The sequence below is a fragment of the Sus scrofa genome, chromosome 13 (genome assembly GCF_054392235.1).
Source record: "Sus scrofa isolate SSC_HxYL_T2T_F1_AM1 chromosome 13, Sscrofa_HxYL_maternal_Yorkshire_Landrace_v2.0, whole genome shotgun sequence".
NCBI classification, from domain to species: domain Eukaryota; kingdom Metazoa; phylum Chordata; class Mammalia; order Artiodactyla; family Suidae; genus Sus; species Sus scrofa.
Genome location: NC_139395.1, coordinates 104710832 through 104980853, shown reverse-complemented (window position 1 = coordinate 104980853; position 270022 = coordinate 104710832). Strand labels below are relative to the sequence as shown.

Genomic DNA, 270022 nt, shown 5'->3' with positions numbered 1-270022 from the left:
TCATTAGAGCCTCTGGCTCACTCAATTTGTGATTCCATCATTTGACACTGAATTCGCCTTTCCTTTTGACAGGACCTTCTGCTTTATATTTTTCTTTTTCCAACTCCACAAAGATAAAAATCTCATTTTTCAATGAAAACTGAGACTGAGATACAAGGTATACTTGGGGATTGGCTTAATTGGCAAAGAAGAAAAGAATGATTGAGTGAGCCAGATAACTGACCCCAGCCCAAACTCATCTTTAAATCTGGCGTAACTGTTACCTTTTTTCAAACTCAGAACTGAACCCAAATCACTCCTTTTGGAAGGTTTTGTGAAACTTAAGCACTGCCATGGGGTACATGAATGAGGACGTTTACATAGAGAATCAGTGAAACAACCTGCATTGTCACTGGCCTGAACCTAAACCAAACCGTGACCTTGGGAGTAACTAGAATCTAAAACCCACCATTGGGTTTTATCCTATTGGGCTAAATTGGCAACCACCATTGGTTTTATCCAGTTGACTCAGTAGTCCCTAAAAATAGACAGATTCAAGAATTTTATTTTACTCTTACCATAGATAGGTTGTTATAAAGGCCGCAAGCTACTGTTAGATACAAAATTCTCGTCTCTTCCTCACTCAACCCCTCCTCCTCCTCCTTTTCCCCAATCCTTCCCCTTCCTTTTTACTCCTTTTCTCCCTAACACCCATTATCTCTTCTTTACATTTGATTAGAGGAGAAAGAGGGGGGTGAGCAGGGATGTCCTCTAAGGCTCAATTTTCTTACAATTTATCCCTTAAGGGATCCAGTTCATCTCATGAATTTGACTCCTTATTGCTGTCTATGATTTCTGCTTTCTGTGTCTAGTTCTATCCTTTCACCTAAATTCCAGGTCTGCAGGACACATTCACACCATTGTTGTTGTAGCTTGTCTCCAAGAAAGCTGTATCATTTCCTTCCCCCACTGAGAGGTGGAGCCTATTCCTTCACCATAAGTTGGGGCAGCGGGGGTGGGTGGGTGCTGTGACTGCTTTGACTAACAGAATGTAATGGATATGATGCTATGGGACTTTGAAGTCCACGTTTTAAGTAGCTCTGAAGCTTCCACCTAGGGCCTTTGGAACACTAGTTCCAGGAGAAGCCAGCCCTGGGAGAAGTCATCCACCATGAAAGAACCCAGCTGCCATGAGACCACCATGCTGCAAGAAAGCCCACACTAGCAACAAGGAGAAGCCATTGGAGGCAGTGATGCCAAACCAGTCCACAATGGCCCAGACATAGCAGCCCAAGCACCAGACTCATGAATCAAGAAACCACAAGATAACTCTCGCCTCAGCTGCCATCTGACTGCAACTCTGTGAGGTGAGGAAACGGTGCCAAGTAAAAATAACCCAGCTGAGCTTATCAGGACCACAGATAAGCTGCAATGATGAGAGAAATATTATATAAATGGTTGCTTTAAGCCACAAAGTTTCAACGTGATTTGTTATGCAGTAATAAGTAACCAGAAGAGACATCTAACTTTCATTCAGTTGCTGATTCTTTCATCTAGCAATCATTTGGTGGACCCGTACTATATGTGCAGCGATTTGCAAGGTACTGGGAATAAGCAATGAATAAGACAGACCCGGTTTTGCTTCCATGGTGCTGACAGTCTTTTTGAAAGGAAAGATATTGAACAACAATTGATTAATCACTTCAAACTTCTAATACCTCCTCTGCTCTCCTGCTCAGCTGGGTAATTTTTCTCATTTTTCATTGAGATAATAGAAATAATCAGGGAGAGACTCCTTCACCCAAGGACCTAAGATGTAGACTCCTAAACTACTAGCATCTCCGTGGAACTCTCCACACACCTTCTCTCTTGTTTCTCTGAGTGAAGTGTCCCCAGAGGTCACCCTGTCCACTTGAGCCCTGGATCCCATCTCCTTCATGGTGACTTCTCCATCACTTTTGTCAGAAATCAAAAAAGCCCTACATGATCTCAACCAGGCCCTTAGCCGGAAATACCATCTGCAGGCTGATGGCCCAGGAATCAATATCTCCCACTCTTTTTTTTTTTTTTTTTTTTTTTTTTGTCTTTTTGTGTTTGTTGTTGTTGTTGTTGTTGCTATGTCTTGGGCCGCTCCCGCGGCATATGGAGGTTCCCAGGCTAGGGGTCTAATCAGAGCTGTAGCCACCAGCCTACGCCAGAGCCACAGCAATGCGGGATCCGAGCCGCGTCTGCAACCTACACCACAGCTCACGGCAACGCCGGATCGTTAACCCGCTGAGCAAGGGCAGGGACGGAACCCGCAACCTCATGGTTCCTAGTCGGATTCGTTAACCACTGCGTCACGACGGGAACTCCAATATCTCCCACTCTTGATCCCTGCCCAGAACCACAGACTGGTATATGGGATATACCACCTGCTTGGCCCCTTCACTTAGATATCACCTGAGGTATCTTAATAAGCTTCTTAAATTTACCATGACCCAAACAGAATTCTCATTTCATCTGCTCCCTCCCTTCTCTCATATCCGTCTCTGACCCAATAAATGGCTTCCTCACAATTCAACCACTGGAATAGATGAGTGATCCTTGATTCCTCTCTCACCCACATCCAAACCTACAGTCAGCCCATTGACTCTACCTCTGAAACATGTCCTGAACCCACTCACACCTCTTCAGCTTCAGCTTGTCCATCCTGGTCCAGGCCACCATCCTTTTTCAGAAGATGGCTGAAATTTCAAACCTCCTTATTTCCACTGCTATTCCTCCACAATCCATTTTTATAGCATCCAGAGCATCTTTTAGAGACAAATTATATCATGTGATTCCTCTGTTTAACGGCTTCCATTGCACTTAGAAAGCTTGTAACTTTGTCTCCTTGTTTCTAAACTCTATGCTCTTGTTTCTGTGATCTGGCCTCTCAGACTTCATTTCATATGATGCTTGCCTTTATCCACCACATTCCAGCTATGAGGCCTTCTTTCCCTCCTGGGACAGGCCAAGCTCATTCCCACTCAGGGGTGTTGCCCCTGGTCTTGGTTTGGCCTGACTTATGCAGCTTTCTATTTCTATATCTCCTTCTCAGATTATCCAACCTAGTGTGATGGCATTCTGTTCTTTGCATAACAGGGCTTACACTCTGACATTGTCCATGATTTCGTATTATTAACTTTTTCCTTCACCCTTCACCTAGAGAGTAAGCTGCGTGAGTGTAGGTGCTTTGTCTTATTCACTGCTGCCTCCTCAGCTCCCAGAACAGTACTTGGCCTATAGTGCTGAAGGAATATTCATTGATGGAATGAATGAAACAATCACTAGTATGATGAGAATTATGAGGAGTGCCAGGTGCTGTGGGAGCATATAATGAATGGACCAACCTAGTTTCAGGGGTGTGGAATGGGAACCATATTCCTGAGAAAGTGGCAGTTTAAGCAAAGACCAAACATAAAAAAGAAAGCCAAAAACCGGGGATCATGAAGAAAATCCCTAAGGGCAGGAAATACTTGGCTCCTGGGGACCTGACTGAAGTTTTCAGGGCGGGAGGCTGGCAGGTCAGGCCCTGGGAAGGATATATATGCTTTCAGGTCACTCACCTCCATCCTGCCTAGACTTTGCTCATCTTTTGCCAAATCAGAGTCTTTACAAATGTGCCTCTCCAGGGGCACCCCCATTCTCCCACATGGTCCTGGAACCCTGAGGTTGCCTCTGCTTCCTCTCAGTCAGAATTTAACGCCCCTTGGGTGGGGGGTCCCAGTCTAGTTGATCATCATCTCAAATCCCTCTCACATTCCTACTACCCATGTGTCAGAGAGAAACCTCTTTGCCTCCTAGATCCTCAGGCCTCTGTCTCAAACCCTCTGGCAGCCCTCCAGATACCCCCTGATTCTAGCCCACCCCCACACACACACCAATCCTACCAACTTGTAGCCCCCACACTAAATCTTCCTGGGAAGTGGGCTTCATCACAGCAGTTCACCAACCAAAGACCTCAGTGGCCCCTTAGCTCCAGCAGCATCCTCTCTAAACCCCATCACTAGGCTCTACACCTTCCATCCAAGTTGATTTCCTAGCACTACTTCTTCGAGCAGTGAACACACCAAACATGCTGCATTTTCACACATGCCCCAGAATGACCTCCTGACTCCCTCAACAATTTAAGTCCTCCTCCTCCACGAAACAACTGCCCTTCACTCAATCTGTGGCTGTGGTAAAGAGCTCAGAGAATGGAATCAGACTGCTTAGCTCCACCTGCACCTGTAGTGGAACCATGAGAAAGCAAGCCTCTTTGCCTCTCTGTGCTTTGTTTTCCTTATCTGCAAAATCAGAATAATAGCAATAACAATAACCAACTCATCAGGTCCTTGGAAGATTATAAGAGTTAATATACATAGTAAAGTACTTAGAATAGTGCCCAGTGCGCTGAAAACACTAACAAGGGTTACTATTATTGCTGTGTTATCAACACTCCATCTTTTCTATTCTGAACACATAAAGCATGCAGGATAGCCCATATCACAAATTTAATGCTTGATTTTATTCCCAATTATATTTTCCCCTATTGTTTCCTAAGACCCCAGTTGGATCCTCATTTCCTAGAAGACAGAGAAACAAAGGCTGTGTTGTGTGCTAGCAGTTCCAGGGAAGGCTGAGATGAATAAGGCTCTCAAGTTGCTCACAGGCAATAGAAGGAGATCAGCCTGTGACCATCATCAGTACCATGGGGTATGGAAGATAGGCACTGGCTCTGGGAGCACCAAGAAGAAGCTTTCTGGAAGCAAGGCTACCTGAGCTAGAGGTTGAAAGACCAAGAGTTAGATCTATAAAGTAGGAGGAGACTGTAAGCTTTTCACTCTGACCCAAACCACCTGAGCCTCCTATCCTTCCCATGGAAGTATTGGCTCAGCATCCAAAAACCACTGTAAAGGATTTTAAACTCTATCAAAGTTTTTTTTTTAATGATTTTTTATTTTTTCCATGATAGCTGGTTTACAGTGTTCTGTCAGTTTTCTACTATACAGCAAGGTGACTCAGTCACACATACATGTATACATTCTTTTTCTCACATTATCATGTTCCATCATAAGTGACTAGATATAGTTCCCAGTGCTACACAGCAGGATCTCATTGCTTATCCATTCCAAAGACAATCATTTGCGTCTATTAACCCCAAACTCCCAGTCCTTCCCACTCCCTTCCCTCTCCCTCCCCCTTGGCAACCACGAGTCTGTTCTCCAAGTCCATGATTTTCTTTTCTGTGGAAGTTTTTAAAAACATGTCTGAAGCAAGCTACACTGCATGACTCACAGCAACTTATCCTAAATCCCTCCTCAGCCATCCACACCCATCTCCACAGCAGGCACTCAGCATTCACCCTGTTGGGGACATGCTCAGATCATCAGTGTCAAAAAATGAGACACGTGAACATGGGGAGATCTCGACAAGGCTCTTTACTTATGCAGAAGGGTGCAGGTACTCCAAAAAGTGCATGCACTGAACAAAGGACCCTCCCCTATTTATCCCTGACACAGTGATGTACCTGTCCCCTTCCCATAGGTCAGGTCAGGGTTCACATTCTTCCTGGTTGGCTAATTTGAAACAAATTGTTACTGGGAGAAGAGGGAAAGGGAAGGGCAAGTTGCAAGAAGGCCTTTCAGCAGAAATCAGAGCAAAATGGAGTGACCAAGATTTCCTTTGAGAGAAAAGACATTATGTTACTTTCCACAATCCCTGGCTCTTTTACCCACACTCTCTTCTGAAATCCTCCAGGGTTGGCTGGTTCCCTCTCCTCTCCCCACTTCTGCTCAGCTCTTCACTAAAGAGACACATTTGGCTTTTCTAGGCTTTCTTCAATTCATTGTTTATTCTCAGCAGCAACAGAAAACCAGGCTCTGAGACCTCCTTAGAAAGGAATGAGAAGGCTGCAAACATATTATTATACTGTCCTTTCTCTTCTGCCCCATCATAAATCCTCCCTAGTGAAAGGTTTGCTGTTCTCTGAAGGTAGGCCATCACACTGTCCAGGTCACCTTCCAAATTCATAACCCACCCAGCAACCCCCTCAACCCTTATCTACTATTGGACAAAGCCAGATTCTCCTCCGACATCAGTGAGGTGGGGGTGCGGATGCTGAGGCTCCCTGGGAGGACTAGGTCCTTCAGAGTTTCTTCAGGAAACTTTTCAACTTTTTTGAGTCTTTTCAACTTTTTTGAGATTCACTGTAAAAAATACATTGTACATTGCAGCTAAGCACACACATATGCATACACACAACTAAAACAAATGTTTAATAAAACATTGCTTATCCTTCATGCTCTATTTTCTAATTCTATGGTATGTCATCTAAAAGTGGGCATAAACATCATCTTTTTGGATACAAAATATTTGCAGCTAATACTACATGAGATCTGAACTCGCCTCAAAATAGTTGAGACAGAGGGCTGGGGTATAGATGAAACAAGATTGACCATGAGTTGATAATTGTTGAAACACAGTCAGAGGCCCATCATGGTTCATTATACTATTTTCTTTAATGTTTTGTATATTTGATATCTTCCATCATAAAAAATTTAAAACAAAGCAAAAATATTGGTGATGCTCCACTAAATTGATTTCACAACCCATGAATAGGCCAAGAACTACAGTTTGTAAAGTACCTTCTAGAAAAATCTAGGAGTTGGGAAATTTGAAACTAGATGGCAGGGAAACATGTCAACATCTAAATTTAATCTAATACACAAACACTCCTCACCCCCTAAACTAGGTCAATTTCTTCTTCTAGGATTGGAAAGTGAGGTGTTTGCTGAGCTTTGTTTCCCCTCAGGGTACAGTTGTTTTCAGATGTCTCTCTTTGCAAAACCTGAAATCTACATGGCAGTATCTCTACTCACCAAGATTCAGTCAGTTTCTCATTAACTGAGATCTCTGAGACAGCAGAGAACTTGTGCCTGAGGCCACAGCAATCCTGCCTATGACCCACCCAGTCATATTGAAAGCAAACCAGAGGACACTGTGAGCAAAACTCTGCAGAAACCCAGAAAGAGCCCTGGATGGGAAGCCTTTCTCCACAACCAGCTGGTTACCACTTTTGTCTCCTCAGGGCACCTTGGGGCCTCTCTGGTGTTCTCTGAGGATCTCTGTGGTCACTCTATCCTCTTCTCCATTTCTAATTAGTTTATTAAAGTGAGATTTCAGACAGTCCTTTGGTTTGTGGCCAAGTGTAACGTTGTTTACTATCTCTTCGTTACAAGGTGCTCCCAGCTAGCTTCTCTAAAACTCCATCACAATGTGCCAAGTGGATGCAGCAACCACTCCTCCTGTCTGAATGCACATATGAACCATTTTCCCCTTCCCTTAGATATGCAACAATGAACTCTATATGTTGCCGAACCAAACTTGGGTCCACTCACCCATTCACAGTAAAGGCAACCTACTGACACTGGGTTGTGGTGAAGGAAAGTGTAGCATTCATTGTAAGGACCAGACAAGAAGTCCAGGGCAGCTCATGCTCAAAATCAATCTCCATGGTTGTTTTCAGGGAACAGTTTTCATATGAAAAATATGGGGGCGTGTGACCTTCTGGATCTGGCTGTCAGTCATGGGTCTGGGGTCCATGTGCCTGTGCTCAGACTGAAGCTACCGTCCTCCTCCTGGGTGGAGACTTTAATTCCTGTAGAAAAACTCAGAGGTTTGTATCAGTTTGTTGTAAATATCCCTTGAGGAGGAGCCAGGACCCTGCCCATTGCTGCTCTGTTCTTTCTTGACTGCTTCCCTTTGTTTCTGCATTCCCTCATTCCTCTTATTACTTATGATTTGAATCTGCCATTTCAAACTCAGGGAAGGTCTAGGAGGCTGAAACCCTTTTCCTACAAGAAAAAACTGGGGTCATGGTAAGGCTTTTGCACTTGGGAGGGCTCCACAGGTTCCTGCTCCATTTCAAATATAGAAACCCCACTTTGTTTTTGTCTTTTTGTCTTTGTAGGGCCACACCTGCGACATTCCCAGGCTAGGGGTCTAATCAGAGCGTAGCCACTGGCCTACACCACAGCCACAGCAACACCAGCTCTGAGCCGTGTCTGTGACCTACACCACAGCTTACAGAAACTCGGGATCCTTAACCCACTGAGCAAGAGCAGGGATCAAACCCACGTCCTCATGTATACTAGTCGGGTTGGTTAACCCCGAGCCACAACAGGAACTCCTAGAGACCCCACTTTGGATGAAAAAAGTCTTTCTATAACTGAAGCAATTCTGCCACCATAAACCCATAAGCTTCTAGGGTTTAATCCACAGTGCTGATTCTACAGAGCTAGGGCACTTCTCTCCACTGGAAGCTTGGCATCTTTATAACTCTAGGTTCTCTTCTCCCATCCTGCCCACAATTTCTCATGTTTTTGATAGCAAGGAATCCCTACGAGTAGTTTCTAAATCCTTATCACTCAAACCACCACAGGAGCCCAAGGCTAAAAATTGGATAAAAAATTAACACAGCAGGGTAGGGAAGATACATTGGAAAGAGACAGCCAGAGTCATTCTGTACGTACGGTGTCTGTTTCAAGTAAACAGAAAGGGAGGTGATGGTTACTTCCAGTCTAGACAGGGGGCTTTATTGCTAGCTGTGCTCATAAGCTGGTCCTCCCTGAATGCTGTGTAACATTTATATTCAATATCCAGTTGCCAGCCTCTTGTGTTATTGTCTCCATTGTGGAGGTTACTGCCTTTATGGAAGCTCCTGGTTGAGGAAGGGTGAGTAGAGCCTATTGCCTATAATGTAGGCAGTGTTGTCCCATGTCTTATCTAGACCCCATGGCTATTGACGCTACCTCTCCAGCTCTTCTGAATGACATTGTCTGGGTAGCCATAGACTTGCCCAGGGGGGTCCTGGCTGTTGGGTCCTGACCATGTACTTGCAGTAACTGTTGACCTATTAGATCTACTGGGTAGGGGCTGGCAATTAACCCCCCACATCATCATTCCTAGAAATGATCAGCAAAAAAGTCCAATCCCAATCCCTCCAAACTCTAATCAGGTACATGGAAAAGGAAGCCCTTAAATACACTATTGAATAATTCTAGGATTATTTAAACAAGGTTGCAGAATGGTACTCCTGGCCTTAAATGTCTAGACTACCTCCTGGAAGAAATTCCAGACTCTCTTCATTCCCATAAAGTGGAATAGAAAAAGGTTGCTGATGTCCTTCATAATAACTTACATACCAAGGGTAGAGAGTCCAGTGCAACCTTCGTCACCACGTTGGGAAACCGGGCAGTCCATCGCAGCGGGATGACAGTGAACCCTCTTGGGCTGTACTCCCTACAGGAACCTATTCCCGAACCAGCCATTGAGCCACCACCACCTGCTTTCTTGGCGACGCCCTTCTGTGGCAGAACTCTCATGGAACATCTGTCCCTCTATCTGGCTAACAGAAGAAGTGACCCATTCATGATGACTGAGGATTAAGACTCCACACTCAAAAAATAAATAAATAAATAAATCACACACACACACACACACACACACACACACACACACACACACCCAGGAAGGTATCTCTACAAGCTGTGACATTGTTGCTCCTGTTGCTCCTAATGTAGATACTCGCCCAGCCTTGCTGGGTCAGGTACTGGGGCTATGGGGTCTCCGTACTCCAGAGGAGGGGAGGAGGCTGGTCTAGGACTAGGTCATAGTACAGTCACTTGGCTGTAGAAAGCCCTGCTGTCTGAGTCTCCCATCACTCTAGTGGACACTTGGCAAATGGTGTTGCCAGATGCCTCCACACAGTGAGGTGAGCAGTTCTCTGAGCAGCTGGGCACTGTGTCCACTCCTCATACCACCCATCCCTGATATCTGCCTCTGACTTTCTTTCTTTTCTAGAATGTATTCATATTTCAGAGACTGTGTGCATTTCAGAAACTGTGTCCATGGAGGCTCAGATAAAACAAAACAAAACAGCAAAAAAGTGCATACAGCCTGTAAGCCACTGAGGGAGTGGGCCTTTTCAATCTCGGGCAGTGCCCAGAGGCCCTGAGCAAGTCGGACTGTTCATCAGTGTAGCCAGCCCTGGTCAGCTCCCCCAAAGTTTTGCTCCTGAGCTTGGATTGTGTTGCCCCATGTTCCTAGGGCTCTGGTGCAGCTCTGCAGAGAGAGGCTGCTGTACTGAGGCCACACTGCCTACTTTGCATGCCAAGTCCATCATCAGGCATTCTTGGTGAAGATGCCCTTGAAGCTCAGTTTGCAGGCATGTGTAACTCAGTGGGCTGCTGGGACAAAGTCCAGGATACCTTCTCCCACTTTTGCTCGATTGGCCACAAAGAGTGACTAAAACCAAAGGAGTGAGGCAAAGAGATTGTAACTTACATTTTCTTCTTTTCCTTTGCAACTCGCAACAGAAGGTTGAGGACCTAAGAAGCATGGTAGCATTCTGACTTTTATTTTCACGTGCCTCTTCCTACATAAAAATACTTTAAATTGTTATTTTCCTGTTGGATTGCTAAAAAGGACAAACATGTTTGTATTATATACGAAAACATTTTTTTCAGTCTAAAAGTTAATTTTCTCTTCTGATTTTTTTGTCTTTTTTTTTTTTTTTTTAAGGGCCACACCTCTGGCAAATGGAGGTTCCCAGGCTAGGGGTTGAATCGGAGCTGTAGCTTCCAGCCTACACCACAGCCTCAGCAATGCTGCATCCGAGGTGCATCTGTGACCTCTACACAGCTCATGGCAACACCGGATCCTTAACCCACTGAGTAAGGCCAGGAATCAAACTCACATCCTCATGGATACTAGTCGGATTCATTAACCGCTGAGCCACAACAGGAACTTCTCGCTTCTGATTTTAAAATAAATTAAAGCATTTTTATGAACCCTTAAATATATTCTAGGTACTGGGTACCTTACCTATTGGGCTTAATGGATGTCAATCCTGTTAAGAGGGGCCATTAAGTACCTGTAGATGGATGAGTAGATGATGGGAAAGAACATGATATTCAGGATCAGGGGTTGCAGAATTTTCACTGTATTTTCTTTCATTTGTCCCCCGGCCTGAGCTTGCTGCTCTCAGCCGTGATGATGTTGTAATTTCCAATTCACTCTGAAGGATGGGAGAGCATATGTGGAGGGAAGCACCGTTTCCTACAAGTCACCATAACACTATAATAACAGAGGAGTACAGTTTCCAACTTTAAAGGGAAATTTCTTTAAGCACGCTAACAGAAATATCAAGAATAAATTTTATCCTTCACTACAAACACCCCTGCAGATGTCCCAGCATTAGTCATGAGAAATACCATTTTAAAAGATGTTTACAAAACTACCTTCAGAATCTTGGGTTTCATTATCATAATATTTTTCCACTGTTGATCCACTGAGTCTCCAGTCTTATGATCCACTGAGTCACAAATAGAAAGACATAAGCTTGGCAATGGCTCCTGCAATATTTCACATTTGTCATTTTCAGAACACGTCACCAGGAGGTAATATATTACAATTTTCTTAATCAGTGTGATTCTAATTCACTTTCCCCACCTTATTCTACAGGTGGTGGCCAGAACCTCAGATGGAATCTTGAAAATTTCCTATTCTTTTGAAAAGCTGTCTTATGGTCATTTTTCCTTATCACAGAAATGCCAGGCAGCACATTTAGCAGTAGACTGTGTGTATCCTCAAATGAGAATGGGGTGTTACAGAACTAGAGACTGAGAAATGTTCTTAACAGAGTCAAAACCAAGTGAATTACATTATCATTGTTGGGGAGGAAAAGTAATTTTCCCTCTCCCCTTCTAGGTTCTTGGCTGAGACCTCATCTTGGAAGCACTACAAAGATATGAGACCCAAAGCCACCCAAGCAATTGAGACTTACATGCCCTCCTGAGTCAAGGAACGAGATGGGAGCCTGGGCCTTCAAGGGGAGGAGAGCAATTCACAGGAGGATGAGAAGAGCAGATGCTTGGTAAACAAAGTTTGCCCTGCCATGCAGAGAAGCCTCTCAAGTTCTCCCTGGAACTAGCTCTCTTCCTGGTACAGGCTCCCTTTCTAATTTCTTTTAGGCAGTTGGGGGGAGGGGGGTAAAAAAGCTTTTCCTGAGTCTGTTGGGTCTTGAATGTCTTCAGCTTAAAATAATCCACATGCCAAATTGGCACATTCTAGGGTGGCTTACTCTGAACCCCCTCATTATCATAAAGCAGTAGTAGGCAAACTATAGCCTGTGGGTCAAATCCAGCCCAGTGCTTGTTTTTGTATAACCTAGGAGATATGACATTGTTTAAACAGTTAAGAAAAGACAAAAGAAGAATAATATTTCATGATATGTGAAAACTATATAAACAAATTCTAGTATCTGTAAGTAAAATTTAATTGGAAGGCAACCACATCAGTTCATTTACAGGTTGTCTATGGCTGCTTTTGTGCTAAAGGGCAGAGTTGAATATTTCCAAAAGAGACCACATGTCCCACAAAGCCTAAAATGTTTACTGTGTGCCTCTTTACAGAAAATGTTTGCTATGTCCCTGTATCAGAGCATAGAAATTCCTGCATAGGAATAGAGCCACATTTCTTCTAGTAATCACATTATAGGAAACTCTTAGTCATGACAATATTGATAGTTAACCTCTGTCAACACCTTATTGTGTGCCCAGCCCTGTGCTAGGTGTATTTATTCATCATCATCATCTCCCTCTCTCACTCTCTCTTTTTTTTTTTTTCTTTTTCCTTTTTGGTCTTTTTAGGGCCACACCCTCAGCCTATGGAGGTTCCCAGGCTAGGGGTCAAATCAGAGCTACAGCGGCCAGCTGCAGCCACAGCCATAGAAATGCCAGATCCAAGTCACGTCTGTGAACTACACCCCAGCTCATGGCAATGCTGGGTCCTTAATCCACTGAGCAAGGCCAGGGATCAAACCCGCATCCTCATGGATACTAGTTGGGTTCCTTAACCGCTGAGCCACGACAGGAACTCCTCTATCATCTCTTTTAATGCTTGCAACGTGGCACTGAGATAGACAATGTCACTAACTCCACTTTATCGATGAGAAATATGAAGCTCGGGGAGACCAACTTTTCTAAAGTCTCTCTTAGCAAATCCTCTAACTGGGATCCAAACCCAAGACCATCTATTGCCAAAGTTCATACACTTACCTCTGGTGTCATCATCACCCCCAAGCCTTTTCTGGTGTCATGGATGTTGGCCACTAGTAATCTAATTCTTTCTCTTTTTTTAATTGAATTACAGTTGACATACAATGTTGTGTTATTTTCAGGTATAGAGCACAGTGATTCAGTTATACATACATGTATATCTATTTGTATTCAGATTCTTTCCCCTTACAGGTTATTACAAAGTATTGAGTATTGTAAGGACTATACAATAGGTCCTTGTTGGTTATCTATTTTCTCTGTAGTCGTGTGTATATCAATTCCAACCTCCTAATTTATCCTCCCTCCTCCCCCCACCACCCCTGCTTTCCCTTTTGATAACTGTTAGTTTGTTTTCTATGCCTGTGGGTCCATTTCTGTTTTGTATATAAATTCATTTGTATCATTTGTTTTAGATTCCACATATACACAATGTCATGTGGTATGTGTCTTTCTCTATCTGGTTTCCTTCACTTAGTATGATAATCTCCAGGTCCATCCATGTTGTTGAATACTCTACTTCTGAGTAAAGACTTGCATAAATCTTATTAACTGCTTAGTGCAAAGTAAGGTTTCCTTTTATTTGCCCTAATTTGCACTTTTCTAATTTCACAAGGGAGGTCTGTGTCTGTAACTTGCTCTTGGTGAGTCTGCATTGATCCAGCCATAGCCTCCCCTGTCGTATGTATTTGAGTCCCATCTGCCTCTAAACCTATGCCGGGGATGCGGAGAGTAATCTCTGATTTCTGCATATGGAAGTGTCCTCTACCTTTCTTCAAGCCCGCCATGGCTTTATTTTATTCCTTTAAAAGCAATAACCAGGGAACATATGATGTTCCCAGGTTCAGTAAACTGGCAGGATAATGTTTATTTTCATGTCCCATGTCTTTCTTAATGATTCCTAGCATTTCACTGTTGTTTTGTTTCATCTTCTTGGAGCCACAGAAGCAAGAAGCACATTCCTGGACCATAACTTTGCCCTGAGCTAAGGATCATATTATATTGTTCACATTAGCTTTCTCTGAATAGCTTGAATGTCATTTTCCTGCATAGTTCAAATTTTTTAGTTCTCGTTCTCAAGGGTAAGGCACAGGACAAATTTTGTGTGTGTCTGTGTGTGTGTGTGTGTGTGTGTGTGTGTGTGTGTGTGTGTTGTGTGTTTGGTGTGTTTGTCTGCACTGGGGAGGGCTGCCCAGTGAGGTGGAAGGCCTACATTCCTTTACAGGAACCAGAGCTCCCAAACATCTTTCCAAGAATACCAGATATGATCTAATCTCTAAATTGGAAGTCAGCAGACTGTTCCCATGACTCATGACTCCAGATACATCTTTCAGCAATCAGGCCTTCACTTCATAGCGGTGGGAGTGTCTATAGCTGAGCAATGTGGAGAAAGCAGGTCTTTTTGAAAGCCTCCCATTTCTTCCACAGAATGGAAACAGTATTTTGATTTAGATATATGTTACTCCTGTCTTTTTAAATATGTTTTTCTAGACATATATTTCTACCAGCTTTATAGGTAAATTTTCATCTAAGCATTATTTCAAATGTCTCAGCATAATTGCCAACTGGTAAGAGAGGGCTCAACCCTGACACAGCACCTGGCGGTACATTTCTAGGTTCTCTGCGGTCATGAGTTTTACAGGCTGTGTGAGTTGAGATGTCATAGATCAGGCTCGATGAGAAAGACGGTATAATCCCTGCCTGGCAATTTAGCTCAAGAATGAAAGATTCTTTCCGGACACTAATGCAAATGTTCAAAGTTTGCTTTAATGTTTTTCATTAGTTCTCTATGATATTCATGTTTATTCCGTCTAACCAGCCAGTGCCTTATGTTAACTCCTCTCAGTTACTTTTTGGAAAACTAACAAAAATTTCATCCACCCTCACTATTCAACACAATTCCTATCCTATATTTGTTTTTGTTTTTTCATTTCTTTCTTTTCTTTTCTTTTCTTTTTTAAAGAAAACCAAAATTGTAAATACATAGAATTGAAAGCAGGAGAATGCTTTTGTGACAAGCCTCCCAAGTGTGTGTAACTCTGAAAACGGTGCTTGGCACCCTTGCTCAGCCCAGATAAGAATCACCACTGTTCTGAGTTCTCCCAGGTTCCCAACACCTCAAGACAACTAATAAAGAAAAGTGGTCCCCTTTGGCCCCCATGTAATAAATACAAATTGTAAAAACTAATAGCACATTGCCTCAGATTTATAACTTGTAATAAATAAATATAATAAATTCATGTATGAATATAAACAAAATACAAAGAGAACACATATTATTTTATCAAGAAACTTAAAGAGTAGAATCTTGTCTCACCCAGAACAAAGATTATAAAATCATTACATAATAAAAAACAACATACAATCTAACAATCTCTTTTTTCTTTCTTTCTTTTTAAAATTAGTTGACTTACAATATTTCATGTATAGCAAAATAATTCAGTTATACATATATATATGAATATATATATTCTTTTTTTTTTTTTTTTGGTCTTTTTGCCTTTTCTAGGGCCGCTCCCTAGGCATATGGAGGTTCCCAGGTTTGGGGTCTAATCGGAGCTGTAGCCACCGGCCTATGCCAGGGCCACAGCAACTCAGGATCTGAGCCACATCTGCAACCTACACCACAGCTCACGGCAACGCCAGATCCTTAACCCACTAAGCAAGGCCAGGGATCAAACCTGCAATCTCATGGTTCCTAGTCAGATTCGTTAACCACTGCTCCACGATGGGAACTCCTGAATATGTATATTCTTTTTCAGATCCTTTACCATTATAAGTTATCACAAGATATTGAATATAGGTCCCTGTGCTATCCAGTAGTCCTTATCATTTATCCATTTTATATATAGTAGTGCATATCTGTTAATCCCCAAATCCTAATTTATCACCCCCCAACCTTCCTTTTGGTAACCATAAGTTTGTTTTCTATGTCTGTGAATCTATTTCTGTTTCATAAATATTTTTTAGAGTCCACATATAAATGATAGTGTATGATGTTTGTCTTTTTCTGACTTCATTTAGACAGATAATCTAAATGAATCACCAATGTTGCTGCAGATGGCATTATTTTATTCTTTTTTATGACTAATATTCCATCATGTGTATGTACCACATCTTCTTTGTCCATTCATCTGTTGATGGACATTTAGGTTGCTTCTATGTCTTGGCTATTGTGAATAGTGCTGTTATGAACACTGAGGTACATATATCTTTTTGAATTAGAGTTTTCTCCAGATACATGCCCAGGAGTTGGATTGCTGGAGCATATGGTAACTTTATTTTTACTTTTTTAAGGAACAGCCATACTGTTTTCCACAGTGGCTGCACCAATTTACATTCCCACCAACAGTGTATGAGGGTTCCCTTTTCTCCACACCCTTTACAGCATTTATTACCTGTAGACTTTCTAATGATGGCCATTCTGACCAGTGAGAGGTGATACCTCACTGTGGTTTGGATTTGCTTTCCCCTAATAATTAGTGATGTTGAGCATTTTTAAAGTGCCTGTTGGCCATCTGTATGTCTTCTTTGGAAAAAAAATGTCTATTCAGGTCTTCTGCCCAATTTTTAATTGGGTTGTTTGGAATTTTTTGATATTGAGCTATATAAGCAGTTTGAATGTTTTGGAAATTAAGTTCTTGTCAATCTACATTGTTTGCAAATATTTTCTCCCATTCTGTAGGTTGTCTTTTTGCTTTGTTTATGGTTTTCTTTGCTATGCAAAAGCTTTGAAGTTTAATTAGATTCCATTTGTTAATCTAATATACTCTTGGAAATAAATTGTATATCGCATAAAACACACATCCTTATGTCTACAACTCTTTGAAGTATGTACAGGAATGTGGAGAATATCATAAAGGAGACATATGCTGAATAGTTACAGTATTTTCATTTCATGAGAAGGAGATAGTTGAGTTGGACTCACAAAAATGCACATATATTGTGACTCTACTGTATCTTCCCTGAGCAAACGTAATAATGATAGTAATGATAATAATAATGTTAACACTAAAGTCATGAGATAACCACAGCCTGGCTCAGATCTCCTGCCATGTAGAGTCAGCCAAGGACAAAATGGTGCCAGCTAAGTTCCAAGGTATAATTTCAGCATATTTCGAATGTCTCAAGATAGTAGCCAACTGAAACTTTGGTACCTTTAGTCCATTTATTTTCTTGCTTTCCACAGAATCTTCTGAGATTGGCCAGCCTTCAGCCATTGCCACATCTCATCAATGGTCTGATACAGGACTGAGCACAGATGTGAAGAAGTCACTTTCTTCTGCATTTCTCCTTGTAGCCGCCCCTTCCCAGTGGGCACTTCCACTGGCAGGGATACACTCTGGGCCTTCTTCTCTTTTGCTGCCTTCAGGCTTAATTCTTCCAGCTCAGCTTCACATCCCCCCCTCCACAAGAGTTTAGCTAATGTGGGAATTATTAACTCATATTCCTTAGTCATTATTAGATAAGCCAGAAAGAGAAAAATTAGAATTTTATTTTTGTGTTCCTAATCGCACCTAAGTCACCTGGATCAGATTATCTAGGAGACGTAATTAAAATCTGGATTGCTGAGGACCAGCTTGCACAAAAAGGGGCTTGCCTTACCTGGCTTTCTAGAACTGATACAATTTTCGCAGTAAAATGGCACACATTGACAACCAGTTTATTCAAGTTTGGTGCAGATACTGTGTCACAAATCCAGATAACAACCTCAGAGGAGACTCCAAGGCATTTCTTGAAAATCCAAGTCAGGGACAGTGGATCAAGGTGACAGCAAGACCAGATTCAACCTAAAGCCCACATGCTGACTGGGAGCCCAAATTGAAAAGAGGGCTGCCATTTCCAGTCACAAAATGGATCCTACAGGAGACAGCTTGAAACTGGACTAAAGCCTGGTGAAAATAGGAACAACCAGCCACATTTGAAGGTTGAGTCAGGGTAAAGAGACCATAAACCTGGCCATGTTGGTAAAGACAATTTATGCTTTTAGTCATGTCAAAAACAATTGAGTAATGTGTCTCTAATCTTGGAGTCACCCATACTGAATAAAAATTCTCTAGAACTGGATAAATAAGAGTATGTAGTCTTGAGACTTCTGGGCATGCAGAATTTGCAGCTACATGACTGTAAGGGGCAAGAAAGGATGAAAGGTTATGAACCCCAGGGCTGTATCTTTTAGAGAAGATCTTTCTATCCTTTTTAAGAATATAGAATGATAGCTGTCACCTAGAGACACTACTGTGGATAGGGATCTTCTAACATGTGACCAACCCAAGAAGCCAAAAACAATCTTACATTAGGAGAACAGCTGCATTGCAGAGAGCCATTGAAACAAGGGATTTCTACCATCAATGTTGGTAGCTCCCTGTTTTATTAAAATTTCATATACAGTTAGGAGTTCCCGTCGTGGCACAGTGGTTAATGAATCCGACTAGGAACCATGAGGTTTCGGGTTCGATCCCTGCCCTTGATCAGTGGGTCAAGGATCCGGCATTGCCGTGAGCTGTGGTGTAGGTCGCAGACACGGCTCAGATCCCGCATTGCTGTGGCCCTGGCGTAGGCCGGTGGCTACAGCTCGGATGAGACCCCTAGCCTGGGAACATCCATATGCCGCGGGAGTGGCCCAAGAAATGGCAAAAAGACAAAAAAATAAAAATAAATAAAAATAAAATTTGGTATACAGTTAAACACATAGGTTTAAATGGTCTAAGCTACAAAATGCCACAATAAAAAGGAGAGAAGAGGGTAAAAGTGCAACCTTGTGTTTGGTCATATAGTCTTTCTGGTTTCCACAAACAACTGGATAAGAAATAAATTAAAATTCATCAAAGGTTTTTACACATTTCCAAAAATTTTATTTCTTATTACAGTGGGTTTTTTTTTTTAAATAAAAAAGAAGCAGACTCACAAATACAGAGAACAAACTAGTGGTTACCAGTGGGTTGGGGGGAGGAGGAATGTAGAAGCTGAGGAGTGGGAGGCACAAACTACTAGATGTTAAGATAGGTTCAAGGTTGTATTGTACAACACAGGAAATATAGCCAATATTTTGGAATAACTGTAAATGGAAAGAAACCTTTAAAATACATGAAAAATAAGTGTTTGTTTTTATGTTCTCAATAATGGATTCCCTTGATCAACCTCACTGTTGATAGTACTATGATACACAGACAGGGAAATGTAACATAACTATGTAACACTTGTACCTAAAAACCTGGTCCAAACCATAATATTTTCATATACTATGCTCAAAATGTATTATCACATGTCTAATCTGCCCAGTTTTAGAAAGACGACTGTTTTTGTCAAATTGCAAGTTGAAATTTTTTCCTAGTTGAAATCTTATTTTTTAAACATTTAATACTTAACATATTTCACACAATCTGTTGGTTGTTCACTAAGGCACTTTGAGGGCAAATTCAGTATCCAAAATTTTGTGTCATATAACATAATTAAAATTAGTTATTTTCTTTTAAAAAAAACTGTCAGAAATTAACTTGCTACTTTATTTTTTTTTTAATTTTTATTTTATTTTTTTGTCTTTTTGTTGTTGTTGTTGTTGCTATTTCTTGGGCCGCTCCCGCGGCATATGGAGGTTCCCAGGCTAGGGGTTGAATCGGAGCTGCAGCCACCGGCCTACGCCAGAGCCACAGCAACGCGGGATCCGAGCCGCGTCTGCAACCTACACCACAGCTCACGGCAACGCCGGATCGTTAACCCACTGAGCAAGGCCAGGGATCGAACCCGCAACCTCATGGTTCCTAGTCGGATTCGTTAACCACTGCGCCACGACGGGAACTCCAAACTTGCTACTTTAATATCAAAAATTGATTGAGAGATATGGTGTCTCTGATTTTTTCTTAGTAAAATCCTTTCCAGTATTAATATTGCTAATGACTCTATCAATGACTTACTTGGATAATGTCTTAATAAAATGCAGTTTAGAGTTCTGGAAGAAAGCTGACATCAGACAAATCTCCCTGTACATAATAATGGTAAACTTTAGACAATACATTAAAAACCACAATCCTAAGTCACCAGAGAGCATCCAAACTCTGCCAGACACTGAGAAAATAAGGAAGAATGAGATTCACATCTATATACTCTTGCCCCTGAAAGCTCACCCCCAGCCTGAACTATGCAGAGTGGCTAGAATTTTGTTGATACTCTGTTGGCTTGAAATGTCAAAGAATGGAGTTCAAAGCTGCTAAAATGTTTGGAAATTAAGGGAGGAAATCTCAGAAAGGAGGAGGACACAGAGAAGGAACCCTAAAATGCATGTATAAACTTCCCTCAAACCCTTGGCTGATATCTGAATTATTCATGTACGGGAAAGACCTTGAGGAGCCCAGTAGAAAGCAACAGCTAGAGGGCCATGGAGCTAAGCAGAAACCTCCTTTGCTGCACAGCACAGGGAGGCTAAATTTGAAGTCTGAGTCCTGCAAAATTAGAAGGTCTTGGCAAATACCTCAAACTTTCCACTGAAATTCCAGAAGAGCTGTACTTTATGAAAAATGACTGTTTCAGTACTGGAGGATCTGCCTAGGAATAAATGCAAAACTAAAACAAAACTGCCCTCACAAAGTATAAAAGTTAGTCTATAGAAATTTAAAGTGATGAGTCACTAATTAAACTGGTGAGTAGAACAAAAATCTAAACTATTCAGAGGAAAATAACACAATCCAGAGTCTCTATAACATGTCAGTAACAATGTCCAATATATAATTTTAAAAGTACTAGATAGGTTGTATCATTCTGGGTCTATTCAGGGGATAGAAGACACACAGTGTTTTCAACAAAAAAAAAGTTGAATATAAAGAATGATAAAATTATGATAGAAGAGTAATTATAAAGATGTAAAAAGAACTCAAAAAGGTACCATGGAGCAGAGGGAGAGTACTCAAGGAGGAACAAACTTGAAAGGCGTTTTCAGATGGATTCAGACCTCATTGGAGAAGGAATGGTTTTAATACAATGAATGGCAGAGAATTTTTACTGGTATCTCATTCTAGAGCTTGTCTACTTCAGCAGGCAGCAGGAAGCAACCTTCCAGGATACTTTCAAGCCGATACAGACAGGTGGGAACACACAGTGGGTCAGAGTGTTTGAAGCTTACTTACTGGCACAGATGTGCAGAGTAAATGTTTAAGGGATGTTAGGAAACAACTCTGAGGTGCAGGCAACCTCAAGCAATCAGGGCACAAGGTCTAAAGCATGGTGGTATCCGCATCAGGAAGACAACAGGAACCAGTTCTCGGGGGTATAGGCAAACTGAGCCTAGTGGGCGGTGGCAGAAAGGGAACTGGGGTGCCTTTCCCAGTACAAGGCTTGAAGCATGCTATTGTCCACACCAGGAAGGCTGCAGCATGGTGTCACTAGGTCTGGGATAGAAATGCCAGGTCATCAAAGGACTGTGTGTCTAGGCACACAGTTGAGGCAGTGCACCGGTGGGCATTACACACACGCACGCACACACACACACACACACACACTCTGATGGACTCTGCAGCAGGAGCAGGTGAAAACAATGCAGCATAGCTGAAAGAGAAGTGCTCTTTACTTTGCCATGTGCCTCCAGCATCCTCCAGTAATAAAGCTTAATGTCATACTAACTATATAGAAGAAATGCTTAGAGTCAATCCATTTTCACAGAGCAGTTACTAAGGATGAATTTGGAATTGAGACAATAAATTGATAGGCACACTTACAAAGAAACAGGAAAAATACATTCTAAAGCTGAGAGAATCGAGTTCCCTAGTGGCCTAGTGGTTAAGGATCTGACCTTGTTACTACTGAGGTGTGGGTTCAATTCTTTACCCAGGAACTTCTGCATGCTGCAAGCATGGCCAAAAAATAGAAATAAAATAAAATAATGCTAAGAGAAAAAGCCATCAATATAAATCAACCCTGGGATTAAATGTTGGAAATAGCAAATAAGGACTACAGCTATTATAAATATGTTAGAAGGCTTAAAGGAAAAAATGTCACAATGATTGAATATATGGGAAATACCAGCAAAGAAATGGACACTATAAAGAAGCAAATAGAGCTTCTAGATCTGGAAATGTAATGCCATAAAGGAAAATATTGCTTAACTAGCATATCGGAAGTAGGAAAAGAGAGGCTAATAGAAACCATCAAATCTGAAGAATAGAGAGGGAAAAAAATTGAAAAAAATTTTAAAAGTCTCAGTGACCTATGGGAAATACCAAGGGATCTAATCTATGTGTAATTGTAGTCTCAGAAAAAGAGGAGATAGAAAATGGAGGAGAATTATATATTTAAAGAAATAATGTTGAAAAATATCAACTTGGAGATCCAAGAGTTTCAGCGAACTTCCAGCAGATAGAAGGAAAACACATCTAGTCTATTATAATTGAACTGCAGAAAACCAAAGATAAAATGTTGGAATAAACTAGAAAAAAAAAAGAAGGACACATTACATGCAGGAGAAAATCAACACAAATGACAGCTCACTTGTAATAGAGAAAGAGAATCATCTTTAAAGTACTGAAGGAAAATAAAAACTGTCAACCCAGATATTTTTACATAAACAAAAGCTCAGAGAATTTGTCGCTAACAGACTTGTACTACAAGAAATATTAAAGGAAGTTTTCCTGGCTGAAGTGAAGCCGCATCAAACAGAAATTTGAATCTGTGGGAAGGAATGCACACTCTAATTAAAAGGCACAGAACTGCTAGACTGGATTTTTAAAAAGCAAGACCCAACTCTCTACTCTCTACAAGAGATAGGTTAACATCCAGTTTATCACTAAAGGGTTGTTTCTAATTTATACATCATGAAATTAGAAATATTCCTGGTTTTAGCTAAAGTTTAAAGCATTTGGTAGTTCAATTAAATTGTTACAGTTTCCTCTAAGAGTCACAACCCACTGAACAGATGGAATTTGGGCATTTCATGAAACAATCTTTTTTCTACTGCTGTCAATCGACTATTTGTTCAACTTCCTATTCCTTCTATAACCATATGTATTAAATATTTTATTTTTAAAATTCAGACATGATCTAATATTTAAACCCACTTTTAAAGCACATAAAATCATGGTTTGAAATTCTAATTGTCTTTAAGGAAGACAGAAATGATCAGTTAAATATGCAAATCAAATGACCTGAGATCATTTTCATTCAATGAGAATGGTATGTTCCACAGTGGCACTTTTTGCTAATTTAGAGAGGCAATGTGGAGCCATCAGAGATAAGGGGGCAGGGGGAGTCTAACAGACCTTGCATTTGAGCCCTGTCTCCTTCTCTTACTGGCCATGAGACAAGTGAGCAAAGTTTTGGATTTGGCTAAGGAGCCAGGCTTCTTAGGATCTAATCAAACCACCCCTTCTCACTAAGTAACTTTGGGCCAGTTGCTTAATTTTGCTAGGCCTTAGCTTCTTCATCTGTAAAATGAGTATGATAATAGCGCCAATTCTATATAGTTTATGACGATTGAATATTTGTAGAGCACTTAGAACAATGCCTGACACATAGAAAGCACTACATAACTGTTTGCTAAGTAAAATAAATACTCCTTGTTGGGTCTTTATATAACAATTAAATAAATCACTTAGACCACTGTGTCTGAAAAATAGTAAGTATCAATCAACAGCATTTGCCATTACTGTTATGGAGGTGTTATGGGTGGTCATTGCTAAACATTAGCAATTGTTTCCCTAGTACACGTCCTATCAGGCACTGGGGAGGAGTCTTGGTTTACTAATCAGTAATGAGTTGATGACGTTTACGCCTTGTTTATAGACTACATAATCAAGTATAAAAAGCATGGTAAGAGAGAATCTATTTACAAAGAGACCCCCTAAGAAGTTAAAAAATAAAACTTGGAGAGGGGGTAGTTAATGGTAATAGATATAAAGTTGTAACAGTCAAGACTGTTCAAAGTTGATGAAAGAGGGAAGAATTAAAACTTTGGAAATTGTTACCACTGGAGTGGGTATAATTAATGGAGGAGGAAATTAAGCTTTCAAAAACCTGGTCTACAGACTGGCCAGCCACAATATCTCCTGAGAGCTTTCTAGAAATGCAGAATCTTGGGCCCTATCGAAATCAAAATTTATAATCTCCCCAGTTGCTTCTTACTCAAATTAAAATTGAGAAGCATTGTTGTAGAATATTTTCACTTTCCAGTTTTTCCCTGGAGTTTATTTTAAATGTCCCATATTATTAATTTTGAGATGTGGGTAATATTATGCCTCTTTAGAGAGATACAGTTTTCTCTGAAGATGTGACTTTAAAATTTGGCTATATGCATGATTTCATTATATCCTGGGGACAAATTTTTCTATTCAAAAGCCACTTCTGGTTTTATAATGCAAATCTTTGTGAAAGGAGTCACCAAGCAAATTTTATAGTAAATGTCACTGGCATTTCTCAATTTCATTACATCAGGGATGCATTTTTGAAAAATTATCTCTAAATCTTGAGAGTTCCAAATTTTATCACTTTTCACAGTTCATCCTTGCTCAGCCTGAAGATGAGAAGTGAAAGATGAAAACAGGTCCCTGATTCACGCTTCTTCTGTTGTAATGAAGTCACAACTCACTGACTTTTAAAATAGAATGTTTCAAAACCAAATATTTTATTTGGATGTATCTGGAGAGCTAAAATATTTCTATTGAAACTCTCTGTGAGAAAACATTCTAGATATGAAACATCTGTTTTTGGTCTTTTCAGCTAAAGACTAATATTTGCACAGGTCAGAAAGGCCCATGGTGATCCTGTGTTGTTCTAAGCACAGTATTTTCATGATGTAGTATTCCTGCAGGACTGGGTAGCAATATTCACCCCACTAACATGGTTCAAACATTTCCAACATATTTGGGAATACGTATATCTCCAAATATCCCAAAATAGCTTTCTTATTTGCTTTATCTTTCCTCCTGGGACTAGAAGGTGGTGAGGGGGAGGGTGGGAACAGGGGTTGGACACAGCTATGGAAACACATGGGAGCTCAATACCAGGGGTGAAGTGCCTGGAAAGATTCAAGGGAGACCTGAGTATTCTCATTAGTATCTGTCAGGAGGGGTCATCACCACAAGTGGCCTTTTCGTATGACCCCCTGGCCCAGAGTGAAGATGACCAAGGGATCTGCCATTGATTTTGCTGTGGGAGTGGGGGGCCCCCTGTCTGAAAGTTATACCCTCTAGTCTGACTTGCCTTGCATGAGTACTGGAGCTCAAGAGCTTGTGATCCAACCTTTAGGCTTTCAACCTGGGCTGCACAATTGGAATCATCTGGGAAGCATTACAAGCTATTGGTGCCCGAGTCTCACCCCCAGACATTCTTATTTAATGCTTTTGAAGTATGACCTGGACATTGAGTTTTTTTTTGTTTTTTTTGTTTTTTTTTTTTTGTCTTTTTGCTATTTCTTGGGCCGCTCCCGCGGCATATGGAGGTTCCCAGGCTAGGGGTTGAATCGGAGCTGTAGTTGCCGGCGTACGCCAGAGCCACAGCAACACTGGATCCAAGCCGTGTCTGCAACCTACACCACAGCTCATGGCAACGCTGGATCGTCAACCCACTGAGCAAGGGGCAGGGACCGAACCCTCAACCTCATGGTTCCTAGTCGGATTCGTTAACTACTGCGCCACGACGGGAACTCCACATTGAGATATTTTAAAGATGCCTGGCAACCTGCGTGCAATGAAGGGGTGGGGGGGAGATGGGATCTTCTGGGCCACAACCCTTAACACTCCGTCCTTTTCCCTTCCTCAAGAGACCCCATCCTGCCCAATTCCAGATCCTCTGGTCATTCAACTCCTTCTCTCCTTCCCCCAAAGGTGCCCCCTCAGCAACTTTCCAAGGCTGGGTCTTTCTGCTTGCAGTGAATGAGCCCCAGACTCTTTTTGGGTTTTAGAAATTGTTAGGGGTTGAATTGTGTCTTTCCAAAATTCGTACCTTGAAGTACCTCAGAATGCGACTGTATCTGGAGACACAGACTTTAAAAAGGTAATGAGGGTGAAGTGAATGCACTTGGGCGAACCCTCATCCAATATGGCGAATTTACAAGGTGAAGATTTAGAACGCAGAGAGGCGTAGAAGGAAAACCGCGTGAAGAAGCAGGGAGAGGAGTGCCATCTACAAGCCAAGGATAGACGCCCTCAGAAGAAATCAAGCCTGCTGATACCCTGATCTCGGACGTCTCACTTCCAGAACTGTGAGGAAGTAAATTTCTGTTGTATAAGCCCCACCCCCACCCCCAGTCTGTGGTCCTTAGGATGGAGTCCTGAGCTGACTAAGACAGAAATCTCAGTGTGCATGCAGGGTGCCTTGTGAGTCATGGCCCTTCTCTCCCTGGAGGCTGATGGTGCTGGGCATGGGGATTAGTCTTTAATATCTGAGAGGCCTTTGGCACACAGAGAAACACCCACAATGATTTGAACTTAATGCTCCATGGACTGAGCCTTTAAGCAGTGATATAATATTTGATTAAATAACCTTAACTGAAATTGCAAATCCGATATGATTGATTCCTTTGAACATTTCAACACTTAAAATAGCAGAAAAAAATATACACATATGATGACAAAACCTACTACAATATTTAACTTTAAACTGTTCTAAATATCAAATACCATATGTTGAATTTATTTCTTCATTAAGGTTGTTTTATATCTCCCTAGAGTTATGGATGAATTTATCTTCCTAATGTTTCAGTAATATTAGTTGGATAGTTTCTACGTTACAATTCTCACCACACCCCACACTTCACTAAGTTTCTGATTTTTTTTTTTTTTTAACCATCTCTTGGCTGGGACACAAAACAGTTTTTTTCTCCCCAACTGATTCAATCTAAGTCAATAATTTCAATGCAGCATCTTTTTATTATTGGAAGACTTATTTATTAGGTTACTTAGACTTTTTAAGTCCACTCCTTTTTCTAGATTTAAGCTTATCACCAGAACGTGGTGTTTGCCTCTGCAAATAATGTATTTGAAGACTCCTTTGGCCAGGATTATAGAATGCATTACCCTCTATTGGGACAGGATGAGCTGGTCTATTAGGTTTATAAGCCACACATGTGTCCTCATTAGTGTCTTTATTACCATCAGTGGTACCACAGGGATTTCATTCCCTGGAAGTTGAGTGTCTGCGCTTGGCAGCCCCTTGTAGGATATTTGGGAAAACCATCACCTTGGAATATACCACCAAACCCTGTTTTTATTTGGCTATTGGGATTGGCCCCTGGTGCTGATTAACTATTGAGTCCCCTTTCCATCTAATTGTTCTACACTTTCTGCTAACTCATTAATTAGAATCTCATACCCTTTCATCAACTCCACTTGTTTCAATTAATCTTAATATTATATTTTTGTGCTGAAATCATCACATCATGACAAATGCCTAAGCTTGAGTCACACGAAAATTATCCTCTAATTAGTTAAACCTGGAAGGTGCCTTGTTTAAAGGCTCCACCCAATCCAGAGGTTCTCCCCATCCTCACTCCAGCAAGGAGAAGGGCAATTCCGGCCACAGAAGCATGGGATCTTTTGTGATGAGCAAATGAATAGATCTTTTGTGACAAGCAGACAGGATGACGTCTCTTCTCCCTTGGCTGATTTTGGAACCCTCTGGAGAGACTAAAATCAAATACAGATAGTCAAGCCAGACTTTGAGAGATGAGAGCCAAGCTGAGCTGCTCTGGTTGGGGGGCTCATGCAACAAAGCCTGGCCCAGAAAGGGGATGGGAGCTCCCCTTGTCCAGGATAATGGTGAGGATAATGACAGCAATGTGGATGACAGCCTTTATTGTCTATTTTCTTGTGCCAGACCCTGTGCTTTTTATATATGTATACATATATATGATATAGTATCTCATTTATTAACTGCCCTCAAAGTAACCTTTTGAGCAATTATTATTATTATTACTGTTATTATTTTTTGTGGAACCTCCTACCATATGGAGGTTCCTAGGCTAGGGGTCTAATCGGAGCTACAGTGGCCAGCCTATGCCACAGCCACAGCAACACGAGGTCCGAGCTGAGTCTGCAACCTCCACGACAGCAATGCTGGATCCTTAACCCACCAAGCAAGGCCAGGAATTGAATCTGAGTCCTCATGGATACTAGCTGGGCTTATTTCCTCTGAGCCATGACTGGAACTCCCTGAGCAAATATTATTTATTTCAGAGTATAGATCAGGAAACTGCGGCTCACTGAGATTAAGTAATATCCAACAAGTGATATGGCAGAGATTTTATCTAACTGGCAAAATTTGTTTGTTTTTAAAGGTCCCTTGCACTACCTCTTGGCCTCCTTCCTGGATCCCAGTGAGTGCTGACCCCTGCCCTCATTCTGCAGCAAGCAGCTCTGCCCCCACCTCCAATTTTTTTTAACATAAACTTTGTCATTAAAGTAAAATGTGCATACCAAAATGTGTTGTTTGGCACAAGTGTGCAGAATGATAAATTATCGCAAAGTGAATAACCTGTTATAAATAACCACCATGTGGCTCAGGAAAACAGAACATTACCAGCACCCAAAGCCTTCCTCATTCCCTTTCTTGATCACAAGCCCCCCTCCCCAAAGTATGTATTAGCATGAATTTATATGTGTGTATATATATATATATATATTTCCTACCTCTTTATTTATTTGTTAATATAAATTCATGCTAATGCCTGTGACTCTAATCTATAGCATTCATTGTGGTCTTTCCCCTTGTTTATTTGTAATTTTTTTCTCTGTCAGTGAGAAACCTGGCTTGGTTTACAATATATTTTCTTATTCAATTTTCATATACCTGAGTATTGGATTGATTGGTCCTCTCAAAAAGACATATTCATGTTCTAGCCACTGAAAACTGTGAATGCAACCTTGTATGGAAAAGGGGTCTTTGCAGATGTAATTAAGGTAAGGACCTCAAGATCCTTGTCCTGGGTTACCTGAGTCGGCCTTAAATCTAATGACAAGTGTGCTTATAACAGACACTCAGAGGCGAGACAGAGAGAAAGTCATGTGAAGACAGAAATTAGAGTGATGAATCTCTAAGCCAAGGAACACCTGCAGTCACCAGAAACTCTTAAAGAGGCAGGAAGGGATTCTCCTTGACAACTAGATTTTGGATGTCTAGTCTCCAGAACAGTGAGCTAATAAATTTCTATTTGTTAATTGTTGGTAATTAGCAAGGACAGCCCTAGAAAATGGTAAATATGTAAAATGGTTTCAAAATTTCTAACATATTCCTGTGAGAAACAAATTTACCAATTAAAGGATAGTGTTTGTATATAGTTTTCTTTGTCTCATAGTATCCAATTATTTTTCTAAGCTATTTAATTCAACTCCGTTAGTGTTTACTGTTTTTTGTTTGTTTGTTTTTGGTCTGTCTTCTATTTGGCATAGTGATTTAACATTTATTGTTTAATATATAAAAAATGTTTTCCCTTTAATTGCTGAATAATATTCCATTATGTGAATATGCCACAATTTGCTAATCCGTTCACCTGCTGATGGATATTTGGAGGTTTTCTTTGTTGTTGTTGTTGTTTAATGGCCCCACCCACGGAATATGGAAGTTCCTGGGCCAGAGACTGAATCCGAGCTGCAGCTGTGACCGATGCCACTACTATGGCAGCACTGGGTCCTTTAACCCTCTGTGCTGGCCAGAGGCTCAAACACGTGCCTCTGCAGCAACCCAAGCTGCTGCAGTCAGGTTCTTAACCCCCTCTGCCACAGCAGGAACTCCTCTTTATTGGTTTCCCATTGGTTTGATTTTATTTGCTTGTTATTTAGTTTCTGGCTATTACAGATAAATCTTGAATTTTTATACAAGTCTTTGTGTAGCAAGAAATATATATTCACTTTTTTGCATATAGATATTAAATCATTCCAGCAATATTTGTTGAAAAGACATTCTCCTACCCCACCAATTCACCCAGTTACCTTGCTATCTATGTTGAAAAAATGAATGCAGGGGTCTATTTCTGGAGTCTCTATTCAGTCCTTTTGACCTTTATGTATATCTTTGTACCAATATCACACACATTGTACTTTGGATGGCCAATAGCAAACATTTTCCAGTGTTGTTCTTCTTCAAGATTATCTTGATTATTCTTGGTTCTTTTCATGTCCATATAAGTAAGTCTTTTAATCAATTTACTAAGAGTCTCTGTCTCTCTGTCTCTGTCTTTCTCTCTCTCACATACACACACATATATACACAAAACTGCTGGGTTTAAAATTTTTTTCTCTTGAGGTATGACAAAAATACGGAAAATTATACTATCATAGGTATATAGCCTGATGAATTTTCAGAGTTAATATACCCATACAATCAGCACCCAGAAACAGGACTATCACAGCCTCCCTGGGCAACCTTCAAATAATCCACCCCAAAAGGATATGCCTTGTCTCCTTCTTTTGCTAAACTGTAAGTTTGTGAGGTTTATCCATATCATTAAAAATAGTTTTATTTTTGTTCCTTCTCATTGCTATACAATATTCCATTGTGAAAACATAACAATTTTTTCATCTTTTCTACTGTTGATAAGCTTTGGGGTAGTTTCCAGTTTGTGGCTATTATGAATTGTGCTGTGAACATTCTTGTCGTCTCTTGGAAGAAGCATGTAAGCATTTTCGCTTGGATATATACAAGTCGTGGAAATGTGAGGTCTTAAGTTTTGTATACGTTTGATTTTAGTAAACATTGCAAATAGCATTCTGAAATGACTGTACTATTTTACACCTCTAATAGCAGTGTATGTATATTTCTGGTTGGTAATGCTTAGTAGTTTCTTTTTCAATTTTGCCATTTTGATAGGCATGCAGTTGTACTGTGTTTTTTAAAGTTTTTTCTTAAAATTGTGGTAAATGCACATACCTTAACATTTGCCATCTTAACCATTTTTAATCATACAGTTTAGTGGTACTAAGTGCATTCACAATGTGCTACCATCAGCACCATCCTTTTCATCTTGCAAAACTGAAACTCCGTACTGATTAAATAATATCTTCCCACTCCCTCTCCCCAACCACTGTCAGGCACTATCCTGCTTTCTGTATTTATGAATTTGACTATTCTAGGTACCTCCTGTAAGTGGAATCATACATTATTTGTCCTTTTGTAACTGACTTATTTTACTTAGCATGATATCCTCAAAGTTCATTTGTGTTCTAGGCTGCATCAGAATTTCCTTCCTTTTTAAGGCTGAATATTTCATTGTATGTGTATACACCACATGTAGTTTATCTGGTCAATCACTGATAGACAGTTGGGTTTCTTCTACCTTTTGGTTCATGTGAATTGAATACTGCTCGTGTGAGCATGGGAATACAAATATCTATTTGAGTTCCTTTCAATTCCTTTAAATATATACCCAAGAAGTGGAATTCCTGGATCATATTATAATTCTATTTTTAGTTTTCTCAAGGAATTGCTATACTGTTTTCCATTATTGCAACATCATTTTATATTCCCAGCAACAGTGCACAATTTCTCTACAACCTTGCCAACACTTGTGTTTTGGTCATATTATTATTATTATTTTTTAATAGCAGCCAGCCCTAAGGGGTGTAAGATGGTACATTGCAGTTTTTAATTTGCCTTTTCCTGATGACTAAAGCAATTGAGCACCTTTTCTGTGGTTATTGGCCTTAAAAATCCCTTTTATAAAGTGCACACTCAAGTCTTTGCCAACTTTTCTTATAGGAATCACTCTTTGTCTTACCTACACACATATATTTAATACATGCTTTACAAATATCTTGCTTTGTGGGAGTTTTTTCCCCAGTAAGAGAAGAAACCTGTAGTTTGTGTCCTTTTCATGATTCTGAAAATCAAATCTCAGTCCTACTCATTCTTTAACAGTAGTTGAGGAGTTCCCATTGTGGCTCAGCCATAACAAACTTACTAGTATCCATGAGGATGCAGGTTTGATCGCTGGCCTCCTTCAGTGGGTTAAGGATCACCCATTGCAGTGAGCTGTGGTGTAGCTGCTGCTCAGATCAGGCATTGCTATGGCTGTGGTGTAGACTGGCAGATGCAGCTCCAATTTGACCCTTAGCCTGGGAACTTCTATATGCTGTGAGTGCAGCCCTTAAAAAAAAAGTTGAACTGTTTCTATGAAACATCCTCTTATTACTTTCCTAAAATTCCACCCCCATTAATTTTATCCATCTCTGCCCCTTCTAGAGTACTTACTGTTCGCTTTTGTGATATAATGGTATACAATCAATTTACACCTTTAATTCTCCAATCATCAGTACATTTGTAGACCCAGAAATATTTCCCCTAGAAGTGAAATCTGAGCTTTACCAGAGAAAAACAACAAAAATTCAAAGCCTCCTTTTAATATTTTTTAGAAGACTATTTACTTAATTAAATTAAATTTCATTGCTTGCCTTCTGGGACAGAGATCCAGAAAAATTAGCTGTGTTATCTCTTTGGGGAGGGTTGTGCTGGAGTGCCTGCTTTTCTTTCACATATCAGATAACAAGATGGCCAGTGCTTTTACAGGCTTTGTGCTCCTCCTCTGGGAATTCTACATCCAACCCATCAACTTCAAGCACGACTTTCTTGGAATGAAATGCTTTCACCTGTGATTCAAGAATCCTCTTTTTTGCATGCGGTAAATCAGAGAAAATGAGTCAAAATCCATAGGGAATTTTCTATCAGCTTATGTGACATTTAGGAAGGGACACGAAATCCTTGAAGCCTCTAGGGCAAAATTGGTAGAGCAATTTTTCATGAGATGGCCAATTCAGTCACTCTTTGAACAGGGAAGCAATAACTATAAAGTGCTTAACTCATTACTGAAAAATAACACTGGATAAAGCAGAATGCTTAGGGACCAAAGGTGGGGTAAGAAAATGGATGTACAGGGTTTGGTTGCATTTAACACAGGGTGATTAAGCAAATAAGGAGTTTATCCAATGTAACAGGAGTCTGGGATAGATGGAGCAAGGCTGGTGAAGCATTTGGGAAAACAGACCCCTTCTCCTCCTGCTTCACCATCCTCAGCATAGACAAAAATGGCTGCCCTGTATCAACACTGCATCAATCTGGACATGGAAGAGGACAGGTTAAAGACAGGAAGCTTATGCTGGCTTTCTTTTTTTCTTTTCATATCGGGGGAAAGTATCTTTCCAGGGAAGTAACTTTTGGCCAATGGACCAAAGCTCACCATTGCTTTTGGAAATATTTTAAATTGATTTCCCCACCCTGTCTTCCAAGTAAATTTATGATTCTGTTAGCAAGGAAAAAAGGAGATCCTGGGAGGCAAACCCATAATGCCTAGCTGATTTGACTGAGTTAAGGCTATACTTTATATTTTAAATATTGCTATTAGGCATTATTCTAAAAATGTGTCTATCCTTTTCCATGCCTTTGAAAGCTTACCATCACACAAATCACAACTGATTTTTTTTTTTTTTTTTTTTTTTGCTTTTATTTAGGCCCTCACCCATGGCATATGGAAGTTTCTAGGCCAGGGGTTGAATTGGAGCTGCAGCTGCTGGCCTACGCCACAGCCACAGCAGTCAGATCTGAGCCACATCTGCAATCTACACCACAGCTCACGGAAAAGCTGGATCCCAGACCCACTGAGTGAAGCCAGGGATCAAACCGCATCCTCGTGGATACTGGTCAGTTTTGTTTCCACTGAGCCACGATGGGAACTCCTGAATTTTCTTTCATTATTTCTCGACTGACTTGATTTTTCAAAAAGAAAGGACAACTTAAGATACATCCACTTGTTGAACTACTGTATTGTCAGTACTACTGCAAGCACTTCACAAAAAAATGTCCAAGTAACAAACATAAGAAAAAGATGCTCACCAGTAAAGATTTGCCATTGGGAATAATGCAGAGTAAAGCATAATAAATTACCATTACATACCCAGTAAAATATTCAAAATTGAAAAGAAATAATGCCAAGTGTTGGTAAAGATGGGAATAACTGGAACTTTTATATGTTTCTAATACTGGAGTAAAATCTCCTTGGAATGTTGTTTCATAGTATCTACTGACCTTAAACCAATGAGCAATCCCATTCCTAGGAGCATTCTCACTAAAATATATGCAAAATGTGTTTATATTCATAATAGCAAAAACCTAGGAACTATCCAAATGTGTGCCAACAGTGGAAGGAATAAATTAATTATGGTATAGTCATATGATGGAATACTATACAACAATGAGTATGAGCAAACCACAATTACATGCAGAAATATGGATGACTCTCACAAACATTTGAGGGAATGAAGCCAGAATCACAAAAAAGGACCTACTGTGTGAATAGAACTTTATTTTGCATAAAGCTTGAAAATAGCCACCATTATCCTATGAGTTCTAAGAAGTCAGAAAAAATTGTTAAAAATCTGAGAAGAAAGTAGTGACTAAAATCAGCAAGCAGAGATCTCTTGGGCTCCTGCCCTGTTTCTTGATCTGGGAGCTGGTTGATCCAGTGAATTCACTTTGTGAAAATTGTCATGGTATATATTTATGATTGGTTCTCTTTTCTGTATGTATCCTGCACTGCAGTAAGAAGATAAAAAACTACGATTTATATATTGCTGTTACAATGAAGGAGTCCCATCTTTTGTTTAAGGCCAATTCTATCTAACAGTACTTTGGACCCCTGAGTTTTTTGTTTTTTTTTCCTTCTGTTTCAGAGCCCTGAAGTATTATTACTTAATCTTCCTTCTCTCCTGTATCTTTAAGATTGTTTCTCTACTAGTGCCATCCTATCAGCATATAATCATTCAAGACTCTCAACTAAAACAACAAATTTACCCATATATTCTCTTTGGATGTTTTCTCTACTCTTCACTGCCAAAAGGCTTGAATGAAGGAAGTCTCAGCCCCCTTGCCTTCTATTTTTTCCTTTACCTATTGCAAGATGGTTTATTTCCCCAATACCCACCTTAAATCTGTTTTCCAGTTTCTAAAGCAGCCTCTGTGTTGCAAATCCAATGAACACCTTTCAATCTTCTTGACTTCTCAGCATTATGTGCTACTCTTTATCATTCCTAGCATTTGGAGAAACTCTCTTCCTTGTGCGTTTATGATCTAATGGCTCCTGATTTTCCGCCTGACTTCTCTGGCCACTCATTCTGTTTTCTTTGTGTTTGCATTGTGAAATTCTCTCTTCCTCTACTTATTTTTGAAATGCTACCTTGAGTCTGGCTATCTCGAGTCTGGCTATCTCTTCTGAACTACAGAGCTGCATATCTAACTACCATACAACATTTTCACTAGATGCCTCACAACCATAGAAAAGTCAACTAAACTTAACATCTCCCTCTTTGGTGCTACTCATCTCCCCAAGTTCCTTGTCTTAGTAAAGAGCACCAATCAGTACCCACATCTGAAACCTCTGTTCAATTCATGTTTATTGAATGAAACACAAAAGATGTTGGAGTTCCTGTAGTGGCTCAGCAGTTAATGAACCCAACTAGTATCCAAGAGGACGAGGGCTCAATCCCTGGCCTCGCTGAGTGGGTTAAGGATCTGGCATTGCCGTGAGCTGTAGTGCAGGTTGCAGACTTGGCTCGGATCTGGTGTGGCTGAGGCTGGGGCCAGCAACTGCAGCTCCGACTCGACCTCTAGCCTGGGAACCTCCATATGCTGTGCATGCGGCCCCAAAAAGACCCCCACTGCAAAAGATGCAAAATTGTGTGTATGATTTCTGCTTCTGGCATCATGGTGGACTAGATGTGTGGGGCAAGGGGGAATCATCCTGTTGCCAAACAACTATATTTGGATCAAAAATATTTTTTGTTTTTTTGTTTTACTTGGCTCTCAGAAAAATCTTCAAAGACCCTCTTCCCATCAAATAAGGAGAAATAAGAGTTGAGCAGAAATCAGAACATGGTTCATTATGCAAGCTAGAGAGATGAAGTTGGTCTGAGTGCAAATGCCAATAACTCTGCATGAGGAGGTGAATTTGGTACTCCTGCATTTAGGGGATGCCATAGAATGGGTTAAAGAGGCCCCAGATTAGTAGCACTCCTGGGCACACAGCAGAAGCACATGCAAATCATCTTTGAAAGGAAGAGTCCGGAGTTCCCATCGTGGCGCAGTGGTTAACGAATCCGACTAGGAACCATGAGGTTGCGGGTTCAGTCCCTGCCCTTGCTCAGTGGGTTAACGATCCGGCGTTGCCGTGAGCTGTGGTGTAGGTCGCAGATGTGGCTTGGATCCTGCGTTGCTGTACCTCTGGCATAGGCTGGTGGCTACAGGTCCGATTCGACCCCTAGCCTGGGAACCTCCATATGCCGAGGGAGCGGCCCAAAGAAATAGCAAAAAAAAAAAAAAAAAAAGAGAAAGAAAGGAAGAGTCCTCAATTTAAGACATTGGAATTCCTACTTATTTAAGATTAAGGAAATATAAATTCACAATCTAAGATCACCAAGTGCACAAGGGGGCAAGCCACCATGGGTAAGAAAGATTAAAAAAAATAATACACAACTTATGTAGATATTGGAATTGTAACAAAGTATAGATTAGCTAGGTTATACATATCTAAAGAAAGAATGGAACCACAAAGATGGGCAAGCAATAAGACTATTAGGAATAATGAGAAAGATCTGTGTAATAATAAAATGGACTTTCTAAAAATAGATTTTTTGAAATTTGAAAAAAAAAACCTCAGTGTGGGGTTTAACAACAGGTGAAACATAGTCAAAGAGTGAACTGGTAGTGAAAGACAAACATCATATGATATCACTTATGTGGAATCTAGCGATGGATACAAATGAAATTATTTGCAGAACAGAAACAGACTCATTGACTTTGAAAAACTTACGGTTATCAAAGAGGACAGGTTGGGGGAAGGATGGACTGGGGGTTTGGGACTGGCATATGCACACTGAGATATATGGAATGATTAGCCAGTGTGGACCTGCCGTATAGCACAGACAACTCTATCCAATATTCTGTGAAAATCTGTGTGGGAAAATCTGAAAGAGAATGGATGTGTGTACATGCATAACTGAATCAGTCTGTTGTACAGTAGAAATTATCACAACATTGTAAATAAACTGTACTTCAATAAAACTTTAAAAAAAATGAAAGAAAAAAAAAGTGAACTAGAACATTTGACTGAAGAAATTGCCCAGGATGCAGCAGAGCGGTAAGAAGTTGAAAAACATGAAACAAGCTTAGACACGTGAAGAATAGAAGAGGCAAAAGAAACATTTATTCTGAATCCTAAAAGAAGAGAGTAGTGAGAACAGAGGAAAGGAATCATTGCAGAGATAATTGAGAATTTTCTAGAAGTGATCATAAATATAAATCTATTTTTCCAAGTAGAATTAAAGACACCCAGGTGTAGATACATCAGAGTGGAACTGTAAGACAGCAAGTACAAAAGATTTCAAAGTACCCAGAGAAAAAGCACAGACCATCCATAAAGGCACAGGAGCAATGATGAAAATCAGAATGAATGAAATAATATCTTCAAGGTGTCGGTCTTACACTGTAAATCCAATCTATTTTTTTTTAAGTGAAAGTAATATAAAGACATTTTTAGATAAAACCAGCAAGTTTGCCATCAAAAGACCTCCACTAAAAGAACTTCTAAATATTTACTTTAGCAAGAAAAAAATGATCATAGAATGATGGTCTGAGATATGAAATGGTGAGTAAAATAGGAAATGTATAAATACATGTGTGTAAACATCTCTGTAAAATAATAGTCTGCAGAGGTGTGACCAGACTTAAAGTGTTCTAAGGTCCTCAGATTGTCTGATTAGGGGGTTTAAGATATTATTTAATTTAAAGCTTTGTTCTACTAAATATGCATGGTAAAATTTCCAGGGTAACACCAAAAGAATAGAAATTGAACATATAAAATTCCACATGAATGAAAAATTAAAGGACAGATTGCATACTAGACAAAAACATTTTTAAAAAATGAAGTTGAAAGTCCTAATTTCAGTTAATTAAAGGTTTGAAGTGGTCTTAATTAGTGTTTTACTGTTTCTCCATAGTTTCAGTTCCTACCCCAGTGTTTATCAGGTTGATTACATCTTCACAATCAGAACTTCTTGTTTCTTGGTATTTTGCTAAAATGGTGTGCACATGGACTTAAATGGGCTCAGCCACTCCTTGACTGATACATTGAAGAATCTGGCTTAACACATAGTTACTGTTTTCCTAAATAAGAATAAAATATTTTTTGAAAGAATGCATAATAATGCATTCCACATCTAAATAAGCTATGATTATTATTAGCTACATCTGGATATCTGTATCAACAACAGAGTTTTGACTTTTGTCTACTTCTGCCCAGACATCACTATTATCACTGCAGGGATCAATTACCCTGAAAAACGGGAGAGAGAGATACAAATTAGTACATTTTCTCATACTGATACTCTCTGGGACTTAAGTTACTTATACTGCTAATCCTAAAACTCACTTCTACTTATACCTTTTGAAACACTTTGTGGTTAGCAATATTATATGAAATAGAGACAGATCATTGCATACAAACAGAAAATGAGGCAGCGTGGGCCTAAGCTGGCTGTAAAGAAAACAGGCACAGGATTCTTTTACTATAGTACTGAAAAGAGACAGACAGTAGAACTTCTTTGAATATATCATCTCAAAATGTAAACTGTAAAACCCAGTTAGTCTTTAACACAGATTTATTTTTCATTGTTGTTTAAAATTTACTGTATAACAAATAAAATTTATTGTATGCAATTGTGGAAAAGAACACTGTTGGAAAAGTGGAACAATAATTTAAAAATGTTATATTTTGAAAAATGATTATAGGAGCTCTAAACTCTAATGTTGGAGTTCCCATCATGGTACAGCGGAAACAAATCCAACTAGGAACCATGAGGATGAGGATTCGATACCTGGCCTCGCTCAGTGGGTTAAGGATCCAGCGTTGCCGTGAGCTGTGGTCTAGGTCGCAGTGGAGCTCAGATCCGGCGTGGCTGTGGCTGTGGCGTAGGCTGGCGGCAACAGCTTCAATTAGTCCCCTAGCCTGGGAACCTCCATATGCCATGAGGGCATCCCTAAGAAGAGACAAAAAAGCAAAAAAAAAAAAAAAAAAAATTCTTATGTTTTACCCAGTGTTGTTGTTTTACCCAGTGTGTTTTAGAATGTTTTGAGATTTGAATATCCAGAACATCCAATTAGTGTAATCCTTTTGCTGTTTAAAGATAACAGTAAAAGAAACAATGGAATGCAGTTATTTGCATCTCTTTGCTATAGTCTAAAAATTAAATCCTAAAAACTTCAGAGTAGATTAATAAAAGTCAATTTCAAACTATCATCGTTTTTCTTTTCTCTCATTACCTTTACTATTTAAATTTATTGAATTATATGATGTGTACAAAGCACAAATCATAAGTGTGGAGCTTGACAAATTCTTACTATGACAATATTGTGTTATCAGCACACTGCTATTAACTTTTAAGTTGATAAACTGGTAATATTGAAGGATTAAAATCATCAACGACCACCACAAAAAAGTAGTAAACAAGAATGAGAGTGTAAATCAAGTGAGAGGCACACTTGCAAACACGGAACAATTTTTGACACATTTTAAAACAAATTTTCTGTAACATAAGAATATGAGAGAATTCATTGTCTCAATCTGAATGGAACCTCACTTGGGGGTTCTCTTACTGTGCTTCCCTTTCTGCAGGAGTTGTACCTTTCAAAGCAAACAGTAGGAAAAAAAAATACAAGCTTCAGAACCAATTAGATTGCTTAGCAACATTCGTCTTCTTAGTTACACCTGTTTAATCCTCCTGTCACAAGTTGTGACCTTACAGGATAATTTTATAAAGTTGAAAATCAACTTTTCAACGTTTTTAGACGCTCTTTCGCTGGTTTACAGGTCGTTTTGCTCATTTAAAATTGAAGTTGTTGTAGGAAGTCTCCTAATTACTCTTCTAGTCATAGCGCCCAGAGGTTAATAAAGACCATTTGAGATTCTCAGAGACTCTACCCATGATTTCCCTTGTAAATAAAAGTCATTATCACATCTGGGTCCTGAAATTATTTTACCCGTCGAGAACGGAAATATGACCTGTTCATCCAGTAAACCCTTTCTTAGATTTTAAAGCTCTTTGCAACTCAGGGATGTCTTCGACCCATTAGTAACTTTCCCTGTTACCAACCAATAATTTACATAGGTTGCTATTTGTTTTGTTCGGAATTTACAAGCAATTCAGCCACACATGATTAGCAAAATTAAGAGGGTACTTTTTGTCAAAGAATCTACAGAATGAGAGACACCTGATACCCAAATTAGAAACGACGAAAGATCGTCAAAGCTCAGAAATGTTCCTCAAAGCCAGGAACATCCGCTCTGATTTCAGGTTGTCCGAGCGCGGCCGCTTGGCAGACTTAATGGCTGAGAGGCAGAGGAGTCCAGGGAAGAGGGTCCCTCTGGGGACACCTAACATAAGCGTGGGCGACCCGGCCACCAGCGGCCCCCATCACAAAGAGGAATAAACGCTCCGCATCCCGTCACCAGGGCAACTCTGAAATCCGACACCAAGGTTCAAGATTCCGCATCTCCGAGCCTCCGGACGCAGAACAGAGGCATTTCACGGTCCAATATCGGAGACTCCGAGGCGTCCCACACGCTGCTGTCTCTGAGGTGCTGACTGCCACGGAGGAGACGCCCTCTCCCCAGGCTCGGGGTCCTAGGCTTACACACCCGCAACGATCCCGGAAAACCCAGACCTTGCCGGTAGCACGTGGCAGCCGTGATTGTCCCGACGGTATCCCTCCGCGCCCCCCTCAGCCTCCCCCTCCCTTCCTGGGACCCTCCGAGTCAGGACGCCGCGGAAGGATCGCACGCACGTGCGCGCGCACGCCCCGCCGGGACCGCGGAGTGCTTAGGGAGCCGCGGTGAGAAGCAGTCTACGCTGCCGCCGGCACAGCAGCTCCGCAGCATCGTGCCGCTGGTTAGTTAGCCCCGCAGTTGCGGGCGGGCGGCCGGGTAGGGCGCGCTCCGCGGCTTGTCCCTCATCGCCGTCCCCGCGTCCTCCCTCCGCAGCTCCTCGGGGAGGGGGGCGGTCGGTGCCTGCGCAGAGCCGCCTCCTCCCCGCCCCCGCCCCGCCTCCCCCCGCGCCGCCGCCCGCGACCGCCGCCGCCGCCGCCGCTGCGCCTGCTGCTCCTCGCCGTCCCCGCTGCAGTGCGAAGGGCTCGAAGATGGCCGGTTGGCAGAGCTACGTGGATAACCTGATGTGCGATGGCTGCTGCCAGGAAGCCGCCATTGTCGGCTACTGCGACGCCAAATACGTCTGGGCAGCCACAGCTGGGGGCGTCTTCCAGAGCATTACGGTGAGGACCAGCGGCGGCCCGCGTTCCCATCCCCGGACCCGAAGGGGCCGGCCCTGGGGGCCGTAGCGCGGGGCCGAGCCATCGGGAGGGCCGCGCCGGCAGGTGTGCGAGGCGGCGGGTGCTGAGGATGCGGCTGCCGGGCGGGCAGAGAGGCCGAGGCCCGGGGACGCCCCCTCGCCTGGGCTGCACTGACAGGCGGGGGCGGCGGCCCGGCGTGCCCAGCGCCTGTCCGGGTGAGGCTGGGGGAGGGGGATACACACCAGCTGGGGTGGAGGTGCTTTTCCTCCCTCGTCCTGCTTCTTCGAGCCCCCTGGAAGCTCTGAGGTTTGCTTTGTACGTCCCAGGGTGGGTGCAGGGGCCGGGCCCGGGCTGGGGTCCTCGGGTGGCGGGGCCGCCCCTCTCCCCGCGGACAGCGCGCCACCCGCGCCGCGGGCTGTGGGAGGCGGCGGCCGCCCGGCCCCCGGGATCCTCGCAGCGACTTGGCGTAGGTTTGCCGGTGTCCAGGCCTCTGGGGCTTGCGAGAAATGTACGCCGACAACGTAGGTGGGTTGGTGAATCTCGACTTCAGCTCTGGCTCCATAGGATTTTTTTTTTTTTTTTTAATTCTCCAAGATGGCGAACTGCCATTGATTTCTCTTCTCCTATGGAGATTCATCGATATACCGTTATCCCCAATTACGCAACATAGCTCTAAAAACGGGTGTGCTTGAAGTGGGCTTTCAGTAATCTGTGAAGACCGAGGGGCTACTTCAGTTCTCCAAGTCCCTCCCTCTTTAGTGATGGTAGTAAAGGAACTGATGCAGATTTGTGCTTCACGGTGCCTGATTTTCCTGTGACTTGATGGTTTGATTCGGTTTCCACATGTTTGGGAAATAATTGTCACTAAGCCCCCAGTGCTGCTTTATTGTTTTGCCCCTTTCAGCACAAGGCTTTTTCTAAAATTGTAACGATTATATCAAATATAGGACCATTCCCTTAATTTCTTAAGCTTCACGCCCCCTTCCTATCAAACGCCAAAATCCAGGCCCCCCTGTTATGGCTGCTACTAATTATTCTTGTACTTAACATGGTTTAAGATCTAACTGTGTAGAACTCAGTCCTTGATACAAGTCCTCTCAGGTTTTCTGAAACCACAGTGGACTACAATTCTTACAGAGAATTGGCATCTGGTGATCAACTTTTTTTCTGCAGTCCTCTTGTCTTTGTGTGTGAGTTCCCGCTGTCTGGCTGGGAAGATTGCGGGAGTGTGCTTGGAAATGGCTGGGGCCTGCTATGACTCTGCAGTTCTGATGGGGGCGACGCCTTCCTTCTTATTCAGAGAATGTTAGAATGCACGTTTTCTTCTTTCCGGTTCTGGTCGCTACCTCAGTTTCTTTCCCAATCTCCCTCCATTTTCTCTAGTCGTTTACCATTCCCTACTGTAGTGCTATGGACGGAATCCTCTTTGCATTTGTCCAGAAAGAAAACTGATTACTGGGGTGGGAGGGGAAGCCAAGTTAGAAAAAGGAGTAGCGGCTATAATAATAGAAAGGAGGGAAATATGAATTTGGGAATGCCCTTAAGTCTAGGGCTTGAAGTTCATAACGCGGGGAATATTTCAAGCTATTTGAAACAGAGAAGACATGAACAGATCTGTCAAACATGGGCTATATTTTAGAAGACTTTCAAACTTTAAATTTGATACAACATGACAAACATGACTGATGATGATAGACAAGCTTTTGTTGAAAGTTTTTAGGTGAATCTTTTACCATTACATAAGCACTTTAGGTGCCACCTGATTTGAAACAGTTTATAAATAACTCTTAAGTTTGCAGTTTATCCAGTGTCAGCTACCAACTAGAGATTCTTTGCATAGACTGGTCTTAGTTACCAGACTACACTCTTAACTGTGCAATCTAATTTTCTGATTGATATAAAACATGTCATCAGGTAGGATTAAGTCATTTTTTTAGAAGAGACTGAAGCTTGATTTTACATTAGCGAAATGTGGATGTCTTGTAGTCCTAGTACAAACTTGGGAGTCTTTCCTGTTATATACCAAGGCCTGAAAGGAATTAACTACAACTTCTTTTTCTTTTCTTTTTCTTTTTTTTTCCTTTTGGTGGGGGGCAGCCAGTAGAAATAGATATGATTGTAGGAAAAGACCGGGAAGGTTTCTTTACCAATGGTTTGACTCTTGGCGCAAAGAAATGCTCAGTGATCAGAGATAGCCTATACGTGGACGGTGACTGCACAATGGACATCCGGACAAAGAGTCAAGGTGGGGAGCCAACATACAACGTTGCTGTCGGCAGAGCTGGTAGAGGTAAGCAAGGCACCCTTTTGGTTAAAAGTTGCACGCCACATTACAACTTATTAAGAGTTTCTTTAACATTTTGAATAAAGTGTTAGTCCATAATGGCTATTAAGGTGGTTTTTGTGAACTGCCCAGCACTGAAAGGGGCACTGCTTTAGATTTATTTACTCTGCAGCAGTTGCATATACAGCCTGACCTCTGAGATCCTGACTTTACTCTAAAACAGATTATTCATTCAGCTCTTTAGTTTCAACTTCAGTAAACTGGAAATCTAAATTTGTCTCTGCAACTGCTAGTTATCCAGATTGTTAAATTGTTCAAATTGGTTACTTTCGTTCCATTGGGTCTTTAATCTCTGGATCTCTTTCTTTCTTGACCACATTTTAGTCATTCACTATTCATCAGAAAAAAGGAAAAGTATTGGTTCATATTTCTGTTAGAAACATTGCTGAGGAAGAGAGAAATAATTAAACTGAGGGTTTTGGAGTAAGTTTTCCACTTACTAAAATATTTTCAAAGACTCTGTGTTTTTTATTTATTTTAAAAGTAGGAAATTATATTTTATTTATGTAAAATATAATCCTGGTCCAGAAATTCTGGTGTTTTTAAACTATTGTCAACATTACAGAAGTTCTTACTGTACTAAATAAGTCTCACTTATTTTTGAAAGAAACTTTTAAGATTGAGGTTTATTATGACATCTAATTGATTTACAAATATACTTAAATGTGTTGACCTGTGTAAATATTTTGTAAATAAAGATGGCTTGTGCAGCCTCGTATAGCAGACTTGGCACATCTGATCTTAAAACCAATACTACCATGTGAAGAAACTTGAAGCTCTTCTGAGCCATAATTTACTGCAGTGGTCCTAACCAACTCCCTGTGACTGAGGTTACTCTTATTCTGATGTGAATTGATGCTTTTATCAGCACTTCTCTATAGGAAAACTAGATGATGAAATAGACGAATCTCTAAAACATTAGCTGAGCTCAGATAAATGTTTCAACCATGTGAAATAAAACCAGAAAGCTTTCATACCGTACAGCACTACTGACATCTAGTGGCAGTGAGTGTAAAATCTGACCTACCTGCATATATGTGGGGGGATAGACCTTTGAACTGCATCATAGAAACTATTGTTGGAGATAGTAAACCTATTTTAGGATTTTAGATTCAATTGAAAACAAAGCACAATGAGGATATCATTAAGAACAAGCCTTTAGTACTTTTAATTTGGCCTTTTCTGAAGGGCATTGAAAATGCTATTTATTTATAATTTCGTCTTGGTTTTCCTCTGCAAGTAACAGACATATTTAGCTTCACTGGTGAGACTTAATAGTTTGTACTTAAGCAAGCAGTTAAATTTAGGGGGAATTTAATAAGTAAATAATCACCTAAGTTTTTTTTTTTTTCCGGTTTATTTTTGGGGGACCAGTCCTAACATGTATTTTTGTCATAGTAATAGAAGTTTTTTGCCTTATATAAAAGATAAATTAGCACTTTTTTTTCCCCTTCCAACTAGTGTAAAGATACTTTTTATAGAGCACTGAAGCTGCATTGATTGGACTTTGGAGATGCAGTGAATAGTGACAACGTTTTCAGTATGTTAGTAGTTTGAAAATTCTCCTTTTAGGAGACCTGGTTGACTTCAGTGCTTGGTTGTTCATGGAAAACTAACTTAATGTTAACTTATTAATCGGGGTTCTGTCTGCTAAAACATATGTGACTTTCTTGATTAACACTTCTTTTGAAACACTTTTCTTCTTTCTCTTTCAGTCTTGGTCTTTGTAATGGGAAAAGAAGGGGTCCATGGAGGCGGATTGAATAAGAAGGCATACTCAATGGCAAAATACTTGAGAGACTCTGGGTTCTAGCTGCTAGGCAGACTGTTAAGTATTAGGGGAAAATTGCTCTTAAACTTTCCTAGCTGTAAGCTTGAGTCTTAATTCTGGAAATTTTATTAGCAATGCAGGGTGATGGGGTATGAACCTGTGTCTCCTTTGTATCCCTCTGTTGGTGGGGAAAGGTGTCTTTCTTTCTGCCCTCCCCTCCCTCCCTTAAATAATTCTGTTCACTTTTGTTTTGTTTCCTTATGTACTCCAGCATTGGTTATAGTCATGGGAAAGGAAGGTGTCCACGGAGGCACACTTAACAAGAAAGCATATGAACTCGCTTTATACCTGAGGAGGTCTGATGTGTAAGCAGCCTCTCCCCATCTACCTAGCAACTGTCTTCATCACCACCCCAATTATGGTCACAGTGCTACCAGCCTATAGATGGTAGCTAATTTTTCTTTACCTATTTTCTAATGTCACGATTCCTGTTTGCCCAATGGGTCATTTGTATGTTAACCACTGTATGTAACCAACCTTATCTGGCAACATAATTGCAGCACAATAATGATTTGCATGATACCTTGAAATTTGGGGGGAGGGGGCATGCCAAGTTGGGCATCACTTTGTCTTAGCAATTAATGGGATATTGATTACTAAAATAAGTTAATATTAAGCAAGGTGCCGGTTGTACAATCTCTAATTTGATCAATGTCTTTCAGCACTTTGAGCATTTACTTAGCTCATTTAGTCTTCCTTTTGTAGCGCATGGTTGGGAGGAAAAAGTGCATGCATCTTTCCTTCACTCTTTTTTTCCACCCCCTCTCTTCACACAGAGGTATTTGGTTTGCTTCCATCCTCTTTTATTGCAGTGCCTGGTTTATTTAACCAATTGATAACTCTTTTGATGAGCTATTGAGAGCTGCAGTAGTTTGCTTTTAGTATTGTTGTTGCACTTGAGTAGAGACAAACCTTTTTTCATAGTGTCTACAGGACATATGACAAGTGCAACTGCAAAACAAGAGCAAAAGGCACTTCCTCCCATGACCTTATAGCAACCATACTGATTGAATCCCCAGGGACATTCCATCATTGCAATAGCTCAGATTTTTATTCCTGTCTTTTTCTTTGCACACCAGCTCTACTCTTTAGTAAAATTGTAAAAGGCTGCCATTATGGACATTAGGTATCCCAACATAACCATCTGGAGTGTGTCCAGTTTGTTCTTCATAGGACCAATTTTTATTTGCAGCTTGAGTTTTTATATGAAGTTGCATTATTGTGGACTTGGCTGTCTTGTGATGAATTTTTTTTTCATATGTATCCTGTGCCATACTATTGTTAAAATGAACTGTTGCTATTGTGAGATGGATTTTAACTGACCTATTAAAGGTTTCTTTCGAATGGCACTACTTTAGGGACATTCTAGTATTTGCTTCTATTGTTTGGGCCTTGTGGATAATGTACAGATTTAAAAACAAATCTTGTTGCTGATTTGTCCATTTCTTTCCCTGCACTTTGTTACATCTGGGATACAGTCTAACTCATCTGATTTAATATGCATTTAAAAAAATGCCATAACTATTAAACACCTTGTTTACAGACAGATGAAATAAATTTATTCCAACCAAATACTCTGGACTCCTGTTGTTTATATAAATTGTTAGCTTACTGTTACCATTGATTTTTGATACAGTGGGAATATATATACTCTGCTGTAAACATAAAACCTTAAAAATCCAGCTACTGGTGTATCTGTTTCTTATAGTATTTATTATAAGTAAAATTAGTGCCTGGGAATTTTAAATTAGGCTTGGCTGTTAAAAATGGCTTATAGTCATTTTAGGCTCATCTTTAGGTTTATGAGGTGAAAATTGACTTATCCACTAGAAATTAAATATTTTTCTCCTGTTGCTGGTCTCTTGGTGGGAAATGGTGAGCAGTATGGGGCCCAGTACCAAGAAGGATTTCTGCATTGTGGATTCTTCTGTGTTGAACTGTCAAATGACTTGTTTTGATTTGGAGGCGATATTGGTAGACTGAAGTCAGCCATCTGGGACTCTCTCACAAGAGAAAAGACATTCCTTAGACAGCGTGAGAGATAACTGGGATGTTTTGCAGTTTCTGGCTTTGGAGTGACATGTTAACCATGACTATGTAATAATCGAGTTTAATCCCAGAGGTCACATATTCCCTGAAATGTACTGAAGTTTAGTAAATATGTTTAGTACTATTTAGAAAAATCATGAACTGTCAAGCAGAAGCTCCAAGTTCAAAAGTTGGGTCTAAGCAGTACTGGGGAGCTGGTTATAATGCAGATTCTGGGCTCTGGAGTTCTACACTGGAGATGAAAATTCCAGATGTCCCTTTAGAAACAATCACTAGGTTGGTCTCATTCATTTTTAGTGGACTGTATTTGGTGCTACCCTTTGAAGAAAGTGGGTTAGGGGATGGGAGTCACTCTCTTTGCCTCACTAACTAAAATTTCTTTCTTTGACAGTGTTGTCAGTTCTGAATTTGATTGTTCATACAGGGATGTAAAGGTATGGAAGATATGGAATTTGGGGCTACTTTGATAATCGGGCATTCCTTAGTATTGTAAAACAATAGTAAATACTTCTTGACCTGTTAAAATCCCTGTTAGGAACAAAAAGTCAAATGAAAATTTGGTGGCTGTGTTGTGATGATTTATGATTTTATGGCAACTAATTAGAAAGCAGTGACGAGACTTGGGAGAAACCCTTATTGAATAAACCTATAAATAGGTGAAGGGATATGTATATAATATGCTGGAGGTGTAAGTAGGGCAGTAGAAGACAGCTGAGGGCACATGTATCACTAAAATAATGAATTAAACTGGTCGGTGGCCCCTTTCCCACAATTTGATTAGAAAAACACTTATGAAAACATATACCTGTGTTTTTGTTTTGTACTTAGTTCTAGGAATTTAACCTAAGGAAATGGAGCTATACAGATTTGCAGAGCAGAATGTCACTTCCACAGTATTAATCAGAATAACTAAACTTGGAAAACTACAAGATTTAACTTTCAGGGTTATGGGTTGAATAAATGACCATATGCACGTCCAGAAGATAAAACTCTCATTGAATTACGTAAGAAAATGCTCCCCAATAAATATGAATATGTAAATAGTATAAATACAGTATATATCTTACATATGTATTTATGAAGGCAAGATATAAAGGTAAATTTTTCTTTGGGGTAAGTTTCCAGATGACTATACTTTTACAATCAGAAAATTTAAATTAGGAAGATTTTTTAATAGAAATGGACTTCAATTTTACTCCGTGTCCTATTAAAAAAAAGCTGTAGAGTTATACCATAGAGAAATTATAAAAGATTTCAAATGACTATTAGAATTAATAACAATCCTAGATTGTGCTGTTGTTAAGTATATGTATTTTTAACAACTAAAAGTAACAATCTGAACTTTCAAAAAATAAATACTTTTGCCTGATTAAAAACTCCTAACTTAAATTTGAAGGAACCAAGTCCTTGATCTAAACTGTGGATTAAGGATTGAGGGAATACGACATCAAATACACATTACAGTTACTTTTAACTTTTTCCCTTTAAAAAAATTTTGTATTTTAGGTATGATGTTTTTATTATCTACTTTAACAGTTATAAAAGCCATTACTTGTTGTATATTTATTGCCAAGAACTGAGCTCAGTGTTTTGTCCTCACCCCCCTGCCCCTAGGATAAATGAAATTACACCAATGACAAACAGGTTTAGAAAAGTTAGACTTACAAAAGTCAAATTCCATAGCTTTGCTTAACTACCATTATAAGCTGATCTTCTGTTTCTCAGGTCTGTACGTATTCCTATGGTGTGAGGTGGGAGTGGGAGAGTGATGAATTCAACCTTTTATTTTCTTAAGTGGAAATACCCATTTTTTTGTTGTTGCTTAAAGGAATTTTTTAAAAAACCACTTCAGAAAAGTGAAATTTCCCCAAATGGTATTCTTTTTTTTTTTTTTTTTGCCTTTTCCAGGGCCACGCACGTGGCATATGGAGGTTCCCAGGCTAGGGGTCTAATTGGAGCTGTAGCCACCGGCCTATACCACAGTCACAGCAACGTGGGATCCGAGCCACATCTGTGACCTACACCACAGCTCACGGCAATGCTGGATCTTTAATCCACTGATCAAGGCCAGGGATCGAACCTGCAACCTCATGGTTCCTAGTCAGATTCGTTAACCACTGGGCCACGACGGGAACTCCTGGTGTTCTATTTCTTTTAAATAGCTGCTTTTTTTTTTTCTTTTTACAACAAAAGGTTAATATATCTAGTATGCTTTACTATTTTCTAATATGCTTCTGTTTACTAACAATTTCCCATCAATACATATAGGTCCAAGATATTTATCCTTTCAAGACAATACAGCAGTCTAAGGATTTACCATAATTCCAAGAAGGTACCATAATGTTCACTATTATTGGAATGATTTGTGCTGCAGTTTTAACTTTTGGGGGGATTACCTAATAGCTTGTGAGCAGTCAGTTCCTTTGTATAAAATCCTAAGGTGATGTGTTTTATCTAAATTGCTTTCATCATCATACCTTTAAAAAGCACTGGGCATATAAAGATAAGGTTAATATGGTTAATACTATAGCAGAACAAATATTTGCCAGTTCTTAAAGTGGAAAATGTGTTTATTAACATTCAAACTCCCTTCATACAAGGCCATATAAAAATTCTTAGCATTTCGATTATACATAAAGTCTATATTTTCTACATAGTTACAATAATGTATAATTTAGCTTTTCATAATACATTGTTTAAATACATCATTAGTTCTGTTAAACATAAGCAGTATTTTCAAATCAATACTTGAACAGTTTCCTCTGTACATAGTTTAGCAGGGCTTATTAGCATAAGATGCTCTTTATTAAGAGGTATATGATCTGAGTATTAACAATTGCCAAAGTATAGTATTTTTACACAGCATCTTTTTGCTTTGATCACAACACAAAATCTTTTAGGATACTGAAGTTCAGTTAAGTCCAGAGACATTACTTTAGCTGATGAATCAAATTCATACATAACACTATAGTAGTAAAAACCTTAAAAAAAAAAAAAAAAAAAAAAAAAAAAAAACCTTTTGAAATCTGCCCTAGTACACACCATTCCTATCAAGATAAGACTGCTTGGAAATAGGAAAAAGACAGCTTTGAGTTTCCTTCTGGTTCTGATAGGAAGAAAAATGCTAAATTACCTTGTTACTTCTCACTAATGATGGCAATTTTGGGAAATACCAGAACAAGCCTATTCCAGCTCAACCACTCTAGGTAACTTTATGGGGATGGGAGTTGGCCTGTTAGTTCATGCTAGGTGGTCACAGCACTGGCCTTGTGTATAAAAACATGAAACACTTGCATACTGTGATGTAGGTCTTAATTGCAAGCTATACTGAGGAATTTTTTTTTTTTTAATGTTTTGGCTATATTCATTCCAAAAGAAGAGTTGATTTGATGCTTGAGTTACAGCACCAGTCTATTATTAGTTATCAGTGAAATGAAGTACACTCCTGCAGATAAATACCAGATGAAAAAAAACTGTTTCAGTAATCTGATTAAACTGTAGAATACTAGAAAATAAGTTATTTCTACAGAAATCTCTGAAGGGAGCAAAAAAATCAAACTATATGCCTAAATAAACACCTTAAAGGGAAATAAAACCCAATACCCTCTGAAGGTCAAACAGTATTTGCTATGTTGTAATCCCGTTCACCATTAGGCTGCAGCTGGACCACAACACTATGTTCATTGATTTCATTTTCTGCGTCACTACTGTCGGTATCTTCATTGTCATCTTCCTCATAGTCTGAAGATTCTGTCATGTTCGGATGTGAGCGGGATTCAGACAAAGCCCCAAATGACTGGGTGCTGACAGAAGCCAAAGGTCTAAGTAAAGGGGTGTGTTCTGACACTTCATTTTCTTCTTGACTACTATCTGTGTCAGAGTCTGAATCACCTTGAGAAGGTACAACTTTTTGCTTGCAGACCGGACAGGTTTTTTTGGTTTTAGTTAGCCAAGGATCTACACACTTGCAATGATAAGCTGTTGAAGCAAAATATATATCTTTTAGGTAGTATATGGTGGTGGAGAACAGTATTTTTAATCTCTTGCCATGTTTATTCATGATTTTCTAATGATACACATCATATAGGGACAAGAGAAGAAGAGTTTGTAAATTTTTATAAATACATCTCCATCCTTTAATGAGACCACTAATAAGTACAGGGCCTGGCTTACGATGTGCTAATAACTATTTTCTGTCTCTCTAATGCTGAACGTTGAAGTATAAATTATACATAAATTCAAAGCAGTATGTAATTATTCATACCATGGGAACAGGGAAGGATTCTGAGCTTGTCTCCATCTTCATATTCATCCAAACAAATGGCACATACATCATACTCATCTCCTATGATAGAAAATAGTGAATAAAAATTAAAACATAAAGGGAAGTATTCATAACTTTTCAAACTTTTCAGGTTCTTCCTCAGTTACTTTAAATGCCTTCTGATTTACCTATCTTTAAGTGATACTTTTTGTTTTCTCAGGTCAGGAAGCTGCTTCAAGTTTAGGAACCTAAAGTTTTAATTTTAAATAATTAGCCTTTTACCTAAAATAAGATATTAAAAATGGATATCAAATTACTTTGATCACCTCTGCAATTTTTTATAGAATAATTCCATTTTTTGTAACTATTCAAATGCTAGTTTTGAAATAATTTATGCCAAAGATCATAAGATTTCACTATTTAGATTTTTCGAGGTCTCTTGAGTCATTTAAGTAAAAATGGAAATTGTTCGAACATACTCAAATTTTTAAAACTATATTAGTGAATAAAAACATTTGGAATGAGACATACTGAGCTTCAGATCTCCTCCAGCATTTACTAGTTCTGTGGTGCTTGGCAAGTTGTTTTAGCCTTTGACACCTAGTTCTTTTATTGGTAGAAAGATTCTATCTACCTCGGAGTTGTGAGGATAAAATGAGATAAAGGGCCATGCATGTAGGTATTCATTAAATGGTGTTTGTCAATATCACTGCCTTTTTAATTACTTGTTGTTGAACTTATCACCTTTATAATTATGTAAGTTTATTAATTCATAGCCTTTTTGGAATTGAAATGTAGTTATAAATTTTTAAAGGAACTAGCACTTTTATATACAGCAGCTTTTTAAATGAGTTGCAGTGACTTTCTCTGTATTGGTAATAACCATTGTGACTGCTTGAATTCAGTGTTTCCATCAAATGTATATGTTAGGTTAGAAACTTACAAAAATGTCAGAGAACAAAAGACAGTTGAGGTCACTGCCTATACCACATATAGGGCAACCACACTGGGAGGCATGTCAGAAATAAAGCCATTGTGGGAGTTCCTGTTGTGGCGCAGCAGAAACAAATCTCACTAGTATCCATGAGGATGTGGGTTTCATCCTGGCCTTGCTTAGTGGGTCAGGGATCCCATGTTGCTGTGGCTGTAGTGTAGGCCTGCAGCTGTAGCTCAGATTGGACCCCTAGCCTGGGAACTTCCATATGTCGCAGGTGCAGCCCTAAAAAAAGCACACACACCAAAAAAAGAAGAAATAAAGCCATTGTCTGGATAGGCTGGATGAACATAACACATGAAGAAAGAAATAACAGTTCTATTGAAACAACCCCTTTAACATCCTGTAGTCATTTAAAGTAGCATATTTAGGAGTCCTAAGTAAAAAGCTTTAATGAAAATAACAATTTTTGTTCAGTATCTTGAATTTGGTTACTATACATGCTATCACCTATCAAATACATTCTGTAACAAATAATGAAGAACTGTGTTTAGAACCTCACGTGGGGGAGTTCCCGTGGTGGCGCAGTGGTTAACGAATCCGACTAGGAACCGTGAGGTTGCGGGTTCGGTCCCTGCCCTTGCTCAGTGGGTTAACGATCCGGCGTTGCCGTGAGCTGTGGTGTAGGTTGCAGACGCGGCTCGGATCCCGCGTTGCTGTGGCTCTGGCGTAGGCCAGTGGCTACATCTCCGATTCGACCCCTAGCCTGGGAACCTCCATGTGCCTCGGGAGCGGCCCAAAGAAATAGCAAAAAGACAAAAAACAAACAAAACTATTACAATGCTAAAGGACTCCTACATATCTGTAATCATCTGTAATTACACAGTTGATCCAATTATCTGGACTTTGAGGACAGTTTAAATATATTAAGCAATTTAATCATGCTGCTCTCTCATACAAATCAAACTTTCAGTCTTACGACTTTGTGAAAATGCCCATTAAAAAAGATTTAGTTAATGTAACTGAATAGGACCAGACTGGTCCAAAGCTGTGCCACAGCTCTAAGCCTTATTTTATTAAGGTAGGGAAGTTATCTTGCATTATTCAAGTGGGCCCAATATAATCACAAGGGTCCCTGAGAGACTAAGGAGGCAGAAAAGTTCAGAATCAGGGAAAGACAGTGTTACTGGCTTTGAAGACTGAGGAAAGAGGGTCACAAGCCAAAGAACATGGTGGCCTCTAGAAGCTGGAAAAGATGAGGAAGTAGATTCTTGCCCCTAGAGCCTCCAGAAAAGAATGCAGCCCTGCTGAAATCTTGATTTTAGCTCGGTGAGACCTTTGGACTAACCTATGGTGCTGTAGGATAATAAATTTGTGTTGTTTTAAGCCATGGAAGTTTGTGGTAATTTGTCATCAAAGCAACAGATGAATATAAGTAGTATCTGGGTTAGCCTAAACATATGGAACATATGGAATGGGTGCTTTACTTTTGTAAATTATCTTGTTTCAAGCAGTAGGTTTATTTTGATCTTCCACAGATTAAGCCACTGCACTTACTTTAAAGATAACAGATCAAGATTCAAAGGTATAAAATTTGTGATCATGGACCAAGATTCAAAGGTATATAATTTGTGATCATGGACCAGGCTGGAGCCAGGTGCTCTGTAGAGAATTAACCCCCACTGCCTTGGACTTAAGATGAAATAGTAAAAATAAAGCATGTGTTAGAATGCCTGGGGTTCTCATCCTGATCACTTTACATATTGGCTCTGTAACCTCGTGCAAAACACCATTTTTTCGTTTTAGTACCCTCAAAGGCAAAATAAAACTATTAACATATCTATGTTTTAGGATTGTTGTGGATTAAAGGAGAATGCAAGTAGAGTACTTGACATAGTGTTTGGCATATACAGTACCTCTTAGCCCATCTCCATCCGATAAAACTGGCCCCATATGCATACTGGCTAGTAACATGGTATAGTGAAGGCAAGGAGGCCCTCCAACAGCCCCACGTTCTTCTGTTAGTGGCAAAAATCTAGTGGCAATGGTCAGAGAACCTGTTGGCTGTACTCAGAGTGATGATGTAATTTAAGTATTTAGCAGCCCTTGAACTGAGTGTTTCCTGCTGCAGCTGCAATGTTATCAAATGAGGTATGGGTGAGAAATCTAAAAGACTGGACAAACATTTATCATAAAAGCAAGAAGAAGAATCAATTTTTTGCTTCATTTAAAAATACATAAAACTAAAAATGGTCAGAATTTTCACTGTGGCTTAGTGGGTTAAGAACCCAATTAGTATCCATGAGGATGTGGGTTCGATTCCATGTGCAGCTTGGATGTGGTGTGGCTGTGGTGTAGGCTGGGAACTTCTATATGCTATGGAAGCTTGAATTCCACCCCTAGCCTGGAGGTTTCCATATGCTATGAGTGTGACACTAAAAAGACCCCCCCCCCCCCAAAAAAAGGCAGAAAACATGACAACTTAGAAATCCAGTCTGTGGATTCATGTTCAAGGCAGTGGCCCAACATCATTGTTGAGTAGTTTTATATTGATGTTCAAGATAAGGCATTTATATGTATTTTTAAAAATAATTTATAACTCCAGATTTAAAAAACTAACCAATTTGTCCAGTGGTTCTGGTAGTATAAGAGGAGTATAGCAAGTGCTAATAAATGTTAGTTTTGTTACTATCAGCACCATTCTAGAAAGTTTTATGGCTTATTATAAACCAGTGGTTCTCAAGCGGGGACTGTTTTGCCTCCCAGGGACACTGGGTGATATTTGGAGACATTCTTGATTTTCACAACTGGGAGTTGGTGCTGTTGGCATCCAGTAGGCCAGGGATGGATTCCAGTAAACATCCTACAATGCTGTACACATCTCCTCAAAGAACTTTGCCATCTAAAATGCCAATAGTGATAAGGTTGAGAAAACCCAGTATAAAAACTTCTGGGAGAGTTCCTGCTGTGGCACAACAGGATCGATGGTGTCCCTGCAATGGCAGGCATGCAGGGGAGGTTATGAATCCAGCATTGCCACAACTGTGGCGTTAAGTTCCACCTGCAGCTGGGATCTGATCCCTGGCCCAGGGAACTTCCATATGCCACTGGTGCGGCCAAAAAAGGGTAAAAAAACAACAACAAAAAACCTAACACAGCTTTTGCTAATTCACTAGTGGATTGATGTTCAGAAGCTGCAGGAGGAGTGAGATTCATGTTTGTTCTGTGCAACAATATGGAAACGCTTCTATCTGGAATGTTACTCATGTTATTGTTACTTGAATAATGTTTCACAAAATTTTTGTGAGGACACTTGTAAAGTCTCATCAATCTAGGAATGTTATGTAATATATAGGTAGAACTTTTGATTTTCCCCTCTAAACCTATTCCTCCCTAGTTTTTCCCCAAAACCTTGGGTCATAAGGTACAGCAGAGCCATTGACCCTTCAGAATAGGAATCACACAGGACTGAAGGCAGCCACTGGCATTGGCATGAATGGATTATCAGGACTAGGCATATCCTTGATGCTTCTTTCCCTTAGAATTTACAGTCCTGTAAACTTTTATCTATAAAATATCCTCAATCTGTCCCCTTCTCTATCAATTAAGCTGGCCAGTTGCCTGGATTATTCTAAGAGCCTTTTCTGTTCCTGCCACCCCTTCCTGCCCCATGTAGTTTTTCTCCATAGCAGCCAGGGTGATTCTTCTTCTTTTTTTTTTTTTTTTGGTCTTTTTAGGGCTATAACTGCAGCACATGCAAGTTCCCTGGTTAGGGGTCAAATCAGAGCTGCAGCTTACCGGTTTTTGCCACAGCCAAAGCAACATGCGATCTGAGCTACATCTGCGACCTACACCACAGCTCACAGCACACTGGATCCTTAACCCACTGAGGGAAGCCAGAGATGGAACCTGCATCCTCAAGGCTGAGCCACAATAGCAACTCCCTAGGGTAATTTTTTAAAAAACATCAATCACATCAGCCCCATTTCTGAACTCCTTGTCACAGTTTCATATGGCTCAATATCATCTGATACACAGATCACCCCCCTCGTCTCACACGAGTCTGCTCCCTTTCACTCATGCTTCAGCCACACTGGCCACTTTTGTCTTGAACAAACTAATATGAAAGGTTGGGGACCTACATTTAGCCATGTTACAGTAAACATCTGGACATAAAACTAAGTATAGAAAGATCGCTGTTTCAAAAGATAACTAAAAAACTGGTTTGTCATTGATGAAATGAAAAGACAACTACAGACTGGGGAAAAATATTTGCAAATGATACAGTTGATAAGGAGTTGATCTAAAATACATAAAAAGCTTATATAACTTAGCATCAAAATACAACACAATTAAAAAATGGGCAGAAGACTGGAATAGATGGTCTCTCTTTTTTTTTTTTTTTCCAGAAAAGGCACACAGATGACCAGCAGGCACATGAAAAAATGCTCAATATCACTAGTCAAATGCAAATGAAAACCCCAATGAGATATCACTGCACACCTGTCAGAATGGCTATCATCAAAAAGACCACAAGTAACAAATGCAAAGTTGCGAAGAAAAGAGAACCCTCTTATACTGTTAGTAGGACTGTAAATTGGTACAGCCACTGTGGAAAACAGTACAGAGGTCCCTCAAAAAACTGCAAATAGAACTTACCAAGTGATCCAGCAATTCCACTCCTGGGTGGGTGGGTGGGTGTGTGTGTATGAAGAAAACAGAAACACCAATTTGAAGAGTGTTGAAAAGATATATGCACCTCATGTTTGTGGCAGCATTATTTACAATAGCCAAGATATGGAAGCAACCTAAGTGTCCATCAACAAGTGAATGAATAAAGATGTGTGTGTATATACATATACAACAGAATATCACTTAAAAAAATCAAAGTCTGGAGTCCCCTGGTGACCTAGTGGTTAAGGATTCAGAATTGTCACTGCTGTGGCTTGGGTTTGATCCCTGGCTTGAAAACTTTGACATGCTGTGGGTGTGGCCAAAAAAAATTTTTGCTATTTGCAACAACATGGATGACTTGGAAGGATGCTTAGTGCACTAAGTCAAACGGAGTAAGACACTGTATGTTATCACTTACATGTGGAGCCTAAAAAAATTAACTTGTAAATGTAACAAAAATCCCCCAAACCAGACTCAGAGAACAAACTAGTGGTTACTGGTGGTGAGAGGTAAGGGGGAGGGACAAAATTGGGTGAAAGGATTAAAAAGTACAAACTACTAAGTATAAAATAAGCTCCAACACTGAGAATATAGCCAATATTTTATAACTAATGGAGAATAACACCTTTAAAACTTGAGTATACATCTGAAATTTATATTGTAAATCAACTATACATCAAAAAAAGCTAGTTTTAAGTAAACTATTCAGTCTATATAAACTGATGCAAAGCTTAATTGTATTTTATGACAAACTAGCCTGCCTTAAGTCAACCAGAATAGATTTCCTCAAAGTAAAAGACTGAACATTCAGGCTAAAAACATACCATTTTCAAGAGAGAAAAGGACTTAATATACATTTTAAATAATCTGCACAGGGAAGATACACTATTGGATTAATGGGCTTCAAATAAAAAATTACTGTTCTTGTAAATGCTTTGCCACTTTCTCCCTGCTTTGCCAGTAAAGAAAATGGCAGCTCTTTCTAGCAAATAAAAATAAACGAGTCTCATTTTCTGTTTTCCTCTCCTCCATACCAGTTCCCAAGAAATCTGAACAAAAGACAACAGGATAAAATATTTTGTAAAAGAGATTTGCTTGAGAGTTCTAATACTTACTTTTAAGGTTAAGCAGTTAAACATAGTAATAAAAAATAAGCATGTTTTCATGAAATAAAATTAAAGCAAATAATTCCCCACTTTCATGTAATCTGCTATAAAATGTTATACCGCTTTTTTCTAATATCTGAAATAAAATCTTTCTCCTAAAATCTCAATGATTAAGATATTAAAGAAAAATATCTAGTAACTTAAAACTTCAAATATAAACATCCCCCCCCACACACTTTTTTTGGTCATTTACATCTCAGGGATCTGGCTCCTTCGCAGTAATGGAGTAGGGGAGGCAGCTCCTATGGAAACAGCCTTAAATGCTTAGTTGGGGGACTACTAAGTGAAGACGTAAGGATTTTTCACCTGCTGTGAAACATGGTATGTGGTAACCAGTCCTTACGGTTGCAGACTTGGAGAAATGCATTAACTAAATGATACAGGAAACTCATGAAACCACAGTTTCAATTAAAGAGCTACTTTTGAGAACAATAGTAAGTAATGAAGAAATTTATAAGGAAGTTGGCTGCTTCCAAGGCAAGAAAATAACTAAAATGCCATTACTATTTTATATATGCTAAAAATGGCTAAATCAATATTTAAAACATTTAAATATTAATCAGAACAAACATTTCTGAATAAGTTGCAAAGATGAAAATCAATAAATCGGGAAGATTTAAGATGATCGTGTCCCCACAGTCTGGTAAATGTATGAGAGTGCCGACCAATCTTTACAGATGTTTTATTTTGGCCAGGGCCTCAAGTTGCTCATTTCTGTGGGTTTGATTACAGACCATGCCTATGGAAGATTTCCAAATGCCACAAATCCTTTTTGGTTTGTTGGCAAATGTTTCCAAAATATTACAGATTCTCCTAACATTAACATTTCTACTATATTCTAAACCTATAAGAGTTCTTTTAGGACTTAATTGTTTGGTGCTATGACTCACTGGAGGGATGAGTACCCACGGAATTATTCTGCACGTTCCTTCATTCTTTGAGTCATTTAATAGTTGCACCTAAAACTATGAAAAAAATTGCATGCATGGTCTAAATCATTATGCTGTATTGTCTTGCAGCATATGTATTTAGGATCTCACATTTAAATAATCCCCTTTGATTCACAGTGTAAAAAGGGTAAGAGGTTAAGAAATCATCTTAAGCAGTCATTTATTAGAAACTAAAACATTTCTAATCTGTAAATAAATAAATAACCACAATATCGGAGTTCCCATTGTGGCTCAGTGGTTAACGAATCCAACTAAGAACCATGAGGTTGTGGGTACGATCCCTGGCCTTGCTCAGTGGATTAAGGATCCGGCATTGCCGTGAGCTGTGGTGTAGGTTACAGACTTGGTTCGGATCCCGCGTTGCTGTGGCTCTGGCATAGGCCAGCGCTACAACTCTGATTAGACCCCTAGCCTGGGAACCTCCAAATGCCTCGGGAGTGGCCCTAGAAAAGGCAAAAAGACCAAAACAAAAAAAAAGTGAACAGCTTCAGGTACACCTGGGGTTTAAAGTGGAAAAGGCAATGGTCCTACATTATTTTTGCATAAAGGAGAATTCCTTCTAGATGACCTCTGCCTGTTGCCTAAACTGAGCTAGTTTTCATTATGACTCAATGTAGCAAAGGTGACTATAAAATTTCCTCCCAGAAAGTATATACAAGTTTGATAAGAAAATACCAAGATAGCAAAGGAAATATGAGCAAAGAACAAGACAGTTTACAAAGGCAGAAATATAAAGTTAATTTACTTCGTTAATGTAGAATATGATGAAATGAGTATTCCCATATACTGCTTGTAGACTTGAACCTTCAGGAATTTTTTTTCTCTTTTCTCAAAAACGTTCTTTCTCTTTGACATAGTGAGTTGAAGAGGACAGGATAAGTGCAGGTGGGGGTGGGGGTGGGAAGAGCAGGATGAGAGGAGAAGAACGAGAAGGTTTACAGCTAGGAGGCAATTTTCAAATACATGGTAGTGACTGAAGAGGAGAGAGAGAGTAGGGTAGTATTTACAAGTGAAATGTTTGGACTCAAAGAGCCCTGCTACTTACCCTTACCTAGCATTGCCCCCTCAGGTAATTTACCTGACTTTTCTGAGTCTCATTTTCTTTATCTATAAAATGGCCATTCATGACAATACTTTTCTAATTGTGCTGCTGAGAATTAAATGAGATAATCCATGCAAAATATGTAGTTTCCTTTTATACTACATAATAGGTGTGTTATATGCTTATAAGATCTAAAATAGAAAATTATCACTTTTATTGAGTGCAATGCCCATTCCAATCTAGCTTAATCCCAATAAACTCATTTGTTATAAATTACAAATTTGATATAAGTGACTTCTTCAGTGAGAAATTAGTAGACTGAAGGTATGGTTCTCTAGCAATCAGAGCTACAGGCAAAAGATCAAGGTCAAGAGTGCCAGGATATGGAGTTCCCGTTGTAGCACAGCGGTTAGCGAATCCGACTAGGAACCATGAGGTTGCAGGTTCGATCCCTGGCCTTGCTCAGTGGGTTAAGGACCCAGCATTGCCGTGAGCTGTGGTGTAGGTTGCAGACCCAGCTCGGATCCTGTGTTGCTGTGGCTCTGGCGTAGGGTGGTGGCTATGGCTCCGATCAGACCCCTAGCCTGGGAACCTCCATATGCCATGGGAAGTGGCCCTAGAAAAGGCAAAAAGACAAAAAAAAAAAAAAAAAAAAGAGTGCCAGGATACAAAGCAACCTAAGGACCAACTCTCAATCCCCTTCAGTTCATCTCAAGACTGTAGTGCAGACCTTTGGGAGCTCTATTTCTGGGCATGAAATAATAAGATAGTTCATCTTAAGTAACTCAGGAATGTACCAATCTCTCAGGAGCCACAGCCATAACAATAACTTCTACCCAACTTGGAACTTCATTATTTTACTGCTTTGTGGCCATTATAAAAAGTATTCCTTTAGCAGACCAGGATATTCCCTTTTCAGATTTGCTTTTTAAGAGTAAATTCAGAACATTTTCTCCTGAAACAGTTCAACAAAGAACAAATATCAACTACCATTGGTTGGACTGAACTCTGGTTATAGATTCTTATTTTATGAGGAGACAGACTATGTCTTTTACTCACCATACATCCCTGGTGTTTAATACTGTGCTTGGTATATAGAGTAGGCTCCCAATAAGTATTTGCAGAATAGCAAATGCCACAAAGCATTTGTTCATTTCCTGATGGACAGTTGACAAGCATCTACCTGTCACCTGGAATCTGTCACATGGCCTCTCTCCATGCTTCACTGTCAGCCCCTAGTCTGTTCTCCATTCACCAGTGTAAGGGATCCTTTTCCACAGGAATCTTAGCATGTCATTTGTCCTCTCAAAATCCATCCAAGTTTTATGATGACACATTAAAATCACAAGTCCTTACTATGGCATGAATTAGTTCCTCATCTGTTTTCCTGATTTCATCTCTAATGCTCTCCCCTTAGACCACTATATATATTCTAGTCTCATGCTCTTTTTACTGTTCCCTGAATATATCGAATATACAGTCTCAAGGCCTCTGTACTTGCTGTTCCTTCTCTGCCTGCAATGTTCTCCCCATCCCCTCCCCCATCTGAATATTCACTTCATTTAAATCTCTGGTCAAAGTGTCCTCCTCAGAGATGCTTTTCCTGTCTTATCTAAAATAGCATCCTGTCCCCTACCCCATCACTCATCATTAGTTTTTCCTCATTGCACTTACTGCTTTGTGACTTTATTTACTGTTTTGTCTTTTTACCCCACTAAGCTCCACAAAGGTGAGAGTTTTTTCCTATTTTATTTATTGCTGTTTCCCTACCACCTAGAACAGTGCCTACCACACAGTAAAAATTTATTTAAGGAACATATGAATAACTACACAAGTTATTCCCAGGAAATCCTCACTTCTGCCTCCAACTGCTAATCAGACAACCTAATCAGTATATCTAAGTATAAAAAGCTAATAATGTGAATAAATTCTATGTAGATCCTCGCTGAGTCAAAGTGGCCTCAGATTTTACCATCCTACTGCAATGCTGAATGTGCCATCCAACTCTTACGACAACAAAAGAATATACAACAAAGTAGTGAAGATGCAGCAGGGAGAAAGCAAGAAGAAAGAGAATTCACACGGCATCTGGAAGGTACAGTATGGGAAAGACAGGCAGGTACCAGGTAAGCTGTAGGGTGACCTCACAGGACTTGGATCAAGATGACAGAGTAGGAGAACATGGAACTCACCTCCCCTCATGAACATATCAAAAATGTATCTACATGTGGAACAACTCTCACTGAAAACTAACTGGAACTGGCAGAAAGACTCCTGTACAACCAAGGCTGTAAGAAAGATCCACTTGGAACTGGGTAGGAAGGGAAGAGAAGGATCAGGTTTGGGGCCTGTGCCCCTGGGAAGGGACTCAAAAGAGGAGGGGTATTATATGGGTAGAGATCTTCTGTAAGGAGTGACCTATTCAAGCTGTACAGTGGATGCCCTGGCCCTGGAGTCTGCAAAGGGAAGATGAACCCTCTTAGGTGGTTGGAAGGTGAGTGGGACTAATAGGAGGGCTGTGGGAAGTCTGCACTCTGCTCAAGAGGAGCATGCCCCATTCCGAGCTGAACTAATGCTCCAGTGCTCCTTGCCTCATGTCACAGCCCCGGAATGGAGGAAAGGCTGCCATGAATGAGAAAAGAGCCTGACTGTGATGCTGCAGTGACTCAAATCTAAAGCAGTATTTGAGCACCCATTGCTGGCACTTAGATGGGTGACATGTCAGAGGCAGTCTGGATTTCTGATGGCAGCCTGACTGCCACAGCCCATGCTCCAGCCCTCACCAAGTGCTCATGCCAGCCCCTCTTGCTCTAGTGTTGCTCCCCTCTGGGGCAAGAGTACCTGTGCTGGGAGTGAGAATAGCTCATGCTTGAATAGAATTGAGCCAACTTGGCCCCGACCCTCAGGACTTCTGCTACAGCAACTTGGGACCTGACCCCACCCCCCACTGAGCAAAGGAGAAGCCCCCCTATCACACTTGGCTCCAGCCCTAGCTGCTCCATTTCCAGCCCCACCTTCTACTAAAGTGACAGCTGCCAGCACATCCTAAAGAAAAGCATGGCTTGTGTTCATGCCAAATCTAACTCTCCCACCAAAGCTACTGGGCAAACACAGACTTTACAGAGACACACCCACATAAGGACAAGACTTCAAGACTGTACCAGGTAATTCTTTCACCTAATTTCAAGAGACAGAGAAAGTTAAGCAAAATGAGAAGACAAAGGAATTTGTCTCAGTTGAAAGAGTAAGAACCTCTGAAAAAATAACCAATGATGCAGAAATAATTTTAATGCAAATTACCCAATCAGAATGGTAAAAAGAAAAACAAACTTAAAAAATGAAAATAATTTAAGGGATATCTGAAATAACATCAAGTGTATTGACATTCACATTATTAGAGCCCCTGAGGAGAAAAGAGAGAGGAGGGTCAAGAATGTATTTGATGAGATTTTGGCTGAGAACATCCCAAACTTGAAGAAGGAAACATATATCCATGTACAGGAAGCACCGAGGATCCCAAACAAGATGAACCCCAAAAGATTCACACCAAGACATATAATTAAAATGGCAAAAGCAAAAGATAAAGAGAGGGTTATAAAGGCAAAGAAAAACAGTCATATACAAGGGCACTCCCCATAAGATTATCAGCTGCTTCTTCTGCAGAAACTTTGCCAAAAGGGAGTGATATAATATATTCAAAGTGCTAAAAAGGAAAAACCTTCAACCAAGGATACTTAACCCAGCAAGATTGTCATTTAGATTTTAGGGAGAGTTAACTTCCCAGACAAGCAAAAACTAAATAAAAGAGTTTGTTAATACTACATCTACCCTAAAAGAAAAAGAAAGGCTATATCAAGAAGTAAGAAACTGAGAGCTCCCTGGTAGTCCAGTGGTTAGGAATCAAATCTTTCACCACTGTGGCCCAGGTCTGATCCCTGGTCTCAGAACTGAGGTCCCACATCAAGCCACTGCATACTGTGGCCAAAGGGAAAAAAAAAAAAAAAAAGAGAGAGTAAGGAACTACAGGAAAGTAAAAGTCCCGCTAGTAAAGCAAACATATAGTAAAGGCTGAGGATCAACCACTTAAATAAGCTAGTATGAAGATTAAAGTACACAAAATTGTAAAAGCAACTATAACTATGATAAACAGGAAGACATAAAATATGACATCAAAAACACAAAATTAGGAAAAGGGAAGTAAAAAAGTCTCTTAGAATGTGTCTGAACTTAAATAACTACCAGTTTCAAACAAATAGATATAGGTCAACATATATGAACTCCACATATAGTAACCATAAATCAAAACCCAAGAATATATACACAAAAACTAGAGAAAAAGGAACACAAGCATACCACTAAAGAAAATCATCAAACCACAAGAGAACAAACAAAAAGAAATAAACAGAGAAAAACTACAAAAACCATTGGAAAACAAGTAATAAAATGGCAATAAGTACATATCTATCATCAGTTATTTAAATGTCAATGGACCAAATGCTCCAATAAAAACACTGATTGTGGAGTTCCCATCGTGGTGCAGTGGTTAACGAATCCGACTAGGAACCATGAGGTTGAGGGTTTGGTCCCTGCCCTTGCTCAGTAAGTTAACGATCCGGTGTTGCTGTGAGCTGTGGTGTAGGTTGCAGATGCGGCTCAGATCCCACGTTGCTGTGGCTCTGGCGGAGGCCAGTGGCTACAGCTCCGATTCGATCCCTAGCCTGGGAACCTCCATATGCCGTGGGAGCGGCCCAAAGATATAGCAAAAAGACAAAAAAAAAAAAAAAAAAAACACTGATTGTATGTTTTGGGTGGCTGATTGGATTAAAAAATCAAGACACATCTATATGTTCCTTACAAGAGACTCAACTTAGAGCTAAGACACACAAAGTAATGAGATGGAAAAAGATATTTCCTGCAAATGGAAATGATAAGAAAACAGGGTAGCGGAGTTCCCGTCGTGGCGCAGTGGTTAATGAATCCGATTAGGAACCATGAGGTTGCGGGTTCGATCCCTGGCCTTGCTCAGTGGGTTAACGATCCGGCGTTGCCGTGAGCTGTGGTGTAGGTTGCAGATGCGGCTCGGATCCCGCGTTGCTGTGGCTCTGGCGTAGGCTGGTGGCTACAGCTCCGATTAGACCCTTGGCCTGGGAACCTCCATATGCCGCAGAAGTGGCCCAAAGAAATAGCAAAAAGACCAAAAAAAAAAAAAAAAAAAAGAAAAGAAAACAGGGTAGCAATACTTATATCAGACAAAACAGACTCTAAAATAAAATCTGTAACAAAAGACAAAAGCATTGTGTAATGATAAAAGGGTCAGTACAAGAAAAGGACATTATACTCAGCAGCCAACACAGGAACACCTAAGTACATTAAAAAAAAAAAAAAAATCTTAAGAGACCTAAAGGAAGAAATGAACAATATTACACCAATAGTTGGAGACTGTAACAAGCCAGTGACAGCAATGAACACATCCACACCCAAAATCAATATGGCAACAGTGGTCTTAAATGATGTAATATACTAATTAGATTTAATAAGTATTTATAGGACATCCCATCCCAAACCAGCAGAATACACATTCTTTCAAGTGCACATGGAATGTTCTCCAGGATAGATTACCGGCTAGGCCACAAAACATGTCTCAACAAACTTAAGAGGATGGAGTTTTCTTATGGCACAGCGGGTTAAGGCTCTGGCTTTGTCACTGCAGCGGCTTGGGATGCTACTGTGGCATGAATTTGATCCCTGACCCAGGAACTCTGACATGGCATGATGCAGCCAAAAATAAAAAATAAAAAAATAATTAAAAACTAAGCAGATAGAAATTACATTTAGCACTTTTCCTGACCACAATTGTGTGAAACTAGAAATCAATTAAGAAGAAAATTAGCAAAGGCACAAACACATGGAGACTAAACAACATGCTTCTAAAAAACCAATGGGTCAATTAAAAAACCAAAGAGGAAATAAAAATATCCTGAGACAAATATAAATGAAAACACAAGTTTACCAAATCTATGAGATGCAGTAAATGCAGTTTTAAGAGGGAAAAGTATCGTGATATAGGCCTATATCAAGAGACAAGAAATATCTCAAACAACTTAATTTTTCATTTAAAGGAATTAGAAAAAGAAGAACAAGTAAAGCCCAAAGTCAACACAAGGAAGGAAGTAACAATAAAGATTAGAGAGGAAAGAGAGAGAAGAAAAAAAAAAAAAAGATATAAAGAGAGGAGACTATCAATGAAACCAAGTACTAATTTTCTGATTAGATAATATTGACACACCTTTAGCCAGGCTCGGCAAAAAAAAAAAAAAAAAAAAAAAAAAAAAGATGACCCAAATAAAACAAAGTAAGAAATGAAAGAAGAGAAATAACAACTGATACCACAGATACACAACAAATTATAGGGAATACTATGACCAGTTATATGCCAATAAACTGTATAACCCAGAAGAAAAAGACACATTTCAAGAAATACACAACTTTCTAAAAACTGAATCATGAAGAAATAGACAATCTGAACAGACTGGCCACTAGTAGTAAAACTGAATTTGTAATTAAAAAAAACTTCCAGCAAATAAAAGTCCAAAACTGGACAGCTTCACAGAAGAATTATACCAAACATATATAGAAAAGAGCTAATACCGATACTTTTCAAACTATTCCAAAAAACTGAAGAGGACAGAACACTCTCAAATTCATTCTACAAGACCACCATCACCTCAATACCAAAACCAAAGACACTAGAAAAAGAAAATACAGACTAGTACCTTTGATAAATGTAAATGCAAAAATCCTTAACACAATACCAGCAAGTTGAATTCAACAGTATATGAAAAGAATCATACACCATGATTAAGTGGGACTTTTTCCAGGGATTCAAGGATGGTTTGATATTCACAAATCAATCAATATGATACACCACATTAACAAAAGGAAGGATAAGTCATGGCAATCAAAAGAAAAAGAAAAGGAACTTAAATTGGGAAAGAAGTAAAACTGTCACTGTTAGCAGATAACATGATACTATACACAGAAAAACCTAAAGATACTACCAGAAAACTATTAGAACTAATCAATGAATTCAGTAAAGTTGCAAGATACAAATTAATACACAGAAATCTATTGCATTCCAACACACAAACAATGAAATCAAGGAAACAAAGAGAAATCAAAGAAATAATTTCCATTTACCATTGCATCAAAGGAATAAATCAACCTAAGGAGGCAAAAGACCTTACTCTGAAAACAGTAACAAGCTGATGAAAGAAAATGAAGATGACACAAACAGATGGAAAGATATACAATGTTTTTGGATTGGAAGAATCAATATTCTCAAACTGGCTGTACTACCCAAGGCAATGTACAGATTCAATGCAATCCGTATAAAATTATCAGTAGTATTTTTCACATAACTAGAACAAAAAAAAAATTTTTTTTTGTCTTTTGAGGTCCACACCCACAGCATATGGAGGTTCCCAGGCTAGGGGTCAAATGGGAGCTGCTGCTGCCGGCCACAGCTAGTCATGCCAGATCCAAGCTGTGTCTGCGACCTACACCACAGCTCACAGCAACACTGGATCCTTAACCCACTGAGTGAGGCCAGGGATCAAACCCACAACCTCATGGTTCCTAGTCGGATTCATTTCCTCTGTGCCGTGATGGGAATGCAAAAAAATTTTAAATCTGTACAGAAACACAAAAGACTCTGAATAACCAAATAAATCCTGAGAAAGAAAAATGGAGCTGGAAGAATCAGGCTTCCTGACTTCAGACTACACTACAAAGCTACAGTCATCAAAACAGTATGGTACTTGCACAAAAACAGAAATATAGATCAATGAAACAGGATAGAAAGCCAGAAATCAACCTACACACCTACGGTCAGTTAATTTATGACAAAGGAGGCAAGAATGTACAATGGAGAAAAGACAGTCTCTTCAATAAAAGTGGTGCTGAAAAATTGGACAGCTACCTGCAGAAGAATGAAATTAGAACACTCTCTAACACCACATACAAAAATAACCTCAAAATGGATTTAAAGAACTAAATGTAAGGCCAAACACAATAAAACTCTTAGAGGAAAACACTAGCAAAGAGATCTTTGACATAAATCATAGCAATACCTTTTAGGATGCACCTCCTAGAGTAATGAAAATAAAAACAAAAATAAATAAATAAATGGGACCTAATTAAACTTAAAAGCTTTTTCGTAGCAAAGGAAACCATAAACAAAATGGAAGGATAACCTGCAGAATGGGAGAAAATATTCACAAACAAAGCAACCGACAAAGGATTAATATCTAAAATATACAAACAACCCATGCAAGTTCAATATCAAAAAAACCAAATAAACCAATAAAAAAAATGGGCAGAAGATCTAAACAGACACTTCTCCAAAGAAGACATATAGGGGAAAAAAACACATGAAAAGATGCTTAACACTGCTTATTATTAGAGAAATGAAAATCAAAACTGCAATGAAGTATCAGGTGACACTAGTCAGAATGGCCATCATCAGAAAGTCTAAAAGCAACAAATGCTGGAGTGTGTGTGGAGAAAGGGAACCTTCCTACACTGTTGGTGGGTGTAAATTGGTACAACCACTATGGAAAACAGTACGGAGAATACTCAAAAAACTAAAAATTGAACTACTATATGATCCAGCAGTTCCACTGCTGCGTATGTATCAGAAGAAAACAGAAACACTAATTTGAAAAGATACTTACACTCCAAAGTTCACGGCAGCAAGCATTATTTACAAAAGACAAGATATGGAAAAAATCTAAGTGTCCATCAACAGACAAATGAATAAAGAAGATAGGGTGTGCATACGCACGCGCACACACTCACATACGATGGAGTAATTATTCAGCCATAAAAAAAATGAAATTCTGCCTTTTGCAACAACATGCATGGATCTAGATGGTGTTATGCTTAATGAAATAAGTCAGAGAAAGACAAATACTCTGTTATCACTTATATGTGGAATCTGTTAAATAAAAGAATATATATAATACAGAAACAGACTCACAGCATAGAGTACAAACTACTGGTTACCAGCGGGGAGAGTAAAGGAGGAGGGGCAAGATAGGGGTACGGGATTAAGAGACACAAGCTACTATGAATAAAATAAATAAGCAACAAGGCTATATTGTACACCACAGGGAAGTACAACCATTATTTTGTAATTGCTTCACATGGAGCATAATATGTGAAAATACTGAATCACTATGTCGACACCTAAAGCTAAAAGAATACTACAAATCAACTACACTTTAATTTTTAAAGACCTTTGATAGTTAAAAACAAAAAACAAAAAAACCCAAAGTTCTGTAAGGGATATGATGCTGGTACAGTGGCAATATTAGATCCTGTATCTACTGATAATCAGAAGATATCCAAGAAAGAAGAGTTCACTGTACCAGGAGATACTGGAGATTGTGATTAAAATAAAACCAGACTTAGAAAAACTAAGGAGGAAAAGACACTTTTAGGAGGGCAAACAGTTGAAAAACATTTGCAAAGAGGAAATAAAAAAGCAAGGCAAAAGTTATGCAAAGTTAGAAACAAGGAGCAGTGAAAAGTAAGGTTAGATGAGTTTGACAGAATCGAATTATGAAAAGCTTTGCATACCCAAATGAGGACTTTGATGTCATCTCTTAGGCAGTAAAGGTCAACTGAAAGCCTTCAAGCAGAGGAATGACTGATGTATGAAACTTACATCTTAAAAATTCTTTATGAGGGTGCTGAACAGACCAGGGCCTGGAATGCAGAGATAAACCTAGAGACACTAAAACTGATCTAATGTTGGCACTCCCAAGATTCAAGTAATAAACTGATGTGGGCTTGCATCATAAAGTGACCACAAGAAGGAGAGGAATGATCAGATCAAATAATCATTTTGAAAGAACAACTCATGGCATTTGGAGACTAAACAGAAGTAATAAAAGAGAAAGGGTGAATCAAAAATAATACATGTTATCTTAAGTGATAGCCATTTTCATTTAAAAAATTTGGGGGGAACTTTTAGGTATTTTATTTGACATTATTAAAATACAACGTGTAAAAGGAGCAGCAGAGGGAATGGGAGAAAATCAACTATATGGAAGTTGGTAGTATTTTTTTAAATTAAGAATTGGTAAGTTAATTCTAAATGTTCAAGAGACAGTGTTTTGTGAGTATACCTTATTCCGAATGATATAACTACTACTAAAGACTAATGGGAGTTCCCGTCGTGGCGCAGTGGTTAACGAATCCGACTAGGAACCATGAGGTTGCGGGTTCGGTCCCTGCCCTTGCTCAGTGGGTTAACGATCCTGCGTTGCCGTGAGCTGTGGTGTAGGTTGCAGACGCGGCTCGGATCCCGCGTTGCTGTGGCTGTGGTGTAGGCCAGTGGCTACAGCTCCGATTGGACCCCTAGCCTGGGAATCTCCATATGCCGCGGGAGCGGCCCAAAAGAAATAGCAAAAAGATAAAGACTAATGACAGCCTGAACAATATGTGTAGTGTGTTTAGACTATAGTGTGTCAGAATATAAAGTCACTGCAAAGATGGAGTATTCTCTTCTTCCTCATTGGACCACACACTTTACTGTAACATAAGAAATACAGTACAAGTTTCCCCTGCTATCTGAAAGTAAAGTATTATGACACCTTTCATAAGCCAAAGCAGCACAAAGCGAAGAAGCAATTTAAAACTTTAGAACACATGGATGCACAAAAACTGAGATAACACAGATGCTCACAGACACAGTTCAAAACTGTTGGGGCTTGATGCTGAGATACTGAGTTTAGTTCCCCAGGGAAGGACCTGGGGGGTGCCACTCTCACTGCTCGGGGCACATGATGCCTCTGTAAGGGCTTGCTGCAAATCAAATGCTGAACACTATTTTTGCTTTTCACTCTTTTTCTTGTAAAGGCAAAAATCCTTTTCAGATTTCTTTCAGTTAGCAAAAACAGTACTAACATGGAAGCCACCAGGAAATAGTTCACCGAGAAGAGGCAAGGCCTAAGGAGATGATGACCCTTAGATCTGTACCTTAGTACTCAGAAAGCTCTCAAATGTATGCTATTATTTTAAGCAAACAGTGAACCAAAGGATAAAAGGCAGCAAAGGAGATTCCTATTTTACAAATGAAGAGGACTAAAAATACTGATGACTGACCACAGCAGTGCTCCTGAGTGCCTACCCCACCCACAACTACCCAGGATTGAGAAGCATAGCACAGGAGAAGAGAGTTACTGGAGTTCCCGTCGTGGCTCAGTGGTTAACAAATCCGACTAGAAACCATGAGGTTGCAAGTTCAATCCCTGGCCTTGCTCGGTGGGGTTAAGGATCCTGTGTTCCAGTGAACTGTGGTGTGGGTTGCAGACGCAGCTCGGATCCCGAGTTGCTGTGGCTCTGGCATAGGCTGGCGGCTACAGCTCCGATTAGACCCCTAGCCTGGGAACCTCCATATGCCATGGAAGCGGCTCAAGAAAACGCAAAAAGAAAAAAAGAAAAAGAAAAAAAAAAAAAGAAGAAGAAGAAGAGAGTTACTGATGGCAGCAAGTTACGAATATAAATTCTATGGAAACAGAAATCAGAAAAAGGTTGAGACTCTCTTAACCACAACATAATTTTTTTTTTTGGAGGGCAGAGATTATAACCTAACTTTATAAAATAATTATTGCTGCTTTCAAAATATAACCAACATGAAATTGTTTAATAAACATCTATTAAGTTATTAAAATAAGTCTTAGAGGATGAAAAGCCTATGAAAATTTCCTAATATAATACCATTTAGGAGACAGCACCTTTAAATAAAAAGCCATACAACAGGTCATGGATAAAGAAGGCAATATATGTGAAAACACTTCTCAGAACACAGAATGCTAAACAAATGTAATTTTACAGTTGAAAAAAAAAATTCTCAGTAATTGTGAGAATCTAGTAGGACACTTCAGGTTTGTTTTCTTCAGAAGTTAAGGCATTCTGACTATCAAAGCTGGCCTATGAGATTGCATAGATTCTATGGCTAGCATGATACTAAACTTGCTTTTAGTTTGGGCCTACGATAATTTGTATTTGAAAAGACATGATTTTGCATTTTCTTCTTTTCACATCTTAGTTAAGTACTTTTTTGGTAGGTTAAGTGCTCAAGGTCACACTTGTAATCATTAACAGAACCAGCTGTTTTGGCTCCATATCCTGTATTCTTTCCACTGTACCATTTTGCTAACCTTCTAAAAACTAACCGCTAACTTCCTCATTGCTATGAAGCTCATAAGAACCACTTATTACATGATTTACACACTCCCACCTCTCCAATTAATATAGCTTTGATACGAATTGCTAAAGTTTATCTGTGGTAGAATGATGCCTAGGAACCACCTATAAGAAAGGAAATGAATTGTGATTCCAATGGGAGTTTTAAACCTCTCTGTAATTGCTAAAATGGAATGATACCTGCAGGGAGAAGAGGTAAAATAATTACTATTCCTCACTGACTTCTACTGGATTTCCCCTTGGACATAAGATCCAGTGAGAGTAGGTAGTTTCTTTACTTCTTTTTTAAAATTAGAACAGTTTCAAACATACACAAAAGTACAACGATATACCATTATATCACCTCATGTACCATCACTGAGTTTCAACAGTTTTCAATGATCTACTATTCTCATTTGATCTACCACCCTCTACTTTTTTCTTGATGTAGTTAAATTCTGAGATATATCATTTTACCAACGTATACGTTAGATACTAAAAGATACTTTTAAGAGATGTAATCACAATACTATTTTCACGCCTAACAAAATGAACAGTAATTTCTTAATATCATTCAATACCCAAGGTATATTCAAATGTTCTCACTTGTCTCAAAACTGTCCTTTTGCAGATGATTTAAACTAGGATCCAAGCAGGGTCCAAACACTGCATCTGGCTGATGACTTGTAATCTCTTTTAACCTGTATCAGTCCTGCCCTCTTTGTACATCTTATTTGTTAAAAGAAACTGGATCATTTGTCTTGTAAATTTATCTGCATTCGGGACTTTGGTGATTGCATAGCTGATTGTTTTTTAAGATGGCTATGGCACTACATCAATCGTTCTTTGGTCAGACCAAAAGTTCTACTTGCTCAGTGACACTTTGAAGCAAATTAGAAAAAAAAAGCAACACTTCTTCAAGGTACTTTATTGCTCTTTGCTCCCCAAATAATTAACACAAATATAAACATTTCTCATGACAAAGAATCAATGAAAATCTCTGTACTGAGGCCTGGATTCAGAGTTGTTGGTGAGTTAACTTCCCACAAGTAAGAAAAAGTGGATTCATCTTTTTGATAAACTGGATTGCTTCAGTCCTTAACTTGAAATACAAAGAGAATATCAGTTTTCAACTATTATTATCGTTTGACAATGGTGAACCTGACAGGTTTTCATACTCTCAAACCATATAGTCCCAAACATCCAGACTAAGGGGAAAAAAAAAATTGGGGATTAAAGTTTTTGGCAAAGGAGCAACTTTAAAATTTTTTAAAAATGATCTCCAATTCTATATTTATATGGAAACCATTTTGATTTTATCTTTTTCATAATTATGACAAAGAGTTTGACTTTTTCACAGACAATAACAACTATCAAAATTGTTTAGTCTGCCACTTCTAAAAAAACTCATTCAGTGATCAGTTTTAAATTTCCCATAATTTGGAGTTCCCGTCGTGGCGCAGTGGTTAACGAATCTGACTAGGAACCATGAGGTCGCGGGTTCGATCCCTGCCCTTGCTCAGTGGGTTAAGGATCCGGCGTTGCCGTGAGCTGTGGTGTAGGTTGCAGACGCGGCTCGGATCCCGCGTTGCTGTGGCTCTGGCGTAGGCCGGGGGCTGCAGCTCCGATGAGACCCCTAGCCTGGGAACCTCCATGTGCCGTGCGAGCGGCCCAAAGAAATAGCAAAAAAAAAAAAAAAAAAAAGACAAAATTTCCCATAATTTGGCTTACAAGGGAATGATCAACAGTAAACTTGGCACTATGTAGTAAATTTGACAATATACATCCACCATGACTTAGCTGTCTCACTCCTAGATGAATAAATGATCTAGAGAAACATATATAACCAAGGTAGCATGAAGTAGGAGCAGAAGTAGTAACAGGACTAGAAGGGCGGGGGACTTCCAGTTTCTGGTCTGGCATGTAAAGGATCTTGGAAGTTGTCGCTCCAGTGCTCACGACACAGAAAAGTTAAACAAACTGAAAATCCTCTTTTTAGATCTATTAAGGACCAGGGTTACAGAGAAAGCTGCAGCCTCCAAAACTGGACAGATAGATTGGCAGACACAGAGAGTCACAACTTACTGGAGCAGAAGCCCAGGAGCAAAAGATTCTGTGTGAAACAGCACCAAGCAGAAAATCATAAACTGTAAGGCACAGTTTGGATGAGTTTGAGGGAAACTCTAGGGGAAGTCTTCTGGCCAGCATGTAAGGAGTTTAGAAGTCATCACTCTGCCGTAACAACAAGTAAAAAGCTGAGAAAAAAAATCAGTAATTCTTCTTAACTGAAAAAAATCAGTAATTCTTCTTAGATCCATCTGAGAAGTGACCTCACATGGCAAACTGCCGTGCCCAAAACTCGAGATACAGACAGAAAGATACAGAGAACCACAGCTTACATCAGAGCAGAAACCTCTGAGCAAAAACCTCCACAGAAACCAGCAGCAAGTAGGAAAAATTAAACTGTAATTGATGAATTTTCAGAAGCTCAGTGTGTACAAGTCTTAGAGTATAAAACTCCAGTGGAGCCTGAACATTTTTGTGAGTTTTATCTTGTGGAGCTCCTTCCAGATTCTCACAGTGAATGCTGGAGAAAAGTACCCTTGGACTTCTAGCAGGGCAGGGGATAAGTAGCCACTTTAAAGAGCATTCTGTTCTTAGTAAGCCTGGCCTGGGATAAACTACCTAACTAGATCAAGGAGAAAGGGAAATACCCAACTCCAACCTCTGTAGCCATCAAAGCCTGGGGAAAAAAAAAAAAAAAACTGAGAGGTACTTGTGAGCTTCACAACACAAAGACACAGGCTCACTCAAAGACTGAGACATAATCAAAGGACTACAGAATGCTTCCTACTCCCCCCGACACACACCTTACCATCACACCACCAATGGCTTATTTAAGTTCCTTTTACTCAAGAGTTTCATGCCTAGCTTTCAACAAAAAATTACAAGCAATATGTCTTCGTTGGATAAATGTCTATTTAGGTCTTCTGCCCATTTTTTTTTCATTGGGCAAATGGCATTTTTTTTTTTTTTTTTCTTTTTTGGACACCCCGTGGCATATGGAGATCCCAGGGCAGGGAAGAGATCCAAGCTGAAGCTGCAACCTTAGCCACAGTTGAAGCAATGCCAGATCTTTGACCTACTGTGCCGGGCCAGATCAAACTTGCATCCCAGTGTTTCCAAGACACTGCCAATCCCACTGCACCACAATAGGAACACATAAATGGCATTTTTCAAAATCATGCAACTAACTCAACAGTGAAAGACTGAAAGCTTTCCTCCTAAGATCAGGACCAAGATAGGGGTGCATACTTTCACCACTATTATTCAACACTGTATTTGGGGTTCTACTGAGAGCAATTGCACGAGAAAAGGAAATGAATCCAAATTGGAAAGGAAGAAATAAAACTATGTATAATCCACAGATGATATGATCCTGTATTTAGAAAACACCAAAGAATCCATAAAAAAACTACTAGAGCTAATAAATTCAGCAAAGTTGTAAGTTACTAGATCAACATATAAAAACTCTAACCGATATTCTGTGATAATCTAGATGGAAAAAGAATATGAAAAGAATGGATATGTGTATAACTGAATCACTTTGTTGTACAGCAGAAATTATCACAACAGTGTAAATTAACTATACTTCAATAAAACTTTAAAAAATGAAAAAAAAAACTCAAACAGAAAAAAAAAATTGGTTGGGTTTTTAATACACTGGCAATAAACAATCCAAAAAGGAAATTAAGAAATTAATTCCATTTGCAATAGCATCTAAGAGATAACAAACTTAGGGGGGAAAAATCTAACAAAGGAGGTAAAAGACTTGTATACTGAAAACTATAAGATGCTGATGGATGAAATTAAAGAAGACCTAAATAAATAGAAAGCCATCTCACGAACATTGACTAGAAGACCTAATACTGTTAAGGTTTCAATACTACCCTAACCAATCTACAAATTCAACCCAATCCTTATCAGAATTCCAACAGACTTTTTTGTAGAAATGGAAAACTTGAGCCTCAAATTCAAATGGAATTTTCAAAGGATCTTAAATAGCCAAAACAATCTTGGAAAATGAACAATGTTGGAGGACCATACTTCCCAATTTCAGAACAGTGCAAACAGAAGGTACTCAAAGGTTTCATATTGGCATATAGACAGACACAGAGATCAATGGAATAAACCTGAGAGTCTAGAAATAAACTCATTCGTCTATGGACAATATTTTTGACAAGGGTAAAAGACCATGTAATGAAGAAAGAACAGTCACTTCAACAAATGGTGCTAGGACAATTTCATTTCCACATGCAAAAGAGTAAAGCTGGAGCCCTTCCTCACACTATAGATAAAAAGTAACTCAAAACTGATCGGAGACCTAGTATGAGCTAAAACCATAAAACTCTTAGAAGAAAATATGCGGGTGAATCTCCATGACCTTGGATTTGGCAAAGTATTCTTAATTATGACACCAAGAGCATGAACAAAAAGAAGAACAGAGAATTTGGATTTCACCCTAATTTAAAACTTTTGTGCTTCGAAGAATATTGATAAGGATGTGAATAGGAACCCTTCTGCATTGTTGCTGGGAATCTAAAAAAGTACAGTGGCTGTGAAAAACAGTATGGCAGTTTCTCAAAAAGTTAAACACAGAATCACCATACCACCCAGCAATCTTTCTCTTAGGTACTTACTCAAAAAACTGCATGCAGGAACCCAAACATATTTTTATGCCAATTTTAAGTGTTATTCACAATAGCTGAAAGGTAGAAGAAACCCAAGTATCCATAAGCACGTAAATGGATATATACACAAAATGTGGTAAAACACACACACACACACACACACAACCAAACAAATAAAACCATGCACTGAAATATTATTAAGCCATAAAAAGCAATGAAGTTCTGTTACATGCCACAACTATGAATAATCTTTAAAAACATGCTAAATGAAATAGGCCAGACACAAAAGAATACTGTATGATTTCACTTATATGAAATATCTAGAAGGCAAATTCATAGTGCCAGAAAGGAGTCTAGAGGTTACCAGAGACTGGTGGGAGGTGAGAATAGGGAGTTATTGTTTAAGAAGTAGTTTCTACAGTAAAGAAAAAGTTTTAGGACTAGACAGTAGTGGTGTTTGCAAAAACATTGTGAATGTAATTAAACCACTGAATTGTACTCTTAAAATGGTTAAATGATAAATGAGAAAGTTGTATACATACTTTACCAGAATAAAATAAATATTTACAAAAACAATCTGGACGCAAATGATACACCATTCCCCAAAAATTACCTCAAAATGGATCACAGACCTAAACAGAAAAGGCAAAACTATAAAACTTACAGAAGATAACATAGAAAATCTAGGTGACCTTGGATATGACAATGAGTTTTTAAGTACAACACCAAAAGAATGACCTATGAAAGAAAAAACTGATAGGAGGGATTTCATTTGAATTAAAAACTTTTTTGGAGTTACCATTGTGGCTCAGCAGTTAACGAACTCGAGCAGCATCCATGAGGACGTGGGTTTGATCCCTGGCCTTGCTCAGTTGGTTAAGGATCCGGTGTTGCCATGAGCTGTGGTGTAGGTCAAAGACACAGCTCAGATCCTGCTTGCTGTGGCTATGGCACAGGCCGGCGGCTACAACTATGATTGGACCCTAGCCTGGGAGCCTCCATATTGCTGTGGGTGTGGCCTTAAAAAGACCAAAAAAACCCACATTTTTTGTGATAGACATTGTCAGAGAATGAAAAGACAAGTCATATACTGGGGGAAAATGTTGTAAAACACATATCTAATAGAGACATGGTTTCCAAAATTTATGAAGAATTCTTAAAATTTAAATAACATAACAACCTGTCTTAGTCAGTTTGGGCTGCCATAACAAATACCATAGGATGGTTTAAACAACAAACATTTACTTCTCACAGTTCTGAAGGCTACGAAATCCAAGATTAAGGGGTTAACCAAATTAGCCAACTTGGTTGCAGATGACCACTCTCTTCCTGACTTGCAGATGGCTGCCTTCTTCCTATAACCTTGTATGACAAACAGATCATCTGTGTCTTTTCAAGTACAAAGGTAACTTAATCCCATTCATTAGGCCTCTCCCTCATGACCTAATCACCTCCCAAAGGTCCCACCTCCAGACATCATCATACTGGGGATTATGGTTTCGACAAAAGAATTTTGGGAAGTTCCCTTGTGGCACAGTGATTTAAGGATCCAGCATTGCTGCAGTTGTGGCACAGGCCACAACTACAGTGCAGGTTTGATCCCTGTCCTGGAAACTTAGATTTGCCATGTGTATGGCAAAAAAAAAAAAAAAAAAAAAAAAGGAATTCTGATGAAACTTTCAGTCAAGTGCATAATCCAATTTAAAAATTAGTATAACAGAAAAGAAAATCATGGACTTGGAGAAGAGACTTGTGGCTGCCTGATGGGAGAGGGAGGGAGTGGGAGGGATCGGGAGCTTGGGCTTATCAGACACAACTTAGAATAGATTTACAAGGAGATCCTGCTGAATAGCATTGAGAACTTTGTCTAGATACTCATGTTGCAACAGAACAAAGGGTGGGGGAAAAAATGTAATTGTAATGTATACATGTAAGGATAACCTGACCCCCTTGCTGTACAGTGGGAAAATAAAAAAATTATAAAAAAAAATTAGTATAAGATCTCAATAAGCATATTAAAAGCTGCTCAACACTATGTGTATGAGATACCACTACATACCTATTAGAATGGCTACAGTACAAAACAATGACAACACCAAATGCTGGGGAGGATGTGGAACAAGAGAACTCTCATTTAGTGCTGGCAGGAAAGCAAACTGGTACACTCACTTTGGAAGGGAGGCTAGCAGTTTCTGACAAAGCTAAACATGTCTTACCACATGACCCAGCCATCATACTCCTTTGTTGTTTACCCAAATGTGTTGAAAATTTAGGATCACACAAAAACATGCACACAAAATTTTATTGTAGCTTTATTCTTAAATGCAAAAACTTGGAAGCAGCTAAGATGTTCTTCAATAGACAATGAATAAATATAGCCATTAATCAACAATAAAAAGAAATGACTTATTAGGCCACAGAAAGTCATGGAGGAACCTTAAATGTAGATTTGCTATTCCAACTGACAGTCTGCAACAAATAAAACTACAGTAAAAGATCAGCAGTTGCCAATGGTTCATGAGAGGGAAGGAGAAAGAGATGAATAGATGGTGCACAGAGAATTTTTAGAGCAGTGAAACTATTCTGTGTGATATAACGGTGGATACATGACATTACACATCTGCCAAAATGTACAGACTTGTACAATGCAAAGAGTGACCTCCACTGCACTATATGCTTTAATTAATAATATATCAATATTTATTAATCATTTGTAACAAATATACCACCTAATGAAAGATTAGAGTATTAGGGATGTTTTAAGAGGGGAGAGGCATACTGGAGCTCTCTATACTTTGTTTGTTTTTTAATTCTTTTAATTTAATTTTATTTTTATTAGAGTATCATTGATTTATAGTGCTGTGTCAGTTTCTGCTGTACTGCACAGTGATCCAGTCATACATATATATATACATTTGCTTCTTCATACTACCTTCCATCATGTTCTATCCTAAGAGAATGGACACAATTGCTTGTGAATGTCCATCGAAAGATGAATGGATTAAGAAGATGTGATACATATATACAATGTAATACCACTCAGCCATAATAAACAAAATAATGCCATTTGCAGCAACATGGATGCAACTAGAGATTTCTCTGTACTTTCTACTCAATTTTTCTGTAAACTTAAAACTGCTCTAAAAATAAAAACTATTAATTAAAAGAACGAAAATGTTTTTAACAAAAGGCAAGGGCACTGTGTTATTCTAAATGTCAATGCCATAAAAGACAAAGGCTGAAGAATAAATCTAGATTAAAGAAATTCAAAGAAATATTATAACTAAATGTAATAGGTGATACTAGACTGGATGCTATATTTACTGTAAGAAAAATATTATAAAGGAACCTACTGGAATAAATAACAAAACTAGAAAAAAATATAATGAACAAATATTCATTATAGTCTATCAACAAATTTCTATCAACAAATAGTCTATCAACAAATTTCTTTTGTGGAAATTTCCATTTCCTCCTTAAATGCAGCACCAAAAAACAATCTTCTTGTTTTTAAGAAATACACGTGAAAATACTTAGACATATAGGATCATGATGTATATTACTCCCAAATTATTAAGATGAAAAACTTTATATACATACATACATAAAGAAGAAGAGCAAAAATGATAAAGCAATAGGTTGCCTCCAAAACTTCATGTCCAATTGGAACCTGTGAATGTCACCTTTATTTGGATATAGCTTCTTTCCAAGTGTAACCAAATTAAGATGAGGTTATAACAGATTTGGGTGTCCTTACAGAAAATTAGATTTAGACACACACATACACACGGGGAAAAAAGCCATGTGAAGATGGAGGCAGAGATTGGACTTATGCTGCCACAAGACATGGAAAGCCAAGATTGCCCTTTCAGAAACAAGAAAGAGGCAAGGAAGAATCCTTTCCTTGCCAACAACTTGGTTTTAGAATTCTAGCTTATGGAACTCTAACAAAATTAATTTCTATTGTTTTAAGCCACCTGGTTTGTGGTACTTTGTTACAGCAACCCTATGGAAACTAATATAGTAAGTAATAGGTGAATCTGCGTAAAGGGTATATGGGTATTTTTGGACAATTCATGCAAAGTTCTTTCTGTCCTCTTAATAGTCTTTCTCAGTACAAAAGTTTTTTAACTTTGAAGCAAAGTTTTTCTAAGTTTGAAGTTATTTCTTGAAAGGTTAAACATTAATATGAAAGGGCCAAGGACTTGAATAGACATTTCTCCAAAGAAGACAGATAAATGGTCAATAAGCACATGAAAACATGCTCAACATCATTAATCATTACGGAAATGTAAATGGATGAACCTTGAGGACATTATGCTAAGTAAAATAAGCCAGTCACTTATTATTCTGCTTATAGAAGGTACCTAGAGTAGTCAAATTCATAAAGATAGAAAGCAGAACAGTACTTGCCATGGGCTGGTGGGAAAAGGGAAACGGATGGTTACTGTTTATTGTGTACACAGTTTCAGGTTGGGAAGATGCAAAAATTCTGGAGATAGATTGTGGTGATGACTGTGCATCACTGTGAATATAGTTAATGTCACTGAACCTTACACTTAAAAACTGTTAAAATGGTGAATTTTATGTTATGTGTATTTTACTACAAAAAATACAATAGTTGTATGTATACATCTGGAGGCAGGGTGGCCTTGACAAGCTGATTTTATATTTACATGGAAATGCAAAGTGTCATGAATAGCTAAAACTTGAAGAAAAGCAAGGTGGGAGGACTGTAGTAGATATCAAGATTTGCCACAAATCTATAGTAATTGATATGGTGTGTTACCGATATAAGGATAAACAAACAAACAATAAGACCAATGGAAGTCCAGAAACAAACTCACACGTAATGGACAACTTGATTATGTCAGGGGTGACTGACACTGTGAACAGTGAATTTTTAGTAATTAGCTCTGGGAAAACCAGATATCCTTATATAAAATATCAAACTGAAAACACCTTAAATTGGGCCCCATTTTCCAGAATCAGGTAGACTACATATCCAAACATAAAAAGTAAAACTCTAAAGCTTTCAGAAGATAATATAATATCTATATGATCTTAGAGTATAGAAGTTACTTTAAAACATGCAAAAACATTATCATAAAAGAACTTTAGTTCTGTGAAAAAATAAGCCGCAAACTAGAAGACAGTGGAGACACAAAAAATCAATGAAGACATGATTCGCCGCCACACACCACAACTCCAGGGCAGGATTGTGAGAACATACGAAGAATTCCTCCTACATGTGAAAAACAGGGAAGGACAACCCAACAGGAAAATGATATGAAAGATGCTTTAAGATAGTGAAAACCTAACTAGTAAATAAAAATACAAATAGGCACTTAATCTCACTAACAGGGAAATGTAAATTAAAACCACTAAGAGATACCTTTATAAAACCATTGGATTGGCTAAAACTTAAAACTCTGTCAGTACAAAATATGGTACATGTGTGGGACAACAGAAACTCCTATATATTGTTGATGGGAATATAAACTAGTACCATCATCACTTTGAACAAAGCTTGGTGTTATCCAATAAAACTGAAGATGGGTATACCCTACGAGCCAGAGTATATATTAGCTAATCTACTTCTAAGATATATTCTAAAGAAATTCATGCTAATATACACCAGGATAGACTGTTAAGAGCATGATCTGTAATGGATGGCCCCATACTGGGAAAGCAAAATAAAACATTCTACATCAACTATACTTCAATAAAAAATAAACAAAACACCAGAACATCAAAAATCTATTATTAATAAAACAGACGAATGATATATTTATACAATGCAATGAAAGTGAATGAACTACATATACATGCAATGAAGTGAGTTAATTTCACCAATTACCTTAATAAAGAGGTAAGACCAAAAAGTGAGTTAATTTCACCAATTACCTTAATACAGAGGTAAGACCAAAAATATGCAATTCAAAAACACGAAAAATTAAACCATAATGTTTTAGAATGCATATAGCTTAGGAGAAAGGCAATGAAATCATTATCATAAGCCAGCACAGTGATTACTTTCAGTGAGGGGGAAAGGATTACAATCTAGAAGTGGACACAGCAGTTTCTGCAATGCTAGTAATGTTCTATTTCTTGAACTGGACGGTTCCAGAAAATACTTTACTGTATACATGTTATACTTCATATTTTTAAAAATGTGAAGGCATACAGATGAACATGGCTAGAGAAAAGCACACAGTTCTGCTGACTGGTGCATAGCCATGAACCTGAAAGGGAAGTTCAGGTTCATATTATATTTCCCTAGTCCATCTGCCCATCTACTCTCTTAGAATAATACTTCATACCTTTCTGTTCTAAAATCTCCAACATCTCCTCTCCCATCATCTTCCAGTTGATGATTGTGCTTCCTATTTCACTGAGAAAAATCGAAATAAAGAACCCTTCCACAGACTGACCATCATAAACACTACCAGGATTTTGCACCCACATAGTCTACCTTCCCTTAGCTCAACTCTCCATGCTACTATCTAAGGCCCATCCACCCATTTGTACACCAGATCCCATGCCTTCTTGCCTTCTCAAAGACATTATTACAGCAGCTCTCCCATCTGATATCTACATCATCAATTTCCTTCAGCAAATAAGCAGTTATTTCTTAATCAAACTGCTCCTACCAGTTACTATAGAAGAATTTCTTGGCTCTCTCTATAGTTAAATTTCTTGAAAAAGTTGTCTTCAATCCCTCTCCTTCTATTCTCAAGCCCACCACAATCACAATTTGGTTTGACCACTCTGTCAAAACTGCATGTAACGATAGTCATTAACCTCTAACAATCAATTGTCAGTTCTCTTCTTACTTATCAGAAGCTTTCAACACAGATTATCACTCCTTGCTCCTTAGAGATCTGCATCACTTGGTTTCTGGTAAATCACTCTCTTATTTTCCCCTTTCTCTACGAGAATATATGAGAGTATATGACCTATAAGAAGGTCACTGCTTCTCAGGCCCTGCTGTGGATCCCTTACTTAATGGTGGAATGCAGAGTTCCCGTCATGGCTCAGTGGTTAACGAATCCGACTAGGAACCATGAGGTTGCAGGTTGGATCCCTGGCCTTGCTCAGTGGGTTAAGGATCCGGTGTTGCTGTGAGCTGTGGTGTAGGTCACAGACACGGCTCGGATCTCGAGTTGCTGTGGCTGTGGCTGTGGCCGGTGGCTACAGCTCCAATTAGACCCCTAGCCTGGGAACCTCCATATGCCTCGGGTGTGGACCTAGGAAAGAAAAAAAAAAAAAAATGGTGGAATGTCCCAATATATCTTTGGTATTCTTCTGTCTAACCATACTCATTCTCTTGGTAATTTCATCCACTCTCATGATTTAAATACATTTTTATACTAATACTCCTAGTTCAGGAGTTCCCACTGAGGATCCAGCATTGTCTCTGCAGTGACAAGGGTTTGGTTCTTGGCCTGGTGCAGTGTGTTAAGGATCTGCCACAGCTGTGGTGCAGGTCACAACTGCAGCTCAGATTTGATCTCTGGCCTGGGAACTTCCATATGCTGCAGGTATGGCCATAAAAGTTAAAAAAAAAAAAAAAAAAAAAAAAAAGAGTACTCCCAGTTCAGACCCCTCTCTTAAACTCTGGACTCATTTAATGTCTAGTGGACATCTGAAATTCCACATGTCCAAAACTGATTTCCCAAATTTTCTGCCAAAACCTGCTCTATCATTTATTAACCACCCTTATTTCTATTTAAGGCAATGCCATCCTTCTAGTTGCTAAAACTGAAAAATCTAGAGTCATCCTTATTTCCTATCCCCACATCTAGTCCATCAATAAGTCCAATACATTCTATCTTCCCAAAACATCTAGAAGAAGATTTCTTCACCTCCTCTCCTTGTTACCACTCTAGTCCAAGCCACATTCATCTCTCTCTTGGATTTCTGCAGTAACCTCCTAGCTGGTCTCTGTTTTTTCCCCTGACCCTCTACAAGATCCATTTAATTTTTAATATATATCTTATCTTTTCTCTGCTCAAAATCCTATAATAGTTACTCATCTTACTCAGCTCTATGCATGCCCTTTTTAGCCAAGAACAATATCAACATCATCTTTTTTTCCAGTTTCAGGAAACACAAATACAAATACACACAATGGAGCCTAAAAAAGTGATCCCTAAAACCAGTCTTCAAACTGATCTATGAATAACTTTTACTTAATCCACACTGTATCATGAGAATACACTGCATTTTTACAAGTGCTGCTATCAATTTCTTTTAACGTGATTTTTTTCTATTATTTTGTTGTTAAGTTTTATTTTTTCAAAAAGTAACTATAAAAGACAGGTTTTTTAAACACTTTATTACTTGGAAAAATAAAAACTTCGCAGAACTGGAGTTCCTGTCGTGGCTCAGTGGTTAACAAATCCGACGAGGAACCACGAGGTTGCGGGTTCGATCCCATGGCCTTGCTTAGTGGGTTAAGGATCCGGTGTTGCTGTGAGCTGTGGTATAGGTTGCAGATGTGGCTCAGATACCAAGTTGCTGCGGCTCTGGCATAAGCCAGTGGCTAGAGGTCCGATTAGACCCCTAGCCTGGGAACCTCCATATGCTGCGGGTGTGGCCCTAGAAAAGACAAAAAGACAAAAAAAAAAAAAAAAAAAAAAAATTTGCAGAACGAAGATTTTTTTTAAATTAAAGTATATTTAACAGAATAAAGTCATAATACCTTCTCTATTTTTCCTTTCCACTGTCTATGAATTTTCTCTGCTGAATTAAAAGAACACAGAATATTTTTACTGGTATGTGAAACTGAAAAGTCTGGAAACTATTGGCCAAAAAGATTTAACAAGCATGTACCTGCACTAACAGCCGACTAAATCATAGGCAGGAGAAACTACACTGGCTACAGCATTAGACCCATGCCTCTCCCTGTCAGTACTGGCTGTGAGACATTAAATTTTTTGCTTTCTGACCTTCTATTTCCTCATCTACAAGACCTTCCCCCATTTCATAGAAATATGAGAGTTAAATGAGATGATACATTTAAAATAGACTGACACATAATAGCTAACACAGCAGCATAAACTATTTGCTTAGTTAATACAATGTATTTAGCTAAGATAGCACTATAAACTATGTGTTTGGTTAATACAATGTTAATATAGGAGTATACTGCTGGAGGGAGAGAGGGAGGAAATAAGAGGGACCAGACCACCCTGGCAGCAGAGATATTTTATCCACTGATGTTTAGAACTTTTGGCACATGGTGATGATAAAAAAATTTTTGTCATTTTTATTATCATTTTTATATTCTCTAAAGACCATGTACTCCCTTCTTGCCTTCACCAGGGTATAATACACCACAGGAAAAGACCATCTCTCACATTCACTCATTCATTATCAACTGAGAGTTGGGCATAATGTATGGCAATGATTCAGAAGGTAGGAATAGAGTACAATAACCATATTTTCTTAAATAAACTAAGGGTGATTATGTAGAAAATAAAAATATTCACTTACCTTTTTTGAATTTATGTATAGGGAGTTTCTTAAGTTGATCTTTACGAAGTCTGTTTCTTCTAGCTCTATGTCTGTCCTGGACAAATTTTGTGATCTAAAAATAAAAGAGAAAAAAAAGGGAATCACGTATTAAACATGCAAATACAAAATGGCCATTAAAATAATGTCTTTTAAGTTTCTAGATAGGTGCTGTAAATCAATTCAATTTATTTAAATCCTAATCATAATACTATTAATTAAAACATTAAATTACATTAGTGATAAATTATCCCTTAAATTATTCTTTGAATTTTTATTCATTGACTAAATTATCTTTCTTTCTTTTTTTTTTTTTTTTTGCTTTTCAGGGCCACAGCTGTGGCATATAGAAGTTCCCAGGCTAGGGGCTGAATAGGAGCTGCAACTGCCGACCTATGCCACAGCCACAGCAACTCAAAATCTGAGCTGTGTCTGCAACCTACACCATAGCTCATGGCAATGCCACATACTTAATCCACTGAGCAAGGCCAGGGATCAAACCTGCATCTTCATGGACACTAGTTGGGTTCGAAAACTGCCTAGTCAGAGTTCCCGTCATGGCTCAGAGGTTAGCAAATCCAACTAGGAACCATGAGGTTGAGGGTTCGATCCATGGCCTTGCTCAGTGGGTTAAGGATCTGGCATTGCCGTGAGCTGTGCTGTAGGTTGCAGATGCGGCTTGGATCCCTCGTTGCTGTGACTCTGGCGTAGGCCAGTGGCTACAACTCCGATTGGACCCCTAGCCTGGGAATCTCCATATGCCACAGGAGCGGCCCAAGAAATGGCAAAAAAAAAAAAAAGAAAAAAAGAAAACTGCCTAGTCACAATGGGAACTCCCTATTGATCTGAATTATCATTAATTCACTATAATAGAAACATTATAAATAGCATGTAACTGTTTGTTTACAAAAATACAAATAGGAGACTCTAGGTTACAAAGACTCTACCAGATGAAAAATGAGAGGGTTGAAATTTCTATAGGTTAACTAACAAAATTTTCAAATATAACATACTAGTCACTGTACTTTCAGTGGTTCAAGCAGCAAAATGGACAGAACTAATACAGAACACTTGTCCTATAAATATTCAAAAATACCAAAGATACAAAAGATTTTATCTTTTCCTTGTTTGTCTTTTTAGGGCCACACCTGCGGCATATGGAGGTTCCCAGTCTAGGGGTCAAATTGGAGCTGCAGCTGCCAGCCTATACCACAACCACAGCAACATAGGATCCGAGCCATGTCTGCAACATACATCACAGATCACAGCAATGCCAGATCCTTAACCCACTGAGCATGACCAGGGATCAAACCCACAACCTCATGGTTTCTAGTCAGATTTGTTTCCACTGCACCATGACGGGAACTCCCCAAATATACAAAATATTTTAAACTATATATAATTATGCATGTAAGAATAAAAAATAAGTCCATGGGGCCAGAACCAAATGCCAAAAGCAACATCCATAATGGAAATTTTTGACAAATTTGACTACCTCAATGTTAAGGATTTCTGTCCTCAAAAGACACTGTTAAAAGACAAGCCACAGATTAGAAGAAAATATTTGCAAACTGCATATCCCATAAGGGATTTCTATCCAGAATATATAAAGAATTCAAAACTCAATAATAAAATAAGCAACCCAATAGAAAAAAAAAAAAAAAAAAAACGGGCAAAATATCTGAATAAACATTTTACAACTGAAGATATACAGATGCCACATAAGCACTTGAGATTCTCAACACAGTCAAGAGAAAAATGAAAATTCAAATCACAAATACAATATATACCTATTAGAATAATTAAAGACTGATTATACCATGTGTTGGCATAAAAGCAGAGGAACCTGCACTCTGATAGACTACTGAAAAGACTGTAAAATGGCACAGCCACTTCGGAAAATAATTTGGTGGTTTCTCATAAATTTAAATACATTATCTATCAAATGACTTCATCCTACTCCTATTTATATTTACCCAACAGAAATGAGAGTGTAGGAGGTCCCATTGTGGCACAGCAGAAATGAATCCAACTAGTACCCATGAGGATGCAGGTTCGTTCCCTGGCCTCAATCAGTGGGTCGGGGATCTGGTTTTGCCATGAGCTGTGGTGTAGGTTGCAGACATGGCTCAGATTCTGTGTTGCTGTGCCTGTGGCAAAGGTCAGCAGCAATAGCTCCAATTTGACCCCTAGACTGGGAACTTTCATATGCTACAGGTGCAGCCCTAAAAAAAGCAAAAAAAAGGAAAAGAAAACAAGAAATGAAAGCATATATTCATACAACAACTAGTATACAAATGTACAAAAAAGTCTATGTCAGCTTTATTTGTAATAACCAAAAACTAGAAACAACCAACAGGTAAGTGGACAAATAAAACCGTGAGATAGTTATAAAATGGAATACAAGTCAGCAATAAAAAGTAATGAATATCTATATACTCAATAAAATACATGAAACTCAAAATAATTATTCGGAGAGAAAGTAGACACAGAGAAGCAGATAATTTATGATTCCCTGTATATAAAGTTGTAGAAAATGCAAACTGATCTATGGTTACCAAAAGCAGATCTGTGGTTGTCTACAGGTGGTAGAGAGGGGGATGAAGGAAAAATTTGGAAGAGTTTTGTAAAAGCGAGTGACTACCATAGAATATGAGGAAACTGCTCAAGCTGACTGATTTCATTATCTTTATTGGAGTGGTGGTTTTTTTTTTTTTTTTTTTTTTTTTGGTCTTTTTGCCTTTTCTAGGGCCACTTTGCACGGCATTTGGAGGTTCCCAGGCTAGGGGTCGAATTGGAGCTATAGCTGCTGGCCTACACCACAGCCACAGCAACATGGGATCTGAGTCACGTCTGCAACCTACACCACAGCTCACAGCAACACCGGATCCTTAACCCATTGAGCAAGGCCAGGGATCCAACCCGAAACCTCATGGTTCCTAGTCGGATTCATTAACCACTGCGCCACGACGGGAACTCCTGTAGTGGTGGTTTTACAAGTATGCATATATATGTCAAAAGTTACCAAACTGGGAGTTCCTGTCATGGTGCAGCAGAAATGGGGATCTGGCATTGCCATAAGCTGTGGTGTAGATCACAGACACAGCTCCTGCACTGAGAGACTGTGGCTGTAGCAGGCAGCTGTAGCTCCGATTCAACCCCTAGCCTGGGAATCTCCACATGCCACAGGTGCAGCCCTAAAAACCAAAAAAAAAAAAACCAAAAAAAACCCAAACTGTACATTTAAATATGTGCAGCTTATTAATATATTATTTATACTTCAATAAAAGTTTACTTTAAAAATGTAATAGTAACCACTAGAAGAATAACAATATGACATAAGCTTTCACACTGATGGGAGAAAGGGTAAGAAAGAGAAAAAAAGTTGAGTAATCCCAATCTGCACAGTAGGAAAAAAAAAAAAGAATAAAAAGTAAACAATAGAAATCAGCCAAAATCACAAACATATAAATGAATTAAATGCACCAGTTTTTTTAAAGCATATATCACATTAGAATAAGAAAAAATATCAATCATACGTATTCACAAGACACAAGATTAAAACTTAATGACACATATAGACAAAAATAAAGGTAAAAAATACAGGGATATATAAAGATATACCATGATAATACTAAAAGCTGATGTTATCAAGTAAAATAGGATATAAGACAAAAATCATCATTATAATTATCACAATGGTAATGATAAAAGAGGATACTTCATCTATAAAATGACGAAATAATGGGAGAAACATACAATTCACAAGCTCAAAAGTTCTAGCTTAAGCAGACAAAAAAAAAAAAAAAAAAAAAAAAAAGCAAAGACTGCAGACCTATGATGACCAGTATGTTAGCCACTATATACATGTAGCTATTGAGCACTTGGAATGTGGCTAGTCTCAAATGAGATTTGCTATAAAAGTACAAAATACATCAGACTGCAAAGACTTAGTACAAAAAGATGTAAAACATATTTTATGATTATTTATATTAACTGAATGATGAAATGCATTTTAGATTATGTTAAACACAGTATTTAAGTTAATCTTACCTGTTTCCTCTTTAAATTTGGCTACCAGAAAATTTAAAATTACAATAAGTGTGGCTCACAATACTGTCCTATTGTATAGCACTGCTTTAGAAAACAGAGTACAAAAAACTACAGACAACTGCAATGACTGCACATTTCTGTGAATCTTCTAAAAACTACTAAATTGTACTATTTAAATGGGTCAATTTTATGTCATGTGAATTATATTTCAATAAAACTGTCTTTAAAATACTAAAAAGGGAGTTCCCATCGTGGCTCGGTTGTTAACAAACCCAACTAATATCCATGAGGATGCAGGTTCGATCACTGGCCTCACTCAGTGGGTTGGGGATCTGATGTTGCCAACGTGGCTTGGATCCCGCTTTACTGTGGGTGTGGCATAGGCCAGCAGCTACAGCTCTGATTCAAAGCCTAGCCTGGTAACCTCCATATGCCGAGCATGTGGCCCTAAAAAGATAAAAAAGTAAAAATAAAAAAATAAAATAAAATACTAAAAAAAAAAAAAAAAAAAGCCTAGACAAAACAAATACATAGCTCAAACTAATGGACATATACAAAACTTTGCACTCCACAATTCTTTTCACACACGAGGAATATTCACAAAATTTAACCACAATAACCATGCCTCTTCACCACCTGGATTCTAAATAACTTGAGAAATAAGATCATAAACTAGCAGGTGGGGGCAGGTGGAACACCCAACTTAGTGGACAAAGAAATAGCACCTTCTCCTAAACCACAGAATTAGATTATCTTACCTACCAGATATAGGTAGGTAGGCCTTCCCCTCACCTTCCTCTAGAACTGCAGAACCAGTCCTGGAGGAGCTGAAGACAGGCTGGTCTCAAGGCAAAGATGGAGCTGAGCCAAGCAAGCCCTAATTTATTCTTCCCAGGTGTATCACACAGATGAGATACTTCATCTGCCCTAAGACCACATGAGTAAAAGAGTAGGGAAGAGTGAGGAGTATTAGTAACTGAGTTTCTCATTCACATGGATGGAGACATTACGAATGGTAAGAAATATCTTATATAACTGAAAAAATTTAATTTAAACCAAATTAAAATAAATGAGTTACATACAGCTAAAGTGATTGTTAATGAGAAAGTTATAACCTAAAGGCATATACTAATAAAGAAAAAAAAGAGTAACTATTCAGCTGATGAAGCTAGAAAAAGACAAGCAATGTTTCCAAAAAAAGTAGAAGACAATCATAATGCTAAGAGCATAAATTCATGAGGTAGATTTAAAAAAGAAAGTAAAAACATTAGAACATAAGTCCCACTGGAATATAAACTGCTTGACATCAGGAATTTTTACTTTTTTTTTTTTTTAGGGCTGCACCTGCAGCATATGGAAGTTCCCAGGCTAAGGGTCAAATCGGAGCTATAACTACCAGCCTACACCACAGCCACAGCAATGCCAGATCCGAGCTGCGTCTGTGACCTACACCACAGCTCATGACAACACAGGATCCTTAACCCACTGAGTGAGGCCAGGGACTGAATCCGAGTCCTCATGGGTACTAGTCGGATCCATTACTGCTGAGACACAACGAGAACTCTGGGTTTTTACCTATTTTGTTCACTGAGGAAAATTCAGACCCTAGAGCAGTGCCTAGGTTCATCATAGGTACAGAACAAATACTTGCTGAATGAAAGAAAAAAAGAAAATCTCAAAGTCCATTTCTCTGAAAAACTAACTTCTGACAACACTGTGCAAGGCACAGGTGAATATGAATAGACAGAACTTGCCCCACATACCGAAATTCTCTTTAAATTGTTATATGAATATATAAATATTATAAATCACTTAATACAACAATACTTGAAAATAGACAAAATAGGTAATTTCTTAGAAATATGATTTAGCATGAAAAAGTAGACAACCATTTATGTGTCCAAGTAACTACAAAAAAGGTTAGCAGACCTATATATTTTATAGGCAACTTTCACCAAAAACGCAAGGAAAGATAATCCCAATTTTATTTTAAAAAATTATTTTAGAAAATAAAAGAAAGCTTTGGTTTTACGGGGCTAGCTCTGTCTTATTTAGTTATTTTAAATTACGGTAAAATATACATAACAGAAATATTACTGCCTTAACCATTTTTAAGTATACAGTTCTGTGACATTAAGAACATTCACTTTGGAGTTCCCGTCGTGGCGCAGTGGTTAACGAATCCGACTAGGAACCATGAGGTTGCGGGTTCGGTCCCTGCCCTTGCTCAGTGGGTTAACGATCCGGCGTTGCCGTGAGCTGTGGTGTAGGTTGCAGACGCGGCTCGGATCCCCCGTTGCTGTGGCTCTGGCGTAGGCTGGTGGCTACAGCTCCGATTAGACCCCTAGCCTGGGAATCTCCATATGCCGCGGGAGCGGCCCAAGAAATAGCAAATAGACAAAAAAAAAAAAAAAAGAACATTCACTTTGTTGTGCTCCACTGCCACCTTCATCCACCAAACTCTTTCTTCTCCCCAAACTGAAAACCCTGGGAGTTTCCATTGTGGTGCAGTGGAAGCAAATCTGACTAGCATCCATGAGGGTGCAGGTTTGATCCCTGGCCTTGCTCAGTGGCTTAAGGATCCGGTGCTACCATGAGCTGTGGTGTAGATCGCAGAGGCAGCTTGGATCCAGCACTGCTGAGGCTGTGGTATGGGCCAGCAGCTGTAGCTCCGATTCAACTCCTAGCCAGGGAACTTCTATATGCTGTAGGTGCAGCCCTAAAAAGCAAAAAAAAAAGAAAGGAATCATTTAAAAATAAATAAATAGATTCATGTAATCCAACATTAGAATAAAGGAAAAAACAGTAATTATTATGACAAAAAAAATGTTTTAATTCAGCACCCACTCATTATTTAAGAAGAAAAAAGGCAAATAAAATTTTGGATTCTTTATTACTGTTTCTTTTTTTTTTTTTTCTTTTGGCAGCACCGGTGGCATTTAGAAGTTCCTAGGCCAGGGATTGAACCCCTGCTACAATTACAACCTGCACCACAGCTGCAACCTGCGCCACACCTGTGGCAATGCCAGATTCTTAACCCACTGCACCACATGGGAACCTCTTTTTTTTTCCTTGATTTACCAGAAAATATAGCACAATGTTAAACCGGAGGTACAATAAGCATCTTCTTTTTTGTCCCTGACTTTCAAGGGAAGGCCTCTAATAATTCACTATTTAATGATGTTAATTTTAAGTTTTTAGTCAACAATTTTTATAAGCCTAAGGATATTTACTTCTAGTTCGCCATGGGTATTTTTTGTTTGTTGTTTGCTGTTCTAACTTTCCACACTTCCTTGCATCTATACTGAAAACCCAAGAGAATCAACAAGAATAGGAGAATTCAGTAAGTTTGCAGAGGCAAGATTAACATATAAAAACCAATAATGTCCAGTGTCTAAATGTCGGTTTCTAAATACTACTCCTTAATTAAAAAAAAAAAATGCAGGGCAAAGAAATGTCTGATTCTAGGGCTAGGGCAAGAAAAATAAAAGATGAGCCTGGAGTTTCTTACAGTACCAAACATCAAAGAAGTATATACAAAACAAAAGGACAGGTCCAAAGAGAAGCAAGACCTACCCTAACAAAGCTCAAATGTCCAAATGCTCAATTAAAACAACAAAAATAAATAGTGGAATATTGAATTATTACCTAGAGCATAAAATAAATACACAGAGTATAAACTAATATAAGTAAATTATTGAATAAATAAATAAGTGCCAAGAAGAGACAAATCTTCCTCACAAAAGAATTCTATATAATATATGCAGATACTTCCCTCCTTTCAGGAAGTGAAACTTAATTCCTGCCCCTCCCCAATTTTGGGCAGGTAATACTTAGTGTCTCACTTCCAAAGAAAGGACATAATAGAGAAAGAGAAAAAAATACTAACTTTATAGTGGAGAAACCTGGCAAACATTACCTAAACCAAGGGATGAAGGTTAACATCCTGAGGGATGTTATGCAGATACCATGTACCCCATAACATGTTAGGATGGAGAAGGGCACTTCACTGATACTCTTTTTTAAAAACCTATAATCCAAGGAGTCTGCAATTGACATATACACACTTCTATATATAAAATGCCCAATAAGGACCTACTTACAGCACAGGGAAATATACTATTTTTAAAAAGAATCTGAAAAAAAAATAGATATATAAGTATGTATATCTGAATCACTTTGCTATACACCTGAAACTAAAACAACACTAAATCAAATATACCTTAGTAAAAAAAAACCCTATAACCCAGTCTAATAAGGAAAACATCAGATTAAAGAACATTCCATAGGATACCAGGTCAGGACTCCTCAAGACTGTCAAGGTCATGAAAAACAAGGAGAAATTAAGAAATTCTCATAGATTAAAGGAGATTGGGAATATGTGATAACCGAAAACAACATGGTAACCCATACCGGGTCCTGGAACAAAAAGAAAACATTGATAGAAAAATTGGTAAAAACTATACAAAGTCTGGAGTTTAGAAATAGTAATGTGGGAGTTCCCGTCGTGGCGCAGTGGTTAACGAATCCGACTAGGAACCATGGGGTTGCGGGTTCGATCCCTGCCCTTGCTCAGTGGGTTAACGATCCGGCGTTGCCGTGAGCTGTGGTGTAGGTTGCAGACGCGGCTCAGATCCTGTGTTGCTGTGGCTCTGGCGTAGGCCAGTGGCTACAGCTCCGACTGGACCCCTAGCCTGGGAACCTCCATATGCCACGGGAGTGGCCCAAAGAAATAGCAAAAAGACAAAAAAATAAAAAATAAATAAAATAAATAAATAAATAAATAAAAATAGAAATAGTAATGTACCAGTGTCTGTTTCTTAGTTTTGACAAAGGTACCATAGTAAAGTAAAATGTTAACAATGGGGGAAACTACATGAGGAATGGATAGGAACTCTTCTTTGAAATCGTTCTATAAATCTTAACATTATTCCAATGTTAAAAGTTTATTAGTCCCCTAGTTAATATCCAGTAACAACCAATTAGAAAATGCAACTCCAGGAAGTCTAACAAAAGACATGCAAAGTGTTCACAGAAAAAAAATTATTACACTGGTGGATTTGAAAGACCAAAATAAATTAAAACAAATACCACAGTATCATAGGAAGACTGAACACTTCAAAGACAGTGTTTAATATTTAATCTATGAATTCAATACAATAATAAACTCATCAGAGTTCCTGTCGTGGCTCAGTGGTTAACGAATCCGACTAGTAACCATGAGGTTGCGGGTTCGATCCCTGGCCTTGCTTGTGGGTTAAGGATCCGGCATTACCGTGAGCTGTGGTGTAGGTTGCAGACATGGCTCAGATCCCAAGTTGCTGTGGCTGTGGTGTCGGCCGGTGGCTGCAGCTCCGATTCGACCCCTAGCCTGGGAACCTCCATATGCCACAGGAGTGGCCCTAGAAAAGACAAAAATAATAATAATCATAATAATCATAATAATAAACTCATTTATATGTGAATATAAATATATTTATTAAAAATTAAAAGGGACAATAGTGGGATTGTTTATATCTTTTATTAATAGAATACAGAAGGGTTCTCCTATCTGCTTCTGCACTCAATTTGTTTTGCTACCACACATCATGTAGTGACTTAGAAAACTCCTCTATAAACCCCGAGAGAATGACAGCAACAAAGGCAAATCACATCTTCACATCATTATGAAAATAATTTTGACTTTGAAGACCACTCAGAGTCCTGGGACCATACTTTGGTAACCACAGTTTTGGAGAAACAGTGTGTCACCTTTCTTAACCTCAAGCCTTCATACTACTCATATTTACATTTTAAAATGAAAAATTCCAAACACAGAGAAGAGTTAAAAGAATTTTATAATGAATACCCATACATCCACTACCTAGATTCCATAATTAGTGTTTTACTATACTTTCTTATTACATATCTATCCATTCCATTTATGTATCAATACCTCTTTTTTTTCTCTTTACTTTTTACAATGCATTTCAAAGTAAGTTGCAGGTATCAGTATACTTTTCCTCAAACACTTCAGCATGTAAACTCATTACTTAGAGTTTAGTGGGTTTTTTTTCAAGGTTCTTTTTTTTTTATTTTTAGGTAAAATTTACATACAATGAAATGCACAAAATTTAAGTATGCAATTTAGTGATGCAGACATTGTGCAACCCAAACCTCTCTCAAGATATAGAACATGACTCTCACCCTCCAAGAAATTCCTTCATAACATTCTTATTAGTTATTCCTTCATAACATTCCCTCATCCCTTCTTAGCCCCAATGGCAGAAGCAATTGATGCTTTGATTTTTTTCTACAAAGATTGTTTTTTCCAGAACCGGATACATATAAACAGACTCATACAATACAACTCTCTTCTGTAAGGTTTCTCTCACTCAATACAATGTGTTTTAGAGCCGTTCATACTAATTTTTTATGTATTTAAAATTAATTTACCTACCATGAAAATGACTATCAAGATGAGACAGATGCCCACTATGATAAGGAAGGGGATTAGGTAGTATTCCAGAGGAAGACTAAATTCCGGAACTAAGATAATGTGGCCCCTGGAAAAAACAAAAATTAATAATTGGGAGTTAGGCGTTGCCAAATTATGATATTAATTGAAAACAAATATTTTTAAAAGCATTTAGACATTACAATTCAATCCACTAGACACATCTCATTTTCTAACATGTGATTTCCAATAATTTAAGGGATGCTTTTGCCATCTTTAAGTCAATTTCACATATCTGCCAAAATAATTTGCTTATATAATTAAAAGCAACTTTCGGACGGGGAGAGGAAATCAGACAATACTTACTGTGTCCATCCTGGAAACATGTATTTACTGAATTCAGCAACTTGGGCAAGAGTTAATACACTTTACACTCAAAATCAGCATTTGAAAAATGGCAGTACCTCAGGTAGTATGTCAACTAGAACCCCCATCCCCACCAAAGTACTGTTCATCAGTTTTTCCTATGAAAAACTCTGGAGCCACTACTGATGAAAATATACTCCCTATTCCCTTTATGCTTTACATGAACTTGCTCTACCAAGTACAATGGATATAACCCCTGTAGCCCACATTCATCTGTGAGACAGGGAATGGAAAACTGGCAAAGGAATTCACAGGAAGTATAGCTTCTTTTGTATTCTTCATTGCTTGACTGGGAAAACAACAACAACCTACAAAAATGTGTATGTTGGGAGGAGAGGGGTGGAGAATATTACAGGCCTTTATTCTCTTTTGTTATTAATGATGGTTAACATAGTTATATGGCTATTAATCATCTAATACTACTATTATAAAAACTGACAGGGACTCATGAAATTAACTGAACAGAATGAATACTATTTGTATTGCATGAGCAAATTTTACATGGCAGCAAAATCCTGCAATAGAAAATATCCTCAGTCTAGGGAGGGGTCTATATTATGGTCAATAAGATGGCTGACTTCTCCATTGTACTTCTGTGCTATTGGACTAATATGGTGCCAGCAACACTACTTTGTTTCCCACTGCTGAGTGATTTTTCAGGTAGCCACTCCAGGTACATCATAACACAAGGGTTAAATACAAAACAAAAAATCTCAATATAAAAGGAAATAAAAACAAGTTGACTCCCTCCCTCATATAGAAATGCTTAGGATACTATAGTACTTAAGAAAAATAACACTAAAGCAAATTATTTCTATTCCAAAGCAATTTTTAAGTCTTTATGCAATTAATAATACTATCCACATCTAAAGAGCTCTATCAATGTTTAACAAAAACAAAATTTAAAAAATACTAGGAATTTCCCTCAATAATTTATTTTCCAAAAACTGCTAATATTGCTAAAGGTAGCTTTTAACTTCATTTTCCAGCAGAATAGGAGACGACAAAAGATTTACATGTATATTTGTAACTTTATATGAAGTACTAAACTAACTAATATATTATCAGTGTAAAAAAGAGAAAAGAAGGCCTGGGCTGCTCTATTTGATACCATATTTTCCCGCATAAGGCCAGCTCTTTAAATAATGTCCCTGTTCTTGGCACAAATCCTCTTAAACTGCCCCAGGGCTAGGGCTGAGATACAGTAACAAGTGGTGCCATTTTCAAGTTGAAAAGCCCTTCTTTGAGATGCCGATGCTCTGCAACCTCCCTACCTACTCCCACCAACAGGCTCTAAATTAAAACTATTGCATTTAGAAGCTAGACTAAACTATATATATAGATCTCATATATATCTATATATAGTTTATATAGTCTGCTATATCTCAAACCATTTTAGTTTACTATCAAGATATATTGTGATGATTTTTAAAGGATTTACAATTGATAGAAAAGTATCTTAAATCAAAAGTTCAATTACTCAAGATACTGCCTTTATCAATCAAACTGTTAATAGTAGAAGTGATAATAGCAATGTTATAGGGAAGAGAATTACAACAGAACATCAATTCTCTAGCTTCACTTCTGTTTCCCCTGCCCAGGCTCTTACAGCTGAGGCTGCAGACTTATCCCTATCTAAAACCCCAGATCAATTTGTATTTGAAGGAGGAGATATTTAAAGAGCTTTAGTACTAACATGTCTTCCCACACTACCTCCATGCCCATCCCTTAATGAAGGACATTCCATGTGCTCTGCAGCTAAGATTTCATTATTGAAGCAGAGTCCAAAAGCAACCTAGGAAATATTGTCTCCTCCTTTGCATGAGTTCCCAGGCTAATTTCAAACCAGGTGTCTAGGTCTAAACTTTATAACAATAATCTCTATCTTCCCAAACCCTCTGTTGACACATGAGGTCTTGCCATTTTGTCTATCTTGTTATCCAACCTCCATTATCTTGGTTCAAAGAAGCCAAACAACAGCCCTAATGGATATGCAACCACATACCAGAGGCTTCTTTCCTATAAACCAACTTTCCCAGCAATGACCTATGATCAGCCCAACTGTTGAGCACCCTCACTATTTAGCTGACTACTTGCCTGAACATGCACCTTTCAGACAAAGCTCACAACTGCCTCACCGAACATCCCCTACTAGACAAGCTCATTGCAGTCCTGAGTCCCATTTCTGGGACATCCTGCTTTGCAGCCAGTACACTGTTCTGTCTTCTTGAAGAATTCTAGGGTACCATAAGAGCAGTTTCATTTCACCAGCACTTAATGAATATCCACCTGACAAAGTCATTGTGCCTGGGGCTGGGGGTGAAATATGAAGAAATAAGAGTCCCTAAACATGAGAGAGGAGATGGAGATTTTAAAGTTGAAAGGAATTTTAATAATTCTTTAATTCTAACCCCCTAATTTTCAAAAGAGAAAATAACTCCATGAAGATTAAATGACCCCCTGAAGGTCACAGCCTAGAAATCTCTCCAGTGCACCTTACTTCTCACTCTGAGCAAAAGCGATCTTCCTCTACCCAAACTGTTGGAGGTTACCTGCCATCAATACGTTTTCTTTCTTACTAAAAACTTACAAAACACTTTCAGAGTTCAATTTTTTAAGACCAAAAAATAAAAATAAAAAAAAATTTTAAATAAAGGACACTGAATAGTTTGCAGACATGCTCTCTACAAATAAATGTTAATTTAACCAATGAGTTTTCTTATTAGACTGGCAAGTAATTCAAAAGATTGACAGTATATTATACTAGCAAGAATGGAGAAAAACATTGCCTTTTCATAACTGATTCACCTTTTGTAGAGGGCAATATTACAACTGTTTACTGAAATTTAAAATGGCTATACTCCAGTAATTTCACTTTCAGGTGCTTTTGATAAAGGCATATTTGTGGAGTTCCTGTCATGGCGCAGCAGAAACGAATCTGACTGGGAACCATAAGGTTGTAGGTTTGATCCCTGGCCTTGCTCAGTGGATTAAGGATCTGGTATTGCTGTGAGCTGTGGTGTAGATCGCAGATGTGGCTCAGATCCTGCATTGCTGTGGCTGTGGTGTAGGCCGGCAGCTACAGCTCCGACTGGACCCCTAGCCTGGGAACCTCCATGTGCCACGGGTGTGGCCCCGAAAAGACAAAGAGACAAAAAAAAAGAATCCATACAAGTCTGACCCCAGACACCATGCTTATAACCAGTAGCCTGGATAAGTAAATAAACATATATCTAAACAATGGACTACTATACTATTCTTTTTAGCAATAGTTAAAAGAATGAATAGTAGTTAAAAGGAATGAATTAAAATAAAAGAGAAATTGATGGATACCTTCTTAATATGATTTAAAAAGACCCAGAAGCTTACTTAAAGAGGAAATAAGCTTACTCACTAAAGTGAGGAGCAGGAAAAAGATGCCTACTATCTCAATTACTATTTAACGTAGTAGTGAAGGTACTATCCAATGTAATTAGATAAGAGAAAATAATTATAAGCATACGAATTAGGAAAGAAAAGATAAAACTACCACCAGTAGTAAGAGAATTCAGTTAAACTGCAGGATATAAAACCAACATACAAAAATAAGCTTTTATATATACAAGTAAAAACCAATTAATAGACATAATACAAGAGTAGATTCCACTTACAATAGCAAAGAATAAGATACCTAGACATAAACTTAACAAAAAATGTTTCCTCACATAGGTGTTGGACTATGTGAGCACATAAAACAGAAGTGAACAAATGGAAGGACATGCCATATTCTTGGATAAGGAGACTTAACATCTTAAAAATGTCAAATCCTCTCTAAATTAGTTTATGAAAATAATTCTAATAAAAATGTAATCAGTTTTTTTCTGGAGCTAGACAAGTTGATTATTCAATTCCTTTAGGAGGAAAAATCAAAACACTCATACATTGTTTGGGGGAATATAAAATGGTGTAGGCACTTTGGAAAACAGTCTGGCAGTTCCTAAAAAGTTAAAACATATGGTGAGAATTCTATAGTATAAAATACTGAATTACAGTGCTCTATACCTGACACTTAAATAATGAAAAAATTTTAAAGTTAAATAGTTACATATAACTTAACAATTCATCTTAAGTATATACACAAGAGAAATGAAAATATATGTACACCAAAACTTGTAAATGAATGCTCACAGCAGCTTTATATATTCATAATAGCCAAAATGTGGAAACAAACTAAATATCCAATTGATGAATGGATGAGCAAAATATAGTATGTCCATACAGTGAAAATTATTCAGCAATAAAAAAGAATAAAGCAGGAGCTCCAGTCATGGCTCAATGGAAACGGATCTGACTAGTATTCATGAGGATGAAGGTTCAATTATTGGCCTCACTCAGTGAGTTAAAGATCCGGTGTTGCTGTGAGCTATGGTGTAGGTCACAGTTGCGGCTCAGATCTGGCATTGCTGTGGCTGTGGCATAGGCCAGCAGCTACAGCTTCAATTCACCCTCCAGCCTGGGAACCTCCACATGCTGTGGATGCAGTCCTAAAAAAGCCAAAAAAAGAAAAAAATGAAAGAAAAGAAAAAAAAGAATAAAGTTACATGATTGAACCTAAAAACCTAAGTGAAAAAAACCAATAACAGGAGTTCCCGTCGTGGCGCAGTGGTTAACGAATCCGATTAGGAACCATGAGGTTGAGGGTTCGGTCCCTGCCCTTGCTCAGTGGGTTAACGATCCGGCGTTGCCGTGAGCTGTGGTGTAGGTTGCAGACGCAGCTCGGATCCCGAGTTGCTATGGCTCTGGCATAGGCTGGCAGCTACAGCTCCGATTAGACCCCTAGCCTGGAAAACTCCATATGCCGTGGGAGCGGCCCAAGAAATAGCAAAAAAAGACAAAAAAAAACACAAAAAACCAATAACAGAAGACTACTTATTCTATGATACCATTAATGTAATGACCAGATGAGAAAAACCCATAGAGACAGAAAGTGGATTAGTGGCTGCCTGTGGCTGGTGCCTAGGAAAAGAAATGGGGAATATGGAAGGACCACAGATAGAAACATGGTTTCTATTTGGGGTGTTAGAAACTTCTGAAATAGAATGGATGATGACTACACAACTCTATAACTACAAAAATCACTAATTTTGTATTCTAAATTGATAAATTTTATAGTATGTGAAGGATATCTCAATAAAGATACTTAAAAAGTTGTCGTAGATCAGTGAGAATCTGACTAGTATACATGAGCATGTGGATACAATCCCTGGCCTCGCTCAGAGAGCTAAGGACACAGTGTTGCCATGAGCTGTGTGTAGGTTGCAGAAGCAGCTCAGATCTGGTGGTGCTGTGGTTGTGGTACAGGCCAGCAGCTACAGCTCAGATTTGACCCCTAGCCTGGGAACTTCCATATACCAGGGATGTGGCTCCCTCCAAAAAAAATTTTTTGTTTGAAAGAACAAAAAAGAAAGGATAGCAATGAAAATCCTGAAAAAGAGGAATGGGAGTGGGGAAGGATTATCCCTAAAAGATACTAAATGTGTATAGTAAAACTGTGTAGAGATGAGATTAAGATGGCAAAATAGAAGGACTGGAGCTAACCTTCTCTCATAAAAACAATAAAATTACAATCAAATGCTTAACAACCTTCAACCAAATGGACTGGAAGTTTTCAAAAAGACATCCTACACCAGAAGACAAAGAAGAGGCCACATCAAGATGGTAGCAGGGGGGATTACGTGATATAAGCAACCCTGTATATGCGGGGTGGGAAGCCCACAGACTGAAAAGTAACTGTACCAAAGAGACTCACAAGAGTGAGAGTTCTGAACCCACATCATGTCCCAATGCCTGGGAATCGGGCATTGGGAGAAAGACCCCCCAGAGCATCTGGCATTGAAGGCCAATGGGGCTTGTGTGCAGGAGATCCAGAGGACTGGGGGAAACGGAGACTCCATTCTCAAAAGGTGTGCACGGTCATTCATGTGCAATGGGTCCCAGGGCAAAGCAAAGGCTCCATAGGAATATGGGTTGGACCTGACTGCAGTTCTCGGTAGATCTCCTGGGAAAATAGGGGGTGACTGGGGCTTGTTGTAGGGGAAGAACATTGGAAGCAAAGCTTTTTGGAATATTCATCAGTGTGTGTTCCTCTAGAGGTGGTCATTTTGTGAAAATTTGCCCCCCTACCCCAACAGCACTGAGAACCCCCAGGCCAAACAATAATCCAGGTGGGATTACAGCCCCACCCATCAGTGAACAGGCTGCTTAAAGACCCCTCAGGCACAACTGGCTGCCTCTGATCATACCCAGAGACAAAGGCCCACCCACCAGAGGGATAGGAATTAGCCCCACTTACCAGAAGGCAGGCACCAGTCCCTCCCATCAGGAAGCCTACAGCAAGACCCCATACCAAATTCAGCCACAAGGGGAGCAGACAACAGAAGTAATAGAGGCTACAACTCTATTGTCTGAAAAAAGGACACACCAAAAACCTCTGAAAATGAAAAGGCAGAGAACTGTAACTCAAATAAGGGAACGAGAAGAAAACCCAGAAAAACAGCTAAGTGATCTGGAGATTATCAGCCTCCATAAAAAGACTTTAGACTGGAGATCCCATGGGGGCTCAGTGGTTAACGAATTCGACTAGAAACCATGAGGTTGCGGGTTCGATCCCTAGCCTTGCTCAGTGGGTTAAGGATCCGGCGTTGCTGTGAGCTGTGGTGTAGGTCGCAGATGTGGCTCAGATCCCATGTTGCTGTGGCTGTGGCGTAGGCCAGCAGCTACAGCTCTGATTAGACCCCTAGCCTAGGAACCTCCATATGCCGCAGGAGCGGCCCAAGAAAAGGCAAAAAGACAAAAAAAAAAAAAAAAAAAAAAAAAAAAGACTTTAAACTGATGATGCAATACGATGCAAATATACTGGAGGCAAAGACTGATAATTTACAGCAAAGACTGAGCAAATAAGTACAAGACTGAAAACCCAGACAAGGCATTCCCCATTGTGGCACAGTAGAAACGACTTCAACTAGGAACCATGAGGTCGTGGGTTTGATCCCTGGGTGAAGGATCCGGCATTTCTGTGAGCTGTGGTGTAGGTCACAGATGCAGCTGGTTCAGATCTGGCATTGCTGTGGCTGTGGAGTAGGCCAGCAGCCGTAGCTACGATTAGACCCCTAGCCTAGGAACCTCCATATGCCACGGGTACAGCCCTAAAAAGACAAAAAAAATAAATAAATAAATAAAACTCAGGCAAGCAGAGATGCAAAATACAGTAACTGAAATAAAAAACTCATTAGAAGCAACCAATAGCAGAATACAGGAGGCAGAAGAACAAATAAGTGAGGTGGAGGACAGACTAGTGGAAATCACTGAGGTGGAAGAGAAAAGAGATTGAAAACAAATGAAGAGAGTCTCAGAGAGCACTGGGACAATGTTAAATGCACCAATATCTGTATTATAAGGGTGCAAGGAGAAGAGAGAAAGGGACAGAAAAAATATTCCAAGAGATAATAGCCAAAAACTTCCCTAACATGGGAAAGGAACCACTCACTCAAATCCAGGAAGCACAATGAGTACCATATAAAATAAACCCACGGAGAAATACAGAGACACATATTAATCAAACTGAGCAAAATTAAAAACGAAGAGAAAATACTGAAAGCAGCTAGGAAAAAGAAAACAAATAACAAACAGGGGAACCCTGATAAAGTTATCGGCAGATTTTTCAGCAAAAACTCTGCAGGCCAGAAGGGAATGGCCCAATATACTTAAAGTGATAAAAGGAAAAAACCTCCAACCAAGATTACTTTACCCAGCAAGGCTCTCATTCAGATTTGAAGGACAAATCAAAAGCTTCACAGATAAGAAAAAGCTCATTAAGAGAACTCAGCAACACTAAATCAGCTTTACAACAAATACTAAAGGAACTTATCTAGCCATAAAAGAAAAGGCCACAACCAGAAACAAAAATACCACAAATGACAACACTCACCAATAAAGGCATATATATAGTAAAGGTAGGAAATAATCCATGCACAAATATGCTCCCAAAATCAGAAATCATGAGGAGAGGGTACAAATGCAGGACACTGGAGATGCACTTGCAATTAACAGACCAACAACTTAAGACATTCTGGTATATATATAGACTCGAATATCAAAACCTCAGAGTAACTGCAAACTAAAAATCTACAATTCATACACATACAAATAAGAAAAATCAATTCAACTACAACACTAAAGATAGTCATCAAACCACAAGAGTAGAGAACAAGAGAAAGGAAGAAAAAAGAGCAACAAAAACAAATACAAAACAGTTAATAAAATGGCAATAAGAACATATACATCAATAATTACCTTAAATGTTAATGGACTAAACACCCCAACCCAAAGACATAGACTGGCTGAATGGATACAAAAACAAGATCCAAATATATGCTGCCTTCAAGAGACCTACTTCACTTCTAGGGACACATACAAATTGAAAGTGAGAGGATGGAAGAAAATATTTCATGCAAACGGGAATCAAAAGAAAGCTGGAGTAGCAACACTCATATCACACAAAATAGACTTTAAAAGGAAGAATATTTTAAGAGACAAGGAAGGTCACTACCTAATGATCAAAGGATCAATCCAAGAAAAAGATATAACAATTTTAAATATTTACACACCCAACATAGGTTCACCACAATATATAAGGCAACTGCTGACAACCTTAAAAGGACAAAGTAAGAATAACACAATAACAGTGGGGGACTTTAACACCCCACTTACAGCAATGGACAGATCATCCAGACAGAAAGTCAATAAGGAAATGCAGGCCCTGAATAAAGCATTAAATCAGATGGTCTTAACAGATATTTATAGGACATGCCATCCAAAAACAGAATACACATTCTTCTCAAGTGCACATGGAACATTCTCTAAGATTGATCACATCCTGGGCTACAAATCCAACCTCAGTAACTTTAAGAAAATTGAAATCATATCAAGCATCTTTTCCGACCACAACGCTATACGACTGGAAATCAACAACAAGAAAAAAACTGCAAAAAACACAAACACATGGAGACTAAACAACATGCTACTAAACAACCAATGGATCACTTAAGAAATCAAAGAGGAAATTAAAAAATGCCTAGAAGCAAATGACAACAAAGATACAACACTCTAAAACTAATGGGATGCAGCAAAAGCTGCTCTAAGAGGAAAGTTTATAGCAATACAAGCCCACCTCAGGAAACAAGAAAAAGCTCAAATAAACAAGCTAACTTTACATCTCAAGCAGCTAGAGAGAGAAGAAAAGACAAGACCTAAAGTTAGTAGAAAGAAATCATAAAGATTGGAGCAGAAATGAATGAAATAGAAACACAGAAAACCATAGAAAAAAATCAATGAAACGAAAATCTGGTTCTTTGAAAAGATAAACAAAACTGATAAACCCTTAGCCAGACGTACCAAGAAAAACAGAGAGAGGACTCAAATCAATAAAATTAGAAATGAAAAAGGAGAAGTAACAACGGACATCACAGAAATACAAAAGATCATAAGAGACTACTATATGCAACTATATGCCAATAAAATGGAAAATCTAGAAGAAATAGACAAATTCTTAGAAAGGCACAATCTTCCAAGACTAAACCAAGATGAAATAGAAAAGATGAACAGACCAATCACAAGTACTGAAATTGAAACTGTGATTAAAAAACTTCCAACAAACGAAAGTCCAGGACCAGAGGGCTTCACAGGCGAATTCTATCAAACATTTAGACAAGAGCTAACACCTCTCCTTCTGAAACTATTTCAAAAAATTGCAGAGGAAGGGATACTCCCAAATTCATATTATGAGACCACCATTACCCTGATAGCAAAACCAAAGATACCACAAAAAAAGAAAAGAAAAGAAAAGAAAACTACAGGCCAAATTCACTGATGAACACAGATGGCAAAAATCCTCAACAAAATACTAGCAAACCGCATCCAACAATACACTAAAAGGATTGTACATCATGATCAAGTGGGATTCATCCCAGGGATGCAAGGGTTCTTCAATATCTGCAAATCAATCAATGCGATACAACACATTAACAAACTGAAGAATAAAAACCATATGATCCTCTCAATAGACGCAGAAAAAGCCTCTGGCAAAATCCAATACCCATTTCTGATAAAAACCCTTCATAAAGTGGGCATAGCGGGAACCTACCTCAATATAATAAAGGCCATATATGACAAACCCACAGCGAACACCATTCTCACTGGGGAAAACCTGAAAGAATTCCCACTGAGATCAGGAACAAGACAAGGATATCCACTTTCACCACTACTCTTCAACATAGTTTTGGAAGTCCTAGCCATGGCAATCAGAGAAGAAAAAGAAATAAAAGGAATTCAAATTGAAAAGGAAGAAGTAGGAGTTCCTGTCGTGGTTCAGTGGTTAACAAATCCAACTAGGAAACATGAGGTTGCAGGTTAGATCCCTGGCCTTGCTCAGTGGGTTAAGGATCCGGTGTTGCCGTGAGCTGTGGTGTAGGTCACAGATGTGGCTCGGATCTCGTGTTGCTATGGCTCTGGAGTAGGCCAGTGGCTGCAGCTCTGACTGGACCCCAGCCTGGGAATCTCCATATGCCATGGAAGCAGCCATAGAAAAGACAAAAAAGAAAAAGAAAAGGAAGAAGTAAAACTGTCACTATTTGCAGATGACATGATACTACACCTAGAAAATCCTACAGACTCTACCGGAAAACTGTTATAGCTCCTCAATGAATTTGTCAAAATCACAGGATACAAAATTAATACAGAAATCAACTGCATTTCTATATACTAACAATGAAAGATCAAAAAGAGAAATGAGGGAAACAATCCCATTTACCATCACATCAAAATGAACAAAATACTTAGGAATAAACCTCCCTAAAGAGACAAAAGACATGTATTCTGAAAACTATAAGATGCTGATGAAAGAAATCAAAGATGACACAAATAGATGGAAAGACATACCATGTCTTGGATTGGAAGAATCAATATTATCAAAATGGGGAGTTCCCATCGTGGAGCAGTGGTTAACGAATCTGACCCAGGAACCGTGAGGTTGCGGGTTCGATCCCTGGCCTTGCTCAGTGGGTTAAGGATCCTGTGTTGCCATGAGCTGTGGTGTAGGTCGCAGACTCGGCTTGGATCTTGCATTGCTGTGGCTCTGGTGTAGGCTGGTGGCTACAGATCCGATTGGACCCCTAGCCTGGGAACCTCCATATGCTGTAGGTATGTCCCTAGAAATGGCAAAAAGACCAAAAAAAGAAAAAAAAAATTATCAAAATGACTATACTACTCAAGGCAATCTACAGATTCAATGCAATCCCTATCAAATTACCAAGGATATTGTTCACATCACTAGATCAAAATAGTTTAAAATTTGTTTGGAAGCACAAAAGACCCAGAATAGCAAAAGACATCCTGAAAAAGAAAAATGGAGCTGGAGGAATCAGGCTCCCCAATTTCAGACTATATTACAAAGCTACTGTCATCAAAATCAAATGGTACTAACATAAAAACAGAAACACAGATCAGTGGAATGGGATATAAAGCCCAGAATTAAAGCTGTGCACTTACAATCAACTACTCTATGACAAAGGAGACAAGAATATACAATGGAGAAAGGACAGCTTGTTCAATAAGTGGTGCTGGGAAAACTGGACAGCCACATGGAAAAAAATGAAACTAGAATGCTTACTAACACCATACACAAAAATAAACTCAAAATAGATTAAAGACCTAGATATAAGCCTAGATAGTATAAAACTCTTACGGGAAAACATAGGCCAAACATTTTCTGACATAAACCACAGCAATTTCTTCTCTGATCCACCTCCTAGAGTAATGACACTAGGAACAAAAATAAACAAATGGGATTTAATTAAACTTAAAAGCTTCTGCACAGCAAAGGAAACCCTAAACAAAATGAAAAGACAACCCACAGAATGGGAGAAAATCTTTGCAAGTGAATCAACTGACAAGGGGTTAATCTCCAAAATTTATAAACACCTTCTGCAGCTCAATACCAAAAAAAACAACATTCCTATCAAAAAATGGGCAGAAGATCTAAACAGACAATTCTCCAAAGACATACGGATGGCCAAAAAACACATGAAAAGATGTTCAACATCACTAATGTATTAGAAAAATGCAAATAAAATCCACTATGAGGTACCATCTTACACCAGCCAGAATGGCCATCATCAAAAATGTCTACACCCAATAAATGCTGGAGAGGGTATGGTGGTGGGAATGTAAATTGGTGCAACCACTGTGGAAAAGAGTATGGAGATTCCTCAGAAAACTAAAAATAGAACTACCATTTGATCCAGCAATCCTACTCCTGGGCATCTATCCATAGAAAACCATTACTCAAAAAGATACATGTACTCCAATGTTCATTGCAGCATTATCTACAATAGCCAAGTCATGGAAACAACCTAAGTGTCCACTGACAGAGAAGTGGATCAAGAAGATGTGGTACATATACACAATGGAGTACTACTCAGCCATTAAAAAGAAAGAAACTATGGCATTTGCAGAAACATGGATGGACCAAGAAATTATTATGCTAAGTGAAGTCAGTCAGACGATGAGACACCAACATCAAATACTATCACTTACATGTGGAATCTAAAAAAAAGGACACAATGAACTTCTCTGCAGAACAGATACTGACTCACAGACTTCAAAAAAACCTATGGTTTCCAAATGAGACAGTTTGGGGGTTGGGGTGATGTGCTGGGGGTTTGGGATGGAAATGTTATCATTTGGTTGTGATGATCATTACTACAACTATAAATGTAATAAAATTAATTGAGTAATAAAAAAGAATTACATCTGTAGGCAAATGTAGCCTTTTAAAGTAAATGCCTACTAGACAGAGATGAAGAATAAATGATACTATACTTTTTTCAAAAAAAAATGTGATGAAAAAGTGTGGTATTGGCAGACAAAAGATAAAGAATAGAAAATTCAATTCTCAAATGGGATAAAGGATAAACATTTTTAGCAGTAGTGTTGGGATAACAGGATGTTTACGTGGAAAAAGATATGGTTGGATACATTCTTCAAGCTATATATAGAATAAATTACAAATGAGCCAGAGATTTAATATTAAAAATGAAACCATTACAAGTATAAATGTGGGTTAACTTCCTCTGTAACCTAAAAGTAGTAGACATTTTCCTAAGACTCAAGACCAGCAGCACAAAGGAAAAGGTTAATATATTTGATTATGTTAAAGCCAATACTATAAGTAAAATTAAAATAACAGAGTATTAACAACACCTATGATTGGGGAGTTCCCGTCGTGGCTCAGTGGTTAACAAATCTGACTAGGAACCAACCATGAGGTTGCAGGTTCAATCCCTGGCCTCACTCAGTGGGTTAAGGATCCGGCGTTGCTGTGCTATGATGTAGGTCGCAGATGTGGCTCGGATGCTGCATTTCTGTGGCTGTGGTGTAGGCTGGCAGCTGTAGCTCTGATTTGACCCCTGGCCTGGGAACCTCCACAGGAGTGGCTCTAAAAAAAAGCAAAAAAAAAAAAAAAACTTACAGCACAAATAAATGGTTACCATATCTAATAAACAACGCTTCTAAAAAAGAGGGGAAAAGTTACCTACACTAACAGGAAAAATGGGCTACAAATAAAGAGTTCATAGAAAATGGCATGCGAATAGCTCTTAAGCGCTCTTAAGCATAAAAAGGATGTTCAGGAGTTCCCTGGTGGCCTACTGGTTAGGGACTCCGTCCTGTCACTGCTGCAGCTTGTGTTCAATCCCAGGGCTGGGAACTTCCACAAAGGTATATTAGCAAAAACATAAAAAGACTTCTACATAAGATTATTCACTATAACACTATTTATAACAGCAAAAGACTGTTAACTATTCCAGTGTCCATCAAGAGAGGACTGGCTGATTAAACAAACTATGCCCATCAATAAAATGGAGTTCTATGCAGCTGTTTAAAAGGAATGAAGAATCACTCTATTCACTTATATGGTATGATCGCCAGGATATACTGTTAAGTGAAAAAAAAAAAAACCAACCAAGATAGGAAATAGCGATCACGTACTGAGTACTGAGGGTAGATGATGGAGGGAAAGATAGATATTTGGTCTTAATTTTTAAAATTAAGCAATAAACTAAAAACTGTTAAAAATATTACTTATAAGGTGAGGAGGACAGGAAGGAATAGTGTGGATAAGGGTGGATGATACTCAGAAGATGAAAAGTCTTCGAATATACATTGTTTTGTTGATTTTGACTTTTTAAGCTCATACATAATTATGAAAGTCATGATGGGGGTTTTTTAATGCACTCCTTAAAATGTAAAAGCAAAATGAATCAAAGAGACCCAAGTTTCCAGGTGGTAGTATCAGCAAAGGAAGAATTATTTCAAAGTCTTTAAAACACAATAATATGACTTTACATCCTTAATATATATTAAGTACTGAGAGACTTTTTAAAAAATGTTGGTAATAGTGTTGTTATTGTTCTAAGTCTGTTGTGTGTGCACTGTGTAACTAAGGAAGAAAATAAACAACTATGCTGGTGTCTTCAAGTATGGAAAAATAAAATACAGACATAAGGTCAAAGAACCTATATAGCAAAGAACCTGTAATACTGAATTTAAATTGGGAGCAACAACATATACTCATGGTATATTATATCTTTAAAAACATGTATGTTTCCTAGCTCTGCTCACTGAAAAGCCCTAGAAATAACGAAAAACCCAGGAGCAATGACCACCTCCACCCACAAGGTGTCTAAACACCATATCCAGTTAAAAGGAAACAGAACTCCTTGGAGAAATGACTGGCTTCATAATGGAGGGAAGGAAAGAATAAAACAGGCCTGGAACATCTTATCAGAGAGAAAACAAGGAGCAACCAAAAGTTCCTAAATTCATGTTGAAAGAAATCAGGATTAAACCTGAAAAAGTTTGAAATGAGACAATGTGAATATCTATAAAGATAATAACTGCATATTAAACAGGTTTTAACTCATGAATTCAGTCAAACTTTAAAATACATTAAATCATCTCTGGAAGATGCTAGAAAACTAAATCATTTTAAGAAGAATAAATAAAAAGAATCAAGTGTTTATCCTATTTTTCCTAAACAGACTATACTTCAAGATAATCAAATAATTGGTAGGGTGTGATTCCACTTTATAGACGTATTTTAGCTAATAAGTGAAGGGATTATAAAATTAGATTACTTGCAAATCCTAAAAAACCAATGTACCCATACAATGATCATTAATGATTATTCCTATCACAAAGAGAGAACCAAATATTATGTCTCCTGGTAGAAATACAATAACACATAAATTATTCTCACCATATCTATCTTCCTGGAGCCTTCGCCCACACCTGAATTTGAACAAACCTTTAGATCTAATTAGGCAATTTACAGAGAAAATTAAGTTACATAGGAACACTCTAGGCAATATGCCAAGGATACATCAGAAAAGTCCAGACTGTAGTAAAATTTTGCAGGACAAATGACCCTGTTTCTTCAATACATAAATGGCCAGGAAAAAGAGACACAGCAAACTTATGGATTAAAAATAGAGTGATCTCATGCCTTAATTTGCTCTGAAGCAAATCTAAAGACTGACATTTGTGTTGATGTTGAATTAATAAATAAATGATAATATTTTTATATATAACCTTATCTTCTAGTGATACATTCTGAGATATTTATAGCTGAGATGACAGGCTATCCAGACTTGCTTTAAAATAATCATGGTGTGGGGAAGAAAGATGGAGGATGAGGGGGAGGCACTTGAGGGTAGACAGTCCAAACAAAATTGGCCATGAGTTGATAACTTCTAAAACAATGATCAGGTTCATTATACTTCATCTTTCTACTTCTAAATACATCGGAACATTTTTATAAGAAGAATAAATTAATGGGTAGATAGAGGAGTTCCCATCATGGCTCAGTGGTTAACGAATTCCGACTAGGAACCATGAGGTTGCAGGTTCAATCCCTGGCCTTGCTCAGTGGGTTAAGGATCTGGCGTTGCTGTGAGCTATGGTATAGGTCACAGATGTGGCTTGGATCCTGCGTTGCTGTGGCCTTGGCATAGGTCGTGAGCTACAGCTCCGATTAGACCCTTAGCCTGGGAACCTCCATATGCCACGCAGCAGCCCTAGAAAAGGCAGGAAAAAAAAAAAATGGGTAGATAGATATGCAGGCAGGCAGAATGACCAATCTGCCAGCTAACAGATGGATGAGGCAGATCAGTATGAGTAGGTCTACAATCCGTTATGCAAAGTTCTGAAATCTAAAAAGTTTTAAAAGTAATGTTTGCAATTCATTTGATGTCAATTCAGTCTGAACTGAACAGACATGATAAAATACCTGCACATTTCATTGCAGATCTAAAATACATTACAAAATACTAGGTGGGACTATTTTATGAGCACATTACCACTAATTAATATCAGCATTCAAATACAGGAAAAAAAGTAAAAGCTTTGTTAAAATAGCAGCTTTTGTTAGAGAATAGCATCACAGGGACTTTCAGTGAAATGTCTTATATTTCTGAATCTTTCTGTATTTTACCAGCAGGTATGTATTATTTTTAACTTAAAAAGACACAACTTTGTAATTAAAAACAAAAAAAACCTCTTTAGTATACATATTAAAATACACAGCATTTTTCTAAATGAGGGAATATTGAGGTAAAAGCAAGTAGTAGTTCTCCCTCCCTATTAACTACAAAAATATGGCTGACAAAATAGCATGTTGCATAATAACTATTTTCATCTTTAAAAAAAAATTTTTTTTTTTTGCTTTTTAGGGCTGCACCCGTGGCATATTGAAGTTCCCAGGCTATGAGTCAAGTCAGAGCTGCAGCTGCCAGCCTACACCACAGCCACAGCCACGAGGGATCCAAGCCGTATCTGTGACCTATACCCCAGCTCATGGCAATGCCAGAACCCTGACCCACTGAGCAGGGCCAGGAATTGAACCTGCATCCTCATGGATACTAGTCAGGTTCATTACTGCTGAGCCATGACGGGAACTCCTTGCATAACTATTTTTAATACAACATCCAAAATTATGTTCCCTAACTTAATAAAGATGTTCTGAGCATAGAGTACATGAAGAGTATTTTAAATACAAAACTATATACAGAATGACAAAAACTGTAAGCAGAAAACCTCTCCCTCTTTTTTATTCATATTCAAACTCAAATGTTCATGGATTTTTTTTTCCCCCTAAATAATCACAATTGCATTTCATTATGCCAATTTCTTCTTTTGGCAAATGTAAATAATAAGGGATAATAATTTTTAAAAAAACCTTAAACAGGGTTGTTGTGAGAATTAAATGGAAACAAACATATAAGCTGTGCCTTCATGAGTGCCTAGCACTTGCTGAATCCTCAATATATATTACTGAATTTATTATCAACATTGCTATTATTGTTCCTATTAGTCAAAAGCCTGTTCCCGTCTGCTATATTTTGGGGATATGTTTGATAGAAGAAGCTCTTAAGTGTTAAGTGCACTTTTTTTAATATTACATAAGACAGCTGTGCCTACATGTTAACCAAAATAATGAGATTTGGGGGAGGAGTTCTGTATAGAAGTTTTTAATTCCAAATCAAACATTTATTTCTTGAAAACAAATTTTTTGTGTTTATAAAAGTCCATCACTTATAACATTGTTTCAGATCTTTTGTTTACAAAATAACATTTCTTTTTAATAAAATACAAGTATGTCTCAATGAAAAAGTATCATATAAATGTAAATCACATTGCTTCTAAATACCACTCGTTTGATTAAACTATAAAATGGAAAGTTTTGTTATCTTTTTAGCAACATGAATGCTTTAATTTCTCTAACGTAAATATATTTTCAATATGCAATCATACACAGAGGAAAGAGTACAATACAATAAGTCTTAAAATCATGACTTAAGAAGAGATAATTCAGCAACATAGAGTACTTTCTAAAACATAACTTTGATCACATTAATATTATATAATTCTACCCTCATATAAAGAAGAGTCTTGGAGTTCCCGTCATGGCTCAGTGGTTAATGAATCCGACTAGGAACCATGGGGTTGCGGGTGTGATCCCTGGCCTTGTTCAGTGGGTTGAGGATCCAGCGTTGCAGTGAGCTGTGGTGTAGGTTGCAGACGCGGCTCAGATCCCACGTTGCTGTGGCTCTGGCATAGGCCAGCGGCTACAGCTCCAATTAGAACCCTAGCCTGGGAACCTCCATATGCAGTGGGAGCGGCCCTAGAAATGGCAAAAAGACAAAAAAAAAAAAAAAAAAAAAAAAAAGAAGAGGCTTAAGCTACATGATTATTTTTTATATCCAGTACTTACCCTTTTTCATATGTGAATTCATCTTTCAGGGAATTAGCTGATGATTCACCAATAAAGACAGATGGAATGTCAATTTTCTTTAGTACTTCAACTGTATAAAACAATAGTAAAATTATTCTTTAGAGCCCATACTTGGTATGAAATTCAACTTAACTTTCTTCATAATAGCAGCAAATGAAACCGGAAATAATTACAACTTGAAATGTCCATCAGTTGATTTTTCCATATTGCAGGTTTATATTAGCATCAAAATGGTTGAGAAATATTATTACATTTACAATAACAAAAGCTGATATTTTGCATATATACAATTACCACACTATCTCAATGGTTCTATGAGATTGAAATATAATTATTTTGAGTACTTCCATTTGATTTATTCCTCTACAGACATAATTAACTATTAGAAAAGGAAGAAGAGGAAGAAATGTAAAGTTTTTTTTTCCACTCAAAATTTAATTCCTAAATGAAAACATGAAAAAGCTTTTTTTACATACCCATTCCCAGGAGAAGTGTAAGCCAAAGAATGTAAGAAAAGTCCACCTTACAACAGTCTGAAAATGACACCACAATCTAAGGCTTTCCAGAATGAAGGGCTGACAAGAGTTCAGTAAAGGGTATAGGATAGGGAAGTTGGGTAAATTTCTACTTCCTCCTAAGCCTGGAGTTCATGGTAAATAAAGCCTTGTGTTTTGACTGGTGTCTTAAGAAATCTGACTTTTATATATATATTTAAAAAAAAAATCAAATGCCACCAAAACAAGAACTTTGTAAAAAATTACCTATTACTCAGGAAGAGAAATAAAAACAATCCTCTGTTACTATAGAAAAAGGAGCTGTATTTTTAACTGAGTTAATTTAACAGTTTTGGCTTTAGAGAAAGTGCATTTGTTTTCTTCTGTTACATTTTTCACAATAACTTTTTTCTATGTTTCTTTTAAAAAGGCATATTTATTATTTATCTTAAAGAGATGGGTAGATACAAAAAGAACAGAACACAACCATAATCCTTTGCACCCAAAGACAAGGCTTTTATTTGAAGCAATATAAACAGTTCCATAAGTTTCGACAAATACATACAATTATGTAACCACCACCACAGTCAAGATATAAAATGTTTTATCATTCTTCCAAATTCTGTTATGCCCCTTTACAGTCAACCTCTCCCCCCAACCTCAACAACCACTACTGTATTTTTCTTTAATTCTTTTTTTTTTTTTTGTCTCTTCTAGGGCTGCACCCATGGCATATGGAGGTTCCCAGGCTAGGGGTCTAACTGGAGCTGGAGCTGCCAGCCTACACCACAGCCACAGCAACACAGGATCCGAGACGCGTCTGCAACCTACACCACAGCTCACAGCAACGCTGGATCCTTAACCCACTGAGCAAGGCCAGGGACCAAACCTGTGATCTCATGGTTCCTAGTTGGATTCACTTCCACTGCACCACAAGGGGAACTCCCTCTTTAATTCTTATAAAGACAAGTTTTAAAGTTTTAAAATCTTAGTATCCTTAGTACATTTTTTTCACTTTCAGACTGTTTTGATTTATGCAAATAAAATTATTCATTCCACACATTCCCTCTCTCTCTCTCACACACACACACCCATATCATATAAACCCCCAGGAGGGAAGAACCCAAAATGGTTAGTAAAGGAGTATGTAATCACTATCTTTATGCAGATCAATAAAAACTTAAATTTTTGTATTAATGGGATCATGCAAGGGAAAAAAATGCAGGCTTTTTCCCACTCAGTGGTATCCTGTCATTCCAATAAATAAATATCTATCTCATCATTTTTAATAGCTGCAGAGGTACCATTATATAATCATATATATTTTAGGGAGATATGTTCTACTGTGCTAAAAGATTTTTCTCTTTCAAATATCAGTTTAAAACTTGATAATTAAAACTTGGAACTATATACCCTTTTTAAAATGTTTCACTCTTTCATGGAGATACTCTGATAAACTCAAGGAGAAAATTTTGGCTTCTAACTACTGACTTATAATATTGGAAGTAACATAACTTCCTTGAGTTTTGGTATCTAATGAGATGTAAAAAGCTCCTCACTTTAGTCAGAAGATTAAGAAGAGGGGGGAAATGATGTACACAAATAAGAACAGAATAGCCACCTTAGAGACTCTGCAACATCACTTATCTACTGAAAACAAAACCAAACATTTTAGTTCACGAAATATTTTTTAAATGCTGAATTTTAATTCTGATGCACAATTCTGTGAAGTATATGTGCCAAATATATTATCCATATCATAGACAGATTATAATTTAAATGGCTAACCCCAGCCTCTCCAGATTCATATAAGCAATTGCCTATTCAATATCTCTGTTGGATTGCCTAACATGTTTCAAACTTAATGTTTATCAAATGAAATTCTTTTTTTTTTTTTTTTTTTTGGTCTTTTGTCTTTTTGTTGTTGTTGTTGTTGCTGTTTCTTGGGCCGCTCCCACGGCATATGGAGGTTCCCAGGCTAGGGGTCGAATCGGAGCCATAGCCACCGGCCTACGCCAGAGCCACAGCAACGCGGGATCCCAGCCGCGTCTGCAACCTACACCACAGCTCACGGCAACGCCGGATCGTTAACCCACTGAGCAAGGGCAGGGACCGAACCCGCAACCTCATGGTTCCTAGTCGGATTCGTTAACCACTGCGCCATGACGGGAACTCCTCAAATGAAATTCTCAATATCTCTTTTCCTTTATTCTACCCCTGCTCTTCCTCATTTCTGTAAACAGCATAACTATCCACCCAGTTTCTCAAGGTTAAACATCTTAGAGTTCTCCTTGACTCTTCCCTTTCCTTTATTCCTCATATCAAACTCCATCAACTTCAAATATACCCATAATTCTATCACTTCCCATCACAGTCACTTCTAATAATCCAAACAACCATCAACTCTTGCATGGCTGCTGCAACAATGTTCTAACTGGTCTCTTAATTGGCACTCTTGCCCATATTTCACCTTCAGTCCATTTCTCCAAAGAACAACCAAAATGATCCTTTTAAAATCTGTCAGATTATCCCACCTCACCTCTGTTTAAAACCACTGCAGAAAATATTCCAAAGTCCTACAAGACCCAACACAATCTAGTCCCTGGCTCCCTCTCTAACATTATCCCTGCAACTCTCTCTCCCCTGTTCATTCTACTGCAGCTACTGGGGTTTTCTCCCACACCTTGAAAATGCCAGGTATGCTCTACCTTTATGCCTTTGCATTTGCTGGCTGTTCCCTTTCCTTGAAATATCCTTCAGAAATCTGCCTGGCTGAGTCTCTCACTTTAGACCTATGCTCAAATGTCAAAGCCTCATAGATACCTTCTCTGATCACCCTCTCTAAAATAGCCATCCTCCTCTCATCCCTGTCACTCCGCATCCCTCTAACGTGGCATGTCCTCTACATAGCACTTACCACTACTTGACAAACATAACTCTTTGATTACGTGTTCATTTCCTCTCTCCCATTCTGGAATACAATAATAATAATAACTGAAGCAATAATAATAGCAGCTAAATAACCATTAAATTACTACCAAGAACCAGATGTTTTATATGTTGTAAACAATAAGCCAATGAATTAAGTACTATCATCATCCCCATTTTACAGATCAGAAAAGTGAGGCACATACATGTTAGGTAATGTTCCCAAGGTCATACAACCGGCAGGTGGTGGCAATGAGATTCAATTCTTGTAAAGCAGTACTCAGAAACCACATTCTCAACTACTGCATTCTGCTTCCTCAATGAAAAGTACAAGCAGAGCCTCAAAAATGTATCATTTCCTGCTGCTGTCAGGATGCTTAAAGCACTGCTTACTGCAGAGTAGGCTGTCAAAATACATTTGTTGAAGGAAGAAAGAAAAGAAAAAAAGGAGAATAAACAAACTCAGACATATTGACAACTTGTCCTGATTATACAGTGAGGAATTTGCACAGCGTAGACAAATTTGAGGCTCTGACTCCTCATCTAGGTTCTTTCCCCCCTGCCATGGCACGGTATTATCATATATCTGCTCTCATGTAATCTTCACAACCTTGTCAGGTCAAATAAAAATTAAAATTAATTTACACTGCTACAGATTAAAATAAAGGGCTTGGAAAGGGTAGAAACTTTTCCAGCATCACAAGTCAGTTCATATATCAACAGCCTGGAATAAACTCACATTTCCTGGTCTTGAAGTTTGTGTTTTCCCCACCACATTCTGCTGCCTCCTGAAGATGACAAATATAACTGGCTTACTGAGTTAACCCATCCTATGTCCCAGCTGAAATAAAAACAGACACATTCCTGTATGAAATGTTGGCAACAAGGGACTTTCAAAACTTCCTTTTGTTTCCAGATATTAGAACCTCTCCTCTTAGAAGAACACATGCAACATTCCTTGTAGCTATGCCTAAGCCTAAAAAGAGGGATAGATACATGCCTCTTTTAATAAACCCAGATTTTCCTTTCCTCTATGAAGTAACAGCAAAGATGAAAGTGGTAAAGATCTTTACAACATGTGTTGGATATATGAATTGTTCAAACACACACATACTCAAGGACAGAGCAAAATTTCACAGAAAGTAATCCAAGCAATAAAGAACAAAATTCTGAGCAATCTTTGAAACGTAATAACTTCAGGTGGAACATTTCCATAGCAAACAAAGGATTTTATGATTGTGCGCCACTTTTGATATTTAGCACGCATTCCCTAGGAACTCACATGATTACCACAAAAAAAAAAAAAAAGGTTTTATTACAAAGAAAACAGATGCTAAAGGGAACTGACACTTCCAGCCTGCAAAACTGTTAGTAAGGGTATGTCAAAAGAATAAATAGTTTACAAATGCTAATCATTTTATTCAACACTAAACTATTGAGAAGGTCTTGAGGATTGTTAAACCCCAGGCCCAGGCCTTCAGCAAAACACACAAAGAGTAACTTGCTCAAAATTATACAGCCAATACAAGTAAGAGCTTAGATCTGAATTTAGGCCTATATCTAGAATGCGCTTGATTTCCATTTTGCCAGTAATGTACACAAGTCTCAAAACTGTCTAACCAGGAAAGTATCATGTGGGGTAATAATTTTTTTGAGATAATTAAAAGAAGAGAAGAAAAATGTGTCATCTGTAGTACCAACAATACTAGATTATTTAGTAAGTAAAATCCCTTCATTAATTCCTCTAATTGCTAAGCAGTGGTTGTCAAACATTTTGTGAAATTCCAGAATCTCTTTAGGGTACTTCATGCATTCTATAATTAGGATTTAATGAGCTAAGATTAAAATAATAATTTAAAACATAAAGTAATTATTACTAAGTTTTGCTTTTTTTATGCTGTAATTTTGCCCCAGATTATATCAGAGGTAAGAAGGAAAAGAGTTCCCTAACTCAACAACAAAAAATACTGCCTCATTCTATAAAAAGATTTTTTTGGTCAGGGAATCCAAAATACTTCCTATTGAGGCTGTAGTTATTTAAAGTCCTAAATACATTCCAATGGAGTGTATCAGCCCATAACTTTAGGTCTGCTCTTCACTCCAAAGTCTTTCTTGCATATGTAACTCAATGCAACTTAATAACAAGGGGTATTACTGTTTGGTACTAAAAGAAAAACAAAAATAAAATACTTAATCATGAATGTTGGCAGTATATTCAGTGTATTTTGGGTTCTGAACCCAGCTGCCAATGTGCATGGGGATCTTCCCCACACCATCAAACAACTCAACTCAATTCTGACATTATCTACCCCAAGATAGCATCCGATTCCACAGGTTAAGGGTCTGCTCTCACAAGAATCTCCATCCGCCGCTTCAGATGCCAGTTGCAAATCTAAGTTGTCATCTGTGCTTCTGACCCACCAACTATAGACTGGTGGTTCCAAAAACCTCTACCTCATGGATTCAATTAATTTACTAAAGCAGCTCACTGAACTCAACGAAACATTTTATTTACTAGATTACCAGTTTATTATGAAAGGATATAACTCATGAACAACCAGATGAAAGAGATATATAGGGCAAGGTATATGGGAAAGGGTGTGGAAGTTTCATGCCTTCTCCAGGAGTGCAATTGTCCTTGCATCTCCACGCTTCCACCAACCTGGAAACTTGGAACCTATCCTTTTGGGTGTTTATGGAGGCTTCATTACATAGGCATGACTGATTAAATCACTGGCCACTGGGGATCATTCAATGTCCAGTCCTTTACCCCTTTCCTAAGGTCAAGGGTAGGACTGAAAGTTCCAATCTTCTAATCACCTGGTTAGTTCTAATAGCCAGCCCCATCCTTTAGTGGGGTCTCAAAGTGGCCTCATTAATATAATAAAAGACACCTTTATCACTATCTCTAAATTAAGCATACAGTTTAAAAATCAGTCTGTAATCAGTCTGTAATAAAATAAGTCAGTTATTTTATTAAAATTGGCTCATTTTCCCTACAAGCTAATATTTAGCAGAGAATAAAGCAATATATTCTCATTTTGAATGAAAACCTACCTAAAGGCATGCCAGTGTTTGCTAAGGAGCTAATAATAAACTGGTATAAGAGAACACAAGTACATGGCTTTGAAATTCCACAAGAATGCAGCAGCTACTTAGTATTTCTGCATATCCTAAAATTTAACATTGTGAATCTCTAAATAAATCACAAAAATTCTCCTATGGCATCTTTAACTCAATGTTTATCTCTATTTAAAACTTTGGTTTTCACCACAATATAAACACATTCAACAAAATGAAACACATAGGTAAAAACAAAAACAAAACTAGCTGTTCAGAAAAGAATAAATCGATTCCATTTCTACTGTGAACAAAACTGTTCCAAGAGGATTAAAAATTGGGAATTATCTTTCTGATAGAGAAGAAATTTTGCTTTTTAAACAGAAAATGAAAGAATAGAAATTCTGTTAAGTTTAGTTTTGAATGGTTGGTTAAACAGGAGAGAAGAAAAGTGATACCTGTACTTACTGTCGTTGGATCCCATGCTAATGAGGTCATCAGAATCAACATTGTGAACTATGGCTGCTTTGTACCCTGCTCTCTGTGCATTTAAAACCTGCAAGTCAGAAAACAGTCATGATATGAGGAAGAAAATGCTTTGTCATAAGGTCCCTTAATTTCAACAAACATAAATCAACAAGTCCATACCATTCAACTAGGACTAGTTATTTGAAGAGATTTCAATGTGTTCATGAAACATAATTGACATTTTACAATTGATTATCAACAACTTTTTTAGCTATCTTCTTGATTTCATTCACAGTATTAAGTGAAATGAAAAGCAAATAAAGGATAGAGGGAAAACCTCCCATACCAAAAGGATCCAAAGCAATAAAACTGTCTAGCTCTAAAGAGGTAAAGAGACTTGCCGTGATCAGGCTCAAGAGTCATCAGCCCTTGAGAACTCAAATCTACCGCCACCATTTATTAGCAGGATAAACTTGGGCAAAGTCTTTTTCTTCCTTAATCCTGTTTCCCCAACTTTATTTATTTATTTATTTTTGCCTTTTTAGGGCTGCACTCTCAGCCATGGAAGTTTCCAGGCCAGGGGTCAAATCAGAGCTGTAGTTGCTGGCTTATGCCACAACCACAGCCAATGCCAGATCTGAGCCACATCCATGACCTACACCACAGCTTAACCTTCTTACTCTATCACCTTTGGACCATTTGGTAAAAATGAAGGATTAGATAATTTGCATACTGGTCAAATAAAATGACAACTGGGTAGGCAAGTATATATACAACATAGTTTTGAATACTTGAAATACTTTGGAATACTCTGATTATGTAGTTCTGGGTACTTAATATGATAAACTCTTGAAATATATTACCTTATACTCAATGCATAGTGATGTCTCTCAAAGTGTTTATGATATTTATACATCTAAAATTATTTTTTAAAGAATTTTCAAAAAGCCTAATATTAGGTCTGTTTTAGTTATCAGCATTATAATGATTCAAAATTCTACTGTAATTCAATAAAGACCTGAGTCAAGCCACAAAGTGGAAGTGCAAGTCCAAAAAGTTGAGTTCTCAAGAGTAAAAGGAATGACCAAGTATTCAGCAGATTCAGGATATGAATGCTAGGTAAGAAATGAGCCTCATGTATTCAAATTTGATTGCCAAGAGTAAAATTTTCTTCTATAGTATCCCCTGACTTCTCTAAAACTATCTCACAAATGAAATCTGGAATTCTGAAAGAGACAATACTGTGGATTAATCAGTATGATTTTATCCTATCCCCTAAAAAAACCTGAATCTGCAGTGCCTCAGAGAATTAATATTTAGCTCATCTTTACAGCCGCTATAGTACCTATGAAAATAATAGCTTGGGAGTTTCCGTTGTGGCACAGGGGTTAACGAATCCGACTAGGAACCATGAGGTTGCAGGTTAGGTCCCTGCCCTTGCTCCATGGGTTAACCATCCGGCGTTGCCGGGAGCTGTGGTGTAGGTTGCAGACGCGGCTCGGATCCCGCGTTGCTGTGGCTCTGGCGTAGACTGGCGGCTACAGCTCCGATTCAACCCCTAGCCTGGGAACCTCTGTATGCCGCGGAAGCGGCCCAAGAAATGGCAAAAAGACAAAAAAATAAATAAATAAATAATAGCCTGACACAGAATAGGCACCCATTAAATATTAATTGAATGAGAAAATGTATGAAACATGCTTAAATTAATAGCTCACATTATAACATTACAAACATGAGAGAAAATCAGGCAGTTTTTTTTTAAATGAATTAAAATAGCATTGATAGTTCACCAACATCAGACCTACTTAATATTGAGAATAATGGCAAGGAAAAAAACCAGTCAATGAAACTATTACAAGGAATATTTTGCAGTCATGCGAGGATAATCAATAATCAAAAAAAAAAAAAAGTTTAGTTTTTGCCTTTGTGTGCACATTTTATTTTTTAGGTGGATTGTTATCCAACTAAAATTAAGAAAATGCCAGCCCTCACAGCCTCTTCCCCACAGATTTTACTGCTTTCCAAGGGGAGGAAAAAAAAAAAAAACAAAAAAACTCTTAGGAATATCACAGTTTTTAAACCTTATTTCTTACTTACTACTTATATATTTACCTATTATTTATTCATTGTGTTATCACAGCAAAAAGACTTCACTTAGCTTTTATTTTTAAAAAAGAATACTTGGTTGGGGTTGCTATTAGTTTATCCGATGCTTTAATGACCATTTAACTGTTCCCAAAAAGCTAACCAAGTAACTAAGGAGAAATGCTTCTTTCACAAATCTAAAACAAACAAACAAACAAACAAAAAAACTGTTTCCAAGATACAATCTAAGAAATATAAAATGAATATCAAAAGTTGTTCTCTAATATATGTTTCGTATTTCTTTTTAAAGCCAACTAATACACACAGTCATTGAAATTACATGATTTAACTTGTTTCTCTGAAAACATACATCTGTGAGCAAAGATACAACACGTTACGATACAGTAAAAGGTGGTCTCGGGAACCATGATAAAGTGTAAAGAAATGTAGTTCAATTCAATAAGTATTAGTCAAATTTACTTAACACATCTGGTACTGTGTGTGGGTTACAATACCGAATTCAAAGGTTAGTCAGAAACAACCATTATCCTCAAGAAGATCTCAATACTCACAGATATCCAAACAGGGGAGATACTTTTTCAGTCTATTTGCTCATGCCATCACCTCTGCTTGGAACAGGCTTTGTCTTCTGAATGCCTAATCAGGCCTTCGAATTCCATTATCTCCATTAAGACTTCCCTGTTCCATATGCTGTCCCGAGCACCTTATAACTGCTTCCTGCTTCGAGTATTTATATCAATTTGTTATATTTTCCTTACAGAGCTTATATAGTGCCCTTTTTTATACTCATGCAGCACATGTACTACCTCATTTACAAGCCTTTATGGGGGTCCTTAAATCTCCTGCAGCTATCTATGTGTGAACTTTCGTGGTAAGTCATGACAACATAATTATCAATTTTACAAGAGGCTTTCTTAAGTCCAACACCTTAACCATTCGGTCATCCTCGTGCAGGCTCAATTTTACAAGACGCTTTCTGAACCACAAATTATTAAGAATCACCAACATAAGTTAATAGTATTACAACAGTCTGCTATGTGTGTAACTAAATCTAGTCAGTAGATTCTTTTTCTGTTTTTATTATAGGGCCACACCCACAGCATATGGAAGTTCCCAGGCTAGGGGTTGAATTGGAGCTGTACCTGCTGGCCTACACCACAGCCACAGCAACACCAGATCCAAGCCACATCTGTGATCTATACCACAGCTCACAGCAGCGCCAGATCCTGAAACCACTGAGCAAGGCTAGGGATGGAACCTGCATCCTCATGGATGCTAGTCACATTCATTTCCACAAGAACTCCTAGTCATTAGATTCTTAAAACTGCACCGAGCAGCTAAAAAAAGATTTTTTTTACACATCCAAAAGGCAATTGGTTCCATAAATATGAAATTACATCAATATCAAAAGCGGTTCTCTAGCAGAATAATACAATTCCTAAAATAGAAAACCACTAAAATATGAAGGAATTCTGTGAGCACAGGTGTGAATTTCAAACAACACACAAAAATTTAACAAGTTTTCAAAAATTTAAAAGGAAGGTTTCCCAAAGGTTTTTGTTTTTATTGATTTTTAAATGAAATTAAATCAAAGAAACACATTAACATATGGAACAACAGGTTTATTAATGCAAACAAGGAAAATACACCCATGTTATGAACTATAAAAATTATGTGTCAGTAAAATTAAATTACATTTTTAACTAAGGAGTAGCAGGTATTTTCAAAAACGTATGAGGTAGAAGTAAGACCTAATTCATTCAGTAAGCATGTGCAAAGTTTCACATTCATAAAATGCAACCTCAAACACATGTTGTCAGATGGAGAAGAACTCAAAGATTCATAAATAAAAAGCAGGCATAGGCTGAACAAATCTAAATTCTAAATAGTCATCAAAACTGAAAATTACAAGAAAAGGCCATATGAACTGAAATGCCCATCTATCTTTTTAAGGAGACTGATCAGAGCTATTAGCTCAAATTGTGGTAAATATACTAAATAGTTTACATCTAATCAACAAATTAGCTGCAACTAAATTATGTAGACCAGGCGGCACCTAACCAAGAGTTTTAAAGAAATGTGGGACTGCTGGCTTGTTATAAACAGCCAGTATGCCAGAAGACATCAGACTGTTAACGGAGAGCCTTCAATAAGACAGGTTCTAAAGGAACCCTGGGGATTGCACAATAGTTCGTCTTATTTCCAGACTGGACAAATTGGTAATACTACCACTAATAAAACAGTCCTTGTAAGAAGAAGGAATTGACTGCATCGTCAAGATAATCATGAATAGAGATCTTTTAAGAGAAACACAAGCATAAGGAGTTGGGGGAAACTGAGTATATATAACAAGGATCCAGGCCAAGGTCTATATGTGAATAAAAGAAGACTCTAAGTGCTGGTGCTTTACCTATATTATCTCCAGTAACTAACAAACTCTACCATGTAGATATTCTTTTCCGTATGTCATTATCTGTTTTGTTTTATCGTGTGCTTGTTTTTTGGCCACACCTGCAGCATGTGGAATATCCTGAGCCGGGGTGGAATCCATACCACAGCAGCAACCTGAGCAGTAACAAGGAAACTCCCTTTGCCATATTTTAGAAATGAGGAAATATGAGTAAACAAAAACACTCTAAGGTCACACATAGGCAGAGTTGAGATTTGAACACAACTTTACCTGACTGGATAGAGAAACATGGGGTTTCTCAGTATGAGCAACAGGACTATTAACTGTGTTCAACATCTTACAAATGCCTGGGAAGAGAAACTGAACTGAGAAAGCATCAAGGTTCAGACAACATTAATCTTAAAATCTTGCGGGCAAAATAAAATTTATCTAAAAAAATAGAGTACAAGCCAAAAAAGGAAAGTGCTAAAATAGTGTGGTAGAGTTTATAAAAACTTAGAGAGGGGAAAGCTATAGGCTGAAATATCTCCAGCGGGTTTTAGAGGATCTGAATTATGCTTAAATAAAGAGAGGAAATTTGGGTCAATAGCAGAAAGACTTGGGAGGAAATTTCTCACGTGAGAGGAAGAGGGAAATAATAAGGCAAAAGGCAGGACCTAGCAATACATATTAAAAACAAAACCAAACAACACAAAGAATGACCTTCCTAAGTAAAAAAAAGTATTACTGAAAGGAAGAACAGCAGAGGAGTTAAAAGTATATACTCTTGGAAAGAAATTACTTGGATTCAAATTCTGACTGTCACATATAAGCTGTATAAACTTGGGCAAATAACTTTTGTAAAATGAACATAATAATATACCCAACTTAAAGAGTTATCCTGACTAAATGATTAATATATGGAAAGCACTTAAAACAGAGCTTAGACAGTGCCTGGCACATACTAAATAACTGCTAGTTGTGATTACTGTCATTGCATTTGGTTTTTACAGTTGCTGCTAGAGAGTGAGAGGTGAGGACAGATAGTGCCGTACACCTTGAAGGCCATTCAAAAAAGTATAGATATGGGGTCTCCCTGGCCAAGGATTCACAATTAGGCAATTGAATTAGGAGTTGACATGACTAAAGCAATAGAAGTAAAGGAGTTCCCGTCGTGGCACAGTGGTTAACAAATCCAACTAGGAACCATGAGGTTGCGGGTTCGATCCCTGGCCTTGCTCAGTGGGTTAAGGATCCAGAGTTGCCGTGAGCTGTGGTGTAGGTTGCAGACGTGGCTCTGATCCTGCGTCGCTGTGGCTCTGGTGTAGGCCGGCGGCTGCAGCTCCAATTCAGTCCCTAGCCTGGGTTCCTTGACAACCTGATATATTTTAATCAAGCCAATGCCACTAAATAGAGTAATTTTCAACTGCTGTAGTTCATTAGTGACACAGATGTGCACTAATCTTTACCAGGTTCTCAAAAAGACAGTAAAACCAAAATCATGCTGCCTTAAAGATAAATAAGAATCATAATACTAAAAATCTAAATTTAGGATAATTTATATTTTAAAGTATTACCTTAAAAATCAACAAAAGATCTTTTATTCATGCCTCTTGGTAAAAATATTATCAGAAAACCAAGCCTGATATCACCCTGACAAACAGAAATCTGATAAAAAAAACATTTAGAACATTTCGAATGCCAAACTTTATATTTCTTTCTTTCTTTTTTTTTTTTTTTTTTTTTTGATTTGCTGTGCCCATGGCATGTCAAAGTTCCTGGGCCAAGGATCAAATCCATGCCACAGCAGCAACCCAGGTCACAGCAGTGACAAAGCCAGATCTTTAACCTGCTGCGCCACCAGAAAACTCCAGAATTTATTCTTAGGGAACTGCCGTGTTTACTCATGTATATCTCAAGCCTAGAAGTCTCTCCCTCACATAAATACCTTTTTAATCAAACTAAATCACAACTAAGATAACTAACTATACAGCTATACCCAGGAAGACATACGCCACAGAAATGAAATTTCCTTATACACATTGCTTTCTTTCCCCTTAAAAAATGCCAAAAATTTTATTTTGGTCATTGCGGATAAAAAATTTTCTGAAGCATTTTGATTTTCCCAGCTGTCTCAATTAAAAGGCATCAAATGTGCTTTTGACCTTTTCCAGTGACTTGGGAATCATCATGAACATGCTTCACTGGGCCTGAGTTGACTGTTCTCCCTAATCTTAAGTGTCAATATCACTTCCTCTCTCTCTGTGCTTACTGCTAGTGGATACTAGTAATCATTGCAACCTTGCTTCACCTTTACCTTCTTTTCTATAGTAGAGAAACAAAGAAGTAAACCTGATAAGAATTCTAATCTTTAAAAAAATAAAATAAAAATAAGTACATAAAAAGTTCCAAGAAAAAGTGTTGGGAAGAGTACATGGTTCTAAAGCTGAAGTTTTGTAACATTTACTAGAGTAGTACAAAGGCACGTATCCTCTCTTATTTTAGATTGTGTTCTGAGAGCAGTGACTTTTTGATAATGGCATGTTACAAATGTACATGTTTATTTATTATTTAGGCTTAGAAATAAATTGAATTTGTTTCATTAGAAAAATGTGGGGGTAGGGCTCATAAAATCTGTGTTTGTACACAAAAGAGCATAAAATAGAAGCCAGAATCCTTGGGACTTTAAAAATTAAAGATTTTATGTTATGTCCCAGTGGCAGCATTTTAAAATCAGTCTTTGGGAGTTCCCCTCGTGGCTCAGTGGAAACGAATCTGACTAGTATCCATGAGGATACAGGTTCGATCCCTGACCTTGCTCAGTGGGCTAAGGATCCAGCATTGCCTTGAGCTGTGGTGTAGGTCACAGTTGTGGCTCGGATCTGACGTTCCTGTGGCTGTGGCAAGGCCAGTGGCTACAGCTCTGATTCAACCCCTAGCCTGGGAACCTCCATATGCCACAGATGCAGCCTTAAAAAGACAAAAATAAATAAATAAATAAAAGTAAATAAAATCAATCTTTGTACATGGGGAAGCAATTTTTAAATACTGAAAGTACTGAAAATCTGTAGGCAGTAAAATAATTTAATGAACCTGGGTGAACTTCTTGTTAATGAAAGGAAATTTTATCTACAAGAGTATTGTATCTAAGTACCATTTCATGAAACTTTAGTGAAACCTGAGTTGGGTTTTCACCCTCAAAAATATATATTCAATGACCATATTTCTCTAAATTTTACAGTGAACCACTTCCCATCCACATCAAAAAAATGAAGTTATTTTAAAAAGGTATTCTAGTTTCTCATTACCAAAGACTTGACTAAGACAAAAATTACATACCTTAAAGATGCAATAAACCTTGAAATCAGCAGAATTAGCTTACTTTTAATTTCTTAGTGGCAAAAAAAATTAATGAAATACTATAGTAATATTTCATTTTTTGTTAGAAAAATCTGTAATTATTATAGTTTAGTTCTGGATCTAATTTTTAAAATGGTTTAAATTCAAGCTACTATGAAAGACATAACTGAAGAGAAGGAAATCTAATACATTTCACTTCAAGCTCTAATTTACTTCCCATTTAAAGGCAATTGAGAATTTAAATTTGAAAACTAATATATGATAGTAACAATACCTGTTATTTACAAAGTGCTCTCAAATTTTCAAACCCTTTTACAGTTATTATTGTATTCACTTAATAAGTTTATTATGGAGGTGTTGTTTCTTTCATGGAATGAAAGGAACAGAGACAAAAATTCAGGTACAGCAGGAATCAGGGCAGTGTTTCCCATTAAGCTGAAAAATCGTCTAAGATCAAGCTCTGTAAATTACATGAAATAATGTCCTACATCTGTTCTCTAAGATACATGTAAGACATCCAGGTTTGAGATAGTCCAGTAAAAGTAACAGACCTCAATCTGGCTCTTCTGACAAGTCAATCCAAAGACAGATTTGTAAAGACAATATTAAAGGCATCAAAAAACAAAAATAAAAACAAACAAACAAAAACCATCCTTTAGAGTAGCACTGGTAATAGTGAGGAAAGTCCTACGTTAAACTGTTTTACTATCTGAAATGCCAGCCTAAGCTACTCCATGGAGACAAACTTTACACAGGTAGCAGAGTCAGCTTATTACAAAAGGGAAATCCCAAATAACATAGATATAGATGTAGTAACAATACTAGAAGGACGAAGGTATAAAACTAACAGTGCCATTCCTAGATTAGATCAAGCTAGATCACTATAAAACCCAAGATGCCCAACAACCACCTGAGAATTCTTAGGACCAACAGTAACTACTTATATCCTAGTCAACTTTATTTTCAATCTTACTAAAACTATGAATAATAAAACTGATGGTGTCTTCCTATTTGTACTAGCTGCAACAAGTGTAAATTTTATAGCAAATGAATAAGAATTAAGTAAAACCACTCTTGTCTTTCCTGCCTTCACCATCTCATTTTCCTTTGGTCCTCACTCCTTTATTTTTTCAATCTGAATGAACTGTGTAGGGTTTCTTAAAACCTCTCTGAAACAAAGGAGAATTTAAACTAGTTAAATAAACAAACATTAACAACAACAAAAAAAAGAAAAGAAAAAAGGAAACATTACCTTTTCATCAAAATTACAATCAAGTCTTCTAATTAACACGATGAAAGTGCCAGAAGAATTGTCTTTTAGTGGAGGAGGCACTATGGGTTCACAGGCATTCTCTGGTTTTGAGTTAATCAAAAAACCCTAAAAAAGAATTATCAGTAAGTTTTTTCTCTGTTAAACTCAAAAAAATGAATTCGACTTACTTCTACAAACACCTTTTGAATTTATTCCATATGTTATTCCAGATGAATTATTTGGCACCTACAACAGGCGCTACTCTCCAATTGCTCACAATCCCAGAGCTTGTAAAGTAGTATTTGGTTTCCTAAGTATTTAGATTTATTTTTAAGTAAATTCTACTTTTACTATTAAAGTTTAAAAAAAAAAATTACACATAAACCCATCACCCCAGAGACAGCCACTATTATTAGCATGTTGGTATATTTTCCAACAATGACTGACATTTTTAAACCAAGCAAATACTTTTTAAAAATTAACTCTTAGGAGTTCCTGTTGTGACTCAGCAGTAATGAACCCAACAAGTACCCATGAGGATGCGGGTCTGATCTCTGGCTCAGTGGGTTAAGGATCTGGCGTTGCTGTGAGCTGCAGTACAGGTCACAGACACGGCTAGGATCAGGCGTTGCTGTGGCTGTGGTGTAGGCCCTAGCCTGGGAACTTCCATATGCCATGGGTGGGGCCCTAAAAAGACAAAAAAAAAAAAAAAAAAAAAAAAAAAAAAAAATTAACTTTTAAATTTCTTTCAAAAAACAATGAAAATGCACAGTATTTCTAGGAATTTATCCTATGAAACAGAATAAATAGGAACACTAGCCTGAGTATAAAGGTACATGTAGAAAGACGTTTTCCCTGCTACACTGTTTTTAACAATAAAAACTGGAAATCATGCACATCAATATAGCAGGTATTTAAAAAATTAAAGTACATTCATACAATAGAAAAATAATAGAACCACTGAAAAGAATGAGCTAAATCTACACATGCTAAACTGAAAAGATGTCCACAAAATAACTATTAATTTTAAAAGAAAAGAGCAAACTGCTTTCCCAGAAATACAGCGTGGTTTGACATCAGAAAATATATTAATATAAAATGTTATATGAATAGATTAAAACAGAAAACCAAATGAATATCTCAACAGATGTAAAACATATAAGATGATCAAATTCATTGAATAAACATATAATGAATAAATATGATGAATAAACATATAAAAAGATGATCAAATTCATTAAATTCATTTGTAAGAAGAAATGAGCAATTAAAACATGACACAGTGCCTTTACAGTAGTCCTGTATAGTGCATGAATTGGTTACACCAACCATCCATTTCACAGGATTTGGCAATTTCTCCTGCCTTAAGTTGCACTTCCTGGCTTATGACAGGGAATGCTTCTGCACATGCTTTAGAAGCAAAATGCAACATACTTTCACTTACTCACAGGACAGCTCCCATTCTTGGCTCCATAATGCACTTGGTTTTTACTTTGCAGAGAAACAAAACTGCTGTTATCCTTCCAACAATGAGTATTTGCTTCACTAGTGTTAAACTTACACCCTACTGCCTTTTCTGTGCAGAAACTAACTTTTTGTCTTAAAGCCAAATCACATAGTATAGTTCTTTTCGACACTTATAATAGCAATTAAACTCAACCCGTGTAGTACCAACAAGGCAAATAACTCAACTGAAGTGAAGACAATATGAATAGCTATGGCCATATTTCCCATGTCCAGGAGATGACAATGCCATCATGACTGCCACCTAGCAGACAGCAAGTGAAAGATCCCAATTTCAGAAATGTTAAAACATGGAGTAAAGAAATGCATCTCAGAATCGATAAATTTATGGTATGTACAGACACAAAAAGAGTCTACAAGTGGAACTATAAAAAGAGTTTTGCTTCTTAATCATTTATGTATTGATGAATCTAAGCATGTGTTATTTTAAACATAAGAAAATTTATAAAAATTAAATACATAGCAAGCTCCAAGTCAAAGAAACAATCTATTTGCTTTAACAGAAATTTGCCAAAGCGCTTAAAAAAACAGATCTTAAATTATCAAATATTATCTTTCCTATGAACTATGCTAAAAAAAATAACTAGATAAGATAGCTTACTAATTCCTAGACTGCCCTCAGATATAAGTCACTTATATAAAACAGTGCAAAGTTACTTTGTTTTATCCATAAAGTCTATAAGATAGTGTAATGGGTTTTGCCAATTAATTGGCAGAACTGTCTGGTCCCTTAAATAAGAGTGTCCAAGAAGGTACTGCCTTAAACCAGGTCCATATGCCACATGCCACCCTTCAGGGCCAACACCTTTTTCTTAAAAGGATGCTTACTCTGCTATGAAGGATCCTCCTCACCCCATCTGGTGACAGGGGCAGTATATGCCAATATGTAGGAAGCCCAAGAAAACTACCAATTCTAGGAGTCTCAGAAAGGATGCCCATCTTTCTTCTTTTTGTCGTGATTCTCCAATGATCAAACAAGGATGCCGGACAAAAATAGTGTATACAGACTGGTACTTCAATATTATCAAATGTATAATACAACAGGTTTATGGCATATAACTATATGGATTTTTTAAACCGCCTCAATAACTATACATGAAGCAAAGTGAACAAAATATAATTTTTCAGCTTGACGAGTTTTTCCAAACTGAACACAACTGTATCAGGAAACAGAACATTAACAGCACTCCAGGAATTCCCTTCATCCTCCCTGGATGTCACTACTCCCCAATCCCATCAATAATGTCACTACATGGACTTCTAATAGTTTAGGTTAGTTTTTCCCTAATTTTATATTTGACATAAACAGAACCAGACATAGAGCAAATTCTTTTAGACATCTTTCTCTCAATACTGCATTGTGAGATTCATTCCTAGTATTCAACAAGCATTCTGTTGAGATACACTTGGTAGATCTTTCATTTTTCTGCAGTATCACATTGTATGAATACCCCAAAATTTATTCTACTGTGGGTGAGCACCTGGGTAATTTCTAGTAGGGGCTATTACAAACCGCTGTTATAAACATTCCAGTACAAGTCTTTTCATGAATACATGTACATGATATTAAGCATGTACACAGAAGAACCACAGGCTATCAAGCTAGATCATAGACTATCAAAAGCTTTAGTAAATACCACCAAGCAGTCTTCCAAGGTGGTTGACATTATCATTTTTCAAATTGCAATATTCAAATAATCTAAACTTAAAAACCATATTGAATATAATTTTGCTTTAATGCTTCTGAAGTATTTAGAACTATGAAAACTTCAGGGTAAATGTTATGCAAAAATTACTTGATAAACTACACTAGCTAATGAAGTCATAAAGAGAGAGAATTCAATAAAGTGGTTTTCTTTAAAAGATTGTTTCAGGCTAAAAGAGCTCTAGAGGGAAGTTCTCCTATGGGTTAAGGGTTAAGGATCTGGCATTGTCACTACAGCAGCCTGGGTCACTGCTGTAGCATGGGTTTAATCCCTGGCCTGGAAACTTCTATGTGCTGTGCTTTGATGCAGCCAAAAAAAAAAAAAAAAAAAGAGCCTTAGACCTTCCTCACTACAGCTTGCATTCAATGATAAACCATAGAATGAATAAAATTAAGAGTATACACAGTGATGTCAACAAAAATGCTGAAAACAAGGCAGCAGTGCATCTTTCCCTTTGTAAGAGTATACAAGTAAAAGCAGGAAGAGAGAAAGAGAAGTAGTAAGCTGTTGTTAATGAATACCAGAAATTACTAGTAACTGCAGTAAGAGCAAGCAGTTAACATTTGTTGAGCCATGGCACTCAGCACTGTGTGTCAGGCACTATGTCCTTTAAATGTTCTAATTCAGTTAATCTTTGAAACAACCCTAAAGGTAACTGTTTTCATCTCTATTTTAAAGATGAGGAAACTAAGTCTCAAAAAAGTTGGGTAACTTGCCTAAGCTTATACATAGCAGGCATGCAATCCCACCAAGTCTGACGCCAGACCCAACATTCTCAACCACTATGCTATACTGCCTCTCTAAGACAATAACAAAACAAAACAAGTGAAGAACAAAATGGGCAACAAGAAGGGACATTTACAAAAATGAACAGATCAAAATGTTAGTCTAAACGAACAGATCAAAATGTTAGTTAAGGCTAATTCCAAATTTTGATACAAATACTTCAAATGATGAAGATGGAACCTGTCATAATTTTTACATTCAAACATAGACCAAAAAGAGTTACACTGATCAGTCATATGCTTCACCAGCTAATGTTTTCCTACTGTGAGGCAGATTAATTTTTTATATCAACAATTTTCTAGAATGTTAAAAATATCCACTGCCCATTTCTCTAATTCTTTGTTAGAGCACTCTTCTAAAATCTACCAGTAATTTTCACATAGAGGGCACATTTAATTTCTTTTTCAGAAATAGTTGGAGACTACTCTCTTCTTATGCAATAAAACATACCTTAACCATTACTCACTAAGTTCCTTTAACACTCTGCTCTCTCTCATTGCATATGGCTCTGTTTAAGTACCAGGGTGGATTAGGTGAGAACTCTCTACCCAAGTAATTACCACCCGGAAAGAACAGATCCAATAAAATAAGAGAAAACAAAGTAAAAACAACATGCAGTACAAATGCATATAACAGAGAAAAATATTCTGAATATGAGAGGCAGTAACAGAAAAGGTGATGTTTGACTTGGTTTTTAAACTTACTATATTTCACTTTGGTACCCCAAACTAAACATACTACTGTTAAGTGATCTGACCAACATAACAATGGATGGGAACTATTACTCTTTAATGTGTTCTAGATATTATATGTCTATTGATGCACTGTAAAACCAAACTGAGTTTCTGGCAAACATAGTCATTTCAACAAATTTTTGACATATGATGCTACTAAGCTATATCTCTCTTTTCAGTATCTATCTTTTAAAACACAGGGATAAAACATTAGTGTATTAACCATTACTCATGAGAAAGGAGACAAATTCGACTAGGAACCATGAGATTGCGGGTTCAATCCCTGGCCTCCCTTGCTCAATGGCAATGATTTTAGGCACACACACTTCTACAAAGTTTGATATAGCTTGGTAATCACTTGATTTTTATACGGTAAATAATATAAAGAAGTCTCAAATTAGAAATCCTCTCAAAATTAGACTTGGACTTCATCAAAATTAAAAACTTTTGTTCATCATAGGGCAAACAGGATAATTAAAGCAAACTATGGATTGGGGAAAACTATTTTTCAATCACACATCTGGTAATGAACTGATATCCAGAATATATAAAGAGCTCCTACAACTGAGAAACAAAAACAAGCAACCTGAATTAAAAATGCACAAGGTCTTGGAGTTCCCGGCGTGGCGTAGTGGTTAACGAATCCAACTAGGAACCATGAGGTTGCGGGTTCAATCCCTGGCCTCGCTCAGTGGGTTAAGGATCCGGCATTGCTGTGAGCTGTGGTGTAGGCTGGCAGCTACAGCTCCAATTAGACCCCTAGCCTGGGAACCTCCATATGCCATGGGAGCGGCCCTAGGAAAAAAAAAAGAAAAAAAAAGAAGACAAAAAAAAAAATGCACAAGGTCTTGACTAATTATTTCTCCAAAGAAGATAAATGATGCCCAATAAGAACAAGAAAAGATGTTCAACATCATTCATCATTAGAGAAATGCAAGTCAAAACAACCAGATACCACTTCAGACCCATTCATATGATTATAAACAAACAGAAAATAAGAAATGTGGGCAAGAATGTGGAGAAATTATAACTCTTGTGTTGGTAGGAACTTAAAAAGGAGCAGCCACTATGGAAAACAGTATGATGACTCCTCAAAAAATTAAATACAGAAATACCATATTGTCTAGCAATTCCACCTGTGGACAAATATTCAAAAGAAATGAAAGTAAGAACTCCAACAGACTACTTGTACACCTGAGCTGATAGCACCATTATTCACAATAGTCAAAAGGTAGAAGTAACGAAGTATCTACCAACAACAGATAAACAAAATGTGGCAGACTCATCCCTCAGCATTTGATTCCAGGATCCCCTGTAGATACCAAAATCCATTGATGTTCAAAAGTCCTTTATAAAAAATATATGTTTTGTCCACACCCACAGCACATGGAAGTTCTGAGGCCAAGGATGGAATTCAAGCTACAGCAGCAACCTGAGCCACAACGGCAGCAACACCAGATCCTTAACTCACAGTACCATAGCAAGAAGCCTCTACCATGTATTTTAAATCATCTTTAGATGATTTAATACTATTTAATGCTATGTAAATATTAGAAAATACAATGTAAATAGCTGCTGCTATACAGCGAATTAAAGTTAGGCTTTGGGCACTTTCTGAAATTTTTTTTTTTTGTTGTTTTCTAGGATTACGTGTACAGCATATGAAAGTACCCAGGCTAGGGGTCGAGTCAGAGCTGCAGCCGCCAGCCTATGCCACAGCAATGCAGGATCTGAGCTGTAGCTGTGACCTATACCACAGCTCATAGCAATGTGAGATCCTTAACCAGGAAGACCAGGAATCAAACCCACAACCTCATGGATACTGGTTGGGCTTGTAACCCACTGAGCCTCAACAAGAACTACCATGGAATTTTTTTCAAATACTGTTGACTCATAGTTGGTTGAATCTGTGGATACAGAACCTGTAGATATTCAGGGCAAACTGCATATACACACAATGGCATTATCATCATCCTGCCTTAAACAGGAAAGAAATTCTGATACATGTCATGACATGGATGAACCCTGAAGACAATATGCAAAATGAAACGAGACAGACACAAAAGGACAATATGATTCCACTTATAGGAGGTACTTAAAATAATCAAATTCATAGAGACAGAAGGTGGAGTGGTGGCTCCTACAGAGTAGGCAGAAGGGTAAATGGGGACTTACTGTTTAAGGGAACACAATTTTAGTTTGCAAAGATGAAAAAGTTCTGAAGATGGATGGTGGTAGTGATGACTGCAAAACAATATGAATGAAGGCTGGGCCAACAGCTAAGTAGGAGTTCCCATCATGGCTCAGCAGTAATGAACCCAACTAGTATCTATGAAGATGCAGTTCAATCCCTGGCCTTGCTGAGTGAGTTAAGGATCTGGCAGAAGTAGCTTGGATCTGGCCTCACCTTGGCTGTGGTGTAGGCCTGCTGCTGCAGCTCCCATTCAACTCCTATCCTGGGAACTGCCACATGCTGCAGGTGTGGCACTAAAAAGACAAAAACAAAACAAACAAACAAAGTAATCTGGAGATTATCAACCTTCATGAAGAAGACTTTAGACTAATGATAGCAAATATGATTCAAGATCTTGGAAATAAACTGGAGGCAAGAAACTCTGAGCAAAGAAATACAAGATTTAAAGATTAAGCAAGCAGAAATGCAAAATACAATAACTGAAATTTAAAAACTCACTAGAAGGAACCAACAGCAGAATACAGGCGGCGCAAGAATGAATAAGCGAGGTGGATGACAGACTAGTGGAAATCACTGATGTGCAAAAGAAAAGAGAAAAAAGATTAAAAAGAAATGAAGAGAGTCTCAGAGAACTCTGCAACAACGTTAAACATACCAACATCCATAATATAGGGGTGCCAGAAGGAGAAGAGAGAGAGAAAGGGCCAGAGAAAATATCTGAAGAGATAACAGCTGAAAGCATCCCTAACATGGGAGGGAAACAAATCCAGGAAGAACAATGAGTACCATAAAAAATAAACCAAAGGAGGAACACCCTGAGATACATAATAATCAAATTGACCAAAATTAAAGACAAAGAGAAAATATTGAAAGCAGCTAGGGAAGGAGTTCCCATTGTGGCTCAGTGGTTAATGAATCCGACTAGGAACCATGAGGTTGCGGGTTCGATCCCTTGCCTTGCTCAGTGGGTTAAGGATCTGGCATTGCCATGAGCTGTGGTATAGGTCGCAGATGCAGCTCGGATCCCATGTTGCTGTGACTCTGGCATAGGCTGGTGGCTACAGCTCCAATTTGACCCCTAGCCTGGGAACTTCCATATGCCACAGGAGCGGCCCAAGAAATGGTAAAAAAGAAAAAAAAAAAAAGAAGCTAAGGAAAAGAAACAAATAAGATACAAAAGAACCTCGATACGGTTATGAGCTAATTTTCAGCAGAAACCCTGAAGGACAGAAGGGAGTGACATGATATACTTAAAGTGATGAAAGTAAAGAACTTCCAACCAAGATTACTCTTTCCAGCAAAACTCTCATTCAGATTTGAAGGAGAAATCAAAAGCTTTATAGACAAGCAAAAGCTAAGAGAACTCAGCACCACTAAACTTGCTCCACAACAAATACTAAACAAACCTCTGTAGCTGGAAAAGAAAAGGTCACAACTAGAAAGAAAAATATTACAAATGTCAAGGCTCAATGGTAAAGGCATATAAATAATCATCCACACACAAATATGCTGCCAAAACCAGAAATCATGAGAAGAGGGGTACACAAATGCAGGTTATTGGAGATGCATTCGCAATTAAGAGACAAACAACTTAAAACAATCTTGTACATATATGTATGTGCGTGTGTGTGTGTGTGTGTGTGTGTGTGTATTCCTATATCAAAACTACATGGTAGCTGCAAACCAAAAATCTACAATAGATATGCAAATAAGAAAAAGCAATCCAAATACAACACTAAAGATAGTCATCATACCACAAGATGAGAGAACAAGAGGGGAAGGAAAAAAGACCAACAAAAACAAATCCAAAAGAGTTAATAAAATGGCAATAAGAACATACACATCAATAATTACCTTATGTAAATGGACTAAATGCCTCAACCAAAAGACATGTACTGGCTGAATGGATACAAAAACAAGATCCATATATATGCTGTCTTCAGGAGACCCACTTCAGTTCTAGGGACACATACAAATTGAAAGTGAGAGGATGGAAGAAAACATTCCATGCAAATGGAAATCAAAAGAAAGCTGGAGTAGCAATACTCATATCAGACAAAATAGACCTAAAAATAAAGAACATTATAAGAGACAAAGAAGGACATTACATAATGATCAAAGGATCAATCCAAGAAGAAGATGCAACAATTGTAAATATATATGCAACCAATATAGGAGCACCTCAATATATAAGGCAACTGCTAACAACCTTAAAAGGAGAAACTGACAATAACACAATAATAGCTGGAACTTTAACACCCCACTTACAGCAATGGAATGATCATCCAGACAGAAAATGAACAAAGAGACACAGGCTTTAAATGATGCATTAGAACGGATGGACTTAATAAATATTTATAGAATATTTGATACAAAAGCAACAGAATACACATTCTTCTCAAGTGCACATGTAACATTCTCTAGGAGAGATCACATTCTGGGCCACAGATCAAGCCTCAGTAAATTTAAGAAAAGTAAAATCACATCATGAATCTTTTCTGACCACAACACTATATAAGACTAGAAATCAACAAGAAAAAAACTTAAAAAAAAAAAAAACACAAACATGTGAAGACTAAACAACATGCTACTAAACAACCAATGGATCACTGAAGAAATCAAAGAGGAAATTAAAAAATACCTAGAAGGAAATGACAACAAAGACGTAACAATCCAAAGCCTATATGATGCAGTAAAAACAGTTCTAAGACAGAAGTTGGTACCAATACAAGCCTACCTCAGGAAACAAGAAAAATCTCAAATAAACAACCTAGCTTTACACCTAAAGCAATTAAAAAAAAAACATACACACACACACACAAAATCCAAAGTTAGCAGAAGAAAAGAAATCATAAAGGTCACAGAGTACAAATACATGAAATAGAAACAAAGAAAACCACAGAAAAAGACCAATGAAACTAAAAGGTGGTTCTTTGAAAAGATCAACAAAATTGATAAACCCTTAGACTCACCAAGAAAAAAAGGGATAGGACTCAAATGAGTAAAATTAGAAATAAAAGAGAAGCTACAATGGACATTGCAGAAATACAAAGGGTCATGAGAGACTACTACATGCAACTATATGCCAATAAAATGGAAAACCTAGAAGAAATGAACAAATTCTTAGAAAAGTACCATCTTCCCAGATTAAACCAAAACAAAATAGAAAAGATGAATGGACCAATCACAAGTACTGAAGTTGAAACTGTGATTTAAAAACTTTCAACAAACAAAAGTCCAGGAACAGATGGCCTCACAGGGGATTTCTATCAAACATTTAGAGAAGAGTTGACACCTATCCTTCTGAAACTATTTCAAAAAAATTGCAGAGGAAGGAACACTCCCAAACTCTTTCTATGAGGCCACCATCACCCTCACCCGTACCCAAACCAGACAAAGATACCACAAAAAAATAAAATTACAGGCCAATATCACTGATGAACACAGATGCAAAAATCCTCAACAAAATACTAGCAAACAGAATCTAGCAATACATTGAAAGGATCATACACCATGATCTAGTGGGATTTATCCAGGGATACAAGGATTTTTCAGTATCCTTAAATCAATCAGTGTGATATACCACATTAGCAAACGGAAGAATAGAAACCATATGATCCTATCAACAGGTACAGATAAAGCTTTTGACAAAATCCAACACATATTTTTGATTAAAAAAAAAAAACTCTCCAGTAAGTGCATATACAGGAAACCTACCTGAACATTAATAGGCCATTTATGACAATTCTCAATGGTGAAAAGCTGAAAGCATTCCTACTAAGATCAGGACAAAGACAAGGATGTCCACTCTCACCCCTACTATTTAACATAGTTTTTGGAAGTCTAGCCACAGCAATCAGAAAGAAAAAGAAATAAAAGGAATCCAAATTGGAAAGGAAGAAGTAAAACTATCACTCTGCAGATGACATGATATTATACTTAGAAAATCCTAAAGACACTACCAGAAAACTATTAGAGCTCATCAATGAATTTGGTAAAGTTGAAAGATACAAAATTAATACAGAGAAATTGACTGCATTTCTATATACTAACAACGTAAGATCAGAAAGACAAATCAGGGAAACATTCCCATTTACTATCACATAAAAAAAAAGATACCTAGGAATAAACCTACCTAAAGAGACAAAAGACCTGTACTCTGAAACTATATAAGACACTGATGGAAGAAATCGAAGATGACATAAAAAATCTATGCTCTTGAATTGGAATAGTCAATATTGTCAAAATGACTATACTAACCAAGGCAATCTACAGATTCAATATAATCCCTATCCAAATTACCAAGGACACTGTTCACAGAACTAGAAGAAAATATTTTAAAGTTTGTTTGGAAGCATAAAAGACCCAGAATAGCCAAAGCAATCCTGAGAAAGAAAAACAGTGCTGGAGGAATTAGGCTCCCTGACTACAAAGCTACAGTCACCAAAACCATATGGTACTGGTGCAAAAACAGAAACATAGGTCAGTGGAACAGGATACAAAGTCCAGAATTAGACCCATGCACCTACAGTCAATTAACCTATGACAAAAAAGGCAAGGAAATGCAATGGGGAAAAGACAGTCCCTTTAACAAGTGGTGCTGATAAAACTGGACAGCCACACTTGTAAAAGAATGAAATTAGAACACTCCCTAGCCCCATACACAAAAATAAACTCAAAATGGATTAAAGACCTAAATATAAGATTGGATACTACAAAACTCTTGGAGGAAAACATAGGCTGAACACTCTCTGTCATAAACCACAGCAGTATCTTCTCAGATCCACCTCTTAGATTAATGACAATAAAAACAAAACAAATGGCACCTAATTAAACTTAAAAGTTTTTACACAGCAAACAAAACCCTAAACAAAACAAAAAGACAACCCAAGAATGGGAAAAAATGTTTGAAAATGAAGCGACTGACAAGGGATTCATCTCCAAAATTTATAAATACCTCCTGCAGCTCACTACCATAAAAACAAACAACCCCATCAAAAAATGGCAGAAGATCTAAACAGACAAGTCTCCAAAGAAGATGTACAGATGGCCAAAAAACACATGAAAAGATGTTCAACATCACTAATTATTAGAGAAATGCAAATCAAACCTACTATGAGGCACCACCTTGCACCAGCCAGAATGGCCGTCATCAAAAAGTCTACACACAATAAACGCTGGAGAGGGTGTGGAGAAAAGGGGATCCTCTCACACTGCTGGTGGGAACGTAAATTGGTGCAACCACTATGAAAAACAGTATGGGGATTCCTCAAAAAACTAAATAGAATTATCATATGATCCAGCAATCCCATTCCTGGGCATCTATCCAGAGAAAACCATGACTTGAAAAGATACATGTATCTCAATGTTCACTGCAGCACTATACAATAGCCAAGACATGGAAGCAACCTAAATGCCCATCAACAGAGGAATGGATAAAGATGTGGTACACATATACAATGGAACATTACTCATCCATAAAAAGGAAAGAAGTAACGGCATTTGCAGCAAAATGGATCCTAGATATTATCATACTAAGTGAAGTTAGTTAGACAGTGAGACAGAAATATCATTTACTATCACTTAAATCTGGAATCTAAAAAAAAGAATATAATGAACTTATTTGCAGAACAAAAACTGACTCATAGGCTTTGAAAAAATTACTGTTACCTAAGGAGACAGGTTGCGGGGTGGGGGGGATAGACTTGGGGTTTGGGATGGAAATGTTGTAAAATCAGGTTGTGATAATGGCTGTACAAATATAAATATAAAAAATGTAATGAATTTTTAAAAAATAAAATGTTCCTTATCCCAACATCATACTTCAAAATAATTAATATTAACAAATACCCAGTATATGTGCATTTGTGTGTCTATGTGTATATGTCTATTATACTGATTATTTTCTAAATGTTTGATTATGCGTTTGATATCTGGATAAAAATTTTATACATTACAATTAGTCAATATATCTCTTTAAGTCTTTTTTGATGCTGAAAAAAAAGGAAAAAAGTCAAAGCAACAACCTAACCTTCCATTTTGACACTTGAAAAAGAAGAACAAATCAAACAAAAAGCAAGCAGAAAGAAGGAAATAATAAAGAATGGAAATTTATAAAACAGAGAATAGAAAAATAACTTTTTAAAAAATGAGCAAAACCTGGAGTTCCCATCGTGGCTCAGTGGTTAACGAACCCAACTAGCATCCATGAGGATGTGGGTTCGATCTCTGGCCCCTCTCAGTGGGTTAAGGATCTGGCGTTGCTGTGAGCTGTGGTGTAGGTTGCAGACTCAGCTCAGATCCCATGTTGCTGTGGCTGTGGTGTCAGCCAGTGTATACAGCTGCAATTCGACCCCTAGCCTGGGAACCTCCATATGCCGCCAAAAAAAAAAAAAAATCAACAAAACCATTTGGTTCTTCAGGGAAAAAAAAATCAAGAAAACTGACAAATCTTATGTTCATAGATCAGAAGACTTAATATTGTTAAGATAACAATACTCTCTAAATTAATCTATAATTTTGATGCAATTTGTATCAAAATCCCAGCTGGATGTATTTCTTGGGGGGGGGGGGGCAGAAATTGACAAGGTGATCCTAAATGGAAATTTCAAACAGAAATTCAGGGTACCCAGAATAACCAAAACAATCTTGAAAAGGAGAACAATATCAGAGAGCCCACACTTTCCAACTTTAAAACTTACTATATAGCTATAGTAATCAAGACAGTGTGGTTCTGGCACACAGATAAACATATAGATCAATGAAGTAGAATACAGATTCCAGAAATAAACCTTCATATTTATGATCAATTGACTTTTTTAACAAGGGGGTCATGATAATTCAATGAAAATAAAAGTTTTTTCAATAAATGGTGGCAAGGGGAGTTCCTGTCGTGGCTCAGTGGTTAATGAATCCGACTAGGAACCATGAGGTTGCAGGTTCAATCCCTGGTCTTGCTCAGTGGGTTGGGGATCTGGCGTTGCCGTGAGCTGTGGTGTAGGTTGCAGATGCAGCTCGGATCCTGCGTTGCGGCTCTGGTGTAGGCCAGCACCTACAGCTCCGATTCAACCCCTAGCCTGGGAACCTCCATATGCCGCAGGAGTGGCCCAAGAAATGGCAAAAAGACAAAAAAAAAAAAAAAAAAAAAAAAAAATGGTGGCAAGGCAACTAGATATCCACATGCAAAAGAATTACATTGGATTCCTAACCAGCACTGCATAAAAATGAACTCAAAATGAATTAAAGACCTACATCTAAGAACTAGGACAATTAAAGTCCTAGAAGAAGGAGCTCCCTTGTGGCTCAGTAGGTTAAGGATCCAGCATTGTCAGTGCTATAGCTCTGGTTATGGGCCGTGGCGGGGATTCGATCCCTGGCCCCAGAACTTCTGCATGCCACAGATGTAGCCAAAAAACCAAAAAATCTTAGAAGAAAATATGCACAATTCTTCTTGAGTTTGCATTAGGCAATGGTTTCTTAGACATGATAACAAAAGCATAAACAATAAAAGCAACAACAGATAAACTGGATTTAATCAAATTTAACCAAAATTCTAATTTTAATCGTAAATTTAATTGAAGTACAAAATTTTGTACTTCAAAGGTCACCATTAAAAAAAATGAAAAGACTACCCATAAAATGGGAAGAAATATTTTAAAATAATATATATGACAAGGGACTTTTAGCCAGAATACATGAAGAAATCATAATTCACTAATAAAAGGTCATAGAACCTAATTTTCAAATGAGCAGAGGGCCTAAATAGACATTTCTTTAAAGAAGATATATAACTGGCCAATGTGCATGTGAAATGATGCTCAACATCATTAATCTTTAGGGAAATGCATATCAAAACCACAATGAGGGAGTTCCTATTGTGGTTCAGCAGGTTAAGAACCCGACATATTGTCCATGAGGTTGAGGGTTTGATCCCTGGCCTCACTCAGTGGGTTAAGGATTCCAAATTTCTGCAAGCTGTGGCATACATAGGTCCCAAATGCATCTTGGATCCGGTGTTGCTACAGCTGTGGTGTAGGCTTCAGCCACAGCTCTGATTCTACCCTAGCCCAGGAACTTCAATATGCCTCAAATGCAGTCAAAAAATAAAAGAAAACAAAACAAAACCAAAAACAAACCAAAAACCCATACAATGAGCTAGCACTTCACACTCACCAGCAGGGCTATAATTTAAGAAAAGAAAAAGACATTAAAAATAAGTCTTAACACAGACATGGAGAAATTGGAACCCCAATATACTACTGGTGGGAACTGAAATTGAAGCAGGCAATCTGGAAAGCAGTCTGTTTAAAAGGTTAAACACAGAGTAACCACATGACGCAACAATTCCACTCTTAAGGATATACTCAAGAGAAATGAAAACATATGTCCACACAAAAATATGCATATGAGATGTTGACAGCAGCATCGTCTATAGCAGCCAAAAGGTGAAAACAATTCAAGTCCATCAACTAATAAAGAAATAAACAAAATGTAATATTCCCATACACATGGCAAGCCACCAAAAGGGGCAAAGTATGTACATGTTACGATACAGATGAACCTTGAATACATTCTAAATGAAAGAAGCCAGAATCAAAAGGCCACAAATTATATGATTCCATTTATAAATGAAATGTTAAGAACAAGCAACTCTACAGAGACAGAAAGTAAATTAATCTGCTTAGAGGCAGGGCTGAAGGGGTGAGTAGAAAATGGGGAATGAGGAGTTCCCGTCATGGCACAGAGGTGAACGAATCCGACTAGGAACCATGAGGTTGTGGGTTCGGTCCCTGCCCTTGCTCAGTGGGTTAATGATCCGGCGTTGCCGTGAGCTGTGGTGTAGGTTGCAGACGCGGCTCGGATCCCGCGTTGCTGTGCCTCTGGCGTAGGCCGGTGGCTACAGCTCCAATTCGACCCCTAGCCTGGGAACCTCCATATGCCGCAGGAGCGGCCCAAAGAAATAGCAAAAAAAAGGAGTTCCGTCGTGGCGCAGTGGTTAACGAATCCGACTAGGAACCATGAGGTTGCGGGTTCGGTCCCTGCCCTTGCTCAGTGGGTTAACGATCCGGCGTTGCCGTGAGCTGTGGTGTAGGTTGCAGATGCGGCTCGGATCCTGCGTTGCTGTGCCTCTGGCGTAGGCCGGTGGCTACAGCTCCGATTCGACCCCTAGCCTGGGAACCTCCATATGCCGCGGGAGCGGCCCAAGAAATAGCAGCAACAAGAACAACAACTAAAGACAAAAAAAAAAAGAAAAAGAAATAGCAAAAAAAAAACCAAAACAAAACAAAATGGGGAATGACAGCTAATAGGTATGGGGCTTCTGTGGGGGGGTGATGAAAATGTTCTAAAACTGACTGTGGTGATAGTTGCATAACTGTGAATATACTAAAAGCCACTGAAACATACTAGATGGTGAACTGTATGGTACATGAATTATATCTCAATAGGATCGTTATTTATAAAACATCAGAACATGAATCTGGTCACCGAACTACATGGTTTTTAGCATGATTTAAGGTTGTACCTTAAACATTCCTGTTTTTACTACTAATGTTGATTAAATTCTTACCCCAAAAAGTGACATCTTTTGAATATATATATATCACCTAAGGTCATCTAGAAATAAGTGTTTCATGAATGCTCTTAAAGGGGACAGCCCATCTGCATAGGCTCAGTCCACTGTAACCAGTACTAAGATATGTTTTTTCAGACAGCAGTAGTACATAATTTTTATCTGATGGAAATGCTTTCGTTTTTTGTCTGTTTCCTAGATCACACTGGGTAAGTAAAAATATTTTCCAAATACCTAACTGATCACTTACTGGTTTTAAGGGTATTGGTTATCCTAATATAATTTATCTTGCCAAACATCTACTATGTCTTTCCTCATTTCATCAAAGTAACATTAACTTGACTGCAAATGGAATTTCACATTTAATGTAAATTAACAAATATATTCTCCCAAAGTTTACTACTTCAAACTATCTGTAAATATGAATAGTTTGTTAGTGACCTTATTGAAAATAAAGAAAAGAAGAGGAGGGAGAATAAATCATGGCATCTAGGCTAAAGCTAGGAAATAAAACCAATAATTCCTTTTTCAATCAAATTGATATTAAAAGATTTAAATAAGGAGAAATCATAACAGATCTGGTTGACCACTATAAACTCCTGGTTGTAGAATTATGTTATGATTTTAATATTTTTATACACATGCTATATCATCTCAATTTTTATAGTGAGCATGTATTACTCAATAGCATGAAAATATCTTTTTATGGACAAAAGAATAAAAAATTATATTTTTGCCATATCAAATTGAGAAAGCCTGAAAGAAAATCTAATGAAAACTACTAACTGAACAAACAATAAAAATTCCCAGTAATTAAACAGGAATGTGTGTAGGGGGACTGTGCTGATTTATGACATTAGACACCTAAGCCTCCTTTGACTTCCATTTGTTAAAAATAAATAGAACAATGATGGTGGGTTCAAGGACGACTAGGGCCTGAACTGTGAAACTAAGGAAAAGAACCAAGATTGGATTTGGAGAATTACACATAAGATGGGTAGACTATATGTAGATTTTCCCATGTATTCTTTTTTGTTTTTTGCTATTTGGGGCCACACTCATGGCATGTGAAAGTTCCCAGGCTAGGAGTCATATCAGAGTTGCAGCCACCGGCCTATGCCACAGCCACAGCAATGCCAGATCCAAGACCCAAATGCCACCTACACCACAACTCACAGCAACAACAGATCCTTAACCCACTGATCAAGGCCAGGAATTGAACCCACAACCTCTGGTTACTAGTCATATACGTTTCCATTGTGCCACAATGGGAACACTTCCCATGTATTGTTTCCAGGCCCTCCCCTTTATGCTCTCTTCCTGCATCCCCACTTTTAAATGATAAATTGTCATAATAAAATAATTCATTATTTCCTACATCTAGTGAGATTCTATATTCCTTGGATTCAGTAATAAATGAATGAGCAATCATCACCTTTGAAACTAACAGGAAAAGGTTCATTTTAGAAGCTCAAAAGTCACTGGAGAAGCATTCTCTGAATACGATCTAAGTTTGTGCACTTGAAAATGTCTTTATATTTTAGAATTCTTATTTTATGTATAGCCAAGTCTGATGGACTTGGAGAATAGACTTGCGGTTGCCAAGGGGGAGGGAGCGGGATGGATTGGGAATATGGGGTTAACAGATGCAGACTATTGCCTTTGGAATAGATAAGCAATGAGATCCTGCTGTGTAGCACTGGGAACTATATCTAATCATTTATGATGGAGTATAATAATGTGAGAAAAAATAATGTATACATGTATGTGTAACTGGGTCACCAAGCTGTACAGAAGAAAATTGACACAACACTGTAAACCAGCTATCATGGAAAAATAAAAATCATATGTATAGTCAAGCGGTTTTACTCTATTTTGCTGGTATTATGTCCTTATTGTTTCTTTGAAAAGGAAATTATGACCTCTGTTTTAGTCTACATATTGAACATGACACTGCAATAGTTCATAGTTCCTAGGAGTGAGGAGGTCAAACACATTCAGCCTCAACCAAGATTTCTTCATATCACAAAACTGTCTGGAAGAGAAAATATAGTAGCTGGTATTGAGCATCTTCCCTACAACAACAACAACAAAAAAAGGAAGTCCCACAAATAAGGCATCCAAATAACCACATTTCCTTGCAATATTTGCAGTTTCCTACGAAGGAAAAAAACAAAAAATCTCAAGACTTTGCATTAAACAAAACCATTTATTTTTAAATAATCCTAAAATTAACTAATAATTTTCAAATAAGTCCAGCTTGTGAAAAATAAACTGGTGATGATGACAAAGGGCACTAATTCAAGAATAATGATGACTTACTTCACTTAGAATAATTTCCAGGTCTATGTGGAATCTAAAAAAGAACTTACAAAACAGACTCACAGACTTTGAAACCAAATTCATGGTTACCAAAGGGGAAATATGGGGTGGGAGGGATATATTAGTGGGTTGGGATTGACATCTTTATATTACCATATATAAACAGATAGGCAACAAGGACCTACTGTACAGCACAAGGTTATCTACTCAGTACTGAGTAATAACCTATATGGGAAAAGAATCTGAAACGGCACAGATACATGCATATGTGTAACTGATCTATTTGGCTGTACACCTGAAACACAACTTTTTATGTCAACTATACTCCTACAAAATATATTTTAAAAAGAAAAGAATGATGAAGAAAAATAAATCTACCATATAAATAAAACCCTTTGTTTACAACTTTGTTCTATACATTGAGAGTAATAGGCAAAGACAAATCTCCATCCCTTGACCTTCATCCTCTAGGTCTTCTCCTCATCAACATAAACAACAGGCTGAATACCAGATTACAAAAACAATGTACACAACTATCACAGTAAATCTAGCCCAAAAGGTGTAATGCTAAAAACAAGATTTGCTATTGATAGGAATACTTGGAAAATCTGATATTAGGCTTACTTATCAGAGAGAAAACTTGGTTTGAATGTTTAATAATCATTATTATCTCCTCTACTTATCAAGGGATTTCTTAAAAGTAAGGAAAACCTAGGAGTTTCCATTGTGGCTCAGTGGTTAACGAATCTGACTAGGAACCATGAGGTTGAGGGTTCCATCCCTGCCCTCACTCAGTGGGTTAAGGCTCTGGCATTGTTGTGAGCTGTGGTGTAGGTCGCAGAAGTGGCTCAGATCCCGAGTTGCTGTGGCTATGGCATAGGCTGGAGGCTACAGCTCCGATTAAACCCCTAGCCTGGGAACCTCCATATGCCATGGGTGCAGCCCTAGAAAAGGCAAAAGACAAAAAAAAAAAAAAAAAAAAGTATAAAAACCTAGAAAAGCTTGATCCCATTGCAGCCTTCAATGTATAACCAAATTATTCCAATAATACTGATAATAGAGAATCTAGCAAGAAACGTTGCTAGCATTACAAATCTACATGTAAAATTTTGGAGTTCCTATCATGGCACAGTGGTTAACGAATCTGACTAGGAACCAATGAGGTTGCGGGTTCGGTCCCTGCCCTTGCTCAGTGGGTTAACGATCCGGCGTTGCCGTGAGCTGTGGTGTAGGTTGCAGATGCGGCTCGGATCCTGCATTGCTGTGCCTCTGGCGTAGGCCAGTGGCTACAGCTCTGATTCGACCCCTAGCCTGGGAACCTCCATATGCCGCGGGAGCGGCCCAAAGAAATAGCAAAAAAAAGACAAAAAAACAAAAAAAAACAAATCTACATGTAAAATTTTGACTATGGAATAATGATGTTTTAGTAGTTGGTTATTCATTTCAAAAAGGTAAAAACAGAGGCCTACTTAACACTATACAATAATTCCAGATAGATTAAAAGACCTCCCAAACATAGGGTAGGGCCCATGGGAAAATTTTACAAATTGTGGGGTAAACAGAGGAAAATATTTCAAGATCTCAGTGTAGGGAAGGATTACTTAAAAGTTACAGAAAATGCAAAACATCAAAAACAATCTCTACATTAAAATTTAAACTAAAGAATAAATTAAAAGGCAATTTAAAGTTAAAAAGCAAGCAGAAAGAAGAATATATTTATAAGGCAATATAACTAAGGGATCAGTGTCTAGATTTCTACAAATCAATATTTTAAAAAGTAACAAACCAATATAAAAATGGGTAAAAAAAAATTTAAAAAGAAGACGACAATTCAGGGGTTCCATTGTGGCTTAACAGAAACAATCTGACTAGTATCCATGAGGACTCAGGTTTGATCCCTGGCCCTGCTCAGTGGGTTAAAGATCCAGTGTTGCCATGAGCTGTGGTGTAGGTCACAGAAGTGGCTTGGATCCGGAGCAGCTACAGCTCCAATTCAACCACCAGCCTGGGAACCTCCATATGCCGTGGGTGCAGCCCTAAAAAAACCAAAAAAAAAGGACAATTTGGACTAAAAGAAATCTGCTTAACTAATAATCCTATAAAAAGATATTTGATCTCACTAATAATCCAGGAAGTCCCAAGTAAAGGTCATAAAATACCACTTTATATTGGTTGGAAAACATTTAATTCCTTTTTCTTTTTCTTTTTTTTTTTTTTTTTTTGTCTTTTTAGGGCCACACCTGCAGCATAAGTTCTCATGCTAAGGATCAAATCGGAGCTACAGGTGCCAGCCTACACCACAACCACAACCACAGCCACAGCCACGCAGGATCCAAGCCACATCTGCAGCCTATACCACAGCTCAGGGCAACATGAGATCCTTAACCCACCAAGTGAGGCCAGTGATCAAACATGAGTCTTCATGGTTACTAGTTGGGTTCATTACCGCTAAGCCACAATAGGAACTCTGGAAAACATTTATTTCTGTCAATACCAAGTCCTGACAAGGATGTGACAAAAGAGTTACATTTACATGGAAATTTCCTTTAGTGAGGGAGTTACAGCCCTTCTGAAGTGTCTAATGGGGACTCTCAATAATGAACTCCTTGTGAGTACCTAACTCTGGACAATGACCACACCATAAGATATTTCATTGCCAGGTCTCTGATAAGGTTTTTAGACTTAAAGGAACATACTGATGTCATATAGCTATCCTTTTGATCTGAGGCACAGACACAGTCTAGGGAAAAAAAAAAAAATTCTGGAAAAGGTACCAGCCAAGACAGCCAATTAAAAATTAAAATATGTGACTGAAAACAGCTTCCCCCCAGGTAAAAATACTAAATCCTTCCTTTAAAACTTCTACAACACTAACATGCCATATTTTAATCCATGCAAGATTCACATTTTTACATTAACATTCAAATATCTAAAATTTGCTTTGATTTTCTGATTTTCCTATACTTGAATATTTTAAAAATTGGCACAGGAGGATAGAAAAAGTCTTTAGGAGTTCCCGTCGTGGCGCAGTGGTTAACGAATCCGACTAGGAACCATGAGGCTGCGGGTTCGATCCCTGCCCTTGCTCAGTGGGTCAAGGTTCCGGCGTTGCCGTGAGCTGTGGTGTAGGTCACAGACGCGGCTCGGATCCTGCGTTGCTGTGGCTCTGGCGTAGGCTGGCAGCTACAGCTCCGATTCGACCTCTAGCCCGGGAACCTCCATATGCCGCAGGAGCGGCCCAAGAAATGGCAAAAAGACAAAAAAAAAAAAAAAAAAAAAAAAAAAAAAAAAAAAAAAAAAAAAGAAAAAGTCTTTAAATACTATTAGCTTAATATCAGGGCATATGTAATTGAAATGGAAACACAGAATTTCAACTGATATGTGTTATACAATATACATCTGATCTCTCATAAATGGTGGAATCCAGTGATACTATAAAATCTATCGAATATAGAACATAAGCCTACAAAAACTATTCCAACTAAATATTCTGGGAAAAGTTAAAAAACAAAAATATTTCTCAGCCATGTCTCTTACTATATTTTTAATTAACTTGGGTATACTTTTAACTCATTCATTTAATTAGTTTTATAGACACTACACTACAGTGAGCCACTCCCACTTCATCATCATGATGTCCTCCTTGTAAACAATATCAAGCAGGCGAGCATCTTTGAATTCTGATTCTGGGCAATGGCAAACCAGTCATGCAAATATAAAAGCCATCTACAATGATCCAATAGTTTGTTAGAATACTCTCTTTACTGTCACTGTATTTCACCTTTGGGCTTGTCCTATATTGTCACAGTACAAAAGCAGGCAGATACTTAACATTTTTTCTCAGACAGTGATAAATCAATTTCTCAAAATTCCTTTTAAATGTAAACTAAATTTATAATAACACAGAGGAACACGAATAAGACTGGTTAGCAGGAGATAATGGACCTCATTAAAACAAGCTTACTAAGCAGAAAGGTTCTTCAGTGAAAAGGGATGGTCTGAATCCTTAGGCTTAAAGGAAGAAAGGCTGCCAGCTTAAAATCGCTCATAATCAGAGAAATGCAAATTAAAATAATACTTTTTGCCTAACAGACAAAAGCTAAAAAGATGGCGAATATCCACTGTTGGCAAGGATATAGGGAAATGGGTGTTCTCATACACCATTAAAGGGAATAAATCAGGATAGCCATTTGGAAAGGTAATTTAGTGTATCTAAGAAAATTTTAGATATACATACCAAAGGACTCATCCATGATACTTTCAAACCTCTATCCTAGAGAAATAACTGAACTTTGGATAAGAAACCAAAATATCTGTTAATAGTAAGCGACTAATAGTAAAATGACTATGGTCATTCATATTACAGAATACAATGCAGTGCTTAATAGGAACATGCTAGATCTATAGGCACAGCTGTGGAAAGATCTCTAAGACAAAATGCTAATGTGGGGAAGTGGGGGAGTCAAATGCAAACTAACACTGTAGTGGTTATCTTTCATTCACAGTGCCCAAATTTGCTGAAACCACTATGAATCCCACCTTCACAAAGCAGACTAAAACAACAAAAATAACAACAACAACGAAAATGGTATCACTAGCCTCCCTCATAGCTAGGTATTTCATTAAAGTATATGGCTAGTAACTACGTGGCCTAGAATCTGTCAATTAGAAAAATCAAAGCGTTAGATCTGAAGAAACAGTTTGGCAAATGGTATCTCTGATTAGCTTGGTAACAACAGAGATGGACTGTTTTGAGGTAAGACCACAGAGGCTTCCTGCTCAGAGAAGTGTTTCTCTCTGGGAGTCAGTGGCTGCCATCAATCTTTCATCAAGCCAGTTCTACAAGGTGTTTCTGGGTTTTATTCCTGAAACAGTCTGGAAACTGCTTCCCAGGCTATGATACTCTGAACATTTTTATCCCTTCATAAATCCCTTTCTGGATAAATTAGCTAGAATGGATTCCATTAAAAAATTAAAAAACCTTCCATATACACAAATGATAACCATTTGTGAGCTTTACAAGTTCATAAATTTATGAACTAAAAAGTATTACATATTCAGAAATGAATCTGAAGGCCATTAAAAGCATATAACATCCTGATCCTGAACTCCAAAGAGGAAAGTGGAATTGATAGGTACAGGTGAGAAAGAGGTACAGGAAGCTGTTTCTTTTTCCCTCTGTATACTTTCTTCTGTTTAAATATTTTTATAAAAGAGATACAATGTTGATTTTTAATCATTTAAAATATTTAAAAAATTAAAAACTGATTATGTCCCTCCTAGAGATGCCTGTCATCCTAACTGAGAACAATAGTTTTATGGTACTTAAAAAGGAATTTTAAGAAAGTTAAAACAAAAAACGAACAAAAAAGTTAAAACACACTGAAAACACTCTGTGGTGTGTTTTCATTGTCATGAAAACACAATTTCATATATTATTACTTACATAACATAAAACCCTTTTATTATCTTGGAATAGGGAAGGACTTTCTAAGCATGACTCCAGAAATAAAAGGGAAAGATAATGTTTTAACTATATACAAAGCTTCTGAAAGCTTAAAGTAAAAAGATGAAGGACAAACTGAGAAAAATGATCTAAAGCATATATGGCAAACAACAGACTGAAGCTATCAATATATAAAGTATTCTTACAAATCAATAAGAATGGACATCTTAATTTAAAAATGGACAAAGAGCATTAATAGGCAACTCATATTCACAAAGACACACACACAATGGACAAAAAACATAAAGATGTTCAATGTCGTTAAATTTTTTTATCAATTAACAAAAATTTTATAATATCTAGTATCAAAGAAGATATGGGAAAAAGGACAGTCTCACACACTATTGGTGGGATTCTATATTGTCAAAAACTTTTGAAGGGCAACCTGGACTATATAACATCATTTTAAACATGTGTTCCATAAACAAAGCAACTCTACTTTTTGGAAATGTATCTTACGTAAATAAATAGAAAAATACGCAAAAATGATGTTTATTGCAACACTGGACAAAAAAAAAAAAAAAAAAAAAAAACTAGACAAATTAAATATAAACTGTAAAAAAATTAAACAAATCAATGTTTAAAAAAGTATTTCATACGGAGTTCCCGTCTTGGTGCATCGGAAACGAATCCAACTAGGAACCACAAGGTTGCAGGTTCGACCCCTGGTCTCGTTCAGTGGGTTAAGGAACCAACATTGCCGTGTGCTGTGGTGTAGGTCGCAGACATGGCTCAGATCCTGCATTGCTGTAGCTCTGGCGTACGCCAGCAGCTGTAGCTCTGATTGGACCTCTAGCCTGGGAACCTCCATATGCCACAAGTGCGGCCCTAAAAAGAACAAAAAAAAGAAAAGAAAAAGTATTTCATGATGTTACAAAACCATGCAGCCACTACAAAATAAAAATGTAGATCCTTGTCCACTGGCATGAAAAGACGTTTTAGACAGACAGTCAAGTGAAAAGAGCAGGTAACCATGTGGCATGTTTCTATTAGAGGTAAATATAGATTCAACACATATGTACATAATATATGTGTATATACATATTGCACATGCATATATATGTATATATACATACACACACACATGTACATTTACATACACAGTACATATTCTAGAAAACAGGTCTGAAATACACAAAAAATGTTAATAGCAGCTAGTTCAGAATAATACAATCATAGGTGATCTTACTTTCCTCTTCATACCGTTTGAATAGCCTTAACCCTTTAAAAATGAATATGTATAGGTTTTTATGATAAATAATAGGAAGAAATATTTTAATTCTTTAAACAAATAAAGAGCAATAAAAATTAAATTATTAAATATCCTATGCCTTTACCATATGTTACTATTTTCTTACCTTTAAACCTTCAGCCGGAAGTCTATAACCAAATCTTGCTGGAAGGTCATCAAATGTCTGAGATGCATTTTCAAAATTATACTAAATATAAAATTAAAAACAATCAAGTTACAACCAATGTACACATAACATTAAAAACAAAAAGTCTGTTAAACCATTAAGTTGTCATTTCTACAATTCTGATTTACTATCACAGTTTATCACAATAAAATCAACTTTGTAAATGCACATTCACTAAAATAGAAAGGAACATATACAATTTACTACATATACAAGTGCTTAAGCTGGATTCTGATTTCATGTAATTATTATTAAACATCAGCAATAATTCTATAACATTAAACCACCTACTGTTTTCTCTGAGTTTTTCCCCACAGACAAAAAATTCCCTAGCAAAGTTTTCTAGACAGATAATTTTTCAGCAAGAGTTCCATTTTATTTTCTCTGTATTTTAAGGGTCTGATTTAATAGAAGAGATTTACAGGATTTCTCACTCTAGCCATGAAAGATGCCTTTTCCCCAGAGAAAGGAGTACCAAATTACATTCTTAAAGCGCTTCCATTTTTCAAGTAATCTGAACATTTTTATCTAGTCTGAACAATGAAAGGACTAAACTCAATGAAATATATACATATAGAGAGCTGAAGGTATTCAAACTCTTTAACAACCTTCCCCTTCCTTAAATAGATAGAGATTCCTACAATATGTATCAGTCCTATATCAAAACAGAACCAGGGAGTTCCCATCATGGCGCAGTGGTTAACGAATCCGACTACAAACCATGAAGTTGCGGATTCCATCCCTGGCCTTGCTCAGTGGGTTAAGGATCTGGCATTGCCGTGAGCTGTGGTGTAGGTCACAGACGCGGCTCGGATCCTGTGTTGCTGTGGCTGTGGTGTAGGCCAGTGGCTACAGCTCCAATTAGACCCCTAGCCTGAGAACCTCCATATGCTGCAGAAGTGGCCCTAGAAAAGGCAAAAAGACAAAAAAGACAGAGAGAAAAAAAAAAAAAAAAAAAACAGAACCAGTTTCCACATCGTAGTGGTTATCATGTTCACCTCACACAATACAGAACAAAACAAAACAAGGATCTGCTGTGCTTTTAGAAGATAACAGTAATAACTGTGAAGTGTGCTCACTGCATTATTTAAGATGCTATATTTAATGTGCTTTAAATAAGAAAACAAGATAAATAAGGAAGATAGATGAAACTAAGCAAAGATAGTACACAGGTAACTTTTGAAACACAGGTGCAATTTATACAATGTATTAGGCTTTAAGACAGTTGTTCCTAAACTGTAGGCAAAACAGAAAAAATTGAAGACGTTTGTTCTGAATATAGATTATAAGGAACAAAGCAAGATTGTTATGTGTAGACAGCAGAAGCTGGAAAGATGAAGCAAACCTTAAACATTTACAAAGCATGGATTAGGTGACACATCCAGATTGATAGCTATTATCCCTAAATCAAACACCCACTGGTGATCTTCATTGTAGCTTCAATGAGTCATCTGCCAGAGACCACAGATAAATAGCCCTGCAGGTTAACAGCAAATTATAGCTGTGTTCAGATGTAAACACCTCAAGTCTCTCAAGACTCTTCTCAAGGGCAAGCAAATATTTGATCCGGACACCTTCCATCTGTCAGGTCCCCTCGCTTATTACCCCTAACTCAGGTTCTGGTAGCCACACTGTCACCAGGGAAAGGTGATGCAGCACAGAGAGAGACTGGACAAACTAATGGGAAACACAGGATTATTTTTTCTTTTTTCTTTTTATGGACACATCTGCAGTATCTGGAAGTTCCCAGGTTAGGGGTGGAATTGGAGCTACAGCTTTAAGCCTACACCACAGCCACAGCAACATCAGTCTGAGCCACATCTGCGCCCTGTGCCACAGCTTGCAGCAACTCCCGATCCTTAGCCCACTGAACGAGGCCAGGGATTGAACCCGCATCCTCACAGACACTATGATAAGTTAACCTGCAGAGCACAACAGGAACTCCATAACATACCCATCTTTTACCTATGCTTCTCACTATATGTTTGTAAATAATTCAATAAATTATGCAATTCAAGCATACAAATTTGATGACTGAACCTATCCATTCTGTTACCTTTGAGATAATCAGCCTGGCAGTATACTTAGAGACCAGTGCTGCTTCAGAGTAATTTTCTACTTTAAAAATATTTCATATTCACAGAGTGCTCTATGGTTTACAAATTGCTTTAGAATCATGAAGTAGCTTTTAAATCCATTATCACAATGTATCATTTAACCTCTTGATTAAAACATCTTTCTTTGATTTACTTAAATTATGATCCATTTTGAACTTAGGAAAGTCATTTAACTCCTCCAAGGCCAAAGACACTAAAATAAACTGACCTAGATCAACACAGATAAACCAAAGAAAAATAAAAATGTGTACAGGCAATACTTTTTAAAATGTACTTTTAAAATCAGGAAATGGAAAATCTACAACGGTACTAAAATATTCTTTTATCACTTCCCATTACTGAGGAGTTTCACTTTTTGGCTAGAATTTCAGAAATAAAATACCTAGTTTGATCTACAATATTTGTTAACACTGAGACTTAGAATAAATTTCGCTATTTAAGGAGACCCATTTTGACACTGCTTTGTCTTTTCCCCAGGAAAGCAACTGTTACTTTGCTCACATTGCCTGTTAGCAATCACACTGTTTAAAAACAAAAAATGTTCCTATCATCAACAAGATAAACAGAATCGTCTTTGGTACAAAAGTGCTTTACTTTTTACAGGGGTGCATAAGGGAGATGCTGCTGCTCATGAAGTTAAAGCACACTCACTGTTAGAATTTTTTTTTTTTTTTTTTTGGTCTTTTTGTCTTTGTTGTTGCTATTTCTTGGGCCGCTCCCGAGGCATATGGAGGTTCCCAGGCCAGGGGTCGAATCGGAGCTGTAGCCACCGGCCTACGCCAGAGCCACAGCAACGCGGGATCCAAGCCGCATCTGCAACCTACACCACAGCTCACGGCAACGCCAGACCGTTAACCCACTGAGCAAGGGCAGGGAGCGAACCCGCAACCTCATGGTTCCTAGTCGGATTCGTTAACCACTGCGCCACAACAGGAACTCCTAGAATTTTTGAAGTAGAAAAATAAAACTACTCCTCTCTAGAATCCCATAAGTGATTACTAAATTACAATTTTAATCTGCTTATTTTGAAAAGGTCTTTTATTTATTTATTTGTTTATTTATTTATTTTGCTTCTGAGGGCCATACCCGTGGCATATGGAGGTTCCCAGGTTAGGGGTTGAATTTCGGAACTACAGCTGCCGGCCTACACCACAGCCACAGCAATGCAGGATCTGAGCCGCATCTGCAACCTACATCACAGTTCACAGCAACCCCAGATCTTTAACCCACTAAGCGAGGCCAAGGATCGAACCCACAACCTCGTGGTTCCTAGTCTGATTCGTTTCCGCTGCACCACAACGGGAACTCTGAAAAGGTCTTTTCTTAACCAGTTCTCCTCCTTGACAGTAGTCTTAACATAAGGTTTAATTCAATTTACTTATTTTTTTTTAGGTTTATTTCAATTTAGAAGGTAACAAATAGCTAACGACAATGGAGCATTTATGACAGCATGCTAAACGCCTAACCGGTATTTACTTATTTAATTCTTATCACAGCCCTATAAAGTCAATCGCTATTATCATCATCCGCACTTTACAGATTGACCACAGAATGAAATACCCTGCTTGAAAATAACTTGCTCTTTTAAATAAAAAGAACCAAGATTCTATTTCAAGTAGTCTGGCCCCAGAGTCCTGGCTCTTAACCCAGTGCCCTACAGTCTCTGCTCCAATCTCATTTTCATAGGTAAACTAACACTTAAGAGATGTTAGGTAATTTGCCCAAGGTCATGGAGCTACAGAGTGGAGAACTGAAATTCAACCCAGATTGGAACTCCTAATGCTGGAGCTCTTAACTACCTTGCTATACAATCCAGTCCATTCACACCACCAACCACTGGTGCTTCTCCCCTATCTCTGATCACTGACCCCAATAAACACCTTCAAAATCTCTCTGACAAATCTCTATAACAGAATCAAAAGGGAGATTAAGAGTAAATGAAAACTTGGTTGTTTTGATTCCCCTGAAACTATGTAAGATGGATACTACTTCTCAACAAGATCATGGCGTTTTAAAGCTAACAAGTCACCTGTAGCCTATGGACCTGAGAATATTCAACATTGATCAGGCAGTCTCAAAAGCATAATGCTCCTGAAATTCTAAAGCTCCATATTTTCAGATATAAACATACATAATTAATAACTTTATATTTCCTTTTTTGTCAAAGAGAAATGATAAGAGATGAAAAGGGAATAAATTAACAATAATCAAAATAGAAATAACAATAATTTAAAGTTCCAAAACACTATTTAGAAAATGTGAGGAGTTCCCGTTGTGGCACAGTGGGTAACAAATCCAACTAGGAATGATGAGGTTGCGGGTTTGATCCTTGGCCTTGCTCAGTGGGTTAAGGATCCAGCATTGCCGTGAGCTGTGTGTAGGCCGAAGACACGGCTCGGATCCCGAGTTGCTGTGGCCGGTGGCTACAGCTCCGATTAGACCCCTAGCCTGGGAACCTCCATATGCCGCAGGAAGCGGCCCTAGAAAAGCTCCTCCCCCCCAAAAAAAAGAAGAAAGAACTAGGTCTCCAAGGAAAAGCTATCAATCAACTCAAATATTTATTGAATTCCTACTGTTTAACTCTTACTAGGTACCAGAAACATAAAGTTTAATAAGGCACAGTCCTGCCTTCCAGGTACTCATGATCTAGGGGGCTTAATGACTAGTCAGCAACACATGACAGAGTAGCATCTCCATAGCTTCTTAGAACTCACCAACTGGTTGGACAAATTCCAAGTCAAGGGAATTAACAATCGAATGGGAGAATTCTACTGCCAAAAATAAAATCATCTGACATGCACATAGCATGACTAAAACTGACTTTATCTTTTCAAAAGCAACATCCCAGTACCTGTCTGAAATGAAACTAGAATCAACCTGATAACCAACTTATTTAAATTTTATTATTACAAGCCCATGTTTCAGGGATATTCTTATTCAAGTAAAAGAAAGAGATAAATTTCCCCGTGCTATACAGTAAATATATCTTTTATCTATTTTAATATAGAGTATTGTGTAACAACCTATATGGGAAAAGAATCTGAAAAGCAATGGATATATGTTTATGTACAACTGATTTACTTTGCTGTCCATATGAAACTAATACAACTTTGTAAGTCAACTATATTCCGAATACATTTAAAAAAAAAAAAAAAAGAACCAATATTTTCAACTCCTTGACTCATTTCCTTTGAATGACTGTGTTACCACATGCAGTTCCTCTGCTGCAATATTCAGTTCCCCTTTTCACCAGTTACAAGACTTAACAACCATTTCCCATGGCTATCCCTGCATTCCTGTAAGCCTCTATCTTCAGTGTCAACACAAAGACCAGATTAAGGCAGCTCTCACAATGACAGTTCCTTCACTAGATGACATCAGCATACATTCCACACCTACCTGCCTGAAACACAGGGAACACTGCTAGCAAGGACTGATTGTTCTTCTATATCTAACATTTTATTCTGTATCTACTTAAAAACAAAACTTAGGCAGTCACATACACTGCTCAAGGAAGTGAGTGAAAGATGATAAAATAATAATTATAATGCAGATAGACAAAACAAAGCATTAACTAGGTGTCAGATATTGTTTAAGTAGTTTACCTTATTTAACCATCAAGGCAACACTTCCATTTACAAACTGAAAAATGGAGTAATTTATAGTGACTAAGTAATTTGATCCATACCACACAGCTGGTTAAGTTGCCAGAGCAGCCCATTGAAAATCATTTAGCCCATCACATAATTAAAACACAGACTAACAATTCACTTCAGAAAAAAGACAGAGATGACAAAGAGTGGCAGATGTTAGAAACAACAGATGGAAAAAAAGAGAGAATGAAAGAAAACAAGAGAAAAGAGAGACAAGGAGAACTTCATTCCTTGATCAGTACATGAACCCTCTACATCATTTCAAAAGGTATCCCAAGACTATTTCAAGGACTTTGGGGCCTAATTTAGACATTTTAATAGCCATGGACTCAGTCCTTAAAGGTTCTACTTCTATATACCAAAAGGATCCAGACTATTCTAGAAAAATGTAATCAACCAGTTCCCTATTAAATAGGGTAACAGAGGGTGAGCAATCTTATAGGGATTAGATGTGTTTGCCATGCCTTCAAAAAGCTATGGTATATGAAACCAACCTGGCTCTCTCAAGTTCTACAATGATTCTAGACCCTTCTACAAGTCCCATATTGTGAAGAAGCACAGGTGAGGATCACATTAAGCTTTGGTCAACAACAATTCTGGCCCTTCTATTTCTCACCTAATGCCATTAAGTAAATCACATGCACCAGAAGGAAAAATCAATAAATCCTTAGATAATGCCTCGAGTACAGGCGTACACACATACACACACATTACAGATACAGACACAGTTAATTCTTCTTTTCTAGCTTCGCAGAAATGAGAAATAGGAAATGCACTTCTTAGTGTAGAAGACAATAGGTCAGGAGACTAGAAAGGACTACTAAGGTTATGAAGAGCAACCCCTCTTCTCTAAAAACTTTTCTATCAAAGATAACATTATCCTTCTCTTATGACTCATTAATATTAACTCTAGGTTGAAATTTTCTATGGACATCTTGCACAATTTTTTAAAATATCACTATCAGGAGTTCCCACCGTGGCTCAGTGGTTAACGAATCCGACTAGGAACCATGAGGTTGCAGGTTCGATCCCTGGCCTTGCTCAGTGGGTTAAGGATCTGGTGTTGCCATGAGCTCTGGTGTAGGTTGCAGACGAGGCTCAGATCCCGAGTTGCCATGGCTGTGGCGTAGGCCAGCAGCTACTGCTCCGATTAGACCCCTAGCCTGGGAAACTCCATATGCCACAGATGTTGCCCTAAAAAGACAAAAACAAAAATGAAAAATAATATATCACTATCAAAGTCATTCCATATACACTAATTACCAAAAAAACCCAGTAAGATTCTAAATAAACACATAGCATGTAGATATATATGTACATGGCACTCAAGAGTGCACAGTTCTCTTGCGGCACAAGAGATTAAGGATCTGGCATTGTCGGAGTTCCCATCGTGGCGCAGTGGTTAACAAATCCGACTAGGAACTATGAGGTTTCGGGTTTGATCCCTGGCCTTGCTCAGTGGGTAAGGATCCGGTGTTGCCATGAGCTGTGGTGTGGGTTTCAGACGCGGCTCAGATCCTGCATTGCTGTGACTCTGGCGTAGGCCGGCGGCTACAGCTCCGATTAGACACCAAGCCTGGAACCTCCATATGCCAAGGGAGCGGCCCTAGAAAAGGCAAAAAGACAAAAAAAAAAAAAAAAAGGATCTGGCATTGTCACAGAAAAAGCAGTTTGGGTCCCCACCATGGTGAGGGTTCATCCCTCACCTGGGAACTTCCACATGCTGCGGGACCATCACAAAAACAAAAAAGAGCACACACGCACTCAGAAGCAACAACATTTATCAGGTACTTATTGTACATGAGATCTTATATTAGAGATCAAGCAATAAAAAAATTAACAAAGTCCCCCTCTTTCAAGTAATAACTATGTGTATACAAGTCTGTATGTTCAATTCTATTACTTTGTTATTGTATAACATTCCGTCATTTAGGACCTTTTTTTCAAGTTTTTCTTTAAGAGATGCTTTTACACATGAATAAATATTACTATTTAAGTATAACCTTTACTGGGGGGTGGCGGGATATACTTGGGTTATGGGATGGAAATCCTGTGAAACTGGATTGTTATGATCATTATACAACTACAGATGTGACAAAATTCATTTGAGTAATAATAAATAAATAAATAAATAAATATAACCTTTACTTACTGCTAAAACGTCTGCTTCTACAGGCAGTAGGTTTAAGAATGCAAAGAGCTGGACAGTCAAGATGGTATAGACTTGTGTGGCCGACAGCATGAGCATCCCTATGGAGAGCAGCATCTCGCTTTAAAATCACCTGGAAGACAAGCAGATGAATAACAATAAATTCTGGTACTTTGTTCCTGAAAATAAGTTATTTGATGTATTAATTCCTGATGCCCAAAAATCTGTTTTAACTATGAACATGGATTTAATACAAAAACTAATTTTTCTTTCAAAAGCATAAGAGTTTACATAGATTTGGATATTTAGATAAACACCCTATGTTAGTCAACACCTACATAACTCATGGGGATTTAAGTCCAGTGTTGTAACTATGAAATAAAGATCCTCTCACAGTTCTCAGTTTATACCATGAATCAAGTAGCAACTCAATTATTGGAAAAAACTAGGTTTCAATCAAAATAATGATTTAAAAACATGTAGCACCTTTGATTTAATTTTTTCTTTTTTCTTTTTAGGGCCACTACTGTGGCACATGGAAGTTCCCAAGCTAGAGGTCGAATGGTAGCTACAACTGCCAGCCACAGCCACAGCAATGCAGGATCCAAGCCAAGTCTTCGACCTAGACCACAGCTCACGGCAACGCTAGATCCTTAACCCACTAAGAGAGGCCGGGGATTAAACTCACATCCTCATGGATATTAGTTAGATTCATTTCCACTGCGCCATAAGGGGAACTCCTAAAGTTTTTTACAATCTTAAAGAATTTTGATAATTTTAAAATTTGTAAATGTACTTATCTATTCTGGAATACTGTACCACACTAGAGAATATTTTTTAAAAATAACCATTTATTGGAGTTCCCATCATGGCACAGCGGAAATGAATCCGACTAGGAACCATGAGGTTGCGGGTTAAGGTATAGGCTGCAGACAAGGCTCAGATCCTGTGTCGCTGCAGCTGTGGTGTAGGCCAGCACCTGTAGCTCCGACTGGACCCTTAGCCTGGGAACCTCCATATGCCACACGTGCAGCCCTAAAAAAGCAAAAAGAAAAAAAAAAAAAAAAGCCATTTATTATAAAGTAATACTTTTTGCCCTTTCCCTTCTAATAGTGTACGTATCTTTTTGCCTCTCTACATCCTAAATGGCAGTAGCGCAATCACCTCCACAACCATATCTAATTCTCTATGTGAGTCCTCATCTTACAGCAAAAGATACCATGAAAGGACTAAATGTCAATTAAGTACCAAAATTTACATTGGTAAGCCTTAACCAACTGTACAACATATTTTTTTAAATGGAAAGAATGAAGTCTGTGAAGACAGAGGCCTTTATAATGAATTATTTCATTAAATGTCACAAACTCATGTAATTTTGATAGTAATTGCTGTTGGTAAGGCTCTGAACTTAAGAGACTACCAAACAGACTCAAACTCTGACTCTTTGACACACACTGAAAGAGAAATACCCTTCAATAATTACTGAACTACCATGTTATAAAGACCTTAATATCAGAGGTGAAATAAAAGTGAAAATACACTAAATGTACAGATTTGATCCACAGAGACAGACAGTAAATTTGTGGTTGCCTGGAGATTGGGGTAAGACAAAGGGAGAGAGGTGGACCAGAAAGGAATGAGGAATGATTGCTCATGGATATGGAGTTTCTTTTCAGGATGATGAAAATGTTCTAAAGTTAGATTGTGGTAATGGTTATATAACTCCATAAATATACTAAAAAATCACTACACTTTTCACTTTAAATAGGTAAATCTTATGGTATATTATATCTCAAAAAAGCTTTTTAAAAATGCATAGACTTGTTATATTAGTTTCTGAGCTAAAATAAATTTTAGAACATACCTCTGCAGAAAAAAGAGTTAACACAGCAGCCTTGAGACTGCTATCCTTAGGAAGACCTGCTTACAAGGTTGGCCCTTTGCTGGCATCTGAGAACTTAGATTTGAGGGTTCCCATCATTCCTGGATAAGAAATGCTCATTGTGCTTACATTCTGCACACAATGTGGTTTACACTGAACACCTACTTCCTTTTTGGTATATGCTAGGTGGAGAGTACCCACCTCTGGACGAGCCCCCAGCATAAACCCGGGGCACTGAATCACTCATGAGCTTTCCTGGTAGACATTTCACATGTATTGTCATAACTCACTGCTGAGAAATTAAGTATGTCCTTTGTGACTCCACTGTGAGAGGACTCTTCAAAGCTTATAGTTGGTTTCCTCTGGGCTTTATTCCATGTACCTTTTCCCTTTGCTGATTTTGCTCTGTACACTTTCACTGTAATACATTATCGCGCTAAGTACAATCATATGCTGAGTCCTACAAGTCCTCCTAGTGATTCATGGAACTTTGCAGGGTGGTCTTGGGGACCTCCAACATAACGCCATTAGACAATTTCTGGGTAGAAATCACAGCATGAAAACATACAAATCGAAGTTCCTGTCATGGCATTGCCATGAGCCGTGGTGTAGGTCACAGATGCGGCTTGGATCTGGTGTTGCTGTGGCTGTGGTGGAGGCCGGCAGCTGTTGCTCCAATTTGATCCTAGCCTGGGAAATTCCATATGCCGTAGGTGCAGCCCTAAAAAGCAAAAAAAAAAATTAATAAATTAAAAGAAATTAAATCCTCCTGCCGCCCCCAAAAAAGAGTAATTAACATTAAATCTAGGAAAAGATCATATTGGGGTTCATTATACTGTTTCTCTACTTTTCTGTATGTTTGATAATTTGTATACTTTTTTTTAAGCAGTGAATAAGTAATTGTTTTAACTCTTCAGTGATTTTTTTAGAAGGATTTCAGTGTCATTTTTCTAAATTGTGGTGTAACATACAAACATAAAATTTACCATTTTAAACATTTTTAACTGTAAAGTTTAGTGACACTAACAGCATTCGAATTGTTGTACAACTATCACCACCATCCATCTCCAGAACTTTTCCATCATCCCAAACTGGAACTCTGTTTCCACTAAATACTAATTTTCCATTCCCCGCCCCTCAAGCCCCCAGGCAACCACTATTTTACTTTCTGTCTCTATGAATTTGACTGTTCTAGGTAACATGATATAAGTGGAATCACTTTTTGTCCATTTATGTCTGGCTTATTTCACTTAATTAGCATGTCTTTAAGACTCATCCATAATGTAGCATATGTCAAAATTTCCTTCTTTTTGAAGGCTGGATATATTCCATGATAGGTACTTAACACATTTTGTTTATCTATTTATCCATCAATGGATGCTCTGGTAGCTTCCACCTTTTGGCTACTGTGAACAAGGGTGCAGAAATATCTATTTGAGTTTCTGCTTTCATTTCTTTTGTGTATATACCCAGAAGTGGAATTGCTAGATCATACAGTAATTTTTTAATTTTTTTAAGGAATCATCGTATCATTTTCCACAACATTTGCACCATTTTACATTCCTGCCAGGAACACACAGGGTTCCAACTTCTTCATATCCTTATCAATGTTTTATTTTCTGTTTGCTTGGTAATAGTCACCCTAAAGGGTATAAAGTGCTATCTCTCATTGTGGCTTGATTTGCTCTTCTCTTATGACTGGTGATGTGGAGCATCTTTTCAGATGATTGTCAAACTTTTGTATAATACCTTCACTGGAGAAGTAATTATTCAAATCTTTGTCCATTTTATAAAAATTGAAGTATAGCTGATATATAGCATCAGTTTCAAGTGTATAGCTAAATGATTCATATATACATACAAATTTTTCTCATTCTTTTCCAGTATATGTAATTATATATTACAAGATATTGAATACAGTTCCCTATGCTATACAACAGGACTTTGTTGTTTATCTATTTTATATATAGTAGTGTGTATCTGTTAATCCCAAGCTCCTATTTATCCCTCCCCCCTTCCCAATTTGGCAACTATAAATTTGTTTTCTTATGTCTTTGAATCTGTTTCTGTTTTGTAAATAAGTTCATTTGTTTATTTATTTATTTATTTTTGCTTTTTTAGGGCCACACCTTCAGCATATGGAAGTTCCACAGTTACAGTCAAATCAGAGTTACAGCTGCTTGGCTGACACCACAGCCACAGCAACACAGGGTCTGGACCACATCTGCGACCTACACCACAGCTCACAGCAATGCCAGAGCTTTAACCCACTAAGTGAAGCCAGGGATCAAATTCGAATCCTCATGGATACTAGTTGGGTTCATAACCCACTGAGCCACAAGAGGAACTCCTTGTATCATTTTTTTAGATTCCACATACAAAAGATATCATATGACATTTTTCTTTCTCTGACTGACTTCACTCAGTATGATAATCTCTGGGTCCATCCATGTTAGTTACAATAGGTATTATTTCATTATTTTTTATAGTTGAGTAATATTCCATTGTGTATATATACCACATCTTATCCATTCATCTATTGATAGATACTTAGGTTGCTTCCATGTTTTGTTCTTTGCCCATTTTTTTTTCTTTTTTTGTCTTTTTAGGGCTGCACCAGCAGCATATAGAGGTTCCCAGGCTAGGAGTCAAACCGGAGCTACAGCCACTGGCTGATGCCACAGCCACAGCAACATAAGATCTGAGTCACGTCTGTAAACTACACTACAGCTCACGGCAATGCTGGATCCTTAACCCACTGAGGGAGGCCAGGGATAGAAACTGTGTCCTCATGGATGCTAGTCAGATTCGTTTCTGCTGAGCCATGATGGGAATTCCCATGTCTTTTTTTCTCTTCCTGCTATTAATGTGGCACATTACACAGATTTCTTTTCTTTTCCCCCTGCCCTTTAGGGCCACACCCATGGCACATGGAAGTTCCCAGGCTAGGAGTTGATTTGGTGCTACAACTGCTGGCCTACACCACAGCCAAAGCAACGCACGATCTGGGCCACACCTGCAACCTACACCACAACTCATGACAATGCTGGATCCTTAAAACACTGAACAAGGCCAGGGATCAAACCAGCATCCTCATGGACACTAGTCGGATTTGTTTCCACTGACCACAATGGGAGCTCCTACATGGGTTTCTTTTTATATGTTGAACCACCGTGAATTCTAGGAACTAGCCTCACTATGGATGATGACATTGCTAGTAGTTTGCTGAGGATCTGTGCATCAATATTCGTAAGAAATATTGATCTGTAGCTTTTTTTCTTGCAGTGTTTTTGTCTGGCTTTGATATCAGGTAATAGCGGCCTTATAGAATTAGCTAATAATTACTCCTGCCTCTTTGGCTTTTTGGAAGAGTTAACAAGGATTGATACTATTTCTTCTTTGAATACTTGGAATATTTCAATAGTAAAGTCAACTATTCATCAGATTTTCTCTCTTGGGAGGCTTTTTTTTTTTTTTTTTTGTCTTTTGTCTTTTTTTTGTTGTTGTTGTTGTTGCTATTTTTGGGAGGCTTTTGATTATCAATCTCTTTACAGTCACAGGACTATCATATTTTCTGTTTCTTCAGGATATAGTCTTGGTAGGTTATGTGTTCCTTGGCATTTGTCCATTGCATCTAGGTTATCCGATTTTTTGGTTCTGTAACTGTTTATAGTATTCTTTTATAACCCTTTTTATTTCTGTAAAATCAGTAGTAATGTTCCCTCTTCTGTGTCTAATTTTTGTTAAATCTTCTTTCTTTTGTTCGTCAATACAGCTAAGGGTTTATTAATTTTGTTAATCTGTTCAAAGAACCAACACTTGATTTTGTTAATTTTCTCTTGGCCTTGTGAATTTGAGCACCCTGGCTGATGCATGTCATTGTCCACATGGCTTAAGAGCACAGATGCCAGTTATTCATCCAATGCTGCTCTGGCAATTGCAAAATTTAAAAACTTCCACGCACTACAGTAAATCCTAACCTCATATTTAAATTTGTGACAATACCATGCACCTCAGCTACACAAAATTATATTCTATACTTCATTTTACAGATGGGGATGCATTTAGTAAGTGTTTAAAATCAATATTATTTTCAGGAAACTGCTTTCCAAATAACCTTTAATTCTGAAGATGACTCTCATTCTGACATCAACTAGTTCAGTTCCAAATAACACTCATAAAACAGCTAACCATCTCTATAAGAAAGCCTCTGAATAAGCTGATATTTCACTGGTTCTCAAGCTATTTTTGTGTATCACCCTCATTTCAAAAACTTGACCAAAATACTCTACTACTAAAACAATAGTAATCTTTTTCTAATTTGAAAAAAGATTTAATAATAATTTCATTTTTCTCCATAAATGTATCCTATCCTACAAAACTCATCAAAAGAATATGTACCACAGCAAGCAATAACAAAAAAATACCTAAACAGCTTAACTATTTTCATGCAAAATTTTTAATCGCCAAATCACACTTCATTAAATGGGCTGTTCTTGTTTTTTTTTTTTTTTACAAATGTGCTCATGAATATATATGTTTATTATGCACATATATATATACATACATCTATCTATAGATAGATAGATGGAGTACTATAAAATTTTCTCCAAACAGTATTCTTGATTTAACAAGTGAATATGTCAAGAACTTCATAGCATTCCTTGAAAAGTATAATGAATTCCAAGAGGTCTAATAACTGGGAACTACTAACATATACTACAGATAAGTTAGTTCTCATAAAGCGTGGTTTTTTAATGCTTTTTAAAAAATGATTGGTTGAGGAGTTCCCGTTGTGGTGCAGCAGAAACGAATCTGACTAGTAACCATAGGGTTGCAGATTCAACCCCTGATCTCACTTAGCGGGTTAAAGATCCGGGGTTGCCGTGACCTGTGTGTGGCATAGGTTGCAGACGTGGCTCGAATCTGACATGGCTGTGGCGTGGGCCAGCAGCTACAGCTTCAATTTGACCCCTAAGCTGGGAACCTCCATATGCCACAGGTGCGGCCCTCAAAAAAAAAAAAAAAGATTGGTTGAGATATCATCATGAGCAAAAGTGCTACATCGAAAAAAAAAGAAAATTACAACAAGGCTTAACTTTTTAAGCAAAAATAAGATAACCAATAGTTCTCTGCAAGGAAACTGACATGAAGTCATCCAAACTAAAAGCAAACCTCATCTAAGATCTTTAACTTTACTGTCAATCAATGCAGAATTTTTTTCAGATTCCAGGACAATATGATTTTTCCAACAAATGAAACAAAAACAACAAAATTTTAATTTTAAAAGGTTAGCAGGAGTTCCCGTTGTGGCGCAGTGGTTAACGAATCCGACTAGGAACCATGAGGTTGCGGGTTCGGTCCCTGCCCTTGCTCAGTGGGTTAACGATCCGGCGTTGCCATGAGCTGTGGTGTAGGTTGCAGACGCGGCTCGGATCCCATGTTGCTGTGGCTCTGGAGTAGGCCGGTGGCTACAGCTCCGATTAGACCCCTAGCCTGGGAACCTCCATATGCCGCGGGAGCGGCCCAAGAAATAGCAACAATAACAACAACAAAAAGACAAAATAAATAAATAAATAAATAAATAAATAAAAATAAAAATAAAAAATAAAAGGTTAGCAAACATGTTTCTTCAAAACATTAATTCCTTTCAGCCTCGGACTCATATTAACTATTCTCAATGTTTAGCACATACTTAAAACCAGACAAGGACAACACACACATTAAAAAAAAAAGTTATAGGCCTATATCTCTGATGAATGGAAATGCTAAATCCTCAGTAAAATACGAGCAAACTGAATACAACAGAACTTTAAAGAATAATAATGAGCTGCAGCGTAGGTCACAGCTGTGGCTCAGATCTGCTCCCTGGCCTAGAAACTCCATATACCGCAGGAAGGCCAAAAAGAAAAAAAAAAAAAAAGGTATACGCATCCCTATGTGCACTGCAGCATTATTTACAATAGCCAAGATATGAAACAATCTAAATGCCCATCAACAGATGAATAGATTTAAAAAATGTGGTAAACACAAAGAATGTGACTCAATCATAAAAAATGATGAAATCTTGCCATTTGTGACAACATGCATGGACCTTGAGGGTATTACGCTAAGTGAAGTAAGTCAGATGGAGAAACACAAATACCATGTGATTTTTACTCACATGCGGATTACAAGAAACAAACTAGGAGTTCCAGTAGTGGCTCAGTGGTAACAAACCCAACTAGTATCCATAAGGATGAAGATTCGATCCCTGGCCCTGCTCAGTGGGTGAAGGATCCAGCAATGCCATGAGCTGTGGGGTAGGTCGAAGGTGCAGCTTGCATCTGGTGTTGTTATGGCTGTGGCTACAGCTCCAGTTCGACCCTAGCTGGAACTTCCATGTGCTGCAGGTATGGCCCTAAAAAGGAAAAAAAAAAAAACCTAAATAAAGGAACTAACCAAACGAAACAAAACCAAATGAAACAAAACCAAACACATAGATATGGAGAACAGATCAGTGGTTACCACGGTGGAAGAGAGTTAAAGGAGGGCAAATGAGGAAAGTGGTCAAACGTATGGTAGATGGAAACCCAATTTTGGTGGTAAGTATGCTGTAGCATATACATGTTACAAAACATAATGTTGTAACATGAAACATATAATGTTATAAACCAATGTTACCTCATTTAAAAAACACAGGTATCAGAGTTCCCCTTTGGCAGCAGGTGAAGGATCTGGCATTGCTGCAGCTGTGGCTCAGATTGCACCTGCAACTCAAATTTGATCCCGAGCCCCTGAACCTCATTTACCAGCACAGCAAAAAAGAAGAAAAACAAAAAGAAACAAAAAATGCACCAACCATAACAGAATCAAGGATATTTCTACTGTTAAGTGGCAAAGGTCATACCCTGTCCTTCCCCAAAATATAGCCTCCTTTGTCCTTACACAAAGGCAATGAGCTGTCCTTTTTTGATGTTAAACATTATTGAGCATTATGCATTAAAATAGTTAATAAATTTGGGGAAATTCCCTGGTGGTGCAGCAGGTTAAGGATCCAGCATTGTCACTGTTGTGGCTCAGGTCACTGCTGTGGTGCAGGTATGATCCTTGGCCTGGGAAATTCCACATGACCCAGGCATCACCCCCCAAAAAACAAATTAATTAATAAATTTTGGCATATGCATGTAATGTAATTCTCTACAATGACAACAAATGACAGCTATATGGCCAACATAGATGAATTTCACAAGAATACCCCTAAGCAAAAGAAGCAAGTCACAAAGAAGGCAAACACTATGATTCCACTGACATGAAGTTCTTTAAAAGACAAAACAGATAAGACTACATAGAGAATCACATTTAAGAAGTAAACATGTGGAGTTCCTGTCATGGTTGAGTGGTAATGAACCCACTTAGTATCCAGGGAGACATGGGTTTGAGCCCTGGCCTCACTCAGCTGGTTAAGGATTCAGTGTTGCCACGAGCTGTGGTATAGGCCTGCAGTTGTAGCTCCAATTCGACTCCTAGCCAGGGAACTTCCATACGCTACTGGTGCGGCCCTAAAAAAGCACAAAAGAAGAAGTAAACATGTAAAGAAATGACTCGGATCCCACATTGCTGTGGCTGTGCTGTAGGCCTGCAGTTGTAGCTCCAATTCGACCCCTAGCCAGGGAATTTCCACATGCTACCGGTGCAGCCCTAAAAAGCAAAAAAAAAAAAAAAAAAAAAGAAGTAAAACATGTAAAGAAAAATGAGGAAGTTATCATAAAAATCAACATAGTAATCACCTCAAGGGTAAAAAAGGTAAGAAAGGGGAGTGTGATTAGGGAAAAGGTGCTTCTGGGATGCCAGCAATATTCTATATCTGGATCTGTGCTGTGGTGAGATGGGAATTTGCATTACAATTGTTCTTTAAACCACACATAAATGCTTTATGAATTTTCCTATATCTAAATTTCACCAGTTTTAAAAGAAAAAAATAAGAAAGCAGCAGCTTGTCATTCAAAACAAGATTTTTGTTTTATTTTTCTGACTACATGGAAATATTATGAAAGCTGGCAAGTAGTAGCCTACCAAGACTACATACGCACTAAGCAAATCAACAAATAAGCAATTATTAAAACCAGACTCATGTGTAGCCCCAGAGTTATATCTTCTTATTCAGTGGACAAGAGACAAAAATCTACTAATCTGTATTACTGTATACCACATTTCACTCAGGGGCTTATGACAAAAATAAATGTTCCCAGGCCCCTCCTCTGAAGATTCATATAGAAGGCTATAAATTGCCCCCTAGTAAATCCGTATGATCAAGCCAAATTTGGAAAATACTGTTCTCAAACACAGTTTGGCAAATGGCATACCCAACCATTATTCATAAACTTCTTGTAGGTCAAAGAGTGGTGGGGTAAAGGGTCAAATTAGAGAAAGAGAAAGAGAGAGGAAGGTAGGAAGGGGGGAAGGGGGATAGAGGGAGGAAGGGAGTGAGAGAGAGAAAGAAAAGAAAGAAAAGGGAAGGCTAACAAAAATACACATCATAACTCTCTCAAATACCACTGTTGTCACCAGTGCCACAGGTTGCCAACTCCACAATAAGCCATGCAGCAAAAAAGAAAGACAATTGACAATGAACTGCTTTCATAAAATCAGAAACTTAAGCATCATTCAGGGAAACTTGCCATAAAATTTTGGTTTTCTAGGTTATCAAAAAAGCAACACCCAGTGTACTTCAAAAGTATCAATCTCCTGAACCAGAATTTTTTTTTATGATGTTTCACACAAACATCAGTACCATCACTATAAACAAACTGATAGAGAACATATTAGTTTTTGAGCCAGGCACTCTGTTAAGCATCTTACATGAATGTTTTTCCATCTAATCCTCAGAACAACCTTGCAAGTAAGACAAAAACAATGCAGGAAAAAGTAACTTGCACTACCATTCCAGTTTCCCTATTTTAGGGGACTGGATTTCTATGTGTAAGTACTTGAGACTAACTGAACAAATTAACCAATTGCCTGACCCATTATTGCCACTGTCATCCCTCTTTCTTTAATTTATGCATAATTTCTGAACAAAAAGCTGAGCATGCCCAATGCCCCATACACAGTTCGGGTGTTAAACATGAAATTTAGCCTACTATATTAATAGTGGAAGAGTCTGGGGCAGCAGATCAAGTTATGCCATTTCCACTGATAACAACTGTTCCTTTAAAATATCACCCCAAGGCTCAGTTCTTGGCCTTCTTTTCTATATGCCACACTCTCCCTTGAGAGTCTGCAACCTGCCTATGTACTACCATGGCTCACTCTTCTTAATGTCTTCTAAGTCTTTTACTTATCATAATACTCATTATTTTCTATCATGCTATAATTTGCCTAAATATTATGTTTACTGTTTAGTATTCATCTTCGCTTCAAGAATATAAACTCCTCCACAACAGATATCTTTATTTTATGAGCGTATCACAAGTATCTAATCAGTGCCTGGGACATATCAGATGCTTAATATTTGTAGGATGAATGCACACATGACCTCTCCTGATACTATCTTCTGCAGAGCTTCTGAATGCGGCAATTTCTTACCTACAGTTATAAAAAAAAATTTTCGAAGAACTTCAAAATATTTCATGTATATATTTTTAAAATGTATAAATACTATGAAATAAAACAATTTGTTAACATGTACCTGTAAACGTCATGTGGCGGGACTCTACGATTTTTATTTTCTTCATTTTTATCTATACATTTCAGAACAATTAAAACTTTCTACAATCTATTTCATTTTATATAACATAGCAAATACTAAGAAAATACACAGAAATCTTGACATCTGTTCCACCTATTCAAGTTCTCTATGTATTACTTTTATACCAAAAATAAATGTGTTTTCTTAGTGAGCAAGCAACAAGGTTTTATAATTCACAAATCTAGCCACAATCTGGAGAGGAGGAAATGATTTTTTCTTAAGCGAAGTGTACAATCAAAAAAGAGGAAAAAAAATTGATCTGGAACTACTACTAAACCCAAGCCATTATTTTCTTTGTTAAGTATTCATTATACTCAAAAGAGTCCATCCAAATAAAATACTTACAGTTAACATTATTGCCATAAAGGTCAGATGTAGCAGCCACGTGGGCTCCAAGGTATGTGCATCAGTTGGTAATATACCACAATCAATCAAAGGTGATAGCTTGATTAATTATGATGCCATGGATTACTAGCATCCCCTTTCCATTGGAAAGGAACTCAACACTGTGCTCATGTCCAAAGGCATGACCAAACCAATAACAAAACCTCAAATTTGTAGGTCTATTTCCTGGACCCACCTCAGGAACCAATTCTGTATCTATAGTTCAATGAGGAGAGAGGAAACTATATTAATCAGAGTGTTTATCACAAATAGTAACTAAACTATGATATGACAGTCTATAAAGATGTAATAAGAGGTGGAAAGGGGCATCCCTCTGGGAACCATAGATATGTTCATTAACTTCACCATGATGAAGGCTTCATAATTACATAAATATGCCAAAGCTAATAAAAGCAAGCACTAAATATGTACAGTTTATATTGTATGCCAATTATAAGTCAATAAAGCTGTTTTTAATTTTTTTTCTTTTTTTTTTTTTTTTTTTTGTCTTTTTGCCTTTTCCTGGCATATGGAGGTTCCCAGGCTAGGGGTCGAATTAGAGCTGTAGCCGCCGGCCTACGCCAGAGTCACAGCAGTGTGGGATCCGAGCCGCATCTGCAACCCACACCACAGCTCATGGCAACGCCAGATCCTTAACCCACTGAGCAAGGGCAGGGATCGAACCCGAAACCTCATGGTTCCTAGTCGGATTCGTTAACCACTGCGCCACGACGGGAATTCCTGTTTTTAATTTTTTTTAAGAATAATAATTATTAAACTCTAACGGGAAAATAAGGCTGAGGGAGAGTACCTAAAAAAGGATAAACTTAGAAGAGTCCCCTGCACAAGGCTGGAGTTTCTCACTAGAGAAGGTACGGTTGCAGTATACTAGGTAACAGAATTTCACTAACTTGTCTAAATGAGAGCTGGTCCAATGTGCCAGACAAGCAGGAAACAATCCTCTGGAGTGCAGGTATTGAGACTGGTGAGCAGGTGTGAAGAAACAGCTGGGACACTGCTGCAGGCACAAGGCCTGGAATGAACAGTATCCACGGCAAGAGAACTGCAGGAAACAACTCCCTGGGGCATAGGCTAGCCAAAAAGTTGTTGGACAGGCACGTACAGGTAGCCAAGGCACTGCAGACATGAGTCCTGGGGGACATGGTGTCCATTCCAGAAGGGGCATGGCAAGGAGGTCATCAGATCTGGCCTGGGGCTGCAGGTTCAGTGAGGGCCTGTTCATTTCAGGCACATGGCTGAGGCAAAACACTATCAGGTGTCTCCAATATTCCCAAGAATATGTACTGCTAACAGAATAGGGGTAAGAAGGAGGTGGGGGAGGGGAACACAGCTCAAGGGAACTAGGAAGAAAAAGACCTCCTTTCTCCAGTAAGTTCCCTCTGGCCCTGTCCCCTCCAGCATCCTGTCCCTTTAGCACCTAGTAAAGCTAAACACCAAGCTCTTTGTAAAGGAGAAATGCTTAGAACCCAGTCTACCACTGCAGAGCAGGTATTGAAGGGTGAGTCTGGAGCAGAAAGAAAACAAACTGATAATTTGCACAGTCAGCAGAGATTGTTATGCTTACTAGCTTCTAGAGGCTGCCCACATTCCTTGGCTCATAGGCTTCTCCTTCCATTTTCAAAGTCAGCAATGGTACATTGATTTCTTCTCACATTACATTATTCCGAACTCCTCTTCTGCCTTTCTTCCACCTTTAGGAAATCTTATGATTACACTAGGCCTATCTGGATAACCCAGGATAATGGTCCCACTCCAAAGTCCTTAACTACATCTGCAAAGTTACTTTTGCATATAAAGTAATATATCCACAGGTTCCAGGTGTTAGAATGTAGACATTTTTGGGAGTCATTATTCTGTCTATCACAGTAATTATCCCATTTGTCATCAAGTTTTCAATTTATTCATTATACTTCTATGGTATCATGGGTTACTGTTTTACTCAGTGGGTTATACATATTTCAGTAATTATTACTTTGATGCCCAACTGTCCCTAATTTAGCCAGTGGAGACTCAAATGGGTTTTCTGTGTCTTTCTGACATGTCCCCATCATTCTCGAGCACGTCTTTATTTTCTGGCACAAGATTTTCTAGTCCCATCTTGTACTTTTCTTACTGTAGCCCCCAAATCAGTCATTTCTCCAAGGAGAATATTGTTGTTCGTAGGAATCTTACACTAAAGTATTTGGTGAGTAAAGAACATCAGGTCAACAACTTTCTCTCAAACGATTAGGGGGAAGAAAAGGTCTCTGTGCAAGTTTTCTGGAACCTTGTGACCATTCCAAAATTAAGAAAATATTTTACACTAATCAGTACAGTATCTTCCAAAGCTCAAAATAAATTATTTGAGGCTTGCCTAAATATCAGTAGTGCAGATGACTGAAAACTTACCAGCTATAAAAATCACTGTGGTTTCTCTTAGAACCTGACAAATTGAGCCTAGCTTTTAAAGTATAATTGTAGGAGTTCCAGTTGTGGCTCAGCAGTAGCAAACCCAACTGGTATCCATGAGGACATGAGTTTGATCCCTGGCCCCACTCAGTGGTTAAGGATCTGGCATTGCCGTGAGCTGCGGTGTAGCCTGGGAACTTCCATATGCCACAGGTGCGGCCCTAAAAAAAAAAAGTGTAACTGTAAAGACTACAAGGAGAGCTATAATACATGGATCAAAATTCTAACCTTGGTAAATCCATCATTTGCTAACTTAAGTTAATGCCACTGTAATCAGCCTGTGACTCTCATAATTACTCATTAGATTGTTATCTAATAAAATGTCTTTGATTTTTTTCTAATACTAGAAAGAATGCTCATTAGAAAGTATAAAAAAAAAAATACTTATTACCCATAATGTTAACATTCACAGATAACATGAGTATGTGTCCACATGCGGTTCGTTTTCCCAGGTTCTAATATATCCTTGTTCTCCCAACCTCACTACCACCCAGCTGACCCAAAGCAGCCCAGCTCACACAACACACAAGGCACAAAAACAATGGCATTATAATATACACACTTAACCGGCTGCCCATATTTCTTAAAGTCTAATTCATTATTCTACATCACCTATATTGTTCATAATGGTTCTGCTTCACTGATCCAACCACTAATAGCAGTGTTTTTTCCAATTCGTATTTTACATCATTTGTGTATTTGTTATATTACGATTTGTACAGGTTTTTTTGTTTGTTTTTTGCTTTTTAGGGTCACATATGAAAGTTCCCAGGCTAGGGTTCAATCAGAGCTACAGCTGCTGGCCTACACCACAACCAGAGCAACACGGGATACAGGCCACGTCTGCAAACTACACCACAGCTCACAGCAACACAGGATCCTTAACCCACTGAGCAAGGCCAGGGATTGAACCCAAGTCCTCACGGATACTGGTTGGGTTCAACACCGCTGAGTCACAACGGGAACTCCTATAATTCATTTTAAAAGTTATTTTTTTTTGCAACTTAACTCTGTTATGGAAAGCCTAGGCCGTGGCTGCGGCCCTAAGAAGAGCAAAAGAATAAAAATAAAACAAAAAGAATTATATATTCTCATCTTTCTTCAAGCTGAAGGAAAGTAAAATGTTCTATCTCTATTATAATGGCCAAGAATATGCAGCATGATACCAAGAACACAATAGTATAAATAGATAAATACTCAATACTATACTAAAAGGACATCCCGTATTATACATTTTCAGGATAACCATACATCATAGAGCTCAAAGTTTTTTTACTGTCCCACTTCCCACTTTCTTATTTACCCTATATGATCCAGCTCATAAAGGTAAAAAAGAAAAGTAAATGACTGTTCAAAGTAATTAATGTTACACACAAAAATCAGTTGTGCTTCTATATACCAGCAATGAACAATCCAAAAGTGAAATTAAGAAAAAAATTCCATTTATAAAGGTATCTGAAAAACTAAAATACTAAGGAATAAATTTAATAAGGAAGTGAAAGACTTGTACACAGAAAACCACAAAATACTGCTGAATGATATCAAAGACCTAAATAAATGGAAAAATATCTCATGTATTAGAAGATTAAACATTTTAAGATGGCAATACTACCCAAAACAATCTACAAATTCAATACATTCCTTATCAAAAGTCCAGTTGCCCTTTATGCAGAAATGACAAAGCCAATTCTCAAAGTCATGTGGAATTGAAAAGGTCCTAAATAGTCAAAACAATTTTAAAAAAGAAAAACAAAACTGTAGGACTCACACTTCCTAATTTCAAAATCTTACTACAGTAGCTTTATAAAGCCAGAGTCACCAAACAATGTGGTATGGGCATAAGGTTAGACATATAGACCAAAAAGAACAGAATTGAAAGTCTAGAAATAAACACATACTTATATGGCCAATTGATTTTTCAATAAAATGTGCCAAGATCATTCAATAAGGAAATAATACTTTCTTCAACAAATGGTATTGGAAAAACCGAATATTCACATGCGAAACAATGAAGCTGTACCCCTAACTCAAACCATACGTAAAAATTAACTCAAAATAGTTCAATGACCTAAATATAAGAGCTAAAATGGGATTTCTCATTGTGGCTCAGCAATAACAAACCTGACCAGTATCCATGAGGATACAGGTTTGACCCCTAGTCTCACTCAGTGGGTTAAGGATTTAAGGATTTAACCCACTGTTGTGAAGCTGTGATGTAAGTTGAAGACGTGGCTTGGATCCCGAGTTGCTGTGGTAGTGGCTGGCAGCTGCAGCTCTGATTCAACCCCTAGCCCCAGAACTTCTATATGCCAAGGGTGCTGCCCTAAAAAAAATAAGACAAAAAAAAGTGAAAAGACAACCCGTAGAATGGAAGAAAGTATTTGCAAATCATACAGCTGATAAGGATATAGTATCAAAAATACATAAAAAGCTACTTACAACTCGATAATAAAAAAAAAACTTAAAAACGGGCAAAACACTTGAACAGACATTTCTCCAAAGAGATACACAAATAGCCAAGCAAGTACATAAAAAAGATGTTCAACATCATTAGCCATTAGGGAAATGCAAATCAAAGCCACAGTGATTGCCACCTCATACTCATGTGGATGGCAATACTCTTAATTTTTTTCTCTGGAAAAGAACAAATGGTGACAACATGGAGAAATGAGAACCTTGTACACTGCTAGTAGAAATGTAAAATGGTTCAGTCACTGTGGAAAACAGTTTGGCAAGTCCTCAAAAAGCTAAACATAGGATTACCATACGATCCAGCAATTCCACTCCTCATACATACCCAAAATGAAAACGGTACTCAAACAAATCTTTGTAAATAAATGTTCACTGCAACAGAATTCACAATAGCCAAAGGATGGAAAGAACTCAAATGTCCCTCAACAGATGAATGGATAAAGTATGAGGTATACATACAATGAAACTATTTATCTGTAAAATGGAAAGAAGTACTCATACACACAACGATACAGCTTGCAAAAAACACTGCAAAACCTTGAGAACATTACACTAAATGAAAGAAGCCAGACACTAAAGGCCACATATTACATGATTCCATTTATATGAGATTTCCAGAATAAATGAGATATCCAATAAGTAAATCCATGGAAACAGAAAGCAAATTGGTGGCTACCAGGGCTGATGGCAGCAGAGAATGGGGATTAAGTTTAATGAGTATGGGGTTTTAGTTTCAAGTGATAGAAAATGTTTTGAAACTAGATAGAAGAGGTGGTTTGCACAACACTGATGCACTAAGTGCCACTTAATTATTCACTTTAAACTTGTTAATTTTATGTTATATGCATTTCACCTCAAAAAAATTTAAGCATTTAAGCTGTGAGTTGTGGTGTAGGCGGCTCGGATCTGGCATTGCTGGGGCTATGGCACAGGCTTGCAGCTGTAGCTCTGATTAGACCCCTAGCCTGGGAATCTTCATATGTCACAGGTGCAGCCCTAAAAAGCAAAAAAAAAAAAAAAGAGAGAGAGAAAAAAGAAAGAAAGAAATTAACTTATAAATACTCATCTATCATCACGTAGGACTATTTCACCTTGGAGATTTTGGAGATTTATTCCCTCTATAAAAGTTTAACTGGATTATCTTGATCATTACAAAATGAGCCTGAACTAGACGCATTTTCAATCAATTAAACTTCAACAAATTCCTAGCCCCTTAGAAAAGATTCTAAATCAAATTCTTGTAGCTGCCTGAAAGCTCTTTTATTTCAATGAGCAAAATGCCCTAAATTTTCAATTGTTTTTTTCAATATACATTAATGTGGCTATGAATACATAAATGTTTTAATGTCCAAATAGCTCATGGTTACTGGAGTTTTCTGCTGGCCTAGCAGTTAAGGATTCAGTGTTGTCACTGTTGTGGCTTAGGTTCAATCTCTGGCCCAGGAACTTCTGTATTCTGCAAAATTAACAGTTCCTCAGACTTCATTTCAGAGTTAAAAGACAGATTTCCTCAAGGACTACACCACTGAAGTTATCAGAAATAATATAAATATCTTCCCCATAGATCATTCTCTTAAAGGGAACCTAAAGGTAGATATAAAATGCCTCATCAGGAGTTCCCGTTGGGGTTCAGTGAGTTAAGAACTCAAAATAGTGAGGATATGAATTCAATCCCTGACCTTGTTCAGTGGAATAAGGATCTGGCATTGCTGAGGCTGTGGCACAGGCCTGCAACTGCAGTTCCGATTTGACCCCTCACCTAGGAACTTCCATAAGCTGCAGGTGCGGCAGTAAAAAGGAAAATAAAATAAAATGCCTCACCATGTTACTCCCTGCATAAAATTCCTTAATAGATTAAACGACTTTAAAAATAAAGTTCAAAATTAAATTGTGACAGCACAGAAAATTCATAAACTGTCTTGGCCCATGTCTCCAGCTTTGTCCCTTGCCACTCTTCCTCAGTCTTTCTTTAACCATTTGAACTTTCTCTTCTCTCAGCCTCTCATCCATCATGTGCCATCTCTGTGTCACCACTGTAACAAAACATTTAACTTGCTCATCACTCCTGGAAGTTAGGGACTAAACATTTTCAGATTTTGTATACTTAGACCCTAGCACAATAATCAAAGGCTGTTGTAAAATTAAAGTACAAAAGCATGAATAACTATTATGATTCATTACTGGGGTCTAAAATACTATGGCTTATTTTTCCTTCATAATGGCAAAAGGGGATGCTACACATTAGCCTTTTTTTTGCTTTATTTTTAAAAATTACGATGTAGTCCTATTTGTAAATAACATCAGATAGATAACATTAAATATCTAGTTTAACTAAAAGCATAAATTTAGTCTGATTATTATCCATTGGAAGCTCATGATCAGCTCTGTTTTATCTACATTAGTAAAGTGAAACTGCAATAGGTATTCTCTAAGTCTCAAAAGCAGATTTTTTAAACTGGAAAATTCCAACTACCTCATTTTACAAATGAGGAAATGAACTGAGGGTCAAGTTATTTACCCAAAGTCACCCAGCTCATTATATTGGGCAAGCTAGGGAACACCCAGATTCCCTTAATGTTGATGCTTTCAGCTACAACATGACCTTACTTCCACTCCAACCTCATAGGCAAGCCAGGCAATGCAATTCATTCCCTTTCTCTCTACTCTCCATCTAGTGAGTACATAGATCCTTAATACTTGCTACATTTAACTGATTCGTTTATCTTTAGGATCTGACCCTTGCCTTACAACTGTCTACTCCTCATCATAAACATTAATGAGTACCTACACTTGCTGAGTATTAAATACATCCCATTTCATTGGGAAAAGGGGAAGTGGGGAAACATACATGAGAGTAAGAATGATATACTCCCTTCCTTCAAAGTGCTCTGCAAAATCAGTTATAATCTGGTAGAGTACTCTTATTGTTATCTGTTTAGAACTGTAATTTTATAAATAAATAGTACAAGAAAATTCTATTTACTTGCCACTACTAAAATAAATTTTATTTCTCTCACTAAAAAATAAGTTCCATGGGGGCAAAGATTTTTTTTTTTTAAATTTTGGTTCACTAATGTATGCATTCTGTGTGCCTAGAACAGTGCCTGAGATAGAAAATACTTAATAAATATTTGTTGAGTGAATGAACACTACAGGAAAACCAGTAAGTGGTAGAATCCAAGTAATGTTTCCAACAATGGTGTGACAGAATATGTAAACCTTCCTTATCTCAATGTTTGTGCCTAATGTCCAACTTTTTATTCAATTAGGCGGACCTTACATTACAGGAAATTAGTTCAGAGATGGACAAATTACTACACTGCTTAATTTAACATCACACCCTACCCAACTGCACCAAACTAGAAAATCTACCAAGAAAGGAACAGACCTGAGCCATTTTTCAAGCATAAAGGGCCTCCAGATCTTTTCCTTTCTTACAACAGGCCAGAACTGTTATCATCATCATCATCATTGTACAGAACGAGGAAAATGAATCTAAAGACTGGGTGGCAAAAGGATTCCTTCACAGAATCTATTCATCCTTCCACACCATGCAGCCTTCTCCTCTTATGCTTTGAAGTTCTTCTCCCACAGTATTGGTTATAAGTAGAAAATAATCTTTCTAAGTCCCCTCTTTATTGCCACCCTATAACAAGCATATAGTTCTTTGATTTTAAAAGTTTTGCAGAGTTCCCGTTGTGGTGCAGTGGTTAACAAATCCAACTAGGAACCATGGGGTTGCAGGTTCGGTCCCTGCCCTTACTCAGTGGGTTAAGGATCCAGTGTTGCCGTGAGCTGTGGTGTGGGTCGCAGACTCGGCTCGGATCCTGCATTGCTGTGGCTGTGGTGTAGGCCAGTGGCTACAGCTCCAGCCTGGGAACCTCCATATGCAGCGGGGCCCAAAGAAATAGCAAAATAAATAAATAAATAAAAGTTTTGTTACTAATCAATTCAGAGTAACAAAGAGGGGATGACAAAAAATAAGGAATCTGGAGACGTTACAACAATTCAACATTCAACATGAGTGCATAAATGCCTGGTGCTATATAAAAATCGCAGCATCTTTCCAAGTTCTTAGTGTGAGAATCCCTAGCCTCTAATTTACTGGTTCTCTTTGAAACAATAAATGGGAGCCTTATTAGGTTTCCAAAATTCTCCCTCCCCATTACCTTACTCCTGTCCTTCCAGGACACAAAAATATGCTACAGGGAGAAATTGCAGGTTAAAGCCTATCAAGTAAAAAATCTGTATTTCTGAGGACCATTCCTCCAGTGAAACTTTGACCCCCAGGGAGATGGCTGCTTTAAACCATTTCTTCACAACGAGAGCAATTGGTCTCTTCCCCTTTTAGGGAATGCAAAGAGCTCCCAGCTCCCATTCTACATTTCCAAACATCTGAACAAATCCTCAGCTCCAAAATCAAAATCTGTTTTCACAAATTCTCCTCCTAAATCCTCTCCCACCAAAACCTCTTCATCAGCATAATATTCTCTCCAAAATAAGGCCCATACTTATGTTGGGTCCTAATGTCATTGTTAACATTTTTCAAATCTATACCCTTCACTACCAATCCCACCATCATCACTTCTGGCCTCAAGCACTGTAACTATATTCCATGGTATTCCTACCTTCAGGCTTCCAAGTCCTTCACTGAATTTCCAGTTCCAGATTAATATCTATAAGGAAAGGTTCTTCTCAACTAAGAGTCATGTACAAAATCCTTAACCTGGTTCCTTTAAAGATCTTGTAATCTGTATCCATCTATCTTTACCAGCCTGTTCCTTAAATATCCGACCTTGGTAAATGTTCTCTGATTTCCTACTTCCCTTGAGCAGTATCCTTAGGTGAAACTCTTTCTTCTCCCATCCTCCTCCAGTTGCTAACAAATGGCCACATCCTCAATATGAAAGGAAAAAGGCTGAGGCATATCATTTATTGAGCACACATTTCTGCCGAGGGCTTTACAAATTCTCATTATCCCCACAGAAACATAATGGCTTAATACTCTATTTTTAAGGAAGAAGTTAAGGAAACCAAGGGCCAACAGAGCTTACCCAAGGTCATCCAAACCAGCAAGTAAAGAATCCAAAATAACCCCGCAGCATTCTGCATTTTTTAATAAAACATGATACAAGAGAGGCTTTATAGTCAGGATGCCCATATTTAAATTCCAGTTACTCCACTAACAACTTCGTGTGAACTCAGATAATTATGTATTTTCCTTGCCTTCATTTCCTCATCTATAAAAAGAGGATTACAAGATAATATATAATGCTTAGAACTGTTTGGCCTGGTAGAAAACAATCAATGTTAGCTATTATGACTGTTACTGTTATCTATGTACCATGACATATAAACTGACAATAACAATTATATATGTTCTCATTCCTAAATTCTGCGTAATCTAAAAGGATTATTAAAAACTTATTATCATTGATAAATGCTCACTAAATATTTGCAGAATATATGAATTTTTAAACAATGATTATATGCCATGTTCCATTTAAAAGAAATTTACTTGTCTATTAATTCTGTTTCTTCTTTTGAGAAAACTAATAATGCTTACTTTCTTCCCCTTCTTATGTCATGTGAAACTACCATATGCAATGCCATATGGTGGTAATATGTCAAATGGTGCAAAACACTATTTTGATCCAAACTCATTTTGACTTCTGCTAAACATTCCCAGATTTTAAAATGTCCAAAATCATACTTTTTACTTAAAACCAACTGTTTTTAGGTCATACCAACATGATGTAAGCACACCATGACATCTGACCAAGCCATTTCATTTTATACATCTTAATGGCAAAACCCATAAAACATAAAATGCCTTCCTATCCAATTTAGCTCAAAGATATAAACCTATCATACCCTTAGTCCTGCCCTTACTCTGCAAAAATCAGTGCCTAAAAAACTTCTGATAAATCTGTTACTCTGGGATGCAGAAAAATTACACAAAGGTGCTGAATACTAGTAACAGTTTAGGCCCCTGCAAAATGCTTGATAGAAATAAGCTTTAAACAAGGGTAGACGAGAACTTATTCCAAATCTTTCAGTATTAAACCCTGCAAATTACGATTTTGTCCACATGATTTACTATTACACATGGAGACATCAAGTTGCTGGCTTCAAATAAAGGCAAAGGTAAAAACATATATAAATTAATAAACAGTTGTCATTCTTGACACAGAAATAACTGGGCTTCTAACCAAGCGTTTCAAAACAACTGAGACTTAACCATGTAACAGACATATTTTATTTCAATTAATTCTTAAAATTCTTCCATTATTTACTGATAATGATGTCACAGAATTAGTAAGTGGCAGAGCTGAAGGCTGTACCCAGCCTGACTCCCAAATTTAGGATCCAGTGTTTTGCTGTAGTCCACAATACTATGGTACTCATTTACATCTTCCTTTTCACACTCATTCTTTTTAAAAACCTTAAACAAAACTACATGAAATAATATTTACTTTTACTCCACAGGATGTGCTTCGATATTTTTTTCCCTTCTTCTTCCTAATGTTATTGCACAAAATTGATTCCAAAATCCATTAATAAGTCCCCATGGGCCCTACACTGCACTTCTTACCTCCTGTTTAAAGCTCTTTTAAACTGCTACCACAATTCAGTTTTATTACTCTGAGGTAGAGCTAATCTCCTCGATCCATTAAAATTTGTCCTTAAAAAGATGAAATTGTTGAAAAGTCCTTCCTTAAACCTTGAACTGATATTTCTCTAACAAGAACTCTTTAGCGGCACACCCATCTTATTTATTTATATTGTATCCAAAACTGCAGATGTTCTCCTTGGAGAACAACACATCATTGTTGAAAGGAATGCATTAGTTTTCACTGTTCCTGCTGCATCACTGACATAATAGTTAACCATCAGGCAAGACTGGAGCAAAACCAAAGGACCTGAGCAACTACTCAAGGTGCTGAAGCTACAACCGAAACAACAGTTTTGGAACTATTGACAGATTAGGACAAAGTAGAGAAATCTACCAAAAGCTGGCAGAAAACACTCAGTGGCTGCCACCAAATACGTGTAAGTGCTTCTGGGATCGCCTGGCTTCGTTGTCTGCCCACTCCCCCTCTGGGACAGAGTTCTTTCATCAGTACGGGTCAACTCAATAAGCGCCCTGGCAGAGCTGCCAACTTTAAGGGGGCGATCCCTAGCAGAGTCACGTCCCACCTCCAATTTAGCTTCCGGGGTGGGGGTGGGGGGAAGGTTTAAAAGAACAGAGGCGAGTGCCCTCTTTTTTGTGTCAAAGACTAAAGAGTTCCCACAATTAAAGTCAAGTGACTTTGCCCAGGGACTCTGCAGCAAGTGCTGGACCAGGAAAAGCCTTCCGGACATCTTCCCAGACTCCAGCCACCTTACGAGAGGAATGTAAAAAGCAAAACGGATAACATAACAACTTTGGATACACACAAACTCACAGGATGGTAATGCGAGGGGGACTCGACCCTTCAGGGGAAGCCCTTTTTATTTTACCTTTTGCAAAACACCTAATTTCCTCCGTGCCCAGTCTGGGGAAGAGCAGCAAAGAGCTCAACGGTGGGGCCGCCTCGGAGTTCCAGCGCTGGTAAGGGGGGTGTGTTCTCCCCGCCAGGCCCCGCGAAAGACAACCCGCCACCCGGCATCCACGACACGGGAGTGCTCTTACCTGGAAGCCTGACCTCGCAACACAAATAGGCTCCCCTGCCGCCTTGCTGCGGGAGAAGTCCCCTAACCTGACTTCATGCCTGAATCTCCGCACCGACCGCCACAGCCTAGAGTCGGAGCGCGGACGACAACACCAAGGCGAGGCGGAAGTCCCGCCCCCCAACCCTCATTGGTCTTCACTCGAAGATAGAAGGAAGCCATTGGGCCACAGAGCTGCTCGCTAAGGCTCCTTCCCACTCTCACGCTGGGTCTCGCTCCGTCTCGCTCCAGTCCGGCTCGGAGAGACACCCAGCTTGCAGAGTCGCGTTCTTGGCCTCGTGATCCGCCCGCTCTGGAAGGGCAGGGTGGGGCGGGCTTCTGGAACAGGGATGAAGGGTCCACTTTTGGCGGGGAAAGGGGTAGGGATGGCCAAGGGGATAGGCTCTGGAATCCTGCCCTGTTCCTCCAGGAGTGGAGGCCGCGAGGTCAGGTGGGGAATGAACCTAGTGGCCAGGGCTGGCCAGCCTAGTCTGTTTGGGCTTTGGGGCCAAAGCAGACCGAGACCCAGCTGGCAGGCTGCCCCTGGGCGGGCCTTGGCTCTGGAGCGGACGCGCCGCCTTCCTGCACCACACTTAACGACCGCGGAAGAGGCTAGGATGAGGCGTCATTCCCCTCTGCAACATGCCCCGGTTGAGACTGGTAGATATGGGACCAAAGTCAATGCTTTAGTGTTTAAATAGCGTTGTTAAGAGGTGCGAGCAACTGGAGGACTAAACCGTAGTCCCCGGGTGCATGAGTAGGAGCCGTGCTGACGTCAGCGCTCGGCCTGGCACGCGATACCCCGAGACTCAGCAAAAGTTAAACCCTGTGATTTTTAACCTTCGTCAGCCTTTAAAAACCCTTATCTCTTTTAAAGAACCAAAAAAACTCCACCCCTACCGCCCTCTGGTAAACCTTCCGAGCCCTGGGTATTCCAATTGAAATTTCAATTACCCGAATTGGAACATCCACACTAATTAACCATTTGCTAACTAGCCACTTTAAAGAAGCAATGTGGGTTACTGCAAAGATTGCAGTCATGAACTAGAGTGCCAGGAAACCTAGATTCTGGCCCTGCTCTGCTTCAAAATAAGGCCCCTTTAAAAGTCCATTACAGGCTTTACAAACTTCAACCTCATCTTCTAAACAAAGGAGGGGTGAGAGGGAGTGATTCCTTAGAACACCTGTTTAACGTCCTTGGCTGTAACTAGTAACCTTAATTTCTCCGGGGAGACCTGAGAAATAGGAAGACTCCCTATTATGTATCCTTTTGTGCCTTTCAAATTTTGAACTTTGTGAATAAACCCTACTCAAAATTTAAATACAAAAAATTGTCCCTTCATGGCTCAGCAATTAAGGAATCCGACTGGGATTCATGAGGATGCGGATTCAATCCCTGGTCTCGCTCAGCGGGCAAAGGATCTTGCTTTGTGGTGAGCTGTGGTGTAGGTCACAGACGGGCTGGGATCTCCTGTTGCTGTGGCTGTGGTGTAGGGCTGCAGCTGTAGCTCCAATTCCACCCCTAGCCTGGGAACTTCCATATGCCTCGGGTGCAGCCCTAAAAAGAAAAAAAAAAAAAAGAAAGAAAGAAAACAAAATTAATTGGAGTTCCTATTGTAGCTCAGTGGAATTTGACTAGCATCCATGAGGACGCAGGTTCAATCCCTGGCCTTAATCAGTGGGTTAAAGATCTAGCGTTGCAGTGAGCTGTGGTGTAGGTGATGACTCTGCTCGGATCCGGTGTTGGCTGTGGTGTAGGCTAGCAACTACAACTGTGATTCCATCCTTACCCTGGGAACCTCCATATGCCCCTGGAACGGCCCTGAAAAAAAAAAAGAAAGAAAAAAAAGTTGTAATTGGGAACATAAAGGCTAGTGTAGTTAATGTAAACACAAAATATCTCTATAAGCATTTCTACATTCAATTGTCTCATTAGTTTTATATTAAATCAGTGATTTCTTGCATGACATTGAAAAAAGTAAAAAATAATAATGTCCACATTTTACAGATTTAAAAAAAAGTGCTTTGTTCATTTTATAAATAAAGGCACATTGAGTACAGAACATTTTAATCTGACTTTATTTCCCTCTTCAGATCACAATAGGTATAGCTACAAACAAGGTAATGTGTTATTTATACTGCATTTAGGCAAATTGTGCCACACCCTACAGAAGCTTTTCTTCTCTCCTCTATGTTGAATGAAGGCAAACCCGAAGAAAACAGACTGGAAAAATGTACTACCCGAAGAAAACAGACTGGAAAAATGTACTAACTTTTTAAAAATAGGTTAGGCAGTAAGGTTGATAGACATGTTAATTATGGTTTTCAAGAACATGAACGGTTAATATAGTACACAGTACTAATAGCCACCAATTATTTCCTTATAAAGACAAAAGAAAATGAGCTTTTAGGACTTTGACAGTTTTTTATTTTTTAAATCTTTCTGAAAATACAAACAGTATATAAAACTGTAGAATTTCCTACCTCCAATATATTGCAAGGCAGCAGCAACTAAAAAGACACTCCATTCTGGAGTTCCTGTGGTGGCATAGTGAAAAGAATCCGACTAGGAACTGTGAGGTTGTAGGTTCGATCCCTGGCCTTGCTCAGTGGGTTAAGGATCCAGCATTGTCGTGAGCTGTGGCATAGGTCGAAGACTCGGCTTGGATCCTGCGTGGCTGTGGCTGTGGCTGTGGCATAGGCTGGCAGCCGTAGCTCCGATTAGACCCCTAGCCTGGGAACCTCCATATGCCACAAGTGCAGCCCTAAAAAGCCAAAAAAAAAAAAAAAAAGACATGACACCCAATCACCTGATTGTCTGAAATGGTTTAGAAGTAGTTCTCCCTGAATAATGAAAAAAAGAAATGAAGGCAGTTTCTTTAATTATTGTAATCAACTAGAGACATTAAAATTAATCTAAGGAGGAGTTCCCGTCGTGGCACAGTGGTTAACGAATCCGACTAGGAACCATGAGGTTGGGGGTTCGATCCCTGACCTTGCTCAGTGGGTTAACGATCCGGCGTTGCCGTGAGCTGTGGTGTAGGTCGCAGACTCGGCTCGGATCCCGAGTTGCTGTGGCTCTGGCATAGGCTGGCAGCTACAGCTCCGATTAGACCCCTAGCATGGGAACCTACATATGCCATGGGAGTGGCCCAAGAAATGGCAAAAAGACAAAAAAAAAAAAAAAAAAAAAAAAGCATTATTATATTTAGAATCAGAAAAAAGTAATTTTAGAATCACAAAAAAAATTTTCATTTTGAAAAGAAGAAAATAAATTGTCACTGTGATAAAAGAATAGAATCCATAGGAATCCATTTTGGTATGGAATATGCCCTTTTGAAAAAGTACCAAATGGAACTAATGAAAATTATTTTAGGGAATTTTTGGCCAAAGATTATTAGAAATTCTACCATTTCTTTACCAAATTCTAAACTAATGACAATGAAATTTGTAAGGCAGATAGGAAATGAAAAGTTAGGAACACACACAAAAAAAGCAGGTATTAGTCAAAAGGATTTTTCAGCAAAATTTACTTATTTTTTGGGAATTGAAAAAGATCAGAACCCCCTCCACACACAAAAAAAAGTTCTGTTTAAGTCTAAATGCCTTTAAAAATGATCTGGTCATTATTTCCCTTGAGATGAGTCGCTTCCCTCTTATATATAAAATGACTGACATCCAGTTTCAACTTTTTCTTTCTTATTTGGGTCACTGAGAAGCAGTCTTGCTCTACTTGCTGACTAAGTTATTATAAAATAAACATGAGAAAATTCATATGACATAATGTAATATAAAGATACAAGAACTCAAGAATGTGGATCAAGGCAGTCATTTTGAGGAAAAATTTAGCACTATCTGAAAAGGCTGAAAAATAACATTTTCTTTCCATATTTATTTCTTCCTTCCTTCCTTCCTCCCTTCCTTCCTTCCTTCCTTCCTTCCTTCCTTCCTTCCTTCCTTCCTTCCTTCCTTTTTTGCTTTCTTTCTTTCTTTTTTGGCTGGGTCCCCAGCATACAGAAGTTCTAGGGTCAGGGATCAAGCCAGAGCCACAGCAGTGACCTGACCCATAGCAGTGACAGTGTCAAACCCTTAACCCACTATGCGACCTAGGAACTCCAAAAATAACATTTTCTATGACACTGAAATTCCAATCCAGGAGTATACGCTAAAGAAACAAAATAAATCCATATATAGGTACATTGTAGTGAAATTTAAAGAAGATCAAAGAAAAACAGAAATTCTTAAATATAACAGAAAGAAAAGGAAAATACAATGGAATAGCAGCTGGCTTCTCAAGAGCCACAAAAGAAACAGAAGTCAATGAAAATATATCTTCAAATACTAAAATAAAATAATTACAATTGTCAGCCTAGAATTTGTGCCAAGTTAAGCTATCATTTAAAAATGAGGACATGAAAATCAATATTGTGAAAATGGCCATACTACCCAAAGCAATCTACAGATTCAATGCAATCCCTATCAAATTACCCATGACATTTTTCACAGAACTAGAACAAACAATCCAAACATTTATATGGAACCACAAAAGACCCAGAATCGCCAAAGCAATCCTGAGAAACAAAAACCAAGCAGGAGGCATAACTCTCCCAGACTTCAAGAAATACTACAAAGCCACAGTCATCAAAACAGTGTGGTACTGGTATCAAAACAGACAGACAAACCAATGGAACAGAATAGAGAATCCGGAAATACACCCTGACACCTATGGTCAATTAATCTTTGACAAGGGAGGCAAGAACATCAAATGGGAAAAAGAAAGTCTATTCAGCAAGCATTGCTGGGAAACCTGGAGAGCAACATGCAAAGCAATGAAACTAGAACACACCCTCACACCATGCACAAAAATAAACTCCAAATGGCTGAAAGACTTAAATATATGGCAGGACACCATCAAACTCCTAGAAGAAAACATAGGCAAAACACTCTCTGACATCAACATCCTGAATATTTTCTCAGGTCAGTCTCCCAAAGCAATAGAAATTAGAGCAAAAATAAACCCATGGGACCTCATCAAACTGAAAAGCCTTTGCACAGCAAAGGAAACCAAAAAGAAAACAAAAAGACAACTTACAGAATGGGAGAAAATAGTTTCAAATGATGCAACTGACAAGGGCTTAATCTCTAGAATATATAAGCAACTTATACAACTCAACAGCAGAAAAACCAATCAATCAATGGAAAAATGGGCAGAAGACCTGAATAGACATTTCTCCAAAGAAGATATACAGATGGCCAACAAACACATGAAAAAATGCTCAACATCGCTGGTTATAAGAGAAATGCAAATCAAAACTACCATGAGATACCACCTCACACCAGTCAGAATGGCCATCATTAATAAATCCACAAATAACAAGCGCTGGAGGGGCTGTGAAGAAAAGGGAACCCTCCTGCACTGCTGGTGGGAATGTAAACTGGTACAGCCACTATGGAGAACAGTTTGGAGATACCTTAGAAATCTATACATAGAACTTCCATATGACCCCGCAATCCCACTCTTGGGTATCTATCCGGACAAAGCTCTACTTAAAAGAGACACATGCACCCGCATGTTCATTGCAGCCCTATTCACAATAGCCAGGACATGGAAACAATCCAAATGTCCATCGACAGATGACTGGATTCGGAAGAGTGGTATATATACACAATGGAATACTACTCAGCCATAAAAAAGGATGACATAATGCCATTTGCAGCAACATGGATGGAACTAGAGAATCTCATACTGAGTGAAATGAGCCAGAAAGACAAAGACAAATACCATATGATATCACTTATAACTAGAATCTAATATCCAGCACAAATGAACATCTCAGAAAAGAAAATCATGGACTTGGAGAAGAGACTTGTGGCTGCCTGATGGGAGGGGGAGGAAGTGGGAGGGATCGGGAGCTTGGGCTTATCAGACACAACCTAGAATAGATTTACAAGGAGATCCTGCTGAATACCATTGAGAACTATGTCTAGATACTCATGTTGCAACAGAAGAAAGGGTGGGGGAAAAAACTGTAACTGCAATGTATACATCTAAGGATAACCTGACCCCCTTGCTGTATAGTGGGAAAATAAAAATAAAAAAAAAAAAGAAAATGAGGACATGTAGTTCTCTTGTGGTGCAGTGGGTTAGGATCTGTTGTTGTTACTGCAGCAGCTTGGTCACTGCTGTGGTGTGGGTTCAATACCTGCCCTGGGAATTTCCATGTGCCAAGGTGTGGCCAAAAACAAACAAAAAAACTAAGGGCAAATGAAGGTAATTTCAGGGTAAAAACAGCATTTATTCCTAAGAGACTTTTATTGAAAGACCTAAAGAATGTCTTCAAGAAGTTGAAAACTGAACCCAGGAAGAAGGTGTGGGATGCAAGAAAATATAGAGAGCAAGGAAGTTGAATATAATTTTCAAACCAGTACATGTAAAAAAGGGAATAGAGAAAATAGTTATGCAGTAGAAACAGGAGAGTAGGGGTGGGAAAGGGGTGAATTAGAAGTATTGTAAATGGCAAATTCAAAATGAGATAGAGGAAATCATCAATAATCTCTAAAAGAGCTAAGTGAGATAAACTTGCCAGTTAAAAAACAGGTGTCAGTTATGGTCCTTTTAACAATACAATACTAAAACTTAGACACCAGAAGCAAGTCAGAAGGAAAACCATATCTAAAGTCAAAAGCACTGTTGGAGTTCCCGTTGTGGCGCAGCAGTACCGAATCCAACTCGGAACCATGAGGTTTCGGGTTCCATCCCTGGCCTCGCTCAGTGGATTAAGGATCCGGCATTGCTGCATTGCCATGAAATGAGGTGTAGGTTGAAGGCTCGGCTTAGATCCTGCATTGCTGTGGCTGTGGCATAGGCCGGCAGCCATAGTTCCAAGATTCAGCCCCTAGCCTGAGAACCTCCATATGCTGTGGGTGCAGCCCTAAAACAAAATAAATAAATAAAACAAAGTCAAAAGCACTGTTAATCAGGATAAACAGAACTATTAAATAATAATAAATGGAAAATTTTGCAAAGAGATCATAACCATGTTGAATATACATGTAGAAACATAACCTCAAAATATTTAAAGAATTGACTAGTTTACAAAGATTAGTTGGCAAATCACAATCATAGCAGATTTTTTTTTTTGGCCACCCCACAGCATATGGAGTTCCCAGGCCATGGATCAGATCCAAGCCACAGTTACTACCTAAGCCACAGCTGTGGCAACTCTGGATCCTTAACCCACTGTGCAGGGTCAGCAAACCCACATCCCAGCACTCCCAAGATGCCGCCAATCCCGTTATGCCACAGCAGGAACTCCTAGAACTTTATATACCATTTAAAATTACTAAAAAATCCAACAGACAGAGCCTTAACTCATTGATGAGTCCAGGGATCGTTCCCGCAACCTCATGGATACTGGTCAGGTTCCTAACCTGCTGAGCCTCAGAGGGAACTCCTAAGCTTTGCTAGTTTTAGTTTACCAATGTTTTATTTAGCATTTTTGCATATTCATTTTCATTGGTAAACTAAAACTAGCAAAGCTTAGGAGTTCCCTCTGAGGCTCAGCAGGTTAGGAACCTGACCAGTATCCATGAGGTTGCGGGAACGATCCCTGGACTCATCAATGAGTTAAGGCTCTGATGCTGCCTTGAGCTGTGGTGTAGGTCACAGATGCCACTTGGATCTGGCATTGAGTGGCTGTGGTGTAGGCTGGCAGCTGCAGCTCCAATTCCACCCTTAGCTTGGGAACTTCCATATGCTGCTGGTGTGGCCCTAAAAAGCAAAAAAATAAAAACAAACAAACAAATCAATCAATCTAGCAAAGCTTTGGGAAAAAAAGACAAAACTATAACAAAATAACATTAAATGTAAGGTGACATTATAAAATATATTAATATGATTCACCACATTAACATTTTTAAATTGAAATGCTTAATATATGCAGAAAATCATTTGAGAATTAAAGGAGGGACCTATATTGAAAAAGACTGTCAAAGAAACCTTTTTAAAAAGCTGACAGAAGCTGATACTTAAATGACAAGGCTTCCTAGGTTGTGAGCCACAGTAACCAACTCCAGTCAATTTAGGTTAAAAAAGGCATTTATTTGAAGGATATAAGGATACTCATGGGATTAAAAGGATGCCTGAGGTATGGTCTTGTGAAGACAAATAATTAGTGGTTCTAATTGTTCCATGGAATCAACGTTCTTATCCTGGCAGAACTACTGTGGCCATTTTCATCACTCTGCTCACAGTTCAAATTCCAGGTAGGGAGTCTTTCACTGGCTTGTCTTGTGACATATGTTCATCTCTTGGTCGGGGAGCCTTAATTAACTGTCTCATAGGATTACATGTGTAAGGAGAGAAGTAAGGAAATCAGAATGATATCATCAAAAAAAGATAGAATAGATGCTAGTAAGGGTTCCCAGAAAGAACTGAACAGCATATTCAAAGGCCCTGAGGTCAGAACAAGCCTAGTGTATTTGAGGATAAGGAAGCCAGTGGGGCTGGAATACAGTGAGGGAAGAAAAGAGTGGTAAGCAATGAGGTTGTAGTTGGCATTACTATTCAAGGTATGGTCCTTCACTAGCCAAATCAGCCTTATCTGGGAGCTTGTTAGAAATTTGTATTCTCAGACCCAGAGAGAGAACTAGATTTTCTGAGAGTCAGGGCTAGGGATCTGCTCTCAATGTGAGAGACTCTTAAAAATGCTTAAGTTTGAGAATCACTGCTATAGAGGTTTGTAGACCATAATAAAGATTCCATTTCTGTCCAAAGGGCAATTAGGAATTTCAAGCAGAAGAATGATGTGATCTAATTTGCATTTTAAGAGAACCACCCTGCAGCTATGTAGGAAACAGACTGAAGAAAGACGTGAGTGAAAAACAAGAAAACCAATCAGGAAATTGTTGTAATAATCCAATAAGAAAATAATGGCTAGGACTAAAGCCATGGCAGTAGAGACGGAAAGAAATGGTCAGAATGAAGATGTATTTCAGAGTTCAAATAATAAGGATTTGCTGATGTGTGTGGAGGATAAGGGAAAAGAGAATTAATGACAGCTGCCAGATTGCTGATTTGAGCAATGGGTGAGCAGCGATCCCATTTATGACATAGAGAAAACTGGATGTTGAAGAAAGAGAAAAATTTGGAGAGGACAAATCACAAGTTCACTTTTATACATGTTAAGATTGAGATATCCAAATGGAGACACTGAAGAGGCATCTGGATATAAAGAGGAATGGTTATTACAGGAGATATAAATTTAGAAATCTTTCTTGTAAAAGTTGCATTAAAAACACAGGAATGTATGAGATCATTTATAAGCAGCCTCCTTTGCAGCATTTTAATAAACTATTAAACTAATCTTTAGAGCCAGCTTTTATCATAAATTGAGCAGGTGGCTGTATTACATTCTAAAGAATCCTTGGTTCCTGCCCCTAGTTTTTTCCATATGGATCCCTTATAATAGTATCTTTAATTCCTCCACTAATAATTTTCCTTAGATTCAAGAAGGGCAGATATTAGAGATTTAATGGTTAGCCACCGACACCCCTTATTTCATAAATTCTCCTCTCCCCTCCCCTGCCACTTTCTTGCAAAGTGCAAGACCAAATGCATTTTTCAGGCAGAGAAGGAAACTCTACAGAATGGAAAACACAACAGAAAAGATGAGAACACAAAAGATTTGAGATGGCACTGTCCTAATTTGTGGGGCTTTGATAAAAATGTAAAAGTTTTCTCCACGATTTAGACACAATACAGGAAACCACAACAGCATGTGCTAGCAGAAGGGAGGAGATAAGCCTAATACTGGATTTTACTAAATGGGGCAATGGTTAAAGTTAGAATTTAATATAAAACTTCTCTTTGATATAAAACATTCCAACTAACACAATGATACTTAAACAGTACTTTAATTAGCCTACTATTTGTTCTGTTTTAGTTGACAATAAGCTGTGTTTTATTACTGCTATTTCCCCAACACCGCTTGCTTTCCTATTTGTAGATTTCTTTTCTGTTCACTGCTTGCTATTTCCTGCTTCATGCATGAATTTATTCCAGCCATCAGTCGCAGAGTTTCACTTCCTAGAAAGGGGCTTTGCATCTGGTGATGAGCTCTACAGCCTGAAAATTCTCCTGGCTTCCATCCTGATTAGTTAAATCTTATCAATCTTGGCGATTTAATGACATACATCCACCCCTAGTTTGTTCATTTCCAAAAATAAAGATGTGGAGGAACTGATGAATTACACTTGCATGTAATTAAAGCACTAGGTATGTTAGATAGTAATAATCAGTTAGGAAACCAGTTAGGAAAAAAGATAAACATTGTATGAGAATTGCTAAAATTGATTGCTATTTTTAGCCTGTCTCATTTACTTAACAGTCTTCCTTCTTGGTCTTACTGTTACTTTATAATGATTTTACTTTTTATCATTCATCTCTTCATGCTCAGTGCTAAGTAAAATTTTCAGTTAGGCAAACTTTATTCTCAAGTGGTTCCAATTTTTCCTTTGAACTATGTTGTTTCCCATATTAAACTCTTTAACCTTAGAAAATCAGTTCTCAAAATATTCTAAGACTTCCCATGCTCCTCTCACTGATAACAATAACAATAGCAGTAGCAGCAGCAACACTATACTAAGTTTTGATGCATTACTTATTAATACTCATGAAATCTTTGGTCCTACTGTTGCATTTATTTTTACAGATCAGGAAACTGGTTCAAAGACATTAGATAACTCATCCAAACTCTTGCAGCTAGTTCGAGATGAAACAGACCTCTTGGCCTCTGGAACTGGGATTTGAATGCAAGTCCATCCACATATGAGCCTGAGCTCTGAACCAAAATGATAAATAAACAAAGTGTAGCCAGCGTAACATGAGAGAGGGGGCTCCTTGGAGCCAAACAATTCTCCTGTACAGTCTGGAGCAACCTCTTGTTCCTTGATTTCATCATTCTATCTATGCATGGTTGTCCTGCCTGAATAGTACCTTTAATCTGAGCCTATCCTTTGCTCTCCAACACCTTAAATTTACCTTAGATTTCCAAAGTTCTGCTTCCAGCTGTCATTTAGAAAACTTTTTTTTATTTTTTTGTCTTTTTAGGGCCGCAACTGAGGCATACAAAAATTCCCAGGCTAGGAGTCGAACTGGAGCTACAGCTGCTAGCCTATACCACAGCCACAGCAATGCCAGTTCTGAGCCATGTCTTCAACCTACACCGCAGTTCACAGCAACACCAGATCCTTAACCCCCTGAGCGAGGCCAGGGATCAAACCTGCGTCCTCATGGATGCTAGTCAGATTTGTTTCCAATGAACCACGACAGGAACTCCCTAGAAAAGTTTTTAAACAAATGAACATAGGAGTATTAGCCTTGTTAGAGATACATGTCTCATAAGGTAGCTTTTGAAACCACAATACCTTAAGTGAAAATGAAATTTTAGATATTGAAATGAATAAGTGAAAAACTTGGTGGTCAAGGAAGTCTTCCTAATATCCCTCAACTATGACATCAAGTACACTGATGCCTCTCAAACGACTTTGTGTTGGAACACCTGGGCATTGTTAAAATTCAGACCGGGATTCAGCAGGTCTGTGATGGAACCTGAGATTCTAGAGTTCCAGCAAGTACCCAGGTGATAATGATGCTGCTGATCACCAGAACAAATTTCTAAATTATCCATTCCTTTTATAGTTGTCTATCGTCTTTAATCTTTGATTCTTTTCCTGTTTTTCTTCTAAAAAACAGCAAATTTGAGAAACTCTAAGATCTGAGTTTTAGTTTCCTCTTTGTTTGACCCAAGAGGATATCCGTTACTTTCTTGCAAGCTCTGCATTTCGAAGATGTATTATATTTAACTAAGTATATCTAGGTGTTTTAAGATTGCCCAAATACGCACAATTGTTTTTCCAATTAAAATAAAAATTATAATACATTTCTTAAAAAAAACTACCTTAGAAGTATTAGGAATAATATAAGGACAGGAGGATATTAAGAGGAATTCTACTTCCTTATTTCAAATTTTTTTTTTCTAAATATGCTGGCCTATTGCAAGATAAAGTCCAGGCTGTCACTACAGACATGCTTTCTATGAAAGCCTTTTCCAATTAGCAACAGCTACTCAAAAGTGGTAGCAGTACAGTAAATTATCACGATTCATATTCAAAACAAAGACCACTTTCTTAAACTTTTCAGAAGAAATGCTAAACAAGCTTTGTGTTCAAAATGAGCTTGCATCTTTTTTTTTTCTTTTTGTCTTTTTAGGGCCACACCCGCAGCATGTGGTGGTCCCCAGGCTAGGGGTCAAATTGCAGCTGTACCTGCTGACCTACACCATAGCCACACAACTCAGGATCTGAGCAGCTTCTGCGACCTACAGCCACAGCTCACAGCAATGCTGGATCCTTAATCCACTAAGGCTAGGAATCAAAGCCCCATCTCCATGGATACTAGTTGGATTCGTTACTGCCGAGCCACAATAGGAACTCCCCAAAATAAGCTTGCCTCTTTTCATTTTCTAAAAAATTATTTTTTAATAAATGAGGTGAAAAACTCATGAATTTTAAACTGTAGTTAGCTCACTTTACTTTTATTAATATACAAATAAAAATGCTTGATGTCATATCACAATAGACTGCTTTGTTTATGTCTTTATTATTTTCAAGAAAATTAAGGAATGCAAGTTTTTTTATTTTGTTTTTTGTGTTTTTCTTGTCTTTTTAGGGCCACACCCACAGCATATGGAAGTTCCCAGGCTAGGAGTCTAATTAAATCTGTAGCTGCCGTCCTACACCACAGCCATAGCAATTTGGGATCCTTAACCCACTGAGCAAGCCAGGGATCGAATGTGAGCCTTCATGGATACTAGCTGGGTTCGATACCACTGAGCTGCAAGGGAAACTCGAGGAATACAAGATTGAAATCACTACTTTGTAAAACTATTTTTAATGGAATTTTAAACAATAATTTTCCTCTGATTTATTAAATTGGGAGGCAGCTATATCAAAATCTCTTTTTCTTTATAATTTTTTAAAAATTTTCTGGAGTTCCCATCATGGCTCAGCAGTTAACGAACCCAACTAGCATCCATGAGGACGCAGGTTTGATCCCTGGCCTTGCTCAGTGGGTTAAGGATCTGATGTTGCCGTGAGCTGTGGTGTAGGTCACAGACACGGCTCAATCCCTCCTTGCTATGGCTTCCAGTGGCTACAGATCAGATTCAGCCTCTAGCCTGGGAACCTCCATATGCCACAGGTGCAGCCCTAAAAAAAAAAAAAAAAAAAAAAAAAAAAGACAAAAAAATCTCTATCTAGCTTCTAGCTTCTAGTTCCTTGCCATTTAAGTCCCAGAAGTTTGTTAGAAGTGAAAAATCTCAGACACCACTTTAGAAATACTCAATGAGAATCCATATAATTAAGAGGATTATCACATAATTCAAATGCACATTTATGCTTTCTTAGATGAAAAGAACAGATTTCGGTGACAAATTTTGTATAGCTCCACTTTTTTTTCCCCAGGTAAGTACTAGTTAGTTCAATGCTCTCTATTTTCTCCACACCATCATTACCAATGTAATATGTCATTTTTTAATCTTTTTTCTTTCAGTTTTATTGAGATATAATTGACATACAGCATTGTATAAGTTTAAAATATACAGCATAATGATTTGAATTACATACATCATGAAATGATTACCACAATAAGTTTAGTGATCATCCATCATCTCATACAGATAAAAATAAGATAAAAATAAAAATAAATAAAAATGGGAGTTCCCATTGTGGCTCAGCAGAAATGAATCTGACCAGTAACCATGAGGATGCAGGTTTGATCCCTGGCCTCCCTCAGCGGGTTAAGGATCTGGCATTGCGGCGAGTTGTGGTGTAGGTCGAAGACATGGCTTGGATCTGGCATTGCTGTGGCTATGACATTGGCCAGGGGGCACAGCTCTGATTTGACCCCTAGGCTGGGAACCTCTATATGCCACAGGTGCGGCCCTAAAAAGACAAAAAAGAAAAGAAAGATTTTTTCCTTGTGATGCACTCTTAGGATTTACTCTCTTAGTAACTCATGTATAACATACAGTATTGTTAATTATATTAAACACATTATATCTCTAGCATTTATTTATCTTATAATTGGAAATTTCAACCTTTTCTGTTTTCAGCTGCACCTGAAACATGTGGAAGTCCCCCAGCCAGAGAATGAATCCACACCACAGCAGTGACCCAAGCCTTTGCAGTGACAACGCCAGATCCTTAGCCCAACACACCACAAGACAACTCTGAAAGTTTGAACCTTTTGACCACCTTCATCCGATTCTCCCTCCTTCTAGTAATCACAAATCTGATCTCCTTTTCTGAGTTTGTTATTTTCTTTCCGAAATACAATTAATTAACCTACAACCATTATATTAGCTCCTGGTATACAACATAATGATTCAGTATTTCTATACATTCCAAAATGATCACCATGAGAAGTCTCATTACCATCTGTTACCATACAAAGGTATTACATTATCATTTGCTACATTTCCCTTACTGTACATTTCATCCCTGTGACTCATTTATTTTGTAACCGGAAGTACCTCTTAATTTGGAAGATGCTACTTCTGTCCTAAATTCTTGTGAGTTCATTTCTATGCTTTCTATTTTTTCATTGACTTTTCTGACTCCTCATGTACCAGGATCACACTTTTCACACTGTTTTATTTATTGGAGCCTTAATACGTTTCAATATCTGGTAAGTGAGTGCCTCCCACTTCTTTCTCTTTCAGAGTTTTTCTAGCTATACTTGCTTAATTTTCTGCTTTAATTTTAGAATATATTGCCTAGTTTGGAAAAATCCTGTTGGTTAACAGTATTGTATTGTATTGTATTGTATATTTGAAAATTTCTAAAAGTAGATCTTAAATGTTCTCACTACAAAAAACAAAACAAAAAAACGTAACGGTGAGGAGATGGATGTTAACTAACTTTATCATGGTGATCATCTCACAACATATACATACATCATGACATTTCACACCTTAAATTTACACAGTTATATAATAATAATTATATATCAATTATATCTCAATAAAGCTGGAAAAAGATCCTGTTGGGATTTTTTAATTTATATATTAATTTAGGAAGTTATTTTTCTTTTAACTTAAGAAGAATTGATGATTTAATGGTTTTGAAAATTCCTTCCAATGTTTTGGTGTGCCAGTCCATTTGTTCAAGTCTTTTATATTTACAAGTTGTGTTTTGTACATTTCTTTCATGTTTCCTGCTAAGTTTACTACTAATATATTACCTTTTTTCTCTTTTATACTGTATTTTCATACATGGTATCTTCTACATCGGTCATTTATTTCTAGAAAACTATTAATTTCTATGTATTAATTATAAATACAGCCACCTATGTGGTGTAAGCCACAGCTGCCGCTCTGATTTGACCCCTAGTCCAGGAACATCCATATGCTGCAGGTGCAGCCATAAAAAGAAAATAAATAAATAAAGCCCTCAGTTGAATTATTTCATTATTTGTAGTAGTCTTAAAATTTTGATTGCCATGATTTATTGGTTTATGAGTTTATATTCTATGATGGGATAATTTTATTTACCCTTTTCAATTTTTATTTCTCTTGTCAAAACATTTTTGCTAGGGTGTTCCCTTTGTGGCTCAGTGGTAATGAACCCAACCCAACTAGGATCCTTGAGGACTCAGGTTTAATCCCTGGCCTCACTCAGTGGGTTAAGGATCTGGTGTTGCTGTGAGCTGTGGTGTAGGTCACAGATGCAGCTCAGATCCCGTGTTGCTGTGGCTGTGGTATAGTTCAGCAGCTACAGCTCTGATTCAACTCCTAACCTAGGAACTTCCATATGTCTTGGGTGTTGGCCTAAAAAGACGTAAACAAATTAATTAATTAATTAATTAATTAAAGAAAAACATTTTTGGCTAGATGTCCAAGATGGTAGAGTAGAAAGACCCTGAGCTCATTTCCTCTCATGGGCATATCAAAATTAGAACTATTTGCAGAGCAACTACTGATAAGAAAAAATCAGAATCTAGCAGAAAAGATCTTCTACAACTAAAGATATAAAGCAGAAAGCACACAGAGATGAGTAGGAGGGCTAGAGATGTGATACTGTCAAGACCCATACCCTCGGGTTGGTGAGTCACAGATGGGAGGATTATTACCGTTACAGAGCAAGGGTTTTGAGCCCCATGTCAGGCTCCCCAGCCCTGGGATCCTGCATAGAGAAGACAAGCCCCCAAAATGTTTGGCTTTGAGGGCCGGCAGGGCTTACTTTCAGGAGAGCCAGAAGGCAGTGGGAAATAGAGACTCCACTCGCAAAAGGGAACACACGAAATCTCACACACTCTAGGACACAGAGCAGAAGCAGTTGTTTGAAAGGAACCTAGGTCAGACCCACTTGCTTATCTTGGATAACCTTCCAGAGACGTAGGAGGCAATGGGAGCTCACCCTGGCAGCAGCCTTTTGGGGAGCTCTGTTCTACCAAGAGTAACTCTGGTGCTGGTAAATGCTGTTTTGGAATCCTCTCTCTAGCTTACCAAAACTGGCATGGGATGCCTCAGGCCAAGCAACTAGCTGAGCAGGAACACATCCTCACCCACCAGCAGGCAGGCTGCATTAAGAACCCCAGCTCCCACAGCCACCCCAGGACGTAGCCCTGTCCATCAGAGGGCTCAGGACCTGAATCCACACACAAGTGAAGGAGCGTTAACCCCAGGACCCCCAGATGCCTATAGCCAAAGACCATGGGACTTGGCTCCACCCTCTAGAGGGCCAGCACTAGCTCCAGGACTAGCCTGGAGTGGTCAGGCACCAGCCCTAGGACCTTTGGGCCCCAGGCCCACTCACTAGCAGGCCAACAACTCCAGCTCCAGGACCCCCAGCCTCAGGCCCACCATAGCCATGTACCCTGCCTCGTTAGGATGCAGCCAATCCATCAGCAAGCCCTCACTAGTCCTGAGACCTGTCCTGGGCCCTGGCCCTGCCTGCCAGCAGATCAACACCAATACTGGGACAACTTAGGATACTAGCCCCACCCACCAGCAGCAGGCTGACACCAACTTCAGGACCCTCAGGGCTTTGCAGAGACCTTAGGACCTAGCTCCACCAATCAGTGAGGCAACATTAGCCCCAGAAATCCCTTGGGCCTCAGCTCTGCCCACCAGCAGGCCAACACCAGCTCCAAGACCTTGGATTCTCAACCAGCTGCCCTGAGATCAGCCCCACTCACCAGTGAACCATCACCAGTTTTAAGACCCCCCAAACCCAGAAGTCAGCTGTCTCAAGAACTGAACCTACCTACCAGCAGGCTAACACTAGATTTAGGAATCCTGGCCCCACAACCACTTACTCTAGAACCAGGCCCCAACCACCAGTGGGATAGCACTAACCCTGGGACTTCCTGGGCCTCTGCAGCCAGGGATCTCAGGACCCAGCCCACCAAACAGTGACTGGCAGCTCCACCCAAGTCAGAACCTGGCAACCAACCAGACCAGGGGAGTTTTGGAGGACATGCCTACCTGAGCTGGGCATATACTCAAAAGCCAAGTCTACTATAGTACACAAAATATACATGTATAAGAAAACAGCAAAAATAAATAAATAAATAAGAGTTCCCGTCGTGGCGCAGTGGTTAACGAATCCGACTAGGAACCATGAGGTTGCGGGTTCGATCCCTGCCCTTGCTCGGTGGGTTAAGGATCTGGCGTTGCTGTGAGCTGTGGTGTAGGTTGCAGACGCAGCTTGGATCCCGCGTTGCTGTGGCTCTGGCGTAAGCGGGTGGCTACAGCTCCGATTCGACCCCTAGCCTAGGAACCTCCATATGCCGCGAGAGCGGCCCAAGAAATGGCAAAAAGACAAAAAAAAAAAAAAAAAAAAAGAAAGAAAGAAAGAAAACATGCAGTTCAGGAAGTTACAAAGCTCTTGATTGTGATTTCTTATGCATATGACTTCTTTAAGAGCCTCTGCCCTTAGGTGGGTTTCTCTGGAAGCAGAGCCTGAGACAAGGTTGGGATGTACATCAATTACTGAGGGAGTGCTCGTCAAGAAAAACTTAGCAAGGGAGAGAGTTAAGCAGGATTGGGAAAAAGAGCTGAGAAAGGACATAGCCTCAGGTAATGTCCAGTTATAGCCTGTTCTACAAGGATCCTTGGCAGATTTTTCACCCCTTGATATAAGCAGGTGGGCATGTTGTAGCCCCTTTGTGGTCCGTTATTGAGGGAAGTGTCTGGCTCCTGGAAAGGCAGATCCCATCAACTGAGGGAAATTCTTTGGAGAGGAGGTGTAGCTATAAGCCTGCAGCAGTCAAAAAGTAATGGCGGCTAGAGGGTGTGATGGGGGGGGGTGAGCAAGATACCAAAACAGCGTTAACTATGTCCTGTGTTAATATTTTTCCTATCAAAATGTTGATATACATAAGAAGATATGATTATCGTGCAACACTTGAGAAATAGGAGCCAAACAAAAAGAATCAGTAGCTTTGCAGTGAAACCCTTTGCCCTTTTAATGTTTCTAATTTTCTCAAACTTCTCATAGTTGGAACTCGGACTGAGAATCAGAATAGAGCCACAGTCATCAAAACAGTGTGGTACTGGCATCAAAACAGACAGACAGACTAATGGAACAGAATAGAGAATCCAGAAATACACCCTGACACCTATGGTCAATTAATCTTTGACAAGGGAGGCAAGAACATCAAATGGGAAAAAGAAAGTCTATTTAGCAAACATTGCTGGGAAACCTGGAGAGCAACATGCAAAGCAATGAAACTAGAACACACCCTCACACCATGCGCAAAAATAAACTCCAAATGGCTGAAAGACTTAAATATATGGCAGGACACCATCAAACTCCTAGAAGAAAACATAGGCAAAACACTCTCTGACATCAACATCATGAATATTTTCTCAGGTCAGTCTCCCAAAGCAATAGAAATTAGAGCAAAAATAAACCCATGGGACCTCATCAAACTGAAAAGCTTTTGCACAGCAAAGGAAACCCAAAAGAAAACAAAAAGACAACTTACAGAATGGGAGAAAATAGTTTCAAATGATGCAACTGACAAGGGCTTAATCTCTAGAATATATAAGCAACTTATACAACTCAACAGCAGAAAAACCAATCAATCAATGGAAAAATGGGCAGAAGACCTGAATAGACTGTTCTCCAAGGAAGATATTCAGATGGCCAGCAACATCGCTGATTATAAGAGAAATGCAAATCAAAACTACCATGAGATACCACCTCACACCAGTCAGAATGGCCATCATTAATAAATCCACAAATAACAAGTGCTGGAGGGGCTGTGGAGAAAAGGGAACCCTCCTGCACTGTTGGTGGGAATGTAAACTGGTACAGCCACTATGGAGAACAGTTTGGAGATACCTTAGAAATCTATACATAGAACTTCCATATGACCCCGCAATCCCACTCTTGGGCATCTATCCGGACAAAGCTCTACTTAAAAGAGACACGTGCACCCGCATGTTCTTTGCAGCACCATTCACAATAGCCAGGACATGGAAACAACCCAAATGTCCATCGACAGATGATTGGATTAGGAAGATGTTGTATATATACACAATGGAATACTACTCAGCCATAAAAAAGAATGACATAATGCCATTTGCAGCAACATGGATGGAACTAGAGACTCTCATACTGAGTGAAATGAGTCAGAAAGAGAAAGACAAATACCATATGATATCACTTATAACTGGAATCTAATATCCAGCACAAATGAACATCTCCTCAGAAAAGAAAATCATGGACTTGGAAAATAGACTTGTGGCTGCCTGCGGTGTGGGAGAGAGAGGGAGTGGGAGGGATCGGGAGCTTGGGGTTATCAGACACAACTTAGAATAGATTTACAAAGAGATCCTGCTGAGTAGCATTGAGAACTATGTCTAGATACTCGTTGCAACAGAACAAAGGGTGGGGGGAAAAATGTCTACATGTAAGGATAACTTGATCCCCTTGCTGTACAGTGGGAAAAAAAAAAAAAAAAAAGAATCAGAATAGAATCAACTAACAGATTGACATTTACCGAGCTTCTATCACGTGACTCATATTCCGCTAAGTGCTGTTAAGAATTAAAAGAGGGAGTTCCCATCATGGCGCAGTGGTTAACGAATCCAACTATGAACCATGAGGTTGCGGGTTTGGTCCCTGCCCTTGCTCAGTGGGTTAACGATCCGGCATTGCCGTGAGCTGTGGTGTAGGTTGCAGACGCGGCTGGGATCCCGCGTTGCTGTGGCTCTTGCGTAGGCCAGTGGCTACATCTCTGATTCGACCCCTAGCCTGGGAACCTCCATATGCCGCGGGAGCGGCCCAAAGAAATAGCAAAAAGACAAAAAAAAAAAAAAAAAAAAAAAAAAAAATTAAAAGAAATGTGAGGGGCATAGCCTTTAAGCCTGCCGTGGCCCCCTTCGTCCGGCAAAGCAATAAAGTTATCTTTTTCTCCTTTACAAAAAAAAAAAAGAAAAAAGAAAAAAGAAAGAAATGCAAGATAAGGATTCTGTCCTAAATCAGGAGGAATTTCAGGAAGAAAACAACATTTACACGTATGAAAAAATGATCAAACATAATAGCATTAACTCAGGTGTTTAATACTAGGAATTTCAGGGGAGAGTCTCAGAATTAAGTTCCAGTAAAATGCTTACTCTATGAACTTGAGTAATAGTGCTTAATATCTTTGCACATTTATTGAGTGGAGTTTCAAATATTTCCCACCAACACCAAGGGAAGTTGAAGGATATAACAATGATAAATTGTTCTAAATAACATAAGGACAAGTACTAACTATATTGTTTTTGTTATTGGGCCGATTCCATTATGCAGAGATGGGAAGGGAAAAACCACAGAGTCATTCGTCTACACATTCATCTCCCTGGTACAAGTGGTTATTGTTCTGTACCCCATGGTAGGATTAGAAATACCAGCAGGGAATATGTACACAGTGTTGTTATGGAAACCAGAATGCTTCAGCCCGGAGTTATTTACAGAGAACTTCCAGGATTGTCACATTCATTAAAATCAACTCTGTTTTGCTTCATTTTGAGCCAGTGCGTCCCAATCAAATATCTAGTTTGAAGGGTCTTTCAATCGGCTGTATGTGGGTGAATATGGCTTCAAGGGTTAGTGGATGGTGGTCACATCATAAAGCGTAAGTCTTCTGTGGCATTTTTATATTATATGTTTAACACTTGTTCACACTTGCCTCAACCATTGTCAAGTTTGCCGGTTTCCATAATAGAGGAACAGGTATCTGTTGACTAATGCCATCAGCAGAGAAACATTTCCTCCAACGTAGCTGTTGTCTGTGTCACCCAATACTGTGGTACTGCGGGACTTCTCTCTTCACATTCTCTCATCCCATCTTTGAAGCTGGACAGTGACAGCAGCTTCTGGCCATCATTTTTGTTCTTAATTGTGAATTGGCAGTCTCCTAGCTATCCAACAGGATCTTTGAAAAGAAGCTTCTTCTTTTTTTTTTTTTTTTTTTTTTTTGAGAAAATGAGGATTTTCATAGCCTTTGAGGGATCTTTTGAACCATTTGATGTTTCAGCAGATGAAACTGTGGCGGCTGTCAAACTAATGATAAAGGTACGTACTTTGTCTATGGACCACTAAGATGTGTATTAATTTTAACTAAGCAGTGATGTTTAAACGGTATGTGGGGGGTAAAAATACTACTGGTTACGTTTCAGCAAAACAGGGAAGTAAAACTATTTGAAAATATCACTGTTTGCTTACATAATAATTTGTTAAAAGATACTGTGGAGATGTAAGAGGAAAATTATTAGGGGCGGGGGGGAAAGGGTTTAACTTCTTCTTATGAGAAGTGTAGGTTGTGTATTGGCCAGATAGTATTACTGCAATTTTTCATTAGGAGAAGAATTAATTTTTCCTTCATTAAAGGAGAAAAGACACTAACTCTAGGCTAGGTAAGTGGAGCATGCCAGGTGTCAGGTAGAGATGGCTTGTTTCGTGAGCAAGCGACTATAAAGAAGAAAAGGATTTTGGAGGTGGAGAGGACTTCTGGGCTACAGCCTCATTTTGCAGCCAGAGGAAACAGAAGATCAGAGAGACTGACCATCTAACCTAGGATCAGAGCCAGAATAAGAAATAATTTGGGTACAGTAATTTTCCTATAAATTTCTTCTAAATACTCACTCAAAAATGGGAAATTAAGAAATATTTAGGACTGGAGTTCCCATCGTGGTGTAGCGAAACAAATCTGACTAGGAACTATGAGGTTTTGATCCCTGGCCTTGCTCAGTAGGTTAAGGATCCAGCGTTGCTGTGAGCTGTGGTGCAGGCCGGCAACTGCAGCTCTGATTTGATCCCTAGCCTGGGAACCTCCATATGCCACAGGTGCAGCCCTAAAAACCAAATACACACACACACACACACACACACACACACACACACACACACACACACAAATATTTAGGTCCTGACAATCAAATGGTATTTAACTTGCTAAGGAGAATTTATTGAGTCATAGTTACTTGATATTTAGTAAATTATTATGATGACTGAAATCTACATCTTCTAACACAGAGGCTCTTAATCTTTATGTGTCATGGATCTCGTTGGCAGTCTGGTGAAGCCTATGGACTCCTCCTCAGAGTGTCTTTATATGTATAAAATAAAATACATACCCCCAAAAAGAAGCCAGTTATACTGAAATACAGTTTTCAAAGATAAACAAATGTGTGGACTTCCTGGTGCCTCAGAGGGTTAAGGATCCAGTGTTGTCACTGCTGTGGCTTGGGTTTGATCCCTGGCCAGAGAACTTCTGCACACCACTGGCTCAGCCCAAAAAAAAAAAAAAATTGTGATATAGTGACATGAGATTTCTTATTAACACAGTGTATCTAAAAAAATTACAATTTCAAAGGAGAGCAGTATAAATAATATTTTGAGGAGTTCCCGTCGTGGCGCAGTGGTTAACGAATCCGACTAGGAACCATGAGGTTGCGGGTTCGGTCCCTGCCCTTGCTCAGTGGGTTAACGATCCGGCGTTGCCGTGAGCTGTGGTGTAGGTTGCAGACGCGGCTCAGATCCCACGTTGCTGTGGCTGTGGCGTAGGCCGGTGGCTACAGCTCCGATTCGACCCCTAGCCTGGGAACCTCCATATGCCGCGGGAGCGGCCCAAGAAATAGCAACAACAACAACAACAACAAAAAAGACAAAAAATAAATAAATAAATAAAAGACAAAAGACAAAAAAAAAATAATATTTTGAGACATCTGCAACAACTATAATGTGATTGATACAACTATAATGTGATATGAGACATGCGATTTCTGTACAAAGTCGAGAAACAGGGAATTACTGCTACATTAGTTTGTTGCCTATAGTCATAAGAAAAATCCAAGTATTATTTGCAGTTAATAAAAGCCAAATGTAGTTTTTTTTGGTTTTGTTTTTCTTCTTAGGGCTGCATCCGGAACATATGGAGGTTCCCAGGCTTGGGGTCCAATTAGAGCTGTAGCTGCCAGCCTATGGCACAGCCGCACGGGATCGGAGTCTCGTCTGTTACCTACACCACAGGTCACAGCAATGCTGGATCATTAACCCACTGGGTGAGGACAGGGATCGAACCCGAGTCCTCACGGATGCTAATCAGGTTCATTAACCACTGAGCCACAATGGCAACTCCAAACCAAATGTAGTTTTTTCCACCTAAATTGTATGCATAAACTTTTGGGACTATATAAAACTGCAAGTTAAGAACCCCTGTCTAATAATTCTTCCTTATGTCTCAAACAATTTTAGAATACTCAGTGGAGAAGTTTCCATTGTGGCTCAGCAGTAATGAACCCAACTAGTATCCATGAGGATTTGGTTTCGATACCTGGCCTCGCTCAGTGGGTTAAGAACCTGACACTGCTGTGAGCTGTGGTATAGGTCGCAGACGCAGCCTGGATCCCACATTGCTGTGGCTGTGGTATAGGTCAGTAGCTACAGTTCTGATTCCACCCCTGGCCTGGGAACCTCCGTATGTGGCAGGTTCAGCCCTAAAAGGCAAAAAGACAAAAACAAACAAACAAACAAAAACAAACCTCAGTGGAAAATGTAAATGAAAAGAGACTACATTTTTGGTCTAATATTATAGAGATGAAACATTTTCATAACATGCTATTGATTTTTAAGGATTATTTCCACATTCCTCTCTCTGAAGATGAACAAGGCAGGAGGTATCTGGAGCTGATGTATGCCGGAGCAGCCCTAAAAGACAGCTGGAGTCTTAATGATGTTGGGATATCTTTTTGTTCAACTCTCAAATGCTTTGTTAAGGTATGATGAACAGAGTAACTCTTGTCCAAGATGTCTATCTCATTCTGGATAAAGTTATGGATAATGCAACTGATGTAGTTTCACAATTTAGGAGGAGGTTTTCTATTTTTGCCATCTCCTTTCTAACTTGTGCACAATCTGTGCTGTAAGGGGAAATAAGGTGTGGAGAATGGAGAGAGTTCTCTTGTTTACTCCTTCTCTCCCTTCCCTTCTCTTTCTCCCTTTTTGCCTGCCCCAAGACAGTCAGCACAGAGCCACCTGCAAACCAGTGTGGGAACAAGGCCAAGGGGCAGATCTGGAATACCGATGTGGGAGAAAGAAGACCAGGTCACTTCCATGGGCTTACAATGGATTAGGGGAAGGAGGAAGGGGAAGAAATTCTCAAATCATAGGGCTTAGTTAAAAACTCTTAAGTTTGGAGTTCCCATCCTGGCTCAGTGGTAATGAACCCGACTAGTATCCATGAGGACACACGTTTGATCCCTGGCCTCACCCAGTGGGTTAAGGATCTGGTGTTGCCATGAGCCGTGGTATAGGTTGCAGATGCAGCTTGGATCTGGCATTGCTGTGGCTGCAGTGTAGGCCAGCAGCTACAGCTCTGATTCGAACCCTAGCCTGAGAACTTCCATATGCTGTGGGTGCAGCCCTGAAAAAAAAAAAAAGAATACAACAAGCCCCCCAAAAATCTCTCAAGTTCATGGAACTCTTACTGATCTTAATCTTTACCTTCGCTAGTAGAATCACACTTAGAAAATGTCTTATCTCTAGTTTGGGGAAGGAAAACAGTAATCTTGAATCTGAAGGAAGAGAATTACCTGCAAAACCTGTAAGTATTGGTTTCTATCCTAACTTAGTTCCTGTTTAGATTAGATGATAAAATAAGCCTATTTCAAATGTCCACACTAATTACTGCTTATGTATGATAACAGTCCAAATTGGGCTTATAACAACAAAAATACTTTATGAAAATATCCCATGCTTCAAAGAATGAAGTCATACCACCTCTATACTGTTTGATCTTAGGTAACCAAAGGCTGCCTTCTAAGACACATTATTGCTTTATCAAGTAATCAGACATACATATAGTACCTTTCCTAGCTAACTATGGTACTTCATGCAATTAGTTATACCTTCTGAAAATCTAGTAATGCTAGAGTCTCTTCATTTTGGTACAACTCGGAAACAGCATAATGTGAACTAAAAGCTTAACAAGTAGTGATTTTTTCTTTTTTTTTTTTTTTGTTTTGTTTTGTTTGTTATTTTTTGTCTTTTTGGGGCCGCACCTGAGGCATATGGAAGTTCCCAGGCTAGGGATCAAACGGGAGCTATAGCTGCCTCCCTGCACCACAGCCACAACCACAGTCACATGGGTTCCAAGGCTGTCTGGGACATACACCATAGCACAGCTCACGGCAACATTGGATCCTTAACCCACTGAGGAGGGCCAGGGATCGAACCACACGTCCTCATGGATACTTGTTGTGTTTGTTACTGCTGAGCCACAACAGGAACTCTCACAATTTTTTCTTTTTAAAAAGATGCAAGTAGATACTATGGTCACGAAATAATCCAGAATATTTGGTTTCTTTATTGTGCTTATATTTTTGTATGGATTACAAGGTTTTGCTTGTGTAAAAAAGAAGGGAAAACATTAGATAAATTGAGGTGTGCTATTTTAAATAGTCAATAGAGGAGTTCTTGCTGTGGTGCAGTGGGTTAAGAATCCAGCTGCAGGAGTTCCTGTCGTGGCTCAGTGGAAACAAATCTGACTTGCATCCATGAGGATGTAGGTTCGATCCCTGGCCTTGCTCAGAGGGTTATGGATCTGGCCTTGCCATGAGTTGTGGTGTAGGTTGCAGATGCAGCTTGGATCTGGCATTGCTGTGGCTGCAGTGTAGGCTAGCAGCTACAGCTCCGATTCGACCCCTAGCCTGGGAACATCCAAATGCCACGGGTATGGTCCTAAAAAGACACACACACACAAAAGAATCCAACTGCAGCGGCTCTGGTTGCTGCGGAGGCATAGGTTCGATCCCTGGCCTGGCACAGAAGCTTAAAGGATCTGGTGTTGCCGAAGCTGCTGCATAGTTTGCAGCTGCAGCTAATATTCAATCCCGGGCCCAGGAACTTCCATATGCCACAGGTGTAGCCATAAAATTAAAAAAAATAAATACAATATACAATAGATTTCCCAGTTTTCCTGCTAATTACACCTCTCCTTTAACAATAATGTAGACACACTTGGAAATGTGAACGGGGGGATGGCATAAGAATAGCAAGGAAAGAGCACTAATTTTTCCTTCTCTGAAAAAAAATTCCTATAGAAACCATAAGAAGTATTTTCTGTGGCATGTCACCCCTGCCCATTCATTGCTGACACAGTTGCAGTGTTCCTATAAACCATGGCATGAGGCATTGCAAAGGCCTCGGCACTGTCCAGCACGCAGAGGTGCCATCACCATTTACCTCCTTCATTCTAACCTGTGTAATTGTGGAAACTATTGCTTGAGTTTTGTCCTTTATTGTCACCCAATGACTAGAATAGTACCTGACACATAGCAGGTGCTCCACAAACATATGTTGAATGAATGAGTTTATAAAGCTTTGAGTATAAAAATTAGCAAGAAGGTATATGATTGTCATTGGAAAATAGCAAGGTATTAAGATGCCTTTCAGGGTTTGGGTTCCCTCCCTTACTGTGGTATCTCTCCTCCACTCCTCCCCTCGAGGCAAGGCACTCCTGTCCTAGAGCTTTTCCCTATCTGGCATCAAGTTTCTTAGGTTGCAAGCAGCAGAGAACCCTGGACAATTAAAGAAGAAAATAAACATGTAGAGAGTCTATCATGTATTTTCACGGTCTTGACAGAAAGATTAGAGAATTGGGCTCAGAGATTACACAGCTAGGAATAATTTCTAAATCATGACCCACTAGTAGTCCCACAAGGCCACCACTGCAGCTGTGCAGAGCCCTTAAGGCAGGCACTGGACACAGCTGCCAGTCCTGTTGCCACGCCAGCAATGCTTCAGATCTGCCACTGCCAGGAGAGAGTCCTGTGTCTGTTGAGTCTCTGCCTTCCTGGCTCCTAATTCAAAGTGGAGGTGGATGAGGAGACTTGATTGGGAACACCCTGGACACACATCCAGGTCTTATAGCAAAAGGGTCTGTGAAGTAACCATCTGGCATATTGTTGTGTGTTCTGAAGTATGGGGAGGGAGTTCCCGTTATGGCTCAGTGGGTTAAGAAGGATGAGGATTTGATCCCTGCCTTGATTAGTGGGTTAACAATCTGGCATTGCTGTTGCCGTGGTGTAGGCCGGCAGCTGGAGCTCCAATTTGACCCCTTGCCCAGGAACTTCCATAAGCTGAAGGTGCGGCCCTAAAAAGAAAAGAAAAAAAAAAAGCATGAGGAGAGTTCAGTCTCCCAAACACTCCTGTTTTCCCCTTCCTCCTTCTATTACCGTACTTCTACCAACTGAGGGCTGTGGTTAAAACTTAATCCTTTCTGGCATCCTTGGAATGTTGTTTTATGGTGAGAGTGTGTTATTCATGATACTATCAAATAGATGTCTATCAAACAAATTAGAAAAGTTTGAACTATACTAGTAGGTCTAAAATTGACTCAAAATAATACACATTTTGGCTTTCAAAAGGCACTATCGATATATAAATACTAAAATCTAGGAGATACATGTGACTTTAAACACATTTTAAACACAAAAACATGTATAAATATGCTCCTTAAAAATGTTTAATATTCAAACAAAAACATGTTTCTAAATAAAATGGCTATTTTCTTCTAAGGTGAGCTATAAAGAATAGTATATAAAGAATTTGGTGAAGAAAGGTGTTTCAATTCTGTGTCCTAGACTCCAAGTATAACCTCTCTATAATGACCATTATACAAAAGGAGAAGTTTATGAGGTTAAGATGTTTATGAAGACACCTCAACTTTAATTCATTCAGCCTAACAAAAACATTATTTCCCCTTTTGGTCTACTCTGGAATAGCTGGGACATGTTTCTGCTTATTTGGTGCTGCAACTCCAAAACAGCAAAATTAAAAAAAAAAAAAAAGAATTTATGAAAAAATGATAGCAGTGTTCAAAACTTGGATTACCTTCTCTTTTGTTTCTCCTTAACTTTCCCTGTTTTACTGTTAATGTACATATGTGTGTTTTTATATATATTGCATTTGTTTTTTGAAGACAAAAATGGAATTATCCCATGAAATAGATCTATGTTTTTTTTAATTGAAACGTAAGACACTTTGTATGTACCTCCTACCATGATATCTTGGTTTGTTTGTAAAGGGGAAAATATAATTTTATATTTGTCCAACAATGATTTATTTACAGAATTGTTTATTTAAAAGCTCCTGACCTCCCTGAATATACGACCAGTGCTCCCCCCTTCAGAACGTTTGGGGAAGGTTATTATATACAGAGAGAGAAATGCCGTTCGTTAAATAGATGAGTTAGCAAGTTGCTATTAATCAACAGCTACCTGCTCCCTCTCAATATAACCAACACGAAAAATGTTGCCAACTGGTATGTCTCACTAGAATTTAAAACGGGTTTCCCACAAAAACAAAGTTTGTAAAATGGTGACTATGTAGAGTTAAAATAGCACAGTGAGAACTGTGTTCCAGATATGCTGAGTTATTTATTCAATTATGGACAGCCTACTGTGTAACAGGTACTATGCTAAGCACTGGTTGATAACAATGAACAAAACTCAAGCAAATGTTTATTCATCTTCTAAGCAGTACCTTTAACCTTCTCTAACATAATAGTATTTAGTTGCTAAGAGTGACTTGAGCCTTTGCTGCTTTATTTGTACATTACGTATCTAATTCTAAATATAAATTAGAATCCATACCAAGGGCTAACTTTAGGGAAATCAGAGTAATCATAAAAGAAATAAGGAACAACTATTATATAAGCTATAATTTTTATCTCTCCCTCACTATCTTTTTATTCAGTTTTTAGAGGAATTTCTTCCTGCCCATAAATGGATGGATTAGGTTGGGCAGATACTCGCCTTAATGGATCCATAGGAAAACATGAGCATTGTGAAAAGGAAAGAGTGTCTCCTATGTCTTTTCAATTTTTATTGAGCAAGTTTATGAGACGCTGTTGAGAAAAACTGTTCCAAGTACTTTTTTCTTCTTAGGGCTGTGCCTTCGGCATATGGAACATCCTGGCTAGGGGTCCAATCAGAGCTGCAGCTCCCAGCCTAGGCCACAGCCACAGCAATGCCAGATCCGAGCCGTGTCTGTGACCTACACCATAGCTCACCGCAAAGCCGGATCCTCAACACACTGAGTGAGGTCAGGGATGGAACATTCATCCTCATGGATACCAGTCAGATTCCATTTACACTGAGCTACAAGGGGAACTCCTGTTCTTCTAACTACTTCAAATTCAGCCAGCAGCTAAGTGGAAGACAGCCAGAACCTGCTCCCAGTGATTTGAGGTACAGAAACCAACCCCAGATCAAAGCACTGCAGCCTAAACTTTAATCAATACCACTACTCTTTAAAGGCTCTTTCAAAGAGCATATTGATTACATTCTGGCAATGTGTTATCTGGGAGGTGGGGAACGAATTTAATATGTTATAAATCTGAAGCAGGGAGGGGCCCCTGGAGAAACTGGAGGCGAATTCAATGAAAGAAAGGGGAGGGCAAGGGCACAGTGACTGGCTGGAGCCCCCTTAGAGAACGTGGAGGCCAGGGACTGGCCTCTCAGTTTTGCCCAAACCCCCCACAAGAAGAGTCCAGGTTGCAGGGTCCTCGGTGCCAGCTTCACGCATTCACATCTGCCAAGTCAGCACCCCACTGAAGAAAAACATCATTGTCATGAATCTGCTAAAGAGGAAGTAAAGCCAGTTTCACTATTTTGCTGTTGTTAGAAAATTGAAAACTTTGATAACCTCTCCCCCACCCTCTTCGCATTTTCCTTTTTTGCTGTATTCTTATTTTCATTTGATTTAACTGTTGTTAACAGTAGGATTAATATTTTCCCAAACTTTCATTCTTAACTCTATGTGATATCTCAGTTCCATTTGCTTTCTTATTTAGATTCCAAAATAAAAAAAACGAAAGGAAACTTTTTTCACTTACCTTTATTACTTCCCTTTTTAAATAGTAAAAGTAAATACACATGGTTACCAAAAAAGTCAAACCATACAGATAAGGAAGAGCATAAAGTGATAAGCAAAACTCCCCTCCCACTTTGAGCTCAGTACACCCCCCCCCCCAGGGGGGGAATAACCTCATAGAAAGACTTTCTTTTAATTGACTGAAGGTTTAGAATCCACAGTATTTCCAAATTAAAGTGCAACATGATGAAGGAGTTGTTTCCAAACACCTCCATGTGCTCAGCATGGATATAAATGATCACCACTGCTCTTGTGTATCTGGGTCTGTAGACTACGAGGTAAGAAGGTGATAGGGATAGAGTAGGAGAGTTACACAGGCAGTTGCAGAAGTCCCACTAGTGGACCATAGAGAGGGAAACCTAGGGAACTCTGGGAGACAACTGTGAGTTAATAATTGCTGAAGAGGAGTTCCCACTGTGGTGTAAGGGATCAGCAGCCTCTTCTGGACATTGATGGCTCTGTGATGCGACTTCCCTGTGAGTGTCTTCTGTCTCCCGATCCTGGGTAGGATCCAGCATAGCAACTACAGCTCCGATCTGATTCCTGGCCTGGGAACTCCATAGGTCACAGGGTGGTCAAAAAAAGAAAAAAGAAAGAAAGAAGGAAAAAAAAACCCATCAGAATGCCATGGATAAAAATCAGGCTTGCTTAACTATAAAACCATAAATAAAAGCATGGGATATGCCGCAGGTCATTAAGTGAAAGACAAAATGAGGCCTGCATTCAAGTTCAGCAAGATTACGATCCTTAGGACCAAGGATAGGAATTTAAGGGAAAGATGACATTCCAAAGTAGGAGAGCCTCATTATACGGAAACCTGAGTTGATTCAACATATTTTAGCATATGTTACTACCCTTCTAATCCTCAGGGCAGAGCCTCCTTGCCTGCCTGCCTGCCCACTTGTATCCCTCACAAGCATTCTGTCTTAAATCTCTTTCTCTCTCCTTTTTTTTTTTTTTTTTTTTTTTTTTTTTTTTTGCTTTTTAGGGCCACACCTGCAGCATGTGGACGTTCCCAGGCTCAGGGTCGAATCAGAGCTGCAGCTGCCAGCCTATACTATAGCAACAGCAACTCAGGATCCAAGCTCACGGGAATGCCAGATCCTTAACCCACTGAGCGAGGCCAGGGATCGAACTCGCATCCTCCTGGTTTCTAGTTGGGTTCGTTAACCACTGAGCCACGAAGGGAACTCCTAGCTTAATAAATCTGTTTCTTGCCTATCACTTTATCTCTCACTAAATTCCTTCTGTGCTGACACACAACCTGAGGCTCAGTAAGTCCAGACACCAGGTGAGTGATTCTAATTTTAAAAAACCGAGGGTTCAAGTCTCAATCTGGGTTTTGGTTGGGTTCGAGTCAGAAGTGTTTCGGTTTCAAAGGGACTCAAAACCGTGCCAAGTCTCCTTCATTATTCTCAAATTAGGAGGACTCATAAATATCCTCAGAGACTCAGACCAGAAAGAAGGCAGGGAAGTTAACTGGCCTTTGCTTTCATCCTTAGCACCCATGTTGTGGGATCTACAGGCACTCAGGGCCACCCTCCAAGATGTTTGTCCCTCTTCCCAAACTCCAGACAGTGCTTGTTCCTGAGTTCCCTCCTTTTCTCTCCCCTTAGGAAGAAGCCAAGCCCACCCTCTACGTGTTCAATGCTGTGACCCAAGAGACGATGCCCATAATGGAGAGTATTTCCCTTCTTGGTAAAAAAGTGTCTGATCTGAGAACACTGATAGCTCTGCGATGCGGGTTCCCCATGAGTGTCTTCTGTCTCCGGACCCCAGAAGGACTGGAGATGTACGACTGCAACACCCTCAGGGACTACCAGACAGATTACGGTACCACCCACTGCATGTGATAGCAACTTTCTCAGCTTTCAGGTTCTTTAATACCAGACTCACAACAGAAGGAGGAGTTAATTCTAAATTAAAACCTCAGTAGGTACAGTGTGGATGCAAATCATCAACACCCTTTTTTGGTGTCTGGGTCTGTAGACTAAGAAATAAGGATGATCTCATAGCCCTGCCATGTCTTGTTCCCTTTGCTCAAAGCAGGTGAACTTGTTAATATCCTAAGGATAGAAGACTGACTCAGACCTGTTTATATTTTTCTCTTTCAAAATATATTTCAAGCATATGTAGAAGCAAGTTCAAGTACATATTCTTTTTCCTCTTTTTTTTTTTTTTTTTTTTGGCCATGACCATGACATTCGGAAGTTCTGGGCCAGGGATGGAACCCGAGCCACAAGCAGCCACCAGAACCATGGGTCCCTAACTGCTAGGCTACCAGGGAACTCCTCTTTTTCCTCTTCTTAATGCAAGTCGTAGCATTTGATACACACTGTTCTACAAACCTTGCTTTATGTGATTTCATTGTAAAATGTCATCTGTTATATTAAATGATCTTTTAATTAAACAGTGTGAAGCCAACACTGTATAGGTCAATCAGGGAGCTGGCATTCATCCCCGTTATACAGATCACAACCTCTCTTTAAATACTCTCCTTCAGTCATGTTTGCTGTAGCCATACATCATTAAGCCAAACTCAAAGGACTGTCAGGTTTGTTTTAACCATGCAGGAAAACAAATTCAAACCTAACAGAGATTCTTTCTTGAGGTGAGTAAGTCTTTGCTGACAATTAGCACATCTTTAGGTAACACTGTGCTATAACATTTGTTGCAGTGGAATCTGAATTCTCCCAGCTTATAATAGGGCCTTGTAGACATCCATGAGTTAAGCAGTTTTGCTTTTTATTTTTATTTATTTATTTATTTATTTTTGTTTTTTTGCCTTTTCTAGGGCTGCTCCCACAGCACATGGAGGTTCCCAGGCTAGGGGTCTAATCGGAGCTATAGCTGCTGGCCTATGCCAGAGCCACAGCAACACCAGATCCAACCCGTGTCTGTGACCTACACTGCAGCTCACAGCAACACCAGATCCTTAACCCACTGAGCGAGGCCAGGGATCGAACCTGTAACCTCATGGTTCCTAGTCAGATTCGTTAACGACTGAGCCACAACGGGATCTCCCAGTTTTGCTTTTTAATAACTGCTAAATCTGCATTTATTGTTACTTCCAAGCTATTATATTTGCTTATTCTTTTGCATTGTTTTTAAGTGAGGCTCTCAAAACTTTGGCATCATTATCATCGCTGTTTTTGATCAGAGGAAATGATGTTCTTGGATATGTCCCCAGAGTACCTTACTGTACAGCACATATCTGCTCTGTGTACTTGCTGAGGGATCAGCCCAACCCAGAACATGGTGGCAGCTGATTTAGGTAAGGGCACACAAGTGGCATTCGTCCCCAAGGAACTTATGATCTAGTCATTGAATGAAATGCCAAAGAATAAATGAGAAAATTAGGGTGACTGTTCTTCAGGCCTATACTGCTCAGATCATGATGGGACATTTTAGAGCTGGAAAAGAATTCAGAAATGGCTTGGCCCAACCCCAAATTTTTACAGATATAAAGAAAGCAGGAGTTCCTGTCCTGGCCCAGCAGTTAACATAGGACACAGGTTCGATCCCTGGCCTCGCTCAGTGGGTTAAGGATCCGGTGTTGCTGTGAGCTGTGGTATAGGCTGGCAGCTACAGCTCCAATTGGACCCCTAGCCTAGCCTGGGAACCTTCACATGCCACAGGTGAGGCCCTAAAAAGACAGAAACACACACACACACACATGCACACGCACATACACATGCATGCACACGCACACACATGAAAAGAAAGCAAAAAGGTTCTGGGGTGTGCCAAGGTTCATAGTCCTGGGAGTTCCCGTTGTGGCTCAGTGGAAATGAATCTGACTTGTATCCATGAGGACACAGGTTTGATCCCTGGCCTCGATCAGTGGGTTAAGGATCTGGCATCACCGTGAGCTGAAGTATAGGTCGCAGACACAGCTCAGATCTGGTGTTGCTATGGCTGCGGTGTAGGCCAGCAACTACAGCTCCAATTTGCCCCTGGCCTGGGAACTTCCATATGCCATGGGTGTCGCCCTAAAAAACAAACAAAACATGGAGTTCCCATTGTGGCTCAGTGGTTAATGAATCCGACTAGGAACCATGAGGTTACAGGTTCGATCCCTGGCCTCACTAAGTGGGTTAAGGATCCAGTATTGCCGTGAGCTGTGGTGTAGGTCGCAGAATCAGCTCAGATCTGGAGTTGCTGTGGCTCTGGTGTAGGCTGGCGGCTATAGCTCCAATTAGACCCCTAGCCTGGGAACCTCCATATGCTGCAGGTGTGGCCCTAGAAAAGACAAAAACAAACAAGCAGACAAAGGCTAATAGCCCTTAAGATGATCCTCTATGAAGGAGGGTTTTCAGATGCAGGGTAGAGGCTCAAGTATGACCAGGGTAGTTGGCTTTGGCCACCAAGAGAATATGGCACACAGAAGGAGGGGCAATGAAAGAAGGACCTCAAGAGAAAAGGAGGAAGAGCCTTTAGGCTGCTTCACACCTTTGCCTGAAGATCCCTGGCAGTCTTCAAGTAGTCAGCCCACCTTTTAAAACTACAGGGTAGGAGTTCCCCTCATGGTGCGGCGGAAACGAATCTGACTAGTAACCATGAGGTTTTGAGTTCAATCCCTGGCCTTGCTCAGTGGGTTAAGGATCCGGCATTGCCGTGAGCTGTGGTGTAGGTTGCAGATATGGCTCGGATCCTGCGTTGCAGTGGCTGTGGCGTAGGCTGGCAGCAACAGCTCTGATTAGACCCCTAGCCTGGGAACCTCCATATGCTGTGGGTGTAGCCCTAAAGAGACAAAAATAAATAAATAAATAAAACTACAGGGTAGGAGTTCCCATGATGGCAAAGTGGTTAATGAACCCGACTAGTATCCATGAGGATGAGGGTTCAATCCCTGGCTTTGCTCAGTGGGTTAAGGATCCAGCATTACTGTGAGCTGTGGTGTAGGTTGCAGACACGGCTCAGATCCCTCATTGCTCTGGCTGTGGTGTAGGCTGGCAGCTACAGCTCCAATTTGACCCCTAGCCTGGGAAACTCCATATGCCGTAGGTACACCCCCCCCAAAAGAAATTTTTTTTAAGTAAAATACAGGGTAAAGGGGTCTTTGATCAGCCTCTCTTCCAGGTTCTCCTCTTTCCAGTCAATGAGTCATCCCTGATGCTGTCAGGAGTTGAATCTTGACCCCTTTCCAAAGGCAATGGAAAAAATCAGAAGATTTTGGAGAAGCAGTCAAGTTTGGATTGAAAAGCAAAGATTTAAGTATTTCAATTAGTCACTGCACATACTAGCTCATACAGTAACATAACAAAACTGCCTCTGCACTCCAGGCATTTATGGTAAGGTGGAAGAAACAAGGCATGCACATTTACGAATCCATGAAGCCAGCTCACTGTAGGCTGAAGGGTTCAAGGGATGACTTCTGAAGAACTCTTAAGGACACAAAGATGTAGGAAATATGGATCATCTGAGAGGAGGAAGGGAAGACACCCACACTTCTGGGCTAGGAGAAAAGAGGAGCCACAGGATGCCGAACATGGATTTAACCCAGGGAAGACAGAGAGCAGGAGGTGGTTCTGAATAGTGGACAAGTGTCACTGAGGCCACTGGGAATCACAGCAGAGGTCAGACTGAGGAGGGCCTTAGGGGTAAGGCAACAAAGCACAGGCTTCATGTGCTTGCAACCAGAGCCATGTACAATGTACATTTCTGGAACAGGAATGTTTCAATAGACGTTTAATATGATGACAAGCAACATTAAGCACCCTAGAAAGGAGTGAGGAGAGACTGGAAGCAGGATGATATGCTAACTGGAGCTTTTGATAATCCCAGCATTAACTAATTCCTCTAGCAATGGCAAAAACAGATCTGAGACACTCCTGAGAAAGAGACAGAAGGTCATGCCAGGCCACATCTAAGAAGAGGAAAATTCCAAGGCTCTGACACTAGGACAGGAGTGGTGAAACCAGGAAAAGGAGCTTATGCTTAGGGCCTTAAATTTTACACAGAAGGAAATTCAGAGTACATTTTTTTTTTCTGAAAATTATTCAGCTAGTTAGTGGCAAAGCTGTAAGTACAACTGAGATCTTCTAATTCTCTTCCATAACAAACATGGAGCTAGGGCTTGAGTGATGGGTTGGGTTAGAGATACTGATGTAGACATTCCTCCCATGGAGATGGGAGTAAATTCCTGCGGAGGTGCTTTCCTTAAGAGTAAATACAGAGAGGGACTTGTCAAGGGCCAAGAGCCAGTACTCAGGATGTGCTGAAGTCAGGGTAAGTAGACAGAAGAGGAGTCAGAAAATGAGACATGGAAATATGTCAGAGTTGGGAGGAAAACAAGGACTTTGCATTGTCACATATGACGAAGAAGAGACTGTTTGCAGGATGCTGGTAAAAGGCCAAAGACAGTGTCTGAGAAAAACCTTTTGAATTGGTTTAAAGGTCATTGGTGAGCTCAGAGAGAGCGGTTTTAATAAAGTGGATGGAGACAGAAAGGTTGTAGGGGTTAAGAAAAAGATAAGTTATAAGGTGATAATGAGCTTTTTTTGGTGGTAGAATGTTTAAAAATTAACATGTCATGAATTTATCAAAGCTAAACATCCCCTGATACTTGCAAAGTTGTAATTTTGTGACTTGAGGTTGAGTGACACACCATATAGGTCCAAAATACACACAACATGCACACACACCTTTTCTTGTGTCAGTTTATACAGGACAGATGTCCACTTTAGCCCCATTTCTAGTTCTTTTATCTCCATCCTGTTTTTTTGCTTTCTTCTTGTTTATCTATGTGCTCGTCTGCCTATTATTCTCTCTGTATTTTACATATGATCATAAACTGACATTAATTCTTTTTGGAACAAGGTGTACCTGAACAAATGAGTGAATGAATGGGTATCTTTCCTTTACCGAATGATGCTGTTGGTACTTTTCACTGTGAATATCTATGGCATGTATTCACGGTCAGACTGAGCACACCACATCTGAGAGACAGTTCCAAGAGCTGAGTCCTGTCATAGCAAGCCTTTTAAGACAGGAGATGAAATAAATGCTCTTGGCCCAGTGTTTGAAATCTTTTGTTTTCCTTCATATGCAGAGAAATCAAACATTTTATGAAAAAAAGTTTGGTGTTCCCTGGTGACCTGGTTAAGGACTCAGCATCATCACTGCTGTGGCTCGGATTCAATCCCTGGCCTCCCTCTGCACGCCACAGGCACAGCCGAGGGGTGGGGGAGGAGGTTTAAGTACGCAAGAAGCTTTAGAGAGGCTAAATCTGTCATGTCAAGGATGATTTATGTTTTAGAAAATGTTTATCAGGGCATTTCTAGAATATTTGCAGAACTGCTACTTGGTCTCTACAGAATAATTCCATAATTCTCCCAGCAAAAAGAGTGAATTCTCAGGAGTTCCTCCTGTGGTGCAGTGGAGGCTCAGGTTTGATCCCGGCACAGTGGGTTAAAGCATCTGGTGTTGCTGCAGCTGTGGCAGAGGTCACAGTTGCAGCTCGGATATGATCCCTGGCCTGGGAATTTTCATGGGTGTGGCCATAAAAATAAAATAATAATACATTTTTAAAAATACATAATTTTTTTAAAAAAGAGTGATTTCTCCTGGCTAAGGCCAGATTTATGATGGTTGAAGTGGATTAGGGGCATGAGGGCAATAATGCAGATCAGGCTCTGTGAGTAAAAGTACAGCAAACAGGAATCAACCCACAAAAGACAGTGAGGCCAAGACCAAGAAATCCAAAGCCAGAGTCAAAAGTAACAGAAGAAGAGCCCCATTTCAAGATTATAGGTTGTAACTTAAGGCATCCAGAAAGGGAGGGATCAGCAGAGAGAACATATATGTGGTGTTATGTCTACCTGTGCAGTGGAGGAAGAAAGGGAAAGATCAGAAAAGCAGAAAGGAAAGAAAGAGAAAGGAATCTGAAAGGAGGAGGCTTTCTAAGCATTAGAAAGAGGGTTAGGGACAAAAATTCCAGGTCAAATTCTACTCCCAGCTTGCTGAGTAACTTCCTAGTCTATGAAAGGGACAATGGAGTGGGCTAGTCTTTTAGAATCTTTTTATCTTCAGCCTTCTGTGACTCTAAGATTACTGCTGTTACAATATCCCTCCTGTCTTCCTTCCTCTCACCTGCAAGTATTTATTATGAACCTAAGTCTGAGAATACGCATGGAGAAGCCAAGTCACCCACTGTCCTATAACAACTTTGGCATGCAACTGCTAGGGCCATCATATTGATTCAAAGGCAGCCAATCCTTAGGCTGGCCAATGAAATCAGCTCTCACAGCTGAGGGAATTAGATTCTCATGTGGAAATGAGTATAACACAGAGGACAGGAATATGGGCCCAAGAACCAGACCATCCAGGTCTAACTCCTGGTTCCACTACTTACTGGTTATATAAAACCCGGGGAAGTTACTTAATCCTATGGTGCTTCAATTTCCTCTGTTCTCAAATGGAGACAATAATACAACCCATCACTTAGGGTTGTTGTAAATTTTAAATTAGCTTATTCATGTAAAGTACTTAGAAAATGCAGAGCATATAATATTTAATGAATGTTAGTTACTCATATTCAAAGTGTTATTATTATTATTAATTACTAGTCTTATGAATTCAAGTTCGGAAAGATAGAGAGACAAAAATGGTTATCAGTTGGGGAGGAAAATGAAAAGCGTCAATGAGGTCAGGTTGGGTCATGGCAAACTCAAATTGCACACATACCAAAGCTATGATAGGACAGAAATTGTAAGTAAGCAGGGAAGCCTGTCAGTAGAGAAAGGGAGAAAACATACGAAGAGACCTAAATTTCATGAGAGAGGGAGATCCTGGTGCCCATGGGAGAGATGGGGAGTGACTCATCTTGAGAGGTGTCTTGATTTCTAATGCACACCAGATCCTGCCATCGTCTCAATATGATAAGCCCCATTTTCTTGAGGGTCTCCTTGAGAGCATAACTAAAACAAAGCCCACAGACTGGATGAGGCATAATGCTTGGGCTCAAAGAGTTCTTGCCTAGTGGTTATAAACCAGCAATTCCAAAACAAATGTATTTTCAGTAATGACGAGTTTCAAAGTATTTTACAGCAATCAGTTCTGCAGTTCTTTAACTTATTTGGAGAGGTGAGAGTATGGTGTATTCTGGGAGGGCTCCTTGGAGGGGGTGACACCAGCGTTGCATCAGCTTGGTAGGAGGGTATGAGGGAGAAGTCTAAGGAATTCAAACAGAAAGGGCAACAAAAGAAGATGCTCCAGAAACAGCCTGGGATGTACACAGAAGTGCAGGTCAGCCTCCTGGGCTTCTAGGAATTATAATCAGCAGATGGCCAGAATGGGTTTGAAAAGTGGGACAGAACTTCATTCAACAAGTACTTGCTGAGCATCCACCATGAGCCAAGCACCATTGGGGAAAGCATACACACAGCTGTGAGCAAGAGTATCAAGGTTCCCACCCTCTCTTGAAGCTTGCATTTCAGTGGAAAAGGCAAGCATCGTCCAGTAAGCAGAAAAAAATATTGAGTTTTAAATAGAATTAAGAACTACAAAGTCAAATAAAGCAGGATAAGGGGATAGAGAGTGGTGTGGCAAGGTGGGGAGAGGTTACTGTAGGCAGTTAACCAGAAGAGAAGAAGACAATGGAATAGAATCCTGAAAAAAGACATGGAGGAGGATCTTGGGAGCTTCTCAAAGTAGATTTAGGTGAGAGATTATCTAGGCCTGAAATAGGGTGGGGCTGGAAGAGATGGAGGTGAGGAAACAGTTCAACATTTACAAATAAACTTGTCAGGCCTTAGCGACTGTAATGATATTGTGGGTGTAAGAAAGGAAGGAATGAAGAACTCCCAGATTTCTAACTTAGGTAGCAAGGAAGGAAGGTAGTGCTGTCATAAACTGAGACACAGAATGCATGAGGGATAGCAGGTTGGGATGAAAGGTGACAAGCTGTCCTTCAGACAGAGGGGTCCTGGTGTGATCCCTTGGATGATGATGGCCGCAGCAGGGGTATCTGAAGCTGGAGCAGAGGCCTGGCTGCAGTTTGGACTTGGGAGTAAGTGGAACATGGATGATCAATGAAGCCATCAGTCTCACTGAGGTTGCCTGTTAGTCAGTCAACAAGTACACAGTGAGCTCTCAGCAAGTGCCAGGCGGTGTGGCAAGTCCTAAAGGAGCTTCCTTTTCAGTGAGTCATGAAAAAAAAATCTCCAAACAAGTAAAATGATTTCAAGTGTTGATGACAGGGTTTAAGAAGAAGTTAAAATAACGTCATGGCACAGAGTATTGGAGGGGAGGAGAGTGTGGGGACAGAGACTGCTTTAGCCATGGTGGCCCAGAGGGTTCTCCGTGAGGACAAGAAATTTGAAGAAAGCTGAGTAAGAAGGACACTGCCCTGTGAAAATCTGGATAAAGACCCTTTGAAGCAAAAGAACTTATCAATCTTTAGGTCCTCAGATGGGAGTGGACTTGGTATGTCTAAAGGACAGGTGAAAGGTCAGAGTGGGAGAGAAGTCAGAGCAGGCCAGATGGGGAGGAGACTGGCTTTTATCCTGAGGGAACAAGTAGAGTGAGAAGAACAGAAGCCTGAGGAAAGATTCCTGGGAAGCACTAGCCTGAACGACAAAGTGGATATAGTCACAAAACCACAGTAGGCTTTTGAGGAGCAAGTGGTAAATCCTCCAGCAGCACAAACACGTTACTTTTTGTTTTGTAACACAGAATGGCTCTATTTTGTGAAGGACAGAACAAAAGGGTTATTCACCTCTACCCACAGCCTACTCATAAGATCAAGGCCCAAGAAACAAACCCACATGTCCTGCCACAATTTCTTAAGTTTCTCTTCCAACATGATAGCTTTCGTTTACATGGTGATGTATAGATCAGCATGGACTCAGTGTCAACAGGACTATCTTAAGAGAGCTACAGAAAACAGTTCAGCACTGTATGCTTTCACAGTACAGATGAGAAAATGTAAGTGCACAGAAGCTAACGGGCTTTTCCAAGTCAATATGGGCCTAAGCTAAAGATAGTAGCCCTGTGTCTTCGTTCCAAGGTACTTTTCATTTGGCATCTCGCTCATGCCTATTTAGAGAAAGCTGTCATTAGAAGTTTTATGATCGCTGAGCCCCAGTGATGGACTGGAACCATCCCCATCTCTCTTTATCCACAGGTACGACACTTCGCTTGGACGTCTGGGATGGATGGAAGGAATTTCTGATGGGCTGTCTCCTTGGACAAACACTTAAAGTCCAACGCTATTTATCAAATGAAGGACCAGTACTGAAGTACGGAGATAAAGCAAATGCTAAACTAATTAATTTTACTAACCTTTCATAGGAACTTGACTCTGCCATTCGCTCTACAGCCGAGGTGCTGCTCCATGCAAGTTCCCCTTAAACACTGTTACTGACATATTTGCTAGAATAAGACAGCAGAGATGCCACCAGGGAGGACAGCCTTTGGCGATGGATTATAATTCGGGTAGACTTCCCTAGAAAACAATATCTAAATGGGTGACTTCAGTTTGGTTTGGATATTAGACTTTTAAAGGCACTTTTTAAAGTTTATCAGAATAAGTTCATTCTCACATTCAATTATTCTAAAAACCACTAATTGCTAACTGATTGGCTGAAAACATTGCTTGCTTCTTTTTAAGCTATCGTGTAATTTTCAAATTACATTTAAAACAAGCACTCAGGAGTTCCCATGGTGGTGCAGCAGCAACAAACCCCACTGGTATCCAGGAGGACACAGGTTCAATCCCTGGCCTTGCTCAGTGGGTTAAGGATCTGGTGTTGCCATGAGCTGTGGTGTAGGTCTCAGAAGTGGCTTGGATCCTGCATTGCTGTGGCTGTGGCATAGGCCAGCAGTTGCAGTTCTGATTCGATCCCTAGCCTGGGAAGTTCCATATGCTTGGGGGCAGCCCTAAAAAGATAGGTAATAAATAAATAAATAAATAAAACAAGCATTCATTCTTTTGGTTATACATGAAGTGTAACACATGCAGCTGGGACAGTGGAGGAGGGTAGGCACAAAGAAGCAGGTGGAGGAGTTCCCATCGTTGCTCAGTGGTTAGCGAATCCAACTAGGAACCATGAGGTTGCGGGTTTGATCCCTGGCCTTGCTCAGTGGGTTAAGGATCCGGCGTTGCCGTGAGCTGTGCAGTGGTGTAGGTCGAAGATGTGGCTCGGATCCCACGTTGCTGTGGCTCTGGTGTAGGCTGGCAGCTACAGCTCCGATTAGACCCCTAGCCTGGGAATCTCCATATGCCACAGGAGCAGCCCTGGAAATGGCAAAAAGACAAAAAAAAAAAAAAAAAAAAAGAAGAAGAAGAAGAAGAAGGTGGACATTTTAAGATATCTCTGCAGCCAACAGCCTCCCAAGTGCATAAAGTGAATTACCCTTTAGGTTTTAGTTCACTCGTATTTTAGAACAGTGCCCCCTTGTGGTACTTTTATCATACTTTACAGAAGCCAGGAGCTCTCAGGGCTCTCTGAAATGACAGATCAGAAAACCAGCTTTTGCAATTTTATAAGATATTTAAATATTGGAAATTAATTTATATTTGGGTATGATTATAATTCTCTCTTTTTATGCTCTGAATCCAAAGGAATAGCTGTTGCACTGTTCCTTTGTTTGTTTTTTTTGTTTGTTTTTTTAGGGCCACACCTGTGGCATATAGAAGTTCCCAGGCTAGGAGTCAAATTCAAGCTGCAGCTGCCCACAACACCAGATCCAAACCAGTTCTGTGACCTACACTGCAGCTCACAGCAATGCTAGATCCTTTAATCCATTGAACAAGGCCAGGGATTGAACTGGTGTTCTCATGGATACTAGTTGGATTCTTAACCTGCTGAGCCACAACAGTAACTCCTACATTGTTACTTTTAATAGTGTATATTTACTGAGTACTTTGTGGAACTCAGAGGGCCATCTAGCATATGGTAAGGAGGATATAAACGCAGGTGTCATTGCTATTACCAGTCAGCATGAAAAGTGTTATGATATGGGCATTGTGTGAGATAACACAGGAATGTCTGAGTTCCCTGGTGGCTCAGCAGGTTAAGGATCGGCATTGTCATTGCTGTGGCTCAGGTTGCTGCTGTGGTATGGGTTCAATCCCTGGCCTGGAAACTTCCACATGCCACGAGCACAGCCAAAAAAAAAAAAAAAAAAAGGATGACATGGGAATATACAGTATGGACAACTAACTAGACTTCAGGGAATCAGATAAAAGCATCCTGAGAAAGGGACTTGAAGGGTTGATACTTAGGTAACTGGTAGGGAGAAGAATAAAAATGTTCCAAAACAGATGGAAACACATGTAACCAAAGGTCAAGAGAATAGATTCAAAGAACTGAAAGAAATTCCACATAGCAGATTATAGAGAAAGAGAAAGCTAGTGGACAGAGGCTGGAAAGATAAAAAGAGGCCAGCTCATGTAGGCCCCCATAGGAAAGGAACTGAACTTTCTCTCTTTCCCTTTTTTTTTTTGCTTTTTAGGGCCACACCTGTGATATATGGAAGTTCCCAGGCGAGGGGTCAAATCAGAGCTACAGCTGCCAGCCCACAACAACACGGGATCCAAGGCACATCTGCGACACACATCACAGCTCATGGCAACACCTATCCTTAACCCACTGAGTGAGGTCAGAGATTGAACCCGCATCCTCATGGATACTAGTCATTCTTTTTCACTGAGCCACAACAGGAACTCCTGGACTTTATCTTTTAAATCATGAGAAGACATTGAAGGTATAGAAAAGCCATGATGAGACCTGCATTTTATAAACTTGGTTCTGGCTGTAGTGTGAGGAATAGAAACAGACACAGAGATAGTCCAGAGACAATAGCACCCTGAATTAGGCTTATGACAACGGAGGTGGCGCCAAAAAGACAGACTGTGAAAAGATCATTTAGGAGGCAGGATCAACTAGTCTCAGTAACAAGTGCCTCTAGTTCCCACATCCTGAGTGTTAACAATGAAAGCAAAGGCCAATTACTCCAATCAGGACAGGCTCTTCTCCCAAAATCAAAAAAAAAAAAAAGAAAAAAAAGAAAAAAAAAAAGGATCAAATTCAGAGTTGCTGGTTTGCATTAAGGAATTTCAAAAGAAGTTGATACATGAACCAAAATGCCAACGTATTAATGTACAACTCTAATTAGTTACAGTCTAACTACGGGAAGGTCCTACAAATCCACATGTCTGGACAGAGCATCTTCCTCATACAGGAAAATTACATGGGAAGCCACATACACATGAAAAGATGGTGATGAAAAGAGACGGGAGTTAGTTGCATGCCGTAGGTTTTGGATGATACCAGGCTAGCTTGCCGCCATCTCTACAGTGGGGTCAGAAAGCCCTGCCCAAATGGATCCTGGACAATACCAGGTGGATCCCTGACTAGCTTTGCCTCCCTTATTATATTCCTGAACAGTCTTCACCAATCTTTCAACTTATGCTTGGGGTGCTAGAGGGAGAGGGATGGCAGCAAGGCCAGTGGAGCTGTAGGACAGTGGAAGAGAAGGGGAGTGGTGAGAAGTGGGGAGGTGAGGAGTTAGACTTTCAGTTGCAGTGGAAAGCTACTGGAGAGTTTAGAAAAGAACACAGGCAACCTCCAATTTATGGAATAAAAAGACTGCTACCATAAATAATGAGGGAGCAAAATCCCTTACAGGGATAAGAGGAGGTGGGGGACCAGTTAAAAGACTGTGGCACTGGTGGTGGTATGAGTGGGGGGCAGCCTAGTGCTTTAGATTAGAACAGCAGTAGAAACTTTGGGAAGCCAGAAAATAAGGACTGTTAGAAAAGACAAAGCAAATAAACAAACAAAGCCTTCCTATTTCTAAAATGTGCTGAGTTTCTTCCAACATTCTACATTATGCTCACTGTTTTTATATAACTCACCTCAAATAATGCTATTTGTAGGCATAGTTCTGCAGTAATGGAAAACAGGATTGATAATGAAATAAAATGTATTTTCTGAACTTATAAAATTAATTTTATGATAAAAAGCATAAAAATACAATTTCTCCGTTACAGGTAGAAAAATGAAAGTGTTGACTATATTTATAAATAAGCTTTACTGCTGTGGTGTAAACTAATGAATATTAAATTGATATTCAGAAAAAAAAAAAAGAGAGATAATGTGGCGTTCCTGTCGTGGCTCAGAGGTTAACAAACCTGACTAGCAAACATGAGGACATGGGTTGGATCCCTGGCAGTGGGCTAAGGATCCGGTGTCGCCATGAGCTGTGGTGTAGTTTGCAGACATGGCTTGGATCCTGCATTGCTGTCGCTCTGGCATAGGCGAGCGGCTACAGTTCCGATTGGACCCCTAGCCTGAGAACCTCCATATGCCATGGATGTGGCTCTAAAAAAAAAAGAGAGAGACAATGTGACAAATTTCTTCCAAAGCTTTCCCAGTTAATATAAAGCTTGATAGTTTTCTTGAACATTTGATTTCCCTAAGAAAGAAGACTGCTCCACAGAAACCAGTTTGAATTATTTACATGTGCGTAGTAGGATAATGCGTATAAGCACGGCCTGAAGGTTTAACGTGTATATTATTGTAGGCCTTTGGTGAAAATATTTTAGGTAAGAGTTAGGAGGAAATAAATATTTTAACTAGAATGTTTCATGGGTATTTAGTGTAACTACATTTGTTTGGTAGCATTAAACAGCCCCACCTCTTCTTGCTTGTTTCATTCATTCAGGTATCAGAAAAGAGTTGCTCTGTACATCGCCGCCTTTTATGGGTACGTTGAGCTCACTGAATGGGCCCTGAAGCAGGGTGTGCGGCCCAACGAGGCAGTCGGTGTGCACCCCTATCGAGCATGGTGCCAGGAAGCTCTTCACGCAGATGTCTCTAAATGCCCTATTCATGCGGCTGCAGAAACCGGCCAACTGTTGATTCTGAAGGCCTTTGTCAACTGCAGCGTGCTGTGCCTGGAATGCAAAAATGCAGCAGGACAAACTCCCTTAAACATTGCATTCAAACACAAGCATAAGGACTGCATATTATATTTACTGAGTAAACTGTGGTCCACGGTTTCTTTTCTGAAAATCTCAATCCCCATGAGGATTTATATTAAAATAAAACAATGGATATTCAGAGCTCAGAGTCACAACCTTAATAAAAGCCAGCACTGCGGAGCAAGGGTTTTGGGAGCAAAAGTTGGAGACACTGTGATGGTGGATGGTTTCACCAAACCAAAAATGACCTCTAAGAGCTGGCATAAGGCTGGGAACAAGGACTTACAAGGTACCATCGGCAAACTACCGCCTCTTAGGGAACAAACTACAAACAGGAAACCTGTCAATCCTTTGGCAATTTCACAGCAGGGCACAAGAGAACAAACATTCAAATTTCCTCCACTGGTTGATGCAAATACGTTTTCTGAATTACAAAAACAACAACAAAACCGAAAAAAATTTACTGCCATAGCTAGGAAAAAAGAAAAGCTCATAAAAAATTCATATCTCCCCCAAGTCCCCCTCCCTCCGGTTTCAAGAGTGGGCTATTCACACCCATCTTTTTACTACGCAACACCCAGTGCTGACTTTTTACTCAGATCTTCCTTCGCATCTTTCTCAGAGCACAGTGGGAGGACTCCAAGGGAGAATGCCATCTACTGCTTAGCTGTGGCCAGGTAAGGTTTTCTCTTTAAACAAATAAGAGCAAAGCTTTAATAGGGCAGGTTTAGAGGAAGAATGGTCCATGAAGCCCTACCATACCATGTAGTGTAATACAGGTAATTCTAATGCATCAGTATCCAGCTGATTCAAGGACCATATACTAGCCTCATATCTAGGACAAATGAAAGGATTCTATTGGCCAATCCATGTAGTGTTCTACTCCTCAAATAATCATCAATTAACAAGATCCCTCACTTTTTTTTTTTTTTATCTTTTTGCCATTTCTACTGTGGCATATGGAGATTCCCAGGCTAGAGGTCAAATCGGAGCTGTAGCCGCTGGCCTACGCCAGAGGCACAGCAATGCGGGATCCGAGCCACATCTGCAACCTACACCACAGCTCACGGCAATGACGGATCCTTAACCCACTGAGCAAGGCCAGGAATTGAACCCGCAACCTCATGGTTCCTAGTCAGATTTGTTAACCACTGAGCCACGATGGGAACTCCCTTCACTTTTTTTTTTTAACTAAAATAATTTGACTTTGTTTTTTTCTTTTTTGGCTACCCTGAGGCATATGGAAGTTCCCTGGACAGGAATCAGACCTGAGCCACAGATGCAGCATACCCTGCCACTGTGACAACACCGGATCCTTAACCCACCGAACCAGGCCAGGGATCAAACCTGCATCCCTGCGCTCCAGAGATGCCACCAACCCCCATTGCACCATAGCAGGGACTCCTAGAGGAAACCGTTAACAGTAATTAAAGGGAGAAGGGGGACGAATGAGATCTAGGAGACATCAAAAGTGTCATGGAAGCCTGGATGGTAACAAAAATGGAAGGAAAGAAAAGAATAATTTAATGACAAACTGAATCATAAAGACTTTAGTTGACTGCTTCAGACAAGATACACAGGTTGGGGGAGAACTATATTGGATAGGGAGATAGAACTGATAATAATATGTAAGGTAAGTTTAAAAAGTAATCCAGGAGTTTTCTTGTGGGGGGGCAGGTTAAGGATCTGGCATTGTCACTGCAGTGGCTGCTGTGGCGTGGGTTAGATCCTTTGCCCAGAAATTTCCACAAGCTGAAAGCATGCCCCCCCACAAAAAACGTAACTCATTATCATATTTAAAGACACACGGAGTTCCCATTGTGGCACAGGGGAAAGGAATCCAACTAGTATCCATGAGGATGTGGGTTTGATCCCTGGCCTTGCTCAGTGGGTATGGGATCTGGCATTGCCATGAGCTGTGGCGTAGGACACAGACATAGCTCAGATTCTGAGTTATGTAGGCCGGCAGCTGTAGCTCCGGCTCAACCCCTAGCCTGGGAACTTCCATATGCCACAGATTTGGCCCTAAAAAGCAAAAAAACAAAAACAGAAAACACACACAAGCGTGTCAGAAGTGGACACGCTTTTTTGGGTACACTCATACAGTAAAATTGTATATATTAATCAACAAATTTTACTGAAAACATAACTCTGATTAGATCTCAGGTTCCATCCACTTCTTATGCAGTATTATTGGGTTCTAATATTACAGTGGAAATACAGATTTATGAATGGGATTTTTCCATTCTTCAAAATAATGAGAATGAAAGAAAAATAAGGCTAGATTGTTTTAGTTGCCTTTCTATATTAGTCTTTATTTCAGCTCTACTTTATTTCACCTAAGTTGTTGCCACCTAGTGGTGAGAATAATTTGAGCTATAAAACTGGCAAAATTCATCTGGTTGAGAACAGATGAAGACAATACTCAGTAGCTTCAATCTTTGTAATTTGTGACTTATCTCTGACTAGAATATATAAAAGGGTATAATCTAAAGTTACAGAAAAAGACCAGAAAATTATAAGTTGATAAAGTTGTAACCTATCTTAAAATCAGGCTGTAAACATAGGGAAATACTGATTAGTTTTTATCACAGATACACATTAAAAATGAGTTTACTTTTAAACATCCAAAAAGTGCTTATCATGGCCCAGTGCAGTGCTAGGCAGAATGGAAATGTGCAAAAGTATCTGTGGACATGTATGTGGTTTTGAGAGAAAGGCTGCCAATGTTTATTGTGTATAGTGCTTTCTTGGGGAGGAAATGAGTTGTGAAATATGTAGTTAAATATATAAGGAGCACTAACCTCACACATATGGCCTCTTGAATTTTTATATTTGCATATATCCATGTAACCACCACTCAGATCAGATGCAAAATATTTCCAGCACCCCCAAAAAGTTCCCTCATGCCCCTTGCCAATCAATGACCCCTCTCCAAAATAACCATTATTCTAATCTCTATCGATGAGATTAGTTTTGCTTGTTTCTGACTTTCATATATAAAGAGCATCATATATTTTGTTAGCTTTCATTTCTGGCTTTTTTTCTCTTTTTAGGGCTGCACTTGCAGCATACAGAAGTTTCCAAGCTAGGGGTTGAATTGGAGCTGCAGTTGCCAGCCTACACCACAGCCACAGCCATGGCAGATCCAAGCCGAATCTGCAACCTACATGACAGTTCAAGGCAATGCCAGATCCTTAACTCACTGAGTGAGGCCAGGGATTGAACCTGTGACCTCATGGATACTAGTTAGTTTCTTAACCCACTGAGCCACAACAGGAACTCCTCATGTCTGGCTTTTTTGCTCAACACATTGCCTACGAGATTCATTTGTTTTTCTGTGTACTGGACTCTTCTTATTTCTGTGTAGTATTCCATTTCTATGTAGTTTATCTTAATTTATTTATCTTATCTCCTGTTTATGGGCATTTGAGTTGTTTCTAATTTGGGGCTATTTTGAAAGGACTATATGATTATTTTTGTATATGAGGATTGGTGGACATTTGCATTCATTTCATTTAACACCATACAGGAATGGAATTGCTAGGTCATAGGGTTAGCTTTAGTAAACACTTCCAACCAGTTTTCCAAAGAAATTATACTAGCATGCTGTTTTTGTAGGTATACTTCATCAGGATTGGAGTTATCAAGGGGAAGTAATTTCAAGGTTGAGAAGGGAACTCTGAGGAAAATATTTCATTCAAGAAAGAGGCTGGGTGCTCCCATCATGACTCAGTGGTAACAAACCCAACTAGTATCCATGAGCATGTGGGTTCCATCCCTGGCCTCACTCAGTGGGTTGGGGATCTGATGTTGCCATGAGCTGTGGTGTAGGCCGGCAGCTACAGGTCCAATTCAACCCCTATTCTGGGAACTTCCATATGCTGTTGGTGCAGCCCTAAAAAAGACAGACAGACAGAGAGACAGACAGAAAAGAAGGAAGAATGGGTTAGTGCAGAAGGGAGGCTGATAGGAGGAGCAGTGGCTGGTCTGACAGTGCCCTTCCTCTGGCAGAGTTACTCCTCGGAAATCTTTCCAACCGTATTGTTTCTCTTCTCCCAATATTCTCTTTCCTCTACTTGTACTCTCTACTGCCTTCCCATCTGTTCTCTTCCCTTTTCCCTGCATCTTTCCCAGGATCTGAGCGGGGAAGAAAGCAAACGAGGAGATAGAACAGAAGTCTAGCCTGAAGGCAGTGTTCGTGCAATGGAATATTTTCTCTTAAAAAAAGAATTTTATGGTTGTACAACTACAAATATAACAAAATTTATTGAGTTCAAAAATAAGAACTTCAGCACTACCTCAGAGATCGAAAAAATTAATTACAAAATACAGTCATATATACTTTCTGGGAAGCATCAAAACAACATGGAAATATATAAAGTAAATACGAAAGTCTCCATCCATCCTCCAGCACCACTCATTTCCCCTCTCATGAATCCCAGCCATCTCCCCAGAAGGCATCATTATTACTGTGTAGTTGTAGCATCCTAGAACTGTTCTATATATCTTGATATATGTATGTGAGGTATGCATATGTGCATGCCTTTTTTTTTATCCTAAAAGGTATTTTACTGTATTTGTTGTTTCTGAATATATATATATATTCTTTTTTATATATAATACTTATTCATTCATGAAAGAATTTCTATAGGATACTGTAACTGAAGTGAAAGTATTTGTTCAAAGGATATATATATACTGCTAAGTTAACTTCCTATAAGTTAACTTAGTTAACTGAAAGGTTACTTAGTTCCTGAAAGATTGTAGTAAGTTATGCCCATTTACACAGTTCGAGAGGCTACTTTCGAGTGAATTGCAACCCCGCAGCCAGGAGGGGCCAAGGCTCAGAGGGAGTGGTAGTGAGGGAGTGAAGGAGAGCACCTGACAAAGTCTCTTAGGGTCATAACATAACATACGCTGTTATGAGTCACCCTACTCTGGGAAGAGACTGCTGATAGAATCCCTGCCCCAACTAAGAACAGGTTTAGTGCAGTTCAGTTGCTGGCCCTTGTAGAACAAGGCCGGCACTGTACTCTTCCCATGTATCCCTTGTAATGGGCGAGGAACAGGTATATCTTTTTTTTTTTTTTTTTTTTTTTTTTTGCTTTCTAGGGCTGAGTCCGAAGCGTATGGAGGTTCCCAGGCTAGGGGTCCAACTGGAGCTATGGCTGCTGGCTACAGCCGCAGCCACAGCCACGGCAACACCAGATTCGAGCCATGTCTCCAACGTACACCACAGCTCACGGCAACACCAGATCCTTAACCCACTGAGCGAGGCCAGGGATCAAACCTGCATCCTCATGGATCCTAGTCGGGTTTGTTAACCACTGAGCCACAGTGGGAACTCCCCAGGTATATCCTTTTTCATACTCTCAGGAATATAAACTACCCTCTCCCCGTCCCTCCCTTCCCCAACCTCCCCTTTCAGTATGTGCTAGGGCACAATGGAAGCAGAGGCTAAGGCTCTGTTGATCTCTTTTTACTGGCAAGCCTGCCATTTTGCACAGGGGAGCATGTGAGCCCTAGAAAAGTACAGACGTTGAGCCAAGCACCATTCTTGTGCATTCCTGAGCACTGGGTTCAGGAGACTAGTTGCATCAAATCCTCTCCTCATTTCTATTTTGATGAGTGAGCCCATAGGAGTAGCAAAGGGGGACATGAGCTGGACATTTAGCCTCATGCACAGGTCAGAGGGTTGACTGAAACCTGAGGGTTCAGCCTTCCAGGCAAGCTTGTCAAACAGGGCATGTCCAGGCCTTACCCTCCAATTGAGGGATATCGAATCCCATGACCCATACAAGACAAGAACCTTTTTTTCTTTGTTCACTTTTGTATCTCTAGTACGGTGCCTGGCATATAGTAAGGGCTCAATAAATAGGTGTTTAATAAATGCATAGAAGCCAGGGAGGGGTAGATATAGTTATGTATTATCCTTTCCACCCTGAGCTGGGATTCTATGTTGAAAATTAACACTGAGATTCAGCTAGGTGATTGGGCTAATAGCCTAATTAGGGGTTATCATGGTTATTCATTTAACAAATATTTTTGAGCTAAAGATATAATGGTAGGGTGATTTCCTAGTTTTGGCACTGAAAGTCCTATTTCTTGAGAAATCCCTCAGGCCGGGGTAAACCAGTAGAGTTGGTCACTCTATACAGTCATAAGTAAATACAGATACAGTCCTGCACTTGCAAAGCAAACTGTTTTAAAACAAGGAGAGGAGTTCCTGCTATGGCGCAGTGGGTTAAGAATCTAGCATTGTCTCTGCAGTGGCTCAGTTTGCTGCTGGGGCCCAGGTTCAGTCCCCGGCCCAGCACAGTGGGTTAAAGATCCGGCACTGCTGCAGCTGTGGCAAAGGTCACAGCTGTGGCTTGGATTCGATCCCTGGGCCAGGAACTTCCATATTCAGTGGGTGTGGAGAAGAAGAAGAAGGAGGGGAAGGAGGGAAGAGAGGGGGAGGAGGGGGAAGAGGAGTGGGAGGGGTGGGGGAGCAGAAGAAGAAAAACAACCAGAGAGCATTTCACACTTTGACCTGCTCAGCTTTGGACTTTTTAAAGACCACTCTGGCTTCAGTGTAGGAAAATCAGAATGGATTCTGGAAGTGCAGATAGGAGGCAACTGCAGGAATCCAGGGCAGAAACAGCAGTAGACTGCACTGTAAGAGTAACTTGAGTCATGGAGAAAAGGATGGGTTGGAGACAAATGTAAGAAAGAAACTGGGAGTTCCTGTCGTGGCGCAGTGGTTAACGAATCCGACTAGGAACCATGAGGTTGCAGGTTCGGTCCCTGCCCTTGCTCAGTGGGTTAACGATCCGGTGTTGCCGTGAGCTGTGGTGTAGATCGCAGACGCGGCTCGGATCCTGCGTTGCTGTGGCTCTGGTGTAGGCCGGTGGCTACAGCTCCGATTGGACCCCTAGCCTGGGAACCTCCATATGTCGTGGGAGCGGCCCAAGAAATAGCAAAAAGACAAAAAAAAAAAAAAAAAAAAAAGAAAGAAAGAAACTGATTGGATGTGGTGGTAGACCACACACAATAAGGAATAAGGGAATAAGGGACAGGGTGGGCACAAGGATGCCTCTTGTCTTGGAGATAATCAAAGCAGGGGTGAGGTTCTGGGCTCATGGAAACTCCCAGCCACTGCTGAAACAGCACAGCCCATAGTGCTCCCACCTTTAGAGAGACATGGGCAGCCACAGGAATTCTCAGGTCTTCCCAGGAGCTTACAGACTATTTGCAGGAGGGCCCAGTATTCAGAGAGCCCAACTGATGGGGGGCAAAATAATGCTGTAGCAAGGCAGTCCGGCTGATGAGTGTGCTCATTGTCCTTGCCGGCCTGACTGATGTAACTATATTTGGTTTTCCTCGTTAAGTGCCTGGAACCCAGAGAATGATGACTCAAGGACAAAGTGCCTAAGTTGGGCCACTTTCACACATTCAGGGGGAGTCTGGGCCTAGCAAAGAGGCAGGGAAGGTTAGAGAAGAAACTGATCAGGGAGGTGCCAGCTTGTACCCCCTCCCACCGGCCCTGTTTTGTTTTCATTCATAGAACTATCACGGCCTGATATATTAGCCCTCAATTTGGGTATTTGCCTCCAAAATTAGAATCTAAGTTCCATGAAGCCAGGGACCTTGTGTGTTGTGTTCACTTTTTCTTCCTTCAGCACATAGAACAGTGGTTGGGATTTGATAAAAAAGAGACAACTGGCCCAAAATGGAGTCACTTTTGCTAAGCCCATGTCACCAAAACAAAACCTAGTATCTAACGGACTGCTGCATCAACCTCTCCCAGGAATGCAGTCTTAAACTAGTCAATCTGGAATTTCCTGGGCAGCAATAGAAAGGTAATTCCCCTGACAGACCCTGCCATCCACCAAAGAAAAGTTAAGCGATGGCTCTTTCCTTGTCCCTACCCTCTTCTACCTATAAAAGTCTCCCATATCATTCAGCTCCTCAGAGCTCCTTTCTGTTTGCTAGATGGGATGCTGCCTGATTCATGAATCATTGAATAAAGTGAATAATATCTTCAAATTTACTCAGTTGAATTTTTTTAACAGCATATAGTAAGTACTCAATAAACAGTTTCTGAATAAATGTAGAAAAATCAGAGCTCAAATGCCAGGGAGGAAATCAGGAGTACTGAGCTTAGGGAGGAGTTAGATATGCATCAGAAAGGGAGAGAGAGGACTTTAAATCAAATGGGTGGTATACAGAGGAAGGCTAAAGGTGCTTCAGTGATTTCCTTAAGACTGTGAATTTATGGACAACACTGATGAGTTAATCCCATATAGAGGGCCAAAGCAGACACAGTCATTGAGGCAAAGCAAAGAGTTAATCATAACATTAAAGATGAATCAGGCAGGCTTGGATCTAGTTCAGATATTTGAAACAGGCACTTTTATGCAAGGTTGCTCCTAACAGATTGAGTTAAAGCCCTTTAAACGTACATAATTTTCCAGGCAAAAGGGTTGGAGGTAAGAAAAAGGAGCCGGATAAAGGTGGCTCCATGGTCTAAGGCATGGTTTTTATCAAAGGGTAAGAAAGAAGTTTAGTTTTTAGGAAGGTAAGTGGATTTGCAAAGGCATTTTAAGGGACAGGGAGGAAGTGGCTGGGGATAAGACTGGCAAAATAGATTACACCTACACTGAGAGGCACCTTGTGGGCCCAACTGGAAAGTTTGCTTATTTTTTGGCTGTGCCTCTGCAGCCAGGGACTGAACTCACATCACAGCACTGACCTGAGCCACGACAATGACAATGCTGGACCCTTAACCAACTGAGCCACCAGGGACCTCTGAGAGTTTGTTTCTTATTCCTTCCCATGGGAGAAGAGGTAGGCAGGAAGCTTGCAGAAGTTCTTTTCTATCAAACTAGTCACATAATCTGTTTTTGTTTTGTTTTGTTTTTGCTTTTAGGGCTGTACCTGTGGCATATGTTCCCAGGCTAGGGGTTGAATTAGAGCTGCAGCTGCTGGCCTATGCCACAGCGCCACAGCCACAGCAACACGAGATCCTTAACCCACTGAATCCCACCCAGGGATCAAATCCAAGTCCTCATGGATCTTAGTCGGGTTTGTTACTGCTGCACCACAACGGGAACTCCTGTTTTTGACTATTATTATTATTATTTTTGTCTTTCTGCCTTTTCTAGGGCTGCACCTATGGCATATGGAGGTTCCCAGGCTAGGGGTCTAATTGGAGCTGCAGCCGCCAGCCGACACCACAGCCACAGCAACTTGGGATCTGAGCCCGGTCTGCGACCTACACCACAGCTCACGGCAACGCTGGATGCTTGACCCACTAAGCGAGGCCAGGGATCAAACCTGCAACCTCATGGTTCCTAGTCAGATTTGTTAACCACTGAGCCATGTCAGGAACCCCATGTTTTTTATTATTTCTGAAGACAAACCTGGTAGAAATGTGTGGAAGAGCCCTAGGAAAGAAGTAATATTGAGGGTGTGAAAGGACTACAACAGAGTTAGGAGACTTTGCAATAAGAGAAACAACAGCAAGAACAGTAATAGCTAGGGAAGAAGGGAAAGATCAAATATGCCAGATATTCTGAGGAATAATCTACAAAATGTGGTCACTAATTGGGTATAGAGGTGGACAGAGAAGGGGGAATTTCTACTAACAATTTGTTTCTGGCTTTGGAGATGGTGAAGACTGCAAAGTCACTGTGTTTGAATGAGGATACTAAAGGGGACAAGTTTAGGAAGAAAATAAAAGATACATAAGTTGGAAGTATCTGTGGGATGTCCAATTTTTAAATGATTTTACTTGGTAATTGGAGATATGCATCTTTTAAGAAAGGTTGGAATTTGAGAGTCATGAATATGGGAGTTGAAGTAATTAGTGAATAAGGCTTCCTAGGAGAGAGAGGAGGACAAAGGATAAAATCTCAGAGGACCCCAACATTCAAGGAAAGGTAAAACCCCTCTATAGTCAATCACATTTACATCCTACAAAGTAGGAACAATCATATTCAAATATATGTTTTATACAGCCAGAGAATAACTATCACAACATGTTGCTTCATTGCATTTCAGTTAAAGGCTATCAAAATACTTAACATCTTATCAATGAAAAAAAATGTGTGTATGTAGTAGGGAAGAAGGAGGAGAGGGAGATGAGGTCGAGTTCATGATACAAAGGAATGCCCTGGAAGAACAGATAGAAAGTTTCAACCCAGAGAATTTCAGCCCACTCAGTGTGGCTTTCTGCTTCTAGCTGTGGGTGCTAAATTTCTAATATTGCCTTGAGAAAATCTCATTCCCACTGCTTCAGGAACTGGTTTTAGAAAGATTCTTCTTTCCTATTTTAATCCTCATATGACAAGATAAATGAGCCACTGCTACAAAATGAACCTAAACATTTCTATCATTTTAGCTATAAATGGGGACAAGAATAGACCTCCTCATAAATTGTCTTATTTTCTTGCAGTGCCTTTAAAGAGAAACGATGGCTTCAGCAGTTAGGAATAGCAAGAGTCCTAGCCAAAAAGAGCATTTCTAACCTGACTACCCAAGGAGGCCTGGCAGCAGGTGAAAATCCTCCAGAAATTGTGCTTTGAAAAGTCATGACAACCCCAGTTTGGATGAAGACCCGGTCAAACAGAACATCTAGTCTAATGCCAACATTTCTAACAACAGCTCTAGTATCAGAATTTCTTTTTCTTTTTTTTTTTTTTTCGTCTTTTTGCCTTTTCTAGGGCCACACCCGCAGCACATGGAGATTCCCAGGCTAAGGGTCCAGTCGGAGCTGTAGCCACCAGCCTACATCAGAGCCATAGCAACAAGGGATCCGAGCCACGTCTGCAACCCACACCACAGCTCACGGCAATGCCAGATCCTTAACCCACTGAGCAAGGCCAGGGATCGAACCCGCAACCTCACAGTTCCTAGTCGTCGTTAACCACTGCGCCACAATGGGAACTCCCAGAATTTCTAATGACTGTTTTCATGCTACGTGACTATCAACAGCATATTAATGTTCAACATCATGTTTTCTAAGCCTCCATCACCCTAAGTGAAAATTTAGGGCATTTATTTTTGCATAAAGAGTCTGAGGAAGAATTCATAAGAAACTGAGAATATTAGTTGACTCCTAGGCAGGGAAACTGGGAAACAAGGATGTGAGAGAGAATGTTTACTGTTTCTTTCTCTTTTTTTTCTTTCCTGAGATTTTATTCTGATGTTTTTTTGTTCTTTAAGCCCCATGAATGTAGTTGCATATTAAAAAATTAATTTAAAACATTTATATAGGGAAAATCTCTAGGAAAGTTACAAATATCCTCTAAGTCTAGTACTGGTCTCAGACATCTTTTGAATTTCTGCTCAAACATTCCTTTCTATTAATTTTTTAAAATTGAAGTAGAGTTTACATACAGTGAATTGCAAAGATCTTAAATGTTAAGATTCAAAAGCTTAACAAATATAAACATCCGTGTAACTAATACCCCAATCAAGATGTAAACACTTCCATGACCCCATAAAGTTTGTTCAAGCTCCTGAGTCTATCCCAATCCCTATAGACAAACACTATTCTGATTTCTACCTCCACGCATAACATTTCCCAACTAAAGGAATCATACGGATATTCACTTTTGTGTCTGGGTTATTTTTGCTCAATTTAATCTTTTGAGATTCATTTACATTGCTGTGTGTATTGCAGCACATTCTTTTTTTTTCCCCATGAAGTAATATCCCTTTTTTCATTCCCAATATTGGAATCTTTTGCCTTATTTATTTTTTTGGTCGCACTTGTGGCATGTGGAAGTTCCTGGACCAGGGATCAAACCTGTGCTACAGCTGCGATCTCTGATACTGCTGTAGCAATGTCAAAACCTTAACCTGCTGCACCACAAGAGAACTCCCGTGGCTCTCTTCATTTTATTAATGGTGTCTTTTGATGAATGAAAGTTTTTAACTTTGATGAAGTTACAATTTATCATTTTTTTCTTTTACGCTTCATGCTTTCTGCCTTTTCTCTAAGAAACCTCTACCCACCTCAGAGTCATGAAGATATCCTCATATGTTTTCTTCTAGAAGCTTCACAGTTTTAGCTCTCATTAGGTCTATAATCCATCCTTAAATACTTTTGTGTGTCATGTGAGATGAAGGTCAGAATTCTCTTCTATAAGTTTATCAAATTGTTTTGGTACAAGTTGTTGAAAAGACAACTTTCCTTTCCCCCATTGAATACCTCAGCACATTTGTCAAAAATCAGTTTATAGGAGTGCCCATCATGGCACAGCTGAAATGAATCCGATTAGGAACCATAAGGTTGAGGGTTCAATCCCTGGCCTCGCTCAGTGAGTTAAGGATCCAGTGTTGCCATGAGCTGTGGTATAGTTTGCAGATGTGGCTCGGATCTGGTGTTGCTGTGACTGTGCCATAGGCCAGCAGCTGTAGCTCTGATTCAACCCCTAGCCTGGGAACCTCCATATGGCGTACATGCGGCCCTGAAAAAAAAAAAAAGAAATCCAATTTTTAATATGTGTAAGGATCTATTTCCAGACTTTATATTCTGTTCCATTGATGTATTTACTTTTCCTTATGCTAATAACTCACTGTCTTAATTACTGTAGCTTTAATGTGGGTCATGAAATCAGGTAGTATGAACACTCCAACTCTGTTCTTTTCCTAATGTATTTTGGCTATTCTCAATCCTTTGAATTTCCAAACAGATTTTTCAAATAAACTTGTCATTTTTGGGAGTTCTGTGGTAGCTCAGTAGTTAACGAACCTGACTAGGATCCATGCGGATGTGAGTTTGATCCCTGGTATTGCTCAGTGGGTTAAGGATCCGGTGTTGCTGCGAGCTGTGGTGTAGGTCACAGACATAGCTCAGATCCTTCGTTGCTGTGGCTGTGGTGTAGGTTGGCAGCTGTAGCTCCAGTTTGACCCGTAGCCTGGGAATTTCCATATGCTGCAGGTATGGCCCTAAAAAGCAAATAAAGAAATAAATATATAAACTTTCCATTCCCTATGAAAAAGCCTGTTGGGATTTTGATTGGTCACACTAATATCTTAATAATAATGAATCTTACAACCCACAATATATTTCTTTTCTTTTTTTTTTTTTTTTTGTCTTTTTGCCTTTTCTAGGGCCGCTCCCATGGCATATGGATGTTCCCAGGCTAAGGGTCTAATCAGAGCTGTAGCCGCCAGCCTACGCCACAGCCACAGCAGTGTGGGATCTGAGCCACATCTGCAAGCTATACCACAGCTCACAGCAATGCCAGATCCTTAACCCACTGAGCAAGGCCAGGGGTCAAACCTGAAACTTCATGGTTCCTAGTCGGATTCATTAACCACTGAGCCATGACGGGAACTCCACACAATATATTTCTTTATCCATGGTATATGTCTTCCTTGAGATCTCTCATTAATGTTTTTGAGTTTTTAGTGTAGAGGCTTTACAAATCACTTGTTAAATGTTTTCTTAAATATTTTATATTTTTGATGCTATTTGCTATGAAGCTTTTAAAGATAGATTCTGTTACAATAGTCAGAGGCACCTAAAATCTAAAACTCTTTTAAAAGTTTTAAAATCTAAAACTTTAGGGAGTCCCCGTCATGGCTCAGTGGTTAACAGAATCCAACTAGGAACCATTACGTTGCGGGTTTGATCCCTGGCCTTGCTCAGTGGGTTGAGGATCCGGTGTTACCGTGAGCTGTGGTGTAGTTTGCAGACATGGCTCGGATCCCGAGTTGCTGTGGCTCTGGCATGGGCCGTCCACTACAGCTTCGATTGGACCCCTAGCCTGGGAACCTCCATATGCCGTGGGTGCAGCCCTAGAAAAGGCAAAAAGATTAAATAAATAAACATAATAAAATTAAGTTAAAAATACCTTTAGACACCATATACAAAAATAAATCTCAAAATGATTAAAGGGAGTTTCCTGGTAGCTCAGCAGGTTAAGGATCCAGTGTCTTGGTTGCGGCACAGGTTCAATCCCCAGCCTGAGAACTTCTGCATGCCATGGGTGTGGCCAAAAAAATGGATTAAAGACCTAAATGTAAAGCCAGATACTATAAAACTCTTATAGGGAAACATAAGAAAAACTCTCTTTGACATAAATTGTAGCAATATCTTTTTGGGTCCGCCTCCCAGAGTAATAAAAACAAAAATAAGCAAATGAGACCTAATTAAACTTAAAAGCTTTTGCACAGCAAAAGAAACCATAAACAAAATGACAACCCACAAGTAGGATAAAATATTTGCAAATGAAGAGACCAACAAAAGATTAATCTCCAAAATATACAAATGGCCCATGAAGCTCTACATCGAAAAACAAAAACAAAAAAACCCAACCCAATCAAAAAATGGGCAAAGATATAAATAGACATTTCTCCAAAGAAGACTTACAGATGGCCAAAAAGCACATGAAAAGATGCTCAACATCACTAATTATTAGAGAAATGTAAATTGAAACCACAATGAGGTATTACCTCACAGTGGTCAGAATAGCCATCATCAAAAAGTCAAAAAAAAAAAAAATGCTGGAGAGGGAGTGGAGAAAAGAGAACCTGCCTCCCTGTGAGTGGGCACATAAACTGGTACAACCACTATGGAGAACAGTAGGGAGTTTCCTTTATTTATTTATTTTATTTTTAAATTTTTTTTGTCTTTTTGCCTTTTCTTGAGCCACTCCTGTGGCATATGGAGGTTCCCAGGATAGGAGTTGAATCAGAGCTACAGCCACCAACCTACGCCAGAGCCACAGCATCTCGGGATCTGAGCCATGTCTGCAACCTGCAATACAGCTCAGGGCAGCGCTGGATCCTTAACCTACTGAACGAGGCCAGGGATCGAACCCACAACCTCATGGTTCCTAGTTGGATTCATTAACCACTGCGCCACGACAGGAACTCTGGGAGGTTCCTTTAAAAGGCTAAAAATAGAACTACCAAAGGGTATCTATCTGGAGAAAATCTAGCAATGGGTATCCATCTGGAGAAAATCATAGTTCAAAAAGATACATGCACCCCAATGTACACTGCAGCACTACTGACAACAGCCATGACATGGAAGCAACCTAAATGTCCATCAACAGAGGAATGGATAAAGATGTGGTACATATATACAATGGAGTATTACTCAGCCATAAAAAATGAAATAATGCCATTTGCAGCAACATGGAGGTGGACCTAGAGATTATTATACGAAGTGAAGTAAGTCAAACAAAGACAAATATCATATGATATCACTTTTATGAGGAATATAATTTTTAAAAATGATACAAATGGGAGTTCCTGTCGTGGTGCAGTGGTTAACAAATCTGACTAGGAACCATGACGTTGCGGGTTCAATCCCTGGCCTTGCTCAGTGGGTTAAGGATCTGGTGTTGCTGTGAGCTGTGGTGTAGTTTGCAGACACAGCTCGGATCCCGTGTTGTTGTGGCTCTGGCGTAGGCCGGCGGCTACAGTTCCAATTACACCCCTAGGAACCTCTATATGCCGCGGGTGCGGCCCTAAAAGACAAAAGACAAAAAAAAAAAAAAATGACACAAATGAACTTATTTACAAAATAGAAACAGACTCACAGATTTCAAAATAAACTTGTGGTTACCAAAGGGGAAATGTGGTGGGGAAGGGATAAATGAGGAATTTGGGATTAACATAGACACACTATTATATTATATATAGATAACCAACAAGGACATATTGTATAGCACAGGGAAATCTATTTAATATGCTGTAATAACTTACATGAGAAAGGAATCTGAAAAAGAAAGGAATATGTATAACTGATTCACTTTCTGTACACCTGAAACTAACACATTATAAATCAACTGTTCTTCAATAAAAATTTTAAAAATACCTCTAGGTTTCTCATTTGATATTATGGATTAGGGCACTTAGAAGTTTAATACAAAAGAAAATACAAAGATGATGCTAGAGAGATGTTGTAAGGCAGCATGTATATAGGTATTAATTCACTGTAGGGACAGTAAGGGGATAGTGACTGGAAGAGGGCCCAGTGAGATTCTGGGGAATTGGTAACATTCTCTTTCTTGATCTGGGTTAATAGGTGTGTTAAATTTGAGAAAATTCAATAAGGAATATTTTTTAAAATGTGCACCCTTTTGTCTGTATGCATTTTCTCTTCAAATTGAAAAAGTTAACAAATAATGAAAAAAAAAATCACAGGAGCTAATTCATGCATTTGGTGCCAGCCTCAGACTCATGAGAAGGCAGTTCATGTGAGTGATGGGTGGTACAATGCCCTTGACAGTAGACTGAATTGAACTGTGATTCCTAGCAGGGAATGATACTATTTCACTTATCATTAAAACACAACCAAGGAAATGCCTGGTGCAAAGATTCTGGGGCTAGAATGCCTAAGAAGGAGAAAGAAATATGGGGCATTATGAGGGAAAAGAAAGGTGGATGAGGTAGAGGATGATAAGAAAAGAACATGAGAGGACAACTGATATCAAGCCTTGTTCCCTGTCAGAAACAACTGAAAGTATGCAAAGTATTTATTCTTTACCATATTACCCCAAGTAAGATAGCATTCAGTAACATTAAAGTCTTATTTTCTTATATTATTAAACAGTTGTAAAGCATTATTATCAACATAGACAGGATACCAAGAGACATTTATTCTGAGCCTGAATCTTAATGAAATCAAAGTTAATTGTCATCTTCTCTTTGCTCCAGGTCATACGTAAATCACTTAGGTATTACCACTCATCACACTGTACTGAAATTACTTGACTGTTTCCTTCACTTTACTCTCATCTCCTAGAGGGCAAAGACCTTGTTTTATTCATCTTCAAATTGACAAGGCATAGCATATGCTTAAGCCTCTGATTAATTGCTCTATAAATATTTGTTTAAGTAAATGAATAGATTTTAGGATGATTGTGCACACAGAATTCTCAATGACTTGTGCATACAAAATCTGCTCCTATAAAATATAAATGTTTCAGTTTACAAATCATTAATTTGCTTCATCAAAATCAATTTCTTAATATAATTTTATTAATTCATCTGAGCATCATAGCAGCCCTGCATGGCACAGAAAGACAGTCATCATTAAAAAACCCATTTTACATATGAAGAGGCTAAATTTATAACATATAAAAACAACTTATCAGAGGCCCTCTAGGTAGTCAGTGTCAGAGCCAGATTTGGAACATATACTTTCAATTTTTTACTCAGGTAATTACCTCTGAACAACTACATGACACCTGGTAATGGAAAATCACTCTATACCTTATCCTAGGGATATGTAGAGGGGCTGATTTCCCCTAGCTATAACTTGAATTTCTGACTACTGTCCTTGACCAACCCATTCTGTTAATCCTTATTTCCTACCTTCATTCTCCCCTCATCACTCCCAATTCAGTCCTTGAAATCACAGGGAAGAAATGCTATATCATATTGGCATAATATTATACCCATTTGTAGACTCAATTCAGCATTCCTTATTCCCCATACAATGGGAATTTTCTCAATGCACAAACAAAACCTTCTTCAGAAAATGCCATTTTTGGAGTTCCCGTCATGGCTCAGTGGTTAACGAATCCAACTAGGAACCATGAGGTTGCGGGTTCGATTCCTGGCCTTGCTCAGTGGGTTAAGGATCCGGTGTTGCCGTGAGCTGTGGTGTGGGTTGCAGGATCGGCTCAGATCTGGTATTGCTGTGGCTGTAGCGTAGGCTGGAGGCTACAGCTCCGATTGGACTCCTAGCCTGGGAACCTTCATATGCCTCAGGTGCGCCCGTAGAAAAGACAAAAAGTCAAAAAAAAAAAAAAAGCCATTTTTGCTTATCTGCAACTTATAGTCTAAGTAAAAATTGTGCTCTCTCTGCAAATGCTCTTCAAGACCTAACAAGATTAAGGACCTGCCTTTCTATACCCCAGTGGAGGAGACAATTTCAGTTTCAGTCAGATGTGAGGGATGAGGTAGACACAGAGAGCAGAGCTAAAACAAACAAACAAACAAACAAAAAAAAAACAAAACTCTTCCAACGTTCACTTCTGCTCAGGAGACTTGAAGTATAGAAAGCTGTCTCAATCCTTAGATATAACCACAGATGTGAAGTCTCTCTTTTCCCCTACCCTTTCCGCCATCAAGAGGGTGATATTTGAAGAGTCACATTCCTATCGATGAGCAATTCTGTAGTGTAGTTTCTTATATTTAAAACCACAGCAGATGGGAAGAGTGAGTTGGGAAAGGAACTGAATTCTCACACTATCCTCAACACATGACATTAAAGAGAAGCATAGTCATTGGCCTACTTTCTTCCTCATCTTTATCAAGTTCTGATACAAACCTGTTACAAACCTTCAGCTTTCAGCCTGCTGTGTAGAATGATGAATTTTGGAGCATGTGATCAAGGGATCTGACCTTCTTTCAGCTCTGTCACTGGCTTATAACGTAATCTTTGGAGCTTCGATTCTTCATCTGAACAAATGATATCCCACGCTGTAAAAACGATCCACCTGTACAAACAATGCCATGGCTACTGAGCGCATTAAATGAGATAGATCAATATAACATACACAAAAACTCCGTGGAAACTAATAACTCTATAAAAGTTACTTTCAGTTGCTTGGCCTGTCTCGCAGTTTCCTTTTCATCTAAAGGGAACAATAATGGTACTTACCTCATAAGGTTCTTGGGAACTCTAAATAAGTTAATATATGTAAAGAACATTTCCTGACATAGTACTTAATTAATGTTAGCGATTGACCTTATTAATGTAAGCGCCACAAGGGGGCGTGTCGAATTTTAAACTTCTCTTCATCCTCCACAGAGCCTAGCGTCCTGCGCCCAGCAGAGGACCTCTCATTTGAGAACAGAAGAACCCTCTGATCCCAGTATGCACCGCGGCAGAAGTTTGCGAGTAGGACTGCCGAAAGCCGGAACTCAAAGCTCGGGGACGCTGAGGCGCCGGAGTCTCTTTACGTTTGGACAGAAGGCCCGGAAGTGGCGAGGGCGGGGATAGTGCTGCGGGTTGAAATCCGCATACCGGTGAAGATGCTGCTTGACCTGTCCGAGGAACATAAGGAGCACCTTGCCTTCCTGCCGCAAGTGGACAGCGCAGGTCAAGGGCGAGGCGGCAGAGGGTGGTGCTCTGCGCTCTGGGGAGGGGATCGGTGTCGTGGGGCGGGGGGAACCTCACGGTCTCCTGGCTTCCGTTGCAGTGGTCGCCGAGTTTGGGCGAATTGCGGTGGAGTTCCTGAGGCGAGGCTCGAACCCCAAGATCTACGAAGGCGCTGCGAGTAAGAAAGGGAAAGGTGCAACCTTGCAAACTGCGCGGGGAAGTGCGGGCCGTTTTCTGTTGCCCTGGAGACGAAAGGATTATTGAGAATCTAAGGGTTTATTCCCGTTGTAGCAGAATAAAACAGAAAGGCTCTTCCGTTAGGGCGCAAATCCTGCCGGTCCTCTAAGTATTGTTTTTTAAAGCTTGTATTAAGTCGATTTCATCAGGTGTAAATAGACATACCATCTGCCAGAGTTACCGTTGCTTAAACGCACCCAAGTGTGTGGAATCGATGGGTGAACCATAAATATGCAAGTGTTTAGTTATTATTAGGTTTTTTAAATTTTTTACTAAAGTATAATTGATTTACAATGTTACGTCAACCTCTGCTGTACAGCAAAGTGACCCAACTATGTATTTTCTTTTTCTCATGTTTTCTTCCATCATGTTCTAGCACAAGTGATTGGATATAGTTCTCTGTGCTGTGTGGCAGGACCTCATTGCTTATCCATTCTAAGTGTAATAATTTGCATCTGCTAACCACAAACTCCCGCTCCATCCCATTCCCTCCATTCCCACCCGTGGCAATCACAAGTCTATTCTCCATGTCTGTGAGTCTGTTTTTGTTCGTAGGTAGGTTCATCTGTACCATATTTTAGCTTCCACATATAAGGGATATCACATAGTATTTGTCTTTCACTTTTTGACTTAGTATAAGAATCTCTAATTGCATCCATGTTGCTACAAATGGCATTATTTCATTCTTTTTTATGACTGAGTAGTATTTCATTGTGTGTATGTCACACATCTTCCTAATCCATTCATCTGTCGATGGCCATTTAGGTTGATTCCATGTCTTGGATATTGTGAATTGTGCTGCTATGAACATAGGGGTGCATTATCTTTTTTAATTATAGTTTTTCAGGATATATACCCAGGAGTGGGTTATTATTAATTGTTCAAACATCTGCTTTTGCTGAAGTATTCCTTCCTGCCTCCCCCTACCCCGCACCCAGAGGAAGGGTGGTTTCTGACATTGTCCCTTCTGCCAGGCTTGAAGTAGCTGTGCACTCAAGAGAAGGACTATGCGCCTGGTATTGTCTTCACAGGTTTGCATTTTGTAAAGAAAGTTATGTGGTGGGAAATACAGAAGGCATTTGACTGGGAGTGGAGAATGAACAGCCTCCTAAATGAACAGGAGGCTGTTACTAACTCATATTTTACTGCAGTCTTTGAAAACATGGAATAACAGATAATATTTATTCTTAAGAGTTTGAATAAACGAGTAAATGCCACATATTTTACTTGCTCACTTTTCCTGTTTTTCAGGAAAACTTGGTGTGAGTAGTGACACTGTACAGCATGGTGTGGAAGGATTAATATACCTCCTCACTGAAAGCTCAAAGCTCATGGTAAGGGATTCTATGGACTGTTTTGTATTACCTAGATCTTAAGAAGGCTCAGTGTACTTTTTTTTTTTTTTTTTCTTTTGTCTTTTTGCCTTTTCTAGGGCCACTCCCATGGCATATGGAGGTTTCCAGGCTAGGGCTCTAATCAGAGCTGTAGCTGCTGGCCTACACCACAGCCATAGCAATGTGGGATCCGAACTGCATCTTCAACCTACACCACAGCTCACGGCAACGCTGGATCCTTAACCCACTGAGCAAGGCCAGGGATGGAACCCACAACCTCGTGGTTCCTAGTTGGATTCGTTAACCACTGAGCCTCAACGGGAACTCCAGACTCAGTGTACTTTACATCTGTCCTGGCAGGATCTGCCTATTTCAGTAAGGTTACTGGTTTATAATTGATTTAGTGAAGTTATACCTAAACAATCTGACTATAAGTTGATGTGCTGGTATGAAAACCTTTTGTTAGTATAAATTAGAATTGCCTCTAATTTTGCATGCTATTAACCATATACTACAGTATATATCCTAAGATGAGGGAGAATAAAATGATTTAATTTTTTGTATATTATCAGTTTCTGGCTTGTTGGAGAATAGGAGAGAAAACTGGGCATTTTAGCAATTCTGTTTATACTTTAATAAAGTATTTTTCCCATTTTTAAAAAAGTATTACCTTCCCCTTCCTTATTACTAGCTTAGGGATCTTGTACCAGTCTTTATTTCTACATGTTCTTAATAGAAAAAATATTTGAAAAACTACAACTGGCTACATGGGGCTTAACTTAATTATTCATTCTAGTGTTTCTTTAACTTATCTTTCTGTAAAAATCATGAGTGACCCTTGTTAACAGAGATTCCTGATTCCTACCTCAAACCTACTGAGTCATGCTTTCCAGAGGAGGGGCTTGAGAATTAATGTTTTTCCAAGATGCTTCAGGTGATTTTTAAGATCAGGTAAATTTGGGAACCTACACTAGAGGCTCAGCATTTTGATAGCACATCCTAATGCTGGAAGTGATTTGAGAGGTTTCCTAGAGTGTTACACTTAGAGGTGGTTCGCAGCAAATGCCTTGTTCCATAAATCCATGTTCCATCAGTTAATATGGGAAACTCATTTTTGCTGCCTTCAGTGATCCTCTCTGGCCCTATCTAGAGCTCTCCCGGGCTGTTCTCCCCTCCTGATAATATATCTCTAGCCTCTTGCTCTTTGGCTTAGTTAAGTTGAATCTTCTGATAGATTACCTGGTGTGATTGGTCAGCTAACCTAACTGCCTGGCCCCAAGGACCATAAGCTTCTCCATAAAGGTACTGAGCCCATTTGTTTTGTTTAGCTCTGTCTTCCTAGCAGGAGATCTGTCCCATAATAGGATCTCAGAAAATACTGTTGAAGGGATAAAATACCTAAGCCTTTGCTAATATAAACAGAAACAAGCCTAATGACATTAGCAAACTTGAAAAAGAAAGGGTGGAATGCAGGAATTGGAAAAGAGCAAAGAAAGTAGAGTATTGGAATTCCTGTTGTGGCTCAGTGGTTAACGAACCCTACTAGTGTCCATGAGGACACAAGTTCGATCCCTGGCCTCACTCAGTGGGTTAAGGATCCTGAGTTGCCATGAGCTGTGGTGAGGGTGCAGACACAGCTCAGATTGCTGTACCTGTGGCGAAGGCTACCAGCTACAGCTCTGATTTGACCCTTAGCTTGGGAACCTCTGTATGTCACAGGTGCAGCCCTAAAAAGAAAAAAAAAAAAGAAAGTAGAGTGTTAAAGTGGCTGAAAGTGAGTACAATGAAACGAAGAGGAACAAAGATTGTGCTTTTTCTGCCCTTTCTCTACCTTTTTATTCCCTCTGCACTTCAGTCATCTAATAAGGGAGGAAAAGCAAGGCTGCTGATGGCAGCTTCCTTTTTTCCTATTGAAGGTCAATGCCACATTAGGTTTGCTTAGTCCCCAATAACTCTGTCCCATTGGAGAGCCAAATACTGTGGCTCCCTGCCCTTTTTCTCCCGTTCCATTTGCTGGCCAGATATGCAATTTCTTTATGTCTAGTCAGCATCTGAGTATCCCACTATGATTCACCCAAACTAGGAGCCCTTATCCTCTTACTAAGCCTTTTTTTTTTTTTTTTTTTTCACCTATTGGTTCCATTCACCCATTTCTCCCACCATCTACCCCCTGCCTATAGCAATCACCAGTCCATTCTCTGTATTTATGAGCTTGGTGTTTTTTGTCTTCTTTAGGGCTGAAGTTTCCAGGATAGGGGTCAAATTGGAACTACAGCTGCAGGCCTATAGCACAGCCAAAGCAACATAGGATCCAAGCAGCGTCTGTGACCTACACCACAGCTCATGGCAATGCTGGTTCCCCAACCTACTGATGGAGGCCGGGGATTGAATATGCATCCTCACAGATACTAGTTGGATTTGTTTCTGCTGCACCACAATAGGAACTCCTGATTTCATATTTTTTTTATGGCTGGATAAATGTTCCATTGTATATATATGCCATAATCTATCCACTCAATGGACATTTAGTTCAGTTCTATATCAGAGCCATTGTAAATAGTGCTTCAGTGAACATGGGGGTGCATATATCTTTTTGAGTTAGTGTTTTTGTTTTCTTTGGATAAATACCCAGAAGTGGAATCGCTAGATCATAAGGTGGTTGTGTTTTTAATTTTTTGATGAACCTCCATACTGCTTTCAATAGTGGCTGCACCAGTTGACATTCCTACCCATAGTGCACAAGAGTTCCCTTTTTCCCACATCTTACCAATATTTATTTCTTATCTTTTTGATAACAGCCATCCATTCTAGCAGGTATGAGGTGATATCTTATTGTGGTTTTGATATGCATTTCCCTGATGATTTATGATGTTGAGCATCTTTTCATGAACCTGTGGTCATCAGTATGTATTCTTTGGAAAATGTCTATTCAGATCTTCCACCCATTTTTTAATTGGATTATTTTGGTTTTTTACTATTGAGTTGTACTAGTTCTTTATATTTTTGGGATATTAACTCTTTATCAAATATATGATTTGCAAATATTTTCTCATTCAGTGACTTGTCTCTTATTGTGTTGATGCCCTCCATTGCTACGCAGAAGCTTTTTAATTTGAAATAGTCTCACTTGTTTATTTTTGCTTTTGTTGTCTATTTTTATTTTTATGTATCAGAAGCTTAGAATTTGAAATAGTCAGCAAAGATTGCCTTTTACTAAGGAGTGTCATTTCTTTTACTAGACAAAAAAGAATTAGAGGATTTCTGATTCTTTAGTATATATCCAGTATTTCAGCATTTATCAGACAAAAATCAGTTTTGGTGTTCTGTTAAACTTGATTCACTTTTAGATTTCTGAACTGGATTTCCAAGACTCTGTTTTTGTTCTGGGATTCTCTGAAGACTTAAACAAATTGTTGCTTCAGCTTTATCTGGACAACAGAAAAGAGATCAGAACTATCCTGAGTGAACTGGCACCAGACCTTCCCAGTTACCACAGCCTTGAATGGAGACTAGACGTACAGGTATGACTTTTTTTTTTCACCTGACAGCGAATATAAAACTTATTTTAGATTTATGTCCTTAGGTTTGTTGTATTCTTTTTTTTTTTTTCAGGGCTGCACCCAAGGCATATGGAGGTTCCTAGGCTAGAGGCCAAATCGGAGCTACAGCTGCTGGCCTACGCCACAGCCACAGCAATGCAGGATCCAAGCTGTGTCTGCAGCCTATACCACAGCTCATGGCAACACCAAATCCTTAACCCATTGAGCGAAGCTGGTGATCGAACCCGAATCCTCATGTATACTAGTTAGGTTTGTTACTGATGAGCCACCACAGGAACTCCCATACATTCTCTTTTTAATTTTTTTTTTATTGAAGTGTAGTTAATTTACAATGTTTTGTTGATTTCTGCTCTACAGCAAAGTGATTAAGATATATATATATATATATATATGTATATATATATATATTCCTTTTTTATATTCTTTTCCGTTATGGTTTATCACACTTCATATGTTCTAGATACTAACTTTTTTTTTGGTTGTATGTGTTACAAAATATCTTTTCTCAGTTTGTGGCTTGTTTTTTCATCAACTTTAGATATCCTTCAAAGAAATTTTATAGTTTTAATAGTATCAGGTTTTTTTCTTTATGGTTTGTATTTTTTATATCATGTTTAAAAAAATCTTTCCATACTGTAAGGTTGCATTACATTCTGTTTTCTTTTTTCTTTCCAAAGGTTTTAAAGTTTACTTTTCATTTTGAGCTCTCTGATTCATCGTAAATTTAATTTTTGTGTATGGTGTAATGTTTAATGTAATTATTATATGTTCAGTATGATTATTAAATAGTCATTATGCTCTTGTTCTATTTAAAATCAAGCTTGCAAGCAGAAGCCTCAGGCAACAGATTAAACCAACAGTGACTATAAAGCTGCACCTTAATCAGAATGGAGAACACAACACCCAAGTTCTTCAGACAGACCCAGCCACTTTGCTCCATTTGGTTCAGCAATTGGAACAAGCATTGGAGGAAATGAAAACAAACCACTGTAGGAGAGTTGTGCGCAACATCAAGTAGTCCCAGTTTTATAGTTTTCTTCCCTTTAAATCACTTGTGAATTGATGACATGCAGCAATTACTTTTCAAAGTTAATTTTTTAAATTGATAGTGATAAACACAAAAATTTCATAAAATTTCTTTTCCTATCAAGATACTAAAGTCATGATCGAAGGCTAAGTAAAGTTTCTTTCCTGGTGCTAAATGTGGTCTGCTTCTTAACAATCCATATGTATTTTGTATTTTTAATGTGTAAATAAGATTGAATCAACCAGAAGTGAATCTATACTGTTCACATCCTCTGTGTATATAAGTGACTGTCCTTTTTTGATACTTATTTTGACTGCTTATTTTCTTCCTTATTGACCAAAATTTAAAAATAAAATTCACAATGTAATACTACTGTTACTCAGAATATTTTTAGACAGTTTAATGTTTTTGACCTTTAAAAGCACCCCATATATGTGTATATATATATATAACTGATTAACTTTTCTCTATGCATGAAACTAACACAACATTGTAAATCAGCTATACTCCAATAAAATTCTGTTTGTTTGCTTTTTTTTTGAGGGCTGCCCCCGGGGCATATGGAAGTTCTCAGGTGAGGGGTAGAATCAGAGCTGCAGCTGCCATCCTAAGTCACAGCCACAGTAATGCCAGGTCCAAGCTGCGTCTGCGACCTACACCACTGCTCATGGCAACACCAGATCCTTAACCCAGTGAACAAGGCCAGGGATTGAACCCTTGTCCTCATGGATACTAGTCGGGTTCTTAAACTGCTGAGCAAGGGCAGGAACCCCAAAATTTTTTAAAATAAATAAAGTACCTCCATGAGGTTTATACCCACAGAAAAGTGGGAAGTGAATATAAATTTTTTAAGTGTGATATTGTTTAAGCAGTTCTTCATTTTTCTTTGCATGAATATAAGTACTTACCATGTTGCTAAAGTTTTCATGGCTAATAAGTTTAAATAGTACTCAAATTTGTGTGAATACATTGCATTTTATCCAGGACTGCTTTTTTTCCCTATTACCCAAAGCATCTAAGAGACACACTCACTTAGATTTATTAACAATGGATGCAAGCATAATGTAATCAATTGTTAATTTTCTGGATATAAATTACAATCTCTTTTTATTTATTTTTTATTTTTTTAGGGCCACACCTGTGGCACATGGAAATTCCCAGGCTAGGGGTTAAATTGGAGCTGCAGCTGCCAGCCTATGCCACAGTCACAGCAACTCGGGATCTAAGCCACATCTGTGACCTACAGCACAGCTCACAGCAACACTGGATCCTTGACCCACTGAGCAAGGCCAGGGATCGAAACCGCATCTTCATGGACACTAGTCAGATTCATTTCCGCTGCGCCAGAACAGGAACTCCCAATCCCTTTTTATAATTTTGTTTGAAGTATAAAGAGGGCAAAGAAAGGCTATGTTTACTACATTCCAAGCAAATACCCTTCCTTACAAATTTGGTTTTTTTGTTGTTTTCTTTTTTAGTAGGTAACTATAAGCTATTAGCATGAAAAATTCAAATGCTGATGTGTTAGGTCAACTTCATAGAGTGCAGGAGCACAAGGAGACTTGAGACAAGAAGGCTTAAGGAGTAACAGACTTAAGGAAAGAGTCATAGAGAATGGTGGAAACTGAGGTTCAATCTTTAATATATAAGACATTCAGAGAATCTTATCTCATGGAAGGCCTTTAGAAACAAACTCTAAGCTTTACTCTAGGTTCTAAAAATATTTTGCCTTCTAAGAATTAGAGATGTTTTGGTCAAAGTGACATCATGTTTCTTCTTTCTGGTAAAAGAGAGCCTAGCGGGGAGTTCCCGTTATGGCTCCGTGGTAATGAACCCAACTAGTATCTATGAGGATGTGGGTTCGATCCCTGGTTTTGTTCAGTGGGTTAAGGATCCAGCATTGCCATGAGCTGTGGTGTAGATCGAAGATGTGGCTTGGATCCTGCATTGCTGTGGTTGTGGCCTAGGCTGGCAGCTGTAGCTCCTCTGATTCGACCACTAGCCTGGGAACTTCCAAATGCTGCGGGTTTGGCCCTAAAAACCAAAAAAAGAGAGATAGAGCCTAAAGCCTAGCAGGAAATGGAAGCCAGTGGAAGAAAAGGACAATTGAAATTGTCGCCCATTGACCCCCTTGCAGGCATCTGGGCACCCTTTTCCCATGCACATTGTATATGTTCTGCAACTGCAAAATAACTCTAATGTCAGATACTAACAAACTAATCAGTTCATTTTTAATTATAGTGATAATTTGATTAATGAGGCTTTCGTATACAACCTCACAAACAAAAGAAGACTATATATTCCATGAAATAACTTTTTATCAAGGACTGTTAAAAGCAACATGCCTGCCAAGCTTATATGATAAAAATAGCTCTGTGAGCCTTCTTATTTGCCCATATTTGGTGGAAGATAAGCAGGGCTGCCTCCAGCCAAGACTGAAATAACATCCCTATGTTCCCTTAGAGCAACCTTTCTTCTACCTCTATAACCCAAACAAAGTGACAAATTAACATGTTAGCCTTATTGTAATTTGTATCCTGGTCTCCTTTCTCTGTACTTTGTTATTCCTTCTGATGTTCTGCCTTCTTCACCTTTTTGGGAGCAATCTCTTAACTTCCTTTTGAGGCTGGGGCTCACTTTTTTTTGTTTTTTTTTACAGACCACCTAATGAGCCTCTTCCTTTTCTTGTTTCCACGACCTTTACGCATTCCTCTGCCATGTTTGTTTTATGGCACATTTTTTGTTTTGTTTTGTTTTTGTAGGCTATACATGACCATATTTTTTGTAGATGCAGTCACAATTTTACTGTCCTGTATGACCCGGTTTCTTGACTCTGGGATGTGCCTTTCATCTGTAATCATCCAAATTTTTATAAAAAACGTTTTGGATTATGAGTATGCTGATTTTTTTTTAGGATTTGCTGATGCATGCTCAGACTTAAGTGTCATAGCCTTTATGTCTCAAAGCCAGACTAATAACAGCTCATATCAGAACAAAGATGTGAGTAGGGAATAATCAGTATATGTCATCCCAAAGCCTACATATACTTTACCCATTGGAAGGCCCCTTTGTGTTTCACAAAATTCCCATGAACTTGTTTTATTACTGATATTTCCAATTAGGCAATTAGGCAGTTTCAAGCAGCAAACTGGAAAGGTGGCAGGGATACCATAAGAAAATACACTTCTTTGAAAAATGAGAATCTGATACTAAGAAAAGATTGAAAAACCAGGATTGTGTGTAAAGGATACATGTGTGAGAGCCCTTAAAATTTGTAGCAGTATGTGGACCTTTAGGGTATAATCTTATGAGAAGTTTAAGAGGTCAGTCTGGATCTGAACAAAAGGGTTTGAATTTACTCTCTGTGGCTTCTTGTGGTCCTTGATAAATTCCCAAAGCCTTATTCTCCTCATCTCTAGAATAGAAATAATAGGAGTTCCTGTCGTGGCTCAGCGAAAAAGAATCTGACTAGTATCCACAAAGATGGGGATTCAATCCCTAGCCTTGCTCGGGGGGTGGGGTGGGGGGGTGGGGGAGATCCAGTGTTGCTGTGAGCTGGGGGGTAGGTTGCAGACACAGCTTGGATCCTGCTTTGTGGTTGTGATGTAGGCCTGTAGCCTGGGAACTTCCAAATGCTGTAGGTGTAGCCATAAAAAATGAAAAAATAAAATATAGGATAAATAAGAAAATACTGTGTAGACTGAGGATCTCATTATTTTATGGCCCTGAATTCTGTCTGATATACTCTAATTAAAGAAAATAGAGAAAATGTTACCTGATGGTGTTTGTGTGGTAGGATTATGGCTGTTTCTTTTCCTTCTTAGTTTCTATAGTGAGTTTGAATAACTCATAATATTAAAAATATTTTGAAGTCTAAAGGAAGAAGAAAATGGAGTTCTCGTCGTGGTGCAGTGGAAACTAACTAGGAACCATGAGGTTGCAGGTTCGATCCCTGGCCTCTCTCAGGGGGTTAAGGATCCGGCATTGCCATGAGCTGTGCTGTAGGTTGCAGATGAGGCTCAGATCCAGCATTGCTGTGGCTGTGGCCTAGGCCGCCAGCTGTAGCTCCAATTGGACCCCTAGCCTGGGAACCTCCATATGCTGTGGGTGCGGCCCTAAAAAGCAAAATAAATAAATTAAAATAAAGGAAGAAGAAAAAAGATCAGCGAATTTAAATGTTTTTAGTAGCATTTGATTGCAAATTTTAATTCTTATAATGATACACATATAGCTCTCCAGAAAACTCTACTATTCAAAACTACTGAGTACCCAAAGGACAGGATGAGGGTTTTACCTATAGGCTTAGTCTTGAGTCTCTTTTTTCTGTCTTTTTTATTCCACACTGAAAGAAGCATGGGAATCTCAAGACATTAGCGAAGCCAGGTCTGTTTTTCGAGGTAATATTATATCTAAGTGGAAAATTATCTGTGTTGTTCTTAATCTCCAAAAGAAAACACATAATACTTCTTTGTAGTTTTTCAGTCTTCATGGTCCAAAAGACCTGTCAGCTGCTATATTAAAATCTTCCTCCTGTAATTTACTCACGCTTCTCTGTACTTATTTTTTTAAATGTATGTTTAAGTCTCTTTAGCTTATCCTTCTACGTTTCCATAGTAATACGTTCCTGTCACATTTTTCCCTTCTCTCACTAATGGTAGAAAATATTTTGGTAAAAATGGGTATTACACTATATTTCCTCTATTTTAACTATGTTTGTTTTAAAACCAGCATGACAGTTATGCTCAAACCTAAATACTTTCCTTAAAATCAGAACAAGCAAACCCAGCTTCACCATTAACGTGGTTACTTCAATGAACTTTACAAACTTTGAAAACAATGTTTTAATTATAAAAGCAGAAGCAGCCCATTATTTCTCAGTTTTGCAAAATAGTACATATGCAGATGAGGGAAAAATGATATACTTTATGGCAGTAAAATATATATATTTAATTATTTGATCACTGAATTCTAAAGGCTGTTTGTCTTCTGTTTATATACTCCAGGCCTCCCTGCCCAGGAACTCAAACAATTTAATTATGTTTAATAGCCATGAATCTGTAAGATATTGCTTACCATAATGGGGAAATATAGGAAAAGTAATTTTATTTCCTTAATGAACTTAAACTGAAAAGTAGCATCAGAAATACAATTTCCACATTAATGTACTCTGAGACTTGGCGTGTACTCGGGTTTTGCCATTTTAAACCCAAGCAACTTTTTATAAGATAATTTCTTGGGTAATTACAGTATAAATTATGTTTGTTATTATTAGAAATATTGCTAATTATGTGGTATCAGAGTGGGAGGCCATGTACTTTTATTGTACTTGAACCTAAATTGATGTTTTTTAGTTACAAAGACTAAAATTTTCATTTTCTTCTCCTGCAGTTACCATATCTTCTCTTGCAGAACAGTCTGCCCAACAACCAGCCAAAAAGAGAGGCAACACAGAGAAAAGGATTTTTGCCCTTTCTCACAAACCATATGAGATCTTTTATCTTTTATTCTAATTTTTCTTACTCTTAACTTTGAGCTGTGATCCACCTATTTATGTATGGCATTGTGTTGATAGGAAAAACAAAGCAAATTTTAAAACCTTTTCAAGCTCTTTTTTACAAAAGCACTGACTCAGTTGTGTTAAATATTTATTAAACGATTTGAATGATCCATGTGGTGTGTCAAACAATGGATAAAGTCCTAAAGTTTAGAATGTGCTCAGGCCATTCCATCCTTGAAAATAGTTTGATTCATAAACTCATCAGGTTGCAGAAGGGAAGTTCCTTTGGGTTGCTGTCTGTTGGAACCACTTTCTTTTGGAAAGCAAAACTGTAGTGATTCAAAGGCTAGAACTGTAGAAATGTGCAGAGGAAAGGATAGATCACTGCAGAATACTGTGGAATACTTGGACATGGTGCGAATGGCAGAAATTATCCCTTTCCACTGAAGAGGGGTTCCCTGAGGTAACCAGAAGTGTGATGGGAAAAGCAAACTGAGTTTTTTTATATTCCTGCATGCCAATATTGTGATTGTCATAAATCCAGTGAGAAGTGGATGCCTGTGGTTTTGAAGGAATGTGCTTAGTTCACAGAATGAAAAGTCTTCTCAGTTAACTCAAAGACTAAAAACACACAGATTAAAATTTAGAGAATGAGGAAAAGAAAATCCAGGGAAGTCTTTTGAGTTTCATTGAAGCAAGTATAGATGGTTAGGATATGATTTCCTGGCATGGTCTGCAAACTGTATGCTTTTATTCCAAGTAAATAAAAAGTTCTAACAAAGCTCAAGTGAGTGTAAATGCTGCAACATAATAAAATTACTTGATTTGCAGCCAAGCTGTTGCACAATTCATGGATTAAAAGAACTAAGATAGGCTGTAAATGAGCAAGTCACCATTACCTTCCAAAAAGGTGAAAATGATTTGTCTCACAATATGAGCTATACTTTTTTTTTTTTTTCAATGTTTAGGCCTTAAGGGTGTAATTATTGGGTATTCTTTCTATGCTTTTTTGTTCCATTCTTTGCCTGCACATAAATTCCAAATTCCATGCTTTTCTTAGGCCCTGAGAACAATTTCTTTTCATGCCAAACCCTTTATTAAGCCTCTTCCCTCCCTTGAAAAGTATTACTTTTTGAGAAATAATTCACATAAAATGAAATCCACCCTTTCAAAGTGTGCAATTCAGTTGGGTTTTCGAATAGTCACAAAGTTGTGCAACCATCACAGCTATCTGATTACAGAAAATTTTCATCACTCCAGAAAGCAATCCATATCCATTAGCAGTCACTCTCCATTTCTTCCTTCCTCTAGCCCCTGGCAACCACCTTCTGTGGATTTGCCTTTTCTGGACATTTCATGTAAGTAGAATTATACAATATATGGCTTTTTGTGTCTGGCTTCTTTCGCTTAGCATAGTGTTTTCAAGGATCATAATGTAGCATGTATCATCAGTACCTTATACTTTTTTATGACTGAATAATATTTCATCGTATGGGTATGCCCTTGCTTTTTATAGTATTTGATTGAGTCTTATTCCTGGTCTTACTATGGAATGAATCTGTTGCATTTTATTTTATAGCATTTATAAGAGAATCTCTGACAGATACAGTAATGTATTTTCTACACTGATGGTTTTCTAGAATTTCCTTCCCAGATACAAGTTAGAAAAGTCTGAGAGCAATTTCTTCCTAGCCAGTTACTAGTAGAATTATTCTCCGGTGAGCCAAGATTTTTATTTCTAGCCTTATTCAGTCATTATGCCAGGGAGGGAGCTAGTTGGCCAAACTATTGAAGGCACTCTTACCTGAGTCAGCTCTGAAGAACATTTGATTCATATTATATACTTTTTAATTTTTATTTCAAAGATTTCCTCCTAAAATGAGGGATGTTCTGCAGGCATTTTACAGATTTAAGGAAAATAGGAAAGCAAGCAACTAAGGAGGATTCATGTCTTTCCATATTCGTTTTGTGTGTTTTTCACATTAGAATGGTAAAACTTAAAAATGTATAAAAATTGTGTAGGAATTCTCCTGTGGCACGTGGGCTAAAGATCTGGGATTGTCACTTCAGGGGCCTGGGTTGCTGCTGTAGCCA

General features: G+C 38.9%; 4 protein-coding genes and 4 long non-coding RNA genes across 17 annotated transcripts; 5 read left to right on the top strand and 3 right to left on the bottom strand.

The window, feature by feature from the left end:
* The first annotated feature begins 40948 nt into the window (after positions 1–40948).
* On the top strand, positions 40949–47146 carry PFN2 (profilin 2). 2 transcript variants are annotated; one of them, XM_084990072.1, is made up of 4 exons: positions 40949–41002; positions 41095–41381; positions 43497–43689; positions 45786–47146. In XM_084990072.1, exons 2-4 carry the CDS (start codon positions 41250–41252, stop codon positions 45881–45883), a joined length of 423 nt encoding a protein of 140 aa, XP_084846198.1. In that variant the 5' UTR covers positions 40949–41002; positions 41095–41249; the 3' UTR covers positions 45884–47146. The 2 variants fall into 2 exon arrangements, with proteins under 2 accessions (XP_084846198.1, XP_084846197.1); XM_084990071.1 differs by having other exon boundaries at positions 45459–47146.
* Positions 47147–48014: 868 nt separating this feature from the next.
* Positions 48015–60926, top strand: LOC146397533 (uncharacterized). The gene is made up of 3 exons (XR_014824201.1): positions 48015–48057; positions 49892–49955; positions 57231–60926. It is a non-coding gene; the product is annotated as an uncharacterized LOC146397533 (long non-coding RNA).
* RNF13 (ring finger protein 13) lies at positions 50176–190915 on the bottom strand. 6 transcript variants are annotated; one of them, XM_084990059.1, is made up of 10 exons: positions 190765–190915; positions 166156–166285; positions 158174–158254; positions 132473–132598; positions 123356–123453; positions 116395–116485; positions 97608–97713; positions 87098–87191; positions 51888–51968; positions 50176–51601 (listed from the first exon to the last, which is right to left on the bottom strand). In XM_084990059.1, the coding sequence occupies exons 5-10, from the start codon at positions 123405–123407 to the stop codon at positions 51237–51239; spliced, it is 789 nt and encodes a 262-aa protein (XP_084846185.1). In that variant the 5' UTR covers positions 123408–123453; positions 132473–132598; positions 158174–158254; positions 166156–166285; positions 190765–190915; the 3' UTR covers positions 50176–51236. The 6 variants fall into 6 exon arrangements, with proteins under 6 accessions (XP_084846185.1, XP_003358656.2, XP_084846186.1 ...); XM_003358608.6 differs by having other exon boundaries at positions 123366–123453; XM_084990060.1 differs by lacking the exon at positions 132473–132598.
* LOC146397532 (uncharacterized) lies at positions 68863–76324 on the bottom strand. Its single transcript, XR_014824198.1, has 2 exons — positions 71139–76324; positions 68863–70875 (listed from the first exon to the last, which is right to left on the bottom strand). It is a non-coding gene; the product is annotated as an uncharacterized LOC146397532 (long non-coding RNA).
* On the top strand, positions 151436–157638 carry LOC146397531 (uncharacterized). The gene is made up of 2 exons (XR_014824194.1): positions 151436–154311; positions 154620–157638. It is a non-coding gene; the product is annotated as an uncharacterized LOC146397531 (long non-coding RNA).
* A 20947-nt stretch (positions 190916–211862) lies between the features above and the next one.
* Positions 211863–247798, top strand: ANKUB1 (ankyrin repeat and ubiquitin domain containing 1). Its single transcript, XM_005654029.4, has 6 exons — positions 211863–212414; positions 214974–215117; positions 222893–223109; positions 232405–232519; positions 236952–237887; positions 247652–247798. The coding sequence occupies exons 1-6, from the start codon at positions 212325–212327 to the stop codon at positions 247779–247781; spliced, it is 1632 nt and encodes a 543-aa protein (XP_005654086.3). The 5' UTR covers positions 211863–212324; the 3' UTR covers positions 247782–247798.
* On the bottom strand, positions 219461–256039 carry LOC102162381 (uncharacterized). Of its 3 annotated transcripts, XR_014824196.1 has the most exons (5): positions 255833–256020; positions 255500–255668; positions 236925–237183; positions 232563–232725; positions 219461–220983 (listed from the first exon to the last, which is right to left on the bottom strand). It is a non-coding gene; the product is annotated as an uncharacterized LOC102162381 (long non-coding RNA). The 3 variants fall into 3 exon arrangements; XR_014824197.1 differs by lacking the exon at positions 236925–237183 and having other exon boundaries at positions 255833–256039; XR_001299763.3 differs by lacking the exon at positions 219461–220983 and having other exon boundaries at positions 227258–232725; positions 255833–256024.
* Positions 256040–256160: 121 nt separating this feature from the next.
* On the top strand, positions 256161–262798 carry COMMD2 (COMM domain containing 2). 2 transcript variants are annotated; one of them, XR_014824179.1, is made up of 5 exons: positions 256161–256273; positions 256374–256451; positions 257762–257844; positions 260080–261365; positions 262225–262798. XR_014824179.1 is itself a non-coding variant. In XM_003132482.6 (5 exons), the coding sequence occupies exons 1-5, from the start codon at positions 256207–256209 to the stop codon at positions 262420–262422; spliced, it is 600 nt and encodes a 199-aa protein (XP_003132530.1). In that variant the 5' UTR covers positions 256161–256206; the 3' UTR covers positions 262423–262798. The 2 variants fall into 2 exon arrangements, 1 of the variants encoding a protein (XP_003132530.1); XM_003132482.6 differs by having other exon boundaries at positions 261192–261365.
* The last annotated feature ends 7224 nt before the right edge of the window (positions 262799–270022 follow it).

Coding starts and splice junctions, on each gene's coding strand:
- PFN2 (XM_084990072.1), top strand. CDS start 41,250: ATGGCCGGTTGGCAGAGCTACGTGGATAACCTGATGTGCGATGGCTGC. Junction 41,382..43,496: donor GCGTCTTCCAGAGCATTACG/GTGAGGACCAGC, acceptor GGTGGGGGGCAG/CCAGTAGAAATAGATATGAT. Junction 43,690..45,785: donor TGTCGGCAGAGCTGGTAGAG/GTAAGCAAGGCA, acceptor TATGTACTCCAG/CATTGGTTATAGTCATGGGA.
- RNF13 (XM_003358608.6), bottom strand. CDS start 166,269: ATGCTGCTCTCCATAGGGATGCTCATGCTGTCGGCCACACAAGTCTAT. Junction 158,255..166,155: donor TAGAAGCAGACGTTTTAGCA/GTAAGTAAAGGT, acceptor TTTTATATTTAG/TATAATTTTGAAAATGCATC. Junction 116,486..123,365: donor TAGCATGGGATCCAACGACA/GTAAGTACAGGT, acceptor TGTTTTATACAG/TTGAAGTACTAAAGAAAATT.
- ANKUB1 (XM_005654029.4), top strand. CDS start 212,325: ATGAGGATTTTCATAGCCTTTGAGGGATCTTTTGAACCATTTGATGTT. Junction 223,110..232,404: donor GGACTACCAGACAGATTACG/GTACCACCCACT, acceptor CTTTATCCACAG/GTACGACACTTCGCTTGGAC. Junction 237,888..247,651: donor TACTGCTTAGCTGTGGCCAG/GTAAGGTTTTCT, acceptor ATTTTCTTGCAG/TGCCTTTAAAGAGAAACGAT.
- COMMD2 (XM_003132482.6), top strand. CDS start 256,207: ATGCTGCTTGACCTGTCCGAGGAACATAAGGAGCACCTTGCCTTCCTG. Junction 256,452..257,761: donor GATCTACGAAGGCGCTGCGA/GTAAGAAAGGGA, acceptor CCTGTTTTTCAG/GAAAACTTGGTGTGAGTAGT. Junction 257,845..261,191: donor CTGAAAGCTCAAAGCTCATG/GTAAGGGATTCT, acceptor ATTCACTTTTAG/ATTTCTGAACTGGATTTCCA.